At 43.5% G+C, this 258,591-nt stretch overlaps 12 protein-coding genes across 24 annotated transcripts in view; 2 read left to right on the top strand and 10 right to left on the bottom strand.

The window, feature by feature from the left end:
- Positions 1 to 31,754: 31,754 nt before the first annotated feature.
- On the bottom strand, positions 31,755 to 49,457 carry timm44 (translocase of inner mitochondrial membrane 44 homolog (yeast)). The gene is made up of 13 exons (XM_041891068.2): positions 49,375 to 49,457; positions 44,519 to 44,623; positions 44,051 to 44,227; positions 43,766 to 43,846; positions 43,409 to 43,558; positions 42,784 to 42,920; positions 42,462 to 42,547; positions 36,083 to 36,175; positions 35,858 to 35,982; positions 33,908 to 33,958; positions 33,678 to 33,767; positions 33,483 to 33,593; positions 31,755 to 32,747 (listed from the first exon to the last, which is right to left on the bottom strand). The coding sequence occupies exons 1-13, from the start codon at positions 49,402 to 49,404 to the stop codon at positions 32,628 to 32,630; spliced, it is 1,356 nt and encodes a 451-aa protein (XP_041747002.1). The 5' UTR covers positions 49,405 to 49,457; the 3' UTR covers positions 31,755 to 32,627.
- An 8,576-nt stretch (positions 49,458 to 58,033) lies between these two features.
- On the bottom strand, positions 58,034 to 65,356 carry LOC121576791 (heterogeneous nuclear ribonucleoprotein M). 3 transcript variants are annotated; one of them, XM_041890263.1, is made up of 15 exons: positions 65,095 to 65,356; positions 63,967 to 64,142; positions 62,263 to 62,315; positions 61,544 to 61,551; positions 61,361 to 61,454; positions 60,956 to 61,228; positions 60,637 to 60,840; positions 60,470 to 60,530; positions 60,229 to 60,333; positions 60,099 to 60,143; positions 59,892 to 59,963; positions 59,700 to 59,801; positions 59,010 to 59,581; positions 58,662 to 58,713; positions 58,034 to 58,434 (listed from the first exon to the last, which is right to left on the bottom strand). In XM_041890263.1, exons 1-15 carry the CDS (start codon positions 65,133 to 65,135, stop codon positions 58,271 to 58,273), a joined length of 2,022 nt encoding a protein of 673 aa, XP_041746197.1. In that variant the 5' UTR covers positions 65,136 to 65,356; the 3' UTR covers positions 58,034 to 58,270. The 3 variants fall into 3 exon arrangements, with proteins under 3 accessions (XP_041746197.1, XP_041746198.1, XP_041746199.1); XM_041890264.1 differs by lacking the exon at positions 60,099 to 60,143; XM_041890265.1 differs by lacking the exons at positions 62,263 to 62,315; positions 65,095 to 65,356 and having other exon boundaries at positions 63,967 to 64,050.
- Positions 65,357 to 67,468: 2,112 nt separating this feature from the next.
- On the top strand, positions 67,469 to 75,758 carry LOC121576790 (ras-related protein Rab-11B-like). Its single transcript, XM_041890262.1, has 6 exons — positions 67,469 to 67,643; positions 72,180 to 72,375; positions 72,538 to 72,731; positions 72,853 to 72,933; positions 73,028 to 73,129; positions 75,028 to 75,758. The coding sequence occupies exons 1-6, from the start codon at positions 67,604 to 67,606 to the stop codon at positions 75,066 to 75,068; spliced, it is 654 nt and encodes a 217-aa protein (XP_041746196.1). The 5' UTR covers positions 67,469 to 67,603; the 3' UTR covers positions 75,069 to 75,758.
- A 3,307-nt stretch (positions 75,759 to 79,065) lies between these two features.
- Positions 79,066 to 84,069, bottom strand: LOC121576789 (E3 ubiquitin-protein ligase MARCHF2). Of its 2 annotated transcripts, none has more exons than XM_041890259.1 (5): positions 83,918 to 84,069; positions 81,385 to 81,654; positions 80,868 to 81,072; positions 80,125 to 80,334; positions 79,066 to 79,997 (listed from the first exon to the last, which is right to left on the bottom strand). In XM_041890259.1, the coding sequence occupies exons 2-5, from the start codon at positions 81,558 to 81,560 to the stop codon at positions 79,839 to 79,841; spliced, it is 750 nt and encodes a 249-aa protein (XP_041746193.1). In that variant the 5' UTR covers positions 81,561 to 81,654; positions 83,918 to 84,069; the 3' UTR covers positions 79,066 to 79,838. The 2 variants fall into 2 exon arrangements, with proteins under 2 accessions (XP_041746193.1, XP_041746195.1); XM_041890261.1 differs by having other exon boundaries at positions 80,877 to 81,072.
- Positions 84,070 to 84,453: 384 nt separating this feature from the next.
- On the bottom strand, positions 84,454 to 88,445 carry LOC121576788 (ras-related protein Rab-11B-like). The gene is made up of 5 exons (XM_041890258.2): positions 88,314 to 88,445; positions 87,359 to 87,554; positions 86,999 to 87,192; positions 86,797 to 86,877; positions 84,454 to 86,652 (listed from the first exon to the last, which is right to left on the bottom strand). Exons 1-5 carry the CDS (start codon positions 88,351 to 88,353, stop codon positions 86,510 to 86,512), a joined length of 654 nt encoding a protein of 217 aa, XP_041746192.1. The 5' UTR covers positions 88,354 to 88,445; the 3' UTR covers positions 84,454 to 86,509.
- Positions 88,446 to 92,944: 4,499 nt separating this feature from the next.
- LOC121577302 lies at positions 92,945 to 97,929 on the bottom strand. 2 transcript variants are annotated; one of them, XM_041891067.1, is made up of 4 exons: positions 97,877 to 97,929; positions 97,671 to 97,736; positions 97,494 to 97,584; positions 92,945 to 93,490 (listed from the first exon to the last, which is right to left on the bottom strand). In XM_041891067.1, the coding sequence occupies exons 2-4, from the start codon at positions 97,715 to 97,717 to the stop codon at positions 93,023 to 93,025; spliced, it is 606 nt and encodes a 201-aa protein (XP_041747001.1). In that variant the 5' UTR covers positions 97,718 to 97,736; positions 97,877 to 97,929; the 3' UTR covers positions 92,945 to 93,022. The 2 variants fall into 2 exon arrangements, with proteins under 2 accessions (XP_041747001.1, XP_041747000.1); XM_041891066.1 differs by lacking the exon at positions 97,877 to 97,929 and having other exon boundaries at positions 97,671 to 97,841.
- Positions 97,930 to 103,668: 5,739 nt separating this feature from the next.
- LOC121576787 (phosphatidylinositol 4-phosphate 5-kinase type-1 gamma) lies at positions 103,669 to 170,462 on the bottom strand. Of its 5 annotated transcripts, none has more exons than XM_041890252.1 (19): positions 169,978 to 170,462; positions 140,603 to 140,634; positions 139,792 to 139,878; positions 138,908 to 139,038; positions 136,518 to 136,635; positions 133,400 to 133,552; positions 129,991 to 130,290; positions 127,686 to 127,885; positions 127,469 to 127,552; positions 124,943 to 124,991; positions 121,755 to 121,839; positions 121,262 to 121,423; positions 120,887 to 121,058; positions 120,610 to 120,642; positions 120,078 to 120,197; positions 118,215 to 118,485; positions 115,711 to 115,769; positions 113,506 to 113,592; positions 103,669 to 105,564 (listed from the first exon to the last, which is right to left on the bottom strand). In XM_041890252.1, the coding sequence occupies exons 1-19, from the start codon at positions 170,114 to 170,116 to the stop codon at positions 105,531 to 105,533; spliced, it is 2,316 nt and encodes a 771-aa protein (XP_041746186.1). In that variant the 5' UTR covers positions 170,117 to 170,462; the 3' UTR covers positions 103,669 to 105,530. The 5 variants fall into 5 exon arrangements, with proteins under 5 accessions (XP_041746186.1, XP_041746187.1, XP_041746188.1 ...); XM_041890253.1 differs by having other exon boundaries at positions 120,914 to 121,058; XM_041890254.1 differs by lacking the exon at positions 115,711 to 115,769.
- Positions 170,463 to 171,736: 1,274 nt separating this feature from the next.
- Positions 171,737 to 178,191, bottom strand: gpx4a (glutathione peroxidase 4a). Of its 2 annotated transcripts, none has more exons than XM_041890247.2 (7): positions 178,021 to 178,191; positions 175,392 to 175,486; positions 175,113 to 175,257; positions 174,868 to 175,019; positions 174,573 to 174,597; positions 173,733 to 173,792; positions 171,737 to 172,056 (listed from the first exon to the last, which is right to left on the bottom strand). In XM_041890247.2, exons 1-7 carry the CDS (start codon positions 178,105 to 178,107, stop codon positions 172,024 to 172,026), a joined length of 597 nt encoding a protein of 198 aa, XP_041746181.1. In that variant the 5' UTR covers positions 178,108 to 178,191; the 3' UTR covers positions 171,737 to 172,023. The 2 variants fall into 2 exon arrangements, with proteins under 2 accessions (XP_041746181.1, XP_041746182.1); XM_041890248.2 differs by lacking the exon at positions 178,021 to 178,191 and adding an exon at positions 176,149 to 176,321.
- Positions 178,192 to 178,256: 65 nt separating this feature from the next.
- On the top strand, positions 178,257 to 180,779 carry LOC121576786 (DNA-directed RNA polymerases I, II, and III subunit RPABC1-like). Its single transcript, XM_041890251.2, has 8 exons — positions 178,257 to 178,589; positions 179,141 to 179,315; positions 179,484 to 179,599; positions 179,714 to 179,794; positions 179,943 to 180,001; positions 180,239 to 180,317; positions 180,422 to 180,497; positions 180,636 to 180,779. The coding sequence occupies exons 1-7, from the start codon at positions 178,533 to 178,535 to the stop codon at positions 180,485 to 180,487; spliced, it is 633 nt and encodes a 210-aa protein (XP_041746185.1). The 5' UTR covers positions 178,257 to 178,532; the 3' UTR covers positions 180,488 to 180,497; positions 180,636 to 180,779.
- Positions 180,780 to 180,945: 166 nt separating this feature from the next.
- Positions 180,946 to 197,189, bottom strand: LOC121576784 (rho GTPase-activating protein 45). 2 transcript variants are annotated; one of them, XM_041890246.2, is made up of 21 exons: positions 197,061 to 197,189; positions 195,334 to 195,739; positions 191,013 to 191,156; positions 190,791 to 190,875; positions 189,490 to 189,562; positions 188,720 to 188,927; positions 188,542 to 188,603; positions 188,207 to 188,398; positions 187,802 to 187,966; positions 187,440 to 187,577; positions 186,959 to 187,155; positions 186,373 to 186,494; positions 185,792 to 185,881; positions 185,601 to 185,702; positions 185,346 to 185,509; positions 184,998 to 185,186; positions 184,698 to 184,835; positions 184,371 to 184,597; positions 182,351 to 182,570; positions 182,005 to 182,116; positions 180,946 to 181,872 (listed from the first exon to the last, which is right to left on the bottom strand). In XM_041890246.2, the coding sequence occupies exons 1-21, from the start codon at positions 197,148 to 197,150 to the stop codon at positions 181,505 to 181,507; spliced, it is 3,492 nt and encodes a 1,163-aa protein (XP_041746180.2). In that variant the 5' UTR covers positions 197,151 to 197,189; the 3' UTR covers positions 180,946 to 181,504. The 2 variants fall into 2 exon arrangements, with proteins under 2 accessions (XP_041746180.2, XP_041746179.2); XM_041890245.2 differs by lacking the exon at positions 197,061 to 197,189 and adding an exon at positions 196,425 to 196,974.
- Positions 197,190 to 202,750: 5,561 nt separating this feature from the next.
- On the bottom strand, positions 202,751 to 238,081 carry LOC121576783 (tight junction protein ZO-3). Its single transcript, XM_045223589.1, is given in 31 exon segments — positions 202,751 to 203,891; positions 207,687 to 207,736; positions 207,877 to 207,912; positions 207,914 to 208,417; positions 208,528 to 208,628; positions 208,745 to 208,955; positions 209,090 to 209,265; positions 209,355 to 209,557; positions 209,811 to 210,030; positions 210,215 to 210,323; positions 210,572 to 210,728; positions 212,740 to 212,800; positions 212,895 to 212,962; positions 213,197 to 213,269; positions 214,048 to 214,136; positions 214,181 to 214,188; positions 217,583 to 217,680; positions 217,807 to 217,922; positions 218,568 to 218,634; positions 218,766 to 218,963; positions 219,123 to 219,241; positions 219,329 to 219,410; positions 219,510 to 219,610; positions 221,108 to 221,189; positions 221,436 to 221,625; positions 221,839 to 221,942; positions 222,096 to 222,384; positions 222,551 to 222,653; positions 223,575 to 223,699; positions 223,998 to 224,054; positions 237,494 to 238,081. Coding segments are annotated over 31 exon segments (3,960 nt in total). The 5' UTR covers positions 237,545 to 238,081; the 3' UTR covers positions 202,751 to 203,779.
- Positions 238,082 to 247,311: 9,230 nt separating this feature from the next.
- The window catches only part of LOC121576782 (protein strawberry notch homolog 2), a 124,376-nt gene continuing 113,096 nt past the window's right edge, over positions 247,312 to 258,591 (bottom strand). For 2 of the 3 annotated variants that reach the window (XM_041890236.2, XM_041890238.2), the window contains 9 exons: positions 256,074 to 256,186; positions 255,020 to 255,091; positions 254,751 to 254,859; positions 254,429 to 254,644; positions 254,007 to 254,101; positions 251,896 to 251,988; positions 251,141 to 251,272; positions 250,593 to 250,860; positions 247,312 to 250,446 (listed from right to left, as the gene is read on the bottom strand). In XM_041890236.2, coding sequence (XP_041746170.1) covers positions 249,161 to 250,446; positions 250,593 to 250,860; positions 251,141 to 251,272; positions 251,896 to 251,988; positions 254,007 to 254,101; positions 254,429 to 254,644; positions 254,751 to 254,859; positions 255,020 to 255,091; positions 256,074 to 256,186 — 2,384 coding nt within the window. In that variant the 3' untranslated portion in view covers positions 247,312 to 249,160. The remainder of the gene's footprint in view (positions 250,447 to 250,592; positions 250,861 to 251,140; positions 251,273 to 251,895; positions 251,989 to 254,006; positions 254,102 to 254,428; positions 254,645 to 254,750; positions 254,860 to 255,019; positions 255,092 to 256,073; positions 256,187 to 258,591) is intronic. The other variant, XM_041890237.2, reaches the window with a different exon arrangement.

Here is a 258,591-nt window from a genome sequence, read left to right as displayed (position 1 = left end):
GAACCAGGCGAGGCAGTCATTTGAGAAACCAAGGCTATTTAGTCTGCCAATAAGAATGCGGTGGTTGACAGAGTCGAAAGCCTTGGCCAGGTCGATGAAGACGGCTGCACAGTACTGTCTATTATCAATCGCGGTTATAATATCGTTTAGGACCTTGAGCGTGGCTGAAGTGCACCCATGACCAGCTCGGAAACCGGATTGCATAGCGGAGAAGGTACGGTGGTATTCGAAATGGTCGGTGATCTGTTTGTTAACTTGGCTTTCAAATACTTTCGAAAGGCAGGGCAGGATGGATATAGGTCTGTAGCAGTTTGGATCTAGAGTGTCACCCCCTTTGAAGAGGGGGATGACCGCGGCAGCTTTCCAATCTCTGGGGATCTCATACGTTATGAAAGAGAGGTTGAACAGACTAGTAATAGGGGTTGCGACAATTTCGGCGGCTAGTTTTAGAAAGAAAGGGTCCAGATTGTCTAGCCCAGCTGATTTGTAGGGGTCCAGATTTTGCAGCGCTTTCAAAACATCAGCTGTCTGAATTTGTGTGAAGGAGAAGCGGGGGGCATGGGCAAGTTGCAGCGGAGGGTGCAGAGTTGGTGGCCGGGGTAGTGGTAGCCAGATGGAAAGCATGGCCAGCTGTAGCAAAATGCTTGTTGAAATTCTCGATTATTGTAGATTTATCGGTGGTGATAGTGTTTCCTAGCCTCAGTGCAGTGGGCAACTGGGAGGAAGTGCTCTTATTCTCCATGGACTTTACAGTGTCCCAAAACTTTTTGGAGTTAGTGCTACAGGATGAAAATTTCTGTTGGAAAAAGTTAGCCTTTGCTTTCCTGACTGCTTGTGTATATTGGTTCCTAACTTCCCTGAAAAGTTGCATATCGCGGGGGCTATTTGATGCTAATGCAGTACGCCACAGGATGTTTTTGTGCTGGTCAAGGGCAGTCAAGTCTGAGGAGAACCAGGGGCTATATCGGTTCTTAGTTCTGTATTTTTTGAATGGGGCATGTTTATTTAAGATTGAGAGGAAATTACTTTTAAGGAACAACCAGGCATCCTCTACTGACGGAATGAGATCTATATCCATCCAGGATACCTGGGCCAGGTCAATTAGGAAGGCCTGCTCGCTAAAGTGTTTTAGGGAGCGTTTGACAGTGATGAGGGGTGGTCGTTTGACCGCGGACCCGTTACGGACGCAGGCAATAAGGCAGTGATCGCTGAGATCCTGGTTGAAGACAGCTGAGGTGTATTTAGAGGGTATGTTAGTCAGGATGATATCTATGAGGGTACCCATGTTTACGGATTTAGGGTTGTACCTGGTAGGTTCGTTGATAATTTGCGTGAGGTTGAGGGCATCTAGTTTGGATTGTAGGATGGCCGGGGTATTAAGCATATCCCAATTTAGGTCACCAAGCAGTACGAACTCTGAGGATAAATGGGGGGCAATCAATTCACATAAAGGTACTTAACCCTAAGCCCCTTTAGCTCTAAAATATTAACGTTACTCCAGTCCTCTATTCTTAGGGCTCCCCCATGAGTCATTGTGTAATATGAACACTGCTTGCATCATTCCACTGCTCTGTAAAGCTGATTGGCTATTCCATAAGATGAGAGAGAGTAGCCTATCAGTTAAAGTGAAGCTGATACTCACCTACAGTCTCTGCTGTGTCTCTGCCAGATCTCACCTAACTACCATCACAGTCCCTCACTCACCAACAGCCTGACCATCCATCCTTCCACCTTTCTGCCCCTCCATCTATCCTCCCTCCAGCACCAGTCCCAGGACCAGATTTCGTTCCAAGGGGAAGGTGGCAGCTGGGCCATCTGTGCCACCTGCTGCCATCCTTTTGTCACTCTGCCAGGCTTCATCAGTGCCAGGCGCTTCAATGATGCCCCCTCCAATGGGTCAGAGGAGCCCGGGCGAGGGCAGAGTCACAGAGTCATTACAGACGAGTCCTGCATGCTGCACGCCCATAATTAGATTTACTACAGCACTGTTCCTGCTCGCAACCTTCCACCATTTTGGCCGGCAAAATAACCTAATCTGAATGTGTTTTATGATTTTTTGTGAGTTTCCATGATCAGCTTGGTTCCCTGGATTCTAAACCCAGTCAGTTTAATTTAAATGGATGACAATAATTTGAGGACAAATTTCCCAACAATGTCAAGTATTCTCTCCAGATTCATTACTGAGGAGAGCTATGTAGGCCTACATGCTATTCCATTCAAACCTTTGACAACCCAGCTGGATACACACAAATGACCAGGATTTTAATCTGATTAAATCCATTTTCTTTTGGAGCCAAATGCAGCTTACCTACTACTGTGCTAAAAATGTCCTTGACCATTGGTGAGAGAGCGAGAGGAGAGAGAGGAGAGAGAGAGAGGGAAGAGAGAGGAGAGAGAGGAGCGAGAGGAGAGAGAGGAGAGAGAGAGGGAAGAGAGAGGAGAGAGAGGAGAGAGAGGAGAGAAGATAGAAGGGGGGAGAGAGAGGAGAGAGAGGAGAGAGAGGAGAGAGAGAGAGGGAAGAGAGAGGAGAGAGAGGAGAGAGCGGAGAGAGGGAAGAGAGAGGAGAGAGAGGAGAGAGAGAGGGAAGAGAGAGTGGAGGGAGAGGAGAGAAAGAGGGAAGAGAAAGGAGAGAGAGGAGAGAGAGGAGAGAGAGAGGGGGAGAGAGAGGAGAGAGAGGAGAGAGCGGAGAGAGGGAAGAGAGAGGAGAGAGAGGAGAGAGAGAGGGGGAAGAGAGAGGAGAGAGGAGGGAGAGGAGAGAGGGAAGCGAGAGAAAGAGAGAGAAAGAGAGAGTTCCTGCCTGTCTGCCTGTATGTGCATGCATGTGTGTATGCTTGTCAGGCTCTGGGAACCAAGTGTGGTTCCCATCTATCCCATGGCGTGTGTCGGTCTGACTGTCAGTGAGTGAATGTGTTTAAGTGTCACTGTCACCCATGTGTCTGATGGGAGGTCTATGGAGGAGGAGGAGGAGGAGGAGGAGGAGTAGGAGAAGGAGAAGGAGGAGGAGGAGGTCGAGGAAGAGGTCGAGGAGGAGGAGGAGGAGGAGGAGGAGAGGAAGATGAGGTTGAGGTTGAGATTGAGGAAGCTGGAGTGGCAGTCCCAGGGCGGCCCAGCTGGCTGGCTGGCTGTCTGGCAGCTGTGAGCGTGTTAACCAGGGTGAGTGAAGTAGCTGAGGCCAGAGAGGCAGGCGAAGACAGGGGAAGGCAGGTGGCCCAAGCCAATCAATAACCTGGATAATGAGAACTGAGGGGTGTCATTATGGTCGCCCCTCGGGTGGAGAACGTCTCCTCGTCCGTAAAGAGCACTGCCTTCTCCTCGGAACACAAACACACCTAATTAACCTTTAGAGCCGACCAGTCACTGAAAATGCACTGCTTTGTTGTTTTTCCTCACAAGCAACATGGCTTTTTTCCTCGTTTTAATGAATAATGAAACATGTACAAATTCTCAAACAAGCTCAAATAAAGCCCAGTGCTTATTTAATATGACTATGTGTTCACATAGAGTATGCTGTGGTTTAGGGCAAATTTCCACTTCATATATGGCACATAATCGGCATTTAGATAAGCAGAAACATTCTGATATTTTTTCCACTAATTGGTCTTTTGACCAATCACATCAGATCTTTTCACATCAGATCTTTTTCAGAGCTGATCTGATTGATCAAAAGACAAATTACTGAAAAAAATATCAGAATTGTGCTGCCTGTGTAAACGCAGCCATATTGTGGACATACAGAGTCCAGGGGCCTCATTTATCAATCATACATAGGCACAAATATGTGCGTAAACCATGCATGGGATCATTTCCACGCAAAGTGTGAGATGTATCAATAGAAATGTATCAATAGAAATGCAGCAAACTAGGAAACTCTGAAATTTCCAACTTGCTGATTCGTTGAACGTGGCACGTGTATAACGACAACCAGTTAGCACGTCGACATTTCCGTGTTTCCTAGTTCTGACTAGCACGTGAACGCGGCAATACGCGTGCTTGAGAGTGTGCGTAAATGTACGCAGAGCCATGACCATGCTTACACACAGTGCCAAGTGGTGGAATAAGGGAACTAACTGATTGTCAAGCATAGAATGGGGAAAATACATGATGTGTTGAAATTGTCTGAAATTGTGAGAGTAATAACTAAATCATTTTTCGATTTCATTGTATTTCCATTGTGAATTCATGCAGCATATCTTGACAGGCATATGATTTGACCACATCAGTGCATTTCTTACGATAATAATCCATATAAAGTACAGTAATTTGTTAAATTAGAGGCACGTGTTAAAGTGAAACAACTGTTTAAATACTATAAAATACTGAGATAATGTGAAATCGAATGAGAGGCTGATCTTTCTCTGTTGGAAAATTTGGCATATGCTGAATTTCGCAGAGAGCGCGTTTTTAGAGACAGGTGGGCCTTTTTTGCGGAGAAAGTACAGATTGGCTCATCAGATATAATTTCCCAAAACCAATCTTATAGTATTTTTGCAAGGACTTAAGGCCTACTTTGAAAAGGCAAAGACGTGCCATTCTGGTGCACATCCAAGTGCTTCCCACCCTGGGGTTTTTGGCAGCGGGATCTTGCCGATCGTTTTTGATGCAATCATCAGCAAAACGAACTGTAACATACAATTTCCATAAACCATCGTACAACAGGTTGAAGTCAAGAGGGGGTTCTTTGCCATCAATGGGTTCCCAAATACGAACGGAGCAATAGACCGCACGCTATACGCCTACAGGGAGGAGCGGTTGAGGATGGATGGCTTATTGGTAAGTGTTGCCTATCCATTTGAAGTATAATATAATATAATATAATATGACATTTAGCAGTATATTTTCCGTTGCTAAAGCAACTAATTGTCTTAATAGTCCTCTCTTTGTAGCTATGTTTTTATTTTTACTGGTCAAGCCACAACTGAGCGAGCCAAATAAAACATTTTGGTTGTACTCAATCTTTGACACTAGCGCCTCTCGGAAAAGTTATTTTTTCTTAGCTTTTTTTGGTTGCTACGTTGTATTTCATTGTACGGCGTTGTACGGGCTTTAAAGGGATGATTTTGACTATAAATGATTAATTAGGGGGGGGGTTCGAAATTAAAATAGCCAAGGTCGTGCACGAGCACTGAGGCTGAGAAAAATTGGTACAGTATTTATTTATCAATGGTTATCTCCTACCGGTGTGTGTATGAGGCTTGTAGGCTTGTTTGATAAAGCACACCTTTTCTATGCGTACAACATTCTAAATTCCGTTGTAAGTAGTATTTTAGAATAATTTCTACATGATATTGGTAAATGAGGCTCCAGGAATGTTTGATAAATCACACTTTTCTATGCATATGAACATTCTAAATTCCGTTCCTCAGTAGTATTTTAGAATAGTTTCTATGCAATATTGATAAATGAAGCCCTAGGGATTTACACTAACAGACGGGAGTATAATCTTTTTTTCTAAATATCCTGTGAAAGCGAGGCGTTTTGCCCTGACAACTCAAAACTGGAGCTCATACAATTAGCCACTGTTCATATAGAGACAGGATCAGGTGTTACATAATGTACACATTTACAGTACATGACAACAGAGACATACATACATTTTAAGGCTTTTTTGTTGAGTTTAACAACTCTCCACTTCCCCAAGTCCAACATCTGTCATAGCCCAATCCCTTACTAGCCCAACACTGGGCTGCACTTGAAAATGTGTGGATTTGATTACTACAACATTAAGCACCAACTGAACAAACTCCCTCTTCAAAGTGTTAAAACCACATGTTAAAGTCAGCATTACCATAAGGAATCATACAGTAATTTGTCCAATTTCCTACAGAGGACTACGGTATGTGTCTTCCCTTATGTATGTTTCTCAGCTTCCTTAGTGTGTGGGTCCCCCAGCTCATTAGTGTGTGTGTGTGTGTGTGTGTGTGTGAGTGTCTGTGTGCGTGATCAGTGATAACGGTTTAATTGTTCCTCCAGTGACCTACATGTTGTGGAGGAGCATACATCACGCTTTACATTACAGCCACTGACCAGGCCAAGACCAAGCCCAAGCCTCTCCTGGCTGACCCACACTGCATGGACCATTAACTATTACATTTTTATGTACACTGAACAAAAATATAAACGCAACATGTAAAGTGTTGGTCCCATGTTTCATGAGCTGAAATAAAAGATCCCAGAAATGTTCCATACACACAAAAAGCTTATTTCTCTCAAATGTTGTGCACAAATTTGTTTACATCACCTGTTAGTGAGCATTTCTCCATTGCCATGATAATCCATCCACATGACAGGTGTGGCATATCAAGAAGCTGATTAAACAGCATGATCATTACACCGGTGCACCTTGTGCTGGGGACAATAAAAGGCCACTCACAAATGTGCAGTTTTGTCACACAACACAATGCCACAGATGTCTCAATTTTGAGGGAGCGTGCAATTGGCATGCAAGAATATCCAACAGAGCTGTTGCCAGATAATTGAATGTACATTTTCTACCATAAGCCGCCTCCAACGTCGTTTTAGAGAATTTGGCATTACGTCCAACCGGCCTCACAACTACAGACCACGTGTATGGCATTGTGTGGGCGAGCGGTTTGCTGATTAACGTTAACGTTGTGAACAGAGTGCCCCATGGTGGAGGTGGGGTTATGGTTTGGGCAGGCATAAGCTACAGAAAACGAACACAATTGCAGTTTATCAATGGCAATTTGAATGAGCAGAGATACCGTGATGAAATCCTGAGGCCCATTGTTGTGGCATTCATCTGCCGCCATCACCTCATGTTTCAGCATGATAATGCACGGCCCATGTCGCAAGGATCTGTACACAAGTGCTGGAAGCTAAAAAAGCACCAGTTCTTACATGGCCTGCATACTCACCAGACATGTCACCCATTGAGCATGTTTGAGATGCTCTGGATCAACGTGTACGACAGCGTGTTCCAGTTCCCGCCAATATCCAGCAACTTCGCACAGCCATTGAAGAGCAGTGGGACAACAATCCACAGGCTACAATCAACAGCCTGATCAACTCTATGCGAAGAAGATGGTATCTGTGAGCAACAGATCCATATCTGTATTCTCAGTCATGTGAAATCCTTAGATTAGGGCCTAATGAATGTAGTATTTCAATTGACTGATTTCCTTACATGAACTGTAACCCAGTGAAATCGTAGAAATTGTTGCATGTTGCGTTAATATTTTGGTTCAGTATAATTACTCCAAACTAGCTGGCCAGCTCTCAGGCCGCACCATTCTGGGTACACTCTGCCTCAGAGAGAGGCCTTCTCTGGTCCATGGACATTACCTAGCACTGTAACAACCCTGGAACTGTGCAAGTACAAGGCCGGGGTCCTAGGCATTCAATACTATGCAGTCTATGTATGGGAATGATTACTGCCATTCACTATCCACTTCTTAAGAGCCAACAGGTACAGATCAATACAGTGAAGGCATTCATCAATCCTGATATTCCAATGGCAGAATGAGAATGTGATGTGTGATAGGGACATTATATTCCCACAATGACCTTAGGAATTGGATTTCTACAATTTATGTTCCAGCCTGACAGAACGCAAGGCGTGTTTACCGATATAATTAAGGCAGAAATGCATTGTAGGCCATAGTGAGAATACGTTCATATTCATAAGCTGTTAATTATGCATAGCTCTGTAATGGAAGGAAACAGTCTACACTGAGTGTACAAAACATTAGGAACACCTTCCTAATATTAAGTTGCACCCCCTTTTGCCCTCAGAACAGCCTCAATTCGTTGGGGCATGGACTCTACAAGGTGTCAAAAGCGTTTCACAGGGATGCTGGCCTATGTTGACTCCAATGCTTCCCACAGTTGTGTCAAGTTGGCTGGATGCCCTTTGGGTGGTCGACCATTCTTGATACACACAGGAAACTGTTGAGCGTGAACAACCCAGCAGCGTTTCAGTTCTTGACACACTCAAACCGGTGCGCCTGGCACCTACTACCATACCCCGTTCAAAGGCACTTACATCTTTTGTCTTGCCCATTCACTCTCTGAATGGCACACATACACAATCTATGTCTCAATTGTCTCAAGGCTTTAAATCCTTCTTTAACCTGTCTCTTCCCCTTCATCTACACTGATTGAAGTGGATTTAACAAGTGACATCAATAAGGGATCATAGCTTTCACCTGGATTCACCTGGTCAGTCTATGTCATGGAAAGAGCAGGTGTTCCTAATGTTTTGTACACTCAGTGTATATCTGTGTTTATAGAGGTTGTGTTGGTTGGCTGGTCGGAGACATCTGGGGATGTCTGATTTGATGTAGGCCTATTCCTTGTGTCGTGAACTTGATAGTGAGGAAATTGTCCCTGCAGTAACCCTTATATACTGTACAACTCTCTCAGCTGCTTCTACCATCAATGTTCTGATTCTCTCAATAACCTCCCTCAATAGCCTATCGCAGAGCAAACTGCTTTTGCCTACAAGTCCAGCCTGAGGGTAGTCCCAAGTGGCATGGATACAAGCCAGCACAGTCTTCCTCTTTTCTCACTTGAAGTTGCAGAATGAAACGAGCCATCATTCATTTAGCAAATTAGCTACTGTAGTGTATGAAGAATTATGACTTTGCTAATGTTTTCAAGTGGAACCTGAGAGGAGGTTTATTCAGTTTTAGAGGGAGCCGTTTTAGAGTGACACCATAGAAGAGGAAGTCTGTTAGGTGTCCTCCTGGGATTGGTCTGTTGGGGAACACTCATATCAGATTACATAGCATATATACCACAGTTGGGAGAAAGGAAGACAGAATAATCATATTAGAGATGGGGCGATTATTCTCCGGGTATCTGCAGGTATCTGTAAATCGACGCTGTAACCCTTTGTTATGAATAAACCTTATGATGAAAATACAGCGTCAGCGGGTCCTCCTTGGTCATCACAGCATAATTAGCAACGTTACTCATTTTACATTTACATTTTAGTCATTTAGCAGACGCTCTTATCCAGAGCGACTTACAGTTAGTGAATACATTTTTTTTTTTACACTGGCCCCCCGTGGGAATCGAACCCACAACCCTGGCGTTGCAAACGCCATGCTCTATCAACTGAGCTACATCCCTGCCGGCCATTCCCTCCCCTACCCTGGACGACGCTGGGCCAATTGTGCGCCGCCCATGAGTCTCCCGGTCGCGGCCGGCTGCGACAGAGCCTGGATTCGAACCAGGATCTCTAGTGGCACAGTTAGCACTGCGATGCAATGCCTTAGACCACTGCGCCACTCAGGAGCACTATTACTCGACACTACAAAATGGCGGCGAGGATTTGGAAGGTATTGCGTTTTTCCTCAGCGTTTCATTCATGGGCGCCGAGCTGACTCTGGCTCCAGAGGCTGATAAGGGTGAGTTTGCTCACAACTTTGGGCTCTGGTCAGTTCGTGTGTCTGTGTGTGTGCGTTGAAAAAAATGCACCGTTAAAGAGCTTGCGTGTGTGCGTTGCTGATGTGCTGTGAGATAGGAGTCCGTTCTAAATTTGTTTGCGCTGGTAAACAACGCAAAAAGGGGGGAGTGTCTATAGAGATATTTTGCTTGAATGAAGTTCAAGAAGAATAGATTGAGAGGAATAAGGCCTAGGAATATGTGTGTAACTTAGAACCGCTGTGAATCTACGGAAACCCTCTTAAGGAGGTGATCATTATGATGGGTCAAAAAATCCTATAACACGTTAGGTGGAGTAGGTAAGTCCAGGGGGCTTGAGGCTGTGGTATATTTTGATTGTATGTTACCTCTCAGCTTGTGGTTGACAAATCATTTGTTTGATGTGACCGCTCATTAGATTTCCGGCGGGACCTCGTGGTAGCAGAAATTTAGAAACAAAGGAATTTTACGACACGGCGGAGGTTGAAATGATACATGCTACATGCTAATTGCTAAAATGATACATGCTACATGCTAATTTTTTACCTTGGGGGTCCATTGGAATGGATCGAGCCTCCAAAATTGTCTTTAGAATAGTGTGAGCTCTGTTAAGTGTTATTGTTTGTCTATGAGGGGTAAAAGAGAGGAAATACAGCGGGACTGTTAACTTTCTGTTGCCTAGCGTGGAGAGAGCTGGGAGAGAGCTCCTTCCACTGTGAAATCGTAGTGATGAATGTACTGCGCATGCGTGTGATTTTATGACTAGAGTGACGTAGGGGTAAATATGCCACTCCTCTGCTACACTGTGCTGCGGGGAGACGCAGACGAACGAAGGAACAAAGAGGTAGAGATTTAGAGGCTAATAGTGTATTCTGGTTGTTACATCAGCTGTTGTTTGACGATGAAACTGTTTTCTTGAGACCTATTGAATTGATAAATGAGAGAGAGATGTTGACGGATTAAAAATAATTAAATAAATAAAATAAAAAATGTTATTGAGCTATTTATATTATTCCTGAGTTAATTCGTAGCGCGAATGTGACTAGAGGAATATTGAATGGTTTAAATAACTCAGTGACTGCATAAACTACTAAATTATTGTATGTTTCTTTGTTCTTTTGTGATATGAGAGACATAAGAGGAACGAGGAGAGAGAGAGAGAGCGGAAGTGCTGACGTGTACATCATGTGACAGGGTGTGACGCGACAGAGTCTGCTGCGACAGGATCATGTCAAAAAATCAAGGCTAATACTGTTTTGTTTACAAAAACCTTGCCTTCCCATAAAGGATATTTTGTGTGCCTAGCTTAATTGATGTTATGACAATTTCACAGGGACTTGGCAAAAGACTGATCAATTGATGAAAATAAAAATTGCATTTTGGAGTTTTTGTGCATGAGTGGGTTTGATTAGAGTTGTGTGGGGGAATCAAGTACTGACATTATTCTGTAAAATTAGGATAATTGGGTGCTTATTAAGCAATGGGTTTATGAGTATTGTAGTGTTGTAGGATTAGAAGTCTTTATTTTTTGGATTGCTCTGAAGTTGACTACTTTCATTTAATTTCCTGATTGGATGTGGTAAGATTGCCACTAATCAATAATTTGGTAAAATAAAATAAAATGAATAGATAAATAAATTGATGAATAAATAAATTGATTAATTAATTAATTTGGGGAAGAAGAAAAAAAAATAGAAAGAGAGAAGAAAAAATAGGGAGGAAGCCATAGGCTACATAGTCTAAAATATAAATAATTTACAATAAAGGAATATAAAATAGCTGTTACATGGGGGGAAAAAGGACATAAGAACTATGAAAGTAATTACACCTGTTGATATAATTGAAAATAGTAAACATTGCAATACCATTAACTAAAGGTTATCTGGAAAAGGGAATAAAAGTTGGCCTGACATTGAACAAACATAGCCAGTGGAGGGAATCTTAACCCTGACGTCATCAACATGATGAAAGTGATTGAATAATAGAGAGAGAGAAGCAGAAACGACCATAAAGATGAATCCAAAACTCCAAAAGTAGGAAGAGAAAATGAGATGTCTGGAAGAAGAAGATGATGAAGATGAAGAAGAAGATGATGATGATCAGAGTGATTGAGAAGAGATCATGGGTGGATATGACTCTGTGATTAGAAGGAAGAAGAAGAATACAAGATATTTCAGTTCTGATGAAAGCAAAGATGAAGACAAAGATGAAGATCTGGAGATTAAATATTGGAGTGCTTCATATTCAAGAGGATTTTATTCTACAATGATTAGTAAAGAAGAAATAGAAAGAGATATAGACTGAAGTGTATTATGCCTGGATAAGGGGAATAATTTAGAAGAGACAAAGAGAACTGGAAGAACAACTCAAGAAGCTGAAGATACAGAAGAGAAGAAAAAACTGCTGAGAAAAGGATCCCAAGAATTGGAGGAGAAGAATACATTGAGGAAAGGAAAGAGAGCAAAAGTAAGAAGATGATGGAAGGTGATCATTCGAGGACAGAACTTAGAATATAAGCTTTTGAAGAATACCGATATGTCAACAACAAGAAAGAACAGGACCAAGAAACTCTCAGAAAACTTGATGAAATACAACTGGGGGAGAAGAAGAAGGAGAAGAAAAGCTTTGGTTATGAAGAATCAGTGTGCACCAAATCAACAATCACTGCCATAGCTTCAACTGAACAAGGTCAAATGCAATTGTACCAGCCACAACTAGTGGTATAAGTTGTTTCATATCCATAGATAGTTTCTGGAAAGAGGGAATTTCAGAGGAAGATACAGGAGCAAGTGAAGATCATCTGGAGGACAGGTGAACCCTTAAAGGAGCAAGGATTCTAGGAGTGCCTAGAAGATCCGAAGGGGGGTGTCAGCTGGTAGCACCAATTAGGAAAAAGATCCAACAATTGAAGTGAAAATAAACAAAGGACTATGGGAAGTGATAGCAGATAGTGGAAAAGCTTTTATCTGTGTTCAGCCTGAAGAGGTTACACATCTCACTATGTAAAATTAACTAATTAGGATAGGGATTTGAGGGAGTAAAACAGCTGATTACTCTTAAGGAACCAATTGAGCTCTGCTATAAAAATCAAGAAAATTACAATACTCATACTGGTATCAGAATATATACTGTGACGTCACGAGAGGCTACACAGCTTTCAGCGGGATTGCTCAAGTAGTGCAAGGAGACAAGGTTCAAACAAAACAAGGATTTTATTATAGGTCTTGGGAAATTAACGAAAATATAACAAAATTCTGTTCTCTTGTGGCTCTTTAAGGGTTAACAGTTCAGGGATGTCTCTTCCACATCCAAAATCATAATTCTCACTCGCTCAGATAACTTTTCCCCAGCCTTACTGTAGTCCACGTTGCAGCTAGTGGCCAACCCAGCAAAAAGTCCTTCCAAATGTCTCTCACGTATTTCCACAGGTGCATATATCCAAAGGTGAGTATTTCCCAAAGGTAAGTATCTCCAAATCCTTATATTCCTCATGGAAGTGGACGTGCAGCACTCTTGTCCTCCAGAGAGCCCAGGTTGGAGACTGTGTCTCTTCCCTTCCCAAACCTTCAGCTCATCAGCTCCTCATTTGTTTCAGCTGCGTGGGAAGATTGGCCATAGAGGGGTGGAGTTCCCGACCATACCAGCAGATGGAGCCATAGCTGTCTGGGTTTGCAGCCACCTCAGGGGGATGTAACGTCCCTCCAGGACACAGCCTCTCGTGACATCACACATCCCCCTCCTCGGGACCGACGTCCTCGTCGGGGTAAAGGCAGCGAAGAAGGCATCACGCCGGGAGAGGGCGTCCGCATTGCCGTGGTGCTTGCCAGACTGCTCTCTCTTCAACTCCTCCAACTCTAGGACCAGGGACTCAGCCTCCTGTTGTCTCTCCTTGAGTTTCTTACTGAACGCATCAGCCTTGGTTTTAGCAGAGTTTAGCTTCTGTTGAGCAGCTTTCAGTTCCTTCTCTCTCTCTGCCTCCGCATTCTTCATCTTGTTCTCCAACACCTTGTACTTCTCCTCTGCCTTCTTCTGGACCTCCTTACTACTGCGCAGGGTCTCCTCACACTCCTCGATGGTCCTGCGCAGCCTCTCCAGCTCCTCCTGTTGCTTAGGGAAGGAGCTCTGTTGGAGTTTAGCCTGGAGGATATCTAACTCTTCTGTCTTCATGTCTAACTGTTGCTTTAACAAACGATACCTCTCAGCGGTCCCCTTCAGACCAGACAGTTCGTTGTCCAGATTCTGTAGCTCCGTCTCTGTGTCGGTCTGGGCACCTGCCATCCCTATCAGAGCCCGGGCGGGAGTGAGTAACTCGGAGGATTGCACCGGAGCCTTCCCAGGATGAGTCTTGCCTCTCCGTTTCCGAGGTACTCGGGTTATCCTCTCCTGAGACTCTCTCCAGAGTGGGTAAAAGGCTGGGCAGTCTCGTCCAATTAGGACAGGGACGGGGAGGGAATCAACCACCCCCGCCGTCGTGTGTATGGTTCCCCGTGTGCTGGTCATTGTAAGTTCAGTAATGGGGTATTCTCTGGTGTCCCCATGGACACAGGAAACTGGGAGGACTTTCCCGGGGTCAGACACGTTGGGCCCACCAAATCCTTACGCACCAGGGTGGCCCGGCTACCAGAATCCAGTAAGGCCTCCACATCATGGTGATTCACAGTTACCGGGCAGGTGGGGGGTCGATCTGGGCCGCCATCTACGACTCCCAAGAGCGAGGCAAAACGGTGGGTGGGTGCTGAGCTGGAGGACTCCGCAGTGGGCATAGGTTCATCGGCTGGTTTCCCACACTGCCAGGAGATATGTCCCATCTCCCCACACCGGTAACACTGTCGAGTTTCCCCCTCCTGGTGTACTCTTCTTGGACCCGCCTGGTTTCTGGCTCCCCCTGGGGCCGGGATAAGTCCTGACGTGGCTGGGTTCGAGACCTTGGGGTCCTTTGGACGGGTTCTTCCCATTTGTGGTGGGGCCGCACTCCTGGGGTCTTTTCGGGAAGCATTCAGCATCTCCGCTGTGGCCTGGTACTTTTCCACAGCTTCCACGGTCAGATCAGCCGTGGTCAAGGCCTGTTGACTGATGAACCGTTTTGCCTCATAAGGCAGGGCGCGTAGGTAACGATCCACCACAACGGCCTCCACCACCGCCGCTGCTGTATTCCTCTGCGGATCCAGCCATTTCCTTGCGATTCGGACAAGTTCATGCATCTGCGCCCGAGGAGGTTGGTCTGGTTGGAAGGTCCAGCCGTGAAAGCGCTGGGCCATACCAAACTTTGTGAGTCCATATCTGCTGAGGATCTCAGACTTCAGGGCATCATAGTCAGTAACCTGGTCAGGGCCCAGGTCCCGGACAGCATTCAGCGATTCCCCGGTTAGAAAGGGGGCTAACAGACCAACCCACTGTTGCTTGGGCCAGGCTTCCCTAGTGGCCGTGGCCTCAAATGCATGCAGGTATGCCTCAATGTCATCGGTAGCTCCCATCTTAGATATAAAGTCACTTGCCTTTATTGGGCGGGTATTTTGGACCACCCTCTGTCTCTGCAACTGCAATTCCTCTGCCTTCAGAAGGTTGGCTTTCTTTTGCTCCTCCAAGAGAGCCACGTTTACTTGCATCTGGGCTTGCTGGCCAGCAACAAGGGCTTTCAATATGTCCTCCATTTCAGTCGGGCGGGGAGCCTACGGCAAACTTGGAAAACTGGGTGATCAAACCTTCGGTATCCTCCTCTGACATGCACTATTAACGCTTGAGCGTGCCCGTATTCTCCACCATCTGTGACGTCACGAGAGGCTACACAGCTTTCAGCGGGATTGCTCAAGTAGTGCAAGGAGACAAGGTTCAAACAAAACAAGGATTTTATTATAGGTCTTGGGAAATTAACGAAAATATAACAAAATTCTGTTCTCTTGTGGCTCTTTAAGGGTTAACAGTTCAGGGATGTCTCTTCCACATCCAAAATCATAATTCTCACTCGCTCAGATAACTTTTCCCCAGCCTTACTGTAGTCCACGTTGCAGCTAGTGGCCAACCCAGCAAAAAGTCCTTCCAAATGTCTCTCACGTATTTCCACAGGTGCATATATCCAAAGGTGAGTATTTCCCAAAGGTAAGTATCTCCAAATCCTTATATTCCTCATGGAAGTGGACGTGCAGCACTCTTGTCCTCCAGAGAGCCCAGGTTGGAGACTGTGTCTCTTCCCTTCCCAAACCTTCAGCTCATCAGCTCCTCATTTGTTTCAGCTGCGTGGGAAGATTGGCCATAGAGGGGTGGAGTTCCCGACCATACCAGCAGATGGAGCCATAGCTGTCTGGGTTTGCAGCCACCTCAGGGGGATGTAACGTCCCTCCAGGACACAGCCTCTCGTGACATCACAATACCTATTGCATTGTTGGGAAGAGAAGCATTGTGTAAGTTGAACTGTACAATAAGATGTACACCAGACGGCTGTCTGGTAGAAGATTTTAAAAGAGTAGGGTTTTTGGGAACCATATTTGCTTGAAAAGATTATATCATAGGAAGGAGCACAATCTGTTTGAAAAATAATGTTAAAAGGGTGACTGTTATTCTTGGTTACATTCCTACACCAAGAGATTTCAAACTAGGCTAAAAGATGCTCAATCGTTTGCCAAGTCTGTGTGTAAAGTAATCATAAGCAGGTGGGGACTTCCCGATCACATATTGAAAAATTAGAGGAGAGGATTTTGTGGATAAATCAGTGAAAAGGGTTTTTAAAAGTTAGGAGAAAAGTCAGATTAAAAAGTTAGGAAAACTAGGGTTGAAGGAACTCTAGGACAGTAAGCTAAGTTTCAAAGTTAGTAGTAAGAGAGAGAGAACAGTGATGAAGGAAAAATTTAGAGTTTAGTGGGAAGATAGATATGGTAGGAGTTTAGATCTGTTAGGAGCAGATGCATTGAGAAAGTATGCGTTGCTGAATGATAAGAGAAGATTGAGGGTGATTGAGTATCTATATTTACAATTCCCAGCAGGAAGATCAAGGTGAATAAGAGTTTCTTTTTTATAATGAAAAGTTTGAAAGTGAGGGATTAGAGTTAGGACTGAGAGTGAATGTAGTGACACTAGTGGTGATAGATGGAAGTACAAGTAAAGAGTTCAAAGCTTAGGGGAAACTAGATGAAACAACAACAATGACATCAACACTTCAGCCTATTATAACAACAGTGAGAAGCAATTTAACTATTTAAACATTGACAGTTATTAAAGCCATGAATATATCACATTTGATTACAAGGGAGCCAATAGCTCTAGCACCAATTTTAGAGGAAAATACTGTTATTAGGGTTAGGATGGGTGATACAGCTCATTTTCCTTGTAGTTGTGGAAACATTTGTTTAGGCCTAGGTTTAAGTGTTATTGGTTAAATGAATTAACCTAGGTGAATTTGTTAGATAGGAAGGAAAATCAGTTAACAGCGCTTCATGAAGCATTGGAGAGGTAACCAGTGAAGGCTAAAAGCTGTTTTTGTTCTAATAAAACATATGATGGATAGGAGTTATTTAGGGGTTTGTGTGGTGAGAAAATATATTCTTACCTATGGATGGATAGGATGTTGTTTTTGTTGAAGTTGAAGCTTCCATATGAGGTTTTTAAAATTTAAAATAGGGGAAGCAAAGGGAAAGAGATAAATCTGATTCTGAAAGAGAGAAGTTTCATAGTCTGGGAAGCCTATCATTGGAGGATAAGTCTAAGAGAGAAGTGGGGATTTTTCCATGATATGGTGTAAAATTGGGGAAGATAACATAGATAATATTAACTATAATTTGAGGGGTTTTGCGAATGAAACGATAAGAGGGTTTAACCTTCTGTCAAGACTCAAAGGAGTATTGATAGATAGATTTCAGAGGTTTCAATATTAGGGTGATTTTAGTATTTTGTTATGAATCAAAGGGGGGAATAGAATGTGATTCATTTAGATTCATTTTATATATACTTTTTATATTCTTAGTTGATATTGATGTTTTAATTTGAATGTGTTGTTTTGCAAAATATACTGTTTGGTCTTTTCTTTTCTTCCAGAAGCATTTGGGGGAATATGTAGAGATTGAAATACTCAAACAAGGACAATATGAAGGGACAATATGAAAGGACAATATGAAGGGACTGGAGGAGATGGAACAAGGAAGGTGTGGAAAGGTTCTGATTCCATTATCGAAGATGCATTGGAAGTCGACACTGCTGAGGAGATGAAGTGTAGTGGACTACATTCCAGTGTCTGCAATGATATATAGACATATTTGCATGTGGAATACATAATTTGTGTCATATTCTTTGGTATTAATTTTTGTAGAATGATATTTGATGTTATTGGATACATGTGGGGATCTCAGATGTTTTTGTTTATTTCGTGAATGCTTAGGGATATGGAGTCTAGGCAGGGATAGAGAGAATCCACAGTAGGGTCCGATGGGTCGACCAGCCTGAGTGTGGACATTTTTGATAGTATTTTGTTTGCTGAGGCTTTCATGTGTATTTAATTGCAACATAGTTTCAACTGCATTGATAAAGATGTATGAATTGATCTGGAGTACTTAAGTGGTTGCCTGGGGCAGAGGGGCCGTGAGAGAATTTTACTGTCTTGATTGATTGATGGATGGATATTTGGAAAGAAGGCTGCCAGACAGGTTTTTCGCTCTCACACTCCATAGAGATTTGTTCATATTTCATAGTAATGTATTCACACTCCATAGAGATTTGTTCATATTTCATAGTAATGTATTCACACTCCAGAGAAAAGTGTTTTGGGTTTATTGTTAAAAAATACTCAATAAGAGAAATTGTTACTTGTCATAATCCTATTCTTTTTGTTTCGAGACTTTTAGTTAGTCTCGAAGGGGGGAATATGTAGTGTATGAAGAATTATGACTTTGCTAATGTTTTCAAGTGGAACCTGAGAGGAGGTTTATTCAGTTTTAGAGGGAGCCGTTTTAGAGTGACACCATAGAAGAGGAAGTCTGTTAGGTGTCCTCCTGGGATTGGTCTGTAGGGGAACACCCATATCAGATTACATAGCATATACAGTGGGGAAAAAAAGTATTTAGTCAGCCACCAATTGTGCAAGTTCTCCCACTTAAAAAGATGAGAGAGGCCTGTAATTTTCATCATAGGTACACGTCAACTATGACAGACAAAATGAGGAAAAAAAATCCAGAAAATCACATTGTAGGATTTTTAATGAATTTATTTGCAAATTATGGTGGAAAATAAGTATTTGGTCAATAACAAAAGTTTCTCAATACTTTGTTATATACCCTTTGTTGGCAATGACACAGGTCAAACGTTTTCTGTAAGTCTTCACAAGGTTTTCACACACTGTTGCTGGTATTTTGGCCCATTCCTCCATGCAGATCTCCTCTAGAGCAGTGATGTTTTGGGGCTGTCGCTGGGCAACACAGACTTTCAACTCCCTCCAAAGATTTTCTATGGGGTTGAGATCTGGAGACTGGCTAGGCCACTCCAGGACCCTGAAATGCTTCTTGCGAAGCCACTCCTTCGTTGCCCGGGCGGTGTGTTTGGGATCATTGTCATGCTGAAAGACCCAGCCACGTTTCATCTTCAATGCCCTTGCTGATGGAAGGAGGTTTTCACTCAAAATCACACGATACATGGCCCCATTCATTCTTTCCTTTACACGGATCAGTCGTCCTGGTCCCTTTGCAGAAAAACAGCCCCAAAGCATGATGTTTCCACCCCCATGCTTCACAGTAGGTATGGTGTTCTTTGGATGCAACTCAGCATTCTTTGTCCTCCAAACACGACAAGTTCTATTTTGGTTTCATCTGACCATATGACATATGACATTCTCCCAATCCTCTTCTGGATCATCCAAATGCACTCTAGCAAACTTCAGACGGGCATGGACATGTACTGGCTTAAGCAGGGGGGACACATCTGGCACTGCAGGATTTGAGTCCCTGGCGGCGTAGTGTGTTACTGATGGTAGGCTTTGTTACTTTGGTCCCAGCTCTCTGCAGGTCATTCACTAGGTCCCCCCGTGTGGTTCTGGGATTTTTGCTCACCGTTCTTGTGATCATTTTGACCCCACGGGGTGAGATCTTGCGTGGAGCCCCAGATCGAGGGAGATTATCAGTGGTCTTGTATGTCTTCCATTTCCTAATAATTGCTCCCACAGTTGATTTCTTAAAACCAAGCAGCTTACCTATTGCAGATTCAGTCTTCCCAGCCTGGTGCAGATCTACAATTTTGTTTCTGGTGTCCTTTGACAGCTCTTTGGTCTTGGCCATAGTGGAGTTTGGAGTGTGACTGTTTGAGATTGTGGACAGGTGTCTTTTATACTGATAACAAGTTCAAACAGGTGCCATTAATACAGGTAACGAGTGGAGGACAGAGGAGCCTCTTAAAGAAGAAGTTACAGGTCTGTGAGAGCCAGAAATCTTGCTTGTTTGTAGGTGACCAAATACTTATTTTCCACCATAATTTGCAAATAAATTCATTAAAAATCCTACAATGTGATTTTCTCAAAAAAATTTTCTCAATTTGTCTGTCATAGTTGACGTGTACCTATGATGAAAATGACAGGCCTCTCTCATCTTTTTAAATGGGAGAACTTGCACAATTGGTGGCTGACTAAATACTTTTTTTCCCCACTGTATACCACAGTTGGGAGAAAGGAAGACAGAATAATCATATTAGAGATGGGGCGATTATTCTCCGGGTATCTGCAGGTATCTGTAAATCGACTCTGTAACCCTTTGTTATGAATAAACCTTATGATGAAAATACAGCGTCAGCGGGTCCTCCTTGGTCATCACAGCATAATTAGCAACGTTACTCGACACTACACTACAAAATGTAGTCTTTCCGCATTACAATGATGGACAACGATAGGGTAGGTCCATAACATGCAGCATGGTGGAGTCAATTGTACTACATAACCCCTCTTGACATACAGTAACTCTTTCTGTGCAGTGTGTGCATACTGCTCTGGCTATCCCTTAGTGACTGAGGAGGGCTGGGTAGAGGGATGGACTGAGATGAGAGAGGACAGTTTGCACAGATAAGTATGACCAGGCCAATTGACAGATGACGCCCATTTTAAAATTCTCCACCCGATTAGCATCGCCAGAGGATTAATTCTGGCTACATTTAAAATGATTGATCATTTTCATAAATTAATGAAAAAATAATTAATATATTAATAAGGAATGAGGACCGAGTTGCGTCAGAGGCAGCCAGCCGTGCCGATGCCATGAATCACATTCAAATGTGTTATTTTCCCCAGAGTTGCCAGTGGAGAGAACCTATCCCAGTCCCTCATGCATGTACGCATGCACACACACATGCACATGCACACAGGGCCTGGCTATATGTTGCTCTCGAAAAATAGGTTTTTAACCTCAAGGGTATTTCCTGGTTAAATAAGGGTTAAAGTTAAGGACCTCTAACCAGGATATGTCTCCAGTGGTTTGACTGGATGTCCTCTGCTCTGGATCTAACCCTTGATCACCCCCCTCCTTCCCTCTCCAGTTTAATGACTCAATATTTTCTATATAGTTGTCTATATACTGTGATTAACAGCAGACTGGGTTCAATATAGTTTAATCACAGGCTTGTCTGGAGTCATCAGAAAGCAGTGACAGGGAGTCTCCGTCAGATGAAGATATCAGCAGAGTGATTGAGGTCTTCAGTCCAATCAGTCTGGATCTCCAGTGACCCAGGGAGGAAGGAGGTGAGGCTTCCCAAACAAGGAGAGACCAATCAGGCAGGAAATTACATGTTCAGGCCCCCGAACCAGCTCCCACCAGCTCCACCCAAACACTGATGAAACAAATCCACGTCGATGCAAAATTAAAGCCCAGCAAAAACAATTATTTGACAGAGCTTAAGATGACAGTTAATAAATTAAATGGCATTTTTGCATAATTACTGCCACTTTCAAATGAAGCGTTACCAGCCACGAGGACATCAATAATGGAAAGCGTTAATTATGAGTGAAGGAGTTCTGGAGGTAATTATGTTGGGCCAAATGAATTTCTCCAGCCAACTAAAGTGTTGTTTTTTAATTAATGGGGACTCTCCTGATTGCATGGGGGAAGTCACTGAGTCGAGTGGAGTTCGTGGACCTTTAGTGTTTTGTCTCTTGGAATTCACAATATCTAGGACAAAGTCTCAGGAAAGCCATAAGAGTTCAGATGACAGTTTTTTTTTTACATGATCAGGTTACTTGGTCAAGGAAAACTCCTGGCCCTATTAATTATTTAAAATATGTAACCTGATCGGATAAAAGACCTAGCCCTGGTTATTTTTTGTGACTATTTGATCACAGTTGACCTGACCGTGAACACCTGACTGAACAAGGTGAATTAAGTTTAGTCGCGCTGAGGTTCGTATGTCAAGAGGAAAACCGCTTGTTACCTCTGGGAACCGACCTGACCTGGGTAGTGTTAACTGAAGCAACTGCCCAAGAAGCTTCAATGGAGCCATGAAGGTATTCACTAGACCAGGGTGGGGTGGAGAGAGAGTGGGGTAGAGACAGAGGGAGAAAGGAGAGAGAGAGAGGAAGGAGGGAGGGAAGGAAGGAGAAGGGGGGCATAAAAAATTATAATTGGCTCTGCTCTCTTCATCAGTCAGCTAAAGCATATTAAAGTCAGATCACATGATGGATAGCAGACGGAGGGGAGGAGGAGGGGAGGAGGAGGAGGAGGAGGAGGGGAGGAGGAGGGGAGACGCTAGGCTGATTTTGATATTTTTGTCTGGGATTTAATTTCCTCCCTTTACATATTTTATCAAAATCTTCCCCTGCTTCCTGAATCTCCTCCTCCTTCCCTCCTCCTCCTCCCATCCATCTGATCCTCCCCTCCTCCTCCCCTCCGTCTGCTATCCATCATGTGATCTGACTTTAATATGCTTTAGCGAGGAATATAAGCCATTCATCACGCTGGCGAGGCCCAGGCACTGCCACGCGGCACATTTCATAGGCCAGTAAGTGGCGGCGGAGGCCAGCTGTAGCGCCGCTAATGCTGCTATTTATTCTGGCAGGCAGAGCCGGATCCATCCGTCACTCCCAGCCGTCTCACCAGACACCCCCGGCCACGCCTTTTATGGAGCCATGAGCCGCTCCTTAGTCAACATAATTTTGTCTCTTGATTGGCCTTTTGTATGGGAGAAAGGGAAGAGGGTAGAGAGAGGTAGAGGGAGAGAGTAGAGAGAGAGACAGACAAACGTTATATACAAAGTACAGGAACAACTGCAGTTTTTTAATTAAAACCATCAAGGTTTTAACCTTCTTTCCTCCTTGAGGAATAATAAGTAACCTATACCTCTGTGGTCATCAAGGACAACAGTCCTTTCCCTGGGCTGAGCACAGGGCACTATGGATCACTGGTGCACAGTAGTCTATGGGAATTAACTCACAACAGAAGGAAAGATTTTTTTTTTTGTAGTTGTTAATGACTTCAATTACTCGTTGAAGTCTATTAGCCCATACCGTATTCACATGGGAACAGTGAGGTCAAAAAAGTACAAAGTAAATTCTTGAAAATTAAATGAGGGAAAGACCGATGTAAGAAAAAAAACACTAATTCATAGATTTTAACATCTGGAATTAGCATGCATAATTATGTAAGTCTCAGTGCTACTTAGCCATCTTTAATAAATGAAAGTGTGATGGGTGATTTGAAGGAGTCAGGCGCAGAAGGGTAAATCACAGAATACAGAGTTACGCAGAAAAACGTCAAACAGTCCAGTCCGCAAAACAGGCGCACTGGAACCAAACAGGCACACGGGGAAAATATACCCCGGCAATACAAAATACACAGAGCTCAACTGAGCTACACTCTCCTCACAATAAACAATCACCCACAAGGACAAGGGGGCAGAGGGAACACTTATACACTTACTAATGAGGGGATATGAACCAGGTGTGTGTAATAAACAAGACAAAACAAATGGAATGATGAGATGAGGAGCGGCAGTGGCTAGAAGGCCGGTGACAACGAACGCCGAAGCCAGCTCGAACAAGGAGAGGAGGCGGCTTCGGAGGAAGTCGTGACAGAAAGACACTATTATGACTGTTAATTACTGTACCATATTATTACAGTACTATGAATACAATCAATACAACTTTGGGTTCAGTTCTTTAAAGTCAATCCATATACAGTACTTCCCCATAATTAATTGTGTGTTGCAGCCAGGGACGGCCTGTTCAATAGGGCGATATGGGCGACGCACTGCCAAACGGGAAAAGGAAGGGATTTTTTTTCTAATCAATTATATCACGGCAACAGTAGTTATCAGTGTTGTAATCTGATCTGACTGCCACTAAATGTCAAATCAGGCTAAAGTCGTGCTTCAAATGGCCCCGCCCGTTTTTGGGCGATTTCAGTCAGGTTGAAAATCGCCCAGAAGTCTCTCATAGCCTGTCATGTAAAATCTATTTTTTCAAATTTCAAAGCTTTCAATACATTCTCTATGGGTGTCTGTGGGCTTGCACTTACGCGCTTTCGTCATACGTGACGTAACCATGAACGTAACTAAGCAAATAGCGGCTAGCAGCGTCTCTTTGCGACCTGCAGTGTGGCGTTATTTTATGTTTTTAATTTGTACACTTAGTGGCGTTATTTTATGTTTTTAATTTGTACACTTAGTTTACAAACATTCTGCCAACCATGGATTTCGAGTGGTGGGTTTTGGACTGATCTTGTTGATCGTGTACATACCCGCTACGAACGGACTAAATAATGAAAACGTTGCTGGCAGCGGAATCCAATACAGCTGGGAGACTTGGCTGGATGACAGAGTCCCGGACAGAGAAGTGGAGCCGGCCGGCTTCACCCTGGTCGGAGCGGACCTCGATCTGACAGTCACAGGGAAAATCGATCCTGGTAAGAGAGCGACTCTGTACCCCGAGCCCCGACATTGAACTGCTTTCTGTGTCACTGTGACCTTACTATCTGCCCCGTGAGTTCCCCCAATTGTTTGTTACCGTTGTGTACTGTTGATAATCACAAGTTTACTGGAGAACTGAGACCAAGTAGAGACTTTGGACAGGGTGGATATGCACAAGATTTTAGTCAGACCAAGCTATAACATTATATATTTACTACGACAGTACATTCAACCAAAAGCTAATATAACAAAGGCATCAGAGATTATTTATAATCTGTCACAGAAACTGGAATCCATCTCCCCAGATCAGTCAATAAATGCTTCTGGTATTGACTTATATGCTGCCCCTGTCTTCATGTTGTTGCTGGACATATCTTTTTTAAAATGTGTGTAGGTCACCTAAATCATCAGAAAAATTGCCCCTCCTGAGAATTTTTTCAGGAGCCGCCACTGGTTGCAGCTAACTGTTTTGTAACAACCGGACATGCTCAAAAGCCCTGATCAGTAAAATGCAAATAGAGATGTTCATGACCTTTGTATTAGTCCCCTTTTCGGAGCAAAGCTAGCTGTAGCTAATTGTGGTGAAATGGTTGCCTTCCTAGTTCTTGTAAAGTCACTCAAATGGTCTATAACTGTGACTAAAGACCTAACTATCAGCAGTTTTTTTTACCCCAAGGTTTGTCTCTACTTGATCCTCAACCCTTCCTCCTCCTCCTCCTCATTCTCATGCACATTCTACAGCTGTGAAATTAATCTCGCACACTGCTCACTATAACCCTCACAGTCATGCTAATAGTGCAGCACAGTAAAACAACTACACTAATGGGAAATAGCCTGAACCGCTGTACCTTTTTAATGCAAAGCTGAAAAATAAACTATTGAAGAATAGTTCCAAGGTTTCTAGTTTCTTGACAGTGGTCACCAACCACTGGAGAGCTACAGCTACAGATCTTGTTCCAGGCAAGCTCGATGTTCCAGCCCAGCTCGATGTTCCAGCCCAGCTCGATGTTCCAGCCCAGCTCAATGTTCCAGCCCAGCTCAATGTTCCAGCCCAGCTCAATGTTCCAGCCCAGCTCGATGTTCCAGCCCAGCTCGATGTTCCAGCCCAGCTCGATGTTCCAGCCCAGCTCAATGTTCCAGCCCAGCTCAATGTTCCAGCCCAGCTCGATGGGACCTGCTTGAACTTGTTCAATGCTATCCAGGACCATGATTAGGGGACCCTTCTATCTGTATCTCCCCATGGTTTCTCTATGGAGGGGATCCTCCTGACCGGAGTTACCTTCCAGCTGCATCCGCATGGTAATGAATGCCTGGTGGTGTCGATGGCCTATCCTGTTGTGATTCAGTGGGTCTCTGTAATAACTGATAGAACGTCTGGGCGGTGAGGAAACGTATGTTCTTTTCTCATTCACGAGAATTAAGGAAAATTTCGAGAGATATCGATTCTCAAGAGACATTACTGTAATGGAAACTTGTGTATTTCTCACGTCTCGAGCACTAGCTCCGGAAGTCGCGCACGATACTTGACAGTTGCCCCCCTCTAAGGACAGTGTAAGCAGAATTGTCTCATTGAGCCCAATGTTCATACAGTAAAAATACTAATAGCAGAGCAATGTTTTTGAAATATCTGAAATGTAGACATTTTCATGATATTTGAGTCTTGTTTTCACCTGAAATTGCTTACAGTTACATCCTGAAATTGTCGCAGTAGCTTTAAGAAAGGACAGCTCAACAGTGTTTTTTCTCCCCTTGGCTGCTCTGAGACACCATCCAGGCAAGAAGCATGCAGCAAGAAGCTAATCAACTCTAATCCAATAGGGCCTTCATCATCATTGCGGTTATTGATAGGGCGTTGAGAGCAGGGCCCACTCCACGCTCTGATTTACTTTATGGATTAACTGTCACTAGACCAGAGCAAACAATCGCTTGAGGGAGTCTGAGGTGAATCTGTCAGACCTAGGTGTTGGGAGGGGTGCGTATACTGTATATACACACAAAGATACAAATAGCTTGTGACAGGTTCTCTGTTATACCGATCCTTTATATACTATGGCAGCCCCCAACACAGACAGGGCTTCTCCTCTCTCATTTTCTTCTTTCCTTCCCTACTTCTCCTTTTACTCAAACTCAAAGACCATCCATTCCATTAGTCTGTATGGGGTGTATTGATTATGTTGATAATCATGATGGAATGATGCCTGGTTGCTCACTTTTCAATGGGATACTATTTCCATACTGAAAGAGAAATACAGCCTAACATGTTGGCACTACATCCTCTCACATGGTAAGTGATTTCGATCACTAACCCATCACTTTGTCAGTCATACACTAACTTATACAGACAGTATGCGGTGTGCAATATATGCTATGTGTGTTGATATACTGTATTCCCAGGTACACTGTCTGGGGCCTCTGCCAAAAGATATGGCACGGCCATTATGAAGCCATTGGTTTCTGGTTGAGACAGGAAGTTGTATTTACAGCCCGGCTCCTTTTGTACTTTTACAGAAATCATCCCTGTCTCCCTCCCGACAAAGGCAGATATGACTTGCCACTAAATCTTTGGACAAATGGCCGCCCTAAACAGCACCAACGGAGGCTCTGAGGAAGGAGAAGCTCTACGATCGATACAAACAGGATTTGCCATTGTTTTCCTTTTACAGAGCAGAATCATAGATTCTCGTAAAGAATCCACCCTCACAATTAGAGGAGTATGTGCATGCGCGTGTGTGTGGAGGGTGGAAGGGTGATTACGTTTGTGGAGAGGGAGCGAAAGGAGAGAGAGCGTGAAACGAGAGAGAGAGCGAGAGAGCGAGAGAGCGAGAGAGAGAGAGAGAGAGAGAGAGAGAGAGAGAGAGAGAGAGAGAGAAAGGTTGTGCCTTCGCTTGGCTCTTCTCGCCCTCCTCGTCGGCCCCAGGCGACCTGAAGCAGTCTGTGTTTATAAACCCATTGTATGCAGGCCCAAAGAGCGCCTGTCAGCAGGCACACACTGTAAATACCCACAGATGTGACGCTAATGTGTGGGCAGTGAGTTACGGCACAGTTCCCTGTTCCCTTCGTCTCTCCGTCGAGTTGGGCAGGGACAGAGGAGAGTGGTCAGAGCACAGTCCTAACACATTACTATGACACACACCATCCCAGCCCCTCATCTCCAATGCTAAACAAATAATCAGAATCTAAAATGGCCTCTATTCGATTAGTGGTAGATATATTCATGACACGTGCCCACGTTCCCGCACATCTGATATTGACAGCTTATCTTGTGGGAGAGGAGAGGTATGAAAATGAGATATGGTTATGATTAGACAGTGGATTTTATGAGGAAGAAATGTAGCGATCTAAGCTGGAAGGTCCTGGACATCATCACTCACTCAAGCAATAACAAGAGAAGCTTTCTGAAAAGATGAGAGGAGGATAACCTTTTAAGAAAAAGTCATTTTAATAAGAAGCAATATCCCCAAACAAAACTGAGAAAGTTGCATAGGAACATTGTTATAATACTCTCGAGACCAAGATAATTCCACTGCATCCTTGCATAGTAAAGTATTAAAAGATGAATGTGATTTAACCTTGATGGTGTATTACAGAACAATACCCAGTAAAACCATGGGATTAACAAGACACTGAACCTGGAGACTCTGGAGGATGACAAACACAGTGAGAGTGATATAGAATGACTGAGTTAGTCTCTCAAGCCCAACAGATATAACAACCACCACAGTCCCACTGTGGCAACTCTCTGGTGTACAGCACACTGCCTTGTTACTGTACTCCTACGGCACACAGCCACCACCGCACACGCCCGCACACTCACTCTCACTCGGAAGCACTTCAGTTAGCCCCTGGGTCACTTAGAAGTGTGGTCCACTCGAGACAGACAGACAGATCAACAGCCCTGTCGAATACTCTCTCCCCTGGACACCTCCTGACCTTTAGCATGACTGTTACACACACACTAATAATGGCACAGTGCCCCACTGCAACACACACACACACACTAGAGATGGCACAGTGCCCCACTGCAACACACACACACACTAGAGATGGGCGATATAGACAAAAATCTATATCGTGATAAATTGGCAGAATATCTGCAATATTAAGCTGATCTACCCCCCTAAAAAATATAAATAAAATACAATTGGCGGAATTTATGCAATAACGATAAATAGAATGATACGTTTATACCATTAATGTGCACCACAGTTGTTTTATTACCCTTTAAACTACTACTGCTAGCTTGATTGTTATAGCCATCAATTGTCCCATTAACAATCACCCATATTAGCAAACGTATTTCATTACAAACTGCACATTTCTGTTGTATAGGCTACTTATCGTAATGAATGATATTAGCAAAATGCCTGCAGTAAGTGGTCGGTATGGTCGGTGTCGATAATTTCTGGTTTATCGTCCCAGCTCTAACACCCACCCACACAACAGTTGTATGCTTAATGAACTGCCTGAACCAGAGGCTCTTTTACAGAGCCAACATCCAACAACAGATGATGACAACTGAGAAACATACTCCTGGTTCACACCCCAGGGGTAGAGGTTTCTCTTCACTGGTTCTCTCACCTCTGACACTTCATCAATTAGAAACAGAGGGATAGAAGAGGGGGTGATGTTGGATAGGGAGATGGGTGCTGGGGGAACTCAAGGACAGCCAAGTTAATGGAGCATCAGAAAAAGAGGAAGAGAGGGAGATTAAACAAATAGAAATAGATGACAGGCATGAAACACTTGACAGGTGGCCATGTGTCAGAGAAGGCCATTTGCCTGACTATAAACATGAATATATCACATATGAAATAATATAGCTTTGCTGAATACTAGTTTGATGGCACTCAACTAGGGAAGTTTACCGTAATGGCCAATACCAGCCAACCTACGCAATCGCAACAATTCAGTAATGCACAGCATTCAGTGGGAACTTACAATGTGTTCTCAGGGTACTTTACTGTACATGAGGGGAAAAACAAGGTTCCTTTATGAGAATGAGGCCTTGGTAGAAGGCTTTTAAAGCCATAAAACATTTATTAGACTGTTCAGATCATCTATGGCGAAATGTGTGAGCTTTAGAGTGGTGTGTGTGCATGTATGTGTTTGTGTGTGTCACAGGTGGGTGGGAGGTCAATAAATCCTCTGGGTAGGAGGATGTCACAGTGCGTGTCACAGCCCACCTGCCAGCCAGCGTGTCAGGGGCTGATCGTGTGTCAGCACGAGGGAGAACTCCCTCTCTCTGGGTCTTGGCAGGGCGGTGTGTGTGTGGGTCTTTCTCAGGGTGTGTGTGTTAAAGCAGACCTCAGCTGGCATGTCTAAAAACCACTGCCACTTGTTTGTGTTTGTTTGTAAAGACTGCTTACATAGCCATGAGTAACAGTATTCATATGCGTTTGTATGTCAGGTCCTCTCCGGGTCAGTGTGTTTGTGGCTGACTTTTCTCTGACAACCGTTGTCTGTGGGTAATTCTCTGGGGTGGTGTGGATGTGTTCTTGCCTCTTGGTGGACTGTGTGTGCATGCTTGTGTCTGATAGACCCCCCCGGCTGTGTTGTGGAGGTGCAGTGTGATCGATGGGCAGCCCAGTAGGGACCTACAGCCTCCGCATATGCCACCAGCTAGGGGGATCCATTATCGCAGACAGCCCTGGAATAGTGTGGGTGACTCAATAGGCAGGAGGTGGGCTTGTTCATCAGGCTTCCCTCACGTTCCCAAGGCCCGGGTAATCAATCCTGGTGCATCAGAGCTGGGAGCATCCACATGCAGACACTGTCCTCAGCAGGCCCTGCTTCTCTGTATTCTACGCGCTGTGCTGTCCGCCATTATAGAGGTAATCACCACCTGGCCACGTATCGTAGCGTAGTGTGTAGTCAGTCAGTCAGTCAGGCTCACCTTAGAACAGGAGAGGCCAATGAGGAACACCAGTTTTTTTGGGAAAAATAAGAATACTGTTAGTGAATAAAATATGACTTAACCACAGCCTCAATTGTGAAAATTTTGCAATCTACCCGTGTTCACACTCAAAGGACTGAAGTTGAACCTTAAGACAAACCAAGAAGTTTGCCATTAGAAAACAATTCATAAATATGTACAAATCCAACATGGCTGGAATTCAGACATTTTGATCCTTAAGTTGACTACCTCATAAAGCTGGTTGAGAAAACGCCAAGAGTGTGCAAAGCTGTCATCAAGGCAAAGGGCTACTTTGAAGAATCTCAAATATAAAATATATTTGTTATATAGATTTGTTTAACAATTTTTTGGTTACTACATGATTCCATGTGTTATTTCATAGTTTTGATGTCTTCACTATTATTCTACAACGTACAAATAAAGAAAAACCCTTGAATGAGTAGGAGTCCAAACTTTTGACTGGTACTGTATGTACACTACCAGTCAAATGTTTGGACTCCTACTCATTCAAGGGTTTTTCTTTATTTGTACGTTGTAGAATAATAGTGAAGACATCAAAACTATGAAATAACACATATGGAATCATGTAGTAAACAAAGTGTTAAACGTGGTCCTCTGTAGCTCAGCTGGTAGAGCACGGCGCTTGAAACGCCAAGGTAGTGGGTTCGATCCCCGGGACCACCCATACACAAAAATGTATGCACGCATGACTGTAAGTCGCTTTGGATAAAAGCGTCTGCTAAATGGCATATTATTATTATTATTATTAAACAAATCAAAATATATTTTATATTTGAGATTCTTCAAATCGCCACCCTTTGCCTTGATGACAGCTTTGCACACTCTGGGCATTGTCTCAACCAGCTTTATGAGGTAGTCACCTGGAATGCATTTCAATTAACAGGTGTGCCTTGTTAAAAGTTAATTTGTTGCATATCAAGAAGCTGATTAAACGGCATGATCATTACACAGGTGTACCTTGTGCTGTGGACAATAAAAAGGGCACTCTAAAATGTGCAGTTTTGTCACAACACAATGCCACAGATGTCTCAAGTTTTAAGGGAGCGTGCAATTGGCATGCTGACTGCAGGAATGTCCACCAGAGCTGTTGCCAGAGAATTTAATGTTAATTTCTCTATCATAAACCGCCTCCAACGTCATTTAGAGAATTTGGCAGTAGGTCCAACCGGCCTCACAACTGCAGACCATGTGTAACCACGCCAGCCCAGGACCTCCACATCCGGCCTCTTCACCTGTGGGATCGTCTGAGACCAGCCACCCGGACAGCTGATGAAACTGAGGAGTATTTATTTTTGTAATAAAGCCCTTTTGTGGGGAAAAACTTATTTTGATTGGCTGGGCCTGGCTCCCAATTGGGTGGGCCTATGCACACCCATGGCTGCACCCCTGCCCAGTCATGTGAAATCCATAGATTAGGGCATAATGAATTTATATCAATTGACTTATATCCTTATATGAACGCACAGTAAAATCGTTGAAATTGTTGCGTGTTGTGTTTACATTTTTGTTATATATATATTATTATTTTTTTTGGGGGGGGGACTCAGTCGGAGGTCTTAATTTACTGTTGAGAGTTAGAATAGTAGAATACGCAAAGTGCAATTTCAAAATTTGGTTGTGCAGCAGCAGTAACTCAATTAGCCCATGTCACCTAATATTTTTTAGATTGTTAGGTTTGTTTAGATAGTCTAGCGCCCAGCTATCTACCGACCGGGGAGGTGGCCCATTGATTTTGTTAGTCACTCTCACTCAGATATCATTAAAAACTGCTAAACCTTTCTCTCTGCCCAATGGCGAAATTAGTAGAATTGTATGAAATGAGTTATAAAATGGCAAAATGTTCTCTCCGCCCCATGGCAAAATGTGTAGAATTGCAGGAAATGAACTGGCTCTGACTGCATGTGTGGGTATGGATGTGGGTACGTAGACCTGCACGAGGAGTCAGATTTTCTGTGGCCCCCAACCCCATCAAAGTTGCCCATCCCTGGTCTAGGGCATTGGTGAACCACATGGCATCCAAGATGTCCTCCCCAAACTGGGAAGGGATCAACATAGGCATTAAAGACACCCTTCACTTCATCCTCTAGTGAACACAATGAAGTTTGGGAGAGGAGGAGGACAGTATCAACTTATCTAACCATGGTGTGACAGACAGACACGCTTGAGTGGTCTACTGCCCCTAGTGGGAACACAGGTCCATCCAGTTTGGGTCTCCTCTATCCTGGTCTGTGAACACTACTAGTCTGGTCCATGAGGGGCAGCCAGAGGAGACAGTCCACAGTGGGCCACCCAAAGCCATGTTCAGGGAGGAGATAGCTGGGTTGCTGACAGGGCCAGCACTGCTTGTTCATGTCCCTGTGGTAAATCCATGTTCCCCTGTCCAGCCTGCCTCCCCTCTCCTCCTCGGTCTTCCAGCCGTGTGTGTGTGTGTGTGTGTGTGTGTGTGGGCCTCTCAGAGGATTTGTTCAGTGCTGGAGGCAGAGATGTCCAGGAGTCTCCAGGCTGCGTAAGGGTTGAGCTCCTCCTGGTCTCGACACAGGGCCCACACGTACATCATCCTCAGCACCTTGTCCTGTGGGCCAACACAGTCAAACACATAATGACGATCAGAGGTATTGGCAAATTAAATCAATTTTCAATCCTTTGGAACGTGTGTCCAAAGTGTACAATGTACCACCCTGGCTAACCTGTTCTCTCTCAGACCAGAGACAAAGGGCAACAAAAGTTGCGTCATCAACAGCAGAGGACATAACAGCCCAGCCTCCATAAATCCCCTGGCAGTGCCCTGCGCCAGACTGAAGGGCTGCCAGCTTCCTGCGGCTGAGTGGATGCCCTTCCATTAGGAAGATGTTCCTAATGTTTGGTATACTCAGTGTATATTGAGACAAATTACAGACAGTAGCCTACAAGTAGCTAAATAGAGCAATTGATTGAACATTAAATGCATTTCAATATGATTGAAATAGGCCTATAGCCGAGTGGTCTGAGGCAGGCGTTAGATTATGAACTTTTTCAAGTGCTGCGTTAATAGCGATGGTTTTGGGAAACAGCTCAGAGATTTAACGATGCTCCTACGAAGGTTCTAACGGGCCCTGGATGCATTCATGTGGAGCCTGGATGACAATCAGCAGGGCTCCATTGAAAGACGATGGGAGGAAGCCACTATAGACTATTGAAATGCACCCCAGGTCTGAAACATTGCCTTGTCTGATTAGCCAAGCTAAAGAGACAAACAGATCCCTGCTTTAATACTTTTACAATGCAATCCTTATTTCCAGGGTTGAGATCAAGGGTGTATTCTACTCACAGGGTCTCCCTCTATGACGTCGCCTTTAGTGTTGCGGATCACCATAACCAGCTGGGCCTGGAAGGTGATGATCAGCACCGGACCCTGCTCCATCATCTTCCCCATGGCCAGCTGTGAACACACCATAAAATACTATTAGAAAAGCACATCCCACAAACCAATAATAGGAAAAGTCTATTGTAAAGGTTAACTCACATCAATGTTGTCTATGTCCAGGATCTTAGAGTGGAACTGCAGGCCCATAGCCTTGGCCTGTTGGATGGGGTGGGCCAGCTGGCTGTACGTCTATGCACAAGACAGAGGTGTGGCAAACAGCAACGGCAGGAAAAAATGACAGAAAATTGCAGGTCTACATTTACAGTACAATTCATCTTCTGCTGGTGTACAAATGACTAGTCGATCCATTGGTCAATAAAAGTGCTTACCGCTTCATAACACCAGTCCTTCAGCACATCAAGCTCCCCTCGGATCATGGCCTACAGACACACACAGAGACAGAGACACAGAGACAGGTAAGGCAACCAGAGAGAACAGAGTATGTAGGGTGATATCCACACCTCATGAGGCACTGCAGATAGACAAAAAGAGCAATACAATGCATCTGGACAGTGGGGAAAGAAGTGCTCCATTGATTTTACAATTCATCTGGATATTCACCAGATTTAAGTGAGACTTGAGACTAATGTTGAAGGTCGCAGACCGAAACATTAATCTGGTGTCTCTATTAACTGCAGTGACATACAGTGGGGAGAACAAGTATTTGATACACTGCCGATTTTGCAGGTTTTCCTACTTACAAAGCATGTAGAGGTCTGTAATTGTTATCATAGGTACACTTCAACTGTGAGAGATGGATTCTAAAACAAAAATCCAGAAAATCACATTGTATGATTTTTAAGTAATTAATTTGCATTTTATTGCATGACATAAGTATTTGATACATCAGAAAAGCAGAACTTAATATTTGGTACAGAAACCTTTGTTTGCAATTACAGAGATCATACGTTTCCTGTAGGTCTTGACCAGGTTTGCACACACTGCAGCAGGGATTTTGGCCCACTCCTCCATACAGACCTTTTCCAGATCATTCAGGTTTCGGGACTTTCAGCTCCCTCCAAAGATTTTCTATTGGATTCAGGTCTGGAGACTGGCTAGGCCACTCCTGGACCTTGAGATGCTTCTTACGGAGCCATTCCTTAGTTGCCCTGGCTGTGTGTTTCGGGTCGTTGTCATGCTGGAAGACCCAGCCACGACCCATCTTCTATGCTCTTACTGAGGGAAGGAGGTTGTTGGCCAAGATCTCGCGATACATGGCCCCATCCATCCTCCCCTCAATACGGTGCAGTCGTCCTGTCCCCTTTGCAGAAAAGCATCCCCAAAGAATTATGTTTCCACCTCCATGCTTCACGGTTGGGATGGTGTTCTTGGGGTTGTACTCATCCTTGTTCTTCCTCCAAACACGGCGAGTGGTTTAGACCAAAAAGCTCTATTTTTGTCTCATCAGACCACATCACCTTCTCCCATTCCTCCTCTGGATCATCCAGATGGTCATTGGCAAACTTCAGACGGGCCTGGACATGCGCTGGCTGGAGCAGGGGGACCTTGCGTGCGCTGCAGGATTTTAATCCATGACGGCGTAGTGTGTTACTAATGGTTTTCTTTGAGACTGTGGTCCCAGCTCTCTTCAGGTCATTGACCAGGTCCTGCCATGTAGTTCTGGGCTTATCACTCACCTTCCTCATGATCATTGATGCCCCACGAGGTGAGATCTTGCATGGAGCCCCAGACCGAGGGTGATTGACCGTCATCTTGAACTTCTTCCATATTCTAATAATTGCGCCAATAGTTGTTGCCTTCTCACCAAGCTGCTTGCCTATTGTCCTGTAGCCCATCCCAGCCTTGTGCACGTTTACAATTTTATCCCTGATGTCCTTACACAGCTCTCTGGTCTTGGCCATTGTGGAGAGGTTGGAGTCTGTTTGATCGAGTGTGTGGACAGGTGTCTTTTATACAGGTAACGAGTTCAAACAGGTGCAGTTAATACAGGTAATGAGTGGAGAACAGGAGGGCTTCTTAAAGAAAAATTAACAGATCTGTGAGAGCCGGAATTCTTACTGGTTGGTAGGTGATCAAATACTTATGTCATGCAATAAAATGCAAATTAATTACTTAAAAAATTACAGACCTCTACATGCTTTGTAAGTAGGAAAACCTGCAAAATCGGCAGTGTATCAAATAATTGTTCTCCCCACTGTACATTGAAGGGTTCATTTCCAAGTGTCTTCAGCTCGAAAAGAGCAACCCGTGTTCCTCCTGTATACCTTCATCACAATCTGTACCACACCAATGTTAGGAGAGGAAATATCTTTCTTTACCTCCAGGACGTTGGGTATGATGTCAAATTCACACTGCTTGAGGAAGACATCCTTGTCGAACGACGGGTCCACCTTCAGAATCTCTGTCAGCACCTCTGACATCTCTGTCTTGGAGAAGAGCCCACCTGACCAGACATACACACGTTAGACAAGAACAAAGACAGAGCCCACCTACCAAAGGCTGATGTGATTGGGGTTGGTGGTATGGAGAAGTCAGTAGGTTACCTAGGAGGTCAGTCATTTTATCTGTGACGGCACGAGACGCTCTGACGAGGGCATTCTCGCTTTCATCATACTTCATCTTCATCTCAAAGAACCCTGGGAAAAGGGGGAAGAGTGAGTCATTTAGTCACAGGGCATCAACATCACACAAAGGGTTACAGGCGGGGGGGTGAGGGGGCTTTGGACTCAGCATAAGTACAGTATTTCCCCAAAGCTAGGGCACCGAGTTGGATCATATGGATCAAACATGGGGACTGAGCTGTGGGTCATTGAACACCATAGCTCTGCTCTGCGATTGATGACTGCTCTGCGATTGATGCTACAAAAGGAAGTCAATACCACAGCATTTCTATTGACTTCTCACAATGTCATTACTGTATATCATAGCTCCTTTTCACCAATCAGAAACATTTTATTGTCAGTGCTGTTTCTTTGGGTAATACTCAATAGCATGTTTCATGTATAAGGCTACAGTGTAAACCAGGGGTACTCAAATACTACACTGAACAAAAATATAAATGCAACATGTAAAGTGTTGGTTCCATGTTTCATGAGCTGAAATAAAAGATCCCAGATCGCATAAAAAGCTTCTCTCTCTCGCATTTCTCCTTCGCCAAGATAATCCATCCACCTGACAGGTGTGGCATATCAAGAAGCTGATTAGACAGCATGATCATTACACAATGCCACATATGTCTCAAGTGTTGAGGGAGTGTGCAATTGGCATGCTGACTGCAGGTATGTCCTCCAGAGCTGTTGACAGACAATTGAATGTTTCTTTACCATAAGCCTCCAACGTCATTTTAGGTAATTTGGCAGTACGTCCAAACAGCCTCACAACAGCAGACCACGTGTATGGCGTTGTGTGGGCGAGCGGTTTGCTGATGTCAACGTTGTGAACAGAGTGCCCCATGGTGGCGGTGGGGTTATGGTATAGGCAGGCATAAGCTACGGATAATGAACACAATTGCCATGAGTGTGCAAAGCTGTCAAAGGCAAAGGGTGGCTACTTTGAAGAATCTCATATATTAAATATATTTTGATTTGTTTAACACTTTTTTGGTTACTACATGATGCCATGTGTTATTTCATAGTTTTGATGTCTTCACTATTATTCTACAATGTAGAAAATAGTAAAAATAAAGAAAAACCCTGGAATGTGTGTCCAAACTTTTGACAGGTACTGTATGTATGTATGTAAACTCAAAAAAAAAAAAAAAACGCCCCTTTTTCAGGACCCTGTCTTTCAAAGATAATTCGTAAAAATCCAAATAACTTCACAAATCTTCATTGTAAAGGGTTTAAACACTGTTTCCCATGCTTGTTCAATGAACCATAAACAATTAATGAACATGCACCTGTGGAACAGTCGTTAAGAAACTAACAGCTTACAGACGGTAGGCAATTAAGGTCACAGTTATGAAAATTTAGGACACTAAAAGAGGCCTTTCACTGACTCTGAAAAACACCAAAAGAAAGATGCCCAGGGTCCCTGCTCATCTGCGTGAACGTGCCTTAGGCATGCTGCAAGGAGGCATGAGGACTGCAGATGTGGCCAGAGCAATAAATTGCAATGTCTGTACTGTGAGACGCCTAAGACAGAACTACAGGGAGACAGGACGGATATCTGATCGTCCTCGCAGTGGCAGACCACGTGTAACAACTGCACAGGATCAGTACATTCGAACATCACACCTGCGGGACAGGTACAGGATGCCAACAACAACTGCCCGAGTTACACCATGGAACGCACAATCCCTCCATCAGCGCTCAGACTGTCTGCAATAGGCTGCCCGCTCCATGATCGCCATCACGGTTGACAACTCCATTGTGTCCTCCTCCCAGAGTGCAAGGAACTTTGGCGTGACCCTGGACAACACCCTGTCGTTCTCCGCTAACATCAAAGCGGTGACCCGATCCTGCAGGTTCATGCTCTACAACAATCGCAGAGTACGACCCTACCTTACACAGAAAGCGGCATAGGTCCTAATCCAGGCACTTGTCATCTCCCATCTGGATTACTGCAACTCGCTGTTGGCTGGGCTCCCTGCCTGTGCCATTAAACCCCTACAATTTATCCAGAACGCTGCAGCCCGTCTGGTGTTCGACCTTCCCAAGTTCTCTCATGTCACCCCGCTCCTCCGCACACTCCGCACACTCCACTAGCTTCCAGTTGAAGCTCGCATCTACTACAAAACCATGGTGCTTGCCTACGGAGCTGTGAGGGGAACGGCACCTCCTTACCTTCAGGCTCTGATCAGACCCTACACCCAAACGAGGGCACTACGTTCATCCACCTCTGGCCTGCTAGCCCCCCTACCTCTACAGAAGCACAGTTCCCGCTCAGCCCAGTCAAAGCTATTCGTTGCTCTGGCACCCCAATGGTGGACCAAGCTCCCCCACGCCACCTTCCGGAGACACTTGAAATCCTACCTCTTTAAGGAATACCTTCTATCCCCCCCCCCCCCATTAAAAAAATTTAATTAAATAAAAAAAATAGGGTGGTTGTCCCACTGGCTATCCTAAGTTGAATGCACCAATTTGAAAGTCGCTCTGGATAAGAGCGTCTACTAAATGACTTAAATGTTAAAATGTTAAATGTGACTCATCCTGACATGACTCTCCAGCATGACAATGCCACCAGCCATTATGCTCGTTCTGTGCGTGATTTCCTGCAAGACAAGAATGTCAGTGTTCTGGCATGGCCAGCAAAGAGCCCGGATCTCAATCCCATTGAGCATGTCTGGGACCTGTTGGATCGGAGGGTGAGGGCTAGGGCCATTCCCCCCAGAAATGTCAGGGAACTTGCAGGTGCCTTGGTGGAAGAGTGGGGTAACATCTCACAGCAAGAACTGGCAAATCTGGTGCAGTCCATGAGGAGGAGATGCACTGCAGTACTTAATACAGCTGGTGGCCACACCAGATACTGACTGTTACTTTTGATTTTGACCCACCCTTTGTTCAGAGACACATTATTCCATTTCTGTTAGTCACATGTCTGTGGAACTTGTTCAGTTTATGTCTCAGTTGTTGAATCTTGTTATGTTCATACAAATATTTACACATGTTAAGTTTGCTGAAAATAAACGCAGTTGACAGTGAGAGGACGTTTCTTTTTTTGCTGAGTTTATGTGTGTATATACATACATAAAAATGTAACTGTAAATCACTCTAGATAAGAGCGTCTGCTAAATGACTAAAATGTAAATAAAAGTCTGTGGACACCCCTTCAAATTAGTGGATTCGGCTATTTCAGCCACACCCGTTGCTGACAGGAGTATAAAATCGAGCACACAGCCATGCAATCTCCATAGACAAACATTGGCAGTAGGATGGCCGTACTGAGAAGCTCAGTGACTTTCAACGTGGCACCGTCATAGGATGCCACCTTTCCAACAAGTCAGTTCGTCAAATTTCTGCCCTGCTAGAGCTGCTCCGGTTAACTGTAAGTGCTGTTACTGTGAAATGGAAACATCAAGGAGCAACAACAGCTCAGCCGGGAAGTGGTAGGCCACACAAGCTCACAGAACGGGACCGCCAAGTACTGAAGCATGTAAAAATCATCTGTCCTCGGTTGCAACACTCACTACCGAGTTCCAAACTGCCTCTGGAAGCAACATCAGAACAATAACTATTTGTTGGGAGCTTCATAAAATGTGTTTCCATGGCCGAGCAGCCGCACACAAGCCTAAGATCACCATGCACAATGCCAAGCGTCGGCTGGAGTGGTGTAAAGCTTGCCGCCATTGGACTCTGGAGCAGTGGAAACCCGTTCTCTGGAGTGATGAATCATGCTTCACCATCTGGCAGTCTGACGGAGGAATCTGGGTTTGGCGGATGCCAGGAGAACGCTACCTGCCCCAAAGCATAGTGCCAACTGTAAAGTTTGGTTGAGGAGGAATAATGGTCTGAGGCTGTTTTTCATGGTTCGGGCTAGGCCCCTTAGTTCCAGTGAAGGGAAATCTTAACGCTACAGCATACAATGACATTCTAGACGACTCTGTGCTTCCAACTTTGTGATAACATTTTGGGGAAGGCCCTTTCATGTTTCAACACGATAATGCTCCTGTGCACAAAGCGAGGCCCATACAGAAATGTTTTGCCGAGATCGGTATGGAAGAACTTGACTGGCCAACATCAGTGCCCGACCTCACTAATGCTCTTGTGGCTGAATGGAAGCAAGTCCCCGCAGCAATGTTCCAACATCTAGTGGAAAGCTTTCCCAGAAGAGTGGAGGCTATTATAGCAGCAAAGGGGGGACCAACTCCATATTAATGCCCATGATTTTGAAATTAGATGTTTGACAAGCAGGTGTCCACATACTCGTCAGCCCGTATTGATCCCGTCAGCCCGTATTGATCCCGTCAGCCCGTATTGATCCCGTCAGCCCGTATTGATCCCGTCAGCCCGTATTGATCCCGTTACGCGGTCCACCTATTGAGTATGACTGGTGTAAACCTAAGACAGAAACACAGTAGCTTTCAAGGCAGCTCTCGTACCTGATCCCTAGGGAGTCCCTGGCCTCCCATCATCTGCTGCTCATTATTAATGGGGCCATTAGCTCCAATGTTAATAGGAGCAGGACAGTTTTCACCAGACTGATACAGCAGTCAATCAGCTAGCAGAGGGTTTCCCCATATACACCTTGCTGCTCACCCCACAAACAACTCCAGGGCTAGGTTTGGATCCCTTAATGACTTTGTGATTTGAGACCGGTACGTTTCTGACTGGCAACCATGATGATAGTCCGGGTGGTCCTCTGTAGCTCAGCTGGTAGAGCATGGCGCTTGTAACGCCAAGGTAGTGGGTTCGATCCCCGGGACCACCCAGACACAAAAAATAAAAAATAATGTATGCATGCATGACTGTAAGTCACTTTGGATAAAAGCGTCTGCTAAATGGCATATTATATTATTATTTATTATTATAGTTCGAATTTGGCAATGAACAAAAATTAATCTTCAAGGTATAGTCAAAAGTAAAGGACACTTTGTCAAGTTTACAAACGCACCTGCACCTCGGAGCAACAAGACACTGTATATGGGCATGGTTCCCACAGAGCCTGATTCACAGCACTAAACCACTGATCGGTAGTTTTACACTTGAACTTAGCCCCATCTACTGGACAAACATATTACAGCGGCAGACGCTCATAAAAAAAAAGTGATATACACTCACTGGCCAGTTTATTAGGGACATCCATCTAGTACACAGTCGGACCCCCCTTTGCCTCCAGAACAGCCCCAATTCTTCAGGGCATGGATTCTACAAGTCAGAACATTCCACAGGGATGTTGGTCCATGCTGACGCGATGGCATCGCGCAATTGCTGCAGATTGGACGGCTGTACACCACCGCCACCAGTTTGTACTGTTGACACCAGGCAGGTTGGGTCAATGGACTCATGCTGCTTATGCCAAATCCTGACTCTGCCATCAGCATGACACACCAGGAACCGGGATTTGTCGGACCAGGCAATGTTTTTCCACTCCTCAATTGTCCAGTGTTACTGATCGCGTGCCCACTGGAGCCGCTTCTTCTTGTTTTTAGCTGATAGGAGTGGAACCTGGTGTGGTCGTCTACTGCAATAGCCCATCCGTGATAAGGATCCGAGATGTCGTTCTGCACACCACTGTTGTACTGCAGCGTTATTTGTCTGTTTGTGGTCCCATTGTCACACCAATACCGGGAAACTCTAGATACTGTCGTGTGTGAAAAGCCCAGCCGTTTCTGAGATACTGGTTCTGGTGTGCCTGGTACCGACAATCATTCCACACAGTCGCTTACGTCACTAGTTTTGCCCATTCTAAAGTTCAATCGAATAGTAACTGAATGCCTCGATGCCTGTCTGCCTGCTTTATACTCCTGAGTGGCGCAGTGGTCTAAGGCACTGCATCGCAGTGCTAACTGTGCCACTAGAGATCCTGGTTCGAATCCAGGCTCTGTCGCCGCCGGCCGCGACCGGGAGACTCATGGGCGGCGCACAATTGGCCCAGCGTCGTCCAGGGTAGGGGAGGGAATGGCCGGCAGGGATGTAGCTCAGTTGATAGAGCATGGCGTTTGCAACGCCAGGGTTGTGGGTTCGTTTCCCACGGGGGGCCAGTATAAAAAAAAAATATGTAAGTCGCTCTGGATAAGAGCGTCTGCTAAATGACTAAAATGTAAAATGTAAATATAGCAAGCCACGGCCCACGTTACTCACTGTCTATAGGAGCGATCAATTTTTGTGAACTGGCCGGTGAGTGTATATTTTAAAGGAATAGCTCTGTCTTCATAACATATCATCCTATATTATGATTCAGAAGGGTGATACTTAGAGACTTCAATGAATACTACAGACACCAGACAGGAAAAAAAAAACTGTGATAAAGAGACAGGCTCACTGTTGAAGACCATGTTGTTGTCCTTGAAATCCTTCCACTGTGCGTACCATTTAGAGTCCCTGTGCAGCACCACTCCCATGGCCTCCCTAGAAAACAAATCACTGCTCAGTGCTCACGCACATGCCACCAGACATAGCACAGCAGAAAGTAAACAGTTATCTAGACTATACATTAATTTCACTGTGGCTGTGTATCCAAATTACACCCGAAAGTGCAATTTGGGCACTGAAAAATATGTTGCGTCATTGAACACAATTCTACTTGAGTAATGATCTAGAGATCTACAGATACAGAATAAGAGTGGGAGACTGGCAGCACGTACTCATTGGCCTCGAAGACCTTGTTCTCATTTTCTGCAGCCTTGGACGAAAAGTCGCTCCTCTTCCGTAGTCTCTTGGGTGCCCGGTAGGGCCCACTCTGATTAAGATCATCAATCTCCTTCTTCACACTCTCCATACCCTGTGTGAGCACATAAAGCAGGCTTTAGAGGAAATACATGGGCTGTTATGAGCTACCTAATCAAATCCAATTTTATTTGTCACATGCGCCGAATACAAAAGGTGTAGACCTTCCTGTGAAATGCTTACTTACAAGCCCTTAACCAACACTGCAGTTCAAGAAATAGTTAAGAAAATATTTACTAAAAAAAATAAAGTAAAAAATAAAATCAAAAAGTAACAAGAAAATGACATAACAATAACGAGGCTATATACAGGGGGTAATGGTACCGAGTCAATGTGCGGTTGATTGGGTTGATTCTGGGTTGATTCTGGGTTGATTCTGTACATTCCCTCCAGATCATTAGACTTGCTTGGTTCATGCAGTGACAACAACAAAATTTTGCAAGTGGTTGCTATAATGCAGTGAACATGACCGAAACCGGTATTTGACTTTGAAGTGCTGGATTGGTCCTTTTTGTACCTTGTCCCTGACTATCCAGTACTCACCTGTGATATTGCTCTGAAGGCACCAGTCTTTCCCAGTTTCTCTCCACTCTTGGACACAGACTCCGCAGATGTCTTGGCTGTCTTTGCAGCTTCCTCCATGCCTTCCTTGATCTTCTTCCCTATATCTGTACGACTGACCTCTTCCAGACCCTAAAAACAGACAGACAGGAACATAAATGTTTTATGTTTGAGACACTCACACCCTTTCTGTTGACATGACGAAGACAAAGGCCTACATATGTAATTAATGTCCATGTTGCCATTTCATTGACAACATGCAGCACTACATTTACCATACTCAAGTTCAGTCATCAAAGCTGATGACAGTGACTACAGCAGACAATCCATGTACAGTACCTCTTTCACAGTCTCTGAGAAGGTCCCTAACTTCTTCTTCAGAACTTCGGACGTCTTCACGGTTTCAGACTCTATGGTTTTCTAAGGAAGAAAGTGAAATGGCATATATTATAAATAGGGAAGACAAAAAACAAGTAATTGTCCAATCCAACCTGCCTAACAACAGCCTTTGTCCGATGTAACAATGAAACAACGTGTGACATGCGCTTCAATATTATTTACTTGGCCGCATATTTCAACCTAAATATAAAGGAAAGAAGCTGTTCAATTTATTGGAGTACTCACATATTTCCTCCGAGCTTGATTCAGAGCTTCCGATTCTTCCAGCTTTTTGGCCTCCTCGCGAAACTTCTTGATGTTCTCCTTCATCTCCTTGTTCTTGCTGAGCTCCTGCTTGAGGTTGTCCAAGAACCCCCCAAAGAAGCCTTTTCGGCCACCTCCCCTGTCTGATGCATACCGCACCTAGAGCAAGATATGGTCATTGTATGAGTTAGAGAGAGGAACACATTTCTGCATAAGAATCAACAAATTCTGGTTATCTGACAAATTCTGCATTCAACCACGCTACATTGCAGGACACGGCCAAGTTGGCTAAAGCAGAAACTGATTGACACACTGCTGTCTAAGCTCTTTGAATGTTAAAAATAAGAACTTAGCGAACTGTAAAACGGAAGGGAATGTACAATTCAAATTGTATACCGGTATACAATTAATGATAAGCATGATTATCACAAGCGGAACATTCACTGTTACCTGTGAGGAACTTGTGAGGGACCCACATATCCTGTATACATGAGGTCTGTTGTGTAGGAGCAAATATGAAGGACAGGACACAAGCAAACTTCTTCTGACACATAGCTGGAGAAAGAAATGCACAATAAGAAAAACTCATAAAACATTACGAAACATTTTGTTCTGGCCACATTATGATTGGCCGAGATGCTTTGTTAGGACTACAATATAAATGCCTAAGACAATTGACAAAATCAATGATATTGCCAACGCAAGAGATTATGGCAGCAGGTAGCTTAGTGGGTAAGAGCGTTGTGCCAGTAACCGAAAGGTCGCTGGTTCTAATCCCCGAGCTGACTAGATGAAAAATCTGTCGATGTGCCCTTAAGCAAGGCACTTAACCCTAATTGCTCCTGTAAGTCACTCTGGATAAGAGCATCTGCTAAATGACTAAAATTTAAATGTAAATTATGATGACAAAACTGTTAAAGACAACATAGTCTATCTTGCTTATGAAATGGACAGTTTCAATTGTGAGCTAACTTTGGTTGCTATGTATTGTATGATTTTCAAAAATAAGTTTTCAGAGTAAAAAATAAAAAACTTCACATTGTCTGGTCCAGTGGCGGCTCCTGAAAAAATTCTCAGGGGGGGCAATTTTTCTGATGATTTAGGTGACCTACACACATTTTTTAAAAAGATATGTCCAGCAACAACATGAAGACAGGGGCAGCATATAAGTCAATACCAGAAGCATTTATTGACTGATCTCAAAAGTGTTGGCTTACAAAATCAAAATAAGTTATCACAGTAAAAATAATCAAGGGTGTTCTTTCACATTCCTCAACACTGCATAAACAATATGCATTTCCATAAACAAATGAAATATCAGCTGAAAATACAGCATCTTGGTATTTGTTCAGATTGCAGGATCAACAAGAGCTTTTACCACATTTTTTTGCCTCATGGTTGAATTGGAAATATGTGCACCTGAGCATAATTCACAACAAGCAAGCAGGAGCTTTTGATAGAGGCTACTGAAAACATTGATGCAAGTTATTGGTAATAAGACATTTTTATAGACTTCCATATTCTGCCCTCTTGTATAGATTTGTGAAAATGAACAGTGATAGACATTTTGCTTGAAAACAGAATTTGAAAGTAATTTCTAGAAAAGGTAAACACAGCTATCTGTATGGCTTTGTAAAAATGAACAACCATATTCTGGCCAATTGTATAGATTTGTAAATATGAACAACCATATTCTGGCCAATTGTATAGATTTGTAAAAATGAACATGAACAGATATTTTTTTTTGTTTTACTTTTTTAAAATGAAAAATAACTATTTTAAACAACATCAACTGTGAACTGATTTGGGCGTGTGTGTGTTAAAGAGACAGGGAGGGAGGGACAAAGAGAGAGAGAGGCTACATTACTTGTACTGAAACTGTTCTCTTCTCTGTTTCAATACAGCAAAGCGTTCAATGACTTTCTCATTGAAATCAGGCATGCTGAGGACTAGTTCCCTCTCCATGGAAAGCATGGCCAGTGCATTCAGACGTTCCTGGCCCATTGAATTTCGCAGGAATGTCTTAACTCGTGTCAAAGTTGAGAAACATCTCTCAGCTTCAGCTGTTGTCATGGGAGTAGTTATGAGGATGTTCAACAGAGTCACAGTCTCAGAGAACGTCTCCTGGAGGTTGTAGCTCATGAGAACCTGGTACAGTGCCAGTGCACCACAGCCTCCCTTGAATTCAGGATTCTCATAGATCAGAGATAGTTCTGTCTTGAGCTTTGCCTTGCTCAGCATGGGGTATGCATTCACAGTGGCATTCAGAGCCTCATCAGGAAATGAATGGCAGTACCTTTCAAACATGTCTGCTTGCAGTAAGGTAGCACTCACAAGGTGGCCAGAGAAAGAGAACCTTTCTTTGATGTGATCCAGGATGGTGTTGCAGACCTCTTCAGACAGCCTCTGCTTCTCCTCTTCTCTCAAAGCTGTTCTGGGTCTTTTGGCTCCTGTTGCTTCTTGCAGCTGCTGTTGAGAGGAGTCCCTGAAGGCAAACAGACCAATGTGTTTGTTGGCTTTGTACAGTATTGTTGTCTATGTGATGCACAGGTATATGCAATGTATCCATGATGTATAGTACAAATACTTCAGTTCCACTTAAAATGGGCAGGGATGCATAAAGTCTTTAGTGTTTAAGTTAGCCTTTGTGTCTCACATAGCCTGGATGTTCAGCACAGTATACAGTGGTGCTCATAAGCTTATGATCCCATGCTAAAGTTGACTAAAAAGAGGAATAAAAAAGAAAAGAAAATTGGTGTCCATAAAGGTTGGATTTTCCAACTTTTTTTAATTAAGTCATTAAGATAAATTTCCAAAAGATTATTTTTTATTCCTCTTTTTAGTCAACTTTAGAATGTGTTCATACACTTATGAGCACCACTGCACAGTACACATAGTATATAAAATAAAATAGATTACACCACTGGCCATATATAATGAGAATAATGTAATTTCAAACACAACACTGCTTTGAGAAAGATCGAATGATATTGTTTAATCTTACCTTATGGCCTGCACACTGCTTGTGAAGCTGTCGAGGGCACTTTTGATAAAGACAGCATCGATGTCCTTCTTCTGTAGCTTCTGGTACAGAATGTCGACGTGGGGCATGATTTTGTGAAAAAGCCGCAGGAAAAAAATAAAATCTTCATCATGCAGCATCCTCACGTAGCCAGATGCCTCTCTCACTGTGCCCTGGTCAAATGAACCCAATGAACCCGTCCGGATGGCTTCAAAACATTCTATTAGGTCGTCTCGATTCTCGTAGACAGTGTTCACGACTCTGCTGTTGAAGTTCCACCGTGTGGATGAAGGTCTGGGCAGTCTTCGTGCAACAGTCTGGTCAAGAATGCTGGTGCGTTTGGGTGACCGGGAAAAAAAGTTGTAATCCCGCTCAGATCGGAAAAGAAAATGTTCACTTTTTTGATGCGAGAAGTAGCTTGCTGCATGATCAAATTCAGCTGATGCGCATAGCAATGCACGTAATGGGCATTCTTGAAATGCTCACGCACATTTTTCTGCACACCAGCCTTCTCTCCCCTCATCACACTGGCTCCATCGTAAGCTTGCGCAATGAGTTTGACTTTCTCGTCATCGGCAAAAAGACCGTTCAGTCTCTCCAAAAGTACACTGGCGATTGAGACTGAGGTTGATTCCGAGATGGGAAGGAACTCAAAAAATCGCTCCTGCACTTTGTGCTTGCTATCTATGTACCTCAGCACAAGCACCAACTGTGTCTGTGTAGAAACGTCCGTGGTCTCGTTAGCTTGGATAGCTACGAAGTTCGCAGACTTCACCTCCTCCACAATATGTTCCCTCGTGACCGCTAGCATACACTCCAGTAGCTCGTTTTGAATGGTCTTTGATGTGCCCTTGAAAACTTTAGCATTTTTAAGATGGTCATCAAACACCTCATCTAATTGTGCCACAAAGTTGACAAGTCCAAGAAAAATACCAGGGTTGGTGGAGCCCTCAGTTTCATCTTTGCCTCGCAAAGCTAACTCAAACACGCCGCAAAACTTCACACACTGGATTAGCCGGCTGAGGATATGGCGGTTCTTGCTAACCTCATCGTTGTGGCGGCGGACAGCTAGCCTGTATCCCTCATCCAGTTGAGTGGCAATATTCACTCTCCCCAAAGCAGAAATTCTCAAACAGCTATCCATGTGGGTCTTTGACAGCTCATGTTTCTTAATCTTTTCTGAAAGATGGTGCATGTCGGTTACACCAGTCGCTGTCCAAGCGGTGCTGTCTGCCGTGCCGCCTTCAGGGTGAATGAGTAAGCAGGGGTAGCAGAAAACTGCATTAGCTACATCGCAGCCTGCTAGCCAGGTTTTTCGTTCATACCAATTTTTGGAAAATCCTCGGGTGTAGGACTTCCCCCCTTTAGTAGAAACCTGTTGAATTATTAAATTTGGTCTGGGAGGTCCTAATTGTTTCGTTGCCAATTTATCTTCATTTGTTCGCCGACAAAAAGGAAATTCTTTCAAAGACACAACCGAGTTGCACTGAAGCCTAGCCATGTTGATAGTAGTAGTGAATTGATTGACGCTGCTACCCTCTCTTTTCTTAGTTACGTTCATGTGACGAAAGCGCGTAAGTGCAAGCCCACAGACACCCATTGAGATTGTATTGAAGGCTCTGAAATTTGAAAAAAATAGATTTTACATGGGAGTCTATGACAGAAGTTCTGGGCGATTTTCAATCTGACTGAAATCGCCCCAAAAGGGGGTGGAGCCATTTGAAGCACGACTTTAGCCTGATTCGACATTTAGTGGCAGTGTGGCACTGTGGCAGATCAGACGTATAGATTACAACACTGATAACTACTGTTGCCGTGATATAATTGATTAGAAAAAAAATCCCTTCCTTTTCCCGTTTGGCAGTGCGTCGCCCATATCGCCCTATTGAACAGGCCGTCCCTGGTCTGGTCATACTCAATTGTTGCACAAAATGTAAACGATATCCATGTAATTTGTCTATGCTATTGAAATACGTACGGATGTGTAAATAATGCAAATTCGAAATGTGCATATTATTTTACTGAGACCAATAAACTATTGCTTGGTGCACATTTTCTACTACATTCTTATGAATCAAGGCCCAAACACACACATGACATGACATGATGAGATTCCATTCAGAGAAGTCTTGCTGCTAAGTTAGCGAGCTAGTCTGGTTCGAATTTTGCAGTGGAGGAGACGCTTCGAGTATATAGGCGCTTCATCACTATTTTCAATAATTAGTAACTTTAATTATTGATGGTTAAAAGACAACTTGGAAAAATATGTTTAATGATAACTCACCTGGTAATACAGACACAAGGAAGCCGCCATCTTGGTTCTTCTTCTTCTTCTTCAGTGGGGTTTATCGGCGGTTGGCATCCAACGTTATGGTGCATTACCGCCACCTACCGTACTGGAGTGTGGGCCAGAGACAGGGATAAACTAAATCCTACCTGCCAACCAAGTTTCTCTTAAAAAAGACAATAAAATATGTGATACTATATCTAATGACGTTCTACTCAATATACTCTTTAAACGAATTTCCTGTATCCCCTTCTCCCTCATACTTAATCTCATCCTCTCTCTTTCCCTCTGATACTGCCCACACTGTAGCAATACATGCTCCACAGTCTCTATTTCCTGACAATAATCACATTTTCCTGATGGATGCTTTCCTATCACGCTTAGTGTCTTATTCAACTGGCTGTGTCCCCTCCCCGACTTTCCTCTGTACTTGAAATAAATGCCTTCCCTTAATATTTATATTCCACTACTCCTGCCATCTCTGCACCATCACTGTATATATCAGTCTTTTTGCCTCTGCCTTGCTTATTGACACTTCAACATCAACATCCCCACTACTAAGTGCTTGTTTAGCCTTTGCATCTACTGCCTCGTTCCCCTCCACCCCCACATGGGCTGGAACCCAAGTAAATCTTATCTGAATACCCATCTGTTTAATCCTGTGCCATCTTGGTTGCATTGCATGTGACCTTTTCCGATGATGACCTTCTGACGTAGGTGTGGAAGAGGAGCCTGAAGGTGGCACATTTAGCCATGGACGCTTTGCGTGTTGTTCATATATCCATTTGTGGTTTCAGGATGGGTGAAAAAAAAGCGTTGGGTATAGTGGAATCGGTGAGGGTAACCAGAAGTGGTCTAGTGATAATTGTTTGTGTTTCTGTTGGTTAGAGGGAGATGGCGCTCAGAGTTAAACAAATGAGGGAAAGAATTGTGAATTATTTTGCTCTCAAGAAAAGGGCGCCATTGAAAGGAGTGATTACAGGGGTAGCAGTAAATGTAAAAGTTGACCAAATTTTACATTTACATTTACGTCATTTAGCAGACGCTCTTATCCAGAGCGACTTACAAATTGGTGCATTCACCTTATAGCCAGTGGGATAACCACTTTACAATATGTTTTCTTTTTCTTTTTCTTTTTTGGGGTGGGGTGGGGTAAGGGGGGGTAGAATCATTACTTTATCCTATCCCAGGTATTCCTTAAAGAGGTGGGGTTTCAAGTGTCTCCGGAAGGTGGTGAGTGACTCCGCTGTCCTGGCGTCGTGAGGGAGCTTGTTCCACCATTGGGGTGCCAGAGCAGCGAACAGTTTTGACTGGGCTGAGCGGGAACTGTGCTTCTGCAGAGGTAAGGGGGCCAGCAGGCCAGAGGTGGATGAACGCAATGCCCTCGTTTGGGTGTAGGGACTGATCAGAGCCTGAAGGTACAGAGGTGCCGTTCCCCTCACAGCTCCGTAGGCAAGCACTATGGTCTTGTAGCAGATGCAAGCTTCAACTGGAAGCCAGTGGAGTGTGCGGAGGAGCGGGGTGATGTGAGAGAACTTGGGAAGGTTGAACACCAGACGGGCTGCGGCATTCTGGATGAGTTGTAGGGGTTTAATGGCACAGGCAGGGAGCCCAGTCAACAGCGAGTTGCAGTAATCCAGACGGATTAAGCAAATGAAGGGGAAGATTCCCGGTGTTTGTGATGCTCGTCGTTTGGTGCGACGCAAACAGGGTGGCGAGAGTGGGGAAACAGAATAGTCATTTTCTGTTCTTTTGAGTTTTGAAGTTGATTCTTTGCCTGACAAAGTTAACTTAGTTATATAAGTTATCCTGTACAAGCTTATGTGCCGAATACATTACGATGTTACAGGTGTCAAATTTATGGGCATGTGGCAGCAGTGTGTAGGAGGGAGGTTCCAAGGTGTGAGAAGTGTGCAGAAGGGCATGAGACAAAGGAATGTGTAGCATTGGGGAAAGTAGTGGTATGTGCTAATTGTAGGGGTGTCCATGGGGCTGGGGATCAGAAATGTCCCGTGCGAGAGAGGCAGGTTGAGGTTTCCAGGGTAAGAGTAGTGAAGAAGTTGTCATATGCGGAGGCAGTGAAGAAAGTAGAGGAAGAGGGGTCAAGGGGGGGAAGTGGTGAGAGTAGTAGATATGTACCAGTACAGAGGGATAGGCCAACAAGTGATATATGTTTCAGTAAGATTGGATTTTTAGCGTTTATAGCAATGGTTATTAATTGTACTGCAGGGATGGAACGTAAGTCGAAGAAAATTGAGGTTGTGGTGGCAGCTGCAGAGAGGTATTTGGGTGTGCGAGACTTGACAGCAGAAGCATTTTATGCTGAATAAAAAAGTGGTGGTTAAATCAAATAAATCAAATTTAATTTGTCACATGTACTGAATGGTGTAGACTTTATAGTGAAACGCTTGCTTAGGAGCCCTTCCCAACAATGCAGTTTAAAACAAAATAGTAACACGAGGACTAAAATAAAATACACAAGAATGAAGCTATATACAGGGAGTACCAGTACCTGATCAATGTGCAGAGGTATGAGGTATTTAAGGTAGATATGTACAAGAAGTCAGGGTAAACTGACTAGGCATCAGGTAATAATAAAGAACAGTAGCAGCAGCAAATGATGAGTGTAAAAGTGTGAATATGTGTGTGCGTATGTTAATGTGTGTGGGAGTTACAATGTAGTGTGTGTATATATTCTAGTGAGGGTGCGTAGAGTCAGTGTAGATAGTTCGAGTACCATTAATTGACTATTTAGCAGTCTGGCTAGCAGTCTTATGGCTTGGGGGTAGAATTTGCCTGTTGGTCCAAGAACCAATGCTCCAGTGCCGTTTGCCGGACGATAGCAGAGCGAACAGTCTGCGGCTCGTGTGGCTGGAGTCTTTGGCAATTTTTCGGGCCTTCCTCTGATATAGAAGTCCTGGATGGCAGGGAGCTCGACCCCAGTGATGTACTGGGCTGTCTGCACCACCCTTTGTAGCGCTTTGCAGTCAAGGGCAGTGCATTTGCCATACCAAGCAGTGATGCAGCCAGTCAAGATGCGCTCGATGGTACAGCTGTATAACTTTGAGGATCCAAGGGCCCATGCCAAATCTTTTCAGCCTCCTGAGGGGGAAGAGGCGCTGCCGTGCCCTCTTCATGACTGTTCAGGTGTGTGTGGACCATATTAAGTCCTTATGGACACCAAGGAACTTCAAGCTCTCAACCCACTCCACAACAGCCCTGTTGATGTGGATGGGGTCATGCTCTCCCCTCTTTGGCCTATAGTCCAGGGTTTCTCAAAGTCGGTCCGAGGGGATCCCCTGGGTGCACGTTTTGATTTTTGCCCTAGCACTACACAGCTGATTTAAATAATCAAAGCTTGATGAGTTGGTTATTTGAATCAGCTGTGTAGTGCTAGGGCAAATACCAAAATGTGCACCCAGGGGGGGCCCCAGGACTGATTTTGGGAAACCCTGCTGTAGTCCACGATCAGCTCCTTGGTCTTACTGACACTGAGGGATGGGTTGTTGTCCTGCCATAACACTGGTCTCTGACCTCCTGCCTGTAGGCTACACATGCAATTTTTAAAATATATTGTTTTATAATAATTTAGATCACTTGTCAAAGTAATTCCACGGAGGGCCGAGTGTCTGCAGGCTTCGCTCCTCAGTTGTACTTGATTGATGAATTAAAGTCACTAATTAGTAAATAACTCCCCTCACCTGGTTGTCTAGGGCTTAATGTAAAGGAAAAACCAAAAACCCGCAGACACTAGGCCCTCCATGGAATGAGTTTGACATCCCTGATTTAGATGGTACAATGATTCCCTATACTATTTAGTGCTTATTTTCTCACATAAACTGAAATTGAGGGAACCGTGTAAAAATTTTGTAACAAGGAAATGAGTGATTTCCACTAGATAACACAGCCACAAAGTCAGAACAGCTTTCCCAACAGATGCCGCTCTGGCAGGAATAATCAATAGGCAGATATCACAGCCAATCACAACACTGGCGTTTAAGTAGTACTGTGAAACAATTTCATTCCACTATTAGCACCAGATATATTATGGACATTTTCTGAAATGATGATGCGAAAAACAAACAAAATCCTGTGGAGCACCTTTAATCTCACACACCCTGTCAGATGTCCGCAAACTAAAGAGTATTACCGATAAAGGGAACTTCTGAACCCGTGAGATGTAGAGGCTAGAATTTTAAGATGGTCACAAAACTGACGCTGAAGTAACTGCAGTGCCTTGTTGCTCTGCTAGCACTGTTGTGTTGGTAGAGGGTGGCAGAGAAGCTTGTGGGAGGGCAGGGTCTTGTCCTCCTGACTTGGCCTAAAGCTGCAATATGTAACTTTTTGAGCGACCTGACGAAATTCACACAGAAATGCGAGTTATAGATCTGTCTCATTGAAAGCAAGTCTAAGAAGCAGTAGATCTGTCCTACAGCATGTGCGCCATTTCTATGCATCCCATTCTTAACTTTCGTTTTTGCATCTTTTACTTTTGGTTTTGTACACCAGCTTCAAAACAGCTGACAATACAATATTTTTGGTTATTGAAAATATATTTCATAGCAGTTTAGATGGTACAATGATTCTCTACACTATACTTGCTTGTTTTGTCACAAACTGAAATTAGGCAAACTATTAGAATTTTAGCAACCATGAAATAGCAGTGCGATTTCTTCATATTGCACCTTTAAGAATCTGTGCTTTTACACAGGTTGGATCCATCTCTTACTCAAACATACAGCCCCTGATTGGGGCATATTATACTGAACAAAAATATAAATGCAACATGCAACAATTTCAGAGTTACAGTTCATAATGAAATCAGTCAATTGAAATAAATTCACTAGGCCCTAATGGATTTCACCACTGGGCATAGGCCCACAAAAGGGCTTTATTACAGACAGATATACTCCTCAGCAACCCTCCCCACTCCCCTCAGACAATCCTGCAGGTGAAGAAGCCAGATGTGGAGGCACCTTGTGTATTCTACTATTCTAACTCTCAACAGTAAATTGAGACCCCCCCGAAAAGTATATACACTGCCGATTTTGCAGGTTTTCCTACTTACAAAGCATGTAGAGGTCTGTAATTTTTTATCATAGGTACACTTCAACTGTGAGAGACGGAATCTAAAACAAAAATCCAGAAAATCACATTGTATGATTTTTAAGTAATTTGCATTTTATTGCATGACATAAGTATTTGATACATCAGAAAAGCAGAACTTAATATTTGGTACAGAAACCTTTGTTTGCAATTACAGAGATCATACGTTTCCTGTAGGTCTTGACCAGGTTTGCACACACTGCAGCAGGGATTTTGGCCCACTCCTCCATACATACCTTCTTCAGATCCTTCAGGTTTCGGGGCTGTCGCTGGGCAATACAGACTTTCAGCTCCCTCCAAATATTTTCTATTGGGTTCAGGTCTGGAGACTGGCTAGGCCACTCCAGGACCTTGAGATGCTTCTTACGGAGCCACTCCTTAGTTGCCCTGGCTATGTGTTTCGGGTCGTTGTCATGCTGGAAGACCCAGCCACGACCCATCTTCAATGCTCTTACTGAGGGAAGGAGGTTGTTGGCCAAGATCTCGCGATACATGGCCCCATCCAACCTCCCCTCAATACGGTGCAGTCGTCCTGTCCCCTTTGCAGAAAACATCCCCAAAGAATGATGTTTCCACCTCCATGCTTCACGGTTGGGATGGTGTTCTTGGGGTTGTACTCATCCTTCTTCTTCCTCCAAACACCGCGAGTGGAGTTTAGACCAAAAAGCTCTATTTTTGTCTCATCAGACCACATCACCTTCTCCCATTCCACCTCTGGATCATCCAGATGGTCATTGGCAAACTTCAGACGGGCCTGGACATGCGCTGGCTTGAGCAGGGGGACCTTGCGTGCGCTGCAGGATTTTAATCCATGACGGCGTAGTGTGTTACTAATGGTTTTCTTTGAGACTGTGGTCCCAGCTCTCTTCAGGTCATTGACCAGGTCCTGCCGTGTAGTTCTGGGCGTATCACTCACCTTCCTCATGATCATTGATGCCCCACGAGGTGAGATCTTGCATGCAGCCCTCATCTTGAACTTCTTCCATTTTCTAATAATTGTGCCAACAGTTGTTGCCTTCTTACCAAGCTGCTTGCCTATTGTCCTGTAGCTCATCCCAGCCTTTTGCAGGTCTACAATTTTATCCCTGATGTCCTTACACAGCTCTCTGGTCTTGGCCATTGTGGAGAGGTTGGAGTCTGTTTGATTGAATGTGTGGACAGGTGTCTTTTATACAGGTAACGAGTTCAAACGGGTGCAGTTAATACAGGTAATGAGTGGAGAACAGGAGGGCTTCTTAAAGAAAAACTAACAGGTCTGTGAGAGCCGGAATTCTTACTGGTTGGTAGTTGATCAAATACTTATGTCATGCAATAAAATGCAAATTAATTACTTAAAAATCATACAATGTGATTTTCTGGATTTTTCTTTTAGATTCCGTCTCTCACAGTTGAAGTGTACCTATGATAAAAATTACAGACCTCTACATGCTTTGTAAGTAGGAAAACCTGCAAAATCGGCAGTGTATCAAATACTTGTTCTCCCCACTGTATGTGTGTTATATATATATATATATATATATATATATATAGAACAAAAATGTAAACGCAACATGCAACAATTGTACTGTGCTACAGTTCATATAAGGAAATAAGTCAATTGAAATAAATTCATTAGGCCCTAATCTATGGATTTCACATGACAGGGCAGGAGCGCAGCCATGGGTGGGCCTGGGAGGACATAGGCCCACCCACTGGGGAGCCAGGCGCAGCCAATCAGAATTAGTTTTTCCCAACAAAAGGGCTTTATTTCGAACAGAAATACTCCTGTTTCATCAGCTGTCCGGGTGGCTGGTCTCAGACGATCCCGCAGGTGAAGCTGGTTGAGAGAATGCCAAGCGTGTGCAAAGCTGTCATCAAGGCAAAGGGTGGCGATTTGAAGAATCTCAAATATAAAATATATTTCACTTTGTTTACTACATGATTCCATATGTGTTATTTCATAGTTTTGATGTCTTCACTATTATTCTACAACGTAAAAATAAAGAAAAACCCTTGAATGAGTAGGTGTGTCCAAACTTTTGACTGGTGGTAGTATTTATATTATATATACACACATACACTACCATTCAAAAGTTTGGGGTCACTTAGAAACGTCCTTGTTTTCGAAAGAAAATAATTTTTTGGTCCATTAAAATAACATCAAATTGATCAGAAATACAGTGTAGACATTGTTAATGTTGTAAATGGCTATTGTAGCTGGAAACGGCAGATTTTTTATGGAATATCTACATAGACGTACAGAGGCCCATTATCAGCAACCATCAGTCCTGTGTTCCAATGGCACGTTGTGTTTGCTAATCCAAGTTTATCATTTTAAAAGGCAAATTGATCATTAGAAAACCCTTTTGCAAATATGTCAGCACAGCTGAAAACGGTTGTGCTGATTAAAGAAGCAATAAAACTGGCCTTCTTGAAACTAGTTGAGTATCTGGAACATCAGCAATTGTGGGTTTGATTACAGGCTCAAAATGGCCAGAAACAAATAACTTTCTTCTAAACTCATCAGTCTATTCTTGTTCTGAGAAATGAAGGATATTCCATGCGAGAAGTTGCCAAGAAACTGAAGATCTCGTACAACGCTGTGTACTACTCCCGTCACAGTACAGCGCAAACTGGCTCTAACCAGAATAAAAAGAGGAGTGGGAGGCCCCGGTGCACAACTGAGCAAGAGGACAAATACATTAGTGTCTAGTTTGAGAAACAGATGCCTCACAGGTCCTCAACTGGCAGCTTAATTAAATAGTACCAGTAAAACACCAGTCTCAACGTCAACAGTGAAGAGGCGACTCTGGGGTGCTGACCTTCTAGGCAGAGTTGCAAAGAAAAAGCCATATCTCAGACTGCCCATCTTAATCTTTTCTTTTTATTGGCCAGTCTGTGATATGGCTTTTTCTTTGCAACTCTGCCTAGGTCAGCATCCCGGAGCCAGTTTGCGCTGTTCTGTGAAGGGAGTAGTACACAGCGTTGTACGAGATCTTCAGTTTCTTGGCAACTTCTCGCATAGAATAGCCTTCATTTCTCCGAACAAGAATAGACTGATGAGTTTCAGAAGAAAGTTATTTGTTTCTGGCCATTTTGAGCCTGTAATCGAACCCACAATTGCTGATGCTCCAGATACTCAACTAGTCCCAAGAAGGCCAGTTTTATTGCTTCTTTAAATCAGCACAACAGTTTTCAGCTGTGCTAACATAATTGCAAAAGGGTTTTCTAATGATCAATTAGCCTTTTAAAATTAAACTTGGATTAGCAAACATGCCATTGGAACACAGGACTGATGGTTGCTGATAATGGGCATCTGTACGCCTATGTAGATATTTGTTTTAATTAATTTTTTTATCAGCCATTTCCAGCTACAATAGCCATTTACAACATGAAATGCCTACACTGTATTTGTGATCAATTTGATGTTATTTTAAAATGGACAGAAATTGATTTTCTTTTGAGAACAAGGACATTTCTAAGTGACCCAACTTTTGAACAGTAGTGTGCATACACACATTTGGATTCTAAGCTAGTACATTTCAGTGGCAAGGAAGACAGAAAACAAAAATTCCAATGTCGATATTTATTATCAAAACACCTTATAGAACAAAGGCAATGAAGTGAAGCATTACAGGTAAAATATAAAGAAATTTAAATTTGGTCACCAAAAAATTATGCAGGGACAAGAAATAACTAAAAGTACACATTTGCGCAGTTACAATTGCCTAACAAACAAGAAATATGTGGAAAGGTCAGTACAGGGCGGCAAATATCAGGGCCATAATGACACTGGATCTGTGGACGATTACGCGTTTCTGTCGATTCTGACGTCGATCTCTCTTCCATTCAGCCTGTAGCCGTTCATGGTGCGACAGGCTCTCTCTGCAGTCTCTGGGTTGTCAAAGCGAACCACGCCACAGCCCTTGGACTTGCCATTCTCCATCTTGATGTCAGCATACTGGACAATACCTACAGAAGAAAGCACATTGGGGCTGGTAAATATTTTAGCAGAAGGTCCAATTGAATCTTGGGTCAGAAATACTTCCATGGTGTCATTGCCTAATGAACTTAAACCAAATGGGAGAATTGTAATGTAACTTCAAACCATTACATTTGCATGCTTCTCAATTCTGTCAAAAGTTTCTTGTGTGCAATAAAGTCCCTACATTAATGAAATGAGTGGATTATGTTCTTACCGCATGTATTGAAGTTATCCTTCAGCATTTTCCAGGTGAAGTCAAAGGGCAGCTACAGAGAAGAGTCAAAACAATAAGTTTAGGTTTGCAATGGTCTGTTGAATGTGTGGTCCTCTGTAGCGCAATTGGTAGAGCATGGCGCTTGTAACGCCAGGGTAGTGGGTTCGATCCCCGGGACCACCCATACGTAAAAATGTATGCACACGACTAAGTCGCTTTGGATAAAAGCGTCTGCTAAATGGCATATTATTATATTATTGAATACAACCTTCAAGATGAGTCTTAAAATCAATTTTCTGAATACACTCCAACGGGACACTTGAGATCATTATTTCTATAGATGCTTACATTTCTGACGAAGATCTGACATCCCTTCCTGGCGTTGGCTCCAGGACCTCCGGCCCCGGCTCCCCCAAAGCCATTTCCTCCAAAGCCCCCACGCTCCATCTCAGCTGGCCGGTCAAACTGGCCTCCAACACCGGCAGCGCCCATGCGGTCCATGGTGGAGCCCATGCGGTCAAGCCCGGTGGTCGGGAAGCGGTCGATGCCGGCAGGCCCCATGCGGTCAAAGTTGGTTCCCATCCTCTCCATGCGGTCCGCCATGCCCATGGGGGAGGTGAAGTCCAGGCCAGCGGGCATGCGTTCCAAACTGGACGGGCCTAGGCGGTCAAACCCAGCTGGGCCCAGGCGGTCCACGCTGGAGCTCATACGATCCAGGCCAGAACCAAGTCTGTCCATACTGGGCCCCAGCCTGTCCAGCCCGGAGCCCATCCGGTCAAAGCCAGACCCCCCTAGCCTGTCCAGATCAGACACGCGGTCCATCCTCTCCATCCCCATGCGCTCCATTCCACCCAGACGGTCCATTCCACCGCCCAGGCGATCCATGCCAGAGCTCATGCGGTCCATGCCCAGTGAGCTACCTGTAAGTCGAGGAAAAACAAAACAGACTAGTGAGACATTTTAGGTCCTGTGAGAAATCTGCATCAGGCGTGTTCAACGTGTTAGCAAGAAATTGTGCAAATCCTTAAAAGTACTAACCCATTCCTCTTTCAAAGGACTCGCCAAAATTATTGCGAGACATGCCCATTTCATTTCGAGCAAACTCCCGGTCAAAAGAACCACCAATCCCACGGTCCATCTCTGACAATGCAAGATATTAAACTATTAGAAGACAAACGTTTATGTGTCATAAACATGTGAATTTGTAATGTGTGAATTTAATTTCCTTACCATTCATCCTGCCCATTCCAGATGGTCCAAAGCGCTCCATGTTGTTCATTCCTCCACCGAAGTTATCCATGCCTGGGAAAAAATGATAACAAGAAAGTTAATCTACAATATTCAAGTGTATCAGAAAAAAAAGAAAGGGGGGGGGGGCACCATGCACATTATTTTAGACTATACCCATTCAATGGACGCAGTACAATAAGTACATACCTCCCATTCTACCCATGCCACCACCGAAGCCCATGCCATCCATGCCTACAAACCAAACGAACAGTGAGTGACTGAACCAAGCCAAATTAAAAGTTATCTGCAAAGGAGGATCACAAAGACAGCTCCTTACCTCCAGGTCCCATGTTGCCCATTCCTCCACCTCCTCTGTTCAGTGCAGTGGCGTCGATGGGTTGGCCACCAGGCCCAAGTCCCAGCCCGATGCCACTAAGGCCCCCTGAGGGAAAAGCAATAGATGATTGAGAGAAATAAATACAACCGACCCTTCTATTGAAGATCCTGTGGAAGCTAGCCTTGAACATACTCAATATTTGTGTGTTGGACGGAGTTAGCGGGGGGGACATTGTACGTACGGGGTAGTGCTGGGGGTCTCTCAGGTGGTGCAAAGTCTCCTTTTGGCAAGGACTTCTCATCCTGAAATACCCAACAAGCATTGCTTAAAATATATTCAAAATGTGTACAAAGATTATAACATTTATACATTTTAGTGTGTGCACAATCTCTGTAATATGTTGCTTACCAGTTTGACATGCATGACCCGGTTGAACAGCAGTTGACCGTTGAACATACTGACGGCTTGGACAGCTTCAATAGGCATGTCAAAGGTGACGGTGCCCATGCCCCTGCTATTCCCATCTTTGTCCTCCAGGATGTCAGTACGCACCACCACTCCTGCCATGCCAAACACCTCCTTCAGCTTCTTCCAGCCAACCTTGTAGTCCAGCTGGAAACACAAAACATGGCAGTTACTTGATTAAAATACTTGCAATAACATATCATATGAAATGATATCAAAAACAATGTATATTAGGCATACTGGACTACAATCTCCGACTTACATTAGCTACGAAGACGGTGCTTCCGATCTTGCCAGCCTGCAGTCCGTGGATGATCTCATTGGGGATGTTGGAGTTGTTCATGAGGCTGGGGGGAATGTTGACCATGGGTGGGGCGCCCGGTCCTGGGCCCATGCGGTCCATGTTCATTCGCTCCATGTTCATGCGATCCATTCCCATGTTCATTCCACCATGGCCACCGGGTGGTCCACCACCTCCTCCACCACCACCCTGGGACCTGTGGGCGTCCCTCTGCGCAATCACACCATCTGGGTCCTGGAGAGAGGAAGAGAGAGACATGGGCAACATGACTAAATAGGAAATAAAGGTTTAGTGATAGATTTTTGTTCTTCTGGTGGCAACAAGTGCCAGCAGCATCTTTTTTTTTTTTTTTTAAAGACTGCTCACCTCTTTGACCTTTAGGGGCCGCCCATTCAGGTTGTGCTTGTTGACCTTCTCTACAGCCTTCTTCATCAGTTCCTCAGTCCTGAACTCAACAACCCTGTTGAGACAAATACTTTGATGAACACCAGGAACTTAGAATAACGCTGAGACACCTATTAGAATGAAAACGGAATGATAAATACTTACGCGCAACCCTTTGTTGATTGAAGACCGTACAACAGCATCATTGAAGTAGAAAAACAACATTCAAGTTAGTAATCAGCTGTTGCACTGTAGAGAACACTGGTATTCAGGGGGCTGAATTACTCTTATGAAAGACATCAAATGACCTTCATGCATATTCAATAACAAGGCCAAACACACGCTACTCACTTGTATGGCCTTAGCCTTGAACAGTCAGTTACTCTTTCAAAATTATTAGACAGCTTAAAAGCTGGTCACCAGACAATATAACAAATGCAGAGGTTGTCTGGTGAATCTAAAACCTTAACATTGTACACATCAAAAGCAGAAGTCCCACAGACAAAATGCACTCCCTTGAAGGAAATAGCTGTTCCACAAAAACAATTACATGGACTCAAATCTACTACATGTAACAACATCAATGTAACAGCCATGTTACAACCTCTTGGGGCTGGGCCCCATTTTAGATTAAGTCCCAGGAACAAGTCCACAGCAAAAAGGGACTTTCCCAGCTACTGCAATCACATGGGATTGGCTACAGAAACCCAAATTCCCAATCAGACACCAAGATGACCTCATTCAGTGCCACAGACTGCACCATGTTTTCTGTTCAGTGTCACCCACTTGACATGTTCATCAAAACTCATCCAGGTTTGAACATCCCCACAATGAAAGAAAAGGAAACTCAAGCTGACAAACACAGGTTCGTCTATTGCACTTACCCTCGATTTGCCTTCTCCGTCCATTAAGTGTTCCACGTACGTTACCTCACCCACTACAAATCAGATTCCAGACGACACACACCAAGGGAGAGAAGCCGAGAAAACAATGGGGGTTTAGAGCAGACAAGCGGTTGGTGAACGTGAGCTCGGCCTGCTACTCCAGAGCCTCCCCCCAGCACCTCAATTCTGGTACAGGTCTACAAAAGGCAAGCTCTTACTGGATCTTAAAATGACTTCTTAGCCTGTCCTTGTAGAGTCGCCAAACACCAAGAGCAATAGATTGAAGAGAACAATCGTCAAATAGCTAACAACCTCTAATCGGATGAGCTATCATAAAGGAACCATTTTCGAAGTGAGGATCAAGTTGACAGAATGACAGTTTTAAATTTGCAGTCATTTGAAACCATGAGTCCACCCTTCCAAAATCCATGTTCCTTGTTAAATGTATTTGGAACCCCTGACTGATACAACTGTTCAGACACACCTTTGAATGTAAACTACACTAAAAACTAAATTGTACCAACTCTGCTAACTCCAATGTCTGAAGAACATTGACACTTTTGGAAAGCTGTACATACATTGGACCTGGAGAGGCACAACAGTGTCCAAGTGTGTTTAACAGAGGGACAACCATGGCAAATTCCAGCAAATGAGTCTGCGCCATAAATGGACAGGAACCAATCCTCAGCTGAAACAAGAACAGCCGTGAAAAGCTGCTTCATTTTGTAGACCTGTACCCCAAGAAATCCCAAACACACATCCGTAATTGGTACAACATGGAGATCTGCGGAAACAACAAACCTAAAAAAGAGAATGCAATTTAACGCCACATTCAATCATTATATCCAAACACTAAAAACTGTTTCTGAAAGGCATTGGTAATCTCTCAGAACACCCATGCTTTATCATGATTAAAAGCAGGTGCTATTTATTACATTAGTGCTAATATATATTATAGCTTTGCCAAAGCCATGTAAACAACCATTTAAACAGAACACCGTTCCCTTTGTTGCAGGATTCAAATTGAAGACAAAAAGAAGTTGAGGACAACTGGCCCATGCTGCAAATTTACATGAAAGAGAACCCGTTAAACATTAAATAATTCTTAATTTGACATAATTTCCAAGAAAATGATCACGCAGAGAACATAAGACCAGCTTTAATAATCGTAGTGTAAGCACCTGAGAGCCATTACGTCTCAAGGCAATACGGACATTTTCCGCTATGTACACACAAACCACAAGACCCAACACAACAGTGCAATTGATGATCCATACACTATAAGCCATGTACTTAATTTGAAGACCTCCCTTTAGTTTGTATATTCCCATTGTTCAAGCAAGTATAGCTGTAGAGATCAAGGACTCCAAAGTTAAGTACAAATTCATAATGCTATTCGCAGCACTACAAAAATGACTAGCCGAAGGCAGAAATCACAGAGAGAACTGTTCTGAAATCTAAACCATCCAAGAGTTAGCAGAACACAGGCCAATCCATGGAAAGGCCACTCCCATTTGAAGTTGCCAGTCTGCATACCAAAAACCTCAGCTACAAATTGCAACCTGGGCCCTTTACAGATTTGCCAGCTGCCATCCAGTCAACAAGGTAAAGTGGTTCAACGCAAATGACCTGTTATGGGAGGTTTTATTAGCCTTGATGGACTCCATATCTATAAAGGATCCAACTTAACTCTGAACACAATACCTTTTTCTTTCATTAGATCTTTGAGTGCCTGCCATTTCACATCATATGGGATGTTGCTGACAAACACACGGTATCTCTTTGATGGGTTTCCATAGGGTTCAAAGCGACCACCTCCACGCTTCTGGGGCCTCTCCTTCCTGGCATTGGGTTCATGCTTGGCCTTGCCGTTCATTTCCCTTTGGAAAAAAATTACATATTACATTAGCTTGCTACAGTTACCAGTACACATAACAATAACTCGTTAAGAAAAAAAAAAATCAGACCGCTTTGCTAGCTACCCGACCTAAAAAAAAAACGGCTGCCTGGAGCCTTGTGAGACAAAGAACGGGTAGTGATTGATGGAGTAACAATAATACGTCGGTCTGATGGTGAACAAAGGTTGAAACGTCCACTAACAACAAATAACTAGAACTGTAACTAGTTATAATTTACTAACTAGCTTCGTCCTGCAACTAACGTTAGGCACCGAATTAGGCATGTATATTAACCTTTAAAATTAACGATTCTAACTTTTACTTTATTGTTTACAGATCCATTAATATTGCTTAATGTTAATTAATACATCATATTTAGTTACGGGACGAAGCTACACCAATCAAGAGTTGTGCCTAACGTTAATGACTAGGCTACGACTCCCATATTACACGCTAACTTGTATTAACATTAACTAACTTCCCTTTCTCCCATTTTCAGACACGCGATATATCATATAGCTAGCTAACGTTATTTCGTATTTTGTGAATAATTTGAATAGTTGGCCAGTACACGAGTTTAGTTAACCAAAATAGCAAGTGATGGCGTACTAAACAAAAAAAATGGAGGGAGAGGACAAGTTAGGTAACATTAGCAGGCTAGCTAATTTGCTAATCTCATGGCGGTGTGGTGCACGCACGCAGATCACATTGTGGCTAGCATAGCTAGCAGAATCCATTGTTTAGCTAGCTAACTAACTGTTAGTAGTGATTAGCCTGGTAGATTTCCATTAAACTGGTAATTTCTCAAAACAATCAAGATTTAAATTCACGAAACCTTGGCGAGCGGGAAATGAAAATAAAGGTTACTAGGTAACTTTAGCTAGTTAGCCAGCCAAAAAAAGAATTAATGACAATGAAATAATCAAAACGTTACCCCTGGCCTGGTTTCTCAGGAGCAGCGGCCTCGGTCGACATCTTCTTGCGCAGTTCGCTAATCCTGTTTTGTTGCGGAATTAACTTGTGGTCAGTAGAATACCTCAACAGTGCTAATAAAATATTGCCTAAATTTGGCAGTGGTCCTTCACTTTCGCAGTATCGAATAAATAACGGTTTTAATGTATGACTTTGGAGAGCCGCGCTACTAGCCAACAAGCTAACGTTAGTGAAATGGCGGATGAATATACCCGTTTCTATTTATTCACTGGGTTGCCAAGGAGAGTGAAGCATGCTGGGAATTTGGCTCTGCGACCGACGACCACTCAGAATCAAAGTGCAATTTTCAAAAAACAAATGTACATGTGTCTATTGCAAACATATAAATCAGTTTGGTACATTTGTTTCTCAGTTAGAATTTTGTTTACACTGTTTTAATCATGGCAACGAAACAGAGTTTCTAAACCCAGAGACGCAACATCACGAGACTTCCGGGAACGCTTGCGAAACAGACCAAACAGACCAGGCTGGGGTTTGGAGTTTGAGAAGTCAATGAGAAAAGTGAAAAAAATAATTTTTATTTGTTAATTTTCTCGACATTTAAAGGCACAACCTAGATTAGAGCCAATGTCTTAAGTAGTTGAACATGTTATTACTCTATATATATATTTATTTTACCACCTGCGGTAAATTTTTCTAAGTAAACCTCATTGTCTCAATCTCATTGTTCTATCTGTGGGCCTACTACTGTTTTGTTAGACTTCAGTGCGGTTTTTGACATTATCGATCATAGTCTGCTGCTGGAAAAACGTATGTGTTATGGCTTCACACCCCTGCTATATTGTTGATAAAGAGTTACCTGTAGTCCCCTGTAGCTCAGTTGGTAGAGCATGGCGCTTGCAACGCCAGGGTTGTGGGTTCGTTTCCCACGGGGGGCCAGTATGAAAATGTATGCACTCACTAACTGTAAATTGCTCTGGATTAGAGCATCTGCAAATTGACTAAACATTTTAAAATGTAACAGAACAGGGGGTGTTCTTTAATGGAAGCCTCTCCAACATAATCCAGGTAGAATCAGGAATTCCCCAGGGCAGCTGTCTAGGCCCCTTACTTTTTTCAATATTTTCTAACGACATGCCACTGGCTTTGAGTAAAGCCAGTGTCTATGTATGCGGATGACTCAATACTATACACGTCAGCTACTACAGTGACTGAAATGACTGCAACACTTAACAAAGAGCTGCAGTTAGTTTCAGAATGGGTGGCAAGGAATAAGTTAGTCCTAAATATTACAAAAACTGAAAGCATTGTATATAGGACAAATCATTCACTAAACCTTAAACCTCAACTAAATCTTGTAATGAATACTGTGGAAATTGTGCAAGTTGAGGAGACTCAACTGCTTGGAGAAACCCTGTATTGTAAACTGTCATGGTCAAAACATGTTGATGCAACAGTAGCTAAAATGGGGAGAAGTATGTCCATAATAAAGCGCTAGTCTGCCTTCTTAACAACACTATCAACAAGGCCGGTCCTACAGGCCCTAGTTTTGTCGCACCTGGACTACTGTTCAGTCGTGTGGTCAGGTGCCACAAAGAGGGACTTTGGAAAATTACAATTGGCTCAGAACAGGGCAGCACGGCTGGCCCTTAAATGTACATGGAGAGCTAACATTAATTATATGCATGTCAATCTCTCATGGCTCAAAGTGGAGGAGAGATTGACTTAATCACCACGTGTTTTTGTAAGAAGTGTTGACAAGCTGAATGCACCTAGCTGTCTGTTTAAACTACTAGCACACAGCTCGGACACCCATGCATACACCACAAGACATGCCACCAGAGGTCTCTTCAAAATCCCCAAGTCCAGAACAGACTAGGGGAGGCACACAGTACTACATAGAGCCATGACTACATGGAACTCTATTCCACATCAGGTAACTGATGCAAGCAGTAGAATCAGATTTAAAAAACATATAATATACCTTATGGAACAACGTGGACTGTGAAGAGACTGTGAAGAGACACACGCATATGCACACGGCGCTAGCACACACACTCTACACACACGTACATTGTGGTATTGTTGTATGGTGGCATCGTGAATTTTGTGTTGTGGATATGTAGTAGTGTAGTGATGTTATATGATGTACTGTTTTATATTTTGTTTTATGTGTAATGTCTTGATGTGTTTGGACCCCAGGAAGAGTAGTTGCTGCATTGGCAGCAACTAATGGGGATCCCTAATACAATACAAATACAATACAAATACTGTAATTAATCCCATTAATATTGTCGTACAGTTTACATGGGCGCCAGTGAACTCCTCCCCTTCTGCAGAGTAAGGAATATTCTGTCTTCCTGCGGTCAGTCGGGGACTGTGAAAAACCAGCGTTGTCTCGCGCATTTGGTTACAGAGAAAAAGGGAAGGCGCAAACACTGCAACCAACTTCAGAAACTCTAGACCAAGAATATATCGCAATTAAATCGGAATCGAACTATTTTTAAGACATGGGCAACAGAGATGATGAATACGATTTCTTGTTCAAAGGTAAAATAACTGTTAACCATTTCTACCCATCTAGCTGTAACCAGCTGCCTCTTGGTGGTAGCAACAACACATATGATTTGTGTCTCATTCTGTCAGTTATGAGGGTACCGTTAGAAGCTCCCACAATGTATTTTATTCTAACATATCACTTTAGAATGTCCAGATAGATTAGGAATTGATGGCCTCCATCTGATCTTGTGGCTTGCTAAATATAATACTGAGTATACTAGGTTTGTCGCATTGTGTTGAGCAATGCACAGCTCTAACTTAGCTAACAACATAGGTTTTCTCAGGTTGCTTTATAACACCAATACCATCATCCTCAAAGGTGCTGGTTTATAGCCAGCAACATGTCGATTTTTATACAATTAATATAGCTAGTAGGATCCTTCTCACAAGTGTACCAAGTGTACCAAAGGGTCAAATCTGAAATGATTCATTCATAGTGATTTTAAATTAGTTGTAGCCTATAATTAGCCAGCAATAATTCATAGGTAGACCTAATACTCATACAGAATTAGCCTAGTATAAATACTCAATCATAAACAGTTGTTTACATTATAATATGACTTACCTTACGATAAATAATAGCTGAACATGTCCAAAAAAGACTGTCCTAATTGTATCAGATAAGGATGGGATAATGACCAGGAAGGAAGTTCCCAGTGGGTCACCCTATTGATAGTCTGATGCTTTGACCATTCCATCATCTATTCCACTCAATGTAGCACATTTGTCAAAATCTTACAGATACCAATTTATAACTCTACTGATGAGCTACTGTTAGATGTTGTGTTTCAATGTTTATTTATTTTTTCACCTTTATTTAACCAGGTAAGCCAGTTGAGAACAAGTTCTCATTTGCGACCTGGCCAAGATAAAGCAAAGCAGTGCGATAAAAACAACAACACAGAGTTACATATGGGGTAAAACAAAACATAAAGTCAAAAATACAACAGAAAATATATATACAGTGTGTGCAAATGTAGCAAGTTATGGAGGTAAGGCAATAAATAGGCCATAGTGCAAAATAATTACAATTAGTATTAACACTGGAATGATAGATGTGCAAGAGATGATGTGCAAATAGAGATACTGGGGTGCAAATGAGCAAAATAAATAACAATATGGGGATGAGGTAGTTGGGTGGGTTAATTTCAGATGGGCTGTGTACAGGTGCTCTGACAACTGATGCTTAAAGTTAGTGAGGGAGATAAGAGTCTCCAGCTTCAGAGATTTTTGCAGTTCGTTTCAGTCATTGGCAGCAGAGAACTGGAAGGAATGGCGGCCAAAGGAGGTGTTGGCTTTGGGGATGACCAGTGCGATATACCTGCTGGAGCGCAGACTACGGGTGGGTGTTGCTATGGTGACCAATGAGCTAAGATAAGGCAGGGATTTTCCTAGAAGTGATTTATAGATGGCCTGGAGCCAGTGAGTTTGGCGACGAATATGTAGTGAGGACCAGCCAACAAGAGCGTACAGGTCACAGTGGTGGGTAGTATATGGGGCTTTGGTGACAAAACGGATGGCACTGTGATAGACTACATCCAATTTGCTGAATAGAGTGTTGGAGGCTATTTTGTAAATGACATCGCCGAAGTCAAGGATCGGTAGGATAGTCAGTTTTACGAGGGCACGTTTGGCAGCATGAGTGAAGGAGGCTTTGTTGCGAAATAGGAAGCCGATTCTAGATTTAACTTTGGATTGGAGACGCTTAATGTGATTCTGGAAGGAGAGTTTACAGTCTAACCAGACACCTAGGTATTTGTAGTTGTCCACATACTCTAGGTCAGACCCGTCGAGAGAAGTGATTCTAGTCGGGTGGGCGGGTGCCAGCAGCGTTCGATTGAAGAGCATGCATTTAGTTTTACTTGTGTTTAAGAGCAGTTGGAGGCTACGGAAGGAGTGTTGTATGGCATTGAAGCTCGTTTGGAGGTTTGTTAACACAGTGTCCAATGAAGGGCCAGATGTATACAAAATGGTGTCGTCTGCGTAGAGGTGGATCTGAGAATCACCAGCAGCAAACGCGACATCATTGATATACACAGAGAAAAGAGTCGGCCCAAGAATTGAACCCTGTGGCACCCCCATAGACTGCCATAGGTCCAGACAACAGGCCCTCCGATTTGACATTGAACACATTGAAGTAGTTGGTGAACCAGGCGAGGCAGTCATTTGAGAAACCAAGGCTATTTAGTCTGCCAATAAGAATGCAGTGGTTGACAGAGTCGAAAGCCTTGGCCAGGTCGATGAAGACGGCTGCACAGTACTGTCTATTATCGATCGCGGTTATAATATCGTTTAGGACCTTGAGCGTGGCTGAGGTGCACTCATGACCAGCTCGGAAACCGGATTGCATAGGGGAGAAGGTACGGTGTGATTCGAAATGGTCGGTGATCTGTTTGTTAACTTGGCTTTCAAAAACGTTCGAAAGGCAGGGCAGGATCGATATAGGTCTGTAACAGTTTGGATCTAGAGTGTCACCCCCTTTGAAGAGGGGGATGACCGCGGCAGCTTTCCAATCTCTGGGGATCTCAGACGTTACAAAAGAGAGGTTGAACAGGCTAGTAATAGGGGTTGCGACAATTTCGGCGGCTAATTTTAGAAAGAAAGGGTCCAGATTTTCTAGCCCAGATGATTTGTAGTGGTCCAGATTTTGCAGCTCTTTCAGAACATCAGCTGTCTGAATTTGTGTGAAGGAGAAGCGGGGGGGGGGGCATGGGCAAGTTGCAGCGGAGGGTGCAGAGCTGGTGACCGGGGTAGTGGTAGCCAGGTGGAAAGCATGGCCAGCCGTAGCAAAATGCTTGTTGAAATTCTCGATAATTGTAGATTTATCGGTGGTGATAGTGTTTCCTAGCTTCAGTGCAGTGGGCAGCTGGAAGGAGGTGCTATTATTCTCCATGGACTTTAGTTTCCCAAAACTTTTTGGAGTTAGTGCTACAGGATGCAAATTTCTGTTTGAAAAAGCTAGCCTTTGCTTTCCTAACTGCTTGTGTATATTGGTTCCTAACTTCCCTGAAAAGTTGCATATCGCGGGGGCTATTCGATGCTAATGCAGTACGCCACAGGATGTTTTTGTGCTGGTCAAGGGCAGTCAAGTCTGAGGAGAACCAGGGGCTATATCTGTTCTTAGTTCTGAATTTTTTGAATGGGGCATGCTTATTTAAGATTGAGAGGAAAGCACTTTTAAAGAACAACCAGGCATCCTCTACTGACGGAATGAGATCGATATCCATCCAGGATACCTGGGCCAGGTCAATTAGGAAGGCCTGCTCGCTAAAGTGTTTTAGGGAGCATTTGACAGTGATGAGGGGTGGTCGTTTGACCGCGGACCCGTTACGGACGCAGGCAATAAGGCAGTGATCGCTGAGATCCTGGTTGAAGACAGCGGAGGTGTATTTAGAGGGTAAGTTAGTCAGGATGATATCTATAAGGGTGTCCATATTTACGGATTTAGGGTTGTACCTGGTAGGTTCCTTGATAATTTGTGTGAGATTGAGGGCATCTAGTTTGGATTGTAGGATGGCAGGGGTGTTATGCATATCCCAGTTTAGGTCACCAAGGGCTGAGGGGGTTCTGTAGCAAGCGGCAACAGTGAGAGACTTATTTCTGGAAAGGTGGATTTTTAGAAGTAGGAGCTCAAACTGTTTGGGCACAGACCTGGATAGTATGATAGAGCTCTGCAGGCTATCTACAGTAGATTGCAATTCCACCCCCTTTGGCAGTTCTATCTAGAATCAATCCCACAGAAGCACACCACACCCGCTACCCAATCTAGTGTAGTATACAGCAGTCTCTATAAAATACATTCCAAATGTATTTAACTAGGCAAGTCAGTTAAGAACAAATTCTTATTTACAATGACGGCCTACACCGGCCAAACCCGGACGACGCTGGGCCAATTGTGCGCCGCCCTATGGGACTCCCAATCATGGCCGATTGTGATACAGCCTGGAATCGAACCAGGGGGTCTGTAGTGACGCCTCAAGCACTGAGATGCAGTGCCTTAGACCGCTGCGCCACTCAACACTTAAAACATGATAACAGAAAATGTGAAAAAGGGACAGCGTGAGCACAAAGAGGATTTCCAAGGGTCAATGACTGGAGGAGACGATAGGAAGAGAGGCCCTCTGAAAAGTGTCAACTCCGGGTTCCCAGCAGGAACAGGTTCTCAGCTTCCTGCACCATGACTCCAGAAGGACACATTTCAGATCATTTTCCCCCTCTGAAGAGGCAGAGCAGCACTTTGTATAATATAACTCATATAACCACTTTATTTCTGAGTGTTTTTCTGTTGTCTCAGTCTTCAGCAGTATTCAATCAATGAAAATATTGTATTTCCAAAGCTTTAAAAAAAAGCCAGACATGCAAACCTAATATATTATGATAAGCAATCCACTTGGTATACGTGTAATTGGTTTACTGTAGTATCTGTTGATCTGTTATGTGATCTCATATTTTCCACTGTACTGCACTGCACATACAATGGCAGCCTGTCATTGCAGTGCTAATGTGGTCTGTGTGTTTTGTTGCAAGTGGTGCTGATCGGAGACTCTGGTGTGGGGAAGAGTAACCTGCTGTCCCGTTTCACACGGAATGAGTTCAACCTGGAGAGCAAAAGCACCATCGGTGTGGAGTTTGCCACCCGCAGCATTCAGGTAGACAGCAAGACGATAAAGGCCCAGATCTGGGATACAGCTGGACAGGAGCGCTACAGAGCCATCACCTCAGCGTGAGTGGACCAACGAAATGGATTGTACCAAGCAATCAACAACTTTGTGCTCATAACGCCCTTCTGAAACCTGCCATGAACCATGTAAACTGTTATGAGGTACTTCTCTATCTTAGTCCTACAACCTTTGACTTCCTGTTCTCCTTGCTCTGTCCTAATCAGGTACTACAGGGGGGCAGTGGGGGCTCTCCTAGTGTATGACATCGCCAAGCATCTGACCTATGAAAATGTGGAGCGCTGGCTGAAGGAGCTCAGGGATCATGCTGATAACAACATCGTCATCATGCTGGTGGGCAACAAGAGTGACCTGCGCCACCTCAGGGCAGTTCCCACAGACGAGGCTCGTGCCTTTGCAGGTAAACAACAACCACTGCAACAATAACACTGGAGGAGACAACAGCTCACTCTGGGGACAGAGATGGTTAAAAAGCCACCCATGTTTGTCTTAACTCAATCTTTTCTCTTTTTCTCCCTCAGAGAAGAATACGTTATCATTTATTGAAACATCAGCTTTGGACTCCACTAATGTGGAAGAGGCGTTCAAGAACATCCTCACGGGTAAGACGAGGGATCCACGACACACCTCACATTACTGGAAACTAGCTAGTCTATACATTTTCTTTTCAGTAACTGTCTCTTCCTTTTCCTACAGAAATCTACAGAATCGTATCACAAAAGCAGATAGCTGACAGATCAGCACATGACGAGTCTCCAGGCAACAATGTAGTGGACATCAGTGTCCCCCCCACCACCGGTGGGCAAAAAAACAAACTACTGTGCTGTCAAAGCCTGTGACCCTCACAACTCCTGTGACCCCCTTCACCCAACCCCCCTCCACTTCCTACATCACTCTCTCATCCTGTACCGCCCATTCTGTCTTTGTTCCCATATGTGGCGACGCCTTGCTTTCCCCTCCCTGTCTGTATACAAAACATCATTTTTATTACTTGTGAACTCACATGTGCTCTTCTGCCATGAAGTGAAACTTTAAAAAGCCTTTCTGTCACTTTGTCAGTCAGTCATGGATTCAATGTTGAGGTTTCTGCAGTGTAGGAACAGGGCAGTTTTCTTTGAAATGGATTGAGCTGTACAGGTGTATGATCTTTATTTGACTTATATTGTCACAGCAATAATATTATCTGGTCTAAAGTAGCCTACATGAAAAGTGCAATACTGTTAATATAACCGTGACGTGAGTTAGTGTGGGTTTTCAGTGAATTTATGTAAATCACAAGCTCATCTGCGTTTCCTGCGGTGCAGGAAAATCTCAGCAACAAAAGAGTGATCAAATTGCGATCCTACACCTGTATTTTAAGTTCTATAGAGTGTGCTGGACTAGTAGATTTGAACAATGACCACTAGATGATGCTGTGTATATAGCCACTCATGAATAAGGCAGAATTATTACATTGGTATATGTATGTGTTTGTCTTCTAAGTGGCTCTTACTTTCTTGCAGGCAGTTATCATGGCAAAAATGTACCTTATTGCGTATTTATTCAAATATATTTGGCTCACCTTTTCATTGTTTTATTTTCAATAAGCACTGTAAGACTTTTCAATTAACTCCTTTAAACAAAGTAATACGTAAGTAATTCATTCATCATTAACATATCATATATGACTTATCAGTGCACTATACAGTATTGGAATTCAAATAGCTCAACCTTAGATGTATGTGGGTAAAAAATGTGAGATGTCTCCTGTGTACCTGTTCTGGGGTTATGGAGACTGTTGTAGAGGCAGGGGTCTACAAAGGTTGTTTCCGTTCCCCCACGCCCAGCCCTGTTCCTCTGACCTAGGACAGCACTATACACCATGAGAGCTAGCCTAGTGGTGCCAAATGTTGTGCTAAAGCAGCATATGGAAAATATTATGCCAGTGTTTATTCTAAGCCTCATATAGGCCTATCTGACAGTCATTGAGTGGGAGTGAGACATTCTTTAGGTCCAGGAACTGTTCACAGGGATTACATTCAAAATGTCCCCCCTCCCATCAGTTGTTTACGTCGTTGTAGCCAAGAGAGAAATATAGGCCAGTGATGGAAAACAGAATTATTGCATGACATGACCCTCTCATCTTTGGTGGTCTATTTTAAGTGGATTTAGAAACAAGCCTTATCTTAAATGGAGATGATGGGTTTTATAAGTTGAGAATGTGACCAGTAAGTTAACATTAGACTTTTTGACATTTAAGACGTGACATTGGTTGTTGAACGATGAGTGACTGAAAACCCAGGCACTGGATAACACACAAATTCGACATGTTCCATGTAAACAAAAGTGCAAAACACTATAAAGGCCAAGCAACATTTTGTAAACAATTCTAATTTTGACTGAATGTGTTGTGATACAGTTAATCGTAAAGTCTGAAAGAACATTCAATAAGGGTCCAGTGTAGTACATGCAAGAGTCCGCATCATTAAGAAAACAAAAGGAGTGATTTATGTTTATTTTTTATTTGCTTTGCACACTTTCTTGGCTGATTGCAAGCACCAACATATTTTGGTGAAGACATCTTTCTTTTTCCACTGCACAACATAAACATTATAGTATTTCAAAACATGTTAAAGCTGGAATCCTTAATGGTGAAACTGCCACGTCCGTTTGCGATATTACAACAAAAACAACTAACACAATTTTTTCCCCAACAGACATCATTGCACCCGCGATAGAAGAGCACACGTTTTTTTGACCATGCTGTGCGACGCTCCTCAGCTACTGCAGATTCCATCCTTAATGAATAATTGAATATAAATTACAAATGATCCACATCAATATGTTAAAAACAGTGGCAAAATTAACGAGATTAAAACATTAAACAAAAACAAAGTCTACAAATCTGGTATGTTGCGCCTTCTACATACGAGCATGACAATACCCAGGAATCTTTGTTGAGTCTTCAAATCAAAAACAAAATCTGAGGAGCAATATCCAACATTTTACAATATCAGTAATGCTTTTAAATCCCTTTCAAAGTCAGTGTTATAAGACTATATAAACAACCAACCTGTATTTATTTCCATGATAGTTTTGTGAAAGTGTCATTTGATATATAAAACAAGAATCAATGCTTCTTTGGAGAGAAGGACCCGTTTGAGTTAGCGGTTAGAACACTGGAGTAATGAGGCAAGTACGTCTCTGAGCTGCCTTCAAAGGGAGCAGTGTTGCATATTGTAGGCAACTCAGACTCACATAGCAAAAGAAAACATCATATCATGGCCCTCTCAGACTGCACAAGTGAGCAAACTGCTATGATCCTTCATATGCACTAGCTTCTACATTATATTTCTGATTTCATTACATATCTTTAAGGTTATACAGTGAGGGGAAAAAGTATTTGATCCCCTGCTGATTTTTTACATTTGCCCACTGACAAAGAAATGATCACTCTATAATTTTAATGGTAGTTTTATTTGAACAGTGAGAGACAGAATAAGAACAGAAAAATCCAGAAAAACACATGTCAAAAATGTTATAAATTGATTTGCATTTTAATGAGGGAAATAAGTATTTGACCCCCTCTCAATCAATCAGAAAGATTTCTGGCTCCCAGGTGTCTTTTATACAAGTAACGAGCTAAGATTAGGAGCACACTCTTAAAGGGAGTGCTCCTAATCTCAGTTTGTTCCCTGTATAAAAGACACCTGTCCACAGAAGCAATCAATCAATCACATTCCAAACTCTCCACCATGGCCAAGACCAAAGAGCTCTCCAAGGATGTCAGGGACACGATTGTAGACCTACACAAGGCTGGAATGGGCTACAAGACCATCGCCAAGCAGCTTGGTGAGAAGGTGACAACAGTTGGTGCGATTATTCGCAAATGGAAGAAACACAAAATAACTGTCAATCTCCCTCGGCCTGGGGCTCCATGCAAGATCTCACCTCGTGGAGTTGCAATGATCATGAGAACGGTGAGGAATCAGCCCAGAACTACACGGGAGGATCTTGTCAATGATCTCAAGGCAGCTGGGACCATTGTCACCAAGAAAACAATTGGTAACACACTACGCCATGAAGGACTGAAATCCTGCAGCGCCCGCAAGGTCCCCCTGCTCAAGAAAGCACATATACAGGGCCGTCTGAAGTTTGCCAATGAACATCTTAATGATTCAGAGGAGAACTGGGTGAACGTGTTGTGGTCAGATGAGACCAAAATTGAGCTCTTTGGCATCAACTCAACTCGCCGTGTTTGGAGGAGGAGGAATGCTGCCTATGACCCCAAGAACACCATCCCCACCGTCAAACATGGAGGTGGAAACATTATGCTTTGGGGGTGTTTTTCTGCTAAGGGGACAGGACAACTTCACCGCATCAAAGGGACGATGGACGGGGCCATGTACTGTCAAATCTTGGGTGAGAACCTCCTTCCCTCAGTCAGGGCATTGAAAATGGGTCGTGGATGGGTATTCCAGCATGACAATGACCCAAAACACACGGCCAAGGCAACAAAGGAGTGGCTCAAGAAGAAGCACGTTAAGGTCCTGGAGTGGCCTAGCCAGTCTCCAGACCTTAATCCCATAGAAAATCTGTGGAGGGAGCTGAAGGTTCGAGTTGCCAAACGTCAGCCTCGAAAACGTAATGACTTGGAGAAGATCTGCAAAGAGGAGTGGGACAAAATTCCTCCTGAGATGTGTGCAAACCTGGTGGCCAACTACAAGAAACGTCTGACCTCTGTGATTGCCAACAAGGGTTTTGCCACCAAGTACTAAGTCATGTTTTGCAGAGGGGTCAAATACTTATTTCCCTCATTAAAATGCAAATCAATTTATAACATTAGTGACATGCGTTTTTCTGGATTTTGTTGTTGTTATTCTGTCTCTCACTGTTCACATAAACCTACCATTAAAATTATAGACTGATCATTTCTTTGTCAGTGGGCAAACGTACAAAATCAGCAGGGGATCAAATACTTTTTTCCCTCACTGTAGGTAAGAGTAAAGTTATCAAATTGCACACTTGCTGTAACTACACCCTACATTGAAAAGTCTCCATAGATTTACATTTACATCATTTAGCAGACGCTCTTATCCATAGCTCCCAATATGTCAGGTGGAGGCGAAAGGACCAATCAGAGACAGCATGTGACAGGGCAGTGGCCCATCACTGACAATGCAGATAAGAACTCTCTCCATGCTGAAAGATCCTCAACACTGTTCCACTCCACAACACACATTGGCATACAGGAAAATAACCTCATACTAAGCTCTAGTATTACTATTTAACAACAAATATATTTTCTAGACAAGAGGATTCCTTTAGAGTCCCAACCGACAATTTACAAAAGAAACAACAACAAAGAACATGGAGGATACTTCTATTTTTAGAAGGGGTCTCCCAACAGGACACCACTGAACTAGGCTGACTAGTGTCTGTCTATGCTGTTCAAGTTTAGAGGATGACCTTCTCATTTCATTTACTGTGACTGGAAATCAAAATTGTTCAGGTTGATTTCAGAAAGCCGCATAACACTTACACGGCTTAGCTGTCCCACTGCAAAGCCCCTCAGGTGATCAACCCTCAGTCAAACCTATGCATGAAGCCTACAGGTACTGGAAGAGTTGAACCTGCACATACAAATAAGCAATACACAGGAGTATGATCACCATGAAGGGATTCTAACAAATACTATTATCAAATAAATAAATTAGCGTCAAATCTAGGTTTAGGTTTATGGCTTCTGTGGACCATAATTTGAGCTTTCTACTGAGGAGGCTATTTGCATTCAGTCTCTCTTCTATTCAGGCCTGTTAACATTCAGGGTCAATACTTTTACGTTCAACCATGGACGACACTATGATTAACAATACATATAGAAATATGCAGAAATTAAGCTTGGCTAAAACAGAGGGGCTTCCGAAAGGACCATACAAGGAACAAAGTAAAACATACAAAACTGAGCAAAGAGGGACTCAAACCAAATACCCATATATATTCATTAAAAGATCCAAACAGATGATAATAACATGGCCAGCCATATACATCTGTGTTTTTGCATATCTCTCTTGTCCAGAGGTCAACTCATGCGTTTTAAAGCTGTGGTAGATGGGTGAGAACAATGCCTACACTGGTCTTGCACCACACACTGGGTTCTACTGTCAAGGTACAGTCGGCATCTGTAGACGTCTGAGTCTAGACGTCAGTCTGGTCGCCTGCATATCAGAAAGGGAATACAACTGCTACAAAACCTGAAGTAACATCCATTAACCAATCTATGCTCTTGCTGCATGTGATTACTAGCGAATGTTATGACTACACAAAAAAACACACAATATTTAAAAGCCTTTCATTGGTTTATCGTCGTAGGAGAGCAATGTACTAGCTATTGAAGAGTGATCTTGACCTTGTGCTACTCTAACATTGTTCTGGAAAGGTAAGACTTACTTTCCATCAACCACAAAAAGTTTGAACTTCATGTTTGTGGAATATACATTTCCATAAAGTTTTGATTTCTCCCATCAGTGACCTACCTACCTAGATCAGCTCACTCTATTTGGACAGTTTTCATTAAGTGCTGATAGTATGCGAGACCTCTCTATACTCTAGGGAGGAAACCCAGTTCAACATACTAACTAGTAACACTAGATCAATGGGAGCTCAACCAACCTCTCGTACAATCCCCCACAGTAAAACAAAACAAAAACAAATACTTTCCCCTGAAAAATTTAAGTAATAGTACATGCGTGCAAAACTGTGCATGTTGGTAGCAGTCTCATCACGTACTGTGAGAGGAAACTGTGTCCAGTGTTTTATTGCACAATCTCCATCTTTATTAACAACATTCCTGCTCACACCAAGGGGGAAAACAGATGGAGTTGAATTGAAGGGAGTCAACTGGCTTGCGTAGAAATGTCATAAGCATCTATAATCCCCCCAGTCTAATAGCCTGTGGCTGGTAAACAGGAATCAAAGCTTTAAGCTTCTTACTTCTACACTCAGTGGTTAGGGAACCAACCGCTGGATGGATCGCCTTAGTTAGATCAGCGGCAACGATCCATGCTACACTTTTAGAGTCGGCTGTGAAGGACTGAAATGAAAATTAGGGAGGAGAAAGAGGGAATTGTCCACTTAAACACTAGAGAGTTTGGTCTTAAAGCTTCAGCAGCCGTCTCCACTGAGCATCTGTCCAATGAGTCCTTGGTCGTCCCTTTGCAGTGCCCAGCGAAGTCCCATCCAATCAACTGCCCTTCTCAAAACCTTCAGAAACACCATACTGCACGGTAATCACTGGCCTCTAACATACTGGTTTCTTTACCAGATCACTAAAAACACCATCAGAGGCTCACACGACAAAATAAAAAAGGGCGGAAAACGAAGTGCTGACGATGATGATACACGTAGGTAAAAAATGATTTTAATAGAAAAAGAGATAAAGTGCTTGGGCTCTGGTTGGAGACGTGGTTTTTCATTGAGAACCTCCAGCACACGAAGAACACCAACTTCAACCTTCCCACCTTTGACCTCAAACTATGGTCTCGTCTGCTGTCTTTTTCAGCAGCTTGGTGGAGAGCAAGGAATGCTGGGTAGAATGCCGCCCCTTTGCGTCGGGAAGGAGCAGGCGTACTTTCTGATGGGTTCGTCTCCACTCAGAGTAGAGCTGACAGTGGTAGCGGAAGGATACCTGCAGGAGAGAAGGGTAGAGTAGAGGAGAGGATAGAGTAGAGAATATTGGTGTTCATCCAAGCTATAAACAAAGTTAAGGTTAGGATTTGGGGAGGGCAGCTGATCCTAGATATGTGCCTACTTACCAGAGTCCAGAGGATGTAGATGGTGAAAAGGGCGATGGTGAGGGCGATGAGGCCCACGGCCTCCAGTCTGCTGTTGAAGTGCAGGTGGTCTTGGGCTCCCCTCAGACACAGCCAGCCAGAGATGGCCGCCAGGGGCGTGATTAACAGGAAGCACACCATGTCACAGAACAGCGTGCGCTTCTCGGTACGAGGGCCCGGGTCCCGCAGCCACTGTGGAAAGAGAAGAGAGGACAGAGAAGAAAGAGAAAATGTACTGAGCCTACATGAGCTCTGAGTATGCACATGCACTATAGCCCAAACAGGGGACACTGGAGGACTCTGCTTTTCTTCTTCAGGGTTTGGTTTGGTTTATTGAGATACCCATTAGTAGATCAAGGGTTAAACTTCCTGGGTTTATACATCATTCATTACATAAACATTATGGCACATACCCCAAAAAATTACAAAAAATCCCTAATGCCTCCCTAACTACATTTCTGTTGACATATTCAGGATTTAATATGCATGAGTAAAACACAACTTAGTAAACATAGCTGCATGTTGGTGACCCATGAGCAAGGCCAGAAATTCTATATCAACACATAAGTATTGCAGCTACCTACAAACACAATTTTGCATTGAGTGATCTATGCAAGCAGAAAGAGAGAAAAAAATGAATCATGCTCATGTGTTTTGACACAGCATAAGCACAACCACACACACAGAGGCAGGCAGAGGAGCACAGACAAGCTAAAGGCATTGACCTTTGTTACCTCTGTGAGGGGCTTGGGCCTGCGCTCAATGGTGAACTCTGTGTGGCACAGCTCACAGTAGCTGGTGTTGGAGGAGGAGAGCCACTTCTCCAGGCAGCTCTTGTGCACCGTGCCCAGAGTCCCTGTGCAGTTGCAAGGGGACAGAAGCCCCTCGCCGTTGGCCCCCTCGTGGCAGATCCGGCAGATTGGCCCATCGCTGGAGGAAAGAGGAAGAGAGAGGTCCTGAACAGGGTACTCTAACTGGGTTTACTTACTACAGCCTGCCGGATGCCACTTGGGATAACATGTCACAGTCTTAACAGCTAAGCTAATTCTCATACATGCCGAGGCTAACTGTGAGAGTGAGACATTATCTTTCCGGGAACACCCACACTCTGACACATACTTGCATACACTTTCACGAGTTCCAAATATGACTACTATAAAAACCTGTTGGAAAGCCCTGAATATCTCATAAATGCTTAGCTCTGAAAGTATGAATGTTTTCAGGAGTTTTCAGCCACAGTACCTCTGTGTGCTCAAAGGTTTGATGATGGTGGAGAGCAGCCGCCCATCTTTGGCTGTGACCTGGGTGACATACTGTGCTCTGCAGTTATCCGACTCCTCCACACTTTTGGACAGGCCAGCGTTGCCAGTGCAGTCGCACAGGGAGCCCGGGAGGTGGCAACACTCCCCCGTTGTCATGGTTACACCGTCCAGGGGTCAAGAGTCAGTGGTCAAAGGGATTATGGGGGGAGCAGACTCAGCTCCCTCAGGTCAGAGCAGTTAGGCCCAACGGCTGAAGAGCGATGGGATGGAGTTAGGACCTCATTCACTTCATACAATACACTACTGGTTACTTCACAGAACTTATTATGAGACAAATAGTGAGGTTTATCATATATATAATAATCATTTTCTTTGACCAACATTAGAACACTGAGCTGTATGCGGCCTAAATGATGGCAACATGAAATAGAATCTAAACATTTCTTCAAAACATTGATAATTTGTATTGTATTAAATATGGGGGAAAAAATAATGATCTTCTTGTCTGAAAATCCAGTTGAGCCAATTTGCCAAAACACAACACAGCTACTTCTAAAGGGCAACCTCTGTATGAGCAGCAGGGCACAAGAGAGTGATAAACAGCTGTCATCTCATCTCTGTACCCCAAACATACAGTACATTCGGAAAGTATTCAGACCCCTTCACCTTTTCCACATTTTGTTACGTTACAGCCTTATTCTAAAATGGATTAAATTAATATTTTTCCTCATCAATATACACACAATACCCCATAATGACAAAGCGAAAAAATATTTTTAAAATATTTTGCAAATGTATTAAAAATGAAAAACAGAAATACCTTATTTACATAAGTATTAAGAAGCTTTGCTATGAGACTCGAAATTGAGCTCAGGTGCATCCTGTTTCCATTGATCATCCTTGGAGATGTTTCTACAACTTGATTGGAGTCCACTTGTGTTAAATTCAATTGAGTGGACATGATTTGGAAAGGCACACACCTGTCTATATAAAGTCTCACAGTTGACAGTGCATGTCAGAGCAAAAACCATGCCATAAGGTCAAAAAATGTCTGCTGCATTTTGAAGGTTCCCAAGAACACAGTGGCCTCAATCATTCTTAAATGGAAGAAGTTTGGAACCACCAAGTCTCCTAGAGCTGGCCGCCCGGCCAAACTGAGCAATCGGGGGAGAAAGGCCTTGGTCAGGGAGGTGACCAAGAACCCGATGGTCACTCTGAAAGAGCTCCAGAGTTCCTCTGTGGAGATGGGAGAACCTTCCAGAAGGACAACCATCTCTGCAGCACTCCACCAATCAGGCCTTTATGGTAGAGTGGCCAGACGGAAGCCACTCCTTAGTAAAAGGCACATGACAGCCCGCTTGGAGTTTGCCAAAAGGCACCTAAAGGACTCTCAGACCATGAGAAACAGGACAAGCCTCTGAATGTCCTTGAGTGGCCCAGCCAGAGCCCGGACGTGAACCCAATCGAACATCTCTGGAGAGACCTGAAAATAGCTGTGCAGCGACACTCCCCATCCAACCTGTCAGTGCTTGAGAGGATCTGCAGAGAAGAATGGGAGAAACTCCCCAAATACAGGTGTGCCAAGCTTGTAACATCATACTCAAGAAGACCCGGGGCTGTAATCGCTGCCAAAGGTGCTTCAACAAAGTACTGAGTAAAGGGTTTGAATACTTATCTAAATGTGATTTCAGTTTATTTAATTTGCAAAAATGTCTAAACCTGTCTTTGCTTTGTCATTATGGGGTATTGTGTGTAGATTGAGGAAAGAAACAATTTAATCAATTTTAGAATAAGGTTGTAAAGTAACAATGTGGAAAAAGTGAAGTGGTCAGAATACTTTCCGAATGCACTGTAGATATCCTCACCCAAATAGGCTCACTGAATTAATCAGTCTGTATGGGATGTGCCTTACAACTTCTAGGAAATGCACTGACATGACCTAATGATAGTTTTGGAGAAAATAAAACATTTCAATGTATATTTTTGATATCAAAGCCAACATGAAAAGCTCGAAGACCATTGCATTTTTATTGGACAATCAAAAATACAATACAGACACCAGTGTCTAACCAGATAGCAGAATATCACGATATTAGGGGGGATAATTTTGATTTTATATATTAATCAATGTGGTTACTACAAGCAAACCTAGCTAGTTAGCAAGCTAGGTACATAATGCTAGGTGTCGAATCCCGACAACACACTCAAATACAGACACAAACCCCCGACACAGCTGGATAATGGTCAGCCAGCTGTGTTTAACTTGCTACAGTAGCTTGCTAACTAAGCCTATCGAGCTAGCTCAAGATAGACCACACTAGATACCATACTGCTTGCTACATGAAAATGACAATGTATTATGATTTAATGTGTTCACAGCAGTGGCGTTGATTTAAGCGAATGCCTTCTACTATGAAAAGGGTATAGTTAGCCGGCTAGCTTCTTCATGTTACCCAGTTAGCTATTTATGTTAGCCAGCCGACCGAGACGATAGAAGAAAATGTATTACTCACTGCGTTCCTCCTTTTTTCATTTTAACAGGTGATATGTGTGGTTGTCAATATATTAAATACTCATTGAGAATTCCTTTCAGCTAGCTAAGTATCTATGCCAGTTCTCGTCTAGCTGACAGACGACAACAATAGCCTCATACAAAAAAAAAAAATCTGTGGTAGCCTCCTCCACGGTCGTCACACAGCCACAAAGTCATAAACCCCGCCCATTTCTACCATTTATTTTCTTAAAATCTGATTTTAAACTTAACTTTAACCCTAACCTTAACCACACTGCTAAATGAATGCATAATCTTAACCATAAATTAAGCACATTTTAGTTATGCATTTTTAAGATATAGACAATTCTGACTTTATGGCTGTGGTAACTAGTGGAAACCCTCCTCCACCGACGGCGTTTCCGCTCAACAGTTACCTTGCTCGCCAATTTGGCTGGCTTTCTGCTCCCGATTACTAGGCTACAAAATGTAAAATATAGAAAACTGATAGAAATACAATATCTCACCCCTTTGTATGTGAAATAAAACAGATTGATGTACAATACTTTTTTCCATATGGAAGGGACCTTTATTTTGTCAAATGTACATTAACACCAGAAGCAAGCACACATTTTGTATGCCAATGTAGGCCTCCCACGTTTAATTCATCACGAACAAAAAGCGACTTGCTATATTTACATAGTGGATTGCGCGTAAACATTTAATAAAACGAATGTAATACCCTTTAAAAAAGACCTGCTGTAATTCAGTATGTCTTCCTTGTATTAGAGTAGTTGAATGTGTGGTATCATTCATCATGTGCATAAATCATGGATAAAACATTTTTTTAATCATTGACTGAAATTAATTAATCTAAAGCTGATCAGGCATATAGTAAAAAAATAAAGAAAAAAAGATTCACATTCAGACATTTCATCAAAGTTGCACAATATCTAATTAACACTATTTTCTGGTGAGCATGTACTGTATCTTGAAGTAAAGTCTTCAAAGTGTTCAACCAAGTCTATATTGCATAAGTCTACCATTACATTTCATATTTTTTGGGCATCTGTGCATTCAATTCTTCAAAATCTGTAAATAAGTCTCAAATTGCATTTGAGATGATATTGGTTCTCCTACTTCCTACTGGTAGCAGTTATGTGAACATGTATTTCTGTATCAAGCATTCAATGTTATATGCTATACATACACCAATAGAAGTTCTGCAGGACATTTTCAGCACTTAATTACAAGACTTGAGAAGAGAGTTCTGTTTATTCAAAGAAAATGTCTGCCAACGTGACATGAATTTGGTTTATTTCCATTTCAATGTTCCTTGATGAAAAGGCAGATGAACAGATTTGTTTATTGAATTAAAAGTTGGACCTGTGACAGAAAATTACATACTTGTGACCACACTGCCAAAAAGGCAATTCTACTAGAAAGGGGAGATAAGGCATTATAGCCAACCATACAAAGGCAACCATCCTTCCTTAAATTCCACTGTCAACTCAAATTTGAGACACTTTCATGGTTTGACTAGAGTGAAGCAATGATAGCATTCTCCACCCTAGATATTGCAGTGTTTTATTAGCCCCCCCCACAAACAAAACCAAGCTAAGTGTTGGGATTTGAAGACGTTAGTCATTCAGAATTAGTTGTTGATTTTACATGGCGAGTTCCATTGAAATGATCAGCAGGACACAAGTTTCATATTCACTTTTGCTTTCAATTGTAGTCTGACTACTGGATCAGTTCCAAGTATAATCTAATGACAGAGAGAACAGTGGCAGCAGCTAACAGTGAAACAAAGCACATGAAACAATTGGTAAAAGTCCAATCTTGACAAATGTACCTCTCTGCAAGTTTACTGTTTAGATGAGATTATTTCAGGTTGAAAATGATTTCAGCCACACTTTGGTATCTCTGTGAACCTCAGACTTTAACAAAAAATAAAATTCACAATTTTCTGAAACACATATCAGCCCAAGTTTGTCACTACCCAGGTCCCTGTTCTTGCTCCTTTCATGCCACACTCAAGACAGGGTCTCCGAGGACAGCAAGGAGGCAACCAGAAGCTCGGTTTTATCTAGAAGGGATACAGCTTTTGTGAAAATGTACTTTTCGTAGCAGATTAGGAGAATTTACACAGCAGGTTAGGATAACTAACATGGCATGTTAGGATAATTGGGTTTTAGGAAAAGGGTTCGGGTTAGCTAAAATGCAAAATATTTCAACTTGATGTCAATTTTGACACAAGCTGTATCCCATCTAGAATTGACCCGAAAGCTCAGGACAAACTGATCCCTCACCATTCCTTCTACAGGATTGGGTCACATGATCAGAGCCTGAATACAAAATAGACCCCAAAAAAAGACCGCCGAAAAATCAGAGCACTTGGTAAAAGACAAGTTGAGGTTAGAAGAGGATAGCATACAGACAAACAACGAACATGAGAAAAAAAGTGAAAAAGGAATGTTATCTAGAAAGTCTGAGTTTCTAGGAGACTTCTAAAACACATGGAGGAATAGAGACAGCAGCAGCACAACACCCAGGAGAAAAGCAGCTGAAGAGAGTGAGGGGTGGGATGGAGGTGGGGCAGTGGTATTGAGTGTCACAGGCTTTGACAGCACGGTACTTTGTTTTTTTGCCCATCGGTGGTGGGGGGGACACTGATGTCCACTACATTGTTGCCTGGAGACTCGTCATGTGCTGATCTGTCAGCTATCTGCTTTTGTGATACGATTCGGTGGATTTCTGTGCAAAAAAGGAAATGTCAGTTACTCATGATTAAATATTTACCTTGATACAGCAATCATTCCATTCATGTGTTAGAAATCACAATTTGACTTGAAACTAATTAAATGTAAATAGTCTTATTTAGTGGATCCTGTCGCTTACCCGTGAGGATGTTCTTGAACGCCTCTTCCACATTAGTGGAGTCCAAAGCTGATGTTTCAATAAATGATAACGTATTCTTCTCTGAGGGAGAAAAATAGAAAAGATTGAGTTAAGACAAACATGGGTGGCTTTTTAACCATCTCTGTCCCCAGAGTGAGCTGTTGTCTCCTCCAGTGTTATTGTTGCAGTGGTTGTTGTTTACCTGCAAAGGCACGAGCCTCGTCTGTGGGAACTGCCCTGAGGTGGCGCAGGTCACTCTTGTTGCCCACCAGCATGATGACGATGTTGTTATCAGCATGATCCCTGAGCTCCTTCAGCCAGCGCTCCACATTTTCATAGGTTAGATGCTTGGCAATGTCATACACTAGGAGAGCCCCCACTGCCCCCCGGTAGTACCTGATTGGGCCAGAGCAAGGAGAATAGGAGGTCAAAGGTTGTGGGATTTAGACAGAAGCATTTTCTCAGAATGGTTTCAATACTATCCAAATACGTTTGTTCCGTAAAGGGCAGGTTACAGGAAGACGAGCATCCTTAACATTATTGAGCATCCTCCTCCACTCACGCTGAGGTGATGGCTCTGTAGCGCTCCTGTCCAGCTGTATCCCAGATCTGTGCCTTTATCGTCTTGCTGTCTACCTGAATGCTGCGGGTGGCAAACTCCACACCAATGGTGCTTTTGCTCTCCAGGTTGAACTCATTCCGTGTGAAACGGGACAGCAGGTTACTCTTCCCCACACCAGAGTCTCCGATCAGCACCACTGGCAACAAAACAAACATTAGCGCTGTTGTCTCACAGTGGAAAAGATGAGGGTTGAGTGGTGACTAGTACAGGGTACATTTGTTCAGTTAGATTCAACAATGTCTAAATGAAGCCCAAATCTACTGAGCATGTTTATCCTGGTAGCTAGTCTATGAGACACTCATGATGACTGGTGCTGATACTTATGGAAAGTTACTTGTATGACAAAACATTTTGTATCTAGGCCAGAGATAAGTTGTCAGTCATAACTGTTCTTAATATGTCAGACAAGTGGTGACCAAGCTAGCATTGTACAATAAACTGTCTAATCTCTTTGGTTAGTTGGTGGTAATGGCTAGCCTAGTTAGCACAGTGCCAGTGGCTTTGGCTAACACCATCCCAGCTGATTGTCAGACATTACATTTACTAACTAGCTAGTTAATTAGTTAGCCATATGCTATCCACTCCAGTATATTAAAACTAACAAACGTTTAAAACTAGTTAACTGTAGCTAGTGACTTTTTCACATTGTCTGAGTGTAGCTAGCTACCAAACTAAAGGGTGATGAGACGTTTAGCTAGCTAACGTTACCTATTAGGCCGCAGATAACCGCTTATTAGATAGCCAACTAGGTAACCTGTTAGCTATCAGCTAGCTAGTTTGGCTAAAGTGAACGTTAGCTAGCTGGGGAGACTTCCTCTCTCTTTCAACTTCAACTACTGCGAAAACAAGTAAATGTAAACTTCGACTACTACTACACATGTAGGGCGCGTCTTACCTTTGAATAGATAGTCGTATTCGTCGTCTCGGGTTCCCATTTTGAAGGTTTCCCACTTTATGAAAGAACTTCACTACCAAAGAGAACCTCTTGACTCTGTCCCCAACCACTGCTCAGACCAACAGTAAAACAGGCTCCGAAGGGAATATGCACGTGAGCTGAGGGACAACTGCTTTGACCAATTAGAGGTGTATCTCGGTTAATTGATAGATACATTGACAAATAATATCCTTCTCCATTTTATATTAACCAATGGCCATAGGAAGGGCCGTTATCAGAGGAAAACTGTTAGCTTCCCATCGCAATCCATCATAGGTATTTATGAAGTCTACATTCTAGAAAATGTGGATTAAGCAATACTTTTTTTCACCATGTGAGTATTTCTGTTCATACCTGCATTTGGTGGTTTAGGAAGATGAGCTTATTATTGAAAAGACAAACTAACAAAAATGGACTAGAATCAATTATTTATTTGCCATGAAATAATTCTGATTATTATAACAATTCTCAAATTGTCTGGTACTTAACAATTATGTTGTACAGTAATTCAATGGTCCCAAAGATTTTAGCTGCTGTTGCTATGATGCCCGAAGTAAACCCTTGATATTCCTCTGGAATTCAACTAAGAGAAACAAACAAATTCATACTGAATTCATAACTTACAATTTAGTGAAGAGTTCAGTTCATAGCTAGTCTAACATTATTAATCAAATCATTTGGTGTAACAAAAAACAGAACAAGAAAGGGGAAACATTAGCCTACTTCTGTCATAATGAAGGCTCTAAGCTTTGATTGTGTCAAAGGCAGAAAGCAAAACAACAACAGGATATGATGCCATATAAGTAGTAAAATATTCATTTTTGTAATTCAATGGTCTCTTTTATAATTTGGTGAAATGTTGTCCTATTAAAAAGTTCCATTGTTTTCACTGACATGGAATTGACGACAGGGCCTTTCTACAAAGATGGTCAAAGGACATCTACATAATATTCTCTTTGTGATAGCTTTATGTGATTGCTTTTTACCTGACTGGAGGTTCTTCAGTCTTTTTTGGACTGTTAGTAAATGCTGCATGCCTTCAGAATCCTTCAACCCACAGGGGGCGCTAGACCAAAGCTTCTTCTCCTGGCCTAAATATTGCCTGTGAAGAAAAGAAGACAAAACAATACATACAGGACTGTCATGGCACTCAAAAATGTAAAAGCATAATACCACAGAACCTTCCATCCACTCTCCCAGGAGACAGCAACATGGGAGAGTATGAAAATAAAAGATCTGGGCTAAATTATTAAATCTATGCCGAGATGTTGATTAGATTACCCATAGGGATATGGAGAAGCAGGTCTCGTAGAGAGGTTCCTCTGGGGCATCGTCACAGCAGAAGGGGAACGGGGGGAGGGTGATGCTCCACTTATCCATGCTACTACTCTATATTGGTCCCTCTTATCCCCTCCTTCTTCCAGCAGCTGGTGACACTGCAGAGAATCTAAACTGTCCACCTGCAGAAAAGAGGCACATACAGCCAACAACTCAGTCATATTGTAATAATGATGCAGAAATGCTCTGTTGCTTCTATGGTTTGTGAAACCTCAGCTGTGCTTCTTCATGAGGTAGGTCTACTGCTACTAAGGTAGCGTAACAAGACTAGTAGCAATACCTTGAAAGTTATAATTTATTGTCTGAGTAAGCGTGCCGTAAGCAAAATATACCAATGTGTACTGGTCATCAATTGTACATGATTTACAATAAAACAAAAGGATGTCTCACCAGGTGTTCTGCCTTTTTTTCCCATTCCTTGCTCTTGTCTAACATCCAGTCTTGTCTGCATCCAGTCTTGCCTCCTCTGGTCGTCTCTCCCAGCCTCCTTCTCCAGGACAGAGTGCAGGTTGGTTTTCAAATTGAAGAACCCCTCCTTCAGGCCACCCATGCGGGGGTGAAGTGATGTGGTCCCTTCTCCAGGCCACAGACCAGTCTGCACCTCAGCAGGTCTGCCTGTAGGTGGTGCTGTACATCCGCCAGGTCCTTCTGACACATCCTCAGGCTATTCAGGTCAAACTCCCTCTCCTCAATTTAGGTTTTCAGCTTCTTTCTGTCGAAGTGGAGAGAGAGGGGATATAAAGGAGTCATATCACGTCCAATCATTGGCTAGGGTCACTGTTGTATCTTCATTGTTTTTATCTGTTTTTATTTGTATCAATAAAGGAAAGTGTGTGTGTGTATGTGTGTACTTACAGTGGGGAAAAAAAGTATTTAGTCAGCCACCAATTGTGCAAGTTCTCCCACTTAAAAAGATGAGAGAGGCCTGTAATTTTCATCATAGGTACACGTCAACTATGACAGACAAATTGAGAAAAGAAAATCCAGAAAATCACATTGTAGGATTTTTAATGAATTTATTTGCAAATTATGGTGGAAAATAAGTATTTGGTCACCTACAAACAAGCAAGATTTCTGGCTCTCACAGACCTGTAACTTCTTCTTTAAGAGGCTCCTCTGTCCTCCACTCGTTACCTGTATTAATGGCACCTGTTTGAACTTGTTATCAGTATAAAAGACACCTGTCCACAACCTCAAACAGTCACACTCCAAACTCCACTATGGCCAAGACCAAAGAGCTGTCAAAGGACACCAGAAACAAAATTGTAGACCTGCACCAGGCTGGGAAGACTGAATCTGCAATAGGTAAGCAGCTTGGTTTGAAGAAATCAACTGTGGGAGCAATTATTAGGAAATGGAAGACATACAATACCACTGATAATCTCCCTCGATCTGGGGCTCCACGCAAGATCTCACCCCGTGGGGTCAAAATGATCACAAGAACGGTGAGCAAAAATCCCAGAACCACACGGGGGGGACCTAGTGAATGACCTGCAGAGAGCTGGGACCAAAGTAACAAAGCCTACCATCAGTAACACACTACGCCGCCAGGGACTCAAATCCTGCAGTGCTAGACGTGTCCCCCTGCTTAAGCCAGTACATGTCCAGGCCCGTCTGAAGTTTGCTAGAGTGCATCCAGAAGAGGATTGGGAGAATGTCATATGGTCAGATGAAACCAAAATATAACTTTTTGGTAAAAACTCAACTCGTCGTGTTTGGAGGACAAAGAATGCTGAGTTGCATCCAAAGAACACCATACCTACTGTGAAGCATGGGAGTGAAAACATCATACTTTGGGGCTGTTTTTCTGCAAAGGGACCAGGACGACTGATCCGTGTAAAGGAAAGAATGAATGGGGCCATGTATCGTGAGATTTTGAGTGAAAACCTCCTTCCATCAGCAAGGGCATTGAAGATGAAACGTGGCTGGGTCTTTCAGCATGACAATGATCCCAAACACAACGCCCGGGCAACGAAGGAGTGGCTTCGTAAGAAGCATTTCAAGGTCCTGGAGTCTCCAGATCTCAACCCCATAGAAAATCTTTGGAGGGAGTTGAAAGTCCGTGTTGCCCAGCGACAGCCCCAAAACATCACTGCTCTAGAGGAGATCTGCATGGAGGAATGGGCCAAAATACCAGCAACAGTGTGTGAAAACCTTGTGAAGACTTACAGAAAACGTTTGACCTGTGTCATTGCCAACAAAGGGTATATAACAAAGTATTGAGAAACTTTTGTTATTGACCAAATACTTATTTCCCACCATAATTAGCAAATAAATTCATTAAAAATCCTACAATGTGATTTTCTGGATTTTTTTCCCTCATTTTGTCTGTCATAGTTGACGTGTACCTATGATGAAAATTACAGGCCTCTCTCATCTTTTTAAGTGGGAGAACTTGCACAATTGGTGGCTGACTAAATACTTTTTTTCCCCACTGTATGTTAACCTGAGATCGTTGATAGTGTCTTGCAGCTCTTTCTCATATCTAATGGATCTCTCGAGCTCCTTGTTTGCCTTTGACTGCTCCTCCAGTAATTGAGTGTTCAAGGCAACAACTAACAAAGCCAATATGAAATCAGGATTATACAGTGAAAGGGAAACATCTGATATTTACATTTTTACATTTTAGTCATTTAGCAGACGCTCTTATCCAGAGCGACTTACAGTTAGTGAGTGCATACGTTTTTCATACAATATAATATAATCTTCAACATTATTCACTCACTCTGGCTGTGCAGCTCCTGCTCTGTTGAAGACAATTTCTTTGTAGCTCTGTTCAGTTTCTGTTGAAGCTGCCCCACCTCCTTCACTTGCCCAGACTCAGTCTTGTCCAGTGCATCCTGCAGAATCTCCACTTTCTCCCTGGCACTCTGAAGACCCATCTGCAGGTCCTGCACTGTGCTGTGGTGCCTCTCCTCAGAAACCCTGAGAGTCTTCATCAAACTCTTGATCCTCTCCTCCTGCTCCTTTTTGCATTTCTCCAGAGACTGCTGCTGGGCCTTGGCCGCCCTGATCCGGCTCTCGCTGACCGCCAGGGCCTCCTGTAAGGACTGGGTCTTCTCCTCTGAAGATCTGAGAGCCTCCTTCAGGGCTTTGGCCTTCTCATCTGTAGCCTTGAGCCAATGTTTTGTCGACTGGAAATTTTCCTCTGAGGAGTTGAGGCTCTGCTGCAGGGACTGGGCTTTCTCCTCCGAGGCCCAATGGTTGTGTTGGAGGGATACGACCTTCTCCTCTGAATACTTCAGGCTCTTCTGTAGGAGAGAGACCTTTTCCTCAGACTTCCAGTTATTGTGCTGAAGGAACTCAACCTTCTTTTCTGAAGCGCTAAGGTTCTAGCTGAGGGTCTGGATGTTCTTCTCAAAGGAAGCCAGGTTCTGTTGCAGAGACTGGGTCCTCTCTTGGGAGTCCCCAAGGATTTTCTGCAGACTTTGGCCTCTCTTCTCAGACTCCTCCAGGTCTTGCTGAAGGGACTGGAGCCTCTTGTCGGAGACCCATAGGATTTTCTGCACACTGAGTTCTCTCATTGGAGCCCATGAGATTGTGCTGCAAAGACAGGACCTGTCCCTCAAACTCCTTGAGTTTCTGCTCCATGGAGTGTACCTTGTCCTCAGACAGAGGTTCTGCTGGAATGTGAGCTTGGAGCTCTTGTTCTCCTGCTCAGCAGAATGGAGGGACAGGTGGAGGCTCTTGATCACAGTCTCATGTCGACTCTTGGCATTTCTGAGCTCCAATTTTATGGCATCGTTCTCAGAGAGTAGGAGTGTACGGTCGGATGAGATCAGGTAGCTCTGCACGTAATCCTTCAGTCAAACACAGCACAGAGGATAAATGCAGGATGGTCACACATGACTATGAATATTATCCTATAGCAGCGATCATCAACTAGATTCAGCCGCAGTCCAATTTTTTTGTTGAGTGGATAGTCGGGGGCCGGAACATAATTACAAATAATTTGTAGACCGCAAATTGACCGCAAGAAGCCCAACAGATATAATGTTTGACTAAAACATAATCCTTTCAAACCTTGCTTACATTTGTACATGATCACGTCATGTCTCTCTATTATGCGTGGGAATACTTAAGAACAGATTTCTTAAATTAAAATCACTTGGAGCTGATTTCCTGGTGTTTTTTTGTGTGTCTTTTATGTCTAACAATTAAAATTCCACACACATTTTCTTTTTTGGTAAAGGCTAATTTCAAAAGGAACCATTTGAGGGAGGGGGTATGTAAGAGAATGTGTTTGTCCTGTTGGTCTTTCCTGTGACAGCTATCCTCCAATGCTGATGACTTAGTTACCAATTGACATGCATCTGAACGAATTTGATCCAAAATAGGCTGAGAACATAAAACGCTTTTGTTTTTCAGACAGATAGATATTCCCACAGCAGATCACAGAGCCATGGCCAATTACTGGATACTAAAAGAAAACCATAAAAACATGTAAAACAGTGATTTGCTACTATGCATCATCAATCATTATCATACTGTACCTTCATGTGAGCTTGGACCATGGCCTCAACTTCTTTGTAGGACATTTTGGACCTACAGTGGGGAGAACAACTATTTGATACACTGCCAATTTTGCAGCTTTTCCTACTTACAAAGCATGTAGAGGTCTGTAATTTTTTATCATAGGTACACTTCAACTGTGAGACGGAATCTAAAACAAAAATCCCGAAAATCACATTGTATGATTTTTAAGTAATTCATTTGCATTTTATTGCATGACGTAAGTATTTGATACATCAGAAAAGCAGAACTTAATATTTGGTACAGAAACCTTTGTTTGCAATTACAGAGATCATACGTTTCCTGTAGGTTTTGACCAGGTTTGCACACACTGCAGCAGGGATTTTGGCCCACTCCTCCATACAGACCTTCTCCAGATCATTCAGGTTTCAGGGCTGTCGCTGGGCAATACAGACTTTCAGCTCCCTCCAAAGATTTTCTATTGGGTTCAGGTCTGGAGACTGGCTAGGCCACTCCAGGACCTTGAGATGCTTCTTACGGAGCCACTCCTTAGTTGCCCTGGCTGTGTGTTCCGGGTCGTTGTCATGCTGGAAGACCCAGCCACGACCCATCTTCTATGCTCTTACTGAGGGAAGGAGGTTGTTGGCCAAGATCTCGCGATACATGGCCCCATCCATCCTCCCCTCAATACGGTGCAGTCGTCCTGTCCCCTTTGCAGAAAAGCATCCCCAAAGAATGATGTTTCCACCTCCATGCTTCACGGTTGGGATGGTGTTCTTGGGGTTGTACTCATCCTTCTTCTTCCTCCAAACACGGCGAGTGGAGTTTAGACCAAAAAGCTCTATTTTTGTCTCATCAGACCACATGACCTTCTCCCATTCCTCCTCTGGATCATCCAGATGGTCATTGGCAAACTTCAGACGGGCCTGGACATGCGCTGGTTTGAGCAGGGGGACCTTGCGTGCGCTGCAGGATTTTAATCCATGACGGCGTAGTGTGTTACTAATGGTTTTCTTTGAGACTGTGGTCCCAGCTCTCTTCAGGTCATTGACCAGGTCCTGCCGTGTAGTTCTGGGCTGATCCCTCACCTTCCTCATGATCATTAATGCCCCACGAGGTGAGATCTTGCATGGAGCCCCAGACCGAGGGTGATTGACCGTCATCTTGAACTTCTTCCATTTTCTAATAATTGCGCCAACAGTTGTTGCCTTCTCACCAAGCTGCTTGCTTATTGTCCTGTAGCCCATCCCAGCCTTGTGCAGGTCTACAATTTTATCCCTGATGTCCTTACACAGCTCTCTGGTCTTGGCCATTGAGTCTGTTTGATTGAGTGTGTGGACAGGTGTCTTTTATACAGGTAACGAGTTCAAACAGGTGCAGTTAATACAGGTAATGAGTGGAGAACAGGAGGGCTTCTTAAAGAACAACTAACAGGTCTGTGAGAGCCGTAATTCTTACTGGTTGGTAGGTGATCAAATACTTATGTCATGCAATAAAATGCAAATTAATTACTTAAAAATCATACAATGTGATTTTCAGGATTTTTGTTTTAGATTCCGTCTCTCACAGTTGAAGTGTACCTATGATAAAAATTACAGACCTCTACATGCTTTGTAAGTAGGAAAACCTGCAAAATCGGCAGTGTATCAAATACTTGTTCTCCCCACTGTAGACTGGTCATGGCTCACATCAACAGCATAATCCCAGAAACCCTAGACCCACTCCAATTTGCATACCGCCCCAACAGATCCACAGATGATGCAATCTCTATCGCACTCCACACTGCCCTTTCCCACCTGGACAAGAGGAACACCTACGTGAGAATGCTATTCATTGACTACAGCTCAGCATTCAACACCATAGTGCCCTCAAAGCTCATCACTAAGCTAAGGATCCTGGGACTAAACACCTCCCTCTGCAACTGGATCCTGGACTTCCTGACGGGCCGCCCCCAGGTGGTAAGGGTAGGTAACAACACATCTGCCACACTGATCCTCAACACGGGGGCCCCTCAGGGGTGCGTGCTCAGTCCCCTCCTGTACTCTCTGTTCACCCATGACTGCATGGCCAGGCACGACTCCAACACCATCATTAAGTTTGCCGACGACACAACAGTGGTAGGCCTGATCACCGACAACGATGAGACAGCCTATAGGGAGGAGGTCAGAGATCTGGCCGTGTGGTGCCAGGACAACAACCTCTCCCTCAACGTGACCAAGACAAAGGAGATGATTGTGGACTACAGGAAAAAAAAGAGGACTGAGCACGCCCCCCATTCTCATCGACGGGGCTGTAGTGGAACAGGTTGAGAGCTTCAAGTTCCTTGGTGTCCACATCACCAACGAACTATCATGGTCCAAACACACCAAGACAGTCGTGAAGAGGGCACGACAAAGCCTATTCCCCCTCAGGAGACTAAAAAGATTTGGCATGGGTCCTCAGATCCTCAAAAAATTCTACAGCTGCACCATCGAGAGCATCCTGACTGGTTGCATCACCGCCTGGTATGGCAACTGCTTGGCCTCTGACCGCAAGGCACTACAGAGGGTAGTGCGTACGGCCCAGTACATCACAGGGGCAAAGCTCCCTGCCATCCAGGACCTCTATACCAGGCGGTGTCAGAGGAAGGCCCTCAAAATTGTCAAAGACTCCAGTCACCCTAGTCATAGACTGTTCTCTCTGCTACCGCACGGCAAGCGGTACCGGAGTGCCAAGTCTAGGTCCAAAAGACTTCTCAACAGCTTCTACCCCCAAGCCATAAGACTCCTGAACAGCTAATCATGGCTACCCGGACTATTTGCACTGCCCCCCCACCCCATACTTTTTACGCTGCTGCTACTCTGTTAAGTATTTATGCATAGTCACTTTAACTCTACCCACATGTACATATTACCTCAACTACCTCAACTAGTCGGTGCCCCCGCACATTGACTATGCAACGGTACCCCCCTGTATATATAGCCTCCCTACTGTCACTTTATTCTATTGTATATATAGCCTCCCTACTGTCACTTTATTTTTACTTCTGCTCTTTTTTTCTCAACACTTTTTTGTTGTTGTTTTATTCTTACTTTTTTTGTTTAAAATAAATGCACTGTTGGTTAAGGGCTGTAAGTAAGCATTTCACTGTAATGTCTGCACCTGTTGTATTCGGCGCATGTGACCAATAAAATTTGATTTGATTTGATTTGATGAAGCTGTCTTATTATAACACTGTAGCATTCTAGAAAATAAAAGAGTGACTTACACCTTTTAACATTTTATAAAAAAGAAAAATAGGAATTTGGTGAACCAAAAGAAAGGCCCAAATCAAGACAATGTTTGTCTTACCACTGGGTTGATTTCCCTCAGCACTAAGAACTCCAGATGCTGGACTTGAGCTTCTACTATTGCCTGCATTTGACATTTTGTCTCCAAGACCCTAGAACAAACCAGACACAGTTAAATAAGATATGTAAAAGAAAAATATTAGCTAATTAACAAAGTTTTGATGAAAGGACAACAAACCTCCATGTGGGGAGAGTTTTAGTGAAGTCTCCGTTGTCCATCGTCATGTCAATACCCTCACTCTAGCTATAGATTAAAATAGGAGACTTCTAATTGTCATTTTTAGACATTTTTAGACAAATTATGGATGTGCTAGATTACATTACATTTTTAAATGCGCTAGTCCTAAGAATCCTAAAATATCATTAGCTAGCTAGCTAACTTACTTTTCAAAACGTAGCTATGTTGTTCTCCAAGGAAACCTGACGTATGATTCGAGCACTCCATTCGATCACTCTGGCTCTGGCTCTTTGATCACGATCAACGCCTCACTGACAGAAATAGACAAATGTTGGTTTTATTTATATTTTTATTTTATTTTTAACTTTATTTTTTTTCCCGCAACTTTTTATTGACATAGAAATTAAGAGAAGGACATACAATTGAATCATCCCAGCGCTTTGACAGTTTATTTTGGTAACATTTTAGTCATTTAGCAGACGCTCTTATCCAGAGCGATTTACAGTAGTAAATGCATACATTTTCATACTGGTCCCCCGTTGGAATCGAACCCACATCCTGGCGTTGCAAGCGGCATATTTTCTCTTATGTAAAACATTCAAGCAACATACCAATGAGAAAATTCAATTGAAAAAGACAATCAAAGTAAAGATGATTTAGCCACAATATGGGCAGGTAACGATGCAAACAGCTTTTGAGAACATGTGTTACATTTCATTAGAACAGAGAAATTAAGGACCAATACGTCAAAATATTTCAGAAGAACCTCATAATTTTGACATAAAACCATGATTGCATAACATATTTAAACACTTTCCTACTGTTCCATTGTATTGTGTTATAGCTGTAGGCTTACTACTTAAAAGTGTAAACACCAGTCTAGTAATGAACATTTGTGGCTTAGCATAATAATCAGCTCAGTTGACAAGTGACTCAACTTTACTGTAGTGATGAGGACCAATTACAGTAACATTTTCCTGAGTGTTGTTATGAAAAATGTTCTTTACCGCCCTCATTCACCAGTATTGCTTCAGATAAGATGTCATAATTCGAAGATATTCTTGAGTACTGTGCCTTGAACATCATGTTGATATTATCACCAGTTGAAAAGATTGAATTCTATACTAAGCAGGTCAATATGCTTCTCTTAAAATGTATATTCTGTGCACTTTATTGCAGGCTAAGGGGAAAAGGCCACACAAAAATCAAGCACATCACAATGAAGATTGTTTTTCACAGCATACGCTGAACAGTAGCACATGAGATTTACATGGAGGGAATTCCCTGCTTGCCAACATCAGCTATATAGACATGGAATTACACAGACACACACAACTTTGGAAACATGGGCAAATACACTATTTCATAGACATAGAACTGCTTTATTGTGTATTCATTCTGATCATAAGAGTCCAAACACACACACACACACAAACACACACACACACACATCTATTTACCCTCATGTATAAATAGATTAATATACACAGCTATACGGTGCATTCGGAAAGTATTCAGACCCCTTGACTTTTTCCACATTTTGTTACGTTACAGCCTTATTCTAAAATGGATTAAATGAATGATTTTCCTCATCAATCTACACACAATACCCCATAATGACAAAGCAAAAACAGGTTTTTAGAAATTTTAGCAAATGTAATAAAATAAAAAAATAGCTTATTTACATAAGTATTCAGACCCTTTGCTATGAGACTCAAAATTGAGCTCAGGTGCATACTGTTTTCATTGATCATCCTTGAGATGTTTCTACAACTTGATTGGAGTCCACCTGTGGTAAATTCAAATGATTGGACATGATTTGGAAAGGCACCCACCTGTCTATATAAGATCCCGCAGTTGACAGTGCATGTCAGAGCAAAAACCAAGCCATGAGGTCGAAGGAATTGTCCGTAGAGCTCCGAGACAGGATTGTGTCGAGGCACAGATCTGGGGAAGGGTAGCAAAACATTTCTGCAGCATTGAAGGTCCCCAAGCATCACATCTGGAGGAAACCTGGCACCATCCCTACGGTGAAGCATGGTGGTGGCAGCATCATGCTGTGGGGATGTTTTTCAGCGGCAGGGACTGGGAGACTAGTCAGGTTGAGGGAAAGATGAACGGAGCAAAGTACAGAGAGCCCTTGATGAAAACCTGCTCCAGAGCGCTCAGGCCCTCAAACTGGGCCGAAGGTTCACCTTCCAACAGGACAACAATCCTAAGCACACAGCCAAGACAACGCAGGAGTGGCTTCGGGACAAGTCTCTGAATGTCCTTGAGTGGCCCAGCCAGAGCCCGGACTTGAACCCGATCTAACATCTCTGAAGAGACCTGAAAATAGCTGTGCAGCAACGATGCTCATCCAACCTGACAAGAGCTTGAAAGGATCTGTAGAGAAGAATGGGAGAAACTCCACAAATACAGGTGTGCCAAGCTTGTAGCGTCATACCCAAGAAGACTTGAGGCTGTAATCGCTGACAAAGGTGCTTCAACAAAGTACTGAGCAGTGGCGGCTCCTGAAAAAATTCTCAGGGGGGGCAATTTTTCTGATGATTTAGGTGACCTACACACATTTTAAAAAAGATATGTCCAGCAACAACATGAAGACAGGGGCAGCATATAAGTCAATACCAGAAGCATTTATTGACTGATCTCAAAAGTGTTGGCTTACCAGGGTTGGTGGAGCCCTCAGTTTCATCTTTGCCTCGCAAAGCTAACTCAAACACTCCGCAAAACTTCACACACTGGATTAGCCGGCTGAGGATGTGGCGGTTCTTGCTAATGTCGTAGTAAATATATTTGTTATAGTGAATATGGAATATGATATGTTGAGTAAAATGTTGTGCTAAGATCTATTTAGGTCAGGAGCTGGTTATAAGTTCTGTTCCTATCCAATAACAATGGACAAAAGGGTCCTATCTTGTCAGCCTTGTCAGTTTCAGTTCTCCAGTAAACTTGTGATTATCAACACTAACCTCATCGTTGTGGCGGCGGACAGCTAGCCTGTATCCCTCATCCAGTTGAGTGGGAATGTTCACTCTCCCCAAAGCAGACAATCTCAAACAGCTATCCATGTGGGTCTTTGACAGCTCATGTTTCTTAATCTTTCCTGAAAGATGGTGCATGTCCGTTACACACCAGTCGCTGTCCAAGCGGTGCTGTCTGCCGTGCCGCCTTCAGGGTGAAAGAGTAAGCAGGGGGGTAGCAGAAGACTGCATTAGCTACATCGCAGCCTGCTAGCCAGGTTTTTCGTTCGTACCAATTTTTGGAAAATCCTCGGGTGTAGGACTTCCCCCCTTTAGTAGAAACCTGTTGAATTATTAAATTTGGTCTGGGAGGTCCTAATTGTTTCGTTGCCAATTTATCTTCATTTGTTCGCCGACAAAAGGAACTTCTTTCAAAGACACAATCGAGTTGCACTGAAGCCTAGCCATTTTGACAGTAATAGTGAATTGATTGACGCTGCTACCCGCTCTTTTCTTAGTTACGTTCATGGTTACGTTACGTATGACGAAAGCGCGTAAGTGCAAGCCCTCAGAAACCCATAGAGATTGTATTGAAAGCTCTGATATTTGAAAAAAATAGATTTTACATGGGAGTCTATGACAGACTTCTGGGCGATTTTCAACCTGACTGAAATCGCCCCAAAAGGGGGGGGGGGCCATTTGAAGCACGACTTTAGCCTGATTGGACATTTAGTGGCACTGTGGCAGATCAGACGTCTAGATTACAACACTGATAACTACTGTTGCCGTGATATAATTGATTAGAAAAAAAATCCCTTCCTTTTCCCGTTTGGCAGTGCGTCGCCCATATCGCCCTATTGAACACACCGCCCCTGGTACTGAGTAAAGGGTCTGAATAATTATGTACAGTGGGGAAAAAAAGTATTGTCAGACACCATTTGTGCAAGTTCTCCCACTTAAAAAGATGAGAGAGGCCTGTAATTTTCATCATAGGTACACGTCAACTATGACAGACAAAATGAGGAAAAAAAATCCAGAAAATCACATTGTAGGATTTTTAATGAATTTATTTGCAAATTATGGTGGAAAATAAGTATTTGGTCAATAACAAAAGTTTCTCAATACTTTGTTATATACCCTTTGTTGGCAATGACACAGGTCAAACATTTTCTGTAAGTCTTCACAAGGTTTTCACACACTGTTGCTGGTATTTTGGCCCATTCCTCCATGCAAATCTCCTCTAGAGCAGTGATGTTTTGGGGCTGTCGCTGGGCAACACGGACTTTGAACTCCCTCCAAAGATTTTCTATGGGGTTGAGATCTGGAGACTGGCTAGGCCACTCCAGGACCTTGAAATGCTTCTTACGAAGCCACTCCTTCGTTGCCCGGGCGGTGTGTTTGGGATCATTGTCATGCTGAAAGACCCAGCCACGTTTCATCTTCAATGCCCTTGCTGATGGAAGGAGGTTTTCACTCAAAATCTCACGATACATGGCCCCATTCATTATTTCCTTTACACGGATCATTCGTCCTGGTCCCTTTGCAGAAAAACAGCCCCAAAGCATGATGTTTCCACCCCCATGCTTCACAGTAGGTATGGTGTTCTTTGGATGCAACTCAGCATTCTTTGTCCTCCAAACACGACGAGTTGAGTTTTTACCAAAAAGTTATATTTTGGTTTCATCTGACCAGATGACATTCTCCCAATCCTCTTCTGGATCATCCAAATGCACTCTAGCAAACTTCAGACGGGCCTGGACATGTACTGGCTTAAGCAGGGGGACATGTCTGGCACTGCAGGATTTGAGTCCCTGGCGGCGTAGTGTGTTACTGATGGTAGGCTTTGTTACTTTGGTCCCAGCTCTCTGCAGGTCATTCACTAGGTCCCCCCGTGTGGTTCTGGGATTTTTGCTCACCGTTCTTGTGATCATTTTGACGCCACGGGGTGAGATCTTGCGTGGAGCCCCAGATCGAGGGAGATTATCAGTGGTTTTGTATGTCTTCCATTTCCTAATAATTGCTCCCACAGTTGATTTCTTCAAACCAAGCTGCTTACCTATTGCAGATTCAGTCTTCCCAGCCTGGTGCAGGTCTACAATTTTGTTTCTGGTGTCCTTTGACAGCTCTTTGGTCTTGGCCATAGTGGAGTTTGGAGTGTGACTGTTTGAGGTTGTGGACAGGTGTCTTTTATACTGATAACAAGTTCAAACAGGTGCCATTAATACAGGTAACGAGTGGAGGACAGAGGAGCCTCTTAAAGAAGAAGTTACAGGTCTGTGAGAGCCAGAAATCTTGCTTGTTTGTAGGTGACCAAATACTTATTTTCCACCATAATTTGCCAATAAATTCATTAAAAATCCTACAATGTGATTTTCTGGAGAAAAAAAATCTCAATTTGTCTGTCATAGTTGACGTGTACCTATGATGAAAATTACAGGCCTCTCTCATCTTTTTAAGTGGGAGAACTTGCACAATTGGTGGCTGACTAAATACTTTTTTCCCCCACTGTAAATGTCATATAAGTATTTTCTTTTATACATTTGCAAAAATGTCTAAAAACCAGTTTTTGCTTTGTCATTATGGGGTATTGTGTGTAGATTGATGAGGGAAAAAAACAATTTAATCAATTTTAGAATAAGGTTGTAACGCAACAAAATGTGGAAAAAGTCAAGGGGTCTGAATACTTTCCAAATGCACTGTACATATTTCTGATATGCATATTCATTTTTAAATCATGCGGTCTCTGTAAAGGACTCTCCCTAAGTGAGGGCACACAGCAATTTGAAAACACATACACAAATACAGCTAAACTGTCGGGAAGAACCCTTACTGATTTGCATGTACAGTAAAACTCTTCAGTTACGGATATCATACAAAGAGACAGCAGAGATTTATACACCATAAATAGAGCTGCATTTTGTCAACTCATTGAAGAATATGGTACAGTAAATCATGTGTAGCTCTTAATCTTTTCTTGCCGGCAGCAAAAAATTAAATCAACAAAAAATAATATTCTCCAATTCAAATTGAAAATATATTTATATATTTTTATATTTGTATTTATAATTCTATATACACATTCTCAGGAGCACAACTACGGTATTGAACAAATGACTTGAAAGTAATAAATACAACAGCACTACAATGAAAAATCTAATCAAAATAATACGTTTTAATTTCTATATAAGGCAATTAAAAGTAACTTTAAGACTACTGCACTGTAGAAAATATTGCTGCTATGGTCTCTTGATGACATTAACAACAGCAACTGATTACAACTGGCCAATGCACATCATGATAGAATGATCAGTATTTTACAAGTTCTGACACTCACGCACGCACGCAGACATACAAACACACCAACTTTAACTTAAAAACAGCCAAGTGTGAAACAGAAAAAGAGCAATAAAACAGTTGAAAACGTAACTTAAATCTTAAAACATGTCATCCACATAAAGACAAAAAAACATTAATCCTATGCCAGATGATTGTGATGAAGACGTCACTTTCACGTCTTAATGATTGTTAATACATAAAGTGCTGTCAAAGCAGCCTGAATTCCCTTTCTGATTAACGTTTACTAAATAACAGAAGTATGAATTCATTCTGGCGATGATATGATATTGTGAGTTATTTGGCCTAAGTAATCCAATCCATTAGCCTAAGGTCACTAGCCTTGCTGACCCAACTCAAGTAACTCATCGTGAGGGAGAGCTGTGACACACTGGTCTGTACAGGAGGCCATTGTAAATGCAGTATTTGTGCAGAAATGTGCTCCTTAATGTGCTGAGCTTTGATTGGTTCTCTTTTTTCCTGGGGGGAGTTGAGACCTCACCTTGTTTGGATTTCAAAATCCAACAGTTGTATTGGAGAGCTGTGTATGGCTGTCCATGTGGGTGTTGGAGTGAGAAAAACACAGAAGAGAACCAATCAGTAAAAAAGCACATCCCCTTCATTATCGACGCATCGTGCACAAAATAGCCTTTCCAAACTCTGAAGTCAGGATGACTTTGAGTTAGGTATTAGCCAGACTAGTAGGCTATGTCCAGCAGAGCTAAAATTCAGTGCCAAAGTTTGACTGCTGAACTGTTGGTATTTCATTTCATATTAAGAGAACTCAATGACTCATTATGCTTGGAAAATGATTTGTTTACATTTATCCAGAAGCTGGGTGGTCCTGGAAGACATTGTAATGATGTAGGATTTTGAAATGATAGACAATGTCTCAACATTAGTTAGTGTTGCAATGATCTGGTTTTGAGGCTTGGAGCCTCATGAGAGGTGCATTCAGCAGGAGTGTATGGGAAGTGTAGCAATACTGTGATAGAAATGTCAAAATAAATACTTGACAACGAAAAAACAAACCTGTAAAACAATACAGTAGGCTTATAAAATGCCCAAAATCATATTTTGTGAAACACAGTCTAACAAAAAAAATTCTGTTTATGGAAATAAAAAAATGGCAGAAGAAAGTCCAGAAAAATAAAAAAAAATAGAAACAAAACTAAACTAAAAACAAAGAAAAAGAAAACAATATAAATTAACATGATATCAATTCAATACATATGACCATTTGACTGTAACGACCGTTGGGAATGTGTGGCGAGTAGCAGAGACGACTCAACGCCCCTGTTCTTATGGGGCATGCTAGACGTAGCCTAGCCATTTGAGTTGTTCTTCTGGTATGGTCATTTTTTGTTGAGGTGGGGTGAAAGGAGAGGAATGGATCATATCATCAACACAATGATCACAGGACGTCGAGGGGGGTTTCCTCCCAGTATTTAGTCTGTTCTGTTTTTGTATCCATGGTTTAAAATACAGGTCTGGACTGGAATCCTTTTGCTGCCTGCCACTCAAAGGCCTGGGGATCAATCTGATGGCTCCTCTCTCCACGGAATCATTCTCCTCTCAGCTCTACAGAGAAGTGTTTACTGTTGGTGGAAGAAAAGGGAGAGGAGAGGAAAGAAAGAAAGAAAGAAAGAAAGAAAGAAAGAAAGAAAGAAAGAAAGAAAGAAAGAAAGAAAGAAAGAAAGAAAGAAAGAAAGAAAGAAAGAAAGAAAGAAAGAAAGAAAGAAAGAAAGAAAGAAAGAAAGAAAGAAAGAAAGAAAGAAAGAAAGAAAGAAAGAAAGAAAGAAAGAAAGAAAGAAAGAAGAAAAATGATCAATTAGAAATAGGAGAGGGAATAGAAGTTGTAAATATTCGGCACATATTCCTGTCAAGTGTCAAATAAAATCGATTCATTCCCCCCTTATCAAAGTACATTTATTTATCATAAGTATATCAATAATTCATAAGGAAGGCAGGGAGGACATAAACACAGAAAATAGAGGGTAGAAAGAGAGAACAGAGGTATTTTTCCTCATGAAGATCCACTCAACAAAACATTTTCATGACTGTTTTTACATTTTTTATTAATCTATGTAGAGACAAACCCCAAGAGACAGTCTCTTTCCACTAGGCACTGTAATGCTATGTCCCACAGGCTCTGCTTCCACTTATCCTGCTGGCAGCTCCTGTCTCATGGAGAGGTGGAAGTGACAGTTGTATGTATATGTGTGTGTGTGTGTGTGTCTTCTCTATGGGGAATAATGGGACAGGGGTGGAAGTGACAACTCCATTCACACCTACTTCCTCCTTGCCGTAGACCAGTGCAATGGACTTTGACCGAGTGTAACAGTGTTGCTTCCGTCCCTCTACTCGCCCCTACCTGGGCTTGAACCAGGGACCCTCTGCACACATCGACAACAGTCACCCTTGAAGCACCGTTACCCGTCTCTCCACAAAAGCCGCGGCGGCCCTTGCAGAGCAAGGGAAACAACTACTTCAAGGTCTCAGAGCCAGTGACGTCACCGATTGAAACGCTACTAGTGCGCACCGCTAACTAGCTAGCCATTTCACACCGGTTACACTCACCCCCCGTTTGACCTACGCCTTTTCCGCAGCAACCAGTGATCCGGGTCAACAGCATCAATGTAACAGTGTTGCTTCCGTCCCTCTCCTCGCCCCTACCTGGGCTTGAACCAGGGACCCTCTGCACACATCAACAACAGTCACCCTCGAAGCACCGTTACCCGTCGCTCCACAAAAGCTGCGGCCCTTGCAGAGCAAGGGAAACAACTACTTCAAGGTCTCAGAGCCAGTGATGTCACCGATTGAAACGCTACTAGTGCGCACCGCTAACTAGCTAGCCATTTCACACCGGTTACACGAGGGTAAGCCAGCCTGCTACAGCTCTGAGCTTCTACTACACCTTAGGTTTGTTAAAATACCCTGGATTAAATTACAGTGCCCTCTGTAATTATTGGGACAAATGTTGTTGTTTTGATTCTGTACTCCAGCACTTTCGATTTGAAATGATACAATTATTATATATTTTCATCCACATCAGGTGAACCGTTTAGAAATTACAGCACTTTCTGTACATAGTTCCCCCAAAAGTATTGTGACAAATTCACTTATACAGTGCCTTCAGAAAGTATTCATACCCCTTGACTTTTCCACATTTTGTTGTGTTACAGCCTGAATTCAAAATGGTTTAAATAAATAAAACATCTCAATAATCTACACACAATACCACATAATGACAAAGTGAAAACATGTTTTCTGACATTTTTGCAAATGTATTGAAGATGAAATACAGAAATATCTAATTTATATATGTATTCACACCCCTCAGTCAATACTTTGTAGAAGCACCTTTGGCAGCGATACAGCTGTGAGTCTTTCTGGGTAAGTCTGTAAGAGCTTTCCAAACCTGGATTGTGCAACACTTTACCATTATTCTTATCAAAATTATTCAAGCTCTTTCAAATTGGTCGTTCATCATTGCTAGACAGCCATTTAAGTCTTATCACAGATTTTTAAGCAGATTTAAGTCAAAACGGTAACTCAGCCACTCAAGAACAGTCACTGTTTTCTTGGTAAGCAAATCCAGTGTAGATTTGGCCTTGTGTTTGAGGTTATTGTCCTGATGAAAGGTGAATTCATCTCCCAGTGTCTGGTGGAAAGCAGACTGAACCAGGTTTTCCTCTAGGATTTTGCCTGTGCTTAGCTCCATTCCGTTTCTTTTGTATCCTGAAAAACTCCACAGTCCTTAACGATTACAAGCATACCCATAATCCTTAACGATTACAAGCATACCCATAACATGATGCAGCCACCACTATGCTTGAAAATATGGAGAGTGGTACTCAGTAATGTGTTGTATTGGATTTGCCCCAAACATAACACTTTGTATTTACGACAAAAAGTCAATTGCTTTGCCAAATTTTTTGCAGTATTACTTTACTGTCTTGTTGCAAACAGGATGCATGTTTTGGAATGTTTGTATTCTGTACAGGCTTCCTTCTTTTCACTATGTCAATTAGGTTAGTATTGTGGAGTAACTGCAATGTTGTTGATCCATCCTCAGTTTTCTCCTATCACAGCCATTAAACTCTTTAACTGTTTTAAAGTCATCATTGGCATCATGGTGAAATCCCTGGGTGGTTTCCTTCCTCTCCGGCAACTGTTAGGAAGGACGCCTGTATCTTTGTAGTGACTGGGTGCATTGATACACCATCCAAAGTCTAATTAATAACTTCACCATGCTCAAAAGGGATATTCACTGGCTTCCATCTACCAACACGTACCCTTCTTTGCGAGGCATTGGAAAACCTCCCAGGTCTTTGTAGTTCAATCTGTGTTTGAAATTAACTGTTCGACTCAGGGATCTTACAGATAATTGTACAGTGCATTCGGAAAGTATTCAGACCCCTTCTTCCACATTTTGTTACGTTACAGCCTTATTCTAAAATGGATTAAATGAATAAAAATCCTCATCAATCTACACACAATACCCCATAATGACAAAGCGAAAACAGGTTTTTAGACATTTTTGCAAATGTATTAAACATAAAAAACAGAAATACCTTATTTACATAAGTATTCAGACCCTTTGCTATGAGACTCGAAATTGAGCTCAGGTACATCCTGTTTCCATTGATCATCCTTGAGATGTTCCTACAACTTGATTGGAGTCAACCTGTGGTAAATTCAATTGATTGGACATGACTTGGAACAGCACACACCTGTCTATATAAGGCAAAAAACAAGCCATGAGGTCGAAGGAATTGTCCGTAGAGCTCCGAGACAGGATTGTGTCGAGGCACAGATCTGGGGAAGGGTACCAAAACATTTCTGCAGCATTGAAGGTCCAAGAACACAGTGGCCTCCATCATTCTTAAATGGAAGAAGTTTGGAACCACCAAGACTCTTCCTAGAGCTGGCCGCCCGGCCAAACTGAGCAATCGTGGGAGAAGGCCAAGAACCCAATGGTCACTCTGACAGTGCTCCAGAGTTCCTCTGTGGAGATGGGAGACATTTCCAAAAGGACAACCATCTCTGCAGCACTCCACCAATCAGACCTTCACGGTAGAGTGGCCAGACGGAAACCACTCCTCAGTAAAAGGCACATGACAGCCCGCTTGGAGTTTGCATAAAAGGCACCTAAAGGACTCTCAGACCATGAGAAACAAGATTATCTGGTCTGATGAAACCAAGATTGAACTCTTTGGCTTGAATGCCAAGCGTCACATCTGGAGGAAACCTGACACCATCCCTACCGTGAAGCATGGTGGTGGCAGCATCATGCTGTGGGGATGTTTTTCAGCGGCAGGGACTGGGAGACTAATCAGGATCGAGGGAAAGATGAATGGAGCAAAGTACAGAGAGATCCTTGATGAAAACCTGCTCCAGAGCGCTCAGGACCTCAGACTGGGGCGAAGGTTCACCTTCCAACAGATCAACGAACCTAAGCACACAGCCAAGACAACACAGGAGTGGCTTCGTGACAAGTCTCTGAATGTCCTAGAGTGGCCCTGCCAGACCCTGGACTTGAACCCATGCCAAATCTATTCAGTCTCCTGAGGGGGAATAGGCGTTGTCGTGCCCTCTTCACGACTGTCTTATTGATGTATTTGGACCATGAGAGTCTGTTGGTGATGTGGACACCAAGGAACTTGAAGCTCTCAACCTGCTCCAATACAGCTCCGTCTATGAGAATGGGGGCGTGCTTGGTCCTCCTTTTCCTGTAGTCCACGATCATCTCCTTTGTCTTGATCACGTTGAGGGAGAGGTTGTTGTCCTGGCACCACACTGCCGGGTCTCTGACCTCCTCCCTATAGGCTGTCTCATCATTGTCGGTGATCAGGCCTACCACCGTTGTGTCGTCGGCAAACTTAATGATGGTGTTGGAGTCGTGCTTGGCCACGCAGTCATGGGTGAACAAGGAGTACAGGAGGGGACTAAGCACACACCCCTGAGGGGCCCCCATGTTGAGGATCAGCGTGGCAGATGTGTTGTTGCCTACCCTTACTACCTGGGGGATGACCCGTCAGGAAGTCCAGGATCCAGTTGCAGAGGGAGGTGTTTAGTCCCAGGGTCTTTAGCTTAGTGATGAGCTTGGAGGGCACTACGGTGTTGAACGCTTAGCTGTAGTCAATGAATAACATTCTCACGTAGGTGTTCTTTTAGTCCAGGTGGGAAAGGGAAGGGTTGAGTGCAATAGAGATTGCGTCATCTGTGGATCTGTTGGGGCGGTATGCAAATTGGAGTTGGTCTAGGATTTATGGGATAATGGTGTTGATGTGAGCCATGACCAGCCTTTCAAAGCACTTCATGGCTACAGACGTCAGTGCTACGGGTTGGTAGTAATTTAGGCAGGTTACCTTGGTGTTCTTGGGCACAGGGACTATGGTGGTCTGCTTGAAACATGTAGGTATTACAGACTCGGCCAGGGACAGGTTGAAAATGTCAGTGAAGACACTTGCCAGTTGGTCAGCGCATGCTCGGAGTACACGTCCTGGTAATCTGTCTGGCCCTGTGGCCTTGTGAATGTTGACCTGTTTAAAGGTGTTACTCACATCAGCTACGGTGAGCGTGATCATCCAGTTGTCCGGAACAGCTGGTGCTCTCATGCATGCTTCAGTGTTGCTTGCCTCGAAGCGCGCATAGTCATTTAGCTCGTCTGGTAGGCTTGTGTCACTGGGCAGCTCGCGGCTGGGCTTCCCTTTGTAGTCTGTAATAATTTGCAAGCCCTGCCACATCCGACGAATGTTAGAGCCGGTGTAGTAGGATTCAATCTTAGTCCTGTATTTACGCTTTCCCTGTTTGATGCTTCATAATAATATAATAATAATAATATGCCATTTAGCAGACGCTTTTATCCAAAGCGACTTACAGTCATGCGTGCATACATTTTTTGTGTATGGGTGGTCCCGGGGATCGAACCCACTACCTTGGCGTTACAAGCGCCGTGCTCTACCAGCTGAGCTACAGAGGACCACCTGAGGGCATAGCGGGATTTCTTATGAGCGTCCGGGTTAGAGTCCCGCTCTTTGAAAGCGGCAGCTCTACCCTTTAGCTCAGTGTGGATGTTGCCTGTAATCCATGGCTTCTGGTTGGGGTATGTACGTGGGGACAACGTCATCGATGCACTTATTGATGAAGCCGGTGACTGATGTGGTATACTCCTCAATGCCATCGGATGAGTCCCGGAACATGTTCCAGTCTGTGCTAGCAAAACAGTCCTGTAGGTTAGCATCTGCGTCATCTGACCACTTCCATATTGAGTGAGTCAATGGTACTTCCTGCATTAGTTTTTGCTTGTAGGCAGGAATCAGGAGGATATAATTATGATCAGATTTGCCAAATGGAGGGCGAGGGAGAGCTTTGTACGCGTCTCTGTGTGTGAAGTAAAGGTGGTCTAGAGTTTTTTTCCCTCTGGTTGCACATGTAACATGCTGGTAGAAATTAGATAAAACAAAGGGGTATGAATATTTTATGAATGCACTGTATGTGTACTAAAGTAGTCAAAAGTGTAGTATTTGGTCCCATATTCCGAGCACGCAATAATTACATCAAGCTTGTGGCTCTACAAACTTGTTGGATGCATCTGCTGTTTGTTTTGGTTGTGTTTCAGATTAATTTTGCCCAATGGAAATGAGTGGTAAATAATGTTGTGTCGTTTTGGAGTCACTTTTACTGTAAATAATAATATAATATGTTTCTAAACACTTCTACATTAATGTGGGTGCTACCATGATTATGGATAGTCCTGAATGAATCGTGAATAATGATGAGTGAGAAAGTTAGACGCACAAATATCATACCCCCAAGACATGCTAACCCTCTCACCATTACAATATGGGGGGGTATGATATTTGTGCGTTATTGGCGTTCAAGCAGGCAGAAATCTGTCCGGTACGACGTAGCACTGTGATAAAGTCGCTCTCACTACACTGGAAGTTAATAGGAATACGACTTTTAGATCGCGAAAACGTCTATCATACATGTCATATTTCAATACTGGCCGATGTCATAACTCGGGAGGATGTCTTCTCTCGAATGAGCAATTGACCACATTTTTGCGATATTCCTACATCGATAAATGTGTAATGTAACGGAGGATCTAGCACATTTTCCCTATTTGTCTGCCTCTTTAGTCCAGGGTGCATTGCATGGTGCCATTGCCAGAGATATTATACAAAAGAGATAGAAATCCAATGAAAGAAAGAACGTGTAACGCCCCACCTAGAAGCCTGTCGACCAATCGCGTCACGTTGTCATGTTGCGTCACGCGATTGCTAAAATAATCGTCACGCAATCCCTTCTCAAAGCCAGTGTATCTGTCGAGAAACGTGCCTGTTTTCCTCATGAAAACACATTATTGCATTTCAGAGAGGAACTGTACAAATCAAATGTTATAGCTATTTATTTGCTATACTTATTTGCCATTCACTTGACCAACTGCTTTTTCTGTAAACAGTGCATTCGGAAAGTATTCAGACCCCTTGACTTTTTCCACATTTTGTTATGTTACAGCCTTATTCTAAAATAGATTAAATTGTTTTTTTCCCCCTCAACAATCTACACACAATACCCCATAATGAATAAGCAAAAACAGCTTTGTAAATGTATAAAATGCAAATGTATAAAAAGTAAAAAATTGAAATATTACATATACATAAGTATTCAGACCCTTTACTCAGTACTTTGTTGAAGCACCTTTGGCAGCGATTAAAGCCTTGAGTCTTCTTGGGTATGACGCTACAAGCTTGGCACACCTGTATTTGAGGAGTTTCTCCCATTCTTCTCTGCAGATCCTCTCAAGCTCTGTCAGGTTGGATGGGGAGCGTCGCTGCACAGCTATTTTCAGGTCTCTCCCGAGATGTTCAATCGGGTTCAAGTCCAGGTTCTGGCTGGGCAACTCAAGGACATTCAGAGACTTGTCCCAAAACTCACCAAATACAGGTGTGCCAAGCTTGTAGCGTCATACCCAAGAAGACTTGAGGCTTTAATCGTTTGTAAATTTAATATTTAAATTTATGGGGTATTGTGTGTAGATTGATGAGGATTTGTATTTATTTAATCCATTTTAAAATAAGGCTGTAACGTAACAAAATGTGGAAAAAGTCAAGGGGTCTGAATACTTTCCGAATGCACTGTATGTCAAAGCACAGGCTTATACTGTATGTTGATCAGTTGTTTCAGAAAAAATGACATTGGCAACTGTAGCTGTGTGGGTGTGGGATCTGATAATGGTGACGCATGAGCCATGAGGTGAAGGAGACATGTGCCGAGTTGCCAAACGACATGCAACCAGCCAGCCAGCCAGGCACACCAGCCAGGCATACAGACAGAGAGGATGAGGCCGAGGCACCAGAGTGAAGAAACTGAGACATGCAGTGAGAGTTGGGGGTTGCATGGTGAAGGGAGAGGGAACTAAATGGTCATAACTGGCACGGCCATATTCATTGGGCTCGACGGTCAGGCCGGCCCACACACACACACACACTGTACTGGATACTGGAGGTGTAATTCTCACTACTTACTGTCTCGCTCTCCTGCCCATCCGGCAAGGTATTAGACTCACTGCCATAGTGCAGAGGGGAGTACACCCAGGTCCTGTCCTCTGGGGGCTGTCGGTGCACAACCGACACAGCAGAGGGCGTCAGAGAAAGGGAGAGAGTGGGGGCCATTGGACACACACAGAGAAGCAGAGGCAGGCAAGAGAGATAGACAGGCCAGGAAAATAAAATAAAATTAGAAATGCCAAAGGAGGAAATGCCAGGACAGAAAGTGTGAGCTTGGAATATAGATTAGCCTAACTGCAGGGAAATCCTATTGGAACACAGCATAGAGGGTTTGTGTAATAAAATATTAACATTTCCTTCAAAAGAATGTTAGTCTTTCCTATTTCCTGCTATCAGTCAAAACTCTTCAGTTCTAATGCTGGCTGGTATGTATCATGTGCCTAAGAATTGCTTTCTATGACTACGCTATTTCTATTTGATTAACACCTCATCAATCTAAAAAGCTAAGGTGAAGTGGACTAGGAAAAAGGATGAATCTACAGTATGCATCAGCCAGAAAACAGGGTGGGAGTGGGTGGTTGGCGACAGGGGTGGTGGGTGGAAAGCGAGGTTGCCAGCACTGCCAACAACCAAAATGACATCTACTCTCAAAGCATCTTCCCCCCTTTCATTCTCAATAAAGAAAAGTGCTCTGTGCATTGCATTTACTATTATGTGCATTAAGTGTTTAGCCCTGACAGCGCCTCAGTGCTGCTCTGTCTCTGAGGCCACTCAGGTGGAGATAGAGGGAGAGACTGAGAAGGAATTAAAGAGAGAGAGAGGTGGGAAGACAGGGAGTGGGAGCAGAGGAGAGAGACAGATGGCCTCAAATGAGAAACCAAGAGCCTCCTCCTATAACTCAGCCACCTCATCCCTTCCTTCTCCTCCTTTCTTGCCCCATCGCTCCCCCTCTCTCTCTACAGGGAGAGTCTTCTCCAGCCGTTTGATTTGATTCAACATGTAGAGGAACAAACCCCAAGCAGAGGATGAGATGGATGAATAACGTTAAAGCTACAGTCTGCTAAAAGAAAAACAACAGAATTATATCAAGAATTAAAATGACTATTGAACAGATTTCCAGATTGCAGACTGTAGCTTTAACAATGACATGATATGAAGGCAGATCAAAAAGGCCATGACCCTTTTTGTTCAAATGAGATGAAACACATGATGAAATAAAAATGATCTGTAACAATACGTAAAGCATGTAATGTGTCACGGCCTGTTACGCATCAAGGCACCATCAAGCATCCTCTGAGAAAAGATGCTTGTCAAGGGAAGTCAGCTTGTTAGTCATTTGTGTGAGATCTTGTGTATGTCTTTTCATTCGGATCCGTCTATTTCAAAGCCATGCCACCAGAGGTCTCTTCACAGTCCCCAAGTCCAGAACAGAGTATGGGAGGCGCACAGTACTACATAGAGCCATGACTACATGGAACTCTATTCCACATCAAGTAACTCATGCCAGCAGTAAAATTAGATTTAAAAAACAGATAAAAATACACCTTATGGAACAGCGGGGACTGTGAAGCAACACAAACATAGACACATGCATTCAAACATACGATAACATACGCACTATACACACATGTACACATGGATTTTGTGTTATAGATATGTGGTAGTAGAGTAGAGGCCTGAGGGCACACACTTAATATGTTGTGAAATCTGTTATGAATGTATTATAACTTAGAACTGCCTTAATTTTGCTGGAACCCAGGAAGAGTAGCTGCTGCCTTGACAGCAGCTAATGGGGATCCATAATGAATACAAATACAAAACTGAGGAATCGCTACATGTACAGCACTAAGACTCAAAGTAAGCAGACTGGGGGACTAAGCTACAACAACTCCATTCACAGCTATAGACCATTGATATCCGTATAAAAAGGTGCTATTGACTGAAGCATTGACTAGACATGAGAGCTTGGGACTATAAGGTTCTATCTGCAAAAAGATGATTCTGAGATAATTGGCTTTAAAGTTCAGCAATTTTTATATTGTATTCTTTTGAACATAACAACATGAATTTGGGTATTCAGAGTAATATACAGGTAGAGAGCATTGAACAGAACAAGGCTATGTCAATAAAAATGTTGGACAAAAATGCAGATAGAACCTTATAGTACCAAGCTCTCGTAGTAGGCATCTAAACTGGGAGCCATAGAGAGTCCTACTAACTTACACTGCAGCTTTCTCCTCCGACGGGACAGGAGAGAACACCCAGGTTCTCCCGTCTGCAAGCTGACAGCACACCCCCAGAGAAAGAGCGAGAGAGAGAGAGATGAGAGAGGGGAGAGGGAGAGAGAGATGGGGGAGAACAGAGGGGTGAAAGGGATGGAGGGACAGACAAATGAGATGTAGCTGGAACATGGATGGAAATTCAAGGTTCATTATAGAGGTGATAGAAGAGGAGATTGCTGTTTTGACTGTGTGATGGTGAAGGGTGAAGAAATTAAATGTGAATCAGGCATGATGATGAATGGATTTACAGGTCTGGTGCCCTCCTCCTCCTCCTCCTCCTCCTCTCATCCCCCCTTTCCCCTTCCTCACTCCTCTCACCACCCTGAGCCTCAGTCACAGCTTAAACAGATAAATCAGAGGAGCGAGGGAATGTGAAAGACAGGGAGAGAAACGGCGTGAAGGAGAGAGGAAGATAAGGGAAACAGAGGAGACAGAGTGAGAGAGCGAAAGACCCAGAGCGAGAGGGTGAGACAGAAACAGAGAGAGAGTGAGTGCAAAAGGGAGGTGGTGAATGCTGATGATAAATGAATCATTCAGGCTGTAGCCACTTGTGAAGCACTTCTCTGCCATCTCCCCAACGTCTGCTCTGACTAGAACAATCACTTCAGCCCTCTCTCCAAGAGCTCTCAGAATAATGTCCGCTCCGCTCCGTCTCTCAGTACTGGTGCAATATCCCACACATTGTTCTGATGAAGAGTCATCTACTTTAACCAGTCAAATCCCAGAAGACAATCATATTTTTATGCTGTTTACTGGTATTTGCTTTGAGATTGCTTTACACATGATGAGATGACACTACCATACAACCCATATAATGAAACCATTTAGAAGCACTAAATTAGAATGCTATTAGAATTCCATTTAGAATGTTATATGACCTAATACGTGTCTTCGGCTGGCTAAATGACCACAGGTGCATGGATACAGAGACAGACAGTGGTGATAGTGGTTGTTAAAAGTGTTGCCTCTCTGCAGCCTACAGAGCTCCACTCTGTTTCTCCTGAACTACAGCATGAGAGTAGAGTCAGAGCAGGGCTGGTGAGTTGAGATGGTCATCAGATGACTAAGAGCGCTCAGACAGACAGACAGACCTACTGACCCTCAGGGCCTCCAGGGACACAGTGTGAGGTGTTTCATTGCAGGAAAGACTGTCCACCAGTCAGAGCAACGCCAGAGGAGACTTTCCTGTCTGGACTTCCCATCACTTCTCACCACAGACTCGTACATTAATGCATGGCTCTGGCGCTGAACTCAGTGTCGTAGAGCCCAGACTGCTACAATAACACCTGTCAGATCAAAGTCAGGCTGTCTGAAGAGAAGTAATCTATTAATGTTTAGGAGGACGAGGGCCATGCATGCAAAACAGAAAGCACACACTCTAAACCAGTTAAGAGAGATGTGGTTAGAATAAAAGAGCGAACAACTCAACCGTAACTTCATTATCTGCTGATGTCATAGCCTGAAGTACTGTCCTATTTGTCTGGGCCCACATTCAATTATGTTTAGTGCCAGATTGAGATGACATCAAGTGCTTAGGACAAAGCAGAAGTGAAGCTAGGGAGATGGACTATATTAACCCTTAAACACCTCAAATCCCAGTCTGAACACCCCAGAACATTCTGAACACTCCACCCCAACCCACTCCGAACACACCAGAACAGTCTGAACACTCCGCCCCAACCCACTCTGTACACCCCAGAACATTCTGAACACTATATTCCAACCCACTCTGAACACCCCAGAACATTCTTAACACTCCAACCCAGTCTGAACACTCCAACCCAGTCTGAACACTCCAACCCAGTCTGAACACTCCAACCCAGTCTGAACACTCCAGAACATTCGGAACACTCCAGAACATACTGAACCCGCCAATCCAACACAGTCTGAACACTCCAACCCACTCTGAACACTCCAGAACATTCTGAACACTCCAATCCAACCCAGTCTGAACACTCCAACCCACTGTGGTGTCTTCTGGTATAACAGTCCCATGCAGGTGTCTCACCTCACTCTCTCTCTCTGCTCCCTCTGGATTCCTACTGTCAACGCACATGGACAAACAATATTTAACAAAACAAAAATGATGGCCAATGGAAATGATGGGAGCTAGCTGTGTATAGTCTAGCATCTGCTGTTGTCTGTATCATGTTGTGCTGTATGCCTACCGACTGACGTAGGTTTAATCCTAGGAGCTATTTAGTAGCTAGGATACTGTAGTATACCGTATGTTGTAACTGAGCTGTATGCCTATAGACATGGTAACAGTTGGTATTTAGTATCTATCATAACTGTGCCTTGTGTGCCCAGGATCCTATTCATTAGGCACTAAATGGATGAAAACAAACTGAAACAATGAGAAACATTAGTTTCATTGTTTGTTACAAAAGGAATACGACCCAGGTGTGTGTGCATGTATGTTTAGCCAATGAAAGCACAGCTTACAAAGTAGATGTCTGTAATTGTTACGTCATCCTCGTCATCCTGGGAGGCTTGGCTGGTGCAGCCGGACCCTGACACCATGCTGCCCCGGCGGTCCCGCTCAGCCTCTACCACCACCTTGGAACTGGCAGGTGCCTCCGGCGCCGAAGCAGGGGTCTCCGGGCCAGAGGCCTCAGCTGCAGAGGCTTCAGCAGGGGCCCCAGGGGTATCAGGGGCCGGGGCAGAGGTGGAGGGTGGGGCAACAACAGCAGCAGAAGCTACCTCTGGTACCTCACTGAGAAGATACAGGGGTCAGTCACACACCTGCTCATACACAAACATGGTAGAATTACTGTACACACCTGCTCTCAAACACACACTCTCTCTTTCTCCTTCTCCCTCCCTCTCCCTCTTTCTGAAACCAGCCCAGACAGGCAGAGCTGACCGATTAGATCAAAGGGAACAGAGAGGCTCGGAGGCTGTTGCTAAGATGCCACGAACTAAGACTTACACTACCAGATGGCACAGTGCCACCACAATCCCGCTATTGTCCAGACCCAGATCATGAACTACTAGGAACGACTTAAACTAATCCCAGATTGCTTTCTCAGCTTGTGTGTTTAGATAGAGAGACAGAAATGTGAAGTCTGGCGTTCCTAAAGAGCAGCGACAGCATCTCAGACTCGGAGAAGGACCTGTTTGTCTGGAAATAAGTATTTAATGGGGGTGGGGGGCTGGTTTGCAACGCCAGGGTTGTGGGTTCAATTCCCACGGGGGGCCAGTATAAAAAATTATGTATGCACTCACTAACTGTAAGTCGCTCTGGAAAAGAGCGTCTGCTAAATGACTAAAATGTAAATGTAAATGTGTTGTAGTTGCCATGCAGCCAGGGACCTCACTCTCTTTCTACCTCTCTCCCTCTCTTTTTCTCTCTTGCTCTCACCTCTCACATCTCACTCTCTCCCCAAGCAGGTGAGTCTGAGGCAGCTTTGAGGAGCAGGGTCTCCAGATGGATAATTCCCCAGTCCCCCTGTCTGCTCCGTCCCCTCCACCCTTCCCCTACTACCCCACCCAGCTCCCAGAGGCCATATGTCTAACTTGGTCTCAACCCCCCCGGCCTTAGCCCCAGACCCATCTGACCTAGTTCCACTGCCCGGCCGCTCCATAACTTTCCCCATGCACTCCTGTCTTTCCGTCACACCCTTTTACAGTCACTGTCTTTCTCACCCTACTACCCTGTCTGTCTGTCTGTCTCACCCTACTACCCTGTCTGTCTGCCTCACCCTACTCCACTCTCTTAACCTAATTAGATGTCTGCTCCAGAGAACATCCAGAGGCAGTGATGATCTGTCCATAACAAGGGACTTAACAGCATAGCAACAGGCCACAGCCACCCCAATAACCAAATGGGACCTAGAGTAAGATGTAAGGTGGGGACTTAATATCAACGCCAAATGGGAGCATGACTGCCCCACTTCCCAGAGCGGATGGTTAGATAACCTAGGGGTTAGCCTGTCCCAGGTGAGACATTTCCAGGTTATTTTTTGTAAAAAGTGCCGTAGCAGCAGCAGCACGGTTCCTATTGGAGTCAGAGCAGTCGTAACAGGTATTTAACCTGACAGCCCCATCATTTACATTTTACATTTTAGGTAGGATCTGAAACACTGACTTTATACTTGGGATTCCCGGTGTTACAGTGAGTGCTGTCAAGTATGTTAGGTATACCAACATGGTGCCTGTTGAAATGTTAATAACTCTGTAAATGCATGGCTCTGGTTTCAGTGAGTGTGTTGGATGCTGGGTGTGGTGCTCAGTAGAGTTGAGCATGCCCTCAGGGCCTTGTGTAATACATTTTGGTCTATGTAGATGAAGGTTGAGGCTGTGTACCTGGTCTCTGGAGAGGGCTGTGGGGCTGTGATGGTGGGCTCGCTGTCATGTCTCTTCACCTCCACCTCCACCGTGATGGTCTGCTGCTCCTCCAAACGCACACGCACCTCCTCCTGGGTCCTACACACACACACACACACACACGTGCAATGTAAGTACACACACACGCAATACAACTCAGCGACAGGAAGGGTGGTCATACCCATAAAAACACAGACCAATAGGCTGACCTGACACACCCTAGCCTAGTGGCCTTACTCACTGGTCAGAGCCAGAATGACTAGCGCTGTAAGAATAATAATAATAATATAATAATATGCCATTTAGCAAACGCTTTTATCCAAAGCGACTTACAGTCATGTGTGCATACATTTTTGTGTATGGGTGGTCCCGGGGATCGAACCCACTACCCTGGCGTTACAAGCGCCGTGCTCTACCAGCTGAGCTACAGAGGACCACACTACCAAGTCCTTTATACAACGGAATAAGTTGTGCATTCAAACAGGCCAAGCAGGCAACGTAGTGTTCTTACCTCCCGTCATGGCTGACAGACTGGGTGTGCCTCCTGGAGAGAAACAGACAGACAGAGAAGTTAATGTGTTGTAAACCTGGGTAGGGTACATCAATTAGGTTCTGTGGCTCTGACAGTTCAACACAACCAGTGATTGTTTGTGATTCAGTTCTGAATATGGTATAACCATTATATTATGCATCTTGACTTATTTTTATTTGTGAATTCTCTTTTTTTTTAAAGGACATACCCTATGAATACATACTCCATAAATAAGACATTGTGACCATAGCTGTACCTTCTCTCAGAGCTGTTGTTCTGGTACCTGTAGCGGGGGTGCTCTGCTCCAGCGTCTGAAGGAGACCTCTCTGGGATGGACAGAGAGGTGGTGGAGGAGAGCGTGGTGGCGATGGAGGCCGTGGTCGCATCCTCAAACGACGGAGGGGTGCAGGGGAGGAGGTCTGGTCGCCCTGAGAGAGAGAGAGAGCGCGTGCGCGCGCGCGCGAGAGAGAGAAGAGACAAAGGGGGAGAAGTGGGGAGAGAGAATCAGAACAGGTTGTCAAAACACCTGCATCCAGTCTCCATCAACAGCTAGGATAAAATGATAGCGCTGTGTGAAGGTGGAGTGTGTGAATGTGACGGGGGGGTGTTTGTATGGTCTAGGTCCCCCTACCCTCGTCCTCCAGCGTGGGGAAGCTGCGTGCTCCTCTCAGGTCATAGATGTTATCGTCTCTCTCTGAGGGCAACTGGCTGGCTGACCAGGCGGCCCCGGGGCCAGTGTACTTAGGCACCGTCAGGCCCACACGACCCTTCTTAATGGGAGAAGACTTCAAGGCTGAGGGACACACAGATAAATAACATCACTAAGGGGAACACTTGTCTTCTTACCACCAAAGGGAACACAGTCCTACATGTGTGTTTGAGTGTTCCAATATCTTCCATATTTTCTCATAATGTTTCACCTCCCAGTACAAAATACATAAGAGGATTTGCAGTGAAAAAGTACATCAATTCAAAAGACATCAAGTTAAAGACATCAAGTTCAAAACCAAGATTCAAGCATAAAATAAGTTAATTGAGCAGGTCTTTGTTTTCCTCAGAGTGCCTGAGGCAGTGGAATCCATGAGTCTGTCAGTCTGACTGGTAGTCTAGTCAGGTCTACTCACAGGAGCTCTTCTTGAACACATTGCTGCTCATGAATTTGAAGAACCTGTCTGCATAGAAGCCCGGCCGATGGACTGATACAGTGTCCTGAGGGGGGGATAAGATAGAAAGGTATGGGAAGATAAAGACAAATCGAACGAGAGAGAGGAAGCGAAAACAGGAGAGAGACACAGCGAGAGAGAGAGAGAAAGAATGAGGGCGAAAGAACAACACATTTACTTTAAGTACAGTCCATCTCTCCAGAGCGAGGCCATTCTTAGTTAGGATGCTGTACGCCCCACTGTATGGCCTAGTTTATTAATAGAGTAGGCCAGGCGGCTCAGGACACACACTCTCTCCCATTATTACACATGCACCAGTGGGCTAAGATCACATGGCTGTCCAGGACACATGACACTGGGGTGTTTGGTTCAGTCTGACCCAGAGAGAGAGGAAGAGAGAGAGAGAAAGAGAGAGAGAGAGAGAGCACGAGAGAAAGAAAGAAAATAAAAAAGAGAGAGAGAGAAGAGAGAGGTGTGTACAGTAATTCTACCATGTTGAGCCAATGAAAGCACAGCTTACAAAGTAGATGTCTGTGATTGTTAAGTCATCCTCGTCATCCTGGGAGAATTGGCTGGTGCATCCGGACCTGACACCATGCTTCCCCGCCGGGGGTCAGGGTCCGGATGCATCAGGATGACGAGGATGACTTAACAATCACAGACATCTACTTTGTAAGCTGTGCTTTCATTGGCTCAACACACATGCACACACCCGAGAGAGAGATTATATAGTATAACCCCATCACTCAGTCATTGTGCTGGTTTCACAACACGGTGAGAGACAGGGTGAGAAACTCCTTCGCCACCAAGGGTGACGTACACCAGGCTTGTTAGACCATTTCAGGGGTGGGGGTGGGGGGTGGGGGGTTCGAGACAGATTTTGTTGTGTTACAGATTGAATTGAAAATTTAAATTTTTGGCCACTGGCCTACACACAATACCCCATAATGTCAAAGTGGAATTGTGTTTTTCAACATTTTTACAAATTAATAAAAAATTAAAAGCTGAAATGTCTTGAGTCAATAATTATTCAACCCCTTTGTTATGGCAAGCCTAAATAAGTTCAGGAGTAAAAATGTGCTTAAAAAGTCACATAATAAGTTGCATGGAATAATAGTGTTTAACATGATTTTTGAATGACAATCTCATCTCTGTACCCCACACATACAATTATTGGTAAGGTCCCTCAGTCGCGCAGTGAATTTCAAACACAGATTCAACCACAAAGACAATGGAGGTTTTCCAATGCCTTGCAAAGAAGGGCACCTATTGGTAGATGGGTAAAAAAAATACCAAAAATACATTGGTTATCCCTTTGAGCATGGTGAAGTTATTAATTACACTTTGGATGGTGTTTCAATACACCCAGTCACTACAACGATTACAGGCGTCCTTCCTAACTCAGTTGCCGGAGAGCAAGAAAACCTCTCAGGGATTTCACCACGAGGCCAATGGTGACTTTAAAACAGTTACAGAGCTTAATGGCTGTGATAGGAGAAAACTGAGGATGGATCATCAACATTGTAGTTTACTCCACAATACTAACCTAATTGACAAAGTGAAAAGAAGGAAACCTGTACAAGGCACTTAAGTAATACTGCAAAAAATGTGGCAAAGCAATTTACTTTTTGTCCTGAATACGAAGTGTTATGTTTGGGGCAAATCCAATAAAACACATTACTGAGTACCACTCTCCATATTTTCAAGCATAGTGGTGGCTGCATCATGTTATGGGTATGCTTGTAATTGTTAAGGTTTGGGGAGTTTTTCAGGATAAAAAAATAAACGAATTGGAGCTAAGCACAGACAAAATCCTAGAGGAAAACCTGGTTCAGTCTGCTTTCCACCAAACAATGGGATATTAATTCACCTTTCAGCAGGACAATAGGCCACATCTACACTGGAGTTGCTTACCAAGAAGACAATGAATGTTACTGAGTTGCCAAGTTACAGTTTTGACTTAAATCTACTTGAAAATCTATGGCAAGACCTGAAAATGGTTATCTAGCAATGATCAACAACCAATTTGACAGACAAAGAATTTGGAAAAGAATAATGGGCAAATGTTGCACAATCCAGGTGTGGAAAGCTCTTAAAGACTTACCCAGACAGACTCACAGCTGTAATCACTGCTAAAGGTGCTTCTACAAAGTATTGACTCAGGGGTGTGAATACTTACGTAAATTAGATATTTATATATTTCATTTTCAATACATTTGCTAACATTTCTAAAAACATGTTTTCACTTTGTCAATATGGGGTACTGTGTGTAGATGGGTGAGAAAAAATATCAAAATTAATCCATTTTGAATTCAGGCTGTAACACAACAAAATGTGGAATAAGTAAAGGGGTATGAATACTTTCTGAAGGCACTGTATATTAGGAGCAGCCCGAAGCTGATGTCTGAGAGAAATGGGGGAGGCTGAGGTGCTTGAGGTCAGAGCCAGAGGATCTGTTAGTGATGGAGAGGGGGATGAGGAGAAGAAGAGGCTCTTACTGGGTCCCTGAGTACACGTGTACTGGACATATTCACTAAGGAGATTACACACACACACACACACACACACACAGAGAACACAAAAGGCTACCCTGCTTCTCCACAGTAGCCAACCTGTCTGTATAGCTGTGACTTCATCAATAAATGCATGAGGGGAAAGAATGGCAGTAACCTCAAGGTCAGAGTATAGAGTACTCAGGACCCAGACAGAGAGAGGGGGAAGAGACAGACAGTGGCTTGCTGTTCAATGATTAAAACCGCACAGCTGGTCAAATCTCCAATAGTCTGCACACCTGTCTGTCTGTCTGTCTGTCTGGGAGGAGCAGGAGTAAGGCTATCTGTCAAATAGGACTGGGGGCCTGGAGTTTTTCCTCAACATGTGACCTGAGCAGGAAAAACTCTGGGCCCTACTATAAACTAGGACCTAGACTCTTGGCCATCGACATGACCAACTGTATCACAGCCCAGTCACAAGGATTGACAACGCAATGCCTCATAAGAAAACACAGCAGTACTTAACCCATAAGCCATAGGAGAAACATATATTGTTAATGATTGTGTTCATAACGAGCTCAGATATGATTACATAGCCCAGACTGACTGTACTAGGAAATACAAATAAAGAAGGATCATTATGAACATGACACTCACCCCATCGTGAACCAAAGCCTTCCACGTGTGCTCCAGTTTCTTTATTAACCTGGAGCCGGAAAGAGAAAAGAAACAACACTTAAAACTTTTGGTCTTAAAAATGTACTAACCCATAAGAGTCTAAGCCCTGTCTAAGCCGGGGGAGGGGTGGGGATACTACTAAGCTATATGGAACTGTTTTAAGAAGGTCATACCAAGGATCATATTGCTATTGCTATTTGATTTTGAATTTTAAGACCCCTTAAAGTATCAAAAAAATATATAAAAACAATTATTTGGCATTACTGATATTAGCCCATTCAAACGCATTGAATAACAGATTCACTACATGGAACAACAGATAGTCCCCAAAAAACCATCTAAAGGAAGTTTGTTCTGAAGTGTCTGTCCTATATCTGAAAGATATAAGAAAGATCAGGAAACATTTGTTATTTTTTTGGACCCCTTATTTTTGTCACTAAACAGTCTCCATATATACCATACATTTTTTCAACTGATACCAGGAGACCTTAAGAAGAGTCTTGTGAGGCCTGTGGGCGTCCTAGAGCAAAACAACAAACATGTACACTACAAGTCAAAGGTTTGGACACACCTACTCATTCAAGGGTTTTTATATATTTTTTACATTTTTATTTTTACATGTAGAATAATAGTGAAGATATCAAAATTATGAAATAACACATATGGAATCATGTAGTAACCAAAAAAGTGTTTAACAAATAGCCATCCTTTGCCTTCATGACAGCTTTGCACACTCTTGGCATTCTCTCAACCAGCTTCATGAGGTAGTCACCTGGAATGCATTTCAATTAACAGGTGTGCCTTGTTAAAAGATAATTTGTGGGATGTTTTTCCTTAATGCGTTTGAGCCATTCAGTTGTGTTGTGACAAGGTAAGGGGGGTATACAGAACATAGCCCTATTTGGTAAAATACCAAGTCCATATTATGGCAAGAACAGCTCAAATAAGCAAAGAGAAACGACAGTCCATCATTACTTTAAGAATGAAGGTCAGTCAATACGGAACATTTCAAGAACTTTGAAAGTTTCTTCAAGTGCAGTCGCAAAAACCATCAAGCACTATGATGAAACTGGCTCTCATGAGGACCGACACAGGAATGGAAGACCCAGAGTTACCTCTTCTGCAGAGGATAAGTTCATTAGAGTTACCAGCCTCAGAAATTGCAGCCCAAATAAATGCTTCACAGAGTTCAAGTAACAGACACATCTCAACATCAACTGTTCAGAGGGGACTGTGTGAATCAGGCCTTCACGGTCGAAGGAGGAGGTGTTATGGTGTGGGAGTGCTTTGCTGGTGACACTGTTTGTGATTTATTTAGAATTCAAGGCACACTTAACCAGCATGGCTACCACAGCACTCTGCAGCGATACGCCATCCCATCTGGTTTGGGCTTAGTGGGACTATCATTTGTTTTTCAACAAGACAATGACCCAACCCACCTCCAGGCAGTGTAAGGGCAATTTTACCAAGAAGGAGAGTAATGGAGTACTGCATCAGATGACCTGGCCTCCACAATCCCCCGACCTCAACCCAATTGAGATGGTTTGGGATGAGTCGGACAGCAGAGTGAAGGAAAAGCAGCCAACAAGTGCTCAGCATATGTGGGAACTCCTTCAAGACTGTTGGAAAAGCATTCCAGGTGAAGCTGGTTGAGAGAATGCCAAGAGTGTGCAAAGCTGCCATCAAGGCAAAGGGTGGCTATTTGAAGAATCTCAAATATAAAATATATTTTGATTTGTTTGACATGATTACTACATGATTCCATTTGTGTTATTTCATAGTTTTGATGTCTTCACTATTATTCTACAATGTAAAAAATAGTACAAATAAAGAAAAACCCTTGAATGAGTAGGTGTCCAAACCTTTGGCTGGTACTGTACGTGTTCGTGAGAGTCTCACCTTTCCATAGAGGGATAATAGTTTGTAGGCCAAACCGTTCGGACGCTACAGACGATTTGTGACAAGACTGATTTTCAGGATTTCTCATGGTCTGACAAACATCGCTCTAGCTCTGTCACCTTTCACCGCAGATGCGGAAGTGTTACATAGGTGGATGCGGTGGATTGAAACGCATCCAATGCAAAAATATATCTCTAGCTTAAACTAACAGATTTTTATGGGGATGTTTTTATTATGCTAATTCGATTTTCACGGGGAGCGGACATCGACCTTATGGGGTTAAGGTCACAGAGACAAATATAAACAGCGTCAGCCAGCCACACTACAGGCTGTTGTTATATACGCTGTTGGAGGCTGAATATTTTGTTATCTTATGATGCTGGGGGGCTGATTCTACAAGACAGAGAGTGACTGAATTAGTTATAATATAGTTACCTGGGTCACATTTATTAGGCACCAAAGACACAAAAATTGACTGCTACAGAGAGGGACTACCTGAACTTGTCCAATAAGAAACGTTAGTTTTCGTTTCCGTTCCAAAACGTTTTGCTTCAGTGTGCCCTAATGAACACGATTCTGTATGATTTATATGATATTTGTGATTACCTGTAGGATTGCAGGATGTCGATGATTCCGATGTAGAGGAGTAGACGCTCTCCTTTCCCGTTGACTGCTGGGATGCCTCCCATCCTACAGAGACAAACATGAAGAGATAGTGACATACAAAGAGTGACACTGACAAACAGAGAGAGGATAGAGAGAGCTACAAGGAGACAGCTAACAACACCCAAACACCCCAGCCTGTCACGTGTCAGTCACTCACGTGTCGTCAGTGTCGATAGACTCTCCGCAGGCAGCCCCTCCCTGGATGGACTCCATGGCGGTGGAGTAGAGGGCCTTCTGGGCCACAGGCCTCTTCTCATCCTTCTCTCCTCCCTCCATCTGCTGCTCCCGCTCTGCCTGGTCGATGTTATGTACCCCCAGGAGCAAGCTGTAGTCCATGATCTTAAAGCTCTCCAGCACCTGGAAATAGACACAGAGATACAGGTTTCAGTTATAGGACTGAGCCAGGCCTATCAACCCTATGATTGGTCCACATGTCAATGGGGTCCTTCTCAATGATTTTTTCTATTACAAATGGGGGAATTAAAAACTTAACCTGTACTGCAGCGTAGTATAAAACATTTGCTTCACAGTGGATGTAACTGCACAGTCAGAGGCATATTTCAGAAATGTATTAATTAATAATTTGCTGCTCGACGTCAAAGGAGTTTGTCATATTAACAATGTATAGTGCCTTGCAAAAGTACTCATCCCCTTTCGCGTTTTTCCTATTTTGTTGCATTACAACCTGTAATTTAAATTTATTTTTATTTGGATTTCATGTAATGGACATACACAAAATAGTTCAAATTGGTGAAGTGAAATGAAAAAAATAACTTGTTTCAAAAAATTCTAAAAAATAAATAACTGAAAAGTGGTGAGTGCATATGTATTCACCCCCTTTGCTATGAAGCCCCTAAATAAGATCTAGTGCAACCAATTACCTTCAGAAGTCACATAATTAGTTAAATAATGTCCACCTGTGTGCAATCTAAGTGTCACAAGATCTGTCACATGATCTCAGTGTATATATACCTGTTCTGAAAGGCCCCAGAGTCTGCAACACCACTAAGCAAGGGGCACCACCAAGCAAGTGGCACCATGAAGACCAAGGAGCTCTCCAAACAGGTCAGGGACAAAGTTGTGGAGAAGTACAGATAAGGGTTGGGTTATAAAAAAATATCAGAAACTTTGAACATCCCACGGAGCACCATTAAATCCATTATAAAAAAATTGAAAGAATATAGCACCACATCAAACCTGCCAAGAGAGGGCCGCCCACCAAAACTCACAGACAAGGCAAGGAGGGCATTAATAGGCCTCCTGTAGCTCAGATGGTAGAGCATGGCGCTTGCAACGCCAGGGTTGTGGGTTCGATTCCCACGGGGGGCCAGTATAAAAAATGTATGCACTCACTAACTGTAAGTCGCTCTGGATAAGAGTGTCTGCTAAATGACTCAAATGTAAAAATTTAAATTAATCAGAGGCAACAAAGAGACCAAAGATAACCCTGAAGGAGCTGCAAAGCTCTACAGTGGAGATTGGAGTATCTGTCCATATAACCATTTTAAGCCGTACACTCCACAGAGCTGGGCTTTACGGAAGAGTGGCCAGAAAAAAGCCATTGCTTAAAGAAAAAAATAAGCAAACACGTTTGGTGTACACCAAAAGCCATGTGGGAGACTCCCCAAACATATGGAAGAAGGTACTCTGTTTAGATGAGACTAAAATTGAGCTTTTTGGCCATCAAGGAAAACGCTATGTCTGGCGCAAACCCAATACCTCTCATCACCCCAATAACACCATCCCCACAGTGAAGCATGGTGGTGGCAGCATCATGCTGTGGGAATGTTTTTCATCGGCAGGGACTGGGAAACTGGTCAGAATTGAAGGAATGATGGATGGCGCTAAATACAGGGAAATTCTTGAGGGAAACCTGTTTCAGTCTTCCAGAGGTTTGAGACTGGGAAGGAGGTTCACCTTCCAGCAGGACAATGACTAAGCATACTGCTAAAGCAACACTTGAGTGGTTTAAGGAGATACATTTAAATGTATTGGAATGGCCTAGTCAAAGCCCAGACCTCAATCCAATTGAGAATCTGTGGTATGACTTAAAGATTGCGGAACCCATCCAACTTGAAGGAGCTGGAGCAGTTTTGCCTTGAAGAATGGGCAAAAATCCCAGTGGCTAGATGTGCCAAGCTTATAGAGACATACCCCAAGAGACTTGCAGCTGTAATTGCTGCAAAAGGTGGCTCTACAAAGTACTGGCTTGGGGGGGGAGGCCCTTTTGAAAAAGTAACTTTTTTGTGCCCTCAACTGTAGATGTTTAAAGTTTAAAATTATGTAAATGTGTAATTTAAACCCTGATAGCAATGGGTCCTCATTATACCCTGATGAAGACAGCTTGTCTGTCGAAACGTTGGTTATTAGGTTATTAAATTATTGCATCTGAGCTCCTAGAGTGTGCGGCTCTCCTTTTCTTTTTCAAGCAATGGGTCCTAAACCTGGATCGTTTTCCTCACCAGACAGTCTCTCTGCAGGGTCTTGACCAGAGCGCTGTACATATCCTGGTCCAGCATCAGGCCGTCCTGCAGATCCTGCATGAAGTCCAGGTCTTTGAAGGTGGGCTTGGCCTTCTGTCTCTCCTTCTTGGAGGCACAGCGTTTGTATGTGGAGCCCTTTAGGTCGAACTTGAGGTGCATGCGGACGGCACGCGGTAGAACGTTGTTCATGACCACCATGCGGATGTTCTTACCGCCAGACTGGATGCAGTACAGGCCGAAAAATTTGGGGAGCAGGGTGCGAGGGTTCTGGTTGAGGTTCTGGAGAGAGGGAGGAAGAGAGAGAGAGAGAGAAAGATGCAGTAAGAAAAAGACCAACAGCATCAAGAGAGGACCAAGAGCACAGGATAGTATTGGAGCAAACAGTCCATGATTTGGTACCTTTCATTTTAACCCTGGTAATTAGGTAATCTGCCATTTTAAATAGATGTGCCTGAAATGTTTGTCAGGGGGATGTATTTTAAGCTAGGTGAGCCACGGTTTTAAGCTGCCAATGTATTTATGGTTTTAACTTGATCTGGAAAGGCCGTTTTAAAAATAAATACAATACTTTTGAACAGTTTTTTATCTCAGTCTTTGTTTTTAAGCCTTTTTAAAGGGATACTTAGAGATTTTGACAATGAGGCCCTTTATCTACTTCCCCAGAGTCAGACGAACTCATGGATACAAATGTTATGTCTCTGTGTCCAATATCAAGGAATTTAGTCATTGCGCTAACGCTAGTTACCAATTGCGCTAGGGCTAGTTAGCAACTTCCTTCAAACTGCACGCAGAGACATAGAAATGGTATCCAAAAGTTCATCTGACTCTGGTGAAGTAGACAAAGGGCCTCATTGCCAAAATACTGAAGTGTCCCTTTAGGTGATTGAGTAAGGCCAGCGCCGTCACAGTACCACATGATTCCTCAAGACCAAACTAACCTCAGCCCTTCAAAATATTCACAACACAAGAGTAGCCAAAAAAGACGGGAAACAGTAACCCAAAGCATGAGACATTTAAACAAATCGAATTCATTATTTAGTAAAACTCTCCCCTTATCATCACTCTGTCCCTTTAAATATTTAAGTACTCAACCCAAATAAATGAGGTTAGCCAAGCTACACACGTTCCAAAAACATTAAAAGTAATGACAGAATCCCATTAAAGTTATGACAGAGGAGCCAGCTTCTTATCCACTCAAAGACTGCTACTCCTGGCAGACACAGAGAGAGCGAGAGAGAGAGAGAGAGAGAGAGAGAGGAGGGAGGGAGGGAGGGAGGGAGGAGGGAGGGAGAGATGGGTGGGGAGAGACAGACAGGGGAATGAGGGGGCCGGAGGGGTCACAGGGCTCCAACAGCAGGCAGTAAGGCCTTCAGACTTTTAGGCCACAGCCAGTGATCTCCACAAGAGAGAGACAGACTGGGGCATGAGATAGAGAGAGTGAGGGAGAGAAACAGAGGGAGAGAGAGTGAGTGAATCCCCATCAACCAGCCACACATGTCCCCTCTGTCCATGAGTGGAGGGCACAGCACTGAAAAGTCAACAAGAGAGAGACGTGAGAGAGAAAGCAGGGGATGAAAGAGTGGGATAGAGAGAGAGAGAACGAGATGTGAGAAGGTGAGAGAGAGTGAGAGCAAGTGAAAGCGTGACAGAGAATCGAGCCTGGCATGGGTAAATAGAAAAGTATGGGGAAAACAGGCATGGAGAATGATGCCATGAGAGAGTGGAAAACAAGTGTGAGGGGGTGGCACTGACGTCTGTTACATCACCATGTTTTACATTATGCCCCCAGCCCAACCCAGTCCTGTCAACTGCAGCAGACGTGTAGAGCTGTTCTACTGCCTCTCTCTGTGTGTGTGTATGTGCCTGCCTGCCTGCCTGTCCCCACTGTTTGTCTCAGTCTCAGTCTTAGTCTCAGTCTGCTATGGCCTCAGGCCACAGTGAACCAGCATGGCTCAGAATCCCTCTGGGCTCATTAACTCGCACACCTAACAACCATTGGAATCGTGTAACTGCAATTGCCTGGAGCCAAAATGGTGGAAAAGGTCATAGTAAATGTCTTCCTGTTATCATGTACTAATGCTTCCGGGCATTTCCCTTCAAACATGGGTAAATTCCTGCTCTGTCGCCGTGCCTGTTGGTACATGAATATACACAAGCTTAGCCCCACCAAAAATAGAAATCTAAAATAGAAACATGGACCTACACTAGTACCTGGTCGGACCCCCCTTTGCCTCCAGAACAGCCTGAATTCTTCGGGGCATGGAAACGTTGCTCAATTGGTATCAAGGGACCGAACGTGCACCAGGAAACATTCCCCACACCATTACACCACCAGCCTGTACCGTTGACACCAGGCAGGATGGGGCCATGGACTCATGCTGTTTACGCAAAATCCTGACTCTGTCATCAGTATGACGCAACAGGAACCGGGATTCGTCAGACAATGTTTTTCCACTCCTCAATTGTCCAGTGGAGCCGCTTCTTGTTTTTAGCTGATAGGAGTGGAACCCGGCGTGGTCGTCTGCTGCAATAGCCCATCCGTGACAAAGACCGACGAGTTGTGCGCTCTGAGATGCCGTTCTGCACACCACTGTTGTACTGCGCAGTTATTTACCTGTTTGTGGACCCCCTGTTAGCTTGCACAATTCTTGCCATTCTCCTTCGACCTCTCATCAACGAGCTGTTTTCGCCCACAGGACTGCCGCTGACTGGATGTTTTTTGTTTGTCGCACCATTCTCTGTAAACCATAGAAACTTGTGTGTGAAAATCCCAGGAGGCTGACCATTTCTGAGATACTGGAACCGGCGCGCCTGGCACCGACGATCATTCCATGCTCAAAGTTGCTTAGGTCACTCGTTTTGCCCATTCTAACATTCAATCGAATAGTAACTGAATGCCTTGATGCCTGTCTGCCTGCTTTATATAGCAAGCCATGGCCACTTGACTCACTGTCTGTAGGAGCTAACCATTTTTGTGAACGGGATGGTGTACCTAATAAACTGAGCTGTTGCTGTTTAACTAGCCTTCTAGTAAAGTGTGACCAGCATGGTGATCCCAGGCTCAACAACACCCTGCTTCTGTTACACAGTGACCAGGACCTCCCTAGGCTAGGTGCCCTGCAGTTACCTGCAGTCTAGACAACACTAGTGAATGTACCAAGGTGTAAAGCAGCTAGGCAGAGTTGTTTGGGCTTGGAGCAATGAAGTGTGTAAGGATGGGATCAGCAAAACATGGGCTTGATGTTCTTTCATGTTCCTTCATGTTCCTTCCAGGAACTTGCAATTCATCAGGAAAGATTGCCTCTCGTGTGTAGTATGTGAGTGAGTGGAATGATGCAGAGTATGTGTGTGCGTGTGTGTCTTGTGAGTGTGTGGGGTCATATCTCACCATGTAGTAGCCAGGCAGCAGCTTCTGTAGAAACTCGGCCTCCTTGTGCATGACGGTCTTGATGATGAACTCATCGTCCTTGGTCAGGTAGAACACAGAGCCACTGGCCCCGGGGTTGGACAGCTCGATCAGGGGCTCGTTACACAGGGAGTACTGCAGACACAAACACACACACACTTTGACTGCACTATTATGGCATATCGAAACACACACAAGGACATGCATGTATCCTACTCGACAAGTATACATACACAGAGAGACATGTCACACGTGCACACACACACTAATCAGAGGTATGTGTGTGTTTGGAGCTTCTAGACTGCTGACCACTCAGGGAGGAGCGGTGACTCACCCTGCCTCCTCCTCAACCTAACCTCTCCCCCAGACTTCATCTGGCCCTAACCATCTCTACCCAGCCCTTGTATACCTTTCCCCCTCTCCTCAACCCAACCCAACCCTTCTCTGGCCCTCCCCAGCCATCCTCCTCTCTGCATACTGTTTCTCCTCTCACCCTCCCTATTCTATCCTTCTTCCTGCCTAATATCCCTATTCATCCACACAGTATTTCTTTACCCATCTCTCCCTCTCCCAAAATCTCCTGATTGTCTCCAACCCTCCCTGTTTCTCCATGTCCCTCCCTGTCTCTCCCTGTCCCTCCCTGTCTCTCCCTGTCTCTCCCTGTCTCTCCTGATTCTCTTCCCAGTCTCTCTCCAGGTGTGCCTGGGTGGCTGCCTGTCTGGTGGGGGAGATCACACTCCCAGTCAGGGTGCTACAGAGCCGGCTGTGCTGCTCACTGATGGCAGCAGGCTGGACTGAGAGGGAGGGAGTGGGCAGCAAGCTGTGGGTGTGTGGGCCTCACACACACTGACAAAAGACAGAGATACACTGGTCAAATTGGGTAAAAGCACTGAAAAAATACAATTAAAATGATAAAATGTCAGTTCGAAAACAAATATCACTTTTGGGGGTCAGATATTAATCTTCCTCCAAAAAACAGTGAATTAAATCTGTTTTCCAGAAAAACAATAGTTTCACCACAATCCATCACCCTCTGAAATGTACAGCCTGTTTAAATCATTCCTTCATGCAGGCGCATCCCAATCAGACAGTACGGGGAACAGGGGATGGACGAGGGGAGGGGAGGATGAGAGACAGAGGAAGAGGGAGAGAGAAAGAGGGGGAGAGGGGAAAAGAGAAAGAAATAAAGATAGAGTGGAGAGTGAGATAGAGAGAGAGAGCGAGAGAGAGGAGAGAGAGTGTGTGAGAGAGATAGAGAGAGAGAGATAGAGTGGAGAGAGAAAGAGAGTGTGAGAGAGAGAGATAGAGAGAGAGATAGAGTGGAGAGAGAAAGAGAGTGTGTGAGAGAGAGAGAGAGAGAGAGAGAGAGAGAGAGAGAGAGAGAGAGAGAGAGAGAGAGAGAGAGAGAGAGAGAGAGAGAGAGAGAGAGAGAGAGAGAGAGAGAGAGAGAGAGAGAGAGAGAGAGAGAGAGACAGGCAGGAAGGAAGGAAGGAAGGAAGGGAGAGCAAGACCCTGAGTGCAGAGAGCTCGAGCTCCAGGCACTGTGATTAATCACTGAGGCAGGAACACTGCACACACACACGCAGACCCTCAGAGAGAGACAGACACCTAATACACACAGGAGCATGACAGCAGCCTAAAAACACAGGCAGTTGCATAATCATATCCTCTAGAAGACAGGAGGGGCATGTTCACAGACGAACACACACAGCCAGTCAGGCAACACTGATACAATGTGACAAGGGCCATGAGGGGTGAGGTGTGCGTGTCACACACACACTTTGACTGCACTATTATGGCATATCGAAACACACACAAGGACATGCATGTATCCTACTCTACAAGTAGAGAGAAAGAGAGTGTGTGAGAGAGAGAGAGAGAGAGAGAGAGAGAGAGAGAGAGAGAGAGAGAGAGAGAGAGAGAGAGAGAGAGAGAGAGAGAGAGAGAGAGAGAGAGAGAGAGACATGTCACACGTGCACTCAACCCAACCCTTCTCTGGCCCTCCCCAGCCATCCTCCTCTCTGCATACTGTTTCTCCTCTCACCCTCCCTATTCTATCCTTCTTCCTGCCTAATATCCCTATTCATCCACACAGTATTTCTTTACCCATCTCTCCCTCTCCCAAAATCTCCTGATTGTCTCCAACCCTCCCTGTCCCTCCCTGTCTCTCCCTGTCTCTCCATGTCCCTCCCTGTCTCTTCCTGTCCCTCCCTGTCCCTCCCTGTCTCTCCATGTCCCTCCCTGTATTTCCATGTCCCTCCCTGTCTCTCCATGTCCCTCCCTGTCTCTCCATGTCTCTCCATGTCCCTCCCTGTCTCTCCATGTCCCTCCCTGTCTCTCCCTGTCCCTCCCCGTCTCTCCATGTCTATCCATGTCTCTCCATGTCCCTCCCTGTCTCTTCCTGTCCCTCCCTGTCCCTCCCTGTCTCTCCCTGTCTCTTCAATGTCCCTCCCTGTCTCTCCCTGTCTCTCCATGTCTCTCCATGTCCCTCCCTGTCTCTCCCTGTCTCTCCCTGTCCCTCCCTGTCCCTCCATGTCCCTCCCTGTCCCTCCCTGTCCCTCCCTGTCTCTCCATGTCCCTCCCTGTCCCTCCCTGTCCCTCCATGTCCCTCCCTGTCCCTCCCTGTCCCTCCCTGTCTCTCCCTGTCTCTCCCTGTCTCTCCTGATTATTTTCCCAGTCTCTCTCCAGGTGGGCATGGGTGGCTGCCTGTCTGGTGGGGGAGATCACACTCCCAGTCAGGGTGCTACAGAGCCGGCTGTGCTGCTCACTGATGGCAGCAGGCTGGACTGAGAGGGAGGGAGTGGGCAGCAAGCTGTGGGAGTATGGGCCAAGGCTCAAGACCAGGACACTGCAGGTGGACGGGACACCAAGCCTTCTGCCTCTGTCTCTCTATACAGGGAACCTCTGAACAGCTTTTGTACAGTGAGCTGCTTCAGTGGGATCAGGAATTGGTGCACTAGCCATCCTAAAACCATTCCACAACATTGGCCTATCAAATGACTGCTCGTCTGTTCATTCTAGTCATCTAATACGTTGACGTCATGCAATGTCTTCATGTCTGTTGTCATGGTTGAAAAAGGGTAGATTTCCATGTTCTTACCAGGTAGTCATCAGGCCTGATCCCAAAGAGCTCCCTGAAGTAGCGGAAGGCCACAGGAGCGTACGTCTTAAAGCGGAAGTCTGGGAAGTGGTGGGCTGGAGTCAGGTTGCTGCCTTCACTGGAAGGGGGAGAAGGGGAGAAAAGCTTTTAGATACGGGACAACTATGTATGAACTAAGGGACTATTCTAGTGTAAATATATGAATTGCTTTCAATCAAAATAACATATCCAGGATCAGGGATGTGATCGGTCCCAATTCTCTGATATCTTGAAAGGCCTGGATGACATGACTGTCTCGTTCTAATGATTTCACAAAGTTATGTGCTGCCCTGATGGTGTGGTTAGCAGTTAACTACTGCTGTACACACCTTTTACAGCGAGGGAAGAAAGTATTTGATCCCCTGCTGATTTTGTACGTTTGCCCACTGACAAAGAAATGATCAGTCTATAATTGTAATGGTAGGTTTATTTGAACAGTGAGAGACAGAATAACAACAAAATAATCCAGAAAAACGCATGTCACAAATGTTATAAATTGATTTGCATTTTAAATGAGGGAAATAAGTATTTGACCCCTCTGCAAAACATGACTTAGTACTTGGTGTCAAAACCCTTGTTGGCAATCACAGAGGTCAGACGTTTCTTGTAGTTGGCCACCAGGTTTGCACACATCTCAGGAGGGATTTTGTCCCACTCCTCTTTGCAGATCTTCTCCAAGTCATTAAGGTTTTGAGGCTGACGTTTGGCAACTCGAACCTTCAGCTCCCTCCACAGATTTTCTATGGGATTAAGGTCTGGAGACTGGCTAGGCCACTCCAGGACCTTAATGTGCTTCCTCTTGAGCCACTCCTTTGTTGCCTTGGCCGTGTCAAATACTTATTTCCCTCATTAAAATGCAAATCAATTTATAACATTTTTGACATGCGTTTTTCTGGATTTTTTTGTTGTTATTCTGTCTCTCACTGTTCAAATAAACCTACCATTAAAATTATAGACTGTTCATTTTTGACTAGGCCATTCCAAGACATTGCAATGTTTCCCCTTAAACCACTCGAGTGTTGCTTTAGCAGTATGCTTAGGGTCATTGTCCTGCTGGAAGGTGAACCTCCGTCCCAGTCTCAAATCTCTGGAAGACTGAAAACAGGTTTCCCTCAAGAATTTCCCTATATTTAGCGCTATCCATCATTCCTTCAATTCTGACCAGTTTCCCAGTCCCTGCCGATGAAAAACATCCCCACAGCATGATGCTGCCACCACCATGCTTCACTGTGGGGTGATGAGACGTGTTGGGTTTGCGCCAGAAATAGCGTTTTCCTTGATGGCCAAAAAGCTCAATTTTAGTCTCCATATGCTTAGGGAGTCTCCCACATGGCTTTTGGCGAACACCAAACGTGTTTGCTTATTTTTTTCTTTAAGCAATGGCTTTTTTCTGGCCATCTTCCGTAAAGCCCAGCTCTGTGGAGTGTATGGCTTAAAGTGGTCCTATGGACAGATACTCCAATCTCCGCTGTGGAGCTTTGCAGCTCCTTCAGGGTTATCTTTGGTCTCTTTGTTGCCTCTCTGATTAATGCCCTCCTTGCCTGGTCTATGAGTTTTGGTGGGCGGCCCTCTCTTGGCAGGTTTGTTGTGGTGCCATATTCTTTAAATTTTTTAATAATGGATTTAATGGTGCTCCGTGGGATGTTCAAAGTTTCAGATATTTTTTTATAACCAAACCCTGATCTGTACTTCTCCACAACGACCTGTTTGGAGAGCTCCTTGGTCTTCATGGTGCCGCTTGCTTGGTGGTGCCCCTTGCTTAGTGGTGTTGCAGACTCTGGGGCATTTCAGAACAGGTGTATATATACTGAGATCATGTGACAGATCATGTGACACTTAGATTGCACACAGGTGGACTTTATTTAACTAATTATGTGACTTCTGAAGGTAATTGGTTGCACCAGATCGTATTTAGGGGCTTCATAGCATAGGGAAATAATACATATGCACGCACCTCTTTCCGTTATTTATTTTTTAGAATTTTTTGAAACAAGTAATTTTTTTCATTTCACTTCACCAATTTGGACTATCTTGTTTATGTCCATTACATGAAATCCAAATAGAAATCCATTTAAATTACAAGTTGTAATGCAACAAAATAGGAAAAACGCCAAGGGGGATGAATACTTTTGCAAGGCACTGTATACTGTCCATACAGTCAATACACACCATTCACATACACTACCAGTCAAAAGTTTGGGCACACCTACTCATTCAAGGGTTTTTCTTTATTTTAAAAATGTTTTACATTGTAGAATAATAGTGAAGCATTTCACTGCACTGGCGATAACATCTGCAAAACTGTGTACGCGATCAATAAACTTTGATTTGATCTGATTTGATTTAGTTACCTGGGAAAGAAGATGCTCTCAACCACATAGAAGTCCTGCATGAGAACGTCTCTCTCAGGCTTGGAGCTCAGGTTGCCCACCGTGTAGCCAATGCCCAGCTGGATGGCACCTTTCAAGGCAGAGGACGTGGTCTGGGGGGAGAGGAGACAGACGGTGGGGGTTAGGGGAGATATTTAAACATTTCTGAGCTTGGTGGACTGCAAATCATTTATATTAATTGAGAAATCTTCTGATTTAACAGCTCCATTAGTTCAGCTAATGAGGGGACTGTACTCTACAATGAAGAGCCAAAACATTGACTCGCTCAACCATGCACACCAGAATACATATACTCTAAAGTGCTAAAGACAGACAGACAGACAGACAGGGTTGTTAAATCAGGTCTCAGTAGATCTCCATCAGGTTGGTTCTCAGTGAGACAAACTGGGTCTGCTCTGGTGTGTCTTTCTGTCTTCTCACATTAGTATAAGTGGAACAGGCAGCAGGTAGCCTAGCGCTTAAGAGAGCTGGGACAATAACCAAAAGGTTGCTGGTTCGAATCCCTGAGTCGACAAGGTGACAAATGTACCCTTGAGCAAGGCACTTAACCCTAATTGTTCTTGTAAGTCAGACTCTGGATAAGAGCGTCTGTTAAATGACTAAAATGTAAATGTAAACATACAGTGTGCAGGTTACAGAGCTATGTGTCTGCTCACAGCTGTAGCCTAATTATGCATTCAGGACCATTACCAGGTTAGTTTTCTTGTGCCAATGTCTTGGCTTGCTTGCTCTAGAGGGGGGTTGACTGTTGTGCTGTAAGGCATTTCAAGGCGCAGGCACTATATGTTATTACTATGTAATTGATTGACTAATTGAATCAGGGGGAGCTAGTGCCTGCTGCCTACCTTCTTGTAGGTGGTCTCTCCGGACGCATCCACTCCCCTGTGGCCCATCCTCTTAACCTGGCCTGGTAGGCCTGAGACACCAGGCAGCTGTTGGCCAGAGGATGGAGCAGAGTGATTAAGACACAGATTTACATTTTTACTCACTTCATTGGGCTGAAAACACTAACACCACCTGATGCCCAGCTATGGGCCAGGTTGATCAAGCGTTTGCAGCGCCTGTGTGAAGTTTTCACCTGTTCTTTTCAATAGGGAATAACACATAAAAGCAGGAATGAAAGGTAAACTGAATATCAATAGAAGAACGGAGTCAGTTTCATGTTTTTTTTTTGCTTTGATTTCTTTTGTCTTGTATTCCCCTGTGATAATTACAGGTGCAAACTCGACACAGGTGCGAACGCTTAGTAAATCTGGCACTAAAAAGCCTTCTGAGTGGACTGAGTATCCCCTTTACGCCCATTTCTCTAACCTCTAAACTGTCCCAGATTACACAGTCAAATTGACAGTGGGCACTTCTCATCACAGGGCAGAGTGTAAGATGGAAGGGGCTTTATAACACAGCATATGATCGTGGCAGTCCCTATGAAGATTCCCACACTGCCCGCGAGCATACTGAAGCCTCTATATGGAGTGTAGTAGTAGAGAGATCACACAGCATAAGGATTGAAATGCAGGCAGGGGGATCAAAGTAGCGCGCCATTGTGTGTGTAGCAGAACACATACAGTAGGAGAGGGGTTTAAATAGAGGACATGTCAGTCAGATGTATTTCACAGTCATATGGCTAAATAAAAGTTAAGGAAGTGAGTACATTACCTCTGTGATGTGTGCTTTTCTAGCAGAAAAATCTGAGAGAGAGAGAGAGAGAGCATTAGACCTATGAGGGATTCCATTAGTTCAAATAATTAGTGTTAGAAGGAACAAAGAGAAATCCCATAGGGTACACATTATGTAATAACAGTGTCAAATAACAATGGGGGGCAGGTAGTGGAAGGAACGGTTACCAAATCAATATACCATCCCTATTCTTCCTGGTAGTCAATACCATCCATCCCCAGTCTAGCATTTCTAGTATTCCATAAAGCCATGTGATGTGAAAACAGAGCAATGTAAACAACAAAGGAAGTAATCAGTGAGCTCTGCTGTCCTGTTCTCTTCAGCCAGACTCAAATAGATCCATAATTGTAGCTAATTTCTCCACTCACTTAGAATAATGAAGGAGTAGACTAAGAGGGGAGCTTACATAGCACAACACACTGCTACTGGGATGATTGAACATCAGATGCCAGGGGGCTGAGTCATTTAAAACTGACCAACATTGTTATTATTAGGCTTGTCTATTTATAAAATGATTAACACAGACAGTAAATATGCAATTGGAATGACCTATAAAAATACATTTTGAATGAGAATGTGTTATACACCAGCTGTGCAAAGGGAGTAGGCTATGTGATGACAGAAGGATGTGAAGGGGAGAAGCTGTATGTTCTATGAATTAGTGTTTTTCTCCTTCAAGCTGCAGTGCTAAAGCCTGCCTGCCACCAGTGGATGCAGGTTAGCGTTCATTGTCATGAATCTTGCCCTGGAGGCAGCTCTGCAGATTGGTCACTAGCTGGAACAGCCACAAAGTCATAAAATCTGATTTTAAACCTAACATTAACCACACTGCTAACCCTAATGCCTAACCCTAACCTTAAATTAAGACCAAAAATCAAAATTGTTGTTTTCATGAATGTTTTTACAATATAGCCAATTCTGACTTTGCAGCTGGCCCATCTAGTGGAAATCACTCAGTTCTCTCTCCAGGGCAAGATTCATGACAATAAATGTCAACCTGCCCAGTGCAGGCCCATGCGATTGAGCTCGAGAAAAGCCAGTTCGCCACCCCTCCTCCCTCCCCTCCCTCTCCTCTCCTCCAGCTCTCTCCCTCTCACTCGCTCCCTCTGTCACACACAGATTTGCTGAGGGTAGAGCAAGCCAAAACGTGCCGATGCAAAAAATGAGTGAGTTAATAAAGTCGCATACAAACATGTCTTTTTTTTGCTTTCTTGAGTAAGGCCTCTGGCCTCTTTCTAGAGCTTTGACCTGAAGATCACTGATGTCATGATTCACTCTTGTTTTTTTCAGAGTTCCCAGTTGTCTTGAAAGCACCACAAATCCAGAAAATGCCATTGTCATGACTGTCCTGTGAGGATCTAATGGATCAGCTTGGCAATGGTTGACAGTAACCAGGCCACTCTCACCCACAGAAGAGGGGAGGAGGGGACTGAGCCGGTTTGACAGCTCACACCCTGTCGTAAATTAAAGGAGAGGAGATCTAGGGTCTCCCTCTCCAGTATTAACCAAAGGAATGTTCTTTGTCTCCAGAGACTTTTTCCGCACAAAACTAAACAATATTTCTAAGATAAGAATGTGGGGAATGGTCAGTGGGGACCTAAAGAATAATAATGTCATATTGTTTATTATTTTGTGATGTCATTAAGAATGGTATCAAGAAAATACTGTAACTTGGAAAGTATATCCCCTTTATTTGTCAAGTTTTCATCCAATAAATTGTGTATTTAATATGAAAAATTATGAAAGTATCTTTGTTAAGATAGGAATGTGATTTTAGTTTTCTAATGAGATAATTGTTTTTCATATAAGCTTTGCACAGTAACTAGCCACGCCCCGAGTGAGCTCAGAGAGCGTGTCAGCATGACGGAACGTGTATAAAAGGATAGGTTAAGAATTAACATATCAGACCAGAAAGACGTAAGGCAGTTGCTACACGTCTGAAAATGGTTGGAACGTTGAACCTCAACACGAGGTGAAGAAGATCACCTCCCAGACTAGACCCAAACATTGCCAGGATGCAGCTGTGCGTGTAAAGTGGTTCAAACTCTGACTAACCACACGAGGCGGAGAGGAGAAAACTCTCCTCTCAGACAATCACTGGTACAGCTAAGTAGTTGTTCTGATGAAACACTCCACTACAAACCAGGACAACTAAGAAGAAGGACATTGTGACCTCTTGTGGACAACCAGAGCCTTACAAGTGAGCTGAGTGAAGACCCAGCCAAAAAAAACTTTCCCAGAGGGCTTGGGTGCGACAGAGATAGACGACGAACAAAGGCATCCACACGTAAATACATTCATGATTTCTTACTCCAAACGGGCGGTGGTTCATGTGCAAAGTATTATAATTACTTTGAGAGTGGTTTCCAAATGTATCAACGATAAGTGTCTCTTTCTCTTTGTTAGAAACGGCGACAGTGAAATGCGGTAGGCGAAGTCACACGCAGGACACGGAGCTACTGGAAATCGTACTTTAATAAAAGTCGGCAGTGAAAATGAACAGTCTCCAAACAACGGAGAAAACGAACAACCGGTACACTGTCGATGACACAAAACAATAACACACAACACACAATGCACGACAGAGGGTTAAATAGGGAATACAATACAACATAATGGGGAACAGGTGTACAGAATCAGACACAACAAGTCAAACACCGAAACATAGATCGGTGGCAGCTAGTACTCTGGGGACGACGAACGCCGAAGCCTGCCCGAGCAGGGAGGAGGAGCAGCCTCGGCTGAATCCGTGACACTCTTTGTCTATCTCTCTCTCGCTCTCTCTACCCCTCCCTCTTTTGGTAAACAAGCAGTCATGTTGTTGTTAGTCCGCTAGGGACTTTTTCTCATGTATTAAGTGTGTATGTTAATTCTGTGTTATTATTTAGTTAACTAGTAAATAAATAATTAAACCAATTTGTGTAGTACTGAATCATAAGTAAAGCTGGGGTTTTTGCAGATCCAAGAAGGTTGCGACCGTTCAGAATGATATGATAAGAGGTTATTAATTAATACATTGACTGTTTTATGGATGTGATAGGTAAAGACCTTTAGAGTTTAATTAGGGAGATGGTAACTCTTTAAACAACTTCTTCCGTGGTGCCCCAAATCCTAATGAGTTAATTGTTACATGATTCATTTAAATTGGGTAATAATTAAACATAGTTAGTTGATTCGATAAATAACAGTCATCAAATTAATGAAAGTCACGTCACAACACCAGACTTCGATGACAAAGTTTGATGACAATTTTGCCCACAAGGACCGCCGCGCCACCGTCCTGTTCAAGTGAGCACAGCACAACAAAGTGAGTCCAAAAATGTCTTGTATGTTGCTGCATAAATAACGTAATATGCCAGGGAGATACGTAAACTGTAGCTAAGAAAGTAATACTAAGTGTATGTTGTGTAGTAAGCAGTTAGTAGCCCATGTGCCTCACCCTAATAATGTGGTCCCTTTCCCCCTCATAACTTAGTCTACTGTTCTGACTTGGTGGTGCACATGTATCCTATAGCCTGTTTTAGAGAAATGTCATCATCGAATATTGTAAGAGCTTTCATTGTCTGCTTATATGTCCCCTTTATTTATCCTACGGTTCTGACTTGGTGTACAGGGAGAATAATGTAAGAACGGCCCATGTTCTGAATTCTGTCGCTGTACATTTCAAAAGTGCTGAACAAATAGTTATATTGACTACGTCCGTCTTAGCTCGCTCATTAATGTCTTAATCGAAATTACAGATTGCCTCTTATCCGCTCATCGTGCCCTTATGTCATAGTTTGTACATCTCAATAATCAGTAGAAACCACATTTGTTTAATCAAGTCAGCCATATCAGCGTGTCAGCCATATCAGCTCCGCTGATAGCCAGGTGTAGCGGTGGTAAGGATTCACTCCATGGTGCTGAAAAGAAAGCTCTGCTGTTGGGACAGCTTTATGTAGGCCCTAACAGTTTGTGGGCACTGTTTATCACCGTTATAGTGCAATTAATGTATTGTTTAGTGTTGTGTTGTGGCTTTGCTGGCATTCATCAACAAAAACAAATGTGGAGTTTGCCCCACCAAGATTTACATGCTAAAATCGCCACTGCATGTGTTGTTATTACGCTACAGGTGTTGTTATTACGCTACAGGTGTTGTTATTACGCTACAGGTGTTGTTATTACGCTACAGGTGTTGTTATTACGCTGCAGGTGTTGTTATTACGCTACAGGTGTTGTTATTACGCTACAGGTGTTCTTATTATGCTACAGGTGTTGTTATTACGCTACAGGTGTTGTTATTACGCTACAGGTGTTCTTATTATGCTACAGGTGTTGTTATTACGCTACAGGTGTTCTTATTACGCTACAGGTGTTGTTATTACGCTACAGGTGTTCTTATTATGCTACAGGTGTTGTTATTACGCTACAGGTGTTCTTATTATGCTACAGGTGTTCTTATTACGCTACAGGTGTTGTTATTACGCTACAGGTGTTGTTATTACGCTACAGGTGTTGTTATTACGCTACAGGTGTTGTTATTACGCTACAGGTGTTGTTATTACGCTGCAGGTGTTGTTATTACGCTACAGGTGTTGTTATTACGCTGCAGGTGTTGTTATTACGCTACAGGTGTTGTTATTACGCTGCAGGTGTTGTTATTACGCTACAGGTGTTGTTATTACGCTGCAGGTGTTGTTATTACGCTACAGGTGTTGTTATTACGCTACAGGTGTTGTTATTACGCTACAGGTGTTGTTATTACGCTGCAGGTGTTGTTATTACGCTACAGGTGTTGTTATTACGCTACAGGTGTTCTTATTATGCTACAGGTGTTGTTATTACGCTACAGGTGTTCTTATTACGCTACAGGTGTTCTTATTACGCTACAGGTGTTCTTATTATGCTACAGGTTTCCAGGCATTTCTCTGTGAACCCTCCCTCTGATCATCGCCGCCATAAAGGTCTGTCTCTGAGAGGTCGTAGCCTATATGCATTTGCTACACGCTTCCCTGGCTCCTTTCCGTTTTATTTCCTTCAAATGGCATGGTGGTGAAAGGAGAACTTTGGTCCATTTTCCAGTTCTTTGAGAGTATGATTGCGTCATTGTGTGAAGAAGCCCTTGAAACCTACATGGCAGATATGGAGCTGGAGTGGTTTCCAATGGGATCTGTCACTCACTTCCAAGGTGCTCCTGACCTAGGGAGGGAATGAGATATATATATATATTGTCGTGACGTGCCTTTCATTATTTATCAAATAATTACCTACTATGTTAAATTGTTACTAGATTAAATTAATCATGTAACAATTAACTCATTAGGAATTTGGGGCACCACGGGAAAAGTTGTTTAACGAGTTACCATTTCCCGAATTAACTCTAAAGACATCTTGATATCTCTTATCATTTAACAGTCATTTATTAATCATTTACCTCATATCAGTCTCATTCTGAAAGTCATAGGCTCTTTAAGTCTGCACAAACCTGGGTCTTTTTTGTCTCAATTTGTAAGTCGCTCTGGATAAGAGCGTCTGCTAAATGACGAAAATGTAAATGTAAATGTCTTACTGATCATTCCGTACCACACAAACTGATTTAATTATTTATTTACTAACTAATTAAAAATTATAACACAAGATACAAACACGTACACGGTATAGGTAGGATTAGAAACTTAATACAATGAAAACGAGTCCCTAGTGGACTAACACAATATGACACTTGTTACAAAATATGGTTATTTAAAGAGAGAGAGAGTGCGAGAGAAAACACTTGGATACACATGGACCTATACTCATAGTAATCCTAATAAATTTGTCCGAAACAAATGGGATCCCCGCTGAAAAAGTTTTAATACCACTGGTCTAGTCAGTGAACCGTGTCGATAACATGGCAGAACCAGTTAGGACCAGTTAGACCATTCGGAAAGTATTCAGACCCCTTCCCTTTTTCCACATTTTGTTACGTTACAGCCTTATTCTAAAATGGATTTTTAAAAATCCTCATCAATCTTCACACAATACCCCATAAAATACAGAAATACCTTATTTACATGTATTCAGACCCTTTGCTATGAGACTCGAAATTGAGCTCAGGTGCATCCTGTTTCCATTGATCATCCTTGAGATGTTTCTACAACTTGATTGGAGTCCACATGTGGTAAATTCAATTGATTTGGAAAGGCACACACCTGTCTATATAAGGTCCCACAGTTGACAGTGCTTGTCAGAGCAAAAACCAAGCCATTGAAGGTCCCCAAGCACACAGTGGCCTCCATCATTCTTAAATAGAAGAAGTTTGGAACCACCAAGACTCTTCCTAGAGCTGGAAAACTGAGCAATCGGGGGAGAAGGGCCTTGGTCAGGGAGGTGTTCACTATGACAGAGCTCCAAAGTTCCTCTGTGGAGATGGGAGAACCTTCCAGAAGGACAACCATCTCTGCAGCACCCCACCAATCAGGCCAATATTGGTAGAGTGGCCAGATGGAAGTCACTCCTCATTAAAAGGCACATGACAGCCCGTTTGGAGTTTGCCAAAAGGCACCTGAAGGACTCTCAGACCATGAGAAATACGATTCTCTGGTCTGATGAAACCAAGATTGAACTCTTTGGCTTGAATGCCAAGCGTCACGTCTGGAGGAAACCTGGCACCATCCCTACGGTGAAGCATGGTGGTGGCAGCATCATGCTGTTGGGATGTTTTTCAGCGGCAGGGACTGGAAGACTAGTCAGGATCGAGGGAAAGATGAATGGAGCAAAGTACAGAGAGTCCTTGATGAAAACCTGCTCCAGAGCGCTCAGGACCTCAACAGGACAACAACCCTAAGCACACAGCCAAGGCAACGCAGGAGTGGCTTCAGGACAAGTCTCTGAATGTCCTTGAGTGGCCTAGCCAGAGCCCGGACAAGAACACGATCGAACATCTCTGGAGAGACCTGAAAATAGCTTGCAGCGACGCTCCCCATCCAACCTGACAGAGCTTGAGAGGATCTGCAGAGAAGAATGGGAGAAACTCCCCAAATACAGGTGTGCCAAGCTTGTAGCGTCATACCCAAGAAGAGTCGAGGCTGTAATCGCTGCCAAAGGTGTTTCAACAAATACTGAGTAAAGGGTCTGAATACTTAAGTTAATATGATATCAGTTTTTAATTTTTAATACATTTTCAAACATTTCTAGATACCTGTTTTTACTTTGTCATTATGGGGTATTGTGTGTAGATTGATGAGGAAAAAACCCAATATAATCAATTTCAGAATAAGGCTGTAACGTAACAAAATGTGGAAAAAGTCAAGTGGTCTGAATACTTTCTGAATGCACTGTAGTACAGCCACCAAAGCTGTACAGGGAGAATAAAAGAAATATAGCCTACTCATCACAATAAATACCAAGCACTCCTGGAAAGTGCTAAGCAGACCAGGTAATCTGTTAACTTTTTTTACGACACAAAGCCATTAGCAGTAAGTCCATTAGTAGTGGATGACACGCTCTCTCTCTCTCTCTAAGGGCTTTATTGGCATGGGAAACGTATGTTAACATTGCCAAAGCAAGTGAAGTAGATAGTAAACAAAAGTGAAATAAACAATAAATATTAACAGTAAACATTACACTCAGAAGTTCCAAAAGAATAAAGACATTTCAAATGTCATATTATGTATATATACAGTGTTGTAACAATGTGCAAATAGTTAAAGTACAAATGGGTTGTATTTACAATGGTGTTTGTTCTTCACTGGTTGCCCTTTTCTTGTGGCAACAGGTCACAAATCTTGCAGCTGTGATGGCACACTGTGGTTTTTCACCCAGTAGATAAGGGAGTTTATCAAAATTGGGTTTGTTTTCTAATTCTTTGTGGATCGCTGTAATCTGAGGGAAATATGTGTCTCTAATATGGTCATACATTTGGCAGGAGGTTAGGAAGTGCAGCTCAGTTTCCACCTCATTTTGTGGGCAGTGTGCACATAGCCTGTCTTCTCTTGAGAGCCAGGTCTGCCTACGGCTGCCTTTCTCAATAGCAAGGCTATGCTCACTGAGTCTGTACATAGTCAAAGCTTTCCTTAAGTTTGGGTCAGTCACAGTGGTCAGGTATTCTGCCACTGTGTATTCTCTGTTTAGGGCCAAATAGCATTACATTTTAGTCATTTAGCAGACGCTCTTATCCAGAGCGACTTACAGTTTTATTTTTCATACTGGCCCCCCGTGGGAATTGAACCCACAACCCTGGTGTTGCAACGCCATGCTCTACCAACTGAGCTACATCCCTGCTGGCCATTCCCTCCCCTACCCTGGACGGCGCAGGGCCAATTATGCGCCGCCTCATGGGTCTCCCGGTCACGGCCGACTACGACAGAGTTTGCGCTGTTTTTTTCTTTGTTCTTTCCAATGTGTCAAGTAATTCTCTTTTTGTTTTCTCATGATTTGGTTGGGTCTAATTGTGTTGTTGTTGTTGTCCTATCTCTCTCTCTCTCTCTCACTCTCCCTCCCTCCCTCTCTCTCTCTCTCTCTCTCTCGCTCGCTCTCCCTCCCTCCCTCCCTCCCTCCGGCTCATTTCCATGTGCGTCAGTCACCTCCCTCAGGGTCACTCGCTCAGGGCCCCCTGGCCATCAGCTAAATGAGTTCTCTCTCACCCAAGTGTCTGAACTTAACAGACCAGGGGAAAATTAACGAGCTTACTGTGTGTGATAGTTCAGCTTCACCTTACTGGCGTACCTCTCCCTATCACACGCTTAAACTGATGGATAAATGTTTATTTACCTATTCTTGCTATGGGTTTGCAGTATGGAGAATTTATATGGTAAATTGCAGACAACATCTCACTCACATCTAATGTGTTAGTCACAACTATTCCTCTAGTCTAGAACACCTGGCCCTTCTCTCTCAGACGTCAATGGGAGATGTCTGTATTGTACTGTAGAGCCGGCTGTTGGCATTCTCATGCGATCATCCTCACAAACAAAGCCAAATCATCCCAGATGCAACTGCACAAGCTCCCCTTCTCCTCTCCCCATTCCTTGGTTTCCATGGCTCCCCAATTGAGGTCAACTGGCTTTTTATGAGTATGCACGTGTGCCTGGAATCAACAGACACATGCTGCCTTCCTTCCACACACAGGAGCAAACAGAGATCATAGCCAATCCAGACTAAATAAAGACAAAACAATAAACAAAATTACCTTGTCCTGTGGTGGATCAAAAAAGAGGAGAGAGGGGATAGCCGAACCAGACGTAACACTGTGACCTCGCCTCACTTTGTCGCTATATAAGCCAAACTGTGATATTTTTAGATGCTGCTATGATTGAAACAACTCGATTGAGTGCATCTGCGTCATATGTTCTGAGTGCTGATTATCCATGTGTCAGTCTGACCTAGTTCAGATCAATGGGATGGGTCCCCAGAGGTGCTTAAAGACTGTCGGCTGGGTCTCGCAGGTTGCTGTAACAATTGATCGGGTTGATTTTCTTCAGAACAACCTAGACAAGCCTGTTTCGTTTATTGGGTCTTAAGAGTGCACCTGGAATGACCTTCTGGCTCTGAAATCAATGAATGAAAGAGAATAACTCAATAAAGAGTTTAATACAGAGAAAGATACTTAACTAAAACTGCATTAATATGTGCCTTTCAGCTGCAATTAAAGTTAGGCCAAAACAATAGCAGGGCAACAGAATTAGGTTGGGAGAAGAACTAGGCCTGTATGTTGTTGAGTATTGAATCTATGGAAGGTAATGGGCCAGCGCAAACACCTAATTGGTCTCTTTCTAAATTACAAGTCGCCCTCTCCTTCCCTCCTTCTCTGTTTTTGGCTTCGGCCAAAGTCGGGATGGAAAGTTGCGGCAGTGAGGTAATTGACACTGTCTGCTCCAGTGCGACCAAGTTGTCGGATTTCACCCATTCCTCCCCAACCAAGACTACTGAGTGACCACACTCATAATTAAGGAACCATCAAATGTACTAATGCTAAGCCGTTTAAAGGCTTTACACATTCCTGGCAATTACAGGACCTGTCAGAGTATTACCCTGTATTACCCACACGCCAACAGAAGGCATACCAGTAACCCACAGACAGAGCATTGGTGGACTAGCACCCCAAAAAACATCTTAAATTGGCAAGCCACACCACAGCTTAAAACCGCCAAACACAATTAATTCTAGCATTGAAATGGTAGTCTAGTCAACATAACCACTTAGTGAAACAAAATTTGCAGTGTATAGCTGGCAGTCAGTGGATACAGCGTGTGCCTGGGGGGAGAAATGCTTTTCATGAAGTCAACTGAGGCTCCATTTTGATCAATAGCGGGTCTGAGTTAAAAAAAAGTATCAGTCATTCAATTCAGCTGGCTAGAACATCCCATTGAGACATGTGGGTGGGCTGAGCTGCTGCTCAATGAAGTCTGCCAGCACAGTCATCTTAATGGAGCCTTCTGAAAGCGATTGCATTTATTTGAAGGGCCACCAAACATACAATGTAGAAAGAGTTGAGGTCAATTCCTTTTAAATTCTGTCAATTCAGGGAGTGAAAGAAACAACTAATTTTAATTTAATTTCAATTCACTTCCTGGATTGACAGATATATATTTTTTGTCAATACGTAGAATGTAGCGATGGTGTAGCAATGGAGTTATCGGCCCAGGGGGGAAACTGCTAAAGTGACCTGAATGATTCATCATACTCACCCCTATAATACGTTTTTTAGAAGCATACTGAACCTTGGCAAGACGGAGCTGCTCTTCCTCCCGGGGAAGGACTGCCCGTTCCATGATCTCGCCATCACGGTTGACAACTCCGTTGTGTCCTCCTCCCAGAGTGCGAAGAGCCTTGGCGTGATCCTGGACAACACCCTGTCGTTCTCCGCTAACATCAAGGCGGTGACCCGATCCTGCAGGTTCATGCTCTACAACATTCGGAGAGTACGACCCTGCCTTACACAGGAAGCGGCACAGGTCCTAATCCAGGCACTTGTCATCTCCCGTCTGGATTACTGCAACTCGCTGTTGGCTGGGCTCCCTGCCTGTGCCATTAAACCCCTACAACTCATCCAGAATGCCGCAGCCAGTCTGGTGTTCAACCTTCCCAAGTTCTCTCACGTCACCCCGCTCCTCCGCACACTCCACTGGCTTCCAGTTGAAGCTCGCATCTGTTACAAGACCATGGTGCTTGCCTATGGAGCTGTGAGGGGAACAGCACCTCTGTACCTTCAGGCTCTGATCAGTCCCTACACCCAAACGAGGGCATTGCGTTCATCCACCTCTGGCCTGCTGGCTCCCCTTCCTCTGCGGAAGCATAGTTCCCGCTCAGCCCAGTCAAAACTGTTCGCTGCTCTGGCACCCCAATGGTGGAACAAGCTCCCTCACGACGCCAGGACAGCGGAGTCACTCACCACCTTCCGGAGACATTTGAAACCCCACCTCTTTAAGGAATACCTGGGATAGGATAAAGTAATCCTTCTACCCCCCCGCCCCCCCCCTAAAAATAAATACATAAATAAAATAAAGAAAAACAAAACAAACAAACAAAAAATTGTAAAGTGGTTATCCCACTGGCTATAGGGTGAATGCACCAATTTGTAAGTCGCTCTGGATAAGAGCGTCTGCTAAATGACGTAAATGTAAATGTAAATGATATTGGTTTATGGTGTCTTCGTTCCATAATGAAGCTTCAGAATAGACAGACACTAGTCTAGGCAACATGGTGTCCCAGTCACAGTCACTCTCAATGAGTAATACCACAAATAGAAGAACAATGAGACAGATATTTCACCGGATGTATAAATGTGAAGCATCCGCTTGGCATTTCCACTCACTACCACATATGGTAGTGAGAGGAAGCCCTCTGGCCGGCAGTGGGAGAAGATGGAACGAGATGGATTTTGGCCGACATTCTGCACATTTTCTCATTGATAAAACATTTGATCTCAATACAGTTTTCTGTTCCCAAACTATTATGTTATGAACAGAGTGGACTAAGTTTTGTAGACTTTACCCTTTGCAGAAGTTTTTTAAAATTGCATTGTTTAGAAGGAGTGCGAAGGCGAATGTAGTTATTGCAAACGCACACTTCACAGAGGAGGTGTTCCCTAACGAAAATATGCAGATACATGCTAGAACGCGCCAATAGGATCTCGCTAGCTCATGCTTGGCTCTGCCCACCTCCTTGCTTGTTCTGCCCACTATGACTCATTTGTTCCCATTGGAAACGACAGGCTGTGGTCTATCTTGGTTTTGTTATACAAATATTTGGTAATACTGTAATCCCCTATCCAGCCTAACTGTGCCAGGACATACTAGTCTTGTCAGGACAGGTGGGTGTTGTTGCCTTCGAAAGCAGAACAATAACAATATAATGAAACTGAGGTTGGAACCTGGTGTATTGGCACCGACTACCATTGCAAACACAAAACTTTTGTGGTCTTTCCTATCCATGAAAGGCAATGGCTGCATGCTCACTACTGCTTCTCTAACTTCTCAATTTTTTTAAAGACCGATCCATTGAGACCAGATGGCAAAAGTGCTTAATACATTTAATATCAAAACCACGACCCAAACTGAACTCAGTTATTGAGATGGAAATTCAAAGCAAAGGATTTAATGGTATCTTTATTAAAACCATGTCCACTCTGCTGACTGCTGGGGTCTCATTGACTGTAGACTGATAGACTCAAAACCTCCACCGACCCTCATGTGTCCTGACATGGCCTGGAATGCAGAGTAATTTGCGTCCACATTCAAACTTCCAAAAGGACTAATTCGAGTTAGAAAAGAGTTAGAGCACTCAACCAAAAAAGCAAAAGACGTCAGCTTGACGTCGAAACGTCAGTTACCCCTTCGCATCCTGTACAATGGATTAAAGTGAGCTAAAACAAATCAAGCTCTGCTTTTTGTATTGAGTGCTCCAACTTTTTCTTGGTAAGCCCTTCTCATTATTTTTGTCATTGTTGTTGAGCACCCCTCCTTTCCTTTGTTTGATGAAGCGCGAAGGCCCACCTGAACTCCCAACACTCAAAACAAGTAAGGACTTGATCCTCATGAAATGCAGCAGTAAAGGCCAGTCAGTCTCTCGGAGTCCATAATGCTCTGCTTCTCTTCCTTCTACATGGCTCGAACATAACCTCCTTAGGGCTATAACACTGCCTGCCTGAGTGGAGCCCTGCTGTTTCCGTCTCTGGCTCCCCTCTGACTCAATGCTGTCTCGCATCGGTCTAAATGGTTATGATGGAGATGGACCCAGCATGGCTCTGTCATTCACCCAGAAACCCTGCTCGGCTGGGACAGACAGAGACTGTGGTGTGTTGAACATCATGCTCTAGCACACAGAGATGTCAACACACATCGATTGGCTTGTTGGGATTCATCATAGCCAGTTTATCAAACCTAATGTTGTGACATTATGTGGTATTCTAATGAATAGGACTCATCTGTTCCGAGACCTACAGTAGACAGGATATGAACATCTGCAGAGAACAACGTGTCAATATTGAGACAACTAAATATGTGAGCACAAATCTAGACCATGTTGTAAAAATAAACCTCTCTTTTAGGGGCTTTGGTTTACTTTCCCACTGTCAAGTAGACAGAGGATTGTTTAGCTAGTCCTATGAGCACAAATTATTTGGCTGTGTGTGTGTCAGCATATCCTCCCTTAGGGAGATATGTGCTCCTGTAGGGCCACTGGAAGCAGAGCTGCGTCCTGCTCCTTAGGCTGAGCTAAAAACAGCTCAGACCTCCAGGCAGAGAGGAGAGGGGGAAGGGGATTACACACGCACACACTCCCTCTCTCTTATGCAGTTTCTGTTTTCATCACTTACTGGGGCCTTGGATCGGAACTGAGTGGTTATCCCTCGCTGATCCCAAAAACTGTAGAGAGTTGTTGTGAGCAGCATGAAAGTCCTTTTAGGGTGAACTTAGGGGAGCATGGCAGTTAAAGAGCATATGTAGTAGCTAGGTTCTGTTTCATTCAGTTTACACCATGAATAATCAGGGTGGTGTTGGATGAGAGCAGCACATTTTCCTCTGGTGACTAAGAGCTAATGCTCTTGTTTACCTAGACTAGAGTCTGTCTGACACAGGAGCCATTGCGTAAATGCTGTATGGGCACGACAGTAGCAGTGCACACCTTCCCAAACTCCTGGGTTAGGTTGGTCAAAACAACAATATATAATATATGCCATTTAGAGGACACTTTTATCCAAAGCGACTTACATTCATGCGTGCATACATTTTATGTATGGGTGGTCCCGGGAATCAAACCCACTACCCTGGCGTTACAAGCGCCATGCTCTACCAACTGAGCTACAAAGGACCCCATCTGGGCTCAGCAAGAGGCTGACCATAGATGGCTCAACCACAGCTTTATATGGAGGGACTAAGGTTGAATAAAGAGCTAAAACATGCCCTTCCATGTCAGAGACAAACTTGTGACTGTGTGGCTAGGTACAGTCAGATAGTCCGGCTGACACCTAACTCGAAGTCCTCCTGAATTCAGTCGGGAAAGGCTATTTTGATGTTGTCGGCACGATGCGTCGATAATGAAGGGGATGTGCTTTTTTACTGATAGAGTGGCGAGTCGTCGTCTACCGTGTCCGAAAGCGACTTTACCACACATTTTCTGGAATCAGGTTCACTCAAACATCGTTTAAAAGCTTTGTTTTAGTATTGACAGTTACTGCTGATTTCGGGATTGTATATCGATACGCTCTCCTTAAATATTTGTCATCTGATGTACTCATTTCAGTTGTTTAATCAAACTTTTCGCCACCTGCTCCTGATATCATGGCATAAAAACTAATCTGTGTCCTGAATTCTGGTGTCGAGTTAATGCAGAATTCTGCATTTTCCACGCAGAAAAAATATATAAAACGCATAAGAAATACTGTATCTTGCTGAGTTTTGTAAACGCAGATCTTAAAATGCTTCTTATTGTAATTTCTGCTCTGCATCAGACACATTTTGTGCCTTAGTTGCACTTCTCCACTCAGATGACGAATGAGTATTCTATCATCAGACAGCGCTCTGACTGATGTGTAGCTACTTTTCTGTACTTTTCTCGGTGTAGCCTACTTTTCTCAGGTAAAATGCAAGACTAACTTCAAGCAAAACATTATGAAATGTTGCTGGCTATATACTTTCTATGATAAACATTAGAAATATAATGGCCAGGCATTGTTTCTGCAAGAAAGACCTTGCTTTTTCATTGTAAGCTCATTTGTGTGGCTGCTAGCCAAATAGTGTTGCACTTCTGCTGTCATCTGATGAAAATGAAGCGATTTTCTGCAGATTTTTTTGCACTAATGTATTTTGTGTGAAGAAAAACTATAGATGCACGCCCCTGATCACTCTATTGAAGCAAAAAAAACACTTGACTTTAAATATAAAACGCAGGTGAAATGGTTTAAAAACACAGATTTTCTGATGGTCTGCGTTTTGAAAATACTAATTTCTGAACTCTAACGCGACCCCTGGAATTAGCCTAGTGCGCATGTGCACCCAGCTATATCCTGTCCCGAGCTTGAATTCGCTGGTTTTCCCTGGCTAAACTAGCTGAACTATGCTAGTTTTGGTCCTCATTGCCAAACTTCATAAATACTGCACCCTCAACTTCAAAACCTCTTTGCTAGTTATACAATCATGTAATGGAGAAATTAGCTGGAAAGAAACGTGAAAATGATTGAATGTTTTATTGAATATTCATGGCTGGTTCGAGCTATCTGTCGTGTCGTAAGACAATGGTGGCAAAGGATATTATTGATACCTAAATGCGTCAGCATGCTTCAGTTTGGCTGGCGCCTAGCCGAACAAGTGTGCTCGCATACTCCCTTAAAAGACCTTCGCTTGAAAAACTAGAAAAAGCTGCAATAGTACTGTTTGTCCATTTTAAGACGCCGTAGCCATTATACACTTCCTCAAAATAGTCAGAATTAATTTAAGATAACGCAAGAAATCTGTCATTAATTTTGACGTTTTTGCCGAGGAGATCTTAATCGCGCAATTTTACATAATTTGGTGCAGTATTTCTCAATGAAAAAATGTGCAATGACAACAAATACTTTATTGAAGAATCCCTACTGTTGACCAATCACCGACGAAGGGGCCTAGACTTCGGCTACTGACTTTGCTTGCCTTCAGAAAGAATGTTGTGTGCCTGAACAGCCGAAAAAGTCCAAAACGAACAAAAACGTCACAAAATGTAATCATAATATGCATGAACTCTTACGAACTGTTTTGGCTGGGAAGCATGCGAACGCCTTAACGTGGATCCAAGTTCAGTTTTGGCATAGGGTAAAGACGATCGCATGCTTCCAAACCAAAACAGTTCGGAACAGTTAGTGCATATATTATGATGAGATTTTGTGACGTTTTTGTTCGTTTTGGTGTTCGGCTAGGGTTTTGTCGGTTGTTCGGGCACACAACATTTTTTCTCAAGGCCAGCCAAAGTTCAGGATCCGAATTCTAAGCTCCTTCGTCTGTGATTGGTCAACTGTAGGGGTGATAAGAGTTTCTTCTTCTTGTCAATTCAGCCCGAAACTTCAAGCATCGATTGACCGAGGAGGTACAGAAGTACCTTCACCACTACGATTCTAGCCAAGCATTATATAAAGAACAGCATCTAAATGGCAATTCATGGAGGGAGATTGCGGAGACGCTGGGGTCCGACCCAACCACTTGTTCGAAAGAGTGGGGTAGGGTTCGCGCCAAATTCGTCAAGGCAAAGAAAAATAAACAAGGGAGATGCTGTTGGAAAAACTACTCCAGACAGTAGCCTTTCCACCGGTAGCGTGCCAACTGCACGCTGCCTCAAAACTTGAGGAATCTGTGGCATGTTGTTGTGTGACAAAACTGCACATTTGGCCTTTTATTGTCCCTATTATCCCTATGTAATGATAATGCTGTTCAATCAGCTTCTTGATATGCCACACCTGTCAGGTGGATGAATTATCTTGGCAAAGTAGAAATGCTCACTAACAGGGATGTACACATTTTTGCAAAACATTTGAGATTAATAAGCTTTTTGTGCATATGGATCTTTTTTCTGGGATCTTTTATTTCAGCTCATGAAATATGGGACCAACACTTTACATGTTGCGTTTATATTTTGTTCAGTATATTTTTTACACACCCTTGGTAAACAAACACTTCACAGGGTTATGAAAGTGCACAGTGATCTTGATGCTCCTTTCCAATAAATATTGAGGGTCTTATTCTGGTGATATGATGATCGATGCTTGACTGCCGTTTGACAAATACAAATATTCTTGCCCTTATTCATAATAATCTCATCATGTAGACTAGCCTACTCGCACTGTATCTGCGAGCTGTTGGCTAGAGCAATGTGCCAAGACCAGAGTAGGCACATTTGTGACAAAACTATTGGTAGAGTTGAAAATGCGATGGAAACACATTGAACTTTAGATTTTTATTCGGTACATGAAAACATAAGCGAAAAAGTACATTTTGTGTGCACTACGTCATCATGCACTGATTTTTATCTGCAACAAGTCCGTTTGGTGGAAACACACCACTGGTGGGAAAATGCGCATATTTTCTTTATGTGGATATTAGAATATTCGCATGAAAATCTGTTGCCAATTGGATGGAAACCTAGCTTGTAAAGTAGAATATTCAGTGTAGTAAATAATTGATTGAGTTAAGCTAACCTGTGTGGCCATCTGACTAAGCCAGAATTCAGATCTACTTCACTAGAGCAGGTTACGTTCTTGTGGGTCTTAGAGGTCAGTGCAGAATGGCTGCTAGTAGTCCAGCAACATAGTTGATATTAATAGCCCCCGAGGAGTTCTAGGATAATGTCTGGATTCTGACCCACAATGATGAGTGATTGAATGATACTGTCATAAATAATCCAGTGTGCCACGGTGACTTTAGCAGATGAAATGAAGTGGCGTTTGCACAGATGACTACTACTCTCAAAACATTACCCGTGTGAACTATCACCCCTCAATAACTCTCATGCTTTAGGAGAAACTGTTGCTCAATCTGTCTTCATATTTAGAGACAGGTAAAGCAGTGAAGACTTAGATAAACTCTCCTTACTCCGCCGACCTGACATGAGCACTGAAACAGAAAATTCCCAGTCTAAACACATTCACTGTGTCATGCAGACTCTGGAGGGGCTGTTTAAAGAACTTTGAAGTCCTAACATCTATGAAGTTAAAATACAGAGGCATTAGAGCGGGAGACAGAGGAGGAGATGATAAAAATAATAAAATAGAACGAACAATAATCTGGAAAAGTTTTGATTGAGGGTTTAGCGGGGACCGAGCTAGCTTCAAACAGCTCTGGATTCTCTCAGACTTTAGTAAGAGGATATGAAATGATAATAGCGCCACTCGATAGTGTGCACAGCACCTTGTAATTAGAATCAAAAGCAACCTTTGGTTTGAAAGCCCCCTGAGGGTACACAACAAGGCAGCGTGACACTGAAGTCATCAGTGTAATAAAGTCTGAACTGAAGTTGAGCTCAGTCCTCACCTGCAGACTGGCACCGACACACACAGAGTAGAAGTGATAATGATGGTGCCTCCATGGTTCTTCAATATAATACAAATTGAAAACTGGGCCTACATGAAAACCTATGGACAAGGGTGGCCAAACAAACAGCCAAAAAGGATGTTCCTATCTGGTCAATTTACCCACATACCTTAAGGCAATGCAACATCTGGATATGCAAGCAAGCACACAACTGGGGCGGCAGGTAGCTTAGTGGTTAAGAACGTTGTGCCAGTAACCGAAAGGTCGCTGGTTCTAATCCCCTAGCCGACTAGGTGAAAAATCTGTCGATGTGCCCTTGAGCAAGGCACTTAACCCTAATTGCTCCTGTAAGTCGCTCTGGATAAGAGCGTCTGCTAAATGACTAAAATGTAAATGTAACTACTACATCATAAGTACTAAGCAAATCTGACAGAAAAAGATCCGGAAGGACTCCGGTCTAAGTTCTGGCCAGCAAGTTCTGGCCTAAGTTCTGGTCGCTCCGGAGGGAGAGATCGGAAATAACACATGCAGATGGATCAATGGTAGCAGGCACACCATTGAGCCACTGTCAGGGTTTCTGACAGCAGCAGCCTACAGAGGAGAACGGAGAGGGAGAGATAAGGAAAAAGGGATGGATGCTGAGGAACAAGTGGCTGAGTCAAGGAATTCACTGACTCACAAGGGAGAGGAGAGGTGTGGTACAAGTGTGGACTCTAAGGCTGGGGGAAGGAGAGAACCAAGGAGAGGAGAGGATGAGGGCAGGAGAGGACCAAGGAGAGGAGAGGATGAGGGCAGGAGAGGACCAAGGAGAGGAGAGGATGAGGCCAGGAGAGGACCAATGAGAGGAGAGGATGAGGGCAGGAGAGGACCAAGGAGAGGAGAGGATGAGGGCAGGAGAGGACCAAGGAGAGGAGGTAGGGCATGCCTAAGTGAGATGAATTATGTCAACCTGACAGGGGGATTGTTCATTGATCTAAAGAGAAGAATTCCAGTTGCTTGAGTGTGAAGGACAGAATGGAACAAAATGGTGAGATGGTTATTTCACGAGCAACAGTTACTCCCAAACCATATTCTCACTAAGAAACGTGATGATCTCATGTAGAATTAACACTCAACATATAGGCAGAAACTCAAACAGGAAGTACCCATGCTAAGGACTATTCAACGCTGGTCTGACCAATCGGAATCCAAGCTTCAAGATTGTTTTGATCACGCGGATCACGCGGATCATTCTGGGTAGCTTGCGAAAATAATTTAGACTAAATAGACTGAAATGGTGACTGAGTTTATCAGTATATAGGAGATGTTGTGCCCACTATGACTATTAAAACCTACCCTAACCAGAAACTGTGGATAGATGTCAGCATTCGCGCAAAACTGAAAGTGCGAACCACCGCATTTAACCATGGCAAGGTGACTGGGAATATGGCAGAATACAAACAGTGTAGCTACTCACCCCGCAAGGCAATTAAACTGGCAAAACATCAGTATAGAGACAAAGTGGAGTCGCAATTCAACGGCTCAGACATGAGACGTATGTGGCAGGGTCTACAGACAATCACGGACTACAAAAGGAAAACCAGCCACGTCACCGACACCGACGTCTTGCTTCCGGACAAGCTAAACACCTTCTTCGCCCGCTTTGAGGATAACACAGTGCCACCGACGCGGCCCACTACCAAGGACTGTGGGCTCTCCTTCCGCAAAATACAGGTTTACGCAGACACACTCCAGGGCACAAAACAGGCGCACTGGAAAATACAAGGCACACAGGAAATACTCCCGTCGATACAAAATACACAAGCTCCACCGAGCTTCACTAACCTCCACAAATAAACAATCACCCACATAGACAAGGAAGCAGAGGGAACACTTATACATCATACTCTATCATACATCCTGAGTACGAAGAACGTGAAGGAAGACGCACTGTCCCGGCTGTATGACACAGAGGAGAGGCCCATTGACAACACCCCCATACTGCCGGCCTCCTGCATTGTGGCGCCGGTAGTATGGGCGATGGACGCGGATATAGCGTTTATAACATTAATGTGCACTACAGTTGTTTTATTACCCTTTAAAAAACTACTACTACTAGAACGCCTTCCAGACCTTGGATGTGAACTGGGGACCTCGGTCAGACACTATATCCTCTGGTACCCCGTAGTGCCGGAAGACGTGTGTAAACAGGGCCTCCGCAGTTTGCAGAGCGGGGAGGAAGGAGGCGGCTATAAGCGTCCACAACGACCAGGATGGGTGTTACCTTGGGAGAGGGGGATCAGTTGAAAATCAACATGGCATATAGAGCAGCATTCGATCCCTCTCCACCTCAGCCAGACACGTACGTGCCTGCTCTTATCCGTGATCATCTGATCTACTGGGCACACCACTTCCTCTGGTCACCCAGGTATCGGCCGGACGCGCGTGCCTGACCGGATAATACTGGGCCTACCTTGGCTAAGGACGTGAGGGTGTATGTCTCCTCCTGCTCAGTGTGCGCCCAAGTAAGGCACCTAGGCACCCCCAGCTGGTAAGTTACAACCTTTACCAGTTCCACAACGACCATGGTCTCACCTAAGTGTTGATTTTCTAACTGATCTTCCCCTCTCCCAAGGTAACACCACCATCCTGGTCGTTGTGGACCGCTTTTCTAAAGCCTGCCGCCTCCTTCCTCTGCCCGGCTCTGCAAACTGCGGAGGTCCTGTTTACACACGTCTTCCGGCACTACGGGGTACCAGAGGATATAGTGTCTGACCGAGGTCCCCAGTTCACATCCAAGGTCTGGAAGGCGTTCATGGAACGTCTGGGGGTCTCGGTCAGCCTGACCTCTGGGTTCCACCCCGAGAGTAATGGGCAGGTGGAATGGGTAAATCAGGACGTGGGTAGGTTCCTGCGGTCCTACTTCCAGGACCGGCCGGGGGAGTGGTCGGTGTTCTTGCCATTGGCAGAATATGCCCAGAACTCTCTCCGCCACTCCTCCACTAACCTAACGCCTTTCCAGTGTGTTCTAGGTTACCAACCGGTTCTGGCACCGTGGCACCAGAGCCAGACCGAGGCTCCTGCGGTGGATGACTGGTTTCGGCGCGCGGAAGAGACGTGGTTCACCTCCAACGCGCCGTGCGTCGTCAGAAGGCCAACGCTGATCACCACCGCAGTGAGGCCCCAGTCTTTGTACCGGGGGATCGGGTCTGGCTCTCGACTCGGAATCTGCCCCTCTGCCTGCCCTGCCGGAAGCTGAGCCCGCGGTTTGTGGGGCCGTTCAAAGTCCTGAGGAGAGTCAACGAGGTCACTTATAGGTTATTACTTCCCTGATTACCGTATTAACCCCTTGTTTCATGTGTCTCTCCTCAGGCCGGTGGTAGCTGGTCCGCTCCAGGAGTCTGAGGTGCGGGAGGTCCCTACACCTCCTCTGGACATCGAGGGGGCCCCGGCGTACTCTGTCCGTTCCATCATGGATTCGCGGCGTCGGGTGGGGGGCCTTCAGTACCTCGTGGAGTGGGAGGGGTACGGTCCGGAGGAACGGTGCTGGGTCCCGGTGAGGGATATCCTCGATCCCTCCATGTTACAGGATTTCCACCGTCGCCATCCGGCTCGCCCTGCTCCGCATCCTCCTGGCCGTCCCCGAGGCCGGGGTCGGCACGCGTCAAGGGGGGGTACTGTCACGACTTCCGCCGAGGCTACCTCCCCTCCTTGTTCGGGCAGGTTTCGGCATTCGGCGTCACCGGCTTACTAGCAACTGTCGATCCATTTATCATCACTCCATTTGTCTTGTCTTCAATCACACACACACCTGGTCCTTATTCCTCATTAGTCATCGTATAAGTGTTCCCTCTGCTTCCTTGTCTGTGTGGGTGATTGTTTATTTGTGGAGGTTAGTGAAGCTCGGTGGAACTCGTGTATTTTGTATTGACGGGAGTATTTCCCGTGTGCCTTGTATTTTCCAGTGCGCCTGTTTTGTGCCCTGGAGTGTGTTTGACGAATTTCTGCGTAAACCTGTATTTTGCGGATTAAAGCCTGTTATTCTGTGATTTACCCTCCTGCGCCTGACTCCTTCAACACCACCTCTTCACAAATTGTCCTATTAACAATCAACCATATTAGCAAACTTATTTAATTTCAAACTTCACATTTCTCTAGTATAGGCTACTTATTGCAATGAACGATAACAGCAAGATGCCTGCGATATGTGATTGGTGTCAATACATTTTCGGTTTATCATCCCAGCTCTAATGGAGAGCCCATATATTACAGACAAAAATTTCACAGAACAATGGGCCCAATCAACCACAGATAATTGAGATCTTATCCTTATTCAGCAGTGACAATCTGATTACAGGGCACTACTGTGCGACCATTTCACTCACATATGCGCCTAAATATTTTGCTGTGCGACCTGGAATTAAAATTTAGGAGCACCAATGTGCCTAGAAAAATTAAAGATTCTAGCTTTAATATCTCTAATCCTTTTTCATTGTGCTCCTTCATTTCTTTGTGTGTGTGGCACCTACATTTGTTCAATTTAGGCGCACTTGTGGTCCTTGTAAAAAAGGTCAGCGTAAAGCCCTGGATTATGTTCCTCTTTCCATAAGTGATGATGATATAATCAATAGCCTTGGCCTATTGGTGGGCTGGCTTAGGCCTAGTCTACTTATTTAGAATGGTCAGGCTGTCAACTCAGCATGCACCTTTATGATCTCATATCTGACCAAACAATTGCCAAAGAAAGACCCATTCCGAGCAGACAGCAGCAGATGGAGTTGGCCTGTGGAGCACCTACAAATCAGTCCATTATGGCTTATCAGGTGCAACAGCTAAACCTCAGAATTGGAAGATCTACACCAGAAGGCGTGGCGCACACACACACAACATTATTGGGTGTGTGCGGGTGAAAGTATGAGTGAAAGACTAGTTGCTAAATTTAGACTTGATCGTGAAGTCAAGATAGCAGGGCGAAAGGACGTGGAATGTAAAACAGACAAATATCAGCTGGGAAACCAAATAATCTCAGGTTGAATTTTTCCACAACAGGGCGTCAGGTTGGGGAGCCATTGGGGAGATGTGACCAGTAGCCTAAATTATCATCCATTAGTCACACGTGATGTGACATTGTTTGTGTCCTGAAAAACAACCCTAGTTTGCTCTCCAGAAAATGTAGCTAGCTGCCTGAGAGTCGTGGATCAAGCTTTATCAAACATCCCCAGGGAAGTAAGAAAATTCTCTCTACATCATACGTCAGTTGGCATTCCTACATGGAAAGCTTTCATTGCATGTCTGTGGAAAGTGGTGTTTTCGCCTATTTGCTAGTCTAAATTAAACTTCATTAGTCAAATTGTAAAGATTTTGCTAACACTGCATCAGTTAGCCTCAGGGTGGGAAATGAACACCCGCCAAATACGGGTAGATTTTGGAATTGGTGAGTAAGAATTTCTATATTAGCCTAGATCTGGGCGATATGGACAAAAATCCATATTGTGATATATTGCCGGAGTTGAGAGTTTCCAAGTTCCTTGGTGTCCACATCACCAACAAACTATCATGGTCCAAACACACCAAGACAGTCGTGAAGAGGGCACGACAACACCTTTTCCCCCTCAGGAGACTCAAAAAGTTATACAGCTGCCAATCGAGAGCATCCTGACCGGTTGCATCACCGCCTGGTATGGCAACTGCTCGGCATCCGACCGTAAGGCGCTACAGAGGGTAGTGCGTACGGCCCAGTACATCACTGGGGCCAAGCTTCCTGCCATCCAGGATCTACATACTAGGCAGTGTCAGAGGAAGGCCCAAAACATTTTCAAAGACTCCAGTCACCCAAGTCATAGACTGTTACTGCATGGCAAGCGGTACCTGAGTGCCAAGTCTAGGTCCAAAATAATTCTTAATAGCTTCTACCCCCAAGCCATAAGACTGCTGAACAATTAATCAAATGGCCACCCGGACTATTTACATTGACCCCCCCCTTTGTTTTTACACTGCTGCTACTTGCTGTTTAATATCTATGCATAGTCACTTTACCCCTACCTACATATACAAATTACCTCGACTAACCTGTACCCCCGCACATTGACTCTGTACCGGTACCCCCTGGATATAGCCTCGTTATTGTTATTTTATTGTGTTACTTTTTATTAAATATTTTACTTTAGTTTATTTAGTAAATATTTTCTTAACTATTTCTTGAACTGCATTGTTGGTTAAGGGCTTGTAAGTAAGCATTTCACCTGTTGTATTTGGCGCATGTGATAAATAAAATTTTATATGACGCAATAACGATAAATAGAATGATACGTTTATAACATTAATGTGCACTAAAGTTGTTTTATTACCCTTTAAAAAACTACTACTACTAGTTTGATTGTTGTAGCCATCAATTGGTCCATTAACAATCACCCATATGCGCAAACATATTTTATTTCAAACCTCAAATTTCTCAAGTAAAAGCTACTATATTGTATAAAATTATGAACGCAACATGCAACAATTTAAACGATTTACTGAGTTACAGTTCATATAAGGAAATCAGTCAATTGAAATAAATTCATTAGGCCCTAATCTATGGATTTCACATGGCTGGGCAGGGGTGCAGCCATGGGTGGGCCTGGGAGGGCATTGGCCCACCCACTTGGGAGACAGGCCCACCCACCGGGAAGCCAGGCCCAGCCAATCAGAATGAGTTTTTCCCCACAAAAGGGCTTTATTACAGACAGAAATACTCCTCAGTTTCATCAGCTGTCCGGGTTGCTGGTCTCAGACGATCCCGCGTGTGAAGAAGCCGGATGTGGAGGTCCTGGGCTGGCGTGGTTACACGTGGCCTGCAGTTGAGGCCAGTTGGACGTACTGCCAAATAGTCTAAAACGATGTTGGAGGTGGCTTATGGTAGAGAAATTAACATTCCATCCACTGGCAAAACCTCTGGTGGACATTCCTGCAGTCAGCATTACAATTGCGCGCTCCCTCAAAATTTGAGACATCTGTGGCATTGTGTTGTATGACAAAACTGCACATTTTAGAGTGGCCTTTTATTGTCCCCAGAACAAGGTGCACCTGTGTAATGACCATGCTGTTTAATCAGCTTCTTGATATGCCACACCTCACAGGTGGATGGATTATCTTGGCAAAGGAAACATGCTCAATAAAAGGGATGTAAACAGATTTGTGCACAAAATTAGAGAGAAATAAGCTTTTTGTGTGTGGAACATTTCTGGGATATTTTATTTCAGCTCATGAAACATGGGACCAACACTTTACATGTTGCATTTATATTTTTGTTCAGTATATTATCGTAATGAATGATATCAGCAAAATGCCTGCAATAAGTAGTCGGTGTCAATAATTTTTGGTTTATCGTCCCAGCTCTATCTTAGCCTATTTCTGCAAAAGGCTATACCAGTACAAATCCCAGTGGTATAATAGCATGGCTTCCATTTAGTCTACACTTCTCTACATAATAAAACAATTAATGTGTGAAGATCTCCATGCATCCATTCCTGTACATTCAGTGCAATGTGCACACTCAAACTGAACTTTCATTTTCACCCACACCTGAGCAGCAGCACTCCTGCATGTCCCTCCCTAGACTGATTCATGGGAGTTTTGTCCTGAAGTATGGCCTTGCCTCTTGTCAGAGTCAGCGCTTTTCTCACAAGGGACATGATAAAATCTTCCAGCCTTGACATACAGTTAAGGGGACCAGCTAACATAACGTGACTGACACAGCTGGCTCAGCAACGCCACACACACACACACACACATTAGGAGGAAAGCCATTGCACAGATTCCCGAGGTACACATTCAGCTATTACGCAACCGCTATTAAAGTATGTTATGTGACATGACATGTATGTTGACTGCACTGTAAATAAAGTTAGGCCCACATTTTAATGTGAAATACGAGCTTGTGCTTTCAAACATCTGTAATGTATCATTAAATCTCCCCAAAACGTGAAACTGGGCTGGAATTAACAAATGAGAAATGTCTTCACCTCATTTAGTTGACAGGGACACAGCACATTACTCAATTGTTTTTGATCTCACAGTGTAAAATTGCCAGTTAGGCCTAGCTATGAAGCTATTTTTCTTCAGTATTCCCTGGCCAGGCTAAAACAGATTAAACGAGATAGCGTCAACAACAATTCAATACAAACTTACAACATGAGAAGGATGAGTTTATTTTTTAAAAACGGACAATAAGGAACTGCAATGGCCTAGTAGGCAAATTCCTTTTTTGAACCATCAGTTTCGCTTCCAAAAATAGTGATAAGAAAAGTGATTTCAAAGAGAGCCAATACACTATCACCAACATTTCAGAGATGAGCCGAACCTCTACAAACCTCATTATTTCCGGAGCCCTCAACAGAAGAGAACACATGCAGAAAAGGTTTAATCAAGTGGGTTTCTGGCACTGTCGGATGAAGGGATTTGGAATCAGTCCACAGTGTTGACAGCAGAGAAAAATAGCAAGAGGAGAAAACCTAGACTGTGTATTCAAATTCAGCTATATGAAATGTTCCCATCTGGCCATTGCAGAGGACTGTGAACATTGCAGCACCACCATCATACATAACCTTTTTGTATCTTTCTGAATAGACTAGAGTATAGGTAACCTAGGCTATACCTCAAAGTAGACCTATAGGATCATGACCTGGGTAGAAATCGGATCAGGCAGGCAAGTATTGCATACAGTTATTAGAAAATAAGACAAACGGAAGAAAACAGTGAGTTTTCTTTCCAAATCCTTGAATGCATTCTTCAGATTTATTTCCAAGATAGTAGCTAGCTAAACTATACCTGCCAAATTGTACACACTACAGGGCAACATCACAGGCAGTTAGTGGTGCACGACTCCAAGCTTTTTGGACTCGACTCTGACTCCTGTGGTTGGAGTCGTAGGAGTCGACTCTTGCTCGACTCCCAAAATACACAAACACCACCTCATTATTGCAGTCTAACTAGGAAGACTACATTTGCGTTCTAGAGGACTGACATGAGCATGATGCTGCCCATTTGCTCATCAATTTCACCTATAAAAGGCCTAAGTGTTGTGTTGGAACTAGAATACATCTGCTGTGCGCAACCTTGACGGATCCCATGGGATGACGCCGGGCAATCTACGCTGATAAACCTATTCTTTGCCATGTTATAGCCCTATTCGGACGGGTATTACTAGTGACGTTGGTTTTGTAATTATTATCCAAGCATGTGCGTTATTCCAGAGGACGATACACACAGGCTTCGTTTTTCCAAACTGCCCCCTGTAATTCTTATTTTTTTCTAATTTAATTGACTCTTATAACGATAGCCTGGTGGTTTTTATTGTAGGCATGAATATATTTCAACGTCATGTCTTGACGATAATAGGCTACAGGGATAACTGCCAAATGTATAGGTATCCCCATAACATTTAAATTGATGAATTGTGACGTACTTCCTAATAACAATGCCCCCCATGCTGCTGACTTGAGCTCATGAATCGTATTTGCACTTGACTATGTTTATGGATTAAACAAATGAATTTGCCATTTCCAAAAAGTTTAGCGGGGATGCTGCTTTGCAATCTATTGCCTAGGACAGGGCTCTCCAACCCTGTTCGTGTGTAGAGCTACCATCCTGTAGGTTTTCACTCCAAACCTAATCTAGCGCATCTGATTAAATAATTAGCTGGTTGATCAACTGAATCAGGTTAGTTACAACTGGAGTTGGAGCGAAAACCAACAGGAAGGTAGCTCTCCAGGAACAGGGTTGGAGAGCCCTGACCTAGGACATCAACAGCCAGGGTTTCATTAAATAAACTATAGGCATAATAGTTTTTATTGCACATTTAGGGCTAATTAAACTGATGCATTTGGCGATGTTCAACTTCAATTCACTGGCACCATGAAGAATAGTTTAGCCATACTCATTGATAGCCTAATATATAATTTTGGTTAATTTACGAGGCATTGCTAGACAATACATTGCTAGATACAGATTACCAAAATATGGCCTATACGCACGGTTCTGACTGCCCCGATCCTCTTTCCCTCACTGGCTCGCCTGCTCCTCTTCCTCTTCGTTATGAAAAACGCTAGTGTGTGTTTGGACTTTGGTCTGTTGCGTGTAGAATAGCTCAGCCTACTCATTGATAACCCCTACTTTAGTGAACTTGCGCGAGACATTGCAAGCCAATAACTGGCGAAATACAGCATTGCGATAGCCTCCATCTTCTGGTTACCGATGCACGGTTCTGACCGTCTGCCTGGTGGCGGACACGCCTACTCATGTCTGGCTGTGCCCCCTCCCATCTCTCTCTCTCTCTCTCTCTCGCTAGTTTGCTCTTTCTTTGCTGTTAAAGATGCAAGACTTTGTGTTCTCGAAGTAGACTACGGCAAATAGTTTCCTAAATTGCAAAAATACTGAATATTAGGAGTCGATTCCTAGCAGAATCGAAGCTTGACACCCAGAAATGATAGTCGACTGACAAGGAGTCGAGGAATCGATTATTTTGGAGTCGACTCCCCACCACTACAGGCAGTGCCAGTGGCACGCTTCTTCATCAAGGTATGGTCGGATGCTTGCTAGCATCCCTAGCATTCTCTAGCTTCCCATCCAAGCTAATGTCAAAGTTAAACATTTGAAAAAAATACTTATTTTCACCCTGTATGAAGTTAAATTGATGTGGCATTCAGTGAGTTACCTTGCTGCTAGCTGTAATCTCAATGACAGTCAGCCTAACCTGCTAGCTAGCTGAGTCAGCTAGCTAGCAGGTTAGCATAACTTGCTTACATTCCTTGCATGGCTAGCTAGTAATGTTACCTGGCTAAAAGAAGATGAACCACAGAACCACAGCCACGTCTGGAACTGCATCAATACAGCTAGCTAATACAATGCCAGATATAGCTTTACTCAATACAAATATTTAGTTACCGAAGTCGCTATCCATTCCATAGCTAACTCCAATGACAGTGTCCGCATCCTCGGATGCTGTGGCCCCGGAAAAAGGACTCGCTTCCCTGGCCTCTGACAGCCCAACCGCTCCCTCAGCTGCTGGCAGTGCTGCTTCCATTCAGACTCCCGGAGAAAGGGCGAGCCCTCCGAATGAATGACCAACAGCGATGGCGCGATTCGTAGAAAAATAACTGTTGTTATTCAACGTCCTACAGCTAAACTATAATATGAAATTAAAACAAGAAATTCAGTGTGATATCCGTTATGGTCCAAGACCAGGCATCCGTGCAGTTGTTATCAGCGCTTCGGCGGCACAGGTCCTCTCGGTTCGACTGCACTTGCTGCTGTCGCTGGCAGATGCTGTGCATTCTGTCTCCCTCCGACTGATTATTGAAGAACTGCTGCCATTGGCTTGACTGTACGTCACGTATTCCCCTGTGCAAGGCAAGTATAAATGAAATATGGCTACAATAAACAAAATTAACTGCTTTGATTGAATCCTTCCTTTTTTAATTGACGAACAAAACATGTTTTATCCTCAAAAAGGGTGGCTAGCTACCTAGCTTGACTCCTGTCCATGACCTTTCAAAATGGATGATGACCAAATCTATTGATGCATGTATTCTGCACAAAGATGGTATACTCTCAGACTAGCATATTTATTGGTCCCCATCAACAAAAGCCAGGGATTGCCTTTGATATCTGAAATCCGTGGCACCTTGATGAGGCACTGCTCCTCTTCCATCATTGAAAAAGCTCAGGTTGCAGAATGACTGACAAGCACCTACAGAGGCTTGTAGGCTTCTGCTCTTCTTGGTAGGAGAGTTAAAAGGAAAATAGCATTTGTGGTATTATAGATTGGCTGAGCATTGTAGGGACGAAGGGACCCTGAGTCAACCTTTGTTATTTTGTCAACTATCAGGTCCTCAAATGTATTCTGGTCGGCAAAGGGCTCTTCTTAACGTAATCAACTAAAATAATAGCTGTTGTTGTGAATGGCAATGTGAACTGCATTTCTAACAACTAACCTGACCTGTCCATCTACAGAACTTGATTAAATCTGACTGGGCTTAATGTAGATTATTAATCAAATGCAGATTCATCATGAGTGTTCATTTGAAATTATAAACCGGGTCGTTCGAGCCCTGAATGCTGGTTGGCTGAAAGCCATGGTATATCAGACTGTATACCACGGGTATGACAAAAAAATAATTTTTACTATTCTAATTACATTGGTAACCAGTTTGTAAAAGCATTAAGGCACCTCAGGGGTTTGTGGTATATGGGCAATATACCACAGCTAGGGGCTGTATCCAGCCCACACCACCTCGGGCCTTATTGCTTAAGTATGAACTCAGTGGCCAACAGTCTGTCAACAGAGCAAAGGGACTCTATGGTAGTACCATTTTGCTCTCAAATACAGTAGAGGGCAGGGTAACGACATTTCAGCAGAACAATTTCACAAATTCAATTTCAGGCACTACCACTCATATGAAGGAATGCTCTCAGGTGACTATCTCCTTTTTAGGTAATCAGTAACTTTAACTTCTTGTTGCATCACATGGAACAACCTTGTCCACATCATCAACTCCTGGCAAAACATCAGCATAGCAAAACAAGTTAGTAACAGGAACGATGGTTTTATTACTGTTCTACTTGTGTAGTATGTGATGGGAATTCAAAACAAGAAACAGAAAGATGTATTCCCCATTGACAATAAACACACTTGACAACAGAATTAGCACAAAAGAGTTCAGTTTATTATTTTCATATTTTTTATTATGCACATTCAGTTTTAAGTATTCAAAGGGAACAGTTGTAGAGGTCAGGGTTCCTCTCCAGTGTAATGGATTGGGTATAGGGGGTCCTCCCAAGGGGATGCACGCCATTTTCATCAGGTCTGTCCTGTCCGTTAGGCGGGTTTGCGGACAGACCGTCACTGGTCTGGGGAATGGACCCACTAACACCCATTGGCCCACCGGATGGAGTATCAGTGCATTAGTCAGTCAGTCAGTCATGGAAGAATTACAGGTACTTAGGAAGATCCTTCTCCACCACCTGAAATGAAGGAGAAGAAATAGGTGTGATGAATTGCATCCATGTCTCTTTTTTTTTGTGAACAATGATTTATTCTTTTTTTTTGCATGTCCTAGACAATTACAGTTTGAAGATACAATACTTGCAAATATGTACAGTTCAATAGGGAGAAAATAAAAAAACACCATACAAATGAAAAAGGACAAAACCAAACAAAACCAAATATGCCAGTATGAAAAAAATATATATATATATATATATATATATATAATGTATGCACTCACTAACTGTAAGTCGCTCTGGTTAAGAGTGTCTGCTAAATGACTTAAATGTAAATGTAAATAGGTTTCAGTATTCCCAAATTCAATCGGTCTATTCAAATTTTAATCTCAAAGGCTACCAACCCAGAGCCACATAGGAATATAAAAAATAGACAAGAGCAGGGCAATCCCATCCGCAAGACCAAACGTTGTTGTTAAATTAGGTCTTGCAAGTGGGAGACAGCATATTACCAATTTACCAGAGTTTCGGGCTTGGCCCCACGCAGTCTGGCAGTGGATCTTTCCAGCTGCGCAATGTCCTAGTCTAGTACATAAGCAACCAAAATCTGCAAAGGGTAATAGCCGGTTCAAACTAACTCCTTAGAATTGTTTTTTTGCCTGCTGTTAATGCAGCCATAACAATCTGCCTCTCTTGATAAGATAAGGAAATGCTAGGGCTACAATCCAGCAGGAGGGGGGATGGGCAAACAGGTAGGCCCCTGCCAAGAATACCATTTAAAACACTTGAACCCAAAGAGACTTTACCGGTAGGTACACAGCTCCAAAGCGTATGCATATAATTGCCCACCTCAGTTTGGGTACATTTATTACACAAGCTTCATTTTTAACCTTCACTCAGGGGTAAAATAAAACCTTTGAGCAAATTTAAAATGATTAAGTTGAAGGGCAAGGCTCTTAGAAGAGGAAAAAATATTGTCCCATATTGTGGTCCAATCCCATTTAAACCCTGAACTTTGCAGGTCCTTCTCCCAGACCTCCATAACAGGTAAATGTTTTATATTATGAGTCACTAGCCTATCATATAGTGAGGACACCATTCCGGCATCCATGTCTTTTAGTTGTTTTTCAGTTATGTTTCTCTCCTTATATGGATTTAATATAATTGTATTTAATTTGTTAGGTAAGAGCCATGACAGTAGCCAGCTATAGACAGTTGTAGTCTATTGGATTTCCCGTTCAGTAGCGACACTGTATGAGAGATATAACATATCTGAGCAGCCGTTAAAGAAAGCCTGCCCTATAACAGTAATCCTTCTACCCCCCCTCCCCCACCAAAAAAAAAGGGAGTGGTTGTCCCACTGGCTATCCTAAGTTGAATGCACCAATTTGTAAGTCGCTCTGGATAAGAGCATCTGCTAAATTACTTATATGTAAATATTCACATTTTCTGTGTGCTTGATAGAGAATTGCTGCAACCCCCCCAATTTTACGGGCTTGTGATCACATAAAAAGGTTTCCAGGAAGCATTTACAAATGGTGGATAATGCATCATTTCAGTGGCAAAGTCACAAGGCAGAATGATAGAGAGGGTTATTCCAGGCCAGGCCTGAGGTTATGGCTGAGTGCTGCTACATCACATGGACATGTCAGTGAGCCCATCATAGGCCTGTGCTGTAATTACAGTCATTGACTTACGCTGGGATCATCCATTGGTCCATATCTCTTCATAACCTGGCCCTCTCGGTTGATCAGGAACTACAAAGACAGAGAAAAGGAACTGAGTGATGTACATTGAAACTCATTCTGCATTAAAGATTCAGTCCGGGATCTTAAGCATTTACAAATTCATAACATATTGTATTGCAAAAAAACATTTTATAAATAAAAACACGTGTAACATGTCATGCAAAATGGATGACGTAGTGCACCATTTTCGGGGACCCGTTTTGGCTCATGAGCACTACCTTCAAAACTACTGGCTGAAATTATACAAAAGCTCTGGAGCATCACTTTAAACTTCCATTATCTAACAGCAAAATCTGATAATAGTCTAGGTGTTTTGTTTTCAATTCGTTAACCCCACAACTCCCCAACTCATAAATGCAGAAAATATACTTCCATTTAAGTATGTATTTTTAAAACTGCATTGTATTTAAGTCCCCTGTAGCTCAGTTATTAGAGCATGGCGCTTGCAACGCCAGGGTTGTGGGTTCGTTTCCCACGGGGGGCCAGTATGAAAATGTATGCACTCACTAACTGTAAGTCGCTCTGGATAAGAGCGTCTGCTAAATGACTAAAATGTAAAATGTAAATGTATTTGTATGACCCTGGGCCAAGAAAGACCATAATAATAAGACTACCATTTTTATTTTATTTTGTTAACAGAGGCTATAACATTGAACTCAATGGGCATGCAATGAGCAACCTTTGCTTTCACCAGAGATAAACTCTTGGCACATAACTCTGGGTAACTCAGAGCTGTGTCAACTTTCTGCTGATGGGGATATCTGATGATGACTAATAAGAAATATTTACCTTTGTGAAATTCCATTTGATGCCACTGTTGGGAAGAAAACAAGATCATAAGATAAAGCAATCATTAACACAGTAACAATAACCAAACTCATACATGTTACATTTAAAATATCTGCTTATATACGGTATATAAGCCATTATCAAATACTTTACTGAGCATTAGTAAGCAGTTTGTAAATAATTTGATATAATGTATTTAAAGTATTAACATATTTTATATTTGTGGCCAACAAAAATGATATGTGAGTCTAATCACTCTAGTTGTGACACGTCTCTCCAAAACGTCTCCACTTACTTTCCCAGGAAGCCTTTCCCGTTGGGCTGCTCCTTCAGCCACTTCCACAGGGGGTGGGCGTTATCCCCGTTCACATCAATCTTACTGAACATTGGGAACTCAGCATTGTACGACTTGGCAAAGTCCTTGATCTGAGCTTCAGTGCCAGGTTCCTAAAATGGACACATAAGACACATGTAATAAAATGCCCATAGAAGAAATGCTTTAGGTGACAAAAAAACATTGATGAAGAGAGATGTAGCTACCTGACTCCCGAACTGGTTGGAGGGGAAGGCCAGGATGCGTAAACCTTTCTCAGCGTACTTCGCGTGCATCTCCGCAAACTGAGAATAGTTTACTGGGGTTTTCCCTCATTTAGAGGCAACGTTGACAATGATGACAACATCTCCCCTACACAAACACATACACATTAAAACACAGGAAAGAACAGGCTTTTGGAAGGGGTATGGTAAAATGATATATAACATGATTGTGGTTATTTAGTATTTGGAAGTGCTGAGTAACTTATTTTTTCACCCACTCACCTGTATTTCTCGAGGGACACCTCATTGCCATCAATATCCTTTGCAGAGAAGTCATAAATAGACGTGGCTGTCTGCCAGTCCTCTGTCGGGGCAGACTGCGAGAGGAGAGAAAGAAAGAGAGTAAGTCCAAACGAACCTGTACCGCACGTTGACTCGGTACCGGTACCCCTGGATATAGCCTAATTATTGTTGTTCTATTGTTGTAACCTTTTTTTACTTTAATTTATTTAGTAAATATTTTCTTAAAACTGCATTGTTGGTTAAGGGCTTGTAAGTAAGCATAAGTAAGGTAAGGTCTACACCTGTTGTATTCGGCGCATGTGACAAATACAATTTGATTTGATTTGCTACTAGCGCGTAAGTACCTGGCTGGAGTGCGTGCAGGCACACACGTGTGCTCACCCACACTCACTGTAAAGAAAAACTCAGCAAACCTCTATCTCTCTCAGAGTGATCATCATCATTCAAATAAAATGCCTTTGCTCTCATCCATTCTACACGGAAATCCACGGAATAACATCTTTTGAAAATGTGTTTGAATGACAGAAAAGCAGCAATTGATATGTGTTAAAAAGTTACTGATTACAAGGGTGTATTTTCCCCTCCAGCAATAAACACACTATATGCACTTGGCATACATCCTCAGACAGAAAGATTCAACAGCCGATGTAAACATAAGAAAACCTGCCATAGCCAATATCTCCAAAACATTTGAATCAAAGTGAAGTGTTGATTCACCATTTCTCAGTGATCTTACCAAAGTCTGCAGCAAGACAGAGAAAAGGACAGCAGACCCTAGTAGACGCATGACTGCCTTTCAGTAAGGTCCACTGAAAAGGCAGAACGCCTATGTGACAGTATTCCTGTGATTTGACCACACAGTCTTCTGTCCCACACACCTTTGACTGACTGAGCCTTTTGGTACAGTACACGCTCTAATCCCCCAATTTATTCAACTCTGACAATCAATAACTAGGAAGATATGGCATTCTTCTCTGATAGCATGCTTTTATGCTGACCACTGACAAGCAAAGGATGATAACACCTACACAGGCTGGTCCTCATTACATACCAATAGATAGTGTTATCTCTTCCTAGAAGTGACACATTAAAGTGTGACATGCACAGGACAAAGGTAACCTCATCTTTGGCAACTGACCTTGCTAAACGCAAAAGGTTACATTAGTCAAAAAGTACAGAACACAGTAGTACTTCTCTCTGACTAAATGAACAGTAACATTTCACATCAACAATAACATTTTAAAAAGGATGGAGCAAAAGTATCACTATGGTCCAAAAACCCACTATTTCACCAAACAACAACTATGCAATGACCTTATATTTGTGACCTTTGTCTGGATATCCCATCAACTCTAGATGAACCTTCACTTGACTAAGGCGTGCAATAAACATGCAACAAAACCATGTCTGTTTGTGATGTGTGATAGAGATGTTCAATTACAGTAGGCTATTCATACTGTAAGTCTCTCATCAAATGACTCACACAAGAGAGCCTAATCATTCGTAAACAAGGGTTGCATGAAGCCAAAGTCTCAGTTGGGCAACCAGATTAAAATCAAAAGTTATTTCCTATTTCAGCGGTTCTTTATTCCATCAAATGTCATATCAACATCATCATATGGTATAGAATAGATGCAACAGATGTGCATGGAGACTCATGTTTACATTTTCTAAGAGAGAGAGAGGATCTGAGAGTATCAATATTTTAATTTGAGGGCAGTGGTGCATGACAGTGGTTGGGCAACTGCATTGATTCAGTATATATTATTTCACCATTCTGATAAAGTGCAGCAGGAAGAAAATATGAACCCTTCACCCGGTTTAAACTTTACCACTCACTGATGTCATCTTACAAACACAACAAGGTAAATTATAAGCCTACTCACTGATCATATTGATAAGAGGGAGCAGGGAGGTCCTGACTTGTAATACCAGATAGCCTACCCTATGTGTACCCCCCAGATACCAAATAAATATCTAAACTGAAAACCAGCGGGATGATACTCATGTGTCCATAATTTTTCTGACATCCAGACACTAACTTTTAACACCCTGTATTTACACGGCTTTTTCACAGACATCAAGTGAAGAGTGCATCATGCAGAGTAGTATAATTACATATTATAAACTGGGTGGTTCAAGCCCTGAATGCTAATTGGCTGACAGCCGTGGTATATTTACATTTACGTCATTTAGCATATCAGACCATATAACACGTGTATGACAAAACATTTATTTTTACTGCTCTAATTACGTTGGTAACCAGTTTATAATATCAGTAAGGCACCTCGGAGGTTTGTGGTATATGGCCAATATACCAAGGCTAAGGGCTGTGTCCAGACACTCCGCGTTGCGTCGTGGTAACATATACCACACCAAATACTGGACATATACCACACCTCCTCGGCCTTATTGCTTAAATAAAACACACAAACATAGCTAAATTGTCCTAATTATATGCACTGCAAGTTAGGCCACTTTGCTATAGATAGCAGGTTATCAGCACACACCAGAAGGGCAATGGAAGGAATGGTTTCATCCTATGTAACAGTCAACAACACAACAATTAAGTCTGCATATGGCTATAGTACTGTATACAGTAGCCTACCATTGTGAACAAATACAATCCCATCGCAAGAACGAGTCCACAGCTTGCCAATGTCCCAAATACCAAGACACGCTTTTTTTGCCACATTTTAAAACAACGACATTGAATTGTGTAAACTCCGTCTGCAGGGTTTGTTGTGAAACGTACTGCGTACTCAAATCTTTTGTGGGGTGTTTGAGCCTCCAGGGGGCGTGCCATAACTATACTTGATAATTTGCATGTTTTTCTCCCACTGAGCTAACTCCTACAGTCGTTTGGTTTTTCTACATGTGCTAAGACATAGAATATTTATATTTGAAGAGGGTTAAATACAAGTGCAATTCTCATGACTGGTTAGATCAGTCAACAACATTTAATTCAGTGTTGGAAAATATTCGGTGACATCATCATTGCGCGCGCTCCCAATAACAACGCGTAACTGCAACGTGAGTTAGCATTAGCTAGTGAGAAGTACCCTACATTTATTGATATACCGCACTGATAATTAAATAAATACATCGGATCGAAACGCAATGGATGACGATGAGGAAACATATAGGCTATGGAAAATTCGGAAAACCATCATGCAGGTGGGTTACTGAGATGAGTTGTTTGCTAGCTAACGTTAGCTGTATCAACTTTAGTAGTAGCTAGCTAACTATCGGTAGTTGTAATCAAGATATGATACCCAAAGGGAAGCTGTTTTCACTAGGTATAGTTTAATGCTGAATGGTGTAATGGAGTATGAATGACCATTGCCCTTATCATGACTCCAATTAGCTATAGTTTTAGCGCATAGAGAATGATAAAGGCCTCTAGTGGCCAAAAGGCTGTATTAGCATGGGCAGCGCCATTGAGGGCTTCCACCATTTTAATGTCAACTGGGTGAGACTTTCAACTTCATTGGCTGATCCCTCCTGGTGACCCAATTGGAGTCATGTCCAACCGGGTCATCAGGAGGGACCAGCCAATCTTGAAGAACAACATTGACCACTTCAAAATGGAACAGATACAAATATGAGTCCTCTATCTATCTCTATGGCTATGCTTCATGATTCAATGGATCCAGTATATAAATGACCTGTCTTGTTGCCACATTACATGGAAAGGGTCATTGTACAACTCTCTCCTTGTTGGTCAGCTGTGTCATGACCGAGGCTACCTGGTGACCCAAGATGAGTTGGACCAGACCTTGGATGAGTTTAAAAGTCAGTTCGGGGACAAACCCAGTGAGGGTCGCCCACGACGGACAGATCTCACCGTCCTGGTAGCACACAATGATGACCCCACGGACCAGATGTTTGTTTTCTTTCCTGGTATGTTATTGACAATGTAGCCAATGAGGCCCTAGTGACCATGTTGACAGTCATTTTTGATACGAAAATATTAACCTGGCAAATTAAAAAGAAGTCAGCACCTGTCAGTTTGTTGTAGTCCTGTAACTGTTATAACAATATTGAGTCCCTTCATTTTCACCCATGCAGAGGAGCCTAAAGTTGGTATCAAGACCATCAAGATGTACTGCCAGCGGATGCAGGAGGAGAACATCACACGTGCCTGCATTGTAGTTCAGATGGGAATGACACCTTCAGCTAAGCAGGTGAGGTTTGTGGAGATGAGAGCTTGCTTTTTCAAGCTACTATGATGTTGAAGTTTTCTTTACAAACAGTTTTTCATTTGTGGTCTTATATATTTTTTCCATATCAAATTTTAGTCTCTAGTTGATATGGCCCCCAAATACATCCTGGAACAGTTTCTGCAGCAGGAGCTTCTAATAAACATCACTGAGCATGAGGTAAGCAGATGGAAAGTTATGTTGCAATATCATTACTAAGATTTGATAGCTTAGTATGAAAAATTGTAGTCATATCATAAGACCTTTGAACTGCTGTGTGGCACACTTAACTAATCTGATTGTCATGTATTTCTTCCTTTTGTTGCAGCTAGTTCCTGAACACATAGTCATGACAAAAGAGGAACTGTCTGAATTGCTGTTACGATAGTATCCTTTTTCACAACATGGATTTCAAACTTGTACCTGGATCGAGTATAAATCTTCAGGTCTATGGACTGGATTCACATGCATAGCCAACCCAAATGATCCCATTTTTTAGATAAACAAGTTAATTATTCACGTAGATGAATTAGAAATATTTTTTTCAAATAATCTATTGATCTAACACTAGATTATGTTATATAGAGATACTTGTGTGTTGGGATTCCTTTATTTGTCTCTCAGTAAACTGAAGGAGAGCCAGCTGCCTAGGATCCAACAAGGAGATCCTGTGGCCCGGTACTTTGGATTGAAAAGAGGCCAGGTACAAGATCGGTCTCCTTGACCTAATGTGGTTAGACATTTTCTGAAATGACTGTCATGATGTTAAGTGATTTACTAGGCTCTCGTTCCTCTTTGCTGTGACAGGTAGTAAAGATAATCAGACCCAGTGAGACTGCTGGACGATACATCACCTACAGGCTGGTCCAGTGAGGATTTCAATGTGAGTGCTTGGTGAATATCTTGATTGCCATGTTAGGGCTGTTTCCTAAGCAGCATCTCTATATTGTTAATTATTTTTCAAATGGGCATTTTTGTGCATTTGAGAATGGTAATTCTGATACTACTCTTGTTCCTTTAGGTATGTTGCTGTACTGTCTAAGGAACAGTGGGTGAGCCAATAAAACTCAATTCACTCATGGATTATTCTACAGCTGGCCTCATCTCTTTGGATTAAGTTTGGCCTTTGTTCCCCTTTGTTCAATAAATCTTATGTCAATGGTGATGCTGGTCAATGATTTTAGAGGCCGTTATAATGATTTTAAATGGTTTGACCATCCAGATCTGTTTACATTGGATATCCAGACAATGCATCTTTTAGTTGTCTAAAAATCAGGACAAAGGTATAAATTAGGCTATAGTTTCAATGAAATGGCTAAGAGCTACAAGTCAACATTTTTATAATAGCATTCTCTTTATTACACTGACAATGTCAAAACTGTAAATTCATCAGAAAGACAAATCCATCCAACATAAGGCAAGATTATAACATTTATAAAACAACTCAAATTTAAAGTTGCATTTTTGGAAATTTAGTGCTGAAATAAAACCAGCAGCACTTTGAATCCCTGGAATAATTATCTTATCACACATACAAGACAAAGACCTCACTACTATACACACATTATTCAAGCATAAGAGCAATGTAAATACTTTTAGAAATATAGATTATCACTATGCCAATATGTAAGGCACATTATTTTGAAAATTGTTAAAATCACAGCTTGTTATAACTACAATGAATGATGACAGAAAACAGCTATAACCAAGTGTCCATGATTAATGTGTCATAGTATTTACTGACATTCTAATACCAAAGTTAAAACCAACATTCGTGGTAACATCCTCACCCCAAAAAAAAAAGTCACCAGACTTGAAGGACACTTAAACACCAACATAAAACGTCATACAATTCCAGTAAAGCCTTTCAGTGTGGTTGACAGGTCGTGTTTACACAAACTCTGGCTCCCTGGGCGGTAGACTGCGCTTCGCCCCACACAGGCCTAGAGCATGGTTGTTGGACTGATTTACATTGAGCTCAGCCAGGGAGACGCTCAGGTCCGGGAGCTCACTGTCTGGGGGTTCATGGTCCGAGGCATCGGGACCAGGACTCTCCTGGTCTGGATCGGTCTGAGGTAGAGACTGGCTGGAGAGTTTCAGACTATCCTTGCAGCTCAGTTGGTCATCCTTTGTGCTGACCTCGCTCTCCTGTTCGACCAGGCTGTGGGGACAGTGTGTGGACCCCCTCCCAGTCTCATTCAGCTCTGAGTCAGAGTCCACCATCTGCTCACTGGAACCCAGGGAGCCTGGAGAACTGCCTGCATAGAGAAAAAGTGAAGGGATGTAATGAAGTGACACTGGTCAAACTCACCTGGATGAATAGAAGTTATAAAGATGTACTAAAATCAAAAGGCAAAGGTTATTCACAAGTCCATCTAAACATCTTTTACCACAGCCCTCCATCTTGTCAGAGTCTGTTCTGCTCTGTTCCTCATTGGCTTCCTGTTCCTCTCCATCAGCTACCGCATGACTGCTGTTCTCATCTATACCCACACTGACAGTCTACACCAACAGGGAGACACAAAACATTAGTTAAAATAGGGAACTTGAGTTCAAACCATTCACAACTCTGGTATTAGTTGAGCTATTGTGGGTAGGTGAACTGAAAGCATTCACATTCTTCCTGTATGTTTGAAATATTCTTTAACATCTAATTTTGCGGGTCTAAAAAAAAGTATGTACACGCATCCCCTATGGGAAGAAAACAGACACGAAGACAGGCACACACACACACACCTGTTGGGTGGAGAATGGGCAACTGCTGCTGCTGGAGGACTGGAAGATGGCTGTGTAGAAGACTATGAGAGTCTCTATGATGCGGGCCTGGTGGGGGTAGTCCACTAGAGAGGACAGGGACACTGTGGCCCCAGTGGGCCGGGGCCGCATCAGAGAGGGGCCAAACACGATGCCCAGGTTACTGGGACTCATCTTATTGTCCTGTTCTAATTCTGCAATCCTGAGGACAGAGCGGGGACAGGGACAACATGGATAATATGACAGGGAGAGGTTAAAACATGGTAGGGGTGCGAACTTTTGAATGTTAAAATCCTTTACGTTAAGAAAAATCCCTAACTGAAAAAAGATGCAGAACGTAAACAGCATAGTGGGTCAATTTCTGCAACTACTAAGATCGTTGAAGCGCGTACACCACTACGTCATCGTCGTTAACAGTTGGAAAAATGGCAGAGAAAGGCAAGGGACAGCAGCCAAGCCCTGTATGGCAATACTTTTAGAAGTTAAATGAGAAGGAAATGCAAACTTTGCAACGCTTAACCATCTGAAAGGGACGCACAGTGGTGAGACCAATACCGCAGCTGCATTGTGAATTTTTTTAACTAGGCAAGTCAGTTAAGAACAAATTCTTATTCACAATGACGGCCTACCAAAAGGCAAAAGGCCTCCTGCGGGGACGGGGGCTGGGATTAAAACAAATATATATAGGACCAAACACACATCACAACAGCAGAGAGACCTAAGACAACATAGCATGGCAGCAACCCAACATGAAAACAACATGGTAGCAGGCCAAGACATGGTACAAACATTATTGGGCACAGACAACAGCACAAAGGGCAATAAGGTAGAGATAACAATACATAATGCGAAGCAGCCACAACTGTCAATAATAGTGTCCATGATTGAGTCTTTGAAGAGATGGAGATAAAACTGTCCAGTTTGAGTGTTTTTTTGCAGCTCGTTCCTGTCGCTAGCTGCAGCGAACTGAAAAAAGGAGCGGCCCAGGGATGTGTGTGCTTTGGGGACCATTAACAGAATGTGACTGGCAGAACGGGTGTTGTATGTGGAGGATGAGGGCTGCAGTAGGTATCTCAGATAGGGGGGAGTGAGGCCTAAGAGGGTTTTATAAATAAACATCAACCAGTGGGTCTTGCGACGGATATACAGAGATGACCAGCTTACAGAGGAGAATAGAGTGTTTTAACGAAAACAAGAATAATTTGCTGTTTAAAAGTAACTTTCTCTCTCCATTTGTCACATCCATAATACATGGTCACAATGGTGAATCACGAAGTTGATGATATGTGAAAACCGGTTTTGCTGAACTTAGACTCCATAGCGGGGTTGGTTGTTTATCAACAAAAATGACCCCTGCGCAACCATGGGGCAAAACAGACAGGGTTGGCTTAGTTTGGAGACGAAATATAGTTTAAACGTCAACAATGTTTATTGAAAACATACATTTTAACAATGAGCATTTGTTGTCTCAAATACATTACATTTACGTCATTTAGCAGACACTCTTAGTTACAATACATTAGTGGTCCTCTGTAGCTCAATTGGTAAAGCATGGCGCTTGTAACGCCAGGGTAGAGGGTTCGATCCTCGGGACCACCCATATGTAAAGATGTATGCACACATGACTGTAAGTCGCTTTGGATAAAAGCGTCTGCTAAATGGCATATTATTACAGTTGTTGGTTACCTAGCGAATTTGAGCCATATTAGCATAGAAATTACATCAGTCAAAACACCTCAAAACAAGACATGGTATCAAGAACAAGATAAAACTAGCTGAAACGAGCCACCTGCGATTCCCCACATGGCAGCTTCTTGTCATTGTTGCTAGCTATCTGGCCATCCAGAACCATAACAACGCACAGCGTTCTACCCCATTGAAGGGCATGCATCGTTTTCGTGACGTTGTCAGCTAACCCATCTATAGATATACTGTTTGGTGATAGTCAGTCAGGAAAAATGAATTCTTATTTAGCAATGTTTGATGCAATGTTCTAGCTCACCTGCGCAGGTGGCGTACGATGTAGCGCAGCGTGGCTATGTTAGCCTTGGGCAGTTCTCTCAGCAGCTCTCGGAGTCTATCCACCACGGCCAGGACTGCTGGGTCAGTGGCTGGCCCCAGGTCCACCAGCTCTGGCCCCTTCCCTGTCCCGGCCTCATTCTGCAGGCTCTCCTTGGCCAGCCCCATCAGGCTGTTGTACAGACTAAACAACATGATGGGCTCCGGAAGCTGGGGAGGAGAGAGGGAGATTTTTTATCTTTGTTTGTAGCCATCTTATCCAAGCATAAGTGCAATTAAATATGAAGGCTGAAACAGACAAGGTGTGTACCTGTCGGAGGTAGAGCTTGAGGACGTTGCTGATGTCGTGGGGGGAACACTGTGAGAGCTCCACTAGTTCCTTGCCGTTCTCAAAGGCTTGACACAGCTTCTCCACACGAGTCTTCACCCCATTCACTCTGTAGATACCCTGCAGAGAGAGTGATGGAGACAAATGGGAAGAGAGAGAAAATGTTAAAGAGAGAAGGACAGAGAGGGAGAAAGAAAATAATGCATTCATACAACCAACCATTATGCTCATTTCAAGCAACAGACCCTCCACACTTCTTTCCTTCATCCCCCATTCCCTCACCTTCATCTTCAGGGCTCGTCTCTCTATCTCGGAGATGCACTTAGTGATGATGAAGGGGATGCCGTCGGAGCTGCCGCTGGACACCTGGGAGAAGTCTCGGCCGAACAGCTGGAGTTTACCCTGCAGCTTTTTATGGCCACACTGGATGGCCAACGTCTCCAAACACCGCTTATGACATGCCAGGAAACACTGGTGTAGAGGTCAAGGGGTTAGAGGTCAGGGTGATAACCAATGAAAGACTTAAGAGATCATTCACACAGAAAAACTGAAGTATGCAGCTGATCTACCAGCCCATTCTATTGCTTTCGCAGCGTAAAAGGTGGCGAAGGAGACAGCATTTTCTCTCACCTCCTCACACTCTGCTCCCTGGAAGTACACGTAGCTGTCGCACTCCCGACACTTCGACGGGGTGCGGAGTTTACGCAGCCGGTGGGTCTGGGCGGCTTTGGAGAGCCCAATGTTCCGGAAAGGTCCGGTTGGAACCGCCATCTCTGGCTCCATGCCATTTATGTCTGCAGAGAAGATTAATGCATTTATCAATTAATCAATGTATTAATTATTGACTGGTTGGCAAACAGAGAGGAGGTGGATCTTAAGTCTCACTTGGTGCTTGGAAGGAGGCCACGTTCCCGTCCTTCTCATCCGGATCTTCATTGGACGACATGGTCCCAGTGGAGGAGGTGCGTGCCATTTTACTGATGTCACCTAAAACATACCAAACTATAACATACACAGCTACAGTACTGCATGAGTTGGCCATATAGAGGGATAGAGAGATAGAGTGCATGCCTTACCTGTACTAGTGGTAGGATATTCCAGGCCAACTTCCCCTCCTACACTGTCTGCATCACTCACTGTAGAACCCCACGATGTGTGGCCTTGTCCTGGGAAAGGGTACACAAGATTATCATGGACAGCACAAACATACAAAACATTAAGGACACCTTCCTAATATTGAGTTGCACCCCCCTCCCCTTTTTTCTTGTCAGAACAGCCTCAATTCGTTGGAGCATGGACTCTACATGGTGTCGAAAGCGTTCCACAGGGATGCTGGCCCATGTTGACTCCAATGCTTCCCACAGTTGTGTCAAGATGGCTGGATGTCCTTTGGATGATGGACCATTCTTGATACACATGGGAAACTGTTGAGCGTGAAAAACCCAGCAGCGTTGCAGTTCTTGACTCAAACCGGTGCGCCAGGCACCTACTAACACACCCTGTTCAAAGGTACTTAAATCTTTTGTCTTGCCCATTCACCCTCTGAATAACACCATTTTGTCTTGCGCTGTAAACCTAGAGCATTGATTTAATGTCTTGCATGGTGAGATGGCACAAGCGAGTAAGAACCGAATAAATATCATAAAAAATTACACACTCTTTCTGGCATTTTCAGCACTGCGGTCCTCGCCAGTCATGGTCTCTCCAGTGCTGGGTCGACCCTCAGAGCTGCTCTGCTGGTCTGTGTTGAAGCTGTCGTTACGGGATCGAGCTGGCTGCCTGAATTAACATATATTATTTATTACTGTGACTTTCATCTGGGTGCAACTATTGGGCAAAACAGACAGGGTTGCCTTAGATTGTTGACAACATGTTAACTATATGTCGTCTCCAATGTTTATTGAAAACAAATACATTTGCACAATGAGCACTTGTTGTCTCTCGAATACATCGTTGTTGGTTAGCTATCTAGTGAATTTTTGCCATATTAGAAGTGACATCAGTCAAAACAAGACATGGTATCAAGAACAAGATGGAACTAGCTGAAACAAGCCACCTACGATTCCCCACATGGCAGCTTCTTGTGATTTTTGCTAGCTATCTGACCATTCAGAATAACAACACAGACTTCTGCCCCCATTGAAGCGTGCACGTCGTTTTCGTGACGTTGTCAGCTAACCCATCTATAGGCACCTAACAAATGAAATGCTTTTTATAATGCTTTGAGGCAAGTGGTGACTCACAGTGTGGAGGCTGCAGTGGCGGTGTATGGCTCAAACTGGTAGGTGACCTCTGGTTCCTTAGAGAGCTGCAGGTCTCGGACGTGGGCAGCGTACTGCTGTCCTGGGTCATACAGCTTACTGCTCTCACACAGAGTCTGGTAGTGGACCGGCAACGCCACTGTCTGCATGTGCATTATCTGGTAGTACGAGATGGTAGCCTGGAGGGAAGGAGAGGAATAGAACGGAAGTCAGGTGTGTGTGTGTGTGTGTGTGTGTGTGTGTGTGTGTGTGTGAGTGAGTGAGAGAGAGAGGTGGAGGCAAAGACTTTCCGAGAAAACAATAGGTCTGAGTGTATGTGTGTTGTGGAGGGGACTGATGGTCTGTCTGTGTGTGTGTGTTGTGGTGGGGACTGTATGAGCAGTGTATATGGCAGTCTTTGGTTGCATTGATGAATAATTTCAGTCCAGGGTCTATACGTGTGTGTGCGTGGTAGTATACTGACCGAGCGCAGGGTCTGGTCACTCTGTCTGATGACCTCCTGCAGAAGTCGGAGCACGTTGACCTTCACGTGTTCCAGCTCCTGCTGCTGGGTGGTGGCGTCTGCTATACATGTCCTGTAAGTGGCCTCTGCCTCCTCAGCCTGAACACACACACACGCTGGTCAATTCTCAGCCAGGCTAATGGCATACATACTCATTGAAAAATGGCCATAGGCTTTGACAATGACTTGCAGTCAGAGACAGGACACTAGATAGCTTTTTAGGAGATTTCACTGGAGAGGGAGAGAAGATGCGAGATATGGAGAGGAGAGAGGCGAGATGAGTAGAAGAGAGGAGAGAAGACATTATATATGGTGATGGAGACCTTGTTGCGAGCCTCTTCTTCCACTCGTAACTTCTTGCCCAGAGACTTGGTGGTGGAGCCTCCTCCCTCCCCCTCTGCTGCTCTGCTAGCGGCTGCCTTGTCGTGCTCCTCACAGCGAGCCAGGTAGCCATGCTTGGCCTTGCGCAGGTTTGACTCACATTCCAGCTGGATCACAAACACACAGGAACACACAGAATCAGTCTTCAGTTACACAAATTGGGAAAGCTCGAGAGAAAAAACAAAGATAAGGGTATTCTTAAAAATACTTTTTGTGGACGTATTGTCAAATAATGTTAAGTATCAATAGTACAGAATTAATTCCTGTAAACATCATGGCAATATGAGACAAATAATCAAAATAGGAGAGACAACATATTACATAAATAGCACTAGCAAGGAACGGACCAGTTTCCTCTTGGCTCGGTGCCACTGTTCCTTGACCTCCTTGCGTTTCTTCTCATGCTCGTGTTTACGCTGCATCAGAGGCTGTAGGAAGGTCTGGCTGTGCAGTGTGGAGGTGGCCTGCTGCACGCCACTGCTCTGCTCCAAGTCCTGCTCCAGAGCCAGAGAGTAGATGGAGTAGAATGGCATGTGGGGCTGAGAGATAGGTAGAGGGTGTGGTGAGAGGGACAAGATCATTGTCGTTACAGGAGCCTCTTGAATTGGATGGAATCATTTTGACGAGAGTGAATTAGGTTTTCCTTTCCTTCTATTATAAAAGACAAAACCACAAGGCTTACATGTGTGATGCTGTGCTTGCTGGACTGGTACAGTCTTTGTAAGCCCTTGGCAAACTCCACCTCTGGATGGGGGAAGATATGGGTGAATCAACGTAATATGTTTAAATGAAAGGTATAAGAATCAACCTAAATGTCCACTATTATCTGTGGGGACTGTCTGCGGTGTCTGTGTGCCCACCCAGTGAGGTCTTCTTCTCCACGTAGCTCATCAGGTCCTTCATGTATTTAGAGATGGTCTTTGCGTATGCCAAAGCAGAGTCCACTCCCCCTTCACTACGCTGCAGCATGATGTCCACCTCCTCAGCCCGGCCAAAGTCCTGAAGGTCACCCCTCATCTGAGCTCCCTCTGGCCCCTGACCTGACGCCCCGTACAGGTCCTCCATAGACTGGACATACAGAGAGAGGGAGACAGTTTAGACCACTCATGAATACTGATTCTGGGGGATATTAACATTACACACTAAATGACCAGTTCATGCCATTGCAAATGGCCAACTACATAGAAAACATTTCTGGCACTACACAAAATCATTTGGCAGGACACTTTACCAGAGCCAATACAAACAATGATGCAATAGAGCGATGCCAAATGGTATCTCATGGATGGGGATGTGCAATTGAATGATGGCTGTTCCACTGTAAATGGAAGTATATAGCATTTGGCACATAGACTGTGGGCAATAATAAGCCCAGTGTGTGTGCAGGCCTGATGAATTCAGTGTGGGAGCTGCATTGATGAATGAGGTGGAAGGAGCTGTGTTATCTGGAGTGTTAGAGGCGGCCTGTGTTTTTGTGTGTGTGGCCATAACAGGAGACAGTGAAGAAAAGGCAGAGATAAAGACACTGTCACTGGCAGGAAGCTGGCCTTGCTGCCCCCGTGCCACACAAACATCCGTTCTGAGACTGTCACACACACACACCAAGAAAGCCACATTAACTCCCACTCACCCTGCTCTTCTGTGTTGGCAGCAGGGACAGTAGGGTACTGCTGTCCACCTCCCCCATCAGCAGCTCTGACACACTGAGGAGGACAGAGGCAGAGAGACCATTACACAGAGACAGAAAGTACTAATATGAGGGACAAATTGGAGATCAAATGTGGAGGGTACATTTCTGGTTCTTTCACCCGCCGATGGTCATGGAAAGGAAACAAGGAAAGGAGAGCATCAGGAAACCGTTCATGCCAGGCTCCAGGCTCTGTGCAATCGCACCACCATTTAACTTCCTTTTTGTGTATTCTTTGCCCTGTTGCTGCTATTTGTTGTACTGTAGAGGGCCAGGGTGTGAACAAACACTATTTTGTAAATCAAATCAAATTTTAATTGGTCACATACACGTGTTTAGCAGATGTTATTGCGAATGTAGCTAAATGCTTGTGCTTCTAGCTCCGACAGTGCAGTAATATCTAACAAGTAATACACACAAATCTAAGTAAGGAATGAATTAAGAATATATACATTTATGGATGAGCGATGTCAGAGCGGCATGGACTAAGATACCGTAGAATTGTATAAAATACAGTAAATACATATGAGATGAGTAATGCAAGATATGTAAACATTATTAAAGTGGCTAGTGTTCCATTTCTTAAAGTTGCCAGTGATTTGTAGTCTGTCTATAGGCAGCAGCCTCTAATGTCTTAGTGATGGCTGTTTAACAGTCTGATGGCCTTGAGAAAGAAGCTGTTTTTCAGTCTCTCGGTCCCAGATTTGATGCACCTGTCCTGACCTCACAACTTATAGACCTATGTGCAATATACTGTACACATCACAGCACGTTTTAGCTGTAAATGTAGCATTTTTGATTTTGAGAGTGATATGAGAATAGAAGCACCTATTCCTGGTCTGTAAATAATAATCTGTTGAGACAACAGAAGCCAAATGGCTGCGATTTGGTTTCGTGTCCTTGGTTACGGAAGAGAAGAAAACCACGACTACATTTCCTGTTTTCTACTGAGCCCCATGCAAATGTGTCACTGCGTTTCTCTCTAAGCTCCACTTCACTCTCACACACACTGAACTTCTACAGTCATCATCACACATACCCCCACTGACCTGACCACTGAGGACACCACATGTGGTCATGTCCCATTACTCTGTACCAGAGAATAGTGTTGTTGCATCTCAAGTGGTAAACAGTAAAATAATTGTGGCATACAGAGAGACACCTATGGCTTATTTTAGGAACCATGAATATTGTTACTAGTGCATGGCAATATATACAGAGAAACGGGTGTACCATATACTTACTTGCTACTAAAAGCAACTGCAATGGTCTCAATGGCCTTCTCAAAGTCCTTCTTTTCTGTGTCATTACACGTCTCAAAGTGAAATCCTGCAATCAAAATAATGAATGTGTTCATTCTAGCCCATCTCGGCAATTTTAAAACTCATTGACTTATTTTGTGCTAAAAACATTGACCTTTTGACCCTAGGTAGTAGACCACTGTCTGGTCCAGCCAGAAGTCTCACCTTTGACCTTAGATATGAGTTTGCCTGTAGCAGTGAGAGTCTCCACGGTGTTGAGGAGGGGGTAGGTGCTGATGACCTGTCGTAGGACCCTCAGGACCTCCCCCAGGCACTCATGGGCCAGAGGGCGACAGTTCTCCTGCTTGTCTACAGACAGACAGAGGACAGTCAGAGACACAGACAGGAGAGACATGGATCCTATGCCATTCACCTGTCGACAGCCACACACAGAGAGGATTGAGCCTAACCTACCGGTTTGTATATCTATCGAGCACTAGTTACAACCCGAAGTGATAGGGTTGATGTCAGGGAGATAAGGCTGTCTGAGGTCTGTGACGGGGCTCACCATCACAACATGGAATCCATATAACATGGGGATTTTCTTTACAGACTGACTCTTAAGGTTGGTCACAGTATTAGAGGTTATCAGAGATTGAGAGGGAGTGATTAATGACCAATGTCTGGACATCATGAATAGTAACACGGACAGCTTAAAGACAGATGGGTAGCAGGGACAGTCAGATCTGCTTTGATGTCAGCAGTGACACACCTGCGGCCCACTTCCTCTCGTCTCCCTCTCACAGACCGACCTCTTTCCCCTCCATCTCCATGTCTGTCCATCAGTGGCTGGCCCATTGAATGGAGCCAGGAGGCCAGAGCGGGTGGGATTGAGGGTAGGTCACAAGGAGGATGGTGATGGCACCAATACGCTTACTGTACTAGCTAAATTAACATCCTGTTGTAACATTATGTGACTGGGGGTGAAGACATATGTAGATTTAGTTCCTGGGTAATCTCATATCAAATACAGTGCCTTCAGAAAGTATTCACACCCCTTGGACTTTTTCCACATTTTGTTGAGTTATAAAAGTGGGATTAAAATTGATGTCATTTTTTGCAACGATCTACACAAAATACTCTGTAGTGTCAAAGTAGAAGAAACATTTTATTTAATGGACAATATAACACCTACACTAAAATGCCCAAAAGCACATTGCTGTGGGGACTTGCTTCCATTCAGCCACAAGAGCATTAGTGAGGTCGGGCACTGATGTTGGGCGATTAGGCCTGGCTCGCAGTCGGCGTTCCAATTCATCCCAAAGGTGTTCGATGGGGTTGAGGTCAGGGCTCTGTGCAGGCCAGTCAAGTTCTTCCACAACAATCTCGACAAACCATTTCTGTATGGACCTCGCTTTGTGCCTTCCCCAAACTGTTGCCACAAAGTTGGAAGCACAGAATCATCTAGAAGGTCATTGTATGCTGTAGTGTTAAGATTTCCCTTCACTGGAACTAAGGGGCCTAGCCCAAACCCTGAATCTGTGCTTGAAATTCACTGCTCGACTTAGGAACCTTACAGATAATTGTATGTGTGCGGTACAAAGATGTTGGTAGTCATTCAAAAATCATGTTAAACCCTATTATTGCACACAGAGTCCATGCAACTTATTACGTGATTTGCTAAGCACATTTTTACTCCTGAACGTTTTTAGGCTCGCCATAACAAAGAGGTTGAGTACTTAATGACTCAAGACATTTCAGCTTTTCATTTTTTATTAATTTGTAAACATTTCTAAAAACATAATTCCGCTTTGTGTGTAGATCAGTGTCACAAAATCCATTTTAAAATCTGGCTGTAACACAACAAAATGAGGAGAAAGTCAAGGGGTGTGAATATACATATATATTTATTTATTTTAATCTGAAGGCACTGTATATTTTGGTAGTAAATGAAATATTTGCTAAACACTTCAAATGCAAGAGTCAACTGAAATACTGATGTTTAGTCTCTGTGTTTTGTCAGAACTGAACTCGGAGAGAAGTTAGGAACCTGAGGGATCCTGTAATTTCCGATATCATGTGATAGTTTCAGGCGGGGAGATTAACCTCAGACCATCACAAGGCTAGGCTGGAAACAGTACTGTAGTATTGCCGGTGTCACAGGTCAGACTGAAGCAGTGGACTATGTGAGGAGGAAGTCTGAACGAGGTCTCTCTGTCAAATGCCATCCATCATAGCTTCCTGTTTATATTCCTACAACAGTCACAGGGTAGGTGGGTTTACAATAAGATAAGGTGGAGACACCCTAAACCTTCCTTGGCTTTGAGAGCAAAAAACCCTTGTTCCAAAGTGAGACCATTTTTGTTGCTCTCAAGTCGTTGAAGTTGAAAATTGTTCAGTCGCTTATGTTGCACTTCTTGTATCTTATTGCATCAATAAAATAGGACACATTTTCAGCCTGTCTCCTGAGAATGGAAAAACCCTTTCTCTACGGTAACTATAACGGTTTTTGGGCCCAACTTTCTGAAGTCGTTGTAGCTGGAAAAACCTTTTCTCCAGCTATTTTGCTTGAGTGCAGACAGTGGAGTCAACATGTCAGAAACTGCAGTGCAGTCGCTGCTGTTACGCTGTGTGTGTGAGTGTGTGTGTGTGTGTGTGTGTGTGTGAGAGAGTGAGAGAGTGAGAGAGTGAGTGAGTAGAGTGAGTGAGTGAGAGTGAGGCGAGCGAGAGTGAGTGAGAGAGAGAGAGAGAGAGAGAGAGAGAGAGAGAGAGAGAGAGAGAAAAGAGAGAAAAGAGAGAAAAGAGAGAGAGAAAGAGCTCTGGGTCGTGCAAAGCTAGCCCCGCCATTCCCCTCGCCCCTCCCACATGCAACACGTGGTGAGCAGGAGGGGAGGATTGTTCTGAGTGCATGCTAACGTGTGGCGCATCTTGAAGAGAGTAGTGGAGAATTCAGACATCCACACAGAGACAATAAGAAACAATAGCAGATGGTCACGATGCAACATAAAGCACGCCCAATGACAAAGGCATATCAATCATGTGCACACTGAAATACACTATATATACACACACAAGTATGTGGACACCCCTTCAAATGAGTGGATTAGGCTATTTGAGCCGCACTTGTATAAAATCGAGCACACAGCCATGCAATCTCCATGGACAAACATTGTCAGTACAATGGCCTTACTGAAGAGCTCAGTGACTTTCAATGTGGCACCGTCATAGGATGCCACCTTTCCAACAAGTCCGTTCGTCAAATTTCTGCCCTGCTAGAGCTGCCCCATCAAATGTTAGTGCTGTTATTGTGAAGCGGAAACGTCTAGGAGCAACAACGGCTCAGCCGCGAAGTGGTAGGCCACACAAGCTCACAGAATGGGACCGCCGAGTGCTGAAACGCGTAGCTCCTAAAAATCGTCTGTCCTCGGTTGCAACACTCACTACAGAGTTCCAAACTGCCTCTGGAAGCAACGTCAGCACAAGAGCTGTTCGTCAGGAGCTTCATGAAATGGGTTTCCATGGCCAGAAGCAACACACATGCCTAAGATCACCATGCGCAATGCCAAGCATCAGCTGGAGTGGTGTAAAGCTTGCCGCCATTGGACTCTGGAGCAGTGGAAACGTTTTCTCTGGAGTGCTGAATCACGCTTCACCATCTGGCAGTCTGACGGACGAATCTGTGTTTGGCGGATGCCAGGAGAACGCTACATGCCCCAATGTGTAGTGCCAACTGTAAAGTTTAGTGGAGGAGGAATAATGGTCTGGGGCTGTTTTTCAGGGTTTGGTCTAGGCCCCTTAGTTCCAGTGAAGGGAAATCTTAACGCTACAGCATACAATTACATTCTAGACAATTCTGTGCTTCCAACTTTGTAGCAACAGTTTGGGGAAGGCCCTTTCCTGTTTCAGCATGACAATGCCCCCGTGAACAAAGCAAGGTCCATACAGAAATAGTTTGTCGAGATCGGTGTGGAAGAACTTGAATGGCCTGCACAGAGCCCTGACCTCAACCACATCGAACACCTTTGGGATGAATTGGACCGCCAACTGCGAGCCAGGCCTAATCGCCCAACGTCAGTGCCCAACCTCACTAATGCTTTTGTGGCTGAATGGAAGCAAGTCCCCGCAGCAATGTCCCAACATCTAATGGAAAGCCTTCCCAGAAGAGTAGAGGCTGTTATAGCAGCAAAGGGGGGGACCAACTCCATATTAATGTCAATGATTTTGGAATGAGATGTTCAGGTGTCCACATACTTTTGGTCATGTAGTGCATCTTATTCCAGTTCTCTGAAGATAAGTTGTCCCATCTACAAGCTTGTATGCCTGTCTAACTGTCTTATAGGAGCCAAATGAAAATCAAGACTCCACAGACTGAGCGTTGCTGTTGGTTAACTGTACTTTGAAAATGCACCCCCCTGCCCCCTTTTCCAATCTAAAATGCTTTAAGCATTAGAGAACATGGCCTTTGTGTCCTCTACCTCTCTCAGAGCGAAACCTTAGCCAGACAAAGGAGAAGTGCACATACCTATGTGAACCTATATCCACTCACCTTCCCCCAATACAACGTCCTTCAGCTTCTCCACAGCCTCAGCGAAGTGGGCCACATCCCTCAGCAGAGAGGGGATGTCCTCCACCTCAATGGCTGTGCTCTCTAGGCTGTCCTGGGGGGTGACAGGCCCCTTACCCTGGGCCTTGGTGAACACCCAGGAGTGGATAGGGAAGCCTGCAGCGCTGGCATGACGGCTGAGGCCGGTGGGCCTCTTCATGGTAGCCCCCGGGGACGGGCAGCCCCCCCCAACCAGCTTGCTGTGTTGGGCATTGGGGGTGCAAGGGCAGGACACAGAGGAATCCAGCAGGGCACCAGGGGTAGGAGTGAGGAGGGTGGAGGAAGAGGAGGTGGAGGAAGGGGTGGTGTCGAAAGCATCATGACGAGGCTGCTCCTGGAGAATGGACAACTGGGTGAGAGAGAGGAAGGGGGAGAGGAAAGGGAGAAGGATGTGACATCTGTGGTGACATGATGATTTATACCAAAACGTCAGGACAATGACGACTTATTTTTGGCCAGTGGTTTGGCAGACTTGTTGGTAAACTGGCGAACTGAGATTTTCATAAGATCCTGTGATGTGTAACACTTCCTGACTCAGCTTCTTGCCACACCCTGAAACAGCTCTCCAAAAAGAGAAACTCGGGCTACTTTGAGCAATATCAATTTATACGGTTTGATGAGACATGACAGAAAAGTAATGAAATCAACCCATCAAGTGTCCCAACTTGTCCATGGACTACAGCACACTTAAATTACAGAGCTCATGAAATAATGGCTAAATAAAAGACAGTATACATCAAAGTGCATGGTGTGGTTATGAAAGAGAAAATGACAACAGCTTCACACCTTGCCAGTGGGAAGCACCCTCAGGACTACTAGAGCAGGTGCTTGACATTGTTTCAGTAACACCTTTCATAGGTACTCTATTTTAAACTGTAGTGGAGGATCCTGTATGAAATAATATGAATATGGAAAAATAGTATTTGAAGCACAGAAGTTTGAGAAGTATAAATAATACCACTCATTCTGAAAAATGTATGGAGTTTATTTAAACCTAGGTGTATAACAGATTAAATTGTTTGTCCTTGACCTACCTGTTTGAGCCAGACATTGGGTCTATTTGGTAGTATTTCCAATTTGTTCTTGGCTTTAGCCTCCGCTTTCTTTATTCTCTGACCCGTGGAGTATGGGTTATAGCTGTTTCTGCCACCACGTTTCAGCATGGTCTATGTCCCTATTGTTTTACCAGCATCTTTAGCAGAAGCCACTTGTGAAACTTGACTGATCATGCAAGAGAGACCAACCTGTACTGGCTTACTAACCCACTAAAACATTTTCAAATGAGTGTTTTCAAAATGAGTCATTCTGCAAAAAACTATAATTTATCAATATGCCTATTATTAAGTCTTTGCATACTACATTACCTTAAATATTCAACCAAATAATATTTCAGTAGTGTCTAAGCTACTTTAAATTACTTAATAATGGTGTCCATATAAATCAGCTATAACTGCTCATCTTTCAGCCTTTAAAATACCGCACTAAACCGGTCATTGCTGGTCCATAATAGTGAAGTCTATTTAATTAAGGTCTAATCTAGCCTACTGAAACTTGACCTCTGTCATTCTGTCCCCTAGTTCCCTTCTCGGCAGCAGACAGACAGTAACTGAGCAGGAAATATGTCTGAGTGACAGGAGGAAATCATAGATGATGTGCTACTTAGTACTTACTGATGAACTCTGTGGCCCCGGGCTTCCTGCTCGACTCTTCTTCGAGATGGAAGGGGTTTTGATCAATTCCCTTTTCTTTCGGGAGAACATCTTCAATGTACCTTTGCCGTCCACCCCGATTTCTTTGAGTTTCACATACAACCCCCCCACCCACCCCCCGACTCTGCACTTCTTTGGTGCTCTGCCAATTACGGGCGCTACTCTTCCATCCGTTCCAACCTTCAGCCACGTTTGCTGCTGCCTCGCTCCTTTCCCCTTGTAAAACATTGAGCGCGCAAGCTCACTGAACAGCTCACCACAAAAACTAAATGCGGCTGCCGCATCCGCTGTTTTTTTTTTCTCAAGGCAAGAAAAGCGCATGTGATGTGACGCTCTCCATTTGATTGGGACTCTTGAGGTTTGTCATCCACCGTCTATCCAAAAATGTACAAAGCATTTCTATAGTAAACCAGGAGAGTACAACATATTTTAACTAACGCCAGAAAATGCCTCACTGTCCCCTACTGGCAGAGAGGTCTAGCAGGAGTCCTGCTGGGAAAAGCTTTCCTGCTCGTCACAATAATCAAGTAACACCTGTGTGTTAGTCATGTGATTAGCTATTTTGAATGCCCACTTTACCTGTGCGCTGACGCCCACCACCAGCTGGCTATATGGACCCTTGGACGCGTTCCAGCGGATCCCTTTTGTCAAGTCCTTGACCATCGTCAGAGATTCTGGCCGTGTTGGAGTGGATCAAAACCGCAATGTATCATGGGTAAATTGTGAGGGTGCCCATGTTTACAGATTTAGGGTTGTACCTGGTAGATTCCTTGATAATTTGTGTGAGATTGAGGGCATGTAGTTTAGATTGTAGGATGGCCGGGGTGTTAAGCATATCCCAGTTTAGGTCACCAAGCAGTACGAACTCTGTGGCTAGATGGGGGGCAAGCAATTCACATATGGTGTCCAGGGCACAACTGGGGGCTGAGGGGGGTCTGTAGCAAGCGGCAACAGTGAGAGACTTATTTCTGGAAAGGTGGATTTTTAGAAGTAGAAGCTCAAACTGTTTGGGCACGGACCTGGATAGTATGATAGAGCTCTGCAGGCTATCTCTACAGTAGATTGCAACTCCGCCCCCTTTGGCAGTTCTATCTAGATGGAAAATGTTATAGTTCGGGATGGACATTTCTGAATTTTTGGTGGCCTTCCTAAGCCAGGATTCAGACACTGCTAGAGCATCAGGTTGGCAGAGTGTGCTAACGCAGTGAATAACTCAAACTTGGGGAGGAGGCTTCTGATGTTAACATGCAAGAAACCAAGGCTTTTACGGTTACAGACATCAACAAATTATAGCGCCTGGGGAGTAGGAGTGATACTGGGGGCTACAGGGCCTGGGTTAACCTCTCCATCACCAGAGGAACAGAGGAGGAATAGAATAAGGATACGGCTAAAGGCTTTAAGAACTGGTCTTCTAGTGTGTTGGGTACAGAGAATAAAAGGGGCAGATTTCCGGGTGTTGTAGAATAGATTCAGGGCATTATGTACAGACAAGGATATGGAAGGATATGAGTTCAGTGAAGGTACACCTAAGCATTGGGTAACGATGAAAGAGATAGCATCACTGGAGGTACCGATTGAGCCGGTCTCCGCGTGTATGGGGGGTGGGACAAAGGAAATTGTCTTTATCAACTTCAGCCTGCAGTCAGTACCTGCATTGTGGGAGGCTCTATTGTCAACCATTCATTCAGGTGATTTTGTTGGACCCACGCGAACGTGACCAAAGACATGACTGCAACAGGAACTAACTTTGCTGTGATTCATGTATGCAGCTCTCTCACCAATTGATAGGAGGTCTTTACACAGGCAGCCCAATTCTGATGATTTTTTTCCCTCATAAATTGGTATTTTGACCCATCAGATCAGCTCTTAAAAAGAACTGATGTGAAAAGAGCTGATGTGATTGGTCAAAATACCAATTAGTGGAAAAAATATAAGAATTGGGCTGCCTGTCTAAACGCAGCCAATGTAGCCTACAATGTACACATGCATACAGCGCCTTCGGAAGTATTCAGACCCCTGGACTTTTTCCAAAAAATTTTACGTTACAGCCTTATTCTAAAATGTATTAAATAAAACAATTTCCACACAATACATTTTTTCACATTTATTACAAATATAAAACAGAAATACCTTACTTACATAAGTATTCAGACCCTTTGCTATGAGACTCTAAAATTGAGCTCAGTTGCATGCTGTTTCCATTGATCATCCTTGAGATGTTTCTACAACTTGGAGTCCACCTGTGGTAAATTAATTTGATTGGACATGATTTGGAAAGGCACACACCTGTCTATATAAGGTCCCACAGTTGACAGTGCATGTCAGCGCAAAATCCAAGCCATGAGGTCGAAGGAATTGTCCGTAGAGCTCCGAGACAGGATTGTGTCGAGGCACAGATCTGGGGAAGGGTACCAAAAAATTTCTGCAGCATTGAAAGTCCCCAAGAACACAGTAGCCTCCATCATTCTTAAATGGAAGAAGTTTGGAACCACCAAGAGTCTTCCTAGAGCTGGCCGCCCAGCCAAACTGAGCAATGGGGGGAGAAGGGCCTTGGTCAGAGAGGTGACCAAGAACCCGATGGTCACTCTGACAGAGCTCTAGAGTTCCTCTGTGGAGATGGGAGAATCTTCCAGAAGGACTACCATCTCTGCAGCACTCCACCAATTAGGCCTTTATGGTAGAGTGGCCAGATGGAAGCCACTCCTCAGTAAAAGGCACATGGCAGCCTGCTATGAGTTTGCCAAAAGGCACCTAAAGACTCTCAGACCATGAGAAACAAGATTCTCTGGTCTGATGAAACCAAGATTGAACTCATTGGCCTACGGTGAAGCATGGTGGTGGCAGCATCATGTGTTTTCAGCGGCAGGGAGACTAGTCAGGATCGAGGCACAGATGAACAGAGCAAAAGTACAGAGAGATCCTTGATGAAAACCTGCTCCAGAGCGCTTAGGACCTCAGACTGGGGCGAAGGTTCACCTTCCAACAGAACAACGACCCTAAGCACACAGCCAAGACAACGCAGGAGTGGCTTCGGACCAGTCTCTGAATGTCCTTGAGTGGCCCAGCCAGAGCCCGGACTTGAACCCGATCGAACATCTCTGGAGAGACCTGAAAATAGCTGTGCAGCAACGCTTCCCATCCAACCTGACAAAGCTTGAAAGGATCTGCAGAGAAGAATGGGAGAAACTCCACAAATACAGGCATGCCAATCTTGTAGCATCATACCCAAGAAGACTCAAGGCTGTAATCGCTGCCAAAGGTGATAAAACAAAGTACTGAGTAAAGGGTCTGAATACTTATGTAAATGTGATATTTCTAAAAAACACTTTTTGCTTTGTCATTATGGGGTAGTGTGTAGATTGAGAGGGGGGGGGGGACTATTTAATAAATTTTAGAATAAGGCTATAACCTAACAAAATGTGGAAAAAGTCAAGGGGTCTGAATACTTTCCCGAAGGCACTGTATATTTACAGTTTGAGTGTGTTTATATGGGGGTTGAGACATGCTTATTTCGACATTACAAAGAAAAACGTGTATAAACAATGGCCATAGGCTGCGTTCACACAGGCAGCCCAATTCTGATATTTTTTCCACTAATTGTTCTTTTGACCAATCACATCAGATCTTTTCACACAATATATTTTTCAGAGCGGATCTGATTGGTCCGAAAACTAAAGAAAAAAGTTCAAAATTGGACTTCCTGTCTAAACCAATGATTTATATATACACTAGATTACTAATAGGGGGCGCTGTGTTGATGCATCCGTGCCTCCATCTTGGCACTTCCACGCCGGTGTAAAAAATGTTTTGGAAGCTATAGAAATGCATTTATGAATGTCTACATTTGTTTTCAACATGTTTATTCTATATGCATATTTTTTAATTATATTATGTGAGCTAAACATGAAAAGAAAATCTAAAAACATTTTACTTAAAGTATACTTTTTAGAGATTACTAATGTAACTGTCCCCATTACAACAAAAACATTTAAATACATGTAATTTTGTCCTTGAAACATTTTAATCGAAATTCTGTAGCATTCCATTCATTCCTATAGAGGACTGCTCCTACTGGGGAGTGCCAATATGGCCGACCAGTGGTTTCAATGCCTCTCAATGGCCAACACTTAGCATCAGCAATCCAGGGTTTATATACATCACTGGTACTGTCCCCACTACAACAAAAAATACTTATACATGTAATTTTGTCCTTTAATTTCATTGAAATAATGGAGTACCAATGTGTGCGACCGGTGGCTTCAAAGCCTCTCATTGGCTAATACATATCAGCAATCCAGGGTTTATGCCGCATTCGTAACCAAGTGGGAGGTGGGAATTTACCAGTTGTGAAGTTGTAAATACCAATTGGATGCATTCATGTGCTTTGAACTCGTTGAGAAATCTGATTTTACTGCACAACTCAGTTAAGCAGTAAAATCAGATTTAAAAAAAAGTTTAAACTACACCTTATGGAACAGCGCATACTGTGAAGACACACAGACACACAGCATTTGCAAACGCGCACTCTACAAAGACATTTTAATATTGTTATTTTGCTGTATTATTGATTTTGTTTTGTAGATATGTTATGGTAGAGTAGTGTGTAATAATGTGTTGTGTTATGTATTGTTTTATTGTATGCAATTGTGATTGGACCCCAGGAAGAGTAGCTGATTCCTTGGCAGCAGCTAATGGGGATCCGGAATAAAATACAAATACAAAGATTGACTAATGGCCAACAAGCTGCGTAAACCATAAACTAAAAGTACAGCTATCATGCTTGTAAACAAATTGTGTTAAGAAAACATTAGATTGCTTTTTATAAATAATGTTTTGTTGCATTTAAATGCTGTTATCGGGGTCATTTCCTTAGTAGGTGATGTCAGAGGTCACCATGTGGGAGAAGTGGGATCTCAGGATGATAGACGAGTTTCTCACTATTAATTACCAGTTGGAGGTTTGTTCGAGTTTTCCTAGTCGTATGTGGTAAATTCCCACTTGGTTATAATCGCATCATTATATACATAATTGGTCTAAAACGCAACCATAGGCAGCCCAATTCTGATCCTTTTTTCACTAAAGTGGTCTTTTGACAAATCAGATCAGCTCTGAAAAAAATATAAGAATTGGGGCTGCCTGTGTAGACAGCCATAGGCTAAAAATGACAGACATGCACAACATAATCAACAAACATTAATGGTAGAAGTGTCAGTTAATACTGTCCATGGATACTTGACAGGAATTATGAACATGCGCAAAAAATGCTAATTTCAGTCCGATGACTTGAATAGGATTTGTGCCACAAATGCTAAAACGCTTGCATGTTAAAACAGTGCCAGGGAATCTAAACAAAAGCATTGATTGCTGTCATACCTTGTCCGTAGACTGCTTACAGGGTAAGAAAGACAAATTATAAAATGACATTGGTTAAACTATCCCTTTAAGAATATAATATGTGCTCAGGCTGCTATTGTTATCATGTATCACGGCTAAACTGAGTTTCATTCATCCATTATCCAGAAACATGTTGGATTATTCAACCAAGATATTTGTAACATAGGGGTGTTACATTACAAATAGATATGGGTAGACAAGGTGATGATTTTCTATTATGTTCTAGACATTATGAAAAACAATGACAAGGGCAGCTATTCCATTGCCATGTCTGTAATCTTTAATGAACCAAATGCGTTATCTTTACAAATGAATCATTGTAACAGCCAAATTAAGCAGGATAGAATATTGAGCTTCGATATATCCAGTTTTCTGTGAATGTCCATAATTGTTTTTGGAGCAGTTCCCATTAAAGCTAGAATCCTTAGTTGCTACATCCATTCTTGGATATATAAATGAATGATATATACCCATTGATTCTTAAATAATAACATGTAAATGCCTGATGAGCTTAGTTTAACTGTTGTACCCCATCAGAACCCACAATATAAGCTTGTTATACACCATGGTTTGTAGACAAAGTAAATGTAAACAAACACTGTATAGCCGCAATATGGTTAAAACTATATATTTTTATATCATCGGTGGTCAGTCCTTGCATACATAGCACTCGTTTTGACCCCAAAGGTGGGGTGACCACTGTTATTGTTTCAATTAAGGATTCCAGCTTTAAAATGTTTTTAGTTCAAATGACATCCTTGACAGCAAAACTGTTGCCGGGGTTGGTATCTCCATAGTTTTGATTTTAAAAATAGCATTTATTAAAAAGGTACATAATACTTTACTGCAAGTTGTATAAATACAAAAACCCTGAGTTTTTTTATTAGAATTTCCAGCAAAATGAAACATCTTCCTCTCTTGGAATTAGGCATTTAGAAAGGTGTGAGCCCTTGTCTGCGGAAGCCATTGCCTGCATTCCCATGTCGGAAGGCAGCCCTAGCATTGGCCCTCCAACTTAACTCTCCAAAGAAAATGTTGGTCCAATAGAAGAAGAAAAAAACAAGTGATCCTTGAAGGTTGAAGTTGAGAGAAATTCACATTTAAGAGGCTATGACATTGTAGCAGACAGTGCAGGCGACTGCCGACTAACTGAACTTTGTATCATAAATAGCGACTGATTGTTATTTGTAGATCAGTCAGTCAGTCACATCACGGTTTTGATGCTCTCGAACACGGCCGTTGTCTATGCTCTCTAGAGTTATAGTTCTGGAATGGTGTGCTCTAATCTAAAGTTCTGTAGCTGGACCCCACTCGATGTCATCAGTCTCTTCATTGTCAGAGCTGTCACTGCCTCGGATCCGAGTGCGTCTCGTCTGGACAGCCTGGTGGTGAGCCAACCTATCAGGAGATAGAAGAGAAAGAGGGCATTACTAACTGTCACTTCAGTCTTACTCAACTTGGATAGAAGAAATTGGACTAGGACTGGAGTAGTTGCTCAATTGCTAAGGTTGGTTTATAGACAGGCATTTTGATGACTATGCAATTGAACAAACAGCATCACACAAATTAATATTATCAGATATACAGTACCAGTCAAAAGTTTGGAAACACCTACTCAATCCAGGGTTTTCTTTAATTTGACTATTTTCTACATTGTAGAATAATAGTGAAGACATCAAAACTATGAAATAACACATACAGTGGCTTGCGAAAGTATTCACATTTTTCCTATTTTGTTGCCTTACAACCTGGAATTAAAGTGGAGTTTTTGGGGGGTTTGCATCATTTGATTCACACAACATGCCTACCACTTTGAAGATGCAAAATATGTTTTATTGTGAAACAAACAAGAAATAAGACAAAAAAACAGAAAACTTGAGCGTGCATAACTATTCACCCACCCAAAGTCACTACTTTGTAGAGCCACCTTTTGCAGCAATTACAGCTGCAAATCTCTTGGGGTATGTCTCTATAAGCTTGGCACATCTAGCAACTGGGACTTTTGCCCATTCTTCAAGGCAAAACTGCTCCACCTTCTTCAAGTTGGATGGGTTCCGCTGGTGTACAACAATCTTTAAGTCATCCCACAGATTCTCAATTGGATTGAGGTCTGGGCTTTGACTAGGCCATTCCAAGACATTTAAATGTTTCCCTTTAAACCACTCAAGTGTTGCTTTAGCAGTATGCTTAGGGTCATTGTCCTGCTGGAAGGTGAACCTCCGTCCCAGTCTCAAATCTCTGGAAAACTGAAACCGGTTTCCCTCAAGAATTTCCCTGTCTTTAGCGCCATCCATAATTCCTTCAATTCTGACCAGTTTCCCAGTCCCTGCCGATTTGTATTTTATTTTGTACCTTTATTTAACTAGGCAAGTCAGTTAAGAACAAATTCTTATTTACAATGACGGCCTACACCGGCCAAACCCGGACGAAGCTGGGCCAATTGTGCACCGCCCTATGGGACTCCCAATCACGGCCGGTTGTGATATAGCCTGGAATCGAACCAGGGGGTCTGTAGTGACGCCTCAAGCACTGAGATGCAGTGCCTTAGACCGCTGCGCAACTCGGGAGCCCAATGAAACACATACCCACAGCATTTACATTTACATTTTTAGTCATTTAGCAGACGCTCTTATCCAGAGCGACTTACAGCATGATGCTGCCACCACCATACTTCACTGTGGGGATGGTGTTCTCGGGGTGATGAGAGGTGTTGGGTTTGCGCCAGACATAGCGTTTTCCTTGATGGCCAAAAAGCTCAATTTTAGTCTCATCTGACTAGAGTACTTTCTTCCATATGTTTGGGGAATCTCCCACATTGCTTTTGGTGAACACCAAACGTGTTTGCTTATGTTTTTCTTTAAGCAATGGCTTTTTTCTGGCCACTCCTCCGTAAAGCCCAGCTCTGTGGAGTGTACGGCTTAAAGTGGTCCTATGGACAGATACTCCAATCTCCGCTGTGGAGCTTTTGCAGCTTTGCAGCTCTTTGTTGCCTCTCTGATTAATGCCCTCCTTGCCTGGTCCGTGTGTTTTGGTGGGCGGCCCTCTCTTGGCAGGTTTGTTGTGGTGCCATATTCTTTCCATTTTTTAATAATGGATTTTAAATGGTGCTCCGTGGGATGTTCAAAGTTTGATATTTTTTTTTATAACCCAACCCTGATCTGTACTTCTCTACAACTTTGTCCCTGACAGGTTTGGAGAGCTCCTTGGTCTTCATGGTACCCCTTGCTTAGTGGTGTTGCAGACTCTGGGGCCTTTCAGAACAGGTGTATATGTACTGAGATCATGTGACACTTAAATAAAGTCCACCTGTGTGCAATCTAACTAATTATGTGACTTCTGAAGGTAATTGGTTGCACCAGATCGTATTTAGGGGCTTCATAGCAAAGGGGGTGAATACATATGCACGCACCACTTCACCGTTATTTATTTTTTAGAATTCTTTGAAATAAGTTATTTTTTTCATTTCACTTCACCAATTTGGACTATTTTGTGTATGTCCATTACATGAAATCCAAATAAAAATCCATTTAAATTACAGGTTGTAATGCAACAAAATAGGAAAAACGCCAAGGGGGATGAATACTTTGGCAAGGCACTGTATGGAATCATGTAGTAACCAAAAAAAGTGTTAAACAAATCAAAATATATTTTATATTTGAGATTCTTCAAATAGCCACCCTTTTGCCTTGATGACAGCTTTGCACACTGTTGGCATTCTCTCAACCAGCTTTATGAGGTAGTCACCTGGAATGCATTTCTATTAACAGGTGTGCCGCCTTAAAAGTTAATGTGGAATTTCAAATCAAATCAAAATGTATTTGCCACATACGCCGAATACAACAGGTGTAGACATTACCGTGAAATGCTTACTTACAGCCCTTAACCAACAATGCATATATTTTTTAATAAAAAAGTAAAATAAAACAAAAAAAGTGTTGAGAAAAAAAGAGCAGAAGTAAAATAAAATAACAGGGCTTCTTTCCTTCTTAATGCGTTTGAGCCAATCAGTTCTGTTGTGACAAGGTGGGGGGTGGGGTAATACAGAAGATAGCCCTATTTGGTAAATGACAAGTCCATATTATGGCAAGAACAGCTCAAATAAGCAAAGAGAATCGACAGTCCATCATTACTTTAAGACATGAAGGTCAGTCAATACGGAAAATTTAAACAACTTTTAACGTTTCTTCAAGTGCAGTCGCATAAACCATCATGATGAAACTGGCCACAGGAATGGAAGACCCAGAGTTCCTCTGCTGCAGAGGATAAGTGCATTAGAGTTACCAGCCTCAGAAATTGCAGCCCAAATAAATGCTTCACAGAGTTCAAGTAACAGACACATCTCAACATCAACTGTTCAGAGGGGACTGTGTGAATCAGGCCTTCATGGTTGAATTGCTGCAAAGAAACCACTACTAAAGGAGACCAATAATAAGAAGAGACCTGCTTGGGCCAAGAAACACGAGCAATGGACATTAGACTGGTGGAAATTGGTCCTTTGGTCTGGAGTCCAAATTGGAGATTTATGATTCCAACCGCCTTGTCTTTGTGAGACGCGGTGTGGGTGAACGGAGGATCTCCGCATGTGTATTTCCCACCGTAAAGCATGGAGGAGGTGGTGTTATGGTGTGAGGGTGCTTTGCTGCACACTTAACCAGCATGGCTACCACAGCATTCTGCAGCGATACGCCATCCCATCTGGTTTGGGCTTAGTGGGACTATCATTTGTTTTTCAACAGGACAATGACCCAACACACCTCCAGGGTGTGTAAGGGCTATTTTACCAAGAAGGAGAGTGATGGAGTGCTGCATCAGATGACCTGGCCTCCACAATCCCCCGACCTCAAGCCAATTGAGATGGTTTGGGATGAATCAGACCGCAGAGTGAAGGAAAAGCAGCCAACAAGTGCTCAGCATATGAGGGAACTCCTTCAAAACTGTTGGAAAAGCATTCCAGGTGAAGCTGGTTGAGAGAATGCCAAGAGTGTGCAAAGCTGTCATCAAGGCAAAGGGTGGCTATTTGAAGATTTGTTTAACACTTTTTTGTTTACTACATGATTCCATATGTGTTATTTCATAGTTTTGATGTCTTTACTATTATTCTACAATGTAAAAAATTGTAAAAATAAAGAAAAACCCTTGAATGAGCAGGTGTGTCCAAACTTTTGACTAGTAGAGTAGGTCTACTTCACTTACACAATGAACGATGGGGATGCTTTCCTCTCCTGAGATTCTGCCATACGGGTCTGAAAGAGGGGAAGAGGTCATGGGTCAAAATCACTGGAGACTAAGTTAAGAGTATTTGAGCCTTTAGAAGTACACTAAGAGCTTATAGAGGATCTGTAAGAGTTTGTGCTATGCTGGACTGTGACAGTCCCATCAGTACCTGTTGGAGTTTCTTCTCTATGACTGACAGTGTGACGGCTGGGGGGACTCTCTGGCAGCAGCTCGGCCGACTGGGGCTCAGGGACAGAGATTCTGGGGTCAGGGGCTATGAAGTCAGGGGGTGTGTCCGAGGGGGTGGTCGGAACAGCCTGGTCAATGGTACTGAAGTCCGAATCTGAGAAGCTATGATAGGACGGGGTGTCATCAGCAAGGTCACCGCGAGGAGGGCCGTCAGATGGACAACGGGTTGATCTGGGCTCAGACACATGCATCAAGGGTGGAACCTCTCTCAGAGGCTCGGGGGAGGGGCCGGGGCTGTAGTACTCAGAGGCAGGCTCTGAAGAGCGGGCTAGAGCGGTGAGCCTGGACATCCGGGACTGGTTGCTGGCATTAAATGGTTCCTCCAGGTCCTCATTGTCAGTGTAGACCTCTCCGTCTGTAAACGCCTCTCCGTCTGTGTCCTCCAGTTCACTGGCAGCACTCAGGTAGTCCGAGTGGGACCGGTCCAATGCATCCAGCTCCTCCTCTCCGCCTCCCTCCAACTAAACACACAGACAGACATTTATTTACTTATTTTGGTCTTTATTCCGCCAGGTAATTCAGTGAGAGCAAATTCCCGGTTTGACTGTGAGCTGGGATCTGTCTGTCTTACCGTGACTTCTGAGACCCAGACAGGTTTGGCCTGCTGGTGTCTAATCTTGTCTTTCAGAGTCTCATACCACACATTAGAGCTGGGCTGGAGATCAATACGAGCTGGGAAGAATGGGAATGATGGGACATATTTATTAATAAAACTATTTTTTACAGATAAACCACTTAAGAGCAAAAACAACATGTATGTGTTTTGATAACACAGGTGTGTGGTTTACCTGCGAACAGATGGCTGCAGTGCTTCCTCATCTTGAGGGCCTGTGCGTAGAGGCGTCTGGAGCTCTTGTTGGAGTTGGGGCACATCCTCTGCCTCATGGCCTTGACGTCCTTCCTGCTGTGTGGGTCCAGGAACAGCACCATGGGGTGGTACTGGATGTAGTTCAGACGCTCCACTGCAGTAGGAGTAATATCCAGTAGAGGGTGCTTGTTCTGGAAACAGAGAGTGAAGAAACATACAAGGCATTTTTCTTCAATTCTGGTCCTGGATTCAAACAAGCATACAGCAGTTGTACGTCTGCTCTGTCTCACACCAAAACAGGTCACATCCCAGTTTGTTTCATCACCTTCTCTGCAATCCTTCGTACTGTGTCCAGCTTGATGACTGTGGAAGTGGTGTCTGCGCCACTACTATGAGGAGCCATCTCTGCCACCTCATATTCGTCAGGCATCTCTCTGGCCAGCTTCTCCATGGCCACATCGTTCAGAGGACCCAGGATGACGATTGGCCGTTTGAAATTAGCTGGAGCGCCACATGGGTCAAAGGGTGTACATGTGTTTAAAGTGTTTGACTATTATGTGAACTATTATGCAAAATAAAACTGTCCCTACCTTCTCTGAGCAGAACTCTCTCATATGCTGGGAATTTGCCCTGGATGGTGAGCTGGAGCAGGTCATCACGAGTCCTGCGGATGTTCTTCTTGGCCCTTCTGAGCCCCCGTAGTTTCCAAAACTCTGCCCTGGGCCCTGAGACGTGGCGATCCCCTCCTCCACTGGCCCTCTGAGCCTGCTCCATACTGGCCAGAGTCTCGGCCCTGAGAGAGAGACGGAGAGGAAATACCATGTAAATGATGCTGTAATATAATTATTGTAGAATAAAAGCAACCCTAATGACAGTATCTACTGTAAGTGTACACATTGGAAAATAGTGCAGTAGCATAGTGCACTCTCAGGTGTCATGCTCTGTAACCATATGTATCTTTATACATTTGTCTTTTACATCCAAATCCAACCAATCAATGAATGAATAAACCAACCAACCAATCAATCATTCTAGTCTCAACTCACCTGGCCTGGTTGGGGATGGTGCCCTTGTCCAGCTCATGCAGGTCGTTGCCCATGCGTATAGCCAGCCACTTGCCCAGCTTGCCCTTGTGCATGGTGTCCACCACCCTGAACACCTCTCCCCTGGTGAAGGCTAGGCCGATGTTGCCCTCCACCTCGTTGTCATAGTGGGTCCGGACGTAGAACGAGTCCCCCAGGTTGGACTTCAGGATCTTCTTGTAAACTGACAAGAGAGGAAGAATAACTTAGTCATTTAGGAATAACTTTATCATTTGTATGTCCCTTATTACTGGGTAGAGTTAATACCAAAGTAATTCCATAGAAAACGTCACATGGACAAATCCTCTGAAATCAACTACAATTCTTCCCCCCCCTGCATCTGCTTCAGTCTCTGAAGTAGTACTCACGGTCCATCTTGTTCTGAGTACGGATGTCCACCGGCTCCCCTCTCTTGATGTTGATCAGGAACATTGCAGCTTCCTCACGGTTGAAATGACCAAAATCCACCCCATTCACCTACAACAAGACCATAAGCGGTGAAAGACGTGTTGCATCTACTTGTACTGTAAATCAGCACCTCAGTGGTCACCAACACCAAAGAGCTACAGTGTGTACAGGCTTTTACTTACACAGCATTAAAAATAAAAAAAACGGAATAAACTAATCAAGATCTTAGTTGAATCAGCTGTGTTAGTGCTGGGCTAGAACAAAAGCCTGCACACCCTGTACCGGTGGTGACCGCTGCTGTGATCAGTGGGTCTCACCTTCATGATCTGGTCCCCCTCCTTAATGCCCTGCTCCTGGGCTGGGCTGTTAGGCTGAACCCCGTCCACAAAGATGCCCACGTCGTTGCCTCCCACCAGTCTCAGGCCAACGCTCCCCTCCTTCACAAACGACACTGTGTTCAGATCTGAGCTGTATCTACAGAGTAAATACAGGTTTAAAAAAGGAGTCAAATCAAAATGAGTATTAATGAAAAGGAGCATTGTCTTATATTCAACAGACTATAGCAGGGTTCTCCTACTGGCAGCCTGCGGGCCGATTTTGGCCCGCGGGTGACTTTATTTGGCCTCCGAAAGTTTTCGGAGCCGAAAAACAAACAAAAATCGTATACAAATGTAAGCAAGGTTTAAAATGAATGTTTTAGTCATATTATACACTGCTCAAAAAAATAAAGGGAACACTTAAACAACACAATGTAACTCCAAGTCAATCACACTTCTGTGAAATCAAACTGTCCACTTAGGAAGCAACACTGATTGACAATACATTTCACATGCTGTTGTGCAAATGGAATAGACAACAGGTGGAAATTATAGGCAATTAGCAAGACACCCCCAATAAAGGAGTGGTTCTGCAGGTGGTGACCACAGACCACTTCTCAGTTCCTATGCTTCCTGGCTGATGTTTTGGTCACTTTTGAATGCTGGCGGTGCTTTCACTCTAGTGGTAGCATGAGACGGAGTCTACAACCCACACAAGTGGCTCAGGTAGTGCAGCTCATCCAGGATGGCACATCAATGCGAGCTGTGGCAAGAAGGTTTGCTGTGTCTGTCAGCGTAGTGTCCAGAGCATGGAGGCGCTACCAGGAGACAGGCCAGTACATCAGGAGACATGGAGGAGGCCGTAGGAGGGCAACATCCCAGCAGCAGAACCGCTACCTCCGCCTTTGTGCAAGGAGGAGCAGGAGGAGCACTGCCAGAGCCCTGCAAAATGACCTCCAGCAGGCCACAAATGTGCATGTGTCTGCTCAAACGGTCAGAAACAGACTCCATGAGGGTGGTATGAAGGCCCGACGTCCACAGGTGGGGGTTGTGCTTACAGCCCAACACTGTGCAGGACGTTTGGCATTTGCCAGAGAACACCAAGATTGGCAAATTCCCCACTGGCGCCCTGTGCTCTTCACAGATGAAAGCAGGTTCACACTGAGCACATGTGACAGACTCGAGTCTGGAGACGCCGTGGAGAACGTTCTGCTGCCTGCAACATCCTCCAGCATGACCGGTTTGGCGGTGGGTCAGTCATGGTGTGGGGTGGCATTTCTTTGGGGGGCCGCACAGCCCTCCATGTGCTCGCCAGAGGTAGCCTGACTGCCATTAGGTACCGAGATGAGATCCTCAGACCCCTTGTGAGACCATATGCTGGTGCGGTTGGCCCTGGGTTCCTCCTAATGCAAGACAATGCTAGACCTCATGTGGCAGGAGTGTGTCAGCAGTTCCTGCAAGAGGAAGGCATTGATGCTATGGACTGGCCCGCCCGTTCCCCAGACCTGAATCCAATTGAGCACATCTGGGACATCATGTCTCGCTCCATCCACCAATGCCACGTTGCACCACAGACTGTCCAGGAGTTGGCGGATGCTTTAGTCCAGGTCTGGGAGGAGATCCCTCAGGAGACCATCCACCACCTCATCAGGAGCATGCCCAGGCGTTGTAGGGAGGTCATACAGGCACGTGGAGGCCACACACACTACTGAGCCTCATTTTGACTTGTTTTAAGGACATTACATCAAAGTTGGATCAGCCTGTAGTGTGGTTTTCCACTTTAATTTTGAGTGTGACTCCAAATCCAGACCTCCATGGGTTGATACATTTGATGTCCATTGATAATTTTTGTGTGATTTTGTTGTCAGCACATTCAACTATGTGAAGAAAAAAGTATTTAATAAGATTATTTCATTCATTCAGATCTAGGATGTGTTATTTTAGTGTTCCCTTAATTTTTTTAGCAGTGTATCTGTTTGGCCTAGCATGCTAGTAGATACCCATAGATGCTAGTAGATACCCATTGGCTCACGAACTTCCTTCATACTGGACACAGAAACACAAAAATAGTATGCACGAGTTCATCTGACTCTGGGGAAGTAGATAAAGGGCCTCATTGCCAGTATCCCTTTAATGTAGTCTATATGGGTATAAATAAAGCAACTCACCCCAAGCTAGGTGTGGGAATGGAGTCTGGGGGTAGGGAGTAGAGGGGCTCCTCTGTCTTGGCTGAAATGGAAATAACAGTTAAGACCTTACATCCAGAGTTACTAATACATTATAGAGGACATTGGAGAGCTGATATAAGAGAGTTGGTACTTACAGTAGACCGGAGGGTTGCTCTTCATTGATATCCCAGAGCGGACATTGCCATTGGCTCTGCGTGGAATACTACAAGGGAAGAGATACAGTACCATTCACTCACATTTCCACAATAATGCTTCTACAGTGAGTTAGAGGTCAGAGAAGGTGGAAGTGTGCACACACTTGTGATCAGATTGACTTGAATAGTGACGTGACTTTTGTCACAGAGGACCTTTCTTTTGTTTATGGTGGTTGATTAAACTGTTCTTTACCTGGTTGTCTATAGTGGTTTCTAGAATATACTGTAAACTAGCGTTTTACCTGTGGTTGCTCTCCACATCTGTACTCCCAGTCCTCCTAGGGGGTGAGGGTGCACGGTCCGAATCAGAGGAATCTGAACAGGGCAAACACACAGAGTATGAGGATACATACAATATCTCCTGAGTGGCGCAGTGGTCTAAGGCCACTAGAGATGGTTCGAATCCAGGCTCTGTCGCAGCCGGCCGCGACCGTGAGACTCATGGGCGGCGCACAATTGGCCCAGCGTCGTCCAGGGTAGGGGAGGGAATGGCCGGCAGGGATGTAGCTCAGTTGATAGAGCATGGCGTTTGCAACGCCAGGGTTGTGGGTTCAATTCCCACGGGGGGCCAGTATAAAGAAAATATGTATTCACTAACTGTAAGTCGCTCTGGATAAGAGCGTCTGCTAAATGACTAAAATGTAAAATGTAATGCCTTCAGAAAGTATTCATACCCCTTGACTTATTCCACATTTAGTTGTGTTACAGCCTGAATTCAAAACAGATTTAATACAGTAGATTGTTTTCTCCCCCTTCTACACACAATACCCCATAATGACAAAGTAAAAACATGTTTTTAAAATTTTCTTCACATTTATTGAACATGAAATACAGATATCTAATTTACATAAGTATTAACACCCCTGAGTTAATACTTTGTAGAAGCACCTTAGTCATTATGAGGTATTGTGTTAGAGATGGGTGTGAGAAAAAAAATCTACTTAATCCATTTTGAATTCAGGCTGTAACAACAAAATGTGGAATAAGTCAAGGGGTATGAATTATTTCTGAAGGCACTGTACATGTACAGGCCTTCCAACCACAAATTACATGTTTTTAGATGGTGCCCATCTTTCACAGGAGGGTCACTGACCTGAGACTGGTCTGGAGTGGGTCATGCCTTGTCGAGGGGGGTCCTGTCTCACTACTGGAGTTGGAGAAGATTTCATCTCATGCAGAGCTCTGGGAGAGAGAGAGAGCAATCACACTCAATATAATGCCCTTACTGTGTCAACTACCATAAGACTTTTTGACATTGACAGACTTCAAACAGTGTGTGATCTTAGCATGCAGGAGGACTATGTACAGTGCCTTCGGAAAGTATTCAGTCAGACCCATTTACTTTTTCCACATTTTGTTATGTTACAGCCATATTTTAAAATGGATTAAATACATTTTTTTCCCTCAGCAATCTACACACAATACCACATAATGACAAAGCGAAAACAGTTTGTTAGACATTTTTGCATATTTATACAAAATAAAAAAACTGAAATACCTTATTTACATAAGTATTCAGACCCTTTGCTATGAGACTCAAAGTTGAGCTCAGGTGCATCCTGTTTCCATTGATCATCCTTGAGATGTTTCTACAACTTCATTGGAGTCCACCTGTGGTAAATTCAATTGACTGGACATGATTTGGAAAGGCACAGACCTGTCTATATAAGGTCCCACAGTTGACAGTGCATGTCAGAGCAAAAACCAAGCCATGGGGTCGAAGGAATTGTCCGTATATCTCAGAGACAGGATTGTGTCGAGGCACAGATCTGGGGAAGGGTACGAAACAATTTCTGCAGCATTGAAGGTCCCCAAGAACACAGTGGCCTGCATCATTCTTAAATGGAAGAAGTTTGGAACCACCAAGATTCTTCCTAGAGCTGGCCACCCGGCCAAACTGAGCAATCGGGAGAGAAGGGCCTTGGTTAGCGAGGTGACCAAGAACCCGATGGTCACTCTGACAGAGCTCTAGAGTTCCTCTGTGGAGATGGGAGAACCTTCCAGAAGGACAACCATCTCTGCAGCACTCCACCAATCAGGCCTTTATGGTGGAGTGGCCAGACGGAAGCCACTCCTCAGTAAAAGACACATGACAGCTCGCTTGGAGTTTGCCAAAAGGCACCTAAAGACTCTCAGACCATGACAAACAAGATTCTTTGGTCTGATGAAACCAATATTGAACTCTTTGGCCTGAATGCCAAGCGTCACGTCTGGAGGAAACCTGGCACCATCCCTACAGTGAAGCATGGTGGTGGCAGCATCATGCTGTGGGGATGTTTTTCAGCAGCAGGGACTGGGAGACTAGTCAGGATCGAGGGAAAGATGAACGGAGCAAAGTACAGAGATCCTTGATGAAAACCTGCTCCAGAGAGCTCAGGACCTCAGACTGGGGCGAAGGTTCACCTTTCAACATCACAACGACCCTAGGCACACAGACAAGACAACACAGGAGTGGCTTCGGGACAAGTCTCTGAATGTCCTTTGAGTGGCCCAGCCAGAGCCCGGACTTGAACCTGATCGAACATCTGTAGAGAGACCTGAAAATAGCTATGCAGCAACGCTCCCCATCCAACCTGAGAGGATATGCAGAGAAGAATGGGAGAAACTCTAAAAACCAGTTTTTGCTTTGTCATTATGGGGTATTGCATGTAGATTGATGAGGGAAAAAAACAATTTAATCCATTTTAGAATAAGGCTGTAACGTAACAAAATGTGGAAAATGTCAAGGGGTCTGAATACTTTCCGAAGGCACTGTATGTCAGGGATAGGCTACTAGATTCAGCCGCGGGCCGATTTTGTCCGAGTGGATGGTCGTGGGGCCAGAACATAATCATAAAAATGTGTACCCAACAAATTGACCACAAGTAAGCCCAAAAAGAGGTTGTATTTGAAAATAAGTAATTTCATACTCTGATTACATTGAGACACGATCACATCTTTTTATTTGTAGGAATACTTGGGAACAGATTTTCTAAATTAAAATAATTTTACCGAATTCTTGGCTATTTTTTTTACTACAAACTTTGGGAGGGGGGGCCAAAAAAACAACACTTGTGGGCCGGTTTTGGCCTGTTTCTGACCTCTGCGTTCAGAAAGTATTCATACCCCTTGACTTATTCCAAATTTTGTTGTGTTACAGCCTGAATTAAAAATGGATTAGAGCAAAATGTTTGCAAATGTATTGAAAATGAAATGCATAAATATGTCATTTACATAAGTATTCACACCCCAGCAATTACAGCTGTGAGTCTTTCTGGGTAAGTCTCTAAGAGCTTTCCACACCTGGGTTGTACAATATTTGCCTATTATTCTTTTCAAAATTCTTCAAGCTCTGTCAAATTGGATGTTGATCATTGCTAGACAACCATTTTCATGTCTTGCCATAGATTTTCAAGCAGAATTAAGTCAAAACTAACCCGGCCACTAGATTTGGCCTTGTGTTTTAGGTTATTGTCCTGATGAAAGGTGAATTCATATCCCAGTGTCTGGTGGAAAGCAGACTGAACCAGGTTTTCCTCTAGAATTTTGCCTGTGCTTAGCATTATTCTGTTTCTTTTTTATCCTGAAAAACTCCCCAGTCCTTAACGATTACAAGAATACCCATAACTATGCAGCCACCACTATGCTTGAAAATATGGAGAGTGGTACTCAGTAATGTGTTGTATTGGATTTGCCCCAAACATAACATTTTGTATTTACGATAAAAAGTTAATTGCTTTGCCACATTTTTTGCAGTATTACTTTAGTGCCTTGTTGCAAACAGGATGCATGTTTTTGAATATTTGTATTCTGTACAGGCTTCCTTCTTTTCACTGTCAATTAGGTTAGATTGTGTAGTAACTACAATGTTGTTGATCCATCCTTCTCCTATCACAGCCATTAAACTCTGTAACTTTTTTTAAGTCACCATTGGCCTCATGGTGAAATCCCTGAGCGGTTTCCTTCCTCTCCGGCAACTGAGTTAGGAAGGACGCCTGTATCTTTTGTAATGACTGGCTGTATTGATACACGATCCAAAGTGTAATTAATAACTTCACCATGCTCAAAGGGATAATCAATGTCTACTTTTTTTTAACCCATCTACCAATAGGTGCCCTTCTTTTCAAGGCATTGGAAAACCTCCCTGGTCCTTGTGGTTGAATCTGTGTTTGAAATTCACTGCTCGACTGAGGGACCTTACAGATAATTGTATGTGTGGGGTACAGAGATGAGGTAGTTATTCAAAAATCGTCCATGCAACTTATTATGTGACATGTTAAGCACATTTTTACTCCTGAACTGATTTAGGCTTGAATACTTATTGACTCAAGACATTTCAGCTTTTCATTTTTTATACATTTCTAAAACATTTGAAAAACATCATTCCACTTTGACATTATGGGGTATTGTGTGTAAGCCAGTGACAAAAAAAATCTAAATTTAACCTGAAGGCACTGTATGTTAATGTGTCAGTGTTGTTTCAAGTGTTCACCCAGTTCCTTGTATAAGTAGACTAACCAGTCTAGCATCCTGGCTTTATCTTCAGAGAATCTAGTGCACTGAAGCAGACAACTATTGAAACCATTTTGACTAAACGTGTATGTGTGCCAATGTTGTAGAAGGGTTGGTGTGGTGTCTGTCAGCCTGACCTGTATCTGTTCTTGGATACCCTGGAGCCTCGCGCTGTCTACAGACTGCCGTCGAGGGACGGACGCATAACTTGCCTCCGACTCAGATCCTGAGCGCCCTGGGGACATGGACACACACATAGGTAAACACAAACAAACCACAAAACAGACCACACATGAGCAATAATAATAATAATAATAAGCATAAGTTACACATACAGGTAAGTCAATACGCGCACACACACCTTTAGCAGGGTTGCTCATTGTGACACTGGGGGCTTTCCACTTGGGGGGCTCCACTTGGGGGGCTTTCCACTTGGGGGACTCCACTTGGGGCAACATGGCTACCAACGGAGTGGCTCTGGAAGAGAAGAGGGAGGTTGGGAGTGAGGGAGGAAGACAACAGAACTCAGTTACGTGTGGAAAGGGGGACCCTTGGCTAAAATAGATAATGATGAGAAGACTGATATATTCACCTTAGGACCTCTGGGGGAGCTGTCTCACATGGCTAATCACATGTCATGAGCATATGGACAATTTAGCATCATTGTTGCTTTAAATTCAAAAAATAATACCTTTGTCTGTTATTCATGCCATGAATGCAAACCCATCCATGTATAATTTCAAATGCATTTTAAGATGTTCATTCATAGTCAGGTAAGAGGCAATCTCTGTTGATTTGATCGTACTGCTGATTGCTTTTTGACCAGATTCAACCACATATACAGTAGAGGGACGTGTTCAGTGGAAGTCACTTTTATTTTATTGTTAAACAAAACCTCACAGTAGGCACAAGCACAACATGCATTATGGGGTACAACGTAATCGTCAATCAAGGCCGACAGACCAAAAATAAAATAATCATAAAAACTGAACAGTAAATTAATAATAGCACAAGAGTGGAAGGAGGAGGTGGGTGGCATGCATCGGCTGCCCAGTGCCCCAGTCCGGGGGCTCCTGCTGGGACTTGGGGGGGTAGGATGGTAGGGGTGGGCCTCATCTGTACCTGTATCTGCTCCGGGAGTCCTGGCTGTGGGCGGGCCCGGAGCTGCCGTCTGACTCAGATTCAGAGTCTGAGGAGAGAACAGGGGTAATGCTCCAATTATGTGGCCGTTTCTACCTCATTTCAATGCACTTACAATGTTCCGTCAAGGTGTTCCTGTTGTGGAAGTTGAGGCAAGGGGTGTACGTAGTGGGTACTGACCTGGGAGTGGGGCTTTGACAGGAGAGGAGACCCGTCGAGGGGGATCCTGACGAATGGTGATGGGGGAGGCTCTCAGTGTCCCAGGGTAGGGCAGGTTAGGGAGCACTCTGTATCTCGAGTGGTCCTCTGTGACTCGGGAACTCTCCCCTCTTCTGGGGGGTGGGGAGGCACTGCGGTCCGAGTCCGACTCTGACACCACTACACACACATACACACACACACACAGAGAGAGAGACAGGGAAGGAGAGGGAGAGAGAGTGAAGGAGAGAGAGAGAGAGGGAGGGAGAGAACATGCTATTATCATGATCCACTCTGTCATTTGATGAGATTTCCCTATAGCCTGTGTGGTGTGTTTACCTTTGCGAGGTCTCAAGGTGGAGGTGGAGGAGGAGGGACGGGAGGAACGTGGGGCGGCCCAGTCGAGGACGGCAGGTGAGGCTTTGGGGTTGGGGAGGGTGGACACCCCTGAAAGAGTTCTACAGCAAGAGAGAAACACCCCTCAATGAAACACACTAAGACAGATAATATCAAACCAACCGTGTCTAATTTGAGGTTGAACCCACCTGTATTTGTTGGCGTGGTCTGGGCTGTCCTTCCTGACTGGAGTGGGTGAGGCACTGCGGTCAGACTCCGACTCTGAGGGGGCTAGATTGAAACACACAGCTCAGGTCAATATGACAGGGTACGGATTACACATGAGTGGGATGGACCAATGTTTATGAAGGAGTTGAGAACTGGACTCACCTCGGTGAGAGGGGTAGGCTTTTGCAACAGGCCGGGACAGTGTTGACCGCACCGGGGACGGATCACGTGACTTAGCTACTTGAGGAGGAGGCTCAGCTCTTCTGCAACAAGCCAGAGAGAGAGAAAGCCTTGTCATACATAGGTCAAAAGCAGACTTGTCACTTAAAGGAAAAATCCACTAACTCCTTTAATTGACAGTGTAAATAACACTAATATCTGAGAGAGAAAAAATTGTGAACAAATGTGTAATTTTTGGCCTTATAATAAGGTTGGTAGCAACATGGAAAATCGTTGTGGAAATCTGTTGCAGTCGACTACAAAATACACAGTGCAATGCTCTCTCTATGGGCAGGCTGGCTGGCTGGCTACCTAGCTAGATACCAAAGACAATATCAGCATGTAAAGTAGCTAGTTAGCTGTAAAATCGCCTAAACAAAACTGCACTATCAATTTAGGAGTCTACTATCTCACCATGTTCAACCTGCAGATCGATGTGCCTCAGAGTGGAGTCTGACATTCGCAATGGCAGATATATACTTTTGAGGAGATGGGAAATGTTGCCCATGCTATGTCAATGGGCCATGTAGTACATGTAGCCTACATATCAATACATACATACAAACCATCTAGGTCAAATAGGGGAGAGGCGTTGTGCCATGAGGTGTTGCTTTAAACCAGGTTTGCTGTTCATTTGAGCAATATAAGATGGAAAGGAGTTCTATATAACACTGTACGCTTTCTTGAATTTGTTCTGGATTTGGGGAGTGTGAAAAGACCCCTGGTGGCATATCTGGTGGGGTAAGTGTGTTTGTCAGAGCTGTGTGTAAGTTGACTATGCAAACTATTTGGAATTTAACACGTTAATCTTCTCCGAGATGTGAGATAATGAACCTGCCATCTGTAATATCGTATAGCTTTGGAATCGTGACATTACGTACTTGAGGAAAATAGGCATGTTTCTCGACATATACACTGACTTTGAGAAGGGATTGCGTAACGATTAGCTTAGCAACCGCGTGACGCAGCATGACAACGTGAATGCGATTGGTCGACAGTCTGCTGGTTGGGGCGTTAAACGTTCCTTCATTCATTCATTCATTCAAGTCCTCTCTGGCAACGGCACCATGCAATGCACCCTGGACTAAAGAGGCAGAGCAACAGGAGAAATGTGCTAGACCCTCTGTTAAATTACAAATTTCTCAAGGTAGGAATATCGCAAAAATATGATCAATGGCTCATTCAAGAGAAGACCTCCTCCCGAGTTGACATCAGCCAGTATTGAAATCTGACATGTATGATAGACGTTTTCAAGATCAAAAAGTCGTATTCCTATTAACTTTCAGTGTAGTGAGAGTGACTTTATCACAGTGCTACGTCATACCGGACGGATTTCTGCCTGCTTGAACGGCAATAATTCAGATACACATGAAAACATGAAATGACCCAGGGAATCGATAGAATATCACTCGGAGATGCACAAAAACAATATAACATTCACAATGTGTGAACCTTTCCTTTAAGAAAATGTTGGATTAAGTACAGACATCTCAATAAGAAGATCAGAATAGGTGAAATAAACATGTTTCAGGTGAGGTTACCTGCGTGTGCGTCGTTCTCTAGTTGCAGAGCGTGACACTCTGTCTCTGGGAGTGGGGATGTCTGTATCCAGGTCTGAAATGTCTGAGGACAACCAAGGAAATACATTAAAACACTTAGGAATCACATACTGGATCAGCTGGACCAACTTTTACTTTGCTGTTCAGGGGCTGCTTATGACATTACATTCACATCAATCACTTTACTCCTTCCACCCTCTCTCCAGTCATGAGGTGCAGTGCTGATGCTACATTCTCTCCCTAACACACTAATCCCCCCCTCTCTCCCTCCCTCCTTCCTCTCTCCCTCCCTCCTTCCTCTCTCCCTCACCCTCCAGTTCGGAGCTGCTGTTGCCGGGGTGGTCCTCCTCGCTGTTGGGGGCGCTGTCCTCCACCTCGGGGATGCTGACCAGGAACTTGCGGTCGTCTCTCAGGACCATCATGGTCAGCTTTCCCCGTGACTTCTCCACCAGGTGCTTGGTCTCCAGAAGGGACAGGTTCTCTGTGGTCATCCCATTGATCTGGACAGGAAGTAGAAAAACGTTATAGTCACAGAATGCAGAAATCTCATTTGGCTTCATACAATGACAAATATTGGAAACAGACACCATTAGAATACCAAGTGTATTTGTCATCAAGAGCATTTGGTTTATGGTCCCAGTAAAGAATCACAACTATGTACAAACCAAATGTTTTGTGATTAAATATCATAATAACAGCCTGCTTTCTCTTACCTTGAGAATGAGGTCTCCCTCCTGAAGAGTGCCCTCCTTGGCAGCCAGACCCGTCTCAGTCATGTGTTTGATGAAGATCTGGCTTCCCAACTTCAGTCCATACTCTGAAACAGGAAGAAAAAGGCAACATGAAATTGATATAGTGGAAGCCTTGCATTCACCCATCTATGTCAGATCTGTGATGACACTGAAACCTTTTTCTACGGCGTGGCCTAATAAACACGACCCAAATTCTCTCTCCTGTGGTTTCTCCTTACCATCTGTGAGTTTCTTCTTCAGCAGGGTGGCTTTGATTGGCTTGTCTGGGAAGGCCTGTGGTGGGAGCCGTTTGTACCCCGAACTGAGTGGCAGGGCATGAGCGGTCCCGTTGCGGTCGAAGGCGGAGCTGGGGGCGCGATAGCGGTCAGCTTTGTGGGCCTGGTCACTGCCATCGGAGTAGCGTCGGAGCCTCTGTGGGGGGTCCTGGTCCAGCAGGTTGGAGTGAGAGGCAGCACGCGATGGTCTGGTGCTGGCGGGGAGCTGGATCTTACGAGGACGCTTCACTGTCTGAGAGAGGGAGAGTCAGTAATGTATTACATTTATTTTTTCTGGTGTACTGAAATCATGATATCACAGCCATAACCTGGGGTTGGAATTGCTCACAAATCACATGAAGATGTCAAGAATAACTAATCTAAACAGAACAGTACATAAGGTTTTTGTCAGTACTCACTATGTTGGCTGTTTTGCCACATGACTTGAGGTTCTGGATGGTGAAGGTAGAGTAGACATTCTCCATTGACACCCCATTGACCATGACGATCTGATCTCTGACACTGTTGGAGAGGGACGAGAGGTAGAACAAGGTAATCAAGCACTCCTAACGATCAAACACATGCGATTTTAAGTGTTTGTATGTGTGTGTGTATGTTTATATACAGTGAGCTCCAAAAGTATTGGGACAGTGACAAATGTTTTGTTGTTTTGGCTCTGTACTCCAGCACGTTGGATTTTAAATGACACAATGACTATGAGGTTAAAGCACAGACTGTAAGCTTTAATTTGAGGGTATTTTTATCCATATTGGGTGAACCGTTTAGAAATTACAGCACTTTTTGTACATAGTTCCCCCATTTTGGGACAAATTCACTTATAGGTGTATTAAAGTAGTAAAAAGTATTTGGTCCCATATTCATAGCACGCAATAACTACATCAAGCTTGTGACTCTGCAAATTTGTTGGATGCATTTGCTGTTTGTTTTGGTTGCATTTCAGATTATTTTGTGCCCAATAGAAATAAAATGGTAAATAATGTATTGTGTCTTTTTGGAGTCACTTTTATTGTAAATAAGAATAATGTTTTCTAAACACTTCTACATTAATGTGGATGCTACCATTAATGTGGAGGCTATATACATTTTGGAGTCAATTGTATTTTTTGGGGAATGGCAGTATCAGCCAATCAGCTCCTTTGTTGTTCAACGCAACGTGCCATTCCATAATGGCTGCTGTGGCTACTGCTAGCTAGCATGAGGATGAAAAGGGCAGTTTACTTCAAAACTAGCAGTCGTTCAATCTTGGTGTAACAGTTGGGATACTGGGACAATTCAGAGTACAACGCATTTCTCATCCCTGGATTGAGGTAGGCTCTGCGGTGTCAATCTACACAGGAAGTCTGTCCGACCCTAGTGCAGCTGTAAGCAAGCAGGTCTACTGGCTAGCCTGAAGGGTAAATGTGTATGGTGTAGGTGACTTACAACAGCCGTCCCATAGCGGGTCCGTTACGCACCACATCTGAAACTATCACGGATGCGTCCCCCGAGTCCGGGTTCGGCTGGTCTCTGCCTCCTGATATCGCAAAGCCAAACCCCATCTTGGAATCCTGCCATTGCGAGAGAGGGAGGGTGATAAAGGGGAGAGAGTGAGTGAGTGAGTGAGCACATTCCATCAGCACTGAAGTGTGTCACCTGACCTGTACCTAGAGTAACAGGGAGCAGGGCGTGTCTTTGTTACTCTTAATTCCTGCAGTTACTCTTAAATCCATTCCGACTAAAGTGGTTCAGTAGGCTATTTCATTCAGTGTACCTTGAAGTAAGTGAAGTACTGTACAATCGGTTAAGTTTCAGGTGAAAGTATAACATCAAAACACTGACCGACCAAACAACAAGATAGACACTTACTTTGCTGAGTGTTATAGTATGCTGCTCCCATATTGTTAATTCCTCCATCTCTGGTTTCTGAAAAACAAAACATCAAACCCATTACAACATGTTAAACCAATAGCAGAGTACCGGCATTCTCCATTTTGCCATTAATGAACCAGAGCAACTTCAACAGAAGTCAGATAACAACATCAGAAGCAGCTGTTTTATGTCCTTACACAGCCCAGCGTTGTTTGAGAGACAGTGAGGAGAGGAGTGAGTCAACAGCAACGTGCTCCTACCTGTCCCATTCCATTCTTGTCTGGCAGGTATGGGGGAGGGGCCACAGGGGAAAGACTCAGCTGGCAGCACTTATGGCCTTGCTGTATGGACCGCCGTTTGGGTCTTCGCGTGTCAAAAAAGATACACTTCAAATAACACTATTTGACGTGTCAAATAATACAATTATATTCTAGCATGTTGTGTGTGCTTAATTTGCATGTGCAAGCCAAGCGCCACCACTACGATCAGTAGCACTGTCAAAGCTGTACAAAAAAAGTCTGCAAACAAGCACACACCGGCAACCAACGACGTGTTTACAAAAGCGCGTTGGTAATAATGCATTATTTGTTCGACTGAATGGGAAAACGTCTGTAATCATTTGAAATAATATCAGGATCAAATGATCAGGATCAAAAATGTTAGCAAATATATTTGATAGAGATGTTATTAGCAACTTCTAGGGTAGCTAGCTAGCACCAATGCAACTAACTTAAGCCTGAAAACAATAACCAATAGAAACTGCAGTCATATTCAATATTATTTGCAATGATTTTGGAATCCATGTGAGTAGGTATAAGCTAGGTAGCCACTTGAACTTGAAATGTAACTTCAGTTTATGAAAATAACTAGCTAGCCAGCTACTTAACCCCGTTGCCCAAAGCTAACGTTATAAGCAGACAGTAAACTTCATCTGGCTGGTGAGCATTGACCTGACCGGTTTATGTGTTGTGAAAATATCCACAATAAGGATTAGCCACAATAGTGGAATTTGCAGTTTGCCTTCAAAATAAAAGTACCTCTTTGAAAGTGACGCAGGTAGGTCACAATTGGTGAAATACTTCAATATTTAGACTAGACCATGTTAAACAAGGTTGGAATGTGGAGCAATGAAATGAGTATCAGTCTACTCGGTGACACCCACACCACACAACTGTGAAGAGTTTACGCAAATATTAGCATTGTAGCTCTTATCGCGGGACAGTGACTGTGTGAAATCACCTCCCCAGTCAGCCTATTGTGCGTATTGACATTCATATGGCACTGTACAGCCTTACCTAAAGATTGGGGATCAATTAAATGGGGTGTCAGTCTACTCAGTACCAAGAGCTTTTTTCCCAACGTCCTCAGAGTTATTCCTCTGGAATAGTGTTCAATACACATAGTAGGGTGACTGGTACAATAAATGTGGCTCAATTCACAGTGGTTTCAGAGTCCCGCAATAAGAGCTACGACGCTAATGTTCTTTGGGTGTCACTGAGTAGACTGATACCCCATGTCATTGATCCATATTCCATAGGTAAGGCTGTACAGTGAAATAAATATGCCCCCAATGCAATTCTAAAGTCTAATACATCCAGTGTGATTTCAACAGATTTTTGTCAAATTAAAAAAATGTTATTTTGTTGAATTTATAGAAACAACAATCCAACCTCGTTTAGCGTGATCCATTGCATAATTCCACTATTTGTATTCATTTGCATCACTGTCAATGACATACTTTTATTTTGAAGGCCCTAAAAATGGTCAAAGACTCCAGCCACCGTAGTCATACACAGCAAGCGGTATCCGGAGCGCCAAGTCTAGGTCCAAGAGGCTTCTAAACAGCTTCTACCCCCAAGCCATAAGACTCCTGAACATCTAATCAAATGGCTACCCAGACTATTTGCATTTTTTGGTATTCTTTCTTAAAACTGCATTCTTGATTAAGGGCTTGTAAGTAAGCATTTCACTGTAAGGTCAACCAAACAAAATACTCTATACAAGGTGGGATCTTTTTGTGTCTGTAAAATGTATTAAGTGAGAAATGGCAGTGGAAACGCTTTAATGCGCAAATATTTATATAATACCCAGTCAACATGTCCAGGTGGGCCCCACCTGGGTTTTAACTGGGCAAGGTCTCTAAATGTTTATCTTAGCTGGTACCCAGTTGGGTTAACCTTTTGGGCCAGACATGGACAAACCCATGTGGGTTATAGTGTGGGTCCCAAATGGGCCCTGAATAATTTTTTTAATGGGCTGTAAGTGGGCAATCTGGTGTTATTTTTTCAGGAATAATGACTGGGACCCAATCATGTCATGTGGGCTACAACATGGGTACCAAATAGGCCCTGACTCAATTCTAAATAGGTTGTAAGTTGGCTATCTGGTGTTAATATTGTCTATGGCTTCCCCCAAGACATAAAAAAACAAAAAAACAATTATAATAATAAATATACATTTACATTTAAGTCATTTAGCAGACGCTCTTATCCAGAGCGACTTACAAAGCTGTCATCTAGGCAAAGGGTGGCTATTTGAAGAATCTCAAATATAAAATATATTTTGATTTGTTTAATACTTTTTTGGTTACTACATGATTCCATGCGTTATTTCGTAGTTTTGATGTCTTCACTATTATTCTACAATGTAAAAAATAGTAAAAATAAAGAAAAACCCTTGAATGAGTAGGTGTGTCCAAACTTTTGACTGGTAGTGTGTATTTATATATAAATAATAGTATCTTTCGTCTCTCTGTTTCATAATTTTCCTTCAATTCGCAAGAGGCTGAATGTATCTCACAGATAGCATCCGAGCGAGCGAAACAGCGCCCCTCTGTCTCTCTACATGTAGGCCATCTATCTGATACTGTCTGGTCCAAACGAGTATGACATTGTTGCCGCCCGTAGCATTAAATGCAAGGGAAGCCAGCGAGCATTTGGCCTCCCTTGACAAAAAAAAGTAGTAAAAAATGTGTCAGAGTTGAGCTAAACTGAGCAAGCTCAACTATAAATGGTCCTGGAAAAAGAAAAAAGAAAGTGTCAAGGGAAGTCAGCTTTGATTTGGCGTCTCTCCTATCAAATCGCTTTGAGAGCATACGTCATTAACAGAAACAACTTGAATTGTTGCATTTCATTGTGTTGTCCTCCGGTGGCTAGCTAGCTAGCTAGCTAAAATTGGCCCTTTCCTAAATTAGCCATGGATGGAGATAGGGATTTGGACTTGTGGTTTTACTTAATTCTCTGTACTGGCCAATGATAATAACAGCTTGGCTTCCCCAGTGATTTTTAAGCCATATGGAATTGATGTAAGGATTAAAGTATTTTTTTGTGTGGAATTTATGAATTTTTTATTTTATAACGGTTGTTACTTTAGTAAAAATCGAACTGAAACAAACCCGAAACTGAAATTAGAAACTTGGCCTCCTACACTAACTGAAGTCAATGAAATACCATGGTCAATTATTGAGCTAGCCAAATCAACTTGTTAGAACAGACTGACCAGAAAAGTTCAAATGACATCAGAATTGAGCTGCCTGTGTAAACGCGCCCATGTCTGTCCCAAAAGGTTAACCCAACTAGATTCCAGCTAAGGTATGCATTTAGCTGGGGCAACTGAGCCCCATGTAGCTCAGTTGGTAGAGCATGGCGCTTGCAACGCCAGGGTTGTGGGTTCGTTTCCCACGGGGGGCCAGTATGAAAATGTATGCACTCACTAACTGTAAGTCGCTCTGGATAAGAGCGTCTGCTAAATGACTAAAATGTAAAACATTTAAATGTAGAGTCCTTGGATAAAGTCTGAAATGTTGCACTAGATCAGTAGCCTAAATACTGAATGATGGTTTCTTTTCACCGCTACCTATGAACAGGCCTGGATCAAACGTAAAAAGGAAGAGGAGATCTGATCTGCAGACGGACTCAGACATGGATGAATAAGAGTCAGGACCTGACAGTGGAAACACGGCGACAGCAACACTACCTGAGGGGGTTGATTACACTATGAATACTGTCCAGGATGTGGAGGTGATGGAGCAAAAGTTACTCGACACAGCTTTCCTGAAAGGGATGTTTTACAAAAAAAACATTATTGTAGTACTTTGTTCATTAGTCTACTGTTAAAATAATACCAAAAATGGTGCATGTTAGCAATAAAGTTCAGTACTTTCAGTGCAGCGCAAAAAGTATGATGATGCAAATGAGCAAAATGATCTTGCATATAATTTGCATCATTTCACTTTTTGTTCTGTACTGCAGTGTTTCGCAATCCTTGTCCTGGGGACTGAAATTGGTGCACATGATTCAACTAAGCAACACATCATCAAGCCTTTGAATTGAATAAGGTATGTGAGTGCTTTGGCAAAAACAAACATGCGCACCCCTTTGGGACCAGGATTGGGGAACACTACTGTACTGAAAGTCCTCCATCTTGAGAACCTCACTGCTGACATGCACATTTTTGGAATTGTATACTGGGTGAGGAAACCAATGTGTACATTTGTAATTAGATTGAACTATACCTGTAATCAGAGTTCCTGCATTGTATTTGATCTGAGCATGTGCTATAAATAAACCATTTATTTTATAAAGAACTGCTTTTGTCATCTCTTAAGAAAGCTTGCTCGGGCAACAACATCTGGGGTCTGCATGGAGACTAAGAACAAAACCAGTTTGGTCCCAGGTGGATAGCGCAATTGAAAACCACATTTTACAGCCTACTTATTGCCCATATAGGTCACTACACACCCATTTGGGTAAACACCTGGGACCCATGCAGGTAAGTGCGATAACCCACATGGCCCCCAGGTTTTAGCCTAGGTGGGTTAAAGAAGGGTCAACACTTGGGGCCAATGTCGTATAACCACAAGGGGCCCATAAAGATGTCCTCAGTATCCACGTTGGCCCCATGCAGTTGCCATGTTGGGCTTCACAACTTATGAAGCCCAACATGAACCCACATAAAGCCAAAAATGGCAACCACATGTGGGGCCAATGTGGATACCTAATGGGGCCCATGGAACAGCCCTTCATTAACCCATATGGGCCCCACATAGAAATGTTGGCTGGGTAACCAGCATATTAACGTAAACTTGGAGTCACGCGATAACAAGGTGTGTGGTCCTCCCACTACGACTCGGGAAAGCACGCAGTTTTATTAGGCTACAGATGAAATAAATTATGATAAACGTCACAGGGTGGTGAAAGTGCACGGTGATGAGCTTGATGCTCCTTTTCAATAAATATTGAGGGTCTTATTCTGGTGACATAATGATAGATGTTTGGCTGCAGTTTGACAAATTAAAATAATTAAAATAATCTCATTATGTAGGCTATACGCGCACTGTATTTGCGAGCTGTTGGCTAAAGCGCACATGCCAATACCAGAGTGGGCACATTCGCTATATAAACGCAACATTTTTAGTGACAAAACCATCAGAGTTAAATGCGATGGAAACCCATTTAAATGTGTATTTTTTTATTTGGTAGATGGGAATTTTACCTGAAGTTATTTTTATGTGCACTACGTACATACTTATCTGCAACAAGTCAATTGGATGGAAACAACTCTGGTGGGAAAATGTGCATATTCTATTTGTGGTATTTTTTAATATTTGCATTAAACTATTTTTAAAATAAAGAAAAATTAGGGGGTAGATCAGCTTTAATATTGCAGATAGATTGTAACTTCCATCATTGTAATTGTCTGCATCACTTCCAATCCCCATATGTTTATTTTCTTGCATATATATATATATATATATATATATATATATATATATATATATACACACACATATATACATATACACATATATACATACATACATACAGTGAGGGAAAAAAGTATTTGATCCTCTGCTGATTTTGTACATTTGCCCACTGACAAAGAAATTATCAGTGTATAATTTTAATGGTAGGTTTATTTGAACAGTGAGAGACAGAATAACAAAAAAAAATTCCAGAAAAACGCATGTCAAAAATGTTCTAAATTGATTTGCATTTTAATGAGGGAAATAAGTATTAGACCCCCTCTCAATCAGAAAGATTTCTGGCTCCCAGGTGTCTTTTATACAGGTAACGAGCTGAGATTAGGAGCACACTCTTAAAGGGAGTGCTCCTAATCTCAGCTTGTTACCTGTATAAAAGACACCTGTCCACAGAAGCAATCAATCAATCAGATTCCAAACTCTCCACCATGGATGTCAGGGACAAGATTGTAGACATACACAAGGCTGGAATGGACTACAAGACCATCGCCAAGCAGCTTGGTGACAAGGTGACAACAGTTGGTGTGATTATTCGCAAATGGAAGAGACACAAAATAACTGTCAATCTCCCTCGGCCTGGGGCTCCATGCAAGTTCTCACCTCGTGCAATGATCATGAGAACGGTGAGGAATCAGCCCAGAACTATACGGGAGGATCTTGTCAATGATCTCAAGGCAGCTGGGACCATAGTCACCAAGAAAACAATTGGTAACACACTACGTCGTGAAGGACTGAAATCCTGCAGCGCCCGCAAGGTCCCCCTGCTCAAGAAAGCACATATACATGCCCGTCTGAAGTTTGCCAATGAACATCTGAATGATTCAGAGGAGAACTGGGTGTAGTCAGATGAGACCAAAATGGAGCTCTTTGGCATCAACTCAACTCGCCGTGTTTGGAGGAGGAGGAATGCTGCCTATGACCCCAAGAACACCATCCCCACCGTCAAACATGGAGGTGGAAACATTATGCTTTGGGGGTGTTTTTCTGCTAAGGGGACAGGACAACTTCACCGCATCAAAGGGACGACGGACGGGGCCATGTACCGTCAAATCTTGGGTGAGAACCTCCTTCCCTCAGCCAGGGCATTGAAAATGGGTCGTGGATGGGTATTCCAGCATGACAATGACCCAAAACACACGGCCAAGGCAACAAAGGAGTGGCTCAAGAAGAAGCACATTAAGGACCTGGAGTGGCCTAGCCAGTCTCCAGACCTTAATCCCATAGAAAATCTGAGGAGGGAGCTGAAGGTTCGAGTTGCCAAACGTCAGCCTCGAAACCTTAATGACTTGGAGAAGATCTGCAAAGACGAGTGGGACAAAATCCCTCCTGAGATGTGTGCAAACCTGGTGGCCAACTACATGAAACGTCTGACCTCTGTGATTGCCAACAAGGGTTTTGCCACCAAGTACTAAGTCATGTTTAGCAGAGGGGTCAAATACTTATTTCCCTCATTAAAATGCAAATCAATTTATAACATGCGTTTTTCTGGATTTTTTTGATGTTATTCTGTCTCTCACTGTTCAAATAAACCTACCATTAAAATTATAGACTGATAATTTATTTGTCAGTGGGCAAACGTACAAAATCAGCAGGGGATCAAATACTATTTTCCCTCACTGTACACACACACACACACACACACACACACACACACACACACACACACACACACACACACACACACACACACACACACACACAATTACTAATGGTTTTCTTTGAGACTGTGGTCCCAGCTCTCTTCAGGTCATTGACCAGGTCCTGCCGTGTAGTTCTGGGCTGATCCCTCACCTTCCCCATGATCATTGATGCCCCACGAGGTGAGATCTTGCATGGAGCCCCAGACCGAGGGTGATTGACCGTCATCTTGAACTTCTTCCATTTTCTAATAATTGCGCCAACAGTTGTTGCCTTCTCACCAAGCTGCTTGCCTATTGTCCTGTAGCCCATCCCAGCCTTGTGCAGGTCTACAATCCCTGATGTCCTTACACAGCTCTCTGGTCTTGGCCATTGTGGAGAGGTTGGAGTCTGTTTGATTGAGTGTGTGGACAGGTGTCTTTTATACAGGTAACGAGTTCAAACAGGTGCAGTTAATTCAGGTAATGAGTGGAGAACAAGAGGGCTTCTTAAAGAAAAACTAACAGGTCTGTGAGAGCCGGAATTCTTACTGGTTGGTAGGTGATCAAATACTTATGTCATGCAATAAAATGCAAATTAATTACTTAAAAATCATACAATGTGAATTTCTGGATTTTTGTTTTAGATTCCGTCTCTCACAGTTGAAGTGTACCTATGATAAATTGAGATGTTTTTTTCTCCAGAAAATCACATTGTAGGATTTTTCATGAATTTATTTGCAAATTATGGTGGAAAATAAGTATTTGGTCACCTACAAACAAACAAGATTTCTGGCTCTCACAGACCTGTAATTTCTTCTTTAAGAGGCTCCTCTGTCCTCCACTCGTTACCTGTATTAATGGCACCTGTTTGAACTTGTTATCAGTATAAAAGACACCTGTCCACAACCTCAAACAGTCACACTCCAAACTCCACTATGGCCAAGACCAAAGAGCTGTCAAAGGACACCAGAAACAAAATTGTAGACCTGCACCAGGCTGGGAAGACTGAATCTGCAATAGGTAAGCAGCTTGGTTTGAAGAAATCAACTGTGGGAGCAATTATTAGGAAATGGAAGACATACAAGACCACTGATAATCTCCCTCGATCTGGGGCTCCACGCAAGATCTCACCCCGTGGGGTCAAAATGATCACAAGAACGGTGAGCAAAAATCCCAGAACCACACGGGGGGACCTAGTGAATGACCTGCAGAGAGCTGGGACCAAAGTAACAAAGCCTACCATCAGTAACACACTACGCCGCCAGGGACTCAAATCCTGCAGTACCAGACGTGTCCCCCTGCTTAAGCCAGTACATGTCCAGGCCCGTCTGAAGTTTGCTAGAGTGCATTTGGATGATCCAGAAGAGGATTGGGAGAATGTCATATGGTCAGATGAAACCAAAATAGAACTTTTTGGTAAAAACTCAACTCGTCGTGTTTGGAGGACAAAGAATGCTGAGTTGCATCCAAAGAACACCATACATACTGTGAAGCATGGGGGTGGAAACATCATGCTTTGGGGCTGTTTTTCTGCAAAGGGACCAGGACGACTGATCCGTGTAAAGGAAAGAATGAATGGGGCCATGTATCGTGAGATTTTTAGTGAAAACCTCCTTCCATCAGCAAGGGCATTGAAGATGAAACGTGGCTGGGTCTTTCAGCATGACAATGATCCCAAACACACCGCCCGGGCAACGAAGGAGTGGCTTCGTAAGAAGCATTTCAAGGTCCTGGAGTGGCCTAGCCAGTCTCCAGATCTCAACCCCATAGAAAATCTTTGGAGGGAGTTGAAAGTCTGTGTTGCCCAGCAACAGCCCCAAAACATCACTGCTCTAGAGGAGATCTGCATGGAGGAATGGGCCAAAATACCAGCAACAGTGTGTGAAAACCTTGTGAAGACTTACAGAAAACGTTTGACCTGTGTCATTGCCAACAAAGCGTATATAACAAAGTATTGACAAACTTTTGTTATTGACCAAATACTTATTTTCCACCATAATTTGCAAATAAATTCATTAAAAATCCTACAATGTGATTTTCTGGATTTTTTTTCTTCTCATTTTGTCTGTCATAGTTGACGTGTACCTATGATGAAAATTACAGGCCTCTCTCATCTTTTTAAGTGGGAGAACTTGCTCAATTGGTGGCTGACTAAATACTTTTTCCCCCCCACTGTGTGTGTGTGTATATATATATATATATATATATATATATATATATAACACACACACACATACATACATACATACATATCCTTATCTGCAACAAGTAAATTGGATGGAAACATCTCTGGTGGGAAAATTTGCGTATTCTATTTGTTGTATTTTTTTATATTCGCATTAAACTGTTGCCAATTGGATGGAAACCTAGCTACTGTCTGTGAAAATGCAGGAATCATGACTAGGTTTTTAGGTGGGTTTTATTTGTTCTTGTTTTTTAACCCCTACCCCTTTCAGATATACAAAAAAGCAGGCAAAAAGAAGCAGGCATAGTAAATGTGGGATTTCGGTCTGTGTATGAAAAGGATACGACTACATCTTCAGCAAAGGGTAGTGAACAAGTGGAGATTTCTAAGCACATAAAACATAGAAAAACATTCTTGACTGTGTACATTTAGCTTGGGATTCTGACAATCAACAATCTTGGCTTGTTTTCTTTTATTCTGTTAGAAAAATGTCAAAGACATGACTCAAACACAATCTTAAACCACACTTTCTCAAAAAAGGAAGGTGAAACTTGTCAGAAATAACATGAGTAGGTTAAATGCATTCAGAGAAATTTACACACACATTTTTTTTACCTAACTCATTAAAACAATTGAGTAGTAGTTACTTAAACATCTTCAACTGCTTGTAGAACTGAAATCATACAAGTGGTACTTAAATCAGATGTTCTTATCACTTAATGTTTGAGTACTTTAAACAAATATTAGGTTATTCACTAGTTTTTTACAAGTCATTTATTAAATAAGTTGTTCTTACTTAATTATATTATGTTTTACGCCTTTACTTAAAATAATAAAGTAGTAGTCAGACATTTTGATATGAGTAAAAACAACAACACCTGATTTATCTGTGTTGTACTTTTCTAGAATTACGTTTTTGCAAGTTATGAATACTTAATACTGCCACGTGGCTCTGTTTTTAGAGGATTGTGGGTAATTCCCAATTTGACTTTATGACACTTTTACACAATGATGTATGCATGTTTGAAGAAAGTATATTTCTAAAATAGTATTAACCAGTTTGTTGTGCTATGAGGTGTAATTGATCATGATGAACGGATATCAAAACCGTCATGCAAACTGACGTTCAATAATGAGACAAGCCATTCCCCACCATCAACAAAGGTTATATGCACCACTTAATGAGCACTGCTCAACATTGCCTGCTAAAGTAGGTTCAAATGTCAAATACATAAAACAATGTTAAACATTAAGACACAACCACTGAAAGTTACTAATCAGAACTACTTACACTTGACAAAAATTAGTAATGAAGGTTATTTAAGTTCACTTCAACAAACATGAACTTCAAATCGTTATAGTTCAGAATACATAATGCACTTTAGTGTCAAGTCATAAAACACAAAAAAGTTAAGTATTTAGAATAAAAATATATAACCATATGGGTGGTGATGTCACTTTTATACTTGAAGTATTGAACACAGACATACAGTGCATTCGTAAAGTATTCAGACCCCTTAACTTTTTCCACATTGTTACGTTACAGCCTTATTCTAAAATGGATTAAATTGTTTTTTTCCCCTCTCATCAATCTACACACAATACCCTATAAGGACAAAGCAAAAATAGGTTTAGACATTTTAGCACATTTATTAAAAATAAACAACTAACATCTCATTTACATAAGTATTCAGACCCTTTACTCAGTACTTTGTTGAAGCACATTTGGCAGTGATTACAGCCTCAATTCTTCTTGGGTATGACGCTACAAGCTTGGCACACCTGTATTTGGAGAGTTTCTCCCATTCTTCTCTGCAGATCCTCTCAAGCTCTGTCAGGTTGGATGGGGAGCGTCGCTGCATAGCTATTTTCAGGTCTCTCCAGAGATGTTCGATCGGGTTCAAGTCCGGGTTCTGGCTGGGCCACTCAAGGACATTCAGAGACTTGTCCCAAAGCCACTCCTGCATTGTCTTGGCTGTGTGCTTAGGATCGTTGTCCTTTTGGAAGGTGAACCTTCACCCCAGTCTGAGGTCCTGAGTGCTCTGGAGCATGTTTTCATCAAGGCTCTCTCTGTACTTTGCCTCAATCCTACCTAGTCTCCCAGTCCCTGCCGCTGAAAAACATCCCAACAGCACGATGCTGCCACCACCACGCTTCACCGTAGGGATGGTGCCAGGTTTCCTACAGACGTGACGCTTGGCATTCAGGCCAAAGAGTTCAATCTTGGTTTCGTAAAAACAGAGAATTTTGTTTCTCATGGTCTGAGAGTCCTTTAGGGGCCTTTTGGAAAACTCCAAGCGGGCTGTCATGTGCCTTTTACTGAGGAGTGGCTTCCGTCTGGCCACTCTACCATAAAGGCCTGATTGGTGGAGTGCTGCAGAGATGGTTGTCTTTCTGGAAGATTCTCCCATCTCCACAGAGGAACTCTGGAGCTCTGCCAGAGTGACCATTGGGGTCTTGGTCACCTCCCTGACCAAGGCCCTTCTCCCCCGATTGCTCAGTTTGACCGGGCGGCCAGCTCTAGGAAGAGTCTTGGTGGTTACAAACTTCTTCCATTTAAGAATGATGGAGGCCAGTGTGTTCTTGGGGACCTTCAATGCTGCAGACATTTTTTGGAACCCTTCCCCAGATCTGTGCCTCAACACAATCCTGTCTTGGAGCTCTACGGACAATTCCTTTGACCTCTTGTATTGGTATTGTGTGTAGATTGATAAGGAAAAACATTTATTTAATCCAGTTTAGAATAAGGCTGTAAGGTAACAAAATGTGGAAAAAGGGAAGGGGTCTGAATACTTTCCGAATGCACTGTACTTTGATTTTGGTTACTCAAATGGTTCTAGGCAACGAGTTTCCACCAAAATAAATTGTTAGCAGAACTAATTACTTTTTCCAGTGCAGAACCCCCCTCACACACACACACACAAAAAAGCCACACAATGATCATAATAAAACAATCTTAAACCACACTTCCTCAAAAAAGGTAGCAACAAAATCTTTAGGTACTTTCCTGCCTTTCATAAAAGACCATTAAAGCAGTGTTCTTTGTACTCACCACTTCTTCTCTGTATCTCACTTCCATTCCCCTCTGGGAGATCAGCCTATCAACACACACCTGTGGCCTCCTCTCTTCTACGCAAAAACACCTTGCTCTCTATCCCATATCATAATCCACGTTGGGGGCAACGAAATTAAAGATCCATACAGTGCTTCAAATCCAATACATTTTTTCACCACCTCTTTCAAAATGACCCTGAGTTGGCGGTCCGGTTGAAAGGTGAGCCGGGTTATCAATAGCTAATGAGTACTGACCACTGAAAATCACCCTGCAGAAACAAACCTCACCTGCACCAATGGGAGGCTCCACCCCTTCTGCCACTCCCACTCATACAGCACTTTCTATTGCCCTTTGTTGCCAAGGAATTAAGGCAGAACCACATTTGCCACAGTAAAACCCCATATAGCCCCACGTTTAAATACCTTAAGAGGTTTAGATGAAAAATATGAAGACAGATACTCCAGAATGTGAGTCACTTTCATCCAGTCATTAGATTAATAGTTATGTGAAACTTGAAAAATACTAATTTTGAGAGGCAGATAAATCATATCACTAAGGGGGAGTTACAGCCAGTAAACTCACATTGTTTGATCCTAACTGTACATGATGTTAGCCTTTAAGCACATCCCAATCCTAATGGTTACACTGATTGTGACATTCAGTAGGAAAGTAAACCATTGAAACTAACACAAAATAGATAAACAACTGACTCAATTTCTACACCAAACAATAAAATCAGTCAAACATATTTTATCAGGTAAATCACTCATCCTCTCTTATTGCAATTTCACAGCAAACTTGATTTTACCTACTCAAGCCAACATTGAGCTCAAAAGAGAAGCTACAAAAGGGAGAGACTGAGTGAACTCTTACCGGTGGTGTCACTGAATAAGTGACTAGTTTCAGCGCCTGTGTCAGATTCATGACAAAACAGCAACGTCCTGTTTGGGTCCAACAATAACCTGCTGACAGAATATGGCTGAGTCACCTCTGGTCTGGCTGAGGCTGACACACTGGAGCTGTTCTCAGCACAGTCCATGTGAGCTTTACACCTTATCTCAGCAAGCCACAGTCACTGATACCCTGTCCCCACACAGTCTAGGTGACAGGGAACAGTGTGATGCTATTGAGAAACTCCCCAAATGACACCTAGCCTCTTCCCATTTACGAAAGGTATTTCATAATCATATATCCAATGTTGCTGAGATAGGCCTGGGCACTGAGAGGAAGGATATTCCCAATCTGACTGGAGAGCAGTTAGGTACTACTTTCCCATGGAAGCCCAGGTTACGGGGCTGGCTTAGTCATGCCTGGCACTATGGTTACCAGAAGGAATGGATACACTGGGCTGTTAATAACTGACAGGGTATTTACTCCACCAAAGGCTCTGGCAAAGGTCTTCTATATAGGCCACTGTCACTGTGCCTTGTGATTGGAGAGGAACGAGTGTTTAGATTGTATCTCTTCAAAAGAAACACATACGCATGGCCCAGAGCACAGGCATTTTCGGCTGGATTTTTCTTCTTTGCTTCTACCTGGTCGACCTTCCTTCAAATCTCCCCTGTTTTCTTGGGGGGGGGGTTAAATTGAGATTAGTCATTAGAAGGCCTTCAGATGTCAATTGCAGGACCAAGGTGGCCATATAGACTACTTTCCAGTCTGCGTGTATTGTGAGAATTGGGTGTGGTAAAAAGGAAGTAAGAACTGGAATTTCTGGCCTTTGGACAGTCACAACACACCCTTTCTGAATCCCAAACATTTTTTCTTCTCTTTTTCTTTTTATTCCCTTACGTATTTGTTTTGATTGCTTAGGCCCCTACACCAGACTTCGGCACGAATCCTGAATTATTAATAGACCAGAGGGAAATAGAGGTAGAATTTAAAAAACGTCACTTGAGTACAGTTTCATAGAGAGGGCTGTAACAAAAGCAAACACCTCTTAAGAACAGGTGCGCCCCTACGGCAGGTAAACAATCACTCACTTGGAGACTGCTCAGTAGGCCCCAGCTGCACTAGCACACAGGGGCAAATATTTACATTTTAGTCATTTAGCAGACGCTCTTATCCAGAGCGACTTACAGTTAGTGAGTGCATACATTATCATACTATGCGTCATGTTCCTAACTAGAGCAAATATTGTACTTCTCAAAAATGCACACAATAGACCTAATAGTAACTACTGTTGCTAGACTACTGGAAAGCTTGCGTTCAGTGCATGTGAGTGTTGCGGCGCTATGGCTAATGTTTTACTATATTAGACCTAGTTCCACCACAATGTATAGCATGAATTCTTAACAGAACGCTAACCAAGCATGCCTGAAATCTTAATCTACTGTATTTTGGAATGTAAAAGAAAACACTGATTGGGCACTGCCTATGTGGTCCACAAAGACTCACTGTTATTTCTGTGTAAAATGCTTCCAAAACCACCTCTGATGTGCAGTTTGGTCAAGAGTTGAGCAACACAGCAACACAAAACTAACAAGATCCTTTTCATAAGTGAAGAAAAAAAAGTACAAGAGGATGCTATGTAATGTAAATGGTAGTTTGCAGAGCCAGAACCCACAGGGTAATTACAGTGGGCCAACTTTCTCAGTTGAACTGCTCTGAAGAGGGATTACGTAGGCCTACCACTGACAATATTGCAGAGTATGTACATTGTGCAACCATTTTACAACATGTTTTAAAACTACAAGAGGCCTAAAATCTTAGTGAATGATTAATTACCATGGGCCTTCAACCTTCATTGAACTGCTGCTGACGATTACAGACAACGTTTGGATTGTTTATATACATACACACACACACACACACACACAATGCAGGTTATTGAATCTCTACCAATACAATTGTTGACTCAATACTATGCTCATTGCTGTTAATGCGTGTGGATCCTGAGTCATTCGCGTTGGTTACACAGTGTGGAAAACCATTTCAACAAACTACAATCACTAAACATCTTTCTTTGAATTCACGCTGATCTGATGACCATGACTGGATAGTTTGAATTAGACTTTTCCTTGAGAGTCAGTTGGTAAAAAAGCAACCTTGGATTTAGATGAATTAGAGACTTCATTTACCAAGCAAGCTTTACAATAATAAGCATCGAGCAGACAATGGAAGGGAAGATGCAGCCATTTGGGAATGCAGAGTGGCGAAGCTCTTTGGCAGGCAGAAACCTGCATGTGTGGCAGAACCAGTAGGGTAGGGTGAGGAGGCAGGCGAGAGGAGTGGACCATTCAGCTGACAGCCTCCTGTTGTCAAACACACACCACTAAACCCCCCATCCCCCCATCCCATCCACCCTGTCACCCCAAAGCAAAGACAGGACCCCTTACCTCAGTTCTCAGACAGACTGGCCCACCAGAATCAACAACTGACCTATAGTACACCATTCACTACTGTAGAGGCCTTCTAATACACTGCTCAAAAAAATTAAGGGAACACTTGGAAATGGAATAGACAACAGGTGGAAATTATAGGCAATTAGCAAGACACCCCCAATAAAGGACTGGTTTTGCAAGTGGTGACCACAGACCACTTCTCAGTTCCTATGCTTCCTGGCTGATGTTTTGGTCACTTTTGAATGCTGGCGGTGCTTTCACTCTAGTGGTAGCATGAGACGGAGTCTACAACCCACACAAGTGGCTCAGGTAGTGCAGCTCATCCAGGATGGCACATCAATGCGAGCTGTGGCAAGAAGGTTTGCTGTGTCTGTCAGCGTAGTGTCCAGAGCATGGAGGCGCTACCAGGAGACATGCCAGTACATCAGGAGACGTGGAGGAGGCCGTAGGAGGGCAACAACCCAGCAGCAGGACTGCTACCTCCGCCTTTGTGCAAGGAGGAGCAGGAGGAGCACTGCCAGAGCCCTGCAAAATGACCTCCAGCAGGCCACAAATGTGCATGTGTCTGCTCAAACGGTCAGAAACAGACTCCATGAGGGTGGTATGAGGGCCCAACGTCCACAGGTGGGGGTTGTGCTTACAGCCCAACACCGTGCAGGACATTTGGCATTTGCCAGAGAACACCAAGATTGGCAAATTCGCCACTGGCGCCCTGTGCTCTTCACAGATGAAAGCAGGTTCACACTGAGCACGTGACAGACGTGACAGAGTCTGGAGACGCCGTGGAGAATGTTCTGCTGCCTGCAACATCCTCCAGCATGACCGGTTTGGCGGTGGGTCAGTCATGGTGTGGGGTGGCATTTCTTTGGACGGCCGCACAGCCCTCCATGTGCTCGCCAGAGGTAGCCTGACTGCCATTAGGTACCGAGATGAGATCCTCAGACCCCTTGTGAGACCATATGCTGGTGCGGTTGGCCCTGGGTTCCTCCTAATGCAAGACCTCATGTGGCTGGAGTGTGTCAGCAGTTCCTGCAAGAGGAAGGCATTGATGCTATGGACTGGCCCGCCCGTTCCCCAGACCTGAATCCAATTGAGCACATCTGGGACATCATGTCTCGCTCCATCCACCAACGCCACGTTGCACCACAGACTGTCTGGGAGTTGGCGGATGCTTTAGTCCAGGTCTGGGAGGAGATCCCTCAGGAGACCATCCGCCACCTCATCAGGAGCATGCCCAGGCGTTGTAGGGAGGTCATACAGGCACGTGGAGGCCACAGACACTACTGAGCCTCATTTTGACTTGTTTTAAGGACATTACATCAAAGTTGGATCAGCCTGTAGTGTGGTTTTCCACTTTCATTTTGAGGGTGACTCCAAATCCAGACCTCCATGGGTTGATACATTTGATTTCCATTGATAATTTCTGTGTGATTTTGATGTCAGCACATTCAACTATGTAAAGAAAAAAGTATTTAATAAGATTATTTCATTCATTCAGATCTAGGATGTGTTATTTTAGTGTTCTCTTTATTTTTTGGAGCAGTGTACATGAAGGGGAATCCATTTCCTTCAAGCAACTGTAGACTGTGTGTGTGTGTCTCTTCACAATTCGGGTTGTTCCTTGGTATTTTTATCATTCTTTTATTTATTTACTAACTAATTGCTTGTCCGAATTACCTGAGATGGAAGAGGGTATTGACAACCAGGACAGCAAATAATCAAATGCCTTGAAGAAAAGTGAAATGCAGTGTCACCCTTATGCCAAAGGTAAGACTTACTCCTTATGCTATAATAATAAGCCAAATAGTAGACACTTTTATCCAAAGTAACTTACAGTAATGGGTGCATACATTTTACATACGGGTGGTCCCAGGAGTCATACTCTACCAACTGAGCTACAAAATACCATTATGGTTAGGTATCATAACACTCAACGGTACCTAATCATAACCAAAACATATGAATACTGTTATCACAACATGATCATTTCCTTAGCAAAATCCCCACCAACAGTAAAATGTTGGATCAGGACAAATTTGAGTACTGGTTTGAGCAATATGATACATACAGTGCCTTCAGAAAGTATTCATACCTATTCCACATTTTGTTGTGTTACATACAGCCTGAATTCAAAATGGATTAAGAAAAATATAAAACATCTCACCCATCTACACACAATACCCCATAATGACAAAGTGAAAAAAAATGTTCAGACATTTTTGCAAATTAATTGAAAATTAAATATCAGACCCCTGAGTCAATACTCTGTACAAGCACCTTTGGCAGCGATTACTGCTGTGAGTCTTTCTGGGTAAGTCTCTAAGAGCTTTCCACACCTGGATTTTGCAACATTTGCCCATTATTTTTTCCAGATTTTTTTTGCTCTGTGAAATTGGTTGTTGATCATTGCTAGACAACCATTTTCAGGTCGACAAGTACATTTAAGTCAAAACTGTAACTCAGCCACTCAGGAACATGCACCGTCTTCTTGGTAAGAAATGTAGATTTGGCCTTATGTTTTAGGTTATTGTACTGCTGAAAGGTGAATTCATCTCCCAGTGGCTGGTGGAAAGCAGACTGAACCAGGTTTTCGTCTAGGATTTTGCCTGTGCTTAGCTCTATTCCGTTTCTTTTGTATCCTGAAAAAACTCCCAGTCTTTAATGATTACAAGCATACCCATAACATGATGCAGCTACCAATACACTTGAAAATATGGAGAGTGGTACTACAAATGTGTTTTATTGGATTTGCCCCAAACATAACACTTTGTATTCAGGACAAAAAGTGCAGTATTCAGTATTATTTTTGTGCCTTGCTGCAAACAGGATGCTTGTTTTTGAATATTTGTATTCTGTACAGGCTTCCTTCTTTTCCCCCTGTCACTTAGGTGAATATTGTGGGAGTAACTACAATGTTGTTGATCCATCCTTGATCCATCCTTCTTCTATTACAGCCATTAATTAAACTTTGTAACTGTCTTAAAGTCACCATTAGCCTCGTGTGAAATCCCTGAGCGGCAGTGTTGCCAACTTAGCAACTTTGTCGCATTAGCGAGTTTTCAGACCCCTCTATTGACACATTTTCAAAAAAGTGACTAGCGACAAATGTAGAGACTTTTTCTGGTGTTATTGGAGACTTTTGGAGAGACTGACGTGAAAGCACGTATCGTTCTTACTCTTCTCAATGAGCAGCGGGTGCTTTGTTACCCCCGTCCCAAAGCACTCACAAGCAGCCCAGTCCTCGCGCTGCAGTCAGAGCAGGAGATGTTCACCCCTCCGTGTCCAGACTGCAAATGAATCGCGCATGCAGGAGGCCACCGCTGGCTGATCCTGCCCTGGCTTACATTCAGGGCAGGATGTAAATGTAGGGTGTTATTTACTCACCTTTTGTCTCTCCCAAAACGTTATTCATTTCTCCTACAGGTCCATCACAATTACATGCACATGGCCAATTATGCAAATTAGGTGATGACGTCATTTAGCGACTTTTAGGACAGCCAATAGCTACTTTCCTTACTGAGGAGTTGGCAACACTGCTGAGCGGTTTCCTTCCTCTCTGACAAATGAGTTAGGCCGGACCCCTGTATCTTTGTAGTGACCGGGTGTATTGATACACCATCCAAAGTGTAATTAATAACTTCACCATGCTCAAAAAGGATATTCAATGTCAGATTTGTTAAATTCTTTACCCATCTACCAATACGTGCCCTTCTTGACGAGGCATTGGAAAACCTCCCTGGTCTTTGCGGTTGAATCTGTTTGAAATTAACTGCTTGACTGAGGGACCTTAGCGATAATATAATGTGTGGTAACAGAGATGAGGTAGTCATTCAAATAATCGTGTTAAACACTATTATTGCACACAGTGTGAGCCCATGCAACTTGTCAAGCACATTTTTACTCCTTTACTTATTGAGGCTTGCCATAAAAAAGGTGCTTGCCATAAAGACATTCCAGCTTTTAGTTTTTAATTAATTTGTAAGAATTTCGAAAAACAATCACTTTGACATTATGGGGTATTGAGAGTAGGCAATTTAATCAATTTTAAATTCAGGCTGTAACAACAAATTGTGGAAAAAGTCAAGGGGTGTGAATACTTTCTTTAGGCACTGTATGACACGACAGAAAATGAAACTGTAAAACATGAGCTGTAAACCAAGTAGGCTTCGCGATCTCGGTGAGATTGACACTACAATGTTCATGAAAACAACGTGCCAAGCCAACACAGGTGTCACAACATTCGAGCAAATGATTTCAACTCACGACTCGAGATAATAATTTGTAGATCCCCAACACCTGCTTGACAAATACAGTGTTCGAAAGGTGCTAGTTCTTTCGTATCCTACCTGTAAAACGTCTCAGACAAGTCCCATCAACTCGAGTAAAGGCGTCCAACTCAAAATAATAGTTTGTGTCTAAACACTTGCCGCTATCAGCCGATTTGAATGAACTAAATACAATCGTTGAAAACCCTACCTGAAGAGCATAAAGAAAGAGTGTCCCTATTTGGCAGTACAGCGTTCAGGTGAGTTTCACAACGTCATCACGCTTGTTCGTCACATACTTCCTGGACACCCGTCCTTTTTTATTTTCCATTCTTCCCTGCCCTGTTCAATCTATGGATTGTCAACGTATCAAACATACACTACCAGCCATATGTTTGGACACACCTACTCATTCAAGGGTTTTTCTTTATTTTTACATTGTAGAATAATAGTGAAGACATCAAAACTATACTGCCTCCAGCGGTCTAAGGCACTGCATCGCAGTGCTTGAGGCATCACTACAGACCCAGGTTTGATCCCAGGCTGTGTAACAGCAGGCCGTGACTGGGAGACCCATGAGGCGGTGCACAATTGGCCCAGCGTAGTCCGGGTTAGCGGCGGGTTCGGCCGGCCGGAATTTCCTTGTCCCATCGCACTCTAGCGACTCCTTGTGGTGGGCCTGGTGCCTGCAAGCTGACTTCGGTTGCCAGCTGGACAGAGGACGCATGGCTCTCGACCTTCACCTCTCCTGAGTCTGTAGGGGAGTTGCAGTGATGGGACAAGACTAACTACAAATTCGGGAGTAAAAGGGGTAACAGTACAAACTAAACTACCTCCGTATGGGAAAACTTTGAGTCAGCCAAAATTTTACTAAAATGCAGCCAGCCCACTACACATATTTCATAAAACTATTACTAACAGAAATGCACAGTAAAGGCCTCAATCGATGCAACACAGAAGTAATGAGATCACCACCACCTGTCTTAGAAGTGTGTGTTTTCAATAGCAATTCAGCAAATGGATTATGCATCATCAGTATAGGCCCAAAAGTCAGACACCATTTTTCACAATCTTCAAGTTTTTATTTGTTGTTTGTTTACAAAGTTAAGATTGCATTTTGATATATTCCTTCCTTTTATGAGTAGAAAACCTTTTAAAGAATTAGTCGAAAGGCACATTTTTTTTTTTACAATATATACATTTCGATCTAAATTATAAATATATATAGAAAAACAAAAGCACAAACCAGAATAAAAGTGCTGAACAGTTTTTACAGAAAGAAAATATCCTTTGTTTAAAATACATACAATCAGTAGCATGTTTTTTGTTGTTTTTGTTAGCAATAAATTATTGAATGTGATACTTTTATATGCAAAAGGTGAAGAAACAAGGAGGATGGTTAGTATACAAAAATGCTATCCATCTAAAGTTCAGGAACACAACAAGCTTGCAACTCTCAATCATAAACAGACAACAGTAACTTGATTATGCCATTCTTAGTGCAAATTTAGACAAAATAAAAAGACCTAGCTTGCTAAAAGAGAAAGTCAAGCGGGTCCTTTAAAAATTGCAATTCATTTTCTCAAATCGTGTTTGTCAGTTTCCCCAAGTTTATAATGCATATTACCTCTATGTCAGCGTTATACCACACAGTCCATTGGCCATAGGTGAAGCATGGGACAAACGGTTCGATTGTGAAAATGTTTGGATTTATTGGAATGTGCCTGATGAGGAAATATATGTTTGGGACAATCTGATATATATGGATATAAAGTAGAATCTCTTAGGAGAAAACAGGCCTGAGCTATTGGATGTCTGGGGTCAGTTTGAATCTGTCAGATAGTCGGGAAAGGGGAATGATCTGCACCAGTAATTGCACATATCAGTATATCCAGGTGCAAATCTGCTCAAAATCTTTGTCAGCATTAAAATGGATTAAATGAGTAAAAAAAACTGTCCAGATATATAAACAATAAAGTTCCTTAAAAGAAACAGCGCTTGATCTTTGCCCTAAGATGGCATAAACACTTAAAATCACCAACAATTCACAACACTGACTGACAAAAGCAAACCCATCACATTAAGTCTCAAACATAAAAAAAATACAGCAAGAGTCGCAGCACAAAATGAAGAAATACAATAGCACTAAATGTGCATTTTTGTTAGGTTCACCACTGTTGTAAGGGAAAACAATAACATTTCTCATAACTCCCCACCAATACATCTCTTTAAGGTTTCTTCCTGAGATTGATATAATAGGTCAGATACAGCCAGTAACTTCCGGGGTGTGGAATACTTTGGTATCTCTCTGCAAACTAAAGCCCTGGCAGAAGTTGTAAAAGTTGGAACAATTTTACTTGAGTCACAAGCAGAATCGGATCAAAGAACTGAAAATAAACAAATGATCAACCCTGTACAGCAGTACAGAACAGTGCAATATTATTTGGTGGCAGGTTATAATATACTTATTTTTTGTTTTTATAGTAATCTTGAAAACTAGAAATGTCCCTGACCAAACTTTGACTAAAGGATCATCAGGATAACAGTCTAAAAACTAAATATCCCTTAAATATAAATAACAATATTAATCATCATCATAAGAATGACTAAAAACATCAATAGCACATTGCTTTCATCCCATCACAATGGTTATACAAAGTTCATAGGTATTTCAGAGATCTTTAACTACAGACTACAAGTAGAACAGAAATAAAGAGGAATCCAATTCTTCCCATGCACAGGTATATCTATAACCTTCGGCTGCGGAGCGTAAACAGTACTTATACTTTTAAAACATCTGCTATTCAAAATGTCTTGTTTATTGCTTTTGATTAGTTGAACTTACCCAGGCTTTTCATGAACCAATTACCGTGCATTCATTTCACAACGACAGCCAGATCTTACAGGTTCTGAAATATAATATACAATATATGTACATATTTATATATATACACACACAAAAGTGGATTTGGCTATTTCAGCCACACCTGTTGCTGACAGGTGTATAAAATCCCATGATTTTGGAATGAGATGTTCGACGAGCAGGTGTCCACATACTTTTGGTCATGTAGTGTATGTATATGTATGTATATATGTATGTATATATGTATGTATATATATATATATATATATATATATATGCTAAAACAAATATTCATATCAATATTGGTCAGAAAGTTAAACAAAACAAAATAACAAATGCACTCGAGACTTTCCTGAGAACTTCAAATCAAAAGCAACCCAGGAGTCACATCGTAGGATGAATGGTGAGTAGAGTAAAAGAAGGATATTTGACACCATTTTAAACCATCCACCCAATTACATCAAATCAGCAGTGTCCATCCCATCTAACCTCTGCTCTCTGTCTATAACATGGCCTGGGAAAGCAGGGTTCCACACAGAACAGTCTGCTGAAGGGACAGCTATAGGGTCCACACACAGACAGACATACACATACTGGGCTCGTGGGGACGATCCCTGGCACCTGCCACCAGCATAGACCCAACAGAGGGCCGAGGAGGGTTAAGTTAAATACAAATATAATAAATTAACATACCAATGCTTTGAGTACAAATCTATACATTAGGCCTATATGGGTTTCAAAGACTGCATTTAAGTAGGTTTCCAAAGGCACTGTTACAACGGCTGACTGTTTTCTTTTCCCCTTCTCTTCTTGTTTTCACGAGGGACACTGGAGCGAGTGATGGTAGAAACAGCAGAGAGAGGGGGACACGAGGGACACTGGAGCGAGTGATGGTAGAAACAGCAGAGAGAGAGGGACACTGGAGCGAGTGATGGTAGAAACAGCAGAGAGAGAGGGGGACACGAGGGACACTGGAGCGAGTGATGGTACAAACAGCAGAGAGAGGGGGACACGAGGGACACTGGAGCGAGTGATGGTAGAAACAGCAGAGAGAGGGACACGAGGGACACTGGAGCGAGTGATGGTAGAAACAGCAGAGAGAGGGACACGAGGGACACTGGAGCGAGTGATGGTAGAAACAGCAGAGAGAGAGGGGGACACGAGGGACACTGGAGCGAGTGATGGTAGAAACAGCAGAGAGAGGGACACGAGGGACACTGGAGCGAGTGATGGTAGAAACAGCAGAGAGAGAGGGGGACACGAGGGACACTGGAGCGAGTGATGGTAGAAACAGCAGAGAGAGGGACACGAGGGACACTGGAGCGAGTGATGGTAGAAACAGCAGAGAGAGAGGGGGACACGAGGGACACTGGAGCGAGTGATGGTAGAAACAGCAGAGAGAGAGGGACACGAGGGAGATGGAGCCAAAACTGAAACATTGTCGATTTTTCCAGTTTGATGTTTTTGAGTGGAGCCCTTGGTTTTAACAAACCAAGCTTTGCAAGATAGTCTACTTCCAGTCGATGCAATGGCGATGAAGCGAATTACAGGACAAGGCAGAAAAGCACACAGATGTGCATGAAAGGCAGTTTGAATCCAGCGATGTTACCAATGAAACCTAACTTAACCAGTACGGAGAGCTGTGGTTCTAGAAAAATATTTTGACATTCCTCAATTAAAAAAAAAAGCAATTCCAGCCGGGTTGGATCTTTTTAAAAGCACATGAGCTTTTGATATTCATAGAAACATAATCAAACCCTGTTGCAATTGTGTTTCTCCATTGGGTCAAGCCTTGGTGTATAAACTATGTATTTGAGCCCCCTTTGCTCTCTCTCTCAGCGAAGGGACCTGGCCAGTTCCACCGGAGTCGTACGTTCACCATCTCTGAACGGACAACACATTTGGTCTAGCGAATGTGACCCTGGCCTGTGGATCCAGTGCCTGGAGAGGGTTGAGGTGAAGGGCACAGGACAGGCAGTGATGTGACTAGGCCCTGAGGGGAGAGGGGATGAGGGGTGCGTTCACACTCAGCAGCTAGAGGACACAGACAGCCACACTGATGAGGTGGTTACACAGAGTCCCATTCATGCAGCCGGTAATGGATAACCGACTGCCGGTCTGCGCTGGTCCGTAGCATGTTGTCCAGTACCTCGCGCACATTGATGAGGGCGTCCGTGCTGCAGTGGCCGTTGGCCAGAGGGAGTGGCTGCTGTTCTGAGGGGGCCAGGGCCGAAGAGGTGAAGAGAGAGGAGGAGGGGGTAGAGGGGGAAGAGAGGAGGCCAGACGAGACTTGAGCCACTGTGTTGGAGGAAGAGGAGGGGTTAGTAGTTGTCTGGCTGGACAGAGAGTAAGGTAGATGGTCTGGATCGTCCAGCAGGTTGAGGATGTCATAGTAGTCCTGATGGGCGCTGTTGATTAGAGTCGGACTGTCCAACCGCTGCTGTAGCTGTGGTTGTATCTGCTGTGACGACTGTAGCTGTGGTTGTATCTGCTGTGACGACTGTAGCTGTGGTTGTATCTGCTGTGACGACTGTAGCTGTGGTTGTATCTGCTGTGACGACTGTAGCTGTGGTTGTATCTGCTGTGACGACTGTAGCTGTGGTTGTATCTGCTGTGACGACTGTAGCTGTGGTTGTATCTGCTGTGACAACTGTAGCTGTGGTTGTATCTGCTGTGACGACTGTAGCTGCTGTGGCTTTGTCAGTGGTGGCAGTGGCTGTAGAGGTTGCTGCAGTTTGTGTGCAGTGTTCTGGGCGGCGAGCGCGCTCAGCGATATCAGAGACTCCAGGCCAAAGTCCTCTCCAAAGCTCCCCACGGATCCCCCCGTCAGGCAGTCGAGGACCAGGCCTCCTTCCGTGCTGTCTGGGGAGGGAGAGGGGCTCACCGTCAGGTCTAAGACCTCCTCCCCGGTCCGAGGGGGCTTGGAGGTGGAGGAGGGGGCGGGTTGCAAGAGGGGCAGGGAGGGGAAGTGGTGGGGATAGTGGGAGAAGTGGGAGGTGAGGCTGGCCATGCTGGGGAGCTGGTTGACTGGGCTGAGCTGGGGTTTGAGCTGTGAAGGTTTGGGCTGGAATAGAGGCTTGACGTGTAGAGGCTTGGCCTGGGCCAGGCTCTGGGTCTTGAGGCACTGGCTGAGGCTCTGCGACAAGTTCTGGTTCTTGAGGCTCTGGTTCAGGGTCTGTGTCTGGCTGTAAAGCTTGGCCAGCAGGTGTTGGTTCTGAAGCTGCCGCTCCTCGGCTAGCCGCTGCTCCTGGGCGCGCTGCTGCTCCTTCTCCTTGCGCCTCCTCTTCACCTCCTCGTCCATTTTGAGAAGTTCCTCACGCACTCGGGCCACGCAGTTCTCTGGGATCTTGATACCTAGGGGAGAAAGAGAGGGTATTAGGTTTACATTCGAAATACTAATTTGTCAAGACATTCCCTCTGATTTCCTTTCACAGAACCACACTTTGGTGATGGTGATGGTGTGTGTGTGTGTGGGTTATATGGAGATGTTTAGTACTCACCGACTTGCTTGTTACTATTTTTGGTTTTTAGGCGTACGATCTGAAGGATGCTGGAGCAGGTGATGTCAGAAACCACGTCGGCCACGCGCTTCCAGACGCGCAGCAGCGCACCACACAGCATGTGGTACTGGCGCAGACGCATGCCCTGCAGACACTCCTGACCCTCCTCGATCTTCTTACACTTCCCGTTCCAGTTAGCATGGCTACATTTCCCAAAGGAAAAGTTGAACTGGCTCTCCCAGCTGTCCTTGGCTTGGTTTGAGGTCACCTAGGACGGGAACACAACACAGTCTTATGTTAAAGTGTTGAGCACTCGTTTTTATATTGGACCTTAGACAATACGCAGGACTGTACTTCCTGTTTCACTACTGTTTATTCCACTAGAGGGCAGCATACACCACAACAAACATTTCCTGGCAAAGAACAAAGACAAATATTGTTTCCATGCGAGTGGAATCCTTGTATTGTGTGCATGTCAATGGACACTATAGCTGTTCCTTCTGCCAAACAACAGACTTCTATCCGTCTGTGTCAGACTGGAGCCCTACCTTGCGGTAGCGTAGTTGGAGGTTGTCCAGGCTCTCTGGGTGGGCCTGCTTGCCAATGTTGGGCTTGTAGACGATAAGGTTCCTCCCTCGGCCCTGCTCCGCCAACAGCACACACGGGTGGTTCCCCCGCAACTGAGGAACACATAGGAGATGGAAATGACTTTAAAGTTCTGTAAAATACTTTCATGTGTTTTCCTCTGGCCACAATTGAACTCCATCTGTACAATTGTTTTAAACCACAAATAAATCAAATCAAGAAAGAGGCAGAATATTTATAGTGAGTTCAACTGGGAACCTGGCAGTGGGTAAGTGTTTGCCTGGAGGGACTATAGAAGACTGTCATTTCATTGTTGAATTGTATTATGAACCAAGTGAATGTAACTACAGTATAATGAAGAAAACAACATCAGGAAGGAAGAGGCTGTGTATAGTGTTCATTCTAGGCACTACAATTAATACTGAATCAAATCCTAGTTATTTTTCTCCTTTAGGTTCACAACATGCACACTTCATTATACTCCCTTGATGTGCGATGAAAGAGCCACACCAGAGAACAGAGAATAGAACAGAGGCACCTGGACCCTTCTGAACTGTCATTCACCTCTGGGAAACAGACAGTCTGGAAGCTGTTCTAGCTCTGCTTGAGCCCTGGGGAGGTACAGGTACTCACAGTATCACAGGCTTCCTGGTGCGTCTGTGTGCGTGCTGAGACATGCAGAGCGTCTCTCTGCTCTACGATAGCCAGCTAGACTCACCTTGTGAGAGAGGTAGAAACCCTCGTCAGGACTGTTGAGGTTCTGGACCTTCTCATAGGCCTCCTCCCACGGCATCCCTCTGTCCACGCTGATCTATAGGGGTGACATGCAGAGGACAAGGGTTAACGGTTAGAGGTCAGAATAGCTGCCCTATGGGAGGACACTATGCAGCGAATACCCACTGTTGGCACGATTCAACATTCCCAACACACATGCGGAAATCTGTGCGGGCACACACACACACAGCTCTTTGTATCAGGGGCTCAGAGGCCAGCCAGGGGGTTGGCATGAGTTGGAAGTCTACACCTGCTAAACCGGTCCTGGTTGTGTTGGTTTGAAATGTAAACTCTAGGTTCGCCTGCAGTGACGGCCAGGCAAGGCAGGGAGCTGGAGATACCAGTAATTATCATTTTTCAGCGTTCTGCTACTCTCCCTCCCTCTGGCTAAATGTGATGCTCACCATCCAACCACATGCAGATGAAATGCCAACACTTTAAATCTCGGCATACCTGCTTGTGCTGAGCGATTCATGCTTTTTGAGGTTGGTTCGGTGTCGGTTCGATTCTTTTTTGCGGTTTTCGATTTCGACTATTTATTTTTTTGTATTATTATTTTTGTACTTTTTACTCCAATTTCGTGATATCCAATTGATAGTTACAGTCTTGACCCATCGCTTCAACTCCCGTACGGACTCGGGAGAGGCGAAGGTCGAGAGCAATGAGTCCTCCGAAACACGACCCTGCCAAGCCTCACTGCTTCTTGACACACTGCTCGCTTAACCCAAAGGCCAGCCGTACCAATGTGTCGGAGTATTTCGACTATTTTTTAAATGCATTATGAAATAATTACATTAAAATGATTTTAGAGATGTTTTAAGGAAATTCCAAAGCCAAGAAATAGTGAACATTCAATTGCCAAAACATTGAAAATATTCCATTCTCTCTGTCAGGTCCATATTGGGTAGCCATCAATAGAAAAATAGGAAATTACTTAGTTTTTATTTGATGACTTTATTATTTTTAATTCCTTAAAGTGATCATCTCATCTCTGCTCAGGCAGTAGCAGCCAGCCAGACCATCTAACGTTATCTCTTTGCTTCCCATACTGCACTGCAGGTGTCAAACTCATTCCATGGAGGGCCCTAGTGTCTAAGTTTTTTCCCCCCTTTCAATTAAGCCTTAGACAACCAGGTGTGGGGAGTTCCTTACTAATTAGTGACCTTAATTCATCAATCAAGTCCAAGGAAGGAGCGAAAACCCGCTGACACTCAGCCCTCCGTTGAATGAGTTTGACTGTGCTATACTGTCTTCAGTCATCCTTTTAGCTAGGCTAGCCTGCCCAAGTATGCTGCAGAGCTGTCTGACGAAATCATTTGACTAGTTCTTCAAAGTAGCTAAGGCATTCTCACAAACTGTCTATCCCTCTCGTCGTTGTGTTGTGTACATTACTCTCTCATGCAGTCTGTGTTTATCTTACGTAGCAGGAGTAAAAGTGTATCCTCTGTCCGAGCCGCAAAGAACTGGGCAATGGATTATGGTCAATGTAGTTCATTACCATGTTTCTGCGCTAAACTAGGTTGAATATTTGCTTAATGAAGACTACAACTCCCTTCAGCCCAGCGTCCCAAATAGTTATTGACTTGATTTCTTCAGTGAATTATTTGATTTCTCTCTAGAGAAACGGCACGTTGGGCTCACAAAAAAAAGTGATCCGATGTCGGTCAATTAGTTGTTAAATAACCTAAATCCCCCCGAAATGTTGGTTAATCGCTCAGCACTAATAACTGCATCCAGGAGTCAGAGTACAGAATAACAAAGTGGAGGATAAATCTGTCGAGTACAGTATATCACCTCTCTGGTTGTGTTTGCAGGAAACACTGCTCTCGTTGTCTCGAGGCAATGGTGGGACATTTTTAAAAATATATAATCACTAGGTTTAGTCTTGTTGAGATTTTAAGTATATTTTTCAGACCAGAGAACCGACCCAAACAGCGGCACTCATTTAGTTACAAAACAAAAATCAACATGCAAATCTATATGAGGTGCCACTGTCAAATATAGCTAGATAATCAAATTGTACATTAATAATGTACCAGTGTACAATGGCAGTACCTTGTAGAGCACAACCTGTCCGTCCTGGGGGTTTCCCACTGTCATGAAGGTCTCTTGCTTCTCCTCGTAGATCTCATCGTTACCTGGGGCCAGATCTGACAGACAGGACAGAACAGACAGGACAGGACATGACACATAGTTCTAGTCAGGAGACATATCTAGCATCTCTATACAGAGACTCTGTACCATCCCAAACCATGTTGCTGCTCTTGGAAAGACATTCTAGGAATGCCAAATGCAGTAGGCAGGTGGATTTGTTTTAATGGTATATAGAGGAGTATATACTGTATGGCATAGTAGTCACATACAATAGAATGCAGCCTTTAATTCTAATAGTGTGGAGAGTTCTTTAGCTTTACAAACTATGGAAAGGGCACCATTTTATTCAGTCATGTTTGAAGCGTGAGTGTTGGTCTCCATACCTAGGATGCCCATGTCGTATTTGCCCTCCTTCTTGTCCTTTTCGATCAGGTAGTCAAAGTTGTCGGTGAAGTACTGGAACAGAGAGTTCTGCTTGTGGACCTCCAGGCCCAGGATCCTGTTGAGGAACTTGGTGATGCTGCAGTCTTTCTCAGTACTGAGACCAAAGCGTGGCTCCTTGCAGAAGATACCCACATCCATCATGCCATGCTTCATGTCTGAAACAGGGAATACAATAATTATTTCAATGTAGCTTTGGACAGGACTTGCATAGGACAGGATTTGTATAATGTTTGGGGTATGTTCTACATGCACTCAATGTACCTCTGAAGAACAGGGCATCACCCCCAGGGTAGCCTTTGGGAGGGGACACCTTGCTCTCGATGTGGCCCAGGATGGCTTTGGTGATCTTATCCAGAGCCTTGGTACCATACTGCAGAAACACACAGCAGAAAAACCAGTCATCAAACAGGTCAGGTCACCGCTCCCTCCCCCCAGAATCTCCAACACAACTAATCACAGGTCATGCCAAATTGGGCTTCTGTACAAGCGGAAGCATGATCTCACATGTAATAGTTCTAGCCAGCGCTTACCTTGTTTTCGAAGTTGTATTTGCTCAGGTCTCTGGACTCTGTGGCTCTCCTGTCACCGTGGGTCAATGCACCCTGGACACAGAAACCAGAACAAAACACTGTTAGCTTTACAGCCTTACGTCACAGACTGATATAACGCACCCGCTACAAACACACAACTTTCTCAACTGCAGCAGACAGGTAAAGCATAGAGGCAGTGAATTGACATGACTGCCAAGACATTGAGTGCTGTGCACAGATTGTGACTGAAGGTCCATTTGAAGCCAGCAGCTGCTTTAGCTGGTGCCCACATAAAGGAATGTTCTGAGATAAAAACAAAGGGATGTTTCTGCCAGATATGAGATCACTGCTGATCTGGAGGGAGCCAAACACAAAGGTATTCAGCGGCTGGGAAGGAGGGGAAGAGGAGAAGCTGGGCCCTGGGAATTTTGTAATATATATATATATATATATTTTTTTTTTAACCTTTATTTAACTAGGCAAGTCAGTTAAGAACAAATTCTTATTTACAATGACGGCCTACACCTGCATGACGTATCCCATTCTGAGACTGGATTGCCGCACAGGCCTGGCAGAGACAACACACACTTTCTGGAACTCCCCCCTTCCCTCCTGATAGACAAGGCAAATAAATGACTGGGGTAAAGATATTACAATGAAATATGGAAAACTGTCTCATAGCAGTCTCATATAACTACCCAGACATGGGTGCGTTCCAAAGTCTGATAACCTTATTATTCAGACCAAAGGAGGATCTGAGGAATTTCCTGGGTTTGAAATGTTGTGTGAAAGGTGTTTGTGACATCAGGTGACCTTGCAAGTGTCTGGTCAATAGGACAAAGCAGGGTCAAGACAGGGGGTGAGGACTGGGACAGTGGGGGAGTAAACAGGGGAGTCAGAGCCCTAGGATTACGGGGAGAAAGACTGCCCCCAAGTTATAAACTCAGCAGTTCAATCCTCACTCTAATAAAAGTGGGATTTATTACACATGGAGTTCTGGGACTCCATAGTAGATCGATCAGGCTTTAGTAGAGGAGGCTGCAACAGCACGTACCAGACTCTCCAGTCTCTTGGCCACAATGGAGGCGAAGCGTCTTTCCCCGGCCAGCTCAGAGATGAGGAAGATGTACTCTGGAGCCGTCACCTGGTTAGAGCGATGGGTACGACCTGGAGAACCACACACACAGAGGAGGAAGACCAGTCAGAACACAGAGGACCTATACTGAACAAAAATATAAACGCAGCATGTAAAGTGTTGGTCCAATGTTTCATGAGCTGAAATAAATTATCCCAGAAATATCCCATACGCACAAAAAGCTTATTTCTCTCAAATTATGTGCACAAATTGATTTACATCCCTGTTAGTGATCATTTCTCCTTTGCCAAGATAATCCATCCACCTGACAGGTGTGGCATATCAAGAAGCTGATTAAACAGCATGATCATTACACAGGTGCACCTTGTGCTAGGGACAATAAAAGCCCACTAAAATGTGCGGTTTTGTCACACAACACAATGCCACAGATGTCTCAAGTTTTGAGGAAGTGTGTAATTGGCATGCTGACTGCAGGAACGTCCACCAGAGCTGTTGCCAGATAATTGAATGTTCATTTCTCTACCATAAGCCACCTCCAACGTCATTTAGAGAATTTGGCAGTAGGTCCAACCGGCCTCACAACTGCAGACCACGTGTAACCACGCCAGCCCAGGACCTCCACATCCGGCCTCTTCACCTGCGGGATCGTCTGAGACCAGCCACCCAGACAGCTGATGAAACTGAGGAGTATTTGTGTCTGTAATAATCTTATTTTGTAGGGAAAAACTCATTCTGATTGGCTGGGCCTGACTCCCCAGTGGGTTGGCCTGTCTCCCAAGTGGGTGGGCCTATGCCCTCCCAGGCCCACCCATGGCTACGCCCCTGCCCAGTTATGTGAAATCCATTGATTTATTATTTATTTCAATTGACTGATTTCCTTATATGAACTGTAACTCAGTAATATCATTAAAATTGTTGAGTTTATATTTTTGTACAGTATAGTGGTGTACAACAGGGAAAAACTAGAAAAATAAGACATTGGTTTATGGGGTAGGATGATTTCAATGAACAGAGGATGATGTCAGCAAATGTGGATTTCCGGGGTAATCGGTCTCTGAGTCTTCACGGATCCACCTCTTCCCGAATCCCGATCCGGGACACAAGCGGGACGGTTCCACAATTCTAAATAATGTCACAGGTCTTGGTCGGATCTGATATGATTGTCACAGGTCTCCGGTATGTGTAATTTTAACTGATATATCCAGAAGGGCCCGTACAGATCCGAACGCTACTGCTGCAATAGAGAGAGATACATTTTTATAATTTATGCTGCTGCTCTTGCTTTTCACGAGAGTGGAGCGTGTAGCTTGCTGTTGGCCAATCATGAGTCATCAAAGCGACAATAGGTTACAGTCACAGAGCCTCACTCCATGTGTGGCAAAAGTTAGGAGAAATCTAATCAATGGAAAATGGAATTAAAATGACGGAATTAAAAGTTAAAGGAGAAGGATAGGCTACAACGACCAAGAGCCAACAGGTAGGCTGGTACTTAATATTCTGAATGGAGATGTTATTTGTAACTAGGATTAGAAAGCGCATGCACTGCAGCCTAAATTAGCCCAGCTAGCTAACGTTAGCTAGTTTAACTAGCTTCTCCCAGTTTGATGCAGTCAAGACAGGTACTACGTAATCATATTCGATGATAAATAACGTAGCTATGGCAGCTATTAGTTTACTATAGTGTGAGTCTGCTTGGGTGGTTGCAGTCTCTCGCTCCCAATCGCTCACAGTACGGCCGTTCCCCGCCTCTAGAGCGGCACCTCTCTCCCTCTTTACCAGCTCGGGTCTGCTGCTTCCCTCACTCGGATCGGATCTGGATCAGACCAGGTCTATTTAGTCATTTAGCAGACGCTCTTATCCAGAGCGACTTACAGTTAGTGAGTGCATACATTTTCCATACTGGCCCCCCGTTGGAATCGAACCCACAACCCTGGCGTTGCAAGCGCCATGCTCTACCAAATACCAACTGAGCTACAGGAACGGGTCTCAATATTTTAATAATAAATGTATGCATATCGAGTCCGGGTGTGAAAGCCCCAGGTCCATTTCGGAACGGGTACAAGTTTCCACCCACCACAGCTAAACCCGTCATTCAAGTTCCAAGTTCTGAATTGGACCTTAACGTGGAAATCCTAGGCCACCTAACTGTGTGTGTGTGTTGCTGTTGTGAGTGTAAACAGTGTCTGTCAATCAGGCCCACACATGCCAACCCATGCAGTGAGTTCAGCTCCCCAAGTCACAAGGGAGTGCGGCTAACGGGGAAGGAATTACTGAGGCAGTTAGCTAATTACTGCAAACAATTCATTCACGGCCCACGATGTGTGTGGGTGCGCGCGCACGCCCGCTTTTCCACTGTTGTTATTGGGTGGGAAATTATATCTAGCAAACAGTACAGGAGATTAAGGCTAATTATGTTATTCTAATTTAGTCCAACACACCTCTCCCTGCAGCCAGACAAAACTGCACCACATCCAAG

This window comes from Coregonus clupeaformis, chromosome 11, assembly GCF_020615455.1.
Source record: "Coregonus clupeaformis isolate EN_2021a chromosome 11, ASM2061545v1, whole genome shotgun sequence".
Taxonomy (NCBI): Eukaryota; Metazoa; Chordata; class Actinopteri; order Salmoniformes; family Salmonidae; genus Coregonus; species Coregonus clupeaformis.
This window is presented reverse-complemented; position numbering and strand designations above follow the sequence as displayed.

Excerpts from the sequence above, each read along its gene's own strand:
- timm44 (XM_041891068.2), bottom strand. The coding sequence starts at position 49,404 with ATGGCGGCTTCCTTGTGTCTGTATTACCAG. Across the intron at positions 43,559-43,765 it reads TCTCAGAGACTGTGAAAGAG|GGTCTGGAAGAGGTCAGTCG; the intron begins GTACTGTACATG and ends GTCTGTTTTTAG. Across the intron at positions 42,921-43,408 it reads CCTTCAGAGCAATATCACAG|GGTATGGAGAGTGTGAAGAA; the intron begins GTGAGTACTGGA and ends GTGCTCACACAG.
- LOC121576784 (XM_041890245.2), bottom strand. The coding sequence starts at position 196,553 with ATGCTGAAACGTGGTGGCAGAAACAGCTATAACCCATACTCCACGGGT. Across the intron at positions 185,703-185,791 it reads ATATCCTACCACTAGTACAG|GTGACATCAGTAAAATGGCA; the intron begins GTAAGGCATGCA and ends GGTATGTTTTAG. Across the intron at positions 182,571-184,370 it reads ATCGTACGCCACCTGCGCAG|GATTGCAGAATTAGAACAGG; the intron begins GTGAGCTAGAAC and ends CTCTGTCCTCAG.
- LOC121577302 (XM_041891067.1), bottom strand. The coding sequence starts at position 97,717 with ATGACGATGGACAACGGAGACTTCACTAAAACTCTCCCCACATGGAG. Across the intron at positions 97,585-97,670 it reads AAAACTCTCCCCACATGGAG|GGTCTTGGAGACAAAATGTC; the intron begins GTTTGTTGTCCT and ends GGTTTGTTCTAG. Across the intron at positions 93,491-97,493 it reads TGAGGGAAATCAACCCAGTG|GATTACGTGCAGAGCTACCT; the intron begins GTAAGACAAACA and ends GTTTGACTGAAG.
- LOC121576791 (XM_041890263.1), bottom strand. The coding sequence starts at position 65,135 with ATGTCGACCGAGGCCGCTGCTCCTGAGAAACCAGGCCAGGG. Across the intron at positions 60,841-60,955 it reads GCACCGTCTTCGTAGCTAAT|CTGGACTACAAGGTTGGCTG; the intron begins GTAAGTCGGAGA and ends TTGTGTTTCCAG. Across the intron at positions 59,964-60,098 it reads TGGCATGGGTAGAATGGGAG|GCATGGATAACTTCGGTGGA; the intron begins GTATGTACTTAT and ends ATTTTTTCCCAG.
- LOC121576787 (XM_041890252.1), bottom strand. The coding sequence starts at position 170,116 with ATGGAAGCAGCACTGCCAGCAGCTGAGGGAGCGGTTGGGCTGTCAGAG. Across the intron at positions 127,886-129,990 it reads CCCTGCAGAGAGACTGTCTG|GTGCTGGAGAGCTTTAAGAT; the intron begins GTGAGGAAAACG and ends GTCTATTTCCAG. Across the intron at positions 118,486-120,077 it reads CAGCCCTCTCCAGAGACCAG|TGAGGTACCAGAGGTAGCTT; the intron begins GTACACAGCCTC and ends GTATCTTCTCAG.
- LOC121576788 (XM_041890258.2), bottom strand. The coding sequence starts at position 88,353 with ATGGGAACCCGAGACGACGAATACGACTATCTATTCAAAG. Across the intron at positions 87,555-88,313 it reads ATACGACTATCTATTCAAAG|TGGTGCTGATCGGAGACTCT; the intron begins GTAAGACGCGCC and ends TTTTGTTGCCAG. Across the intron at positions 86,878-86,998 it reads CGAGGCTCGTGCCTTTGCAG|AGAAGAATACGTTATCATTT; the intron begins GTAAACAACAAC and ends TTTCTCCCTCAG.
- LOC121576790 (XM_041890262.1), top strand. The coding sequence starts at position 67,604 with ATGGGCAACAGAGATGATGAATACGATTTCTTGTTCAAAG. Across the intron at positions 67,644-72,179 it reads ATACGATTTCTTGTTCAAAG|TGGTGCTGATCGGAGACTCT; the intron begins GTAAAATAACTG and ends TTTTGTTGCAAG. Across the intron at positions 73,130-75,027 it reads CAGTGTCCCCCCCACCACCG|ACATCATTGCACCCGCGATA; the intron begins GTGGGCAAAAAA and ends TTTCCCCAACAG.
- LOC121576789 (XM_041890259.1), bottom strand. The coding sequence starts at position 81,560 with ATGACAACGGGGGAGTGTTGCCACCTCCCGGGCTCCCTGTGCGACTGC. Across the intron at positions 81,073-81,384 it reads AAACCTTTGAGCACACAGAG|CGATGGGCCAATCTGCCGGA; the intron begins GTACTGTGGCTG and ends TCTTTCCTCCAG. Across the intron at positions 80,335-80,867 it reads CCCTCACAGAGGTAACAAAG|TGGCTGCGGGACCCGGGCCC; the intron begins GTCAATGCCTTT and ends CTCTTTCCACAG.
- LOC121576786 (XM_041890251.2), top strand. The coding sequence starts at position 178,533 with ATGGATGACGATGAGGAAACATATAGGCTATGGAAAATTCGGAAAACC. Across the intron at positions 180,002-180,238 it reads TCTGAATTGCTGTTACGATA|TAAACTGAAGGAGAGCCAGC; the intron begins GTATCCTTTTTC and ends TTTGTCTCTCAG. Across the intron at positions 180,318-180,421 it reads TTGGATTGAAAAGAGGCCAG|GTAGTAAAGATAATCAGACC; the intron begins GTACAAGATCGG and ends TTGCTGTGACAG.